The sequence below is a fragment of the Dama dama genome, chromosome 23 (assembly GCF_033118175.1).
Source record: "Dama dama isolate Ldn47 chromosome 23, ASM3311817v1, whole genome shotgun sequence".
Lineage (NCBI taxonomy): Eukaryota > Metazoa > Chordata > Mammalia > Artiodactyla > Cervidae > Dama > Dama dama.
Genome location: NC_083703.1, coordinates 81,484,317 through 81,772,674, shown reverse-complemented (window position 1 = coordinate 81,772,674; position 288,358 = coordinate 81,484,317). Strand labels below are relative to the sequence as shown.

The window sequence follows — 288,358 nt, the reverse complement described above, 5'->3', positions numbered from 1 at the left end:
GGACCTTGGACTGCGGAGGCGCCGGCGGGGATGTTCTGTTTTGGTGGGTGTTTGATATGGAGCAAGTGAAAACGGGTCATTCATTCCAGGCAGGAGGACTGCTCCCCGTCTTTAATACCAGTGTTCCCTTTGTGGCTCGCCAGCCTGGTTACTTGTTGGAGCACAAAATGATCATCTAAATGTTAACACGTTGTCATTAATGAATGATGACCACTTTCAAAGTACAAGAAATCCCCGACATCCTATAAAGAGGTGATGGAAGAGGTAATATTTTATTCATCCCAAGGCTTCATTAACAATTCTTCTTTAAGGCAGCTGGGATTCTAGCATCTTATCCAAAGAGCTTTGACTGGTGTAGTAATTAGTTAAGCCTAAAAATCGTGAGGGTGTATTGGCAAGGGGTAGACTTAGTGTACTTGGAGAAGGAAATGGCAACCCCCTCCAGTACCAGTCCTCTTGCCTGGAAAATCCATGGACAGAGGAGCCTGATAGGCTGCAATCCACGAGGTCTCAAAGAGTCGGACACGACTGAGCGACTTCACTTTCACTTTTCACTTTCATGCATTGGAGGAGGAAATGGCAACCCACTCCAGTGTTCTTGCCTGGAGAAGCTCAGGGACGGGGGCACCTGGTGGGCTGCCGTCTATGGGGTCGCACAGAGTCAGACACGACTGAAGCGACTTAGCAGCAGCAGCAGCAGACTTAGTGAGAAGCAAAGAAGCACTTTAAATGGAAGCATGCACAATGTCTTTTGCCGACTGAAATCCGATTCCTGGAAGCATGCCGACAGGAGAAAGTGTTGACTGCTGGTGGGGGAAAAACGGGGTGCAGGAAAGCAATCTAGTTCCCTGAACGTGCTGCCAGCATGTCCAGTAATTGCATAGCAACACTTATCATGGTAACAGAATAACAGCAAGAACTGCCATCATCGCCACCATCCTCACCATGCCACGGCAGTTTAAAAGTGATAAAGTGAAAGTCGCTCAGTCGTGTCCGGCTCTTTGCAACCCCATGGACTATACAGTCCATGGGATTCTCCAGGCCACAATACTGGTGTGGGTAGCCATTCCCTTCTCCAGGGGATCTTCCCAAACCAGGGATCGAACCCAGGTCTCCTGCATTGCAGGTGGATTCTTTACCAGCTGAGCCACTTTATAAGTGATAAAAACCCAACTCAAATTGGCTCAAGACTAAGAAAGAATAATTCATTGGCTCACACAACTTTTAAATGTGTAAGTGGACTGAGGCACTTCAATGAGTGAGGTGGTGCTTTGCCCTCTCGTCCTACCATTTTTATTTCTGTCTTGCTTCCTGGAACCGTGTCTGTCTTAAACAGACACTCTCCACCTGAAGGCCTATATAGGAGCTCCATATGTTTGCAAATAGCATCCCCAGAGGAATTCCAATACCTACGGGAAAATTTCCCTTGGAAAGAATCAGAGGGAACAGAAAACAGGACTCAGGCCGGGTCAGAAATGGCGCCCATCCTCATTAGAAAAACCCTCTTATTCGTGGGGACTTTGGTAGAGTACTCAGAAGGCTCTTGAATCAGGAGCTGTAAATAATCAGCCCCAGGCAAAATCTACTCTGGACCAACCTTAGAAATGTTAAAAACAAAGACTTGAAAAGATCAAAGTATTTATGAGTCATTTAACTTAATTCAGAACAAAGCTCAAGACTCTGAGGAATACAGAATTATGCAGCACTCAAAAAGATTAAATTCATTTGACATCGTCTTTCTTCTTTTTTGAAAGTGAATGTGAAAGTGTTAGTTGCTCAGTCGTGTCCGACCCTATGCAGCCCCGTGAACTGTAGCCCACCAGGCTCCTCTGTCCATGGGATTCTCCAGGCAGGAGTACTGCCTTTCTCCAGGCGATTTTCCTGACCCAGGGATCGAATCCTGTCTTGCACTGAAGACAGATTCTTTCCCACTGAGCCACCAGGGAAGCCCTTTTACTTTATTAGTGGCACGTAAAAGGAATTGGTATATTTTTATCAGTGGCATCTTAGAGTTGATGAAATATGGTTTACTTATAAGCAAGTCTTCCCTGACTTTTCCCATTTTCCAAATCATGCTGCTCCACTGAGTGTCTCACAACATCCAAAATACCAGTGTTGTTTCAGGCCAGAGTTCTCCCTCCTTGCCTCATCAGCTCTGGAGCTGACAACTGGCCCATTCATCGGGACATGAGAGAAAGCTCAAACTCCTTTTTTTTATCAACAACTTCAAAGCCTCAGCTCGGGTTTCCCTGGTGGCTCAGTGGTAAAGAACCTCCTGCTAATGCAGGAGACAGGTGTTTGATCCCTGGGTTGGGAAGATCCCCTGGAGAAGGAAATGGCAACCCACTCCAGTATTCTTGCCTGGGGAATCCCATGGATGGAGGAGCTTGGTGGGCTACAGTCCACGGGGTCGCAAAAGTGTCAGACACGATTGAGCAGCGGAGCACACACACAACCTCAGCTCAGATACCTAGCTACAACGCGCCTCACAAACAAAAGGAATACTGCATCGAGAGAAAAGTTAACTGGAAAACTGCCTGTAGAAAAATTAATTTAGGAAAAAAGTGAGTGGCAGAGATGTCATTGCTGTGACCAGAGCCCCAATCCTGCAGATTCAGCACGTGGTCTGGATCTCCTCTATTGAAAATAGTCAATCTCTAGGTATGTTCTGCAGACACCTTCCCAAGGGGCCTTTCAGAAAATGGCAATAGTAATACAGTAAGTCTCCTTTCTACCACATTTCACATAAAAGAGTGGGTTGAAGCCTGTCCAATTTGCATATTCGTATAGTGTGTGTATGTGAGAGAAAAACACTTCACATCTTGAGAAATGCTGACAACCATCCATTTCTTTTTTTAAAAATATATGTATAGACTATTCTCTCCATCCCCTCCCTTCAGTATTTCTTTAATTGATTCATTTCAGTGCCATAAAGTGATAAAAAGCTAAGCTGAAAACAATCAGTTAAAACCCAGATATTTTCATGGTGACAATGTACCTAAGTTTCAAGCACTGTCTTTTACACCGAGTATTGGCAAAATATTCCACCCAGAATTAAATTCATGAATATTGCAGGATGATGTGACTAGTTAGCAGCTAATGGAGATGGGGAGGGGCTGGGAGTGGCCAGGATGCCTTGTCCATACAGCTCAAGTTCCGGAAACAACTGAGGATAGAGTAGGTTCCTCGGAGATAAACACTTATCACAGGCTTGATAACACACGAAGCACAAACCTATTGAAAAACACGCCTCCTGTCAAAGAGAAAGAACAACTCAGGACTCGTCAGACGAAGCCATTGCTTTTGACGGAGCAAATTCTGTGCCTCCTAGAAACTCTGTAATAGATAATGCTTACCTGGCATCTCACCAAGTCCACTCCATGACAGGAAAATTTGATCCCCTTTTCCTCCAAATTATGGAGTGGACTGGCAGGAATTTAAGTTTGCTCCTCCCAGAAAATGGCAAGACTAGAATCTAGTTGTCCATATAGTAGGGTTCTTTCTAGGCTGCACTGACATTTAGAACTAATTAAGATCACAAGTATATTTTTCTTAAAATAAAGTTAAAATAAACACTCATTTAGCCACTTTATAACGGTTCGATCCTGTGGGATTGATGCTGTTATTATCCCCATTTTACTGATGAGAAAACTGAGACTATTTTATAGCCAGGCTAAGAAAGTTCTGTCCTTCTTCTCTGGGGCTTCTGGACATCCGGCTGTGACTCCTGGCTAAAATAAGGCTGTGGGCTTTGTGATGTGCTAAATAAAGTCATAAAATCCAGCAGCCACTCCTTGATCCAGTTCCTCCACTGATGCTATGACTGACCTCAACAATTAGGTCAGTTTGGCTAAAAACTGAGAACTTCTGCCTTGAGCTTTCCCGAGGCCGAGATTTGTGTAAGAATCACAGATTTTACTGGGAGAGAAAGAGCAGTGGTCCCGAGAGAATGAGGACCCCGAGGAGCACATCCCTGGGAGGCGCCTGGAGCCCCAGTGCTTGGCCCGCTCTCTCTTCCGGCATTGTGTCCTGTGCTTTCAAGCAAAAGCTTCATGGGAGAGACTTCCCCAGTGGTCCAGTGGCTACGACTCCGCGTTCCCAGCGCAGGAGATCCAGGTTTGATCCCTGGGTTGGGAAGATCCCCTGGAGAAGGGAATGGCAACCCACTCCAGGGTGCTTGTAGGGAGAATCCCGTGGACAGAGAAGCCTGGCAAGCTACAGTCCATGGGGTTGTAAAGAGTCAGACATGACTGAGAGGCTAAAACTTTGTTTTTTCACCCAAAAAGAAGAGACCAGAGACCTCTCTCTCTCTGTCTCCACCCTGTGACCACACAGCAAGGGGGCCATTGCCTTCAGACAAGGAAGAGGCTTCTCCCCAGGCACCCAACGAGCCGGAACCTTGACCTTGGACTTCCCAGCCTCCAGAAGTGTGAGAAATAAATGATTGCTATTTAAGCCACCCAGGCAGTGGTGATCTGTTGTAACGTGGGTGTGTGCTCAGTCATATCCGGCTCTTTGCGACCTCATGGACTGCAGCCCCCAGGCACCTCTGCCCACGGGAATCTCCAGGCAGGAGTCCTGGAGTGGGTTGTCATTTCTGTCACAATAGCCCAGACTCAATAGGACAATGACCTCACCCCTGCACCCTCCAGGGCTGTTAAGAAGACCCAGCAAAGACCTAAAGGGCTTGATAGCTCATCATTATGGGATCCAGGAGCCCCCACCTGAGAAGGAAGTCAGCTTGAAAAAACAGGAGGGAATGAGGGGTGGGGACCAGGAGGCTGGAACCAATCATCTAATCAAGGACCAATGCATGGTCTTTGCTCAGTCCTTTTTGAGTTGGGCTTTTGTCATTTACACTGAAAAGGTTCTGACAAAATAGCTGGGCTCCTTCCTGTAGGATTTCTGCTGGATCCTTCAGCCCATCCTCGCTTCCCTAGAGTCATGCCCACCCTCCCCATAGCACCCTTATCCCATTTTGACTTGACAAAAGGGTCGGTTCACTAATAGGACCATGTTTTCAGTCTTTAAATATTTGCTTCCTGACCAACGGGGCTTTTGGCTTTTTTTTTTTAATGCTCAAGAGTTCTTTATATTATAATCTCTCCATTATTCTAGACAAACCTCAACCAGGCTAAAGTTTTCCAAAACCTTTAATTAAACTTCATGAACTACTTCTTCGGAGAGAGCTTTAAGCAGCCACCACGGTCAAATATTTTATGATCTTTTCCAGACGAGCAGGGGAAAGGAAGATGAGAGGCGCCGTAAACGAACAGTCGCCCACGGCACTCGACTTGGGAGGTGAGACTGTCAAGGGAGAAGTGGTACATATAAAAGTAAAAAACGGCCTGGACGCCAGCACAGGGGTGTTTGTGTTGAACTCAGAGTGGAGATTTGGAAAAGCTCAACAAAAGCTTTAAATGAAGGAGAAATGTGATACCATGTCCAAGAGGTTTTCTCTGGAGATGGGCTTGTTTTGCACGAAAGGAGAGTTTCTGCACGCGGGTGAGCCTGAGAAAGCCGCCACGAATCTTAGCTCATTATTTGATTCCCTCCACGGAAGCCAAGTCCAAACCACCCTCTGGAGGCGCCCTGCTGCGAGAAACCTCAAGATACAGCGTAACAATGATAATTGGCATTACCCCATCGTCATAGGGGGCTCCTGCCCACTTAAAATGCAGCAGAAACTGGGCTAAACACTTAGCATTTTAGTCTCACAAAAATTTGCAGGGGTGGGTAATACTGGTGTTTCCATTTTACATATTTTAAGGCAGGTTCCAGTATTGATGGTTAAGTCAGTATGTGCTTGAGTCACCACTTAACCTGTCTCTGATTTCAAAATCCCTTTCGAGGGCCGATGAACCATTCATACACTGAACGTATAGTGTAAGACTGTTTCCTAACTCAAACCATCACCTTTTGCGTACACCACACACATGTCTCACACATGCCCACACGTGCATACACTGCCCTGCAGTAATAGCTCCAGTAGTTTTTATTCACATTCCTACCACTCAGAGTTATAAGGCGACCCAGACACAGCCCCAAGGGTAAGTCAGGATCCGAGTCAATTAAGGCAATTTCATCCTCTTTCTTTGATTAGCTTGGAAAGCGGTCTATGAGCCAATTCTCTCCGATGAGATACAGTGAAAATCCATTGCCAGGGCTTCATGAAGCGTTTCTTAGCTCTTAGAAAAAGGAGATTCAAGAACAGACAGGATTCGCTCTTTTCTTTTTTCTGCTCTTGAACAATGGTGTGTTTAGGAGCCCCTGCAGCTATTTTGTCATCATGAGGGAAGTGAGATGGCGTGCCAAGGAAGACAAGGCAGAAAGTCAGAAAGGAACTGAATTCTTAACAGCATCATTGAACTTCTCAGCTGGCCAAGCAGAAGCTGCCTCAACTTGAGATTTAGTATTTGAAAACTAAGTCTGTTTATTGAATCACTGTGACTTGAGTCTGATACAACTTGCAGTCAGAGACTTTTGAAGACACCCTAATACTTTAGAGTATATTTGCAAGGCTTCTAGTAAACAAAACATCTGTTGATTTATATTCTCTGCCCTCTTCTCACTTTTGACTTCCTGTCCTCAGGCCGGGCTTCCCGCACACACGTCTTCAGGCCACAATGGCCTGTTATTCACTAGAATCAATTTTTCCCTCACAAAAATAAAGGAGCACAACCCAAGCTGAGACATGATTTGTGATATTACATATATACTTGTGTAATGGTGATATTATATTACATGTAATAATATAAATGGGTGCAGCCCCCATCTTGCTGGACCCCTCATTCCTGCAATGCTTTGAGGAAGGAAGCAACAAGGCTGAGGAACCTCAAACAGCAAGGACTTTTCAGTGACCTTTAGGAGCTCTGGGTGACCGCTAGCAGTCTGTCCAAGAAACTGAAGCCCTTGATGCCACAGAGGCAAGTAAAGGAGTCCTGCCAACAGTGTGAGTTTAGAAGTAGATTCTTCTGTAGCTGAGCTTTCAAATGAGTCCTCAGCCCTATCTGACATCTTAAATACGGCTCTACAGAGGACCCAGCTGGGACTCCACCCTCACAGAAACTTCGGGAAAATGAATATGTGTTGTTATATACCATTACTCTTGTTTTTTCTGAAACAACAGAAATGAGAGATTTGAGCACTTGAAAAACCGTAAGAGTGAGCACCTGCTTAAAGTCTGCAGTCTAGGCTCCTTGCCTGCCTCACCCTAGTTCAGACTGTGAGGTAACATAATGTCTTCAGCTATGGAGTTTGCGAGAAGGATTTCATAGAACTGAATCATAGCTTGCCTGTTCTGTTCAACTAAGCTGACATTGTTCCCCCCCCCCACTGCCCCTATAAAGAGTTACGGCTTCCCCAATGACTCAAAGGTTAACAATTCACTTGCAATGCAGAAGTTTGCTGGAGATGCAGATTTGATCCCTGGGTTGGGAAGATCCTCTGGAGGAGGGCATGGCAAGTCTTGCCTGGAGAATCCCATGGAGAGAGGAGCCTGGTGGGCTACAGTCCACAGGGTTGCAAAGAGTCGGACACTGAAGTGACTTAGCACTCATGCGTGAAGTGTTAAACACAAAGCAATTAAGAGTATTCAGTGCTCTGTAGTGTTAACTAATTATACTTTATAAAAAGCATAATTTTCTTTAAACTACCAGTAATTCCTTAGTTTTTCCTACTCATTTTCCCAGCCCACTGTATACACAGCCTGAGAAAGTGCCCATACTGTATATCTTACCTCTCTAGCAGCTCGTGGCAAAACCCGGAGCTCAAGGAAAGAATTCAGCAGCAGTGGTCAGGACTTCTAAGGTGGTTCTTTTTTTTTAATGTTTCCAGGTGGCTAGTGAGTAAACAATCTGCCTGCAATACAGGAGATGCAGGAGACGTGGATTCGATCCCTGGGTGAGAAAGAGCCCCCAGAGAAGGAAATGGCAACCCACTCCACTATTCTTGCCTGAGAAATCCCACGGACAGAGGAGACAATCCATGGGGTCCAAAGAGTCAGAAACAACTCAGCAACTAAACCACCACCATCACATGTCCCTTACCTGAAAAATGGGGAAATCAATAAGACCCTCCACATAGTGAGCCTTTAAAATTAATACCAGTAAAGTTCTTAATGCAGAACTTGGGATAGAACATGCAGTTAATAAATACTGATAGAAAACATTTAATAAACATTGTTTATGTGTTGGATGCAGAACCAAAACCTTATTTACTTTAGTCCGTTGAACTTTCATACAAACATATGGTTGTATTTCACCCATCTTACAGAGGGAAACACTGATCCCTAGAGAGAGCAAGCATCTTGCCCAAGGTTCCACAGATGATAAATGATTCAAAAGGAAGCAGTCCAATACCACAATCGACCTCACCATGACCCCCACTTTTCCCCATGCCTGCTGTTAACTGCTCCTCTCTAGCCAAAAATTTGATTTCCTTCCTTCCCTCCCTCCCTCGCTTCATCCTTTACAATGGGCCTGTCTGCCAACATCCGGTGACCTGTATTATGAGGTCATGATACACATAAGACCCCTGGAGAAGGAGATGGCAGCCCACTCCAGTATTCTTGCCTGGAGAATCTCACGGACCGAGGAGCCTGGCGGGCTATAGTCCACGGGTCACAAACAGTCGGACAGGACTGAAGCGACTTAGCACGCATGCACACACGCACACACACACACACACACGTGCGCGCGTGCACACACACACACACACACACACACACACACACACACACACACTGATATGTCTCAGATCCTCTCTTGAGATAACGCGTTACTATAAGTGATACCTAGGTGCCTGCTTGTTCTCCATCACTCCATCGTGTGTGACCCTGTGCGGCCCCGTGGACGGCAGCCCACCAGGCTCCTCTGTCCACTGATTTTTCCAGACAAGGATTCTGGAGGGGGTTGCCATTTTCTTCTCCAGGGGAACTTCCCGACCCAGGGGTTGAACCTGAGTCTCTTGCATCTCCCACATTGGCAGGCGGATTCTTTACCACTGAGCCACCTGGGAAGCCCTTAATTTCCTTTAGTTTTTCCAGAATTCCTCTTCTTTTTAAAGGGAGAGATTTGGGCTTCTCAGTTCTAGTGACTGTTCATCTCATCTGATATGCTTTTCAAAATGGAAGTTACAAATATCAAGATGGAAACTCCTGGACTCGTGGGGCCCTGCTGAGGAGAGGCCGCCGCCTCTCCGGCTCCCTTGGCCCTCTTCCTCCTTGGCGCCCCCTTCCCTGCACACACAACCACCTGCTCTCCGGCCCTGACGGAGCGGAAGGAGGAGCGCCATGCCTCTCGTCCCAGCCTCTGCCAGCGTTTGAATAAACAGACTGCTCCTAAGTGAACTCAACTCTGAAGAAAAACTGCAAGTCACTGAAGTCGGAGAGACAAAAATACAGTGACTATGAGTGAGAACAGAGTCTGGTCCAGATGAATCTATATTAGGAGTTTCATATATATATATATATATATATATATATATATATATATATATCTCAGAAATATTTCTTCCTACTGCTCTGGCCCACCGAGGTGGAAAATTGATTCACCTGCTCTGGAAAAGCACATTGTGTCTGTCCTCCGTAATCCATTGGCAATCTTAATTGATTGTAGCACTGCCTGTCTCTGGCTGGACATATAATCACCACCTCAGTTCTATAAAGCATTTTCTGCTGCAGGAGGATGAGAAAAACAATCTACAGGTGTTGCACTGAAGAGCTTCATTAAATTTTCTATCCAACTCACCCTCAAACCAATTCAGTGGCTTATTAATTTTGTAAACCGAGATGTTGCTCATTAAAGGGAGGACGGTCAGGTATTAACTTCCAAGGATCCTACAGAATGGAACGGTTTATGAGGGTACTGGATTCTTTTCCCACAAAAATTAAATTCATAATTGGCAAGGAACATTTGCAGCTTGCTTCTTCATCATCCATTTCCCCTTTTCCCAGGTATCCAGGGATGCTGAAAGGCATCTTTCCACCTTCCCTCCTCAGCATACATGATCAGAGAACAGTTCTGTTCTCAGAGGACAGTGAAACAGGAGAGTGAAAAACCTGGGTTAAAACTCAGCATTCAAAAAAAACTAAGATCACGGCATCTGGTTCCATCACTTCATGGCACATACATGGGGGGAAAATGGAAACAGTGACAGATTTTATTTTTGGGGGCTCTAAAATCACTGTGGATAGTGAATGCAGCCATGAAATTAAAATATGCTTACTCCTTGGAAGAAAAGCTATGACAAACCTAGACAGCGTATTAAAAAGCAGAGACATTACTTTGCCAACAAAGGTCCATCTAGTCAAAGCTATGGTTTTTCCAGTGGTCATGTATGGATGTAACAGTTGGACTATAAAGAAAGCTGAGCACAGAAGAATTGATGCTTTTGAACTGTGGTGTTGGAGAAGACTCTCGAGAGTCCTTTGCACTGCAAGGAGAGCCAACCAGTCCATCCTAAAGGAGGTCAGTCCTGGGTGTTCATTGGAAGGACTGATGCTGAAGCTGAAACTCCAATACTTATGACCACCTGATATGAAGAGCCAACTCACTGGAAAAGACTCTGATGCTGGGGAAGATTGAGGGCAGCAGGAGAAGGGGGCAACAGAGAATTGAGTCCATCATCAACTCAATGGACATGAGTTTGCTCGAACTCTGGGAGTTAGCGAAGGACAGGGAAGCCTGGCATGCTGCAATCCATGGGGTCACAAAGAGTCGAACATGACTTAGTGAGTGAACAGAACGACAGCCCTAGGACTGAACCAATCAGCCAAAAACCCACCCTGGGCATGTTCAGGGACGGGCATTTATATAAGCTGGACTGATCAACGTGAACAGATGGGCTTTCAGTAAAAACACTGGGTGAAAAAGGAGATTCACTCTTTCTCACTGGATTTGACCTTGGAAGCACTTAGCCTCAGATTGTCCTGGCAGCCATGTTGCAAATATAAAAGGCAAAGTTGTCTAGGGACGGAATTGAAAGAAGATAGAAGATAGAAGACGGAATCTTCTCAGAGAAGATACAGAACTGAGTGATGGAGAAACAGAAGCAAGTAACTTTTGACAGTTCCAGTCTCTGCTTCGAGCCTCATCTGCCACGTTCTATTCAACCGTGTGAGCCAGGAATGTCTTTCTGCTCAAGACGAAAAGGAATAGATGTTTAGACATGGCCCTGAAGGAGAGTTGAAAGATATGTTCCTAATAGTTGTTAAATAAATATGGATAATTACCATGTTCATTTTGATTAAAACAATCAAAACGAGGCCCCATTACACATCTGGTAGGCATGACTGGAAGCATTTCATGTGGTTCAGTTCAGTTCAGTCACTCCGTCATGTCCGACACTTTGCGACCCCATGAACCACAGCACGCCAGGCCTCCCTGTCCATTGCCATCTCCCAGAGTTTACTCAAACTCATGTCCGTTGAGTCGGTGATGCCATCCAGCCATCTCATCCTCTGTCGTCCCCTTCTCCTCCTGCCCCCAATCCCTTCCAGCATCAGGGTCTTTTCCAATGAGTCAGCTCTCCACATCAGGTGGCCAAAGTACTGGAGTTTCAGCTTCAGCATCAGTTCTTCCAATGAACACCCAAGACTGATCTCCTTTAGGATGGACTGGTTGGATCTCTTTGCTGTCCAAGGGACTCTCCAGAGTCTTCTCCAGCACCACAGTTCAGAAGCATCGATTCTTCAGTGCTCAGCTTTCCTTACCGTGCAGCTCTCATATCTGTACATTTCATGCGGTAGTCTCCCTGCACACTCTGTCTCATCCATCTGATACATGCTGCTGCTGCTGCTAAGTCGCATCAGTCGTGTCCGACTCTGTGCAACCCCGTAGACGGCAGCCCACCAGGCTCCGCCGTCCCTGGGATTCTCCAGGCAAGAACACTGGAGTGGGTTGCCATTTCCTTCTCCAACGCATGAAAGTGAAAAGTGAAAGTGAAGTCGCTCAGTCATGTCCGACTCTTCGCAACCCCATGGACTGCAGCCTTCTAGGCTCCTCCGTCCATGGGACTTTCCAGGCAAGAGTACTGGAGTGGGTTGCCATTGCCTCTTCTGATCTGATACATAGGACCACACATATCATGAGCTAACTGCTTGGTCTATGCAGCCAGACTTGCTGGATTTAAACCCTGCTTCACTTACCCACCAGCTCAGACTGTAAAGCCTCTGCCTATAATGCGGGAGACCTGGGTTCAATCCCTGGGTTGGGAAGATCTCCTGGAGAAGAAAATGGCAACCCAATCCAGTATTCTTGCCTGGAAAACCCCATGGATGGAGGAGCCTGGTAGGCTATAGTCTGTCCGTGGGGTCGCAAAGAGTCAGACACGACTGAGCAACTTCACTTTCACTTACCCATCAGCTGCATGAAACTGGGAAGCCCCCTCATCTACCAGTGTTGCAGTCTCCCCGTCTATAATAATAACATATTCCTCCTGGGGGCATTATAAGGCTATAATAGAGTAATTTATGATAAGCCGTAGAACCGTGTCTGGCATGCTCTTAATATAAATGAATAAAATGTCAGTCTTAAAATCTCTTTCACCTGAGAGTTGTCATAGTTATAATAAATGTTCTAGATAAGTTGACATGAATACTTATCAACCACGGGTATCAATTTCTAAGTGTTTTAAAATGCACCTCCCTCTTTAGCGTCACGTCTTCTCCGCTTGGGACCCACTGCCACTTTGCTACCCGCGGCCCCCTTCCTGAGTGCCCATCCAAAAGGAGCACGCTGGAACGACCTCCCTGCTTCTCCCCATCCCGTCCCAGACAAGTCAACACTAAAAGGCGCTTGTAAACCGACTCACAGGCATGTGGGAACGGTTGGGTACTTTATACGTGTGTGTCTCCATCTGTTTAGACACAAAGAGAACGCCCTCGTGCAGAAGAGCATGGACAGTCGAGTCTGAGGGGCTTGACACGGGTTCAGGGAGCAGCTGTTATGTGACGGACAGGAGTTACCAGGACCAACGAGTAACTCTCCTTACCTGGCCACCCTGTGGAGGGCCTACTGGGATTATGATCTCAAAAGAAATGCTTCTAATTAAGGGTCTCAGTCGTGTCCAACTCTTTGCCACCTCTTGGACCATAGCCACCAGGCTCCTCTGTCCAGGGGATTCTCCAGGCAAGAATACAGGAGTGGGTTGCCATGCCCTTCTCCAGGGGATCTTCTCTACTTAAGGATCGAACCTGGGTCTTTTTCATTGCAGGCGGATTCTTTACCAGCTGAGCCACCAGGGAAGCCTATGAAGGTCTCAGTAGGTGTGCACGCACGTGAAGTTGCTCAGTTGTGTCTGACTCTTTGCAACCCCGTAGACTGTACTCACCAGACTCATCTGGCCATGAGATTTTCCAGGTAAGAATACTGCAGTGGGTGGCCATATCCTCCTCTAGGGGATCTTTTGCCCCAAGGATTGAATCCATGCCTCTTGCATCTCCTGCATTGGCAGATGAATTCTTTATCTCTGTGCCACCTGGGAAGCCCCTCGATAGGCATATCCTTTCATTAATCATTTAATACCACAAATGTCTGCTAACATCTCTTTGTGTGGCAGACACTCTGATAGAGGGTGGAGAAACAAAAGCTGATGAAATGTAAGTCTCTATCATGAAGTTGTTCCCAGTTTAGTGGGAGTGACAACACCAAAATAATGCAAAAGCAATGCAATGATTTATTTCAGTAGATATACTCTGATTCTCACCCAAGAGCTATGTTAAATGCTGGTGATACAAAGACGAATTTTCACATAAATCTTGTCCTTGAAGAACCCATAGCTTTACGCTTGTGACACATGTAATACTGCAAAACCAAATGTAGTATATTGTTGCAGCACAAAAGGGAAGGAATCAATTAATAATGCCTCTGAAGAGCAGCTTATTTTAAGGAATACCAAATTCTGTAACAGGTTTCAATAAGTGCTCTCTGGGGCCAGGTGGTTGAGGAAGATTTTAGGTTTTCTTGGACTTCCCAGGTGGCGCTAGTGCTAATGAACCTACCTGCCGATGCAGGAGACGTGGGACACAGATTTGATCCCTGGGTTGGGAAGAGCCTCTGGAGGAGGGCATGCAACTCACTCCAGTATTCTTGCCTAGAGAATCCTATGGACAGAGGAGCCTGGCAGGCTACAGGCCACAGGGTCACAAAGAGTCAGACATGACTGAAGTGACAGTGTGCACCCGTGGACTAATAAAAAATAGAATCAAGATCGGCTCCCCAGTGTTGAGCATGGGACTTAATAAATAATTCTGAGCTTCATGGGACGAGCACAGCTGTATTTCTTCTCTTCCTGTGAGTGCAAATGTTGTTGCCTGAGACACCATCATTAAACCACTTGGTGAGGAAGCATACTCACAGAAATGTCAGCTTTTCTCCAAAGAAGGTTGCCCCAGTGTGTAGAGAGAGAAAACCACAAGACTTCTTCTAGGGGCTAGTATGGACACAGGCTGAAAGCTACATGCAATCTAAGAATTCGATACAGTGTAAACTCCAAGGCTTACCACAAGATAGGGTTATGTGTTCGCAGGGTAGCACTTGCCCTCCTTATAAATCAGGGAGCAAAAAGGAACCTCCCTATACTTTCAGTGGGTAAGGATCCAAGGCAGGGGACACAGGTTCAATCCCTGAATTGGGAAGATCCCACATGCCATGGGGCAACTAAAGCCCACAGGGGCAGGTACGGAGGCCAGGTGCTGTGACTGCTGAGGCCTGCGGGCCTGGAGCCGGGCTCTGCAACGAGAGACGTCACCCCAGGGAGAGGCCGAGCAGCACAGCGGAAAGTAGTCCCCACGGCCTGCAGCCAGAGAAAGCCCCCGCCCAGCAGTGAGGACCCAGAGCAGTCAAAACCAAGTAAACTGATTAATGAGAAAGAACAGCTCCCCCAGGACATAAGGTCCATGGGAACAGGTGTGGAGTCTGTATACTTGACTCTTATCAACCAGACGGCTGGCCAAAGTAGGTGTTTAATAAATAGTCACCAAATAGACTCCTGATTTTTAGTCTAAATCATTGATGATTTACAAACCATAGATTCCAGAGTGAATGGAGGGAAATGATCTTTCCTATGTCATGATGAAAATACAGTTTGATACGAGCTTCACAGAGGACAGGCTGGCAATACGCCCTGAGAGCTTAGAGTGAGAGCTTCATCATCCCATCACCATCACCTTAAATTCCATCTTCTAGCTGACACGCCAGGACTGCGCCCAGCCCATGACAGGCATGCTTCCGTTTAACCCTCACCGCAGCCTTACTGCTAGATCATCACGCTAACTCCAGGCTCACGCACAGGGAAGCGGTGGAGGCATGTGCCAAATTACCCAACAAGCAAGTGGCAGAACCCAAATTCTAACAGCCATTTCTGATTCCAGAGCCTAGCCATGGTAAATGGTATCTTAACAGACAATGTTATAATCTGTGTGTGTGTCTATGCATGCATGTGGATTCTTTTTTTTTTTTATTGTGTAGACTGTTTCTGCTAATTATACTGGAAGAAATAATTGTGTGCTTCAAAATTTAGTCAACGTGTTAAGTTTTATTTGTTTAACATTTTTGCCTTTTCCCTTCTTGTTTTGCTAAAACTATGAAACTTGCGCCTGTGGTTCATGTTTCTCTGCAAAAGTGTCATTTACCTACTCAGCACTTGGGAGAACATTTAGATTTCTTTTTAACTGGAGAATAATGGCCTTACAGCATTGTGTGGGTCTCTGCCACACACCAGCACGAATCAGCCCTGCGTGCACAAGTGTCCCCTCCCTCTTGAGCCCCCCCCACCCCCCGCCTCACCCCCCAGGGCGTCCTGAGCAGAGAGCTCCCTGAACCCCGCGGCAAGTCCCCCTGGCCGGCTGTCTCACCTGTGGACGCGTGCTTTGGAGCAACAGACAGCTTGACATTAGAGGCCAGGTGACGGATCTATTGAAGTCGTTGATGTTCCACATTCCAGACCCCAGCTGGCCATCTCAGTCCTTGGATCACCAAGGCACCACGTTCTAGAATGAGCGTCTTCCGTACCAGTGACTCCTCCCATTTCTTCTCATATCCATCACTGGAGACCTCCCTCCCTTCTTTCAGTAAATAGGCCACTAGGTGAATTGACTTCCCGTGAACCAGCCCATACTTTCGACTCTGGGGCCACCAGAAAAAAACATGTTCTTCCTTCATTTTATAGAACAATTGACTTCCTTTAACTCAATCACATTTTAGATTAGACTCTGCGATTGGTTAAGTAATTTACGGTATGGTAATACAATGTAATACTACAGAGCAAATCAAAATTATATTGCACATAAAGTTATGAATCTGGCAAGACATTTTAAATATATTGAATGAATAAATATGTTTAGGTTACAAAAAATATAAAATATATTACACCATTTCAAAGAGAACATTTAAATTGCATTTATGTTTGTAACGATATACATCACAATTTTAATAGCACTATTTTCTGCATTGTGTTATTATAGTTTTTTTTTAAACCTACAAAAATATATAAATACATACAATTGCACACATAGACTAAACGCTGGAAGAAAATTCAGAATACTTTTCTATATTATCTAATTATTCTAAAATAAATATAGGCTATAATTCCACAGAGCAGGGATTTTTGGCCATTTTAATCACTGTTTGTATCCTTGTCTCTCCAGGGGTCCCTGAAATGTAGTAGGCTCTTAATATATATTTTTGAGTGAATAAAAGGTCCTTCTTTGTAAAAATAATTCAAAACAAGATAGACTTTTTTAAAAAGTTAAATGATGCTGAGAGAATCATCTGTAAAGTAAAAGAAAAAAAAATTTGAATATATCTACATCATGCTTACATGTGTGTTAAGTCGTTTCAGTCATGTCCGACTCTTCTCACCCTTACGGACTCTAGCCGGCCAGGCTCCTCAGTCCACGGGATTCTCCAGGCAGGAATCCTGGAGAGGGTTGCTGCCCTCCTCCAGGGGATCGTCCTGACCAGGGGCTGAACCCCAGCCTCCTGTGTGTCTTGCATTGGCAAGCGAGTACCACTCACGCCCCTGTGAAGCCCGTCGACGTCATATCATACACCAAGATTAAGCTGCAACTAGACACAGGGTTGGATATAAACTGTATCTCCTGTCCTACCTCCATTCCATTTCTGATGCAACTAGAGAGATCCTTCCATGGCTCACTTTTGATCGTATCCCTCCTCTATTTAAAAGCTCTTAGGACTGTCTTTAGTGTGCTGATATTAAAGGTTGAAATGTTGAAAGCATGGAGCACAGCCTGGAGATCCTGCTTGGTACTGAACCTGCCCACCGCTCCACTTCATCTGTCCTTTCTCTCTCCCACCTGCATTTGGAACTGGGACTTTCCATCTCAAAGAAAAAATTCTTAGCTTCAGAGACTCCACGTGTGGCCTCCTACCTCTGGAAATGCCTCCCAACGGAATTCTCCTAGCTAACCCCTCACTTCCCATCTTTCAAATTGTACTCCATCAATATTTACACCATCTTGAAGTATCTCCCCACGAAACACACCCTTGTTTTAATTTTTTAATTGATTCTTGGCCTTGCCATGTGGTTTGTGGAATCTCATTTTCGAACCTGGCCCCCAGGAGTGAATTCAAGCACCAAGCCCTAACCACTGAACCGCCGGAGAAGTCCCCACGTCTATTTAAAACCCAAAGATGGCACCTCTGCCGACAGAAGGCGGCCAGCAACCCCTTAACCAGGCAGGTGAATCATGCTCGGCTGTTGTGATTTAGTCACCAAGTCGTGTCCTACTCTCTCGTGACCCCAGGGACCGTAGCCCGCCAGGCTCCTCTGTCCACCATATTTCCTGGGCAAGAACGCTGGAGCGGGTTGCCATCTCCTTCTCCAGGGGGTCTTCCCCACCCAGGGCTCGAGCCCGCGTCTCCGGCACTGTCAGGCGGACTCGGCACCCCGAGCCACCCGGGACGGCCAGTCATCCCGAGAGCAGGCGCCACACGGACACCGCCCGCGCGCTCCTGCCGCCAGCGCGGGGCATCGCCGCGCTCGCCCTTGCAGCCCTTCTGCGGGGAGCTGTGGCGTCTCACCGTGGTTTTAACTTGCCCTCCCCTGTAAGAAGCCGAGGTTGAACGTATCTTCATATGTGTATTTGCCATCTTATATCTTCTTCATTGAAATGTCTCTTCATGTCTTTTGCCCATGTTTTAATTACCTAGCTGTTGTTTTTTTTACTGTTGTGTTTTGAGTGCTTTTATGTATTTTTAATACTAGTCCTTTGTTGGGTATATGGTGCATGTATTTCTCCCACTTGTCTTTTCATCTTCCTAACGGCTACAGCAAATATTAGACAGCTCAACTCACAGGAAGGAAAACATAAGATGTCATGCTAAGGACCTATATGTCACCACCTATTACCAAATACCAAATATTTGACTGTCCAGAAGAAAATTAGAAATCAGGCCAAAAGGCAAGAAAAAGCACTGTCTTGAGTATACAAAACAAGCATTTGCATCAGACTTAAATGTGGTACAGATGTTGGAATTATCAGATAGAGAATTTAAAGTAACTATAATAATATGCTAAGTGCTCTAATGAAAAACGTATTCAATGAGCAAGAACAGATGGGTGATGTAAACAAGATACATGGAAAATCTAAGAAAGAATACAAAAGAAATGCTAGAAATACAGAAAACTCTGTAACAGAAATGATGAATGCTTTTTAATAATCATAAGTAGACTGGGTACAGATGATGAAAGAATCAGTAAACTTAAAAATAGGCTGATGAAAAAACCTCCCAACTAAAATGTAAATAGGAAAAAAAAAACCAGAACAGAATGTCCAAGAACTCTGGGATAAATTCAAAATGTGTGTTCTGTGTATAACTGGATTATCACAAGAAAAAGAAGGTGAGAATGGAGAAGAAACATCTAGAGTAATAATGGCAGAGAACATTAGAGTTAACAACACCCAATCACAGACTGAAGAAGTTCAAGGAACACCAACAGGATAAACACCAAAAAAGAAAAATCTACATCTAGGCATATCACATTCAAATTGTAGAAAACCAGACACAAATCCTTGAAACAAGCCGGAGGAAAAAATAAGCAACTACATTATAGAAGAATTAGAGATGAATTACAGCAGACTTATCAGAAGCCACACAAGTAAGAAGACAATACAGTGAAATGTTTAAGGTGTAGAAAGAAAAACTCCACCAATCTAGAATTCTAGATCCAAAGAAATTATTCTCCAAAAGTGAAGAAGTAATAATGATGTTCTTAGATAAGCAAAAACTGGAGGGATTTTATCAGTAGCAGAACTGCCCTGAAACAAATAATAAAAGAAGTTCTTCAGGAAAAAAAAAATAAAATTACATGGATCAGAAACTCAGATCTACACAAAGAAATGGAGAACATCAGAAAAGGAATAAATGAAGGGAAAACAGAATATTGTATTTTCTTATTCAGAATTTTAAAACAACATAGGGAATATTTTATAATAAGGCACAAGCCCCTTCCATATTTGATTTGCATATATTTTCTTCCAGTCCGTGGGTTGTTCTATTTTACTTTCTTGGTTTTTACCTTTTGATGGGCAAACATTTTTGAGTTTTAATAAAATTTACAGGTATTTTAATAGAAAAATATATAATTGATAAAATAGCTATTTGGAAAAGATGAACTTGAATAAAAATATATATTTGTCACATACTGGGCTTAGGGTCACAGGAGTAAATATAATATGTGGTTACAAGAGAAGCAGCCATATCAAAGTATCCATTCTATGCCTCATTACAAAACGTGTGGCTTTACTGTTTATACCACAAATCCCTAAGTCTGATTTAATGTCATTGTCCTACCAGTTAACAGGAGGTTTGACCCAGTTAAAATGTTAATCTTCTTAAGTTGATCACAAGGAATAGCATTAATAATGACTACTAAGCTGATGCCATGAAGACAGATGAAGTCCACTGAGACTTTCTTCTTATTTTCTTCTTAAAACCTTAACTTTATCACATCAGGAATCATTTAAGTATTCATTAGGATAACTTGTGAGAAAGCTTTGTACAAAGTGAAAAAAAACCCCAACATTTATCCCATCTAGATTTTTAAATTAATTCATCCAAGGTTTTTAGTTGTTGATGCCCTAAGTTATTTGAAAATTTATCTAAAACAGAAAAACACCTATTACAAGTAAATACCTAGCCACTAAAAAATGTTTCATTTCAAGCCCAATTTATAAAAGCTTCTAGAGAGACAATGTTATTTAATTTTTTAAGGAGCAACAAACCAATGTTTCAAATACTTCATTTATTTTCAAAAGTGAATAAATATTTAAGAATTTGAACATTGAAAATAAAGGGAAGCGGGTATTCAAAAAAACACATTTTGAAAGTCAGCCTTTAAAATTGTCTTTCCTCAGAAGAATCATTTTGAATTGTCAACGAAGGAGCAATATTGCAGCACATCTTTTCATGGTTCTTGGGGAATATAGCTGGAGGAGGAAATGGCTACCCACTCCAGTATTCTTGCCTGGAAAACCCCATGGACAGAGGAGTCTGGTGGGCTGCAGTCCCTGGGGCGCAAAGAGTCAGAAATGACCGAGCCACTGAACACACACGCACAGAGAACACGGAACGAAGCCGTGTGTGTGTGCCCAAGGACTGAGCCAGTGTGTGTTAGAGCTACGTAAAACTGCACGCAAAGCCAGAGGAGAAACTGACCACCTAGAGATGGCTTTATCTAGAAGAAGCCCTACCTTATGCCCCCAAATGAAAATCATACTAGAATTTTAACTAAGGAACTATTCAAATGACTTCATCAATAATTTATACACTAAGATGTTGCATGAAATATTTTAACAATGAACATTTGGTATTGCATGGTTAATAAGGAAAAAGCATATTTGAATATGTTGCAAAATGAAATCCTACATTGCCTTGTTTTTACCTCTTCAAATAGTTATTCATAAATCATTATACTCAGTTAAACTGATCACCAGGTTACAAAATCATAATTATTAATTATTCTGGGATAATCTTTGGATATTTGCTGACCTGGATATTAAATATTTGTTCAGAAGACTCTTGAGAGTCCCTTGGACTGCAAGGAGATCGACCCAGTCCATTCTAAAGGAAATCAACCCTCAATATTCATTGGAAGGCTGATGCTGAAGCTGAAGCACTAAAACTCTGGCTACCTGATGTGAAGAGGTGACTCATTGGAAAAGACCCTGATGCTGGGAAAGATTGAAGGCAAAAAGAGAAGGGGGCGGCAGAGGATGAGATGTTGGATGGCATCACTGACTCAATGGACATGAATCTGAGCAAAGTCTGGGAGACAGTGAAGGACAGAGGAGCCTGGCATGCTGCAGTCCATGGGGTTGCAAAGAGTCAGACACGACTTAGCGACTGAACAACGGCGACAACAGAGAGGCAGAGTGGAATGTCCTAGGGTATGTCTTTTAAACATCTGTACTTTGAGAGGAAGCCTTTTATCTGCCCAACATTACTGAGTATTTCATGAGCAAAGTCCATGCTGAGCAGGAGTCTGGAACCCCTTCCTCATTACTGTATTCAGCAAGCCCCGAGAACACTCGTGTGTGGTGGGGCTCACCTTGCTGGTTCTTGGTGAGGACTTCCTAAAGTGTCATGCTGAGCACTCTGTGTATATTCACACAATAAGCCTGCATGCATCAGAATTAGGTATTGTTCTTCACTGTATTTCACAGAGGATTTTGAAGCACAGAAAGAATCAGTAACTTTCTAAAGAAGTTGCATCTAGTAAATGGTTATGTCTGTCTGCTTTTCACGTTAGGAACCCAACTCTTAACAACCATGCCTTCATATCTTTTTATTTAAGAAATGAAGTGTTTTCCAAGTGAATACAAGTCTGCAATCCTTTACATGAAACCCAAGAGGCAGAAGTTGATTCCACATTGAGAATTTTTCTTTTCTATAAAGATAACACAGCTGACCCAGTAATCAGTCATCTTACTATTTCTGAGTATATGAATGAGGGTCATCGCTTACCCCAGCTCTGCTTAGGTTACAGTTTACTATCATGTTAATTGGGACCACAATTCTACCAAAACCCAAAGACTGAAATTCAGAACACTTTGTACTTGAGAATTACAAGGAAGGGATGTTTGGATCTGTTTTTCAAGTCAGAGCTAGTGCTAACTTGGTCGCGTTGAGTTCATCTTGAAGCCTTGGACACATTATCTGATACCTGCCGACTACTGGGGTTGACTCTTCCTGCAAACCAGGAGCTCTCTCTAGAGAGGTTACTGGTACACAGTCTCCAATCTGAGATCTGAAGTCTGCAGTAACATGAATTCAACACAAAAAAAATCTCATTGTCAATTGATCTTTTTAAAGTAAAATCTTCAAACTTATTTAAAAACTGCTTAGAAGGAAAGATAGTTACTTACATTTCTATATATAAAGAATTACTCTCATCTAAATCTAAAACTATATTCACAACTTTAAAAAAAGGTAGTAAAGTACACTAAATTGTTAGCAAGGTGTTATTAACAGTGATTTCTCATTTTCCCCTTTAATATTTTTTCTCAGTTTTCTATACACTTTATCACCATTTATTCCATAAACATTGGATAAACACCAATTCTATGTTATCTGTTGCTCAGTGAACTTTTGATTGAATGAACACTATGTGCTTGGGATGCAATTCAAAGTTTCTGATCTCCTAAAGTCCACAGCCTAAAAGAAAGCCAAGAATAAATGTCCTTTAGAAAACATACAGAAAAAAAGGAAATAGCATTTTTAAATGGATATACTATAATCTCACTGAACTAGTTACATTAGGAGGAAAGTACAGACAAAATAAGAATTAATTTAAATTTATATGTTCCTTAGAACTTAGATTTTTATAATTTTACAATGTTCAACTATCTCTCCTAGTACTACTAAGGAAATGAGGTTAAAAAAAAAAAGCTAAACATTTTAGGTGAGACTTGTAAAAACTTTAGTATATTCTAGGAATAAAAACCCATTGCACTATAAAGTTGCTTAACATTTACTTTTTGTTATTTGTTTATCTCATTTCATTACTAATTCCCTTTGTAAATCTCCTTTTTTAATTGTGCAGATATAGATTTACCACAGAATACCTGAGGCAATGCAGTTTTCAAAGGAACAAATTCCAGGTTAATGTGGAACTCAGGCCTGCGATCTGCCTGCACGCCTGTGCTCAGTCATCCGGTCGTGTCCGCCTCTCTGCGACCCCACGGACTGAAGCCCACCGGGCCCCTCTGTCCATGGGATTCTCCAGGCAGGAACCCTGGAGTGGGTTGCATTTCCTCCTCCAGGGGATCTTCCCGACCCAGGGATCGAAGCCACGTCTCCTGCGGCTCCCGTGTTAGCAGAAGGATTCTTTACCACCGAGCCACCTGGGGAGCCCCGGTGATGGATGTCCACTGGAGAAACCACAGAGTGACTCTAGTGACACCCAGCGTGCAACGTAGACAGGGAGGGTGCGGCGTGCAGCACGCGTCACACACAGCCACAGAAACCGCCGTGTAGCTAAAAAGGCCTCTCCAAGTCTCCTTAGTAACAGTCCCTTTGGCCGAACCTAAAATGCAGCCTTTCTGTTTACAGTTTCACAATACTGCATTGAAAAAATCAGTCAAAAATCCATCTTTGATTTCAAACAAACAAAAAAGGCACTTACAGTGATTGATCATTTTTCTCACGGAACTGACCATTTGTTTACCCCTGGGGTAAACTGCACAATAGAAACAACTGTCGCAAATGATAAATGGCTGGAAAACATGGACACCATTTCTTTTTTCCTGAGCAATTATTATATGCCAGAAATGATTCTAATATTACAGATGATTATTGAGCCTACGGTTAATTTAGTGGTATCTAATTTAATTTTATTAATGGATTTAACCTTATTATAGAGCACACATCATCATAAACTCTTTTTTATAGTCACGGAAACTGAGATACAGAAAGCTTAAATAGATTTCCCAAATTATATAGCTAATAAATTGTGGATCTTGGATTATATTCTAAAAAGAATCATCTAAGTTAATTATTTACTTAATTTGTAAATTAGTTAAGAAGAATAAAAGACAGAAAATTAAAATGAGTTTAGTGAAATCACTTAAGAGGACTGTCTACCTATCACTATTGGAACTTTCCCTAAATCTTCTTTTCTTGTTTCCCAAGATGATCAGAACTTCAGACAGACTTAACACTGTTAAAAATTTCCAAAAGACCAAGATAGATAGCAGAATGCCAATTTACTAATTCAAAGAAAAATCCAATTATCAAATGAATGGTGAATACTTGGGGTGGGAAGACAAGAAAACATTCCCTTTGTTGCCATGTAAAAATCAAACTCAGGCAAAATTCAGTCATAATTAGAAGATATTTGGTAAATATGCCATGGAAAACTGCTCTGGAAAGTTTTGCTGTATTTAGTGGGTTGTATACACTGGAAAGTCCACTTGTTGAGTCTTTCAGCAGATTACATAGAAGTCATAATACTGTTCATGCAACAAATAAGTAAAGCAAGCTGACCCTCAAATGTATTAGCTTCAGCTAAAAGGTTTATTTATTAATTCAACAATCATTGCTTGAACTCTAACAATATGTCAGAACCTGGGGCCACAGTGGTGAATTGGACATACTGATCTGATAAAGATAGAACCTGGTGTCTGACAAAAACACAACAATGAATCCCTTCTACAATACAGATTTTTGTACTTAATTAATAACCACTTATATAAAAGACAGTGTGCTAAATGCTTTGCAAATATTAAATGGTTTATCACAACTATCCCACCAGGTAGTGTTAACGAAAAAAAATTGTTCACAATACTTGTTAAAGCAGTGAGACAGGCTTTATCCAGTGAGCTTACTACAGTGGGATTTTGAAGTAAAAAATCAGGCTTGGTTTTGAATATGACGAAAGAAAATGGGGATCTACAGCCAAGGATGAGAACTGGTTGGGGGAGTGTGCTGTGTGTCCGACTCTTTGCTAGCGAATGCAAAATTAAGAGGTTAGGGCAATGCTCTCTGAGTCACTTAAAATGTGGGCTTCCCAGGTGGTGCTACTGGTAAGGAATCCGCCTACCATTGCAAGAGATGCGAGAGACATGGGCTCGACCTCTGGGTTGAGAAGATCCCCTAAAGTAGGAAACGGAAGCTCACTCCAGTATTCTTGCTGTAAAATCCCATGGACAGAGGAGCCTGGCAGGCTACGGTCCATGGGTCACAGAAGAGTTGGACACGACTGAGCACGCACGCACGCGCGCACACACACACACACACACACATGCGCGCGCACACACACACACACACACACCCTGGCGGGTAAGGGCAGGCCAGGGTGATTAGATATTAAGATATTACTGAGGGATGAGGAATTCTGTCAGATATTGAGGTCATATACCACGGGTAGGAGATTCCGGCTAAACTGACTTCGCAGGAATCTTGCCAAAACTGGACTCCACAAGGATGAAAACTGAAGCTCCAGTCTGGACCAAGTTGAGCACAGCGCTCAGAGGAGCTCGACTACACTTTGGTCCAGAAGATCATCCGTTTCAGCGAGGAAACCAAGGCAAAGTGTGGTTAAGTGACTGTCTGTTTAAAACATCATACAGCCAGCAGACAGTCAGGCCAGACAATCGCTATTTATGAACTGCAGGCTTGGTGGTAAAAAGTCTGCCTGCAACGCAGGAGAGGCTGGTTGGATCCCTGATCCAGGAAGACCCAGAGAGACCCCACGCGCCTTGGAGCGACGAAGCCCAGGCCCTAGAGCCCAGGGGCCGCGCATCCTGCTCCTGAGGGTATGCACCCATGTGGTGCAGCGGCTGAAGCTCACGGCTCCGAGAGGAGCCGCCACAGTGAGAAGCCCGCACACCGCAGGGAAGAGGCATCCGGCTCACAGCAGCTAGAGAAAGCCCCCACAGCAGCAAAGGCCCAGCACAGCCATCATGAATAAAAGCTTTCAAAAGACTAAAACTGGATGCCATCTTGGTTCTCTTTCACCCAACACACACACACGGACACTATCATTTTTATATAAAGGACAGCTCAGCTGGTAAAGAATCCGCCTGCAATGGGGGAGTCCCCTGTTCGATTCCTGGGTAGGGAAGATCCCCTGGAGAAGGGAAAGGCTGCCCACTCCAGGATTCTGGCCTGGAGAAGTCCATGGACTGGATGTCCACGGGGGCACAAAGAGTCGGACACAGCTGAGCGACTTTCACTTTCACAAAGCCCTTTAACTCAGATTTCCTCTCTGGGCAGTAGTTGGCACGGAACTGCCAGTATTTCTCACTAACATGCTTTTCCTATGCTTCCTCTGCTTGCTGACATGTTCTTTTATTAAATAAAAGAAGTCAGTGACCTAACCTGGAACAAGACGGCGCTTTTTCTGCCCTAACCAACAATATGCTAGTTTTATATGTTAAGCAAGCACTGTCAGTTGTGGACAAGTATCTTTTCACTGAATTTGTTCAATAGCAATATACTCGGGCTTCCCCGATGGCTCAAGTGATAAAGAATCTGCCTACAACGTAAGAGATGTGCAGATTTGATCCCTGGGTTGGGAAAGTCCCCTGGAGGAGGAAATGGCAACCCACTTCAGTATTCTTGCCGGGAAAATCTCAAAGACAGAGGAGCCTGGTAGGGCTGCAGTCCAAGGGGTCACAAAGAGTCAGACACAACCAAGCACAGAAGTACGAGCAATACACTCAAATAAAAGGTTACCCTCCCCAGACTTCCCGACAGCGATGGGCGGACCCGTGGCTGAGATCGCATCTATTAGATCCAGGTGGGAAACGACTGCGAGCAAAGTTGTTGTTTACCTGAAAAGGTGATAAATCCAGCTGCTGTTTGACTTGTGCCCTTTGCCCTTCTCCTTCCTCCTGCTTAGAATGTGCATGTGATGGCAAGAGCTTCTGCAGCCATGCTGGGACCATGAGTGGAAGTCATATGACTGTGGAAAGAAAGGCAGAGCTATAGATGCAACGGAGACCCACAATGGAATCACAGAGCTACGTTTTATGGATTTCTTTTTCATCCCACTTGCTATATGAGAAAAATAAATGCTCATTTAGTTAATCCCTCTAGTAGAGTTTGTATCTCATGTACTTGAAAACAATCGTAAGTGATAAACAGACTTTCAAAGGGAAGTTATTAATGTTATTTTCTCATACTCAGTGAACATCTGACTGTAACTACTAAACATTTATAGTAAATAGTATCACTGACAAAACTTTACTGAATAAAGTAGGAGGTACATATTTTAAGCAATAACATCCAAAAGAAGATTACTCAGAAATTGCTTTTCCAGTTGTTTCTACTAGTCTTCCTTCCACTTGTTATTTTCCTACTCATTATATATATATTTTTTTAATTAATTAATTTATTTATTTTTTATTAGTTGGAGGCTAATTACTTCACAACATTTCAGTGGGTTTTGTCATACATTGATATGAATCAGCAGACCGGCCCAGCCCCGCCGGAGGCAGGAGGCAGGGGGGAGGGGAAGGTCGCGGTGAGACACAGGGCATACTCATTATATTTTATCAGATGGTTGTTAGAGAAATAAAAGTTTCATTTTGAATTTTCTCGCTTATACTATCAGTCTTTTATTTGAAACAAAGGTGACCCTAGAAATAAAAGTGGAGGTGATAGAAATTAGTATTCTGAAAGAGCTATGGAATAAATGCAGATGGTGCAGCTTAAATTTCAGACAAAATATGATCTGAATTCAGAGAACTTGAAATGGTACTTAAATTCAAGATGTTCTCAGTTTGCTGAAAACACACTCATTGCTTTCCAAGCGTCTTTGGCTTAAAACCAGCCACTTCCAGAAATGCAGTCTTTATGTGTAAGTGGTTTTGCAGGAATGATCAAGGAAAAAAGATTTAAAAAATCTGATAGTCTAGGTTGTCTGGGGGGTGAGGCAGCAGGAAAAACAGTCACTGGCATATAATTTCACTTTTGAGAAACAGAAAACGTAGAGGGAAAAAATATAGATGCTAAAGACTCTGAAGCACCTCAGGAGAAAAACAGTTTCGATCTCCGCTGCCATAACAAGCGGCAGAGTTCATGGTTTTGTTTGCAGACTGAGGTCTGCAGAAAATAAATATCTGCAGCTGAGGGCAGCTAGAGATAATCAACACCCAGAAGAGCGACTATACCCTAAGGCGCTCTGGGAATCATCTTACTGACGGGAAGAGATAAAGTAGCAGAGAAGAAATTTTAGCAGCAGTGAAACAAAGAGCATTAAAGAGAGAGCCACTGACTGTGCGGAATGGAACTCCATCCCTGATCCGCAGCCACATCCATTCGGGGCTGGTTAGAGAACGGGACTCACTGAGCTTCTGCTGTGGTGTCTTTTTTAAAATGAGGTTTTTCATGTGGACCATTTTTTTTTAAGTCTTTATTGAATCTGTTAGAACATCGCTTCTGTTTTATGCTTCGGTTGGTTTAACCATGAGGTACGCGGGATCTTAGCTCTCTGAGCAGGGATCAAACCCCCACCTCCTGCCTTACAAGGCAGAGTCTTGACCGCAGGACCAGCAGAGAAGTTCCTGCTACAGAGTCTTTAACTTTAATCTGCAATACTGATCAACCAGGAAAGCGGTTACGGTTCCCCAAAGCTGAGCCGTCTCCTCTTGCATTCTCTTCCACCAGCTCCATCCCCTTGCAGAGAATACAGTGAGACCACACTACCCAGGAAGGTTTGATACTTATTCATTTTAAGGAAATACTTTGAGAGTGATAGAGAAAAGTTGATACCAGAAAATTCAAGACTGAGTAAATCTACCTTCTTTTTAATAAATTAACTATGTATCAGTCTACCAATGATAACAAAAAAAATGATTTGTTGGAGTTTCTGACTATTCCTAATTCATGTCCTAAATTATTTCCAGAGCCTTGGGGATTAACTTGGAACATCTGGTTTATTTGCTGTTCTGGAAAGCAAAATTTAAATGATCCTAAGGTGAGACTTTGTGACGGACAGGGAGGCCTGGTGTGCTGCAATTCATGGGGTGGCAAAGAGTTGGACACGACTGAGCAACTGAACTGAACTGAAGGTGAGACTGGGTCATTGCAAAACGGTGAGGTTTCCGATGAATCAAGCAGCTACTCAGCTGCCTTTATTCAGTCACACGAGGATTTATTGATTCCACAAGTGTTTTTCTGGTCCCTCCAACACCCAAAAGCACTACTGCAGGTGCTGCTCTATGTAGACAAGTGTACCAGACACCGCTCCTGCCCTCAGGGTGTGCGAGATGTATCAGATGCGGAAAATAAACGTGTTTACTCGGAATTGTAAAGTCAGTAATGACTTCACCAGTAGAAAATCATCTGGGGAAAACAGTAAGGAATATTTCAACTATGAGATAAAGGAAGACTTTATGAACACAGTGCGTGAATTTGACTTTTATGGCTCTTCAGAATCTAGCTACGATGACATGGGGACAAGAGAGAAGAAATAGAGAGCTCAGACATTGTAACTGGAAAGTGTATTGCTCCTGTAGAGAAGGGTCGGCACGCATCTGGCAAGCAGCGTTTACCAGAAGTCAGAGAGGGAAATCGTGGGTTGTGATTGTCTTTCTCATTATCCAGCCCTGTCCAGATTGCTGTTATGAAGTTTACATATCAACTTACTTCCACTGACTTAAACATTTTTGCTAAAATTGATTCATTTTTTCTTAACAACTCTTTACATTTTTACTTTAAAAAATTAAAAACAAGCAAAGAAAGCATCATTTGACTCAATAGAAAGTAGACATAAAATTTAACTGAAAATAAAGCAAGGTAGTTAAATTCTCCTCAGGCCTTTTTGACTGCTTGAAGCCTCCTATCAATGTTTAAAAATGAAGATTAATGAATGGGAAGGGGGGATTGATACTTATTAGAACCAAACTGAAAGTTTCCCTCTGACACAGTGTAGGAGAAAGAACTGAAAGGAAACAAAATGAGTCATTGAAGGCCATCTGATGTCTTGTCTGAGCTCCACAAAAATGCAGCTCACATTTACCAAGGATGTGATAGATACACTGAGAAAATCAACCTACAGAGGAGTAGGCTTAGATTTAAATTACAGCTCTACAATAAAATAAGTAACAATTCGGTGTGTGAAACTCTCCTGAAAAGATGTCTCTGAGAGACAGAGCGAGATGTAAGGGGTGTGTGCGCTCAGTCCTGCCCAACTCTTTGGAGACCCCATGGACTGTCTCCCTCCAGGATCCTCCGTCCATGGAATTTTCCAGGCAAGAATACAGGAGTGGGCTGCCATTTCTTTCTCCAGGGAGTCTTCCCGACCCAGAGATGGACCTGCACCTATTGTGTGTCCTGCGCTGCCAGGCAGGTCCTTCACCAGCTGAGCGACCGTCTGGTGTATATATACACATGGGTTTTTTTCTAGTAGTAAACACTACAGTACCATACAGTCCCAGGGATATTCCTGGATGTGGAACTTTCGAATTCAGAGGAGCCACATGTGTGGAAGGACCATGTAAACCATCTATTTATCTTAAGAGAGAGATGGAGCACAGAAAAAAAAACAAAGAGAGATTTTCATATACTGAGCAATCGATATTTCAATCATAAAAAAGAAGTTAGGGATAAGTTTGGAAACAAATTATTGAATTTTAGGCCAGATATGGCTAAAATCACATATTTCTGAGAAGATAAAAATACATCAGAACATGAATGTAGTGTCAGAAATGTAAGAAAAACAACAAAAATGATCTTGGTTAATGCTAAAAGAAGACAAAATGTCAACTGAATTCCAGCCTTTAAAAGATTGAAATTTAAGTGCTAAGCAATATGCATGGTTCTCACACATATCTATATATCTATATATATATACATATCTATACATCTATCTATCTATATATTTATACACATGCATGCAAGTCTGGCACGTCATAAATACTCAGATAATAATCAACAAATGAAAGTTGCTAAAATGCACGCATGCTAAGTCACTTCAGTTGTGTCAGATTCTGTGTAACCCCATAGATTGTAGCCTACCAAGCTCCTCTGTCCATGGGGATTCTCCAGGCAAGAATACTGGAGTGGGTGGCCATGCCCTCCTCCAGGGGATCTTCCCAACCCAGGAATCAAAACCGTGGGTCTTATATCTTCTGTATTTGCAGGTAGGTTCTTTACCACTAGTACCACCTGAGAAGCCAATATATATAAATTGTATGACCTATTTCAAAATCTTCAGGAGATTTTGAAATAGGTCATGAAATTTTTATCAAAAATTTGAAGCAATGTCCCATGATTTTTCAGGTGAAAAGAGAACAATCCAAATAGCCAGCTGCCACCTAGACACCTCATCAAGCATTAAGGTGGTCTCTGGGTGTTCCCCAATCTATTTTACTGATTTCTTTTGTTGTTGTTGTTTGGTAAAAGGTCTAAGTACTTGAGTATTCCAGCAACAGAACATAAATGTCTGCTGCTTACAGTCAAGACTCAATCATACGTATGCAAATAATTTTTGCTGTGTTTGTTATCCCAGTCTGCCATTATCCTTCTGCCAAGCAGAGTTTTCTAGGCCAATTTTCCCCACTGCTGATTGGGATATACTTAGGAAATTCACAGTTGTTTCAGCATGAGCCTCAACAAACCATAATTAGGTGAGTTTGCTGAAACAAAACACAGTCAAACTGAATAATGCATTCCAAGACCAAATATCAATTAGAGTAGATGACAGAAGCCTCTGGGCTGCTGTCCATTGGCATGGGTAAATGAAAACTACATTTTATCTTCATTTTATACTCGAGTCTGCATGAAAATAGATGAATAAAGCACTTGATTCTCACATCAACCCTTCCCACCCTAAGTACTCATGTAGAAAAGATAGTTAAGAAAGCATTTGTACATCCAGAGGGAAGTGTCTCTGTCTGTGATGTTAATAAACCTGATTTGCCATTCTTATCTTTCTTTGTCATCTAATTAAGGAAATCATACCATTCTTGACTTCTGTTCTCCATCACCTCTTTCCCAGTGGAAATGAAAGCAAAAGAGGGTGCACCCTACTGTTGTAACAAGTTAATCAGTAATCGGCTTCTCCATCTCATGATTCTAGTTGAAGACAAATTGATGACACTCTTAATTAGAAGAGTGCAAGGTACTCTAATCTTAGCAACTTTCAGTTGTTGATTATTGTCTGAATATTTACCATGAGCCAGTCACTTTGCTAAGTATTGGTAAAATGAACTGTTACGTAACACTTAAAACAACACAGTAGGGTAGGAATTGTAGATATCGTCACTTTACAAATGAGGAAACAGACTTGAAAGCATCGTCTTTTGCCCAGACATAGTGCTAAGTGTCAGAAGCATGACTTGATCTCTGGAATGCCTGATTCCAACATGCAAGTGATGTCTTAGCTACTTTCCTCTCCCACCTCTTTCCCCATCACCAGATCCACGGACACCACAGCACCAGACTGTCACAAGCCAGAAACACTAAGCTCAACAACAGTTAAAACTAGAAGCTCTCATCCTCAAATGTGATCAAAGCTTGGAGTCTTCACAAAGCAGGGAAACAGAAGCTGCAAATTATCTGGTGGCTGGAGGACAATGAGGTAAAGGCCAGGAGACTAAAGGTCAAATAAGCCTTCATGCGGTGACTGTGTCAAGGATGCTGCCGAATTTTGTTGTCTTTTCTAATTTATTTAGTCCAAAAAGGTCATTTCAACCTCAGTGTCTTCTTGATGGTGACATACTGATTTTTATCAGAATTTCCAACTGGATTGACTGACAAAAGCCTGAGAAGGTCAATGGCAATGAGTCAAAGGCTCTGACCATACTGGAATTGAGATTGCGTTCGGCTCACTGCTCTTTGCTCTTTCTGTAATAACGCTGATTTGTTTAATATTGTAGTTCATTAGACAAAATTCCTTAAGTTAGGCTGAAGACTAAAACACTCAACACCACTTCCCATCCACTGTCTGCTCTAATCAAGTTTCAACGAAATAAAATGCATTGGGAAAGCAGGAAATTGTGTTTTATGTAGAAAGAATCTCATGTGTTAAATTCCTTTTAAAAGAGTGCTAACGAATGTGCCAGGTGCTGCATAACAATGAACCAGGGAGAGACTTTCTGCTCACATGATGACCACATTCCAAAGAGCATCCCTTTTGTGTGTCCTCCGTCCTCTTACTCCTGCTGGTTACTGAAAACTAACTATCCTTAGAGGAAACACCGTTCTGCCTCTCTCAGTCCATGTGGTTTGGGCAGAACTCTTCCAACTAGAGCTGCCAAGGAGATACTGAAGGTTAAAGAACATGACCCAGCCCGGCCAACCAGTATCGTCCATTCCACCAGTCATGCTAATGGGTGCCGAGACAGGCATATGACTCAAGTGAAGCAAATGAAGGCCCAGTTTTTAGGATTGTCCATGGAATTGAAACTCAACATTAAAAAGCTATGATCATGGCATCTGGTCCCATCACTTCATGGCAAATTAAATGGGGAAACAGTGGAAGCAGGGTCAGATTTTATTTTCTTGGGCTCCAAAATCATTGCAAACAGTGACTGCAGCCATAAAATTTAAAGACACTTGCTCTCTGAAAGGAAAGCTATGACAAACCTAGACAGCATATTGAAAAGCAGAGACATCACTTTGCCAACAAAAGTCTTTATAGTCAAAGTTCTGGTTTTTCCAGTAGTCATGTATAGATGTGAGAGCTGGACCACAAAGAAGGCTGAGCACAAAGGAATTGATGCTTTTGAACTGTGGTGCTGCAGAAGACTCTTGAGAGTCCCTTGGACTGCAAGGAGATCAAACCAATCCATCCTAAAGGAAATCAACCCTGTATATTCATTGGAAGGACCAGCGCTGTAGCTCCAATACTTTGGCCACCTGATGCGAAGAGCCGATTCACTGGAAAAGACCCTGATGCTGAGAAAGACTGAAGGCAAAAGGAGAAGGGGGCGGCAGAGGACGAGATGGTTAGATAGCATCACCGACTCAATGGACATGGATTTGATGCAACTGCAAGAAATAGCAAAAGACAGAAAAGCCTGGAGTGCTGCAGTCCCTGGGTCACAGACAGTCAGACATGACTTAATGACTGAACAATAAAAATGGCAATGGGATTTTGGAAGAGTAGCTGCTTGACAGGATGGTAGAAAGTATTTCTGGAGCAACTGGCAGCCATCTTGCCCCTGTGTGGAAAAAGACTCCCGGAAGAAGAAAGAAGGAGCCGACCCGCTCACACACAGTAGAGTGGGAAGATTTCTGTGACGCTGTTCGAGTCCACAGAGGCAGCTGGAGGTCTGTCTACCCTAGGTCTTTTACATTATAAGAGATATCGAGTTTTCCTTTTGTTTTTCTTTTCTTCTTCTTGGTCTGAGTTAAGGAAGGATCTCGTTCAGGTGCAAGCAGAAGAGTTCTGAATAATTCTTCCCCAAGAATAATTTTATCTTTTTCTCTTTAAAAAATATTTCAAAATTGGAGAGTTCTGCTTTCCCACCTTAATAAATACAGGCACCATAAGCTTTCCCTGCCATGTTGTAGTCTTATGCAAACTGTCAACTCTCAGTATTATAGATGGAGGAGATAGACTCTAATTATTATTGGCTCTGAAGTTATCCTAAAGGTGATGGCTTTTGAACTAAATAGCTGGCATACATTTATTTCTAGTCAAAGAGCTGACTCATTAGAAAAGACCCTGATGCTGGGAAAGATTAAAGGCAGGAGGAGAAGGGGATGACAGAGAATGAGATGGTTGGATGGCATCACCGACTCAATGGACATGAGTTTGAGCAAGCCCCAGGAGATAGTAAAGGACAGGGAAGCCGGGCATGCTGCAGTCCATGGGGTCGCAAAGAGTTGGACGTGACTAAACGACTGAAGAACAAAAAATACTAAAAAACAATTTTAGATGTTTCCATATTTTTGACCCATAGATTCCAATAACTCATTAGCATTTGTTTTTAATGGTAATAAGATATTGGTATATATGGATAAACCATGGATATTTATGTACACTGTACTTTCTTTTAACCTTTCTGCTAACTTATTAATGCTCAACTGTAAGATAAGATATAACAGTATTATTTTGTGAAATAAAATGTAAGCAAAATATAACTGAAAGTATCAGAATTTTCTAGAAGTATCAAAATGTACTCTATATAGTATGGTGAATGTTATTTCATGTACTAGTGCTTTATATACATATAGACATAAAATATACATATTTTATATGCATATATATAATCCCTTATTAGTTTCTAACTCTGCCTTAGTAATTTCTTCCCTGCTGCTGCTGCTTAGTCACTCAGTCATGTCTGACTCTGTGCGACCCCGTGGACTGCAGCCCACCAGACTCCTCTGTCCATGGGATTCTCCAGCAAGAGTACTTGAGTGGGTTGCCATGCCCTCCTCCAGGGGATTTTCCCAACCCAGGGATCAAACCCAGGTCTCCTGCATTGCAGGCAAATCCATTACCACTGAGCCACCAGGGAAGCCAGCCAACTTTGTCCCTAGCTCACCACAATACTTAAAAAAGTCATTGTTGGTATTTTATTTTGTATTTTATGTCCCTTGTTACCTAAATGGTAGAATGAATTTGGGTTTCACAGCTCATCAAATTCCCTGAAGAAAACACATGGATCTTAATTGTCTGAAAGTACATTGCAATATCAAAGCAAGATCAATAATTCAAAGCTCACATTCCCAAATCCATCCAAAGGCATATATACACATATATCTCCTATATATCCATTCCCCACTCCACCACTAAATTTATATCTTTTCCCTCAAGCCCTCAGGGAGAGGCTGCCCATAGAGAAACTAGTTCATAACTTAACCAAAAAACATGAACATGTAGGTCAGGAAACAAGTACTTCGTTAGTGAGGTTTGGGGAGACTAAAATGGAATTATAAATAAAAGAAGAACAAATCCTTGTGCTTGAAAATCCATTAGAAATCTAGTTCCTATTTCCAACTAGTCTTATGTTTCTATGGTCTTCAAAAGCCAGATTCTCCTCTAGAACTTGTCAGAGCTTAGTAAATAAATTTAAACTGGACTTTTGTTGTTGTTGTTGTTGTTTAGTCGTTAAACCATGTCTGACTCTTTGCAACGTCATGGACTGTAGCCCCACAGGCTCTTCTGTTCATGGGATTTCCCAGGCAAGAACACTGAGTGAGCTGCCATTTCCTTCTTCAGGGGATATTCCCGACCCAGGGATCGAACACGCATCTCCTGCATGGGCAAGCAGAGTCTTTATACCTGAGCCACCAGGGAAGCCCTACTGGACCTTTAGTAGAGACCAATACATGATGGAAATGGAAAAAAGAATTAGCAGTAAAGAAGGCTTTTTCTAAGACCAAACGATCTGAATTTAAATTCTAATCTGACACTGACTGTAAGTGAGATCTTAGGCAAAGTACTTAAGCTCAGGAGGTCTCAGAGGGCTCATCTGTAAAGGGGGCACTAGCAGAGCCTTGTTGGAGAAGGCAATGGCACCCCACTCCAGTACTCTTGCCTGGAAATCCCACGGACGGAGGAGCCTGGTGGGCTGCAGTCCATGGGGTCACGAAGAGTCGGACACGACTGATAGACTTCACTTTCACTTTTCACTTTCATGTATTGGAGAAGGAAATGGCAACCCACTCCAGCGTTCTTGCCTGGAGAGTCCCACGGATGGGGGAGCCTGGTGGGCTGCCGTCTATGAGGTCGCACAGTCGGACACAACTGAAGCCACGCAGCAGCAGTAGTAGCAGCAGCAGCAGGGCCTTGTCATAAGGACAAAATGAGGGCTCCAGGTAAAGTGCATAAGCTTAGCAGCTGCTATATAGAAAGACTCAATGTGTATTTGCTACTGTTCTTATTACCATAATATTTGCTATTATCATTATTAACCTTTTCCTCCAATTCTGATTAATGTGAAGTATTACACCATCAATTGAATATCATCTAATGATATCACAAAATGTTAGCTTTATTAAAGTAGCAAAAGGAAGAAATGCTTGGTCAGACTTTTGGACCCCTTTAAACGAGGCTAACATCATTTCCACGTGTGCAGAGCAAGATCATTCTCTCTTGGAAATCACACCCAGTGAAAACACTAAGAAAGTGATCTAAGGGCTTCCCTGGTGGCCCAGGGTAAAGAATCTGCTTGCCAGTGCCGGAAACACGGGTTCAGTCCCTGGTCCAGGGAGATCCCACGTGTCTCGGAGCAACTAAGCCCGCGCTCCACACCTTCTGAGCCTTTGCTCTGGAGCCCAGGAGCTGAAACCGCCAGAGGCAGGCGCCCAGAGCGGGTGCTCCACACCAGAAGACGCCACCAAAACGAGAAGCCTGCGCGCCAAGCTAGAGATGACCCCAGCTCACCGCATCCAGAGAAAAGCCCGCGCAGAAGCCAAGACGGAGCACAGCCAATAAATAAATAAACATAATTATTTTTTTTAAGTGTTATAAACTTCTCATCAATAACCTGCAGAATAGGTCTCAAAATCTATAACAAAATAAACATTTCAAATAGTACAGCCTTTCCCGATTAAAACATAGATCTCGTAATTTGTCATTGTAATTTGTCTTAAAATTTGAGCGTCTACTGTTTCACTTTCAGAGGACTGGAAGATTTAAGCTCCAGTTCTGTTCAGTTCTACATCATACATATTTTGAGCATTTACTATGTGTAAGGTAATATGTGAACTATTAGGGATACAAAAATGAAGAAGACACAGTGCTTATTTTCTTAAAGATTATCCTTAATGCTGTATTCTCTGCTAACTTCTGATATGATGGCTGATGGCACAGGCTCTGTCTACAGTTTCCTCTCTTTCAGAAAGCGTGACTTTTAGTAAACACCAGTATAGTTTCAGCCATATAACAACAGTATGATAACACTTATTAACTCAAAAAGTGAACAGTTGCTTAGCTATATTTTCAGCAAAGCTTTAACAAGCACAAAACTAAACGTGTTCTGTTATCAAAGCTTATCTTCTCTAAATCACTAAAGCCAAACAAACAAAAACATTTTTAATGAGTTCATTTGTTCTTATTAGACTCAAAGAAAAATAAAACGACATTTGAATTAAATTCTACTAAAAAGGGGGACATCTGTAGGTAATTTTGCCCATTTTTTTATTTCACAGAAATAATGCAAAATTTATTTCTGCTATGAGTTAAAAGTTTAAGTACTTATTTAAAAGCAAAACCTACATAGTGAGTCATTTGAACTGACTGAGGGTTTCACTATCATGGGGCCAACCCACAACGTTACAGGAATAAAAATAACTGATGGTGAAATGCATATGATTAAATACATCACTTGATTCTAGCAAGGATCAGAAATCAGTTCTGCTTCAGTAATTCTCTTAGCAAATTGGAGAAGTCAAAACAGGGATAAACACGGTATGGTCTGCTTAGATTCAGAACATAGATGCTCTTATTTCAGACACTTCACTTTGCTCCCAAGACTTTGCCCTGAACCCGGGCTGAGTGTCCCTGAGAGGAGGGACGTCTGTCCTGTGCAGACTCGACAGGGGTCATCTCACCTTGTCAAGGACCCTGCTCGACAGATCAGAATGGTGGCCACCTCTTTAGATGTTAATATGCCCAACAAATTTAGCCTTCATTTTTATTTAAAACCATCCATTGCTTTTGCTGTTACTGTAGATGGACTTTCTATACTCCTTAGCAAGGCGTGACCTTCCTTAGCAGCAGCCAGGAGCAATGAGGAGAATTAATTAAGGTAGAAGTGGCCACGATGCCAGGGGCTCAAACCAGCTTAAAAACTCACCAAGACACAGATACGCACCACACGGCGCTCCAGGGTTCCCCCACCCAGCTGTAACAGAGGAAGCAACACCTTCGAACAAACCCTTGTATTTACAATCTTCCCTTCTGATCTCTTCCTATGCTCTCCACCCAAGCTCCTTTTGAACTTCTCCCAGCCCTCTTCCAAAGCAGTGTTAGCCAGGATACCCACTGCTCTGTTGCTGGCCGCTCCGTCATGTCCGACTCTTTGCGACCCCATGGATTGTACTCCGCCGGGCTCCTCTGTCCATGGGATTTTCCAGGCAAGAATACTGGAGGGGGTTGCCATTTCCTTCTCCAGGGGATCTTCCCCACACACACAGGGACTGAACCCACGTCTCTTACGCCTCCTGTATTGGCAGGCGGGTTCTTTACCACTGAGCCACCAGTCAAACACCATTGCTCTACCTAACTACAGTTCACTTAACTTGCATGTGACACTTCTCGCGAGAGTTTAATGCATGTGACGATTCTCGCGAGAGTTTAATGCATGTGACGATTCTCGCGAGGGGATAACGCATGTGGCGATTCTCGCGAGGGGATAATGCATGTGACGATTCTCGCGAGGGGAAAAGGGGAGAAGAGCCTGTAACCGAGGCCAGTCTGGAACAAGCTGCGCAGTCTGCGCTTAACTGGACCTTTTGTTCCGCTTGGTTGAGCCTCTCTTTTGTCATCACAAGACTGCAGTTACTCTGCAGCCTCCCCTTTTTCATCTTTCTAGTTTTTCTCTCAGTGGTTGTCACATATCTTCTCCCCTAATGCCCTGATTTTTAATTCAATCAGTACGTAAAAAAATCCTTAAGTATATTTAATCTCATAATTATAATATCTCTTGCCTGATAACTCAGGTGAGAACCCCATGTGACGTGAACTGTCTTAAGAGCACCCTGTACTCAAACGATCCCTTCTCACAGAAGCCCCGTGGGCAGTTAGTTAGTAATGGTGTTCCTGTTTCTGGAACAGGAAGGAAAGGTCAGGGCCTTGCAACTAGGAAGCTTTGGGGTTGAGATGGAAACACAAGCCGTTTCAATGCAAAATCCACACCTTTAGTTATCATACTTACATTCCACGTGTTAAATTCCCCAATTCTCATACAAAGGAAAATTATAAACAGCCTTATTCATCAAACAACAGGGAATCATGTGGAAGGTGAACACTGGTGGTATGTTACTGCTGTTCAGCCACTTAGTCACGTCTGACCCTTTGCGACCCCACGGACTGCAGCACGCCAGGCTTCCCTGTCTATCATCATCTCCCAGAGTTTGCTCAGATTCATGTCCATTGAGCTGGTGATGCCATCTAAGCATCTCATCTTCTGCTGTCCCCTTCCCCTTTTGCCTTCAATTTTTTTGTGTGAAAATGTAAAAGTTACTCAGTCATGTCCAACTCTTTGTGACCCCATGGACTATATCCCAGCAGTCTCCTCTGTCTATGGAATTCTCCAGGCAAGAATAGTGGAGTGGGTTGCCATTTCCTTCTCCAGGGGACCTTCCCAACTCAGGGATCAAACCTGGGTCTCCTGCATTGCAGGCAGATTCTTTGCTGTCTGAGTCACCGGGGGAGCCCATAGGACTTCCCTGCTGGTCCAGGGGCATATGCTCCCAATGCAGGAGGCACTGGTTCCATCCCTGATCAGGGAACTGGATCCCCTGCTGCACTAAAGATTCCACATCATGTGCAACAGCAAAGACCTAGCACGGTCAAATAAAAATAGATATTAAAAAATAAGTTCAGATAAGACGACGCCCAGACGGGTGGACTGGAGGCTGCCAGGTCTCCTGCTCGGGTCATAGCCCCTCTTCCTCCACGGGGAGGCTCTTTCCCGCCTTCTCACAGGATCGTTCCCAACAGGACCCGATAGTGGGCAGAAGTCCATCTAGTCTCACTGCCCCAGGATCACCCAGGGTCTCAGGCCCATCAGAGTCCCTACCCTAGAGATTTTGCAGTTGGGTTTGAGACACTCCTGGGCTCTCAATTTGAAAAGGGATATACTGTTGCAGAAACCAGGCACCACATTCGGAGAGTTGGAGAGCGCAGGGTTATTATGCCGGCGGGCCCAGAGGAGTTAACACTCCAAGTTCTGAGCCCCGAACAAAGGGATTACAGGGTTTTTGTAGACAGGCTGTAGTGGGCAGCACTAGCTGCTAATCGGTTGGCTTAAACTAAGGGGTTTTACACATGCGTGTGGGAGCAGTGGTCAGGATGAGGCGGGGGATGTCTGACCTGGACATGCATGATTAAGCAGGTTTGCAGGGGCTGAGCGATTGCAAAGGGCAGGACAAGGGTGAGTGAGATAAACTTCAGTTCCTAGTATTGTAAGTCCCCACTTTCTGAGACTATGTGACCTACATGATCCAGACTTTGCAAGGAGCAAGCTGAGTTACAGAGGCAGAAGGAGAAGAAGGTTAGGTAAAATTTTAACTTTTCCTCTTCAATACTGGTAGGGTTGGGGGCCTAGCTACAGAGACAGAAGAAAACAATTACATCTAAAGAGACTGGCAGAAATGAAATCCCACTTGACACTTAAGAGAGAAAAAGAATAACTTTAGTTCTTTTTACCTTCAGAGTTCCCAGCCCCTCAGACCTGCGCATCCTCCCTACCCCTGTGTCTCCTCCCGTTCCCTGAGCCCCACACACTCTGTTGAATTTAATCAAGTTGCACCAGGTTTCTATCACTTACAACCAAAAATTACTGAAAACGAGAATCAAAATTTTTATTACAAATATATCAACAAAACTGGGCTTCCCAGGTGGTTCTGTGGTAAAGAATCCACCTGCCAGTGCAGGAGACATGGGTTCAATCCCTGGGTCGGGAAGATCCCCTGGACTAGAAAGTGGCAACACACTCCAGTATTCTTGTCTAGAAAATCCCGTGGGCAGAGGAGACTTGTGGCTACAGTTCACGGAATTGCAAAGAGTCAGACACGACTGAGCGACTGAGCACACACACATATCAAAAAAACTAGTATCTCAGCTGAGTCTACGCATCACACATAAAATGCTATCATTCCTGTACTATCAATTCAGTCAAAAATAACAACATAAAAAATCAGATACCTCGTAATTTACTTTGGTACCTAAAGTGTCACACACCCTATTGATTCCTCTTTCATAAAACAGACAAAAATATTATAGGAGATTAAAAATGAGGGAGCTCCAACAGTCTATCTCTGCTTTCTTTATATACTTTTCAAGTATAACCATATGTTATCAAAATAAAAATCTAATATAGACATACTTAAAGTAAAAGGTTAAGTATTTTATACACAATGCAAATTTTGAAGAGCACACCATATTCACACTGATGATTAGAAATGGTAGCTTAGTCTGCTGTGATCCTCGTCATTCAGTTGATTTCTGTTTTTTCCTTTGTGTGCTATAGAATATCAGGTAAGTCCTTGGTGGTACACATAAGTAGATCCAAAGGCTAAGTGGTTTTCAACTTACCCTGCAAACACTAATTTTTAGTCAGCTCGTTCAAAAAGCTCCAATACATTGGCCACCTAATGTGAAGAGCTGACTCATTAGAAAAGACCTTGAGGCTGGGAAAGATTGAAGCCAAGAGGAGAAGGGAGCGCAGAGGATGAGACTGTTACACACAACCACCAACCCAGGGACGTGAATGTGAGCAAACTCCGGGGGCGTGCTCTGAATGATACAGTCCATGCGGCTGCAGAGCTGGACACGGCTTAGCAACCAAACAACAGCAACGTCCACAAAGTGAGAGTGAGGTCGTGATGCCACTGGCCTCTGAACAACGGGGGTGTGAAGGGAGCTGACCTCCCTGCACAGCCAGAAGTCAGCACATGACTTCAAAGCCAGCCCTCCTTCTCCGGGGTTTCATGTCTGAGGATTCCACTGGCCACAGATCAGCGTGGTACTGTTTGTTTCAGTACTGTGGTAGTACTGCTGCATGCACTTAGTGAAAAAAACCCACCTGTAAATGAACTGGTACACTTCAAACACTGTTGTTCAAAGCTCAATGGGATATTTGTTTCAAAGTTGAAAATCAAGATTATCTAAGGAATTCTTTATATTGTCACCCTGCTTATTTAACTTGTATACAGAGTACATCATACAAAATGCCAGCCTGGATGAAGCACAAGCTGGAATCAAGATTGCCGGGAGAAATATCAATAGCCTCAGATATACAGATGACACCACCCTTATGGCAGAAAGCAAAGAACTAAAGAGCCTCTTGATGAGAGTGAAAGAGGAGAGTGAAAAAGTTGGCTTAAAGTTCAACATTCAAAAAGCTAAGATCATGGAATTCAGTCCCATCACTTCATGGCAAATAGATGGGGAAACAGTGGAAACAGTGACAGACTATTTTCTTGAGCTCCAAAATCACCCAGATGGTGACTGAAGCCATGAAATTAAAAGATGCCTGCTCCTTGGAAGAAAAGCTATGACCAATTTAGACAGCATATTAAAGAGCAGAGACATTACTTTGTCGACAAAGGTCCATCTAGTCAAAGTTATCACGTATGGATGTAAGAGTTGGGCCATAAGAAAGCTGAACACCAAAGAACTGATGCTTTTGAACAGTGGTGCTGGAGAAGACTCTTGAGAGTCCCTTGGACTGCAAGGAGATCAAACCAGTCCATCTGAAAGGAAATCAACCCTGAATATTCACTGGAAGGACTGATGCTGAAGCTGAAGCTTCAATACTTTGGCCATCTGATGCGAAGAGCCGATTCATTGGAAAAGCCCCTGATGCTGGGAAAGAGTGAAGGCGGGAGAAGGGGGTGACACAGGATGAGATGGTTGGATGGCCTCATCAACTCACTGGACTTGAGTCTGAGCAAACCCCGGGAGATGGTGAAGGACAGGGGAGCCTGGCGGGCTGTGGTCCATGGGGCCGCCGAGTCGGACACGACTTAGTGACTGAACGACTCTGGCTGCTAAGTCTGTGTTCTGAACTAAAAAGTTAATTTGGCAGCAGAAGCTGCTCTCCGATGGGGACAATTTTGTCTAAAACACACTAGAGTGTATGCTTGCTTTCATCAGTGTTTTCAAACTATTATATCTTATATAAGTTTTAAAAATGAAATATAGCAAGTTTTCACAGTGCTCTTTAAGCAACTCCAAAGAACTCCAGGGAGCCCCAGAAAAATATCACCACTCACAGCAGGAATCTATGATATCTGGGAGGTGTAAATTCAGAGACCCTCATGAATCCCATTTTCAAAAATAACCGTTAGCATACAACACTCCCCCACAAGTCAGAAACAACTGGATCATTGGAGTGAGCATTCGATGTGAACACTGGTTGGCCGTTCCTGAGAGAAAAAGCTGCTTTATGTGGGGTGATAAATGGAGAGGCTAGCAAACCCCCATTTACACACAGTTGCTCACCAGGCAGCTGAGTTTGCTCGCTCCCTCTCACCCCAGGCCCACAGGCCTCAAACTTCAAATCCCAGCTTTCTGAAAGCAGCCAGCAGCTGCCCACCAAGGCCTCTGGGACAGCTCACCGCGGCCACTAGCCTCTTTTGAGTCTCAGGAGAAAGCGGCGGACTCAGATGCTGGAGGAGGTCTTGAGGGGACGTGGGCGGACCCCCGAGCTGGACCTGGGCAATCGGAGGCTCCCGGTCCTTCCCGTCCTGGAAATCCGCCTTCTGCAACCCCTGCCCACCGGGGGGAAGACACAGCCCTCAGAGAGCAAGGCGGCGTGGAGGCCATCGGAACCAGATATGCACCGGAGCCCCTTCAAGGCCTCTCAATAAACGTTCAAGATTCTGTCGGCGGGTGTGGAGAACGACTCTTCTTGCAGAGCCCAAGACAAGCCTCGTATGTCTGCCCCTTGCTTGTTAGAACTGCCCCAGCACCGTCTGGGATGACTGACTCTTTCTTGGTCTCTCCTCACCCTCCGTGCGAAGAGCCCAGCTTCACATTTCACCTGCAACATTCCCGAGCTTACACACCAGAGGAGACGCCCTGGGGAAGGAAGGAAGGAGCCACTCTCTCGGCAGGGATACAAGTTCAGGAACAGGGCCTCCCAGGCGGCTCAGCAGTGAAGAACCCGCCTGCCAGTGCAGGAGATCCCGGCTCGATCCCGTGTTAGGAAGATCCTCTGGAGGAGGACATGGCACCCACTCCAGTATCCTTGCCTGGAGGACCCCATGGACGGAGGAGCCTGGTGAGCTCCGGTCCCTGGGGTAGCAGAGCTGGAGACGACAGGGTTTGTGAGCACCGGGATGGTCCTAACGCAGGGGCCCTGGGATGCTCCGGCGGCCACAGAGCTCTCTCTCGTCTTCCTCAGCCTTTCTGGGGAACTGGATCATCTTCCGACCCAGTCGGCTGCCCACATTCTCTACTCTCCTCCCAGGCTCATTTCCTCTGCCATCTTGCTGCGGGCCACAACTTTTACTCCCCTATAATGTATTCCATGTCCCTGCCACGCCAAACCTTTTGAGAGAAACACTCTGGTCATCAGCTCCCCAACACTCAGCCGCCTTGTTGTGCAGAGGTCTGTACCCAGGCCCTCCCTAAGGTTCCTGGCCTCTCCCCAGACTTGACCATCTCCAGATTCATGTGAATTTAGGAAGTCAATTAGCTTCTGAGTGCCTCAGTTTCCCGATATGCAAAAGAAGGGTAATCAGAGCATGTTTTATTGAACAGAATGGTACGTGGGGAGGTGTTTAGAAGACTGACCAGGGGGTGGACGCTACCCAAGCTCATCTAGTTCATTCCATTGCCCCAGCTGAGTATTCAAACAGCCCTTTCCCTCTTTATACTACCCGAGTTTTTTTAAAAAATATTTATTTTATTTATTTCGCTGCACTGAGTCTCAGCTGCGGCATTCAGGATCAAACCTGGACCCCCTGCATTGGGAACACGGGGTCTCAGCCACTAGACCACCAAGGAAGTCCCCTATGCTACCCGAGTTTTGACCATAAATTATTTGGGCTGCCTACCTATGCCTACCTTATAGCTGTTCACTTCTGGATCAGATAACATCTAATCCCAATTGAGATGGCTGGATGTTATGGCTCCACGGCCCAGAGTCTGGCTGACTGTGACCGGAAGCTTTGTCAGCTATTTGTAGATAAGGACCACAAGGGTGTGACCGACCCTCCACACATCACGGGCTCCTCTCTGAGACACCTGTGAGTAGTACAAACCACTGATACCAGTCCTTAAAGAGCAAGCATTTTCCAGAGAGAGGAAACAAAACTGCATTTATCCCATAGGACACATAATTTAGGACCTTAAATTTTATTTTTTAATATCTTAAATTCTTTAGTTAACACCACTGTTGGTTGCCTTGGTTTCTTTTGACTGAGCTGGGAAACTCTAAGTTCCAGCTGGATTCTCCTCTCTTCCTGGTAGATGGACTCCGGCTCCTCCTAAGGCAGAGCTAACGCCCAGTTGACCATTCTCCCAGCACTGGGATTCTTCAGGCGGAGCGTATAAACAGTCAGAAGCAGAGGAGAAAATGTAATTTGACAGTTTCTCCATGAAGAATGCTAAGAGGGACTTCAAGATGCTTTTTAACTGTTAAAGGGCCCAGGATTCCAAATGGCCAGATACATGCAAGGCGGTCTCCGTTGACACTTAGCTTGCCATGGCCCTATGGGTCAAAGGAAGGTTCCAGAGAAAGATCAGCAGAGTCAGCATCTTCATACCAAGATTCAAGACACCAGGGCAAAGGGAACCATCTGGACCTCTTATTGAACTGGGAAAGTGGCAGAAGGCGGAACTGGCGGCTACATCTGTTGTCTAAATTTATTGAGCTAGCATACACACATACAGAGCCTTGGAGTTGGGGTTTTTTCTGATGACTGACACATGCTGTAATGATATCCAACATTTAATGGAACACAATAGCAGTGTAAACATAGACCAAGAATGAATTTCATGAAACAGACAAATTTCTGAGAGGAGGGAGAACAGAGAAGTTGGAGAAGCAAGTATTCAGCAGTTAAAAGAGCTGCTAAAACAATTGAAACAGGATATTTTTATTTGTCTTGAAAGAAGGATTCAAAATACTGTGCATGATTTATTTTTAATGGTATATTTTTTTTATTGTGTCAGCTAAAAACGTTTTCTTCGTACTGCTGATAAAACAGCAAGAACCACAACTGAAATGATCCTTCATTGAATCAAAGATGTCAGGCACAGATAATTCAAATTCTCTCCCAAAGATTACAATTTGTGCAATATTTGCATGATCTAAGTTCAAATGAATAAAAACCAAATACAAAGAGTGGGAAAGACTGACTTTCAACCATTTGCTTTCATGACTTTGAGATTCAGCTCTTTTCTGTATTAATTGTACAAGCCCTGAAGAATTCAAGCTACTATTGTCTTTGGGGGGAGGGGATTAAAAAGAATGACAAAAATCTTCATATAAAAGGCAAGATGCTTAGAGAGGAGATGATGTCTGCACTGTCTGGGATACTTATTTAAGTTCCTGGAAAATAGCAGTGGCTTAAGTACTTGGCTATTTTTTTCTCTCTTTGTCTAAATGTCCTCTTCTTATAAGGACACCAGGCACATTGGGTTAGGGTTTACTCTAATAATCTTATTTTAACTTAATCTCTATCTCAAATATGGTCCTGTTTTGAGGCTACTGAGGGTTAAGGCTTTAGCATATGAATTTTGGAATTTGGCCCATATGTGAGAATTGCAATATGAGCACTACCAGTGTATTGCTGACCTTTTAGGTTCTTCAATAAAAGAACTGATTTTTGCTTGAAGCCAGCTTTCTCCCACTCTGGGTCTACTTGGATTGTGGAGAGGTCCAATACTGGATTCAGCAAACCACATTCTCCAGGCCTAGTAATAGGTTCAGAAACTAAGGCAATCAGAACGAATCTCAGGAATTCTACAAGAGTAGGGAGAACGGAGTGTCCTGGTTCTGGCTAGACTTCCATCCAAAGCTTGTGCTGCAGCCTATTTACCATCCTTGGCAGAGACCCTGGAGGGGAGCGCTGGGAGGCATGGTATGCCACATGGACGCTAACATAGCATCAGTTCCACTGAAGGAAGCAACAAGAGTTTGATTGACATCATGGAAATCTTGAATCTAGCTGCAAGCCTGAAAGTAGCACAACCCTCAGGCTCTTCAGCTATGTTCTGAAGTTTGGGTTGGTTTCTTTCTCCTGAAGTTGGCAATGTCCTAATCAGTCTAAAAGGTGCCCTACTTTATGGAGACATTGAGACTTCCTTAGCTGTTGCTGGACATATCTTTTCTTAGAAACGAGGCGGGGAAATTGATAACATGTCACAGAACAAGCTTAGGCATTAGAAGTGCCATTAAAAGCTCATTGTTAAAGTCCTCTTGACTTCTCTGAGGCCATGTGAGATCAAAACCCCCATCTTCCTAGTAGCAGCAAGCATCCCACTCACCCTGTATTAAGAGAGCCATGCTTCACGATATTAAGACATGCTGAGAATCATCTTGGTCCCCCAGCAAACGGTCTGTGTTTCTTCATCTTCCTTGAAGAGTTCTACAGCTTGCCGTGTTATTCTCTTGTCTAAGATAACATTCTGAGCAAGGGGCTTCAATTGATGCCACCGTTCCAGAAACCTAAGAATCCCTTAAAAGTGAATGAGCGGTATTGCGCACACATTTCTATCCTGCTGCTTTGGAAACTTAGTGGAGGTAAATGTCATTGGCTTCTCGGTGTTGCACTCATCCGGGGGAACAAGCCACTCCTGCACAAGCCGAGTCCTAAGTATCCATCATGAGATGACGTGTGTTTACGATGCACTTCAGGGCCGTCAGAATGCTTCCCTGGCAATGCCAGAGTCTGTAGGAGGAGACCCCCAGAGTAGTTAGCGTCTATAGACTTAAAAAATGAAATGAAAATGAAACCCTAGGGTCTCTGCATAATGTCTGTGTGTTAGAGAGAAAAAACACACTAGTTGCACTGCAGACTTCCAGAGCATGATGTCATAAGTCAGATCCTATAACAGGAAGCAGAAGATGAATGTCTGCTGCCGACAGCTGGAAGGAGTCAAAAAGAAAATACACTGTAAATCTTGCCACCATTCGCCTAAATTGTAAAAGATGACTTTTGGCATCAAGCAGACTTCTTCCAGCAAATAACTGCTTCCCAAGGAAGGAATCCTAAACACTCAGTAAATATAATATACGGGTAGTCAGATTAGCAGAGGGAGATTTGTGTGTGGTACAATTTATTCCCCCAAACTAAAACCTAACCAGGTCTTAGGGGAGTGGCCAGGTGGGTGTTGGAACCCCCACTAAGGAAAGTGGATATATAGGTAGATAATTTAGCAAAACAACTTGCTTCCTGTGAGCCTCCCATCTGAACACTTCCTCCCCTTGAGGTGTGGGTATGCACCTCCTTGGACCTAGAGTGTTGGTCCCATTATCTGTAAATGATATTGATGGCATTTTATCTGGCAAAGCCTTAAACAGGTCAACATCAAGACTGGGGAGAGGCCTGCCCTCCACCCCGTTCCCCAGCACACGCCTTGCACCGCAGTATACTGCAAGGGCGAGAGGCCCGCTGGGAGGAGAGGGCTTCTCAGAGCCTGATACGTGGGAGGGGATAATCCTCTTCGAAACAAGGCCAAGAGCTAAAAACCAATGCTACTACGTAATTTCAAGCCATTGCTAACTATCCCTTGTATATCTTAAGCACAGACGTCTGCATACAGCTGGGCAGACAGGCACAGACGTGTGTGCCTCTGTGAGCATGCCACGGTGATACACACCTCAGCAGCTTAGATGAATGCAAGCCAACGGAACCCACAGAGGCTGGGGGAGGAGAAGGGGACAGAAGGGAACGAGGTGGGAAGGAAATCCACGGAGAGTGGGAGCGTGGGGGAAAGGACCCGGGTGGAAAATGGCAAGGCTGTTGGGAAGTTTATTAAGCTTTGTTCACGTCTCCAAATTAGAAACCCACATCTATGAGCTGAAATCAGAGAGTGGCTGCCATACTGAATTGCAGAGATGTTGACTACTGGACAGAGGGTAGCTTGAATTTGGAGTGGGAAATTCATGTTCCAGTTCATCCTAAAATAAGAGGTAGCCTCATCCCCTAGCTATATTGATTGCCCTTCACATCTTTTGGGAGGAGGAATTCTACAATTCAGATTTTCATAAAACATTGACTATAACTTTCTAGTTACTAGCCTTCAGATTTTAGAATGGCTGTTAGAAAAGGAGACTCAGAAGGATGAATTTTTGCAAAAATCCCAAAGTTTATCCTAGAAATTTCAGAAGTTTCTTAAAAAAATAATAATAATAAAATTTAAATGTTGATATACCATAAGGATTTACTATATATTTGATTTGTTAAAGTGTGAAATGTGAGGAGATGTTGAAAAACAAAGAACCATGATAAAATATTCAGAGCCCAAAATTTAGAGATCATTTACAGACCCAGGTGGGGAGGAATCCTGAAAAGCGTCTTTTCCGGGCATGACAAACACTCTTCACATTCCATGTCAGATCTATGTGGTTCCAGGTCATTACCTATGTTGAGAAAACTTCTGAAGATAAAAGGAAAACTGGCTGTTTTCTGTTCACGTTACTTCTGCTTTTCCCCACATTGGCCAATTCTTCAACACCAGATGGGTGTCCTACAATTCAATTAAATTCTAACATTATCTACCTGGAGTTAGCATCAGACCTCACAATTTGGGGGTTTAACTCCAAAAGACTGCCCCCACTAAAGATGTTAACTGCATTCTACAGACCATCTGATGTGAAGAGCTGACTCTTTGGAAAAGACCCTGATGCTGGGGAAGACTGAAGGCAGGAGGAGAAGGGGAGACAGAGGATGAGATGGTTGGATGGCATCACCGACTCAGTGGACATGAGTCTGAGTAGGCTCCAGGAGTTAACGAAGGACAGGGAGGCCTGGCGTGCTGCGGTCCACAGGGTCACAAGAGTCAGACACGCCTGAGCGGCTGAAGAGCAACAACAGACCAGCCATCAGTGAGGAGTCCCCACACCCCCTCCTCTGGTTCCCCAGTTGGCTGTAACAGCTTACAACACATAGGGAAACCCTTACTTACGTCTACCAGTTTATTTTCTATCAAAGAAGAGTTATAAGGGACACAGAGGGACAGCCGCGTGAGCAGGGTGTGGGGTGAGCTCCGGCGAGGTCCCTAGCACAGGATCCCCCCGGGGAGCTGGGCTGCGCCACACTCCTGGCATGCAGGTGTGTTCGCCGACCTGGAAGCTCCATGTAGCCTGCACTTTAGGAATTTCTCTGGGGGCTTCATCCCCCCCAGAGGATGGCAGTGGGGCTGAAAGTCCAAAACTTCTAATCATATTCCATCTTTCTGGTGAACAGCCTCATCCGAAGACTATCCAGGAGGCACCTCATTAATACAAAGGATGTTCCTGTCACCCAGAAAATTCCAAGAGTTTTAGCTTTGCATAAGACCCTCCGATCACCCCCCATCACTCAGGAAATTACCAGGGGGGTTAGGAGCCCAGAGCCAGGAGCTGGGGGCACAGAGGCTTAGGAGGAAAGAATATGGGGAAGGTGACACCTCCACCCCGTTCCTGATTAAACATGTGTTTCTGTTAAACAGAAGCCCTTATCTTCAGAGAGGTTAAACAAGTTGCATGATGCCAGGAAGTGAGTTACAAGATTCTAAGTTTCTCGGTTTTCTCACCAGCATCTGCACATCATTTGTCGCCAAGTCATGTTGCCTCCGGCACTGATGGTCTGGTACATTTAATGTACAGCTGGGCTGAAGGTGAAATTAAGCAAACGCTTAAGAAAGCAGACAGCTATAATGAGCAACCAGTAAGTTATAGAAGCCTGACCCAACCAAACTGTCCAAAATGTGATCTCACCGGACAGAATAGTTACCAAGAATGTTTCCAAGTTATCATCTTGGTGAGAAAAATCCCCAAATCTCAGACAAACCCACTGATCTTTTTATTTTGTGTTTTCCTAAATTGCAACCCAAGGAACTGGGAAGAAAAAAGAGGCACACTATACACCTTTCTGTAGAAATGGGAAACCATTGGCTAAGTGAGTTTATGATTCACCAAATCCCCTTTTTAAAAAATAAAATACACAGACACACATACACACCACAAAAAGGGAACAAAAACAGTTATGCTAAGCACTTTGCAACTGATACCTGTTAATGAGAGGGTGTGTGTGTGTGTGTGTGTGTGTGGTCACTAGGTCGTGTGTGACTCTTTGCGCCCCCATGGACTGCAGGCCCCCAGGCTCCTCTTCCTTGGAGTTTCCCAGGTAAGGTTACTGGAGTGGGTTGCCATTCCCTTCTCAGGGGATCTTCCCGACCCAGGGATCGAACCCGCGTCTCCTGCATTGGCAGGTGAATTGTTTGCCAGGGAAGCCCAGTAAGGAGTTTATTTCAACCTAATTGAAATTTTACTTTTATGCTTGTCACATGTTGTTTTTTCTTTGGCTTGAATCAGTCATTTCAGGAACTGAGGTGTTTTCCAGTGTGATCTCACTGGAAGATTTTGCTCACTTTGGGTCATTTGAAAATGTGAGCAGCATGGCTTTAGTAATCAAATTGACATTCAAGCAAAAGGCAATTTGGAATGCTGAGCTGGTGTTTAGGTGTTTAAATGTTAGGAATACAAGATCATAGTGTTCATCTTATACACCCAACTCGGTATGAACTAATCAATTAAAACGCATTGGCCTTGGTGAAGATAATCACAACCCTTTCTAACTGTGCTGTCATTTTGCCCATTCCTTCCTTTTACCCAGGAGTGTATGTGGAGTGCTGTCAGATATTCTCCTGCACGCTCAGTTCATTCTCTGCCCATGCCATTCACCTATTTTAATAATCTGATCTACCAATTTAAGCTTGATATTTGTTTTTGTTAGCTCACACTAAGGAGTAATCACTTCTCAGTGCCCCTGCTTGTTTAATAACGTGTTCCAGTATATGCCAGTGATTGAGCTCAACCATTCTGCTGTGTGGTTCCCAGAAGTGACCATTCACCACCTTTCAGAAAATTAGTACCTGTGCCTGCCTCCAAGTTTGATCTTTCCCTCAGCCAATACCCTCTGTGTGAGTGGATGACCATGGGTCCTCGTCACCTCTCCAAGTCGGGCAGGACGTTAGTGGACGTTCTTAAATAGCAGAGAAACAGTTCACTTTTAAAGTGACTAAAGGAGCTCTCTGGACCTCCCTCGTGGTCCGTGGTTAAGAATCCACCTTTCGAGGCAGGAAGGCAGGTTGGATCCCATGTGCTGCGGGGCACCTGAGCCCACACGCTGCAACTAAGACCCTGTGCAGCCAAAAGTAAACAAATAAATGTTTTTAAAAATAAATAAAGTGCCTAAGTGAGTTCTTATTTCAGTGTCAGCAAATATGGCCCAGAGGCCAACTCTGGCTGGACAAATATTTTTATAAGACTCAAAACCCAATTAAAAAAAAAAAATATATATATATATATATATTTACCAACGCTTTTTAAAAACCAAAGGTAAAATAACGTGCCCAACAACATGAAAATTACATGAAATTCAAATTTCAAGTGTCCGCAGATTAAGCTCGGCTGGAGCAGAGCCACACGGGCACGTTCCTGTTTCTGCATGGCCGCTCTGGGGCTGCGGCAGAGCTGAGGACCTGCTGCAGAGACCGGAAGGTTGCCAAGGTCAGATGCTTATTTATTTATTTCTAGGCCATTACAGCAAAGTCGGCCAAACCTAGACTTATTTTAATGTTGTAGTCTGTCTTTAATTCCTCCCTTAAGGATGCTGGCTTGACACATTCAGATTGAAGGTCAGATTTCTTGATCTGAAAATTGAGAGAAAATGGGATTGAATGGCGGTGCCATCATTTAGCTGCTTACCGGGCCCCAAGCAGGAGTGCGGTTTCTTTCTGGTTTATCTTCTCATCTCACACATCACTATAAAGCGGGTTTCCCTTTAGGTAATATTTCCCCAGGCTTTAATGCATCATGACCTTTAGCCTTCCTAAACATATGTCGATGGATCTGTGACAGTTTTTTCTTTCTATTTGGCCTGGTTATCCTCTCCTACTTCCATCCCCCACTCACGTGTATGAATTTATCAGAAATCTACCTCCCCAGACACACTGACTTCTTCAGATTTTTTTCCCCGACATGAGCAGATAATCATATATTATTATGTTTAAAGAAATGATCAGCTTCTTTTAGTGACAAAATGTTTTAGAATCTCTCCAAGTGATTTTATTATTTGTACTCATTTCAAATCTGATTTTGTAAAGGCAGGTGTGGAAACTGAACTTAGATGACACCAGCCCTGCACTCTGTAATTTGTCATCCATCACAGCCATTGCTAGCAGATGACTGTGCTGTTCACCCCGCCCTCAGCCCCATGGTGATCTCAGATCGCTGGGGAGTAGGAGACTCAGAGAACATCAGAGTCTGAAACCACCCCTGGGCTGCAGCTGAAGTCTGCGAAGCAGAAATCCCTCATTCAAAACTGAAATCCAAAACTGGAACTGAGATCCTTTCCTTCTATGATGGGACTGATATTATTTACTGAAAGTTGCAAAGTTTCTGGATCACACATCTGGTTCCCTCAAGTTCTATATCCTTAAGAGGTAAAAGGTAGAGAAAATGCCTGCTCAGGATTTGCTGTGTCATTGGTGGAACTTTAAAAATCAAAATGTAATTGGTTAGAAATTTAACCTTTATCTTTTAGGGTAAGAACAAGAGGAAATGCATTCTGATAAGAGACTTCTTTCAATTTGCATACATACTTTCTAGTGAAGAAGGAAGAAGACATTAGGGGAGAAATTAATCCAGATTCTCAAGTCCTTCCTGAGAAAAGGAGCCATCCAGCTCCATCTGAAGAGGGTTCCATCTGATTTGTGCAACACCTGGAAAGATTGAACGATAATGTTTCCTTTTTTGATTCATAAAATGGATGGAATTCCAGTCGAACTATTTTAAATCCTAAAAGATGATGCTGTGAAAGTGCTGCACTCAATATGCCAGCAAATTTGGAAAACTCAGCACTGAAAAAGGTCTGGGACTGGAAAAGGTCAGTTTTCATTCCAATCCCAAAGAAAGGCAATGCCAAAGAATGCTCAAACTACTGCACAATTGCACGCATTTCACAGGCTAGCAAAGTGATGCTCAAAATTCTCCAAGCCAGGCTTCAACAGTATGTTAACTGTGAACTTCCAGATGTTCAAGCTGGATTTAGAAAAGACAGAGGAACCAGAGATCAAATTGCCAACATCTGTTGGATCTTCAAAAAAGCAAGAGTTCCAGAAAAACATCTATTTCTGCTTTAGTGACTATGCCAAAGCCTTTGACTGTGTGGATCACAACAAACTCTGGAAAATTCTGAAAGAGATGGGAATACCAGACCACCTGACCTTCCTCCTGAGAAATCTGTATGCAGAACAAGAAGCAACAGTTAGAACTGGACATGGAACAACAGACTAGTTCCAAATAGGAAAAGGAGTACATCAAGGCTGTATACTGTCACCCTGCTTATTTAATTTATATGCAGAGTACATTATGAGAAACGCTGGGCTGGAAGAAGCAGAACCTGGAATCAAGATTGCTGGGAGAAATATCAATAACCTCAGATATGCAGATGACACCACCCTTATGGCAGAAAGTGAAGAAGAACTAAAGAGCCTCTTGATGAAAGTGAAAGAGGAGAGTGAAAAAGTTGGCTTAAAACTCAACATTCAGAAAACTAAGATCATGGCATCTGGTCCCATCACTTCATGGCAAATAAATGGGGAAACAGTGGAAACAGTGGCTGACTTTATTTTTCCGGGCTCTAAAATCACTGCAGATGGTGACTGCAGCCATGAAATTAAAAGACGCGTACTCCTTGGAAGGAAAGTTATGACCAACGTAGACAGCGCATTAAAAAGTAGAGACATTACTTTACCAACAAAGGTCCATCTAGTCAAGGCTATGGTTGGTCCAAGAGTCATGTACAGATGTGAGAGTTGGACTATAAAGAAAGCTGAGCACTGAAGAATTGATGCTTGTGAACTGTGGTGTTGGAGAAGACTCTTGAGAGTCCCTTGGACTGCAAGGAGATCCAACCAGTCCATCCTAAAGGAGATCAGTCCTGGGTGTTCATTGGAAGGACTGATGCTGAAGCTGAAACTCCAGTACTTTGGCCACCTCATGCGAAGAGCTGACTCATTGGAAAAGACCCTAATTCTGGGAAAGATTGAAGGCGGGAGGAGAAGGGGACGACGGAGGATGAGATGGTTGGATGGCATCACTGACTCAATGGGCATGAGTTTGAGTACAGTCCGTGAGTTGGTGACGGACGGGGAGGCCTGGCGTGCTGCAGTCCATGGGGTCACAAAGAGTCAGACAGGACTGAGGGACTGAACTGACCTGAACTGAACTGAAAATGTCTGCTACAAGTAAATACATAATACAGTCATTAAAAGGTACATATAGCAAAATGTTTTCTGTTCGTTGAACATACGAAATTGCCAACACTTGACCATTTGTGACCGTCACAAACTGTGATTGCATATGCTTAAGCCTAATGTTTAGAATGACTCAAGTTTGGAACAAAATCAAGCCTAAAATCCTTATGAATGGAGCTCAGGTTGAGAAATACTTATGACAGCAATGTTGAATAGTTTTTTTAACCAAAGAATAATTTTAGAAGCCCTGCTTGCTACCAAGGATTTTTCAAAAATCCCATCTTCATTCATTAGTATTAAGCAGAATTCTTGATGGGCTTCTCGGGTGTCCCTAGTGGTACACAAATGTCCTGCCAATGCAGGAGATGCAGGTTTGATCCCTGGGTCAGGAAGATCCCCTAGAGGAGGACATGGCAACCCACTCCAGTGTTCTTACCTGGGAATTCCCATGGACAGAGGAGCCTGGTGGGCTACAGCCCACAGGGTCACAGAGTCGGACACGACTGAGCGACTTAACACGCATGCACAGACCTCGTGACTGCCATTTCAGCGTTGTTTTTCTTTTAAGACTCATCTTTGCCCGCCCCGGGTCTTAGCCGTGGCGCATCTGCAGGGATCTCTGCGGCGGCAGCAAGCTGTTCTCGGGCTGAGGCACCCAGGCTCAGTAGTCGTGGCCCGTGGGCTCAGTTGCCCTGCAGCAAGCAGGGTCTTAGTTCTCAGCCCAAGGATTGAACCCCACGACCCTGGCACTGCAAGGCAGAGTCTTAACCACAGGACCACCAGGGGAGTCCTACAGCCGTTTTTAAAAATGGCAAAGATGCAGATTTATTTGGGGGCCTGTTTGGGTTCCTGGACACCATCCACAGGCTGAACTTCACAACTTAAATATATTTGCTGGATGGAAGATGGGGAGAAAGAGTGGGGAGGGTGGGGAGGAAGGGCCTCCGCAGGTGATTCAGTGGTGAAGAATCCACCTATCAGTGCAGGAGATCCCCTGGAGAAGGGCATGGCAACACACTCCAGTGTTCTTACCTGGGAAATCCCACTGACAGAGGCTGGCAGGCTACAGTCCAGGGGGTCGCTAAGCTCGGACACGACCCAGTGACTGGGTGTGCGTGCGCAAACACGGGGAGAAAGAAAGAGAAGAAGGGTTAAGTGAATCACGGCATCAAAGGGAGTTGAAGTGAAAGAGGTGGGGAAACATAATGTAAGGCATCTCCATGAAAAGCTGCAGAAGATTTCTGAGAGAAATCAAAGGTCTGAATAAGTGAGTAGAGATACTACTACTAGGGGCTGGATAACTTAACATGTTACAACAATCAAAATCCCATTAAGTTTGTGTGTGTGTGTAAATTGAGAAGCTGCTTCTACAATTTGTATGGAAATTCAAAAACCTTAGACTATCCAAAGAAATCTTGAAAAAATAACAAAGGAACTTAGATTACCTGACTCCAAGACTTACTATAAAGCTGGAGTATTCAAGACAGTGCAGTCTTGGTAAAAGGACAGACAATGAATCAGTTGGTCAAAGTGTCATCTATTGGTTCATCCATCTACCCACCCATCCATCCATCATATAATTTATGCTCTGAATGGGGTATTGGACATACGAAGGGGAGTTAGAGGTGATCTAATTGTCGAAGAGTTCTGGTGCTTTCAACACGAACAGTATTAAATTATGTCTAGGAAACTGAAGAGCTGTGTAGGCCCTGAATGATGAAGAGAAGGTGTCTCTGGAAAAGTTCACACAGGCGAGGTGACAGATCCCTGAGATGGCCCGTGTCCGTGGAGCGGTGAGGAGTGTGGACAGCCATAAACGGAGACAAGGTTAGTAAGTCGGATGGAGTTAAGACGCGAAAGGTTGCACAGATTCTCAAAGAAGCTTTATGCGACAGAGAACACATGTTTTGTTTAGGCTTGCTTGTTTTGGGTTTGTAAGCAGGTGATATAATAGGTATTTTTGTACAAAGATAACTTGGTTTGGAATGGGGATGTAAGTAAGTAAGTGTTAGTCACCTAGTCGTGCCCGACTCTTTGTGACCCCGTGGACTGCAGCCCACCAGGCTCCTCTGTCCGTGAGATTTTCCCGGCAAGAATACTGGAGTGGGTTGCCATTTCCTTCTCCAGGGGATCTTCCCAACCCAGGAATCAAACCCGGGTCTCCTGCAGTGCAGGTAGTTTCTTTACTGACTAAGCTACAACGGAAGCTGGAATGGGGATGACACACCAGCAAATTTTCAAGGAATGGTTCCAAGCAGGAAACCAATGATTATATTTAACGTGTAAAAATATTCCCCAGATACCTGATAACCACTTAGAACTTGGGAAGAATTTTGATTTCCCTAATATGTGCTAATGCACCTTGCCATCAGCAAATGGAGTATTGAATGCTTGGTTATGTTTTAAATTACTCTGTCATTGTGCAGCCATCAGAAGACGTTTCTGAAGCCTGTTCCCATCTGGGGGGCTCGTAACAAATCATTCATGTCTCAGCTTGCGGTGGTGGCCACTCCTTCCCCCAGCTGCAGTAAAAGTCGTGTGAACACCACGTGCTTTCTCTGCTTCTGACGGCTAGAGACCACCTGGGGGGTGGAGGGGGGCGGAAATACAACACGGAGGCGTAAAACAATGTAGAAACTAAGTTCAAAACATGCAATTAACATTTCTCAGTACCTTCTGCACCCAGGCCACTTTTGTTGACATGAAAACTTACATCAGTGAGGAATGAAAGTATAAAATATAACTTGGTTCTGTTGGTCCTCATATAGACACTAGGGCAAGGAATCATAACTCAAGGGTCACCCCAGTCCTACTGGACTCCACTATCCTGAGCTGTGGTGTGGAAAACAGAACACACCTATCTAATGCAGCCCATCTTCCATTACCTGCTCTAGCAGAAAGGATAATCACCTTTCACGTTATGTTGCAATCTGTGCCTATGTTCTATCCCAACTAGACTGTGGGCAGCCCACACAAGAAGAGGCGAGCCTTGTGATGAAAAGAGCGTGGATTTTGAAGACAGTGTTTAAAGCCTTTCTTTACCACTGTAAAGGGAGTCTGATGTGTCTGCTAGTATCATCCTCCTTCTACCGGCTACATCATCCCAATATTTATGTTATTCTCAACCTCCTCTTTACTCTCTGCCCCTATAGAAGGATCAGGTTCATTCTTCCCTGCAGTTTCCCAACTCCAATTCCATGGATGGTCATGCAACTCAGATATGATCAATGTTTCTGTTACCATGGTTTGGTTGCACAACAAATCCCCCAAAGTATAGTGACTTAAGAAGAGAGCACCATGCCTGTTTGTCTACAAAGACGCAGTATGGGGAGAGCTCAACGTGACAGGTCTTCTCTGGCCCACTCAGTACCTGCGGAGACAGCTTCCAGGCTTGAAGGCAGGGGCTGGAATCACCAGAACTCTTAATCATGCATCCGGGAGTTGCTGCCTGCTGTCAGCTGAGATCGTAACTATTGCCCAGAACACCTACGTGTAGCCTCTCCACGTGGCCTGGGCTTCCAAGCAGTACGGTGGGGGTTTCAAAGGTGGGTGCCCTGAGACAGAGACCCAGGCAAAAACACTCTCACTCTTTATGACTTAGCCTTGGAAGTCCTGGAGCATCCCTTCCATGACATTTTCTTCATTAATTCTTAGAAAATCCCGTCTTCCACATCAGCATATTGCATCTCTCTGAAGTTGGTTCAGGCACTGGAATTGCAGTCCAACTAGATGGAATCCTAAGACTTTTCATGGGACCATGGTAATAAAGTAGTCTTTATTATAGACATGAAGAGAGGTTGGAAAGATATTAGAACTTCTGATGAAATGTGTGTGCCAAATCAAGCTAATCCAGAAGAACTAAGAAATATAAAGATAGATATATAGTATACATATATGGTCTCTGCATCTATTTCTGAGTTTTTCAGTTTCACAAACAAATTCCTTTTATTGTCTCAATACAGATTGAAGATATTCCCCCCCCCCCTTTGCTTCTAAAGCTTCTTGATTAATAAAACCAGTTACGAGGTGAGTGACTTCAAACGAGATATTTGCATTTTTACTACTTTCCAGCAAATGGGGTGTGCAAGTCTATACCACACAGAGTTCTTTTGATGATATGAGGAGAAAACAAACATCATTTATGTGAATTAGTCATAGACAATGATCCTCACTTTCAGATGCATATACAAGAACCATTTTACCTCTGTTCAATTCAAGGAACCTGGTCTGAAATGTACAGAAATCCTAAATAATTGTGATTAAGATGGGAACCCTTCCACCCCACCATAAAACCTCAATTAATAAAGATTTTACAAAAGGGAATCTTGACGTAAGGTGCATTGTGTTTGGGAAGCGAGACATGTGTCCTCCACTGCGGGACCATCAGCTCCCCAAGGACATCAGCCCTGTCCATTCCCACCACACCCGACGAGGTCCTAGCTGCGCTGCAGACTCTCCCATATCAGCAGCAAGGGCTAGGGGTGGGCTAAACTCTCAGTGAACTCCTCCCTGAAAAATTTATCTTGAAGAATAAAATACCAACAGAAATCAAGGTGAGTTGGTTATTGACTGAACATTAAACTTCCAGTGGACTTGGAACTTTGTGTGTGTTCATCACTGTGTTTCTGTCTTGTCTGTCTGTAGTCCTGTTAGACTTTCTATCATTCACTTATTGAATATCTGTCATGAGTCAGGCTCTGAAAAGGGCTCCGCGAGGGTAATCTGTTAAAATTAACCACATTGACTGAAGTTTCACAAACTCGTGTTTCCGCTGAATGCACCAACTCCATTATCTGGGTGTGTTATGACCTCTGTTGCAACCCAGGTCATCCACTGGAGCTTGGAGCAAGCACAAAAGTGTTCCAGAGGTCACAGTCACACTCTGGCCTCCTGGGGGCCGTTTCCATCTCAGAAGCAGTCTGTTTTCCCTTTCTATTTTTACAGGAATCTGAACAAACTTGACTATGGATGCTATTTGGGAAATAATGTTTTTAAAAAAGTCCCCTTTAAAAGGCAAAAAAAAAGAAAGAAAGAAAAAGTGGCAGCTCTGGCGAATCAGGACAGCTCCTGGCCCTGGCACCTCTACACCTGCTTTGGCCCCTCTGACTTCATTAAAGAGGCAAAGTGACCAAAAACGTGGGTGAAACATCCAATCGGAAAGACATGAGGAAAATCCGAGGCGATTACAGTCGCTCAGGAGCCCTGAGCGACATCTGGGGCTGACTCTCACTTTCTATGTCCACTCTCAGGAAGCCCCTGCACCACTTTTGCATCACTGCTGTGACAGATGACCCCAGGCTTAAAAGCACACATGTCATCCCGCACTTTCTTAGGTCAGAAGTCTCAGCAGCTTCATCTGGGTTCTGTGTTCAGAGTCTCGCCAGGCTGAAGCGAAGGTTCCATCATCTGGGATCCCATATGGAGGCTCTGGGGGAGAACCCACCTCCAGACTCATTCCGATTGCCAGCAAAACTTGGCTCCATGTGACTGTATGACTGAGGTCCCCACTTCCTTGCTGGCATTTGAGCCAGACTCATTCTCAACTTCTACAGGATCCCACATTCCTAGGCTTGCAGCTCCTCTGTCTCCAAGATCAGAAGGAGCACATCCAATCTTTTTCGTACTTCAACCTCTCTGAATTCATCTTCTGCCCACAGGCAGGAGAAAGCTCTGCTGTAGACTCAGGTGATTACATCAGGATGATCCAGGATAAGTTCAGTTCAGTTCAGTCACTGAGTCGTGTCTCACTCTTTGCGACCCCATGAACCACAGCACGCCTGGCCTCCCTGTCCATCATCAACTCCTGGAGTCCACCCAAACCCACGTCCATTGAGTTGGTGATGTCATCCAACCATCTCATCCTCTGTTGTCCCCTTCTCCTCCTGCCTTCAATCTTTCCCAGCATCAGGGTCTTTTCAAATGAGTCAACTCTTTGCATCAGGTAGCCAAAGTATTGGAGTTTCAGTTTCAACATCAGTCCTTCCAATGAACACCCAGGACTGATCTCCTTTAGGATGGACTGGTTGGATCTCCTTGCAGTCCAAGGGACTCTCAAGAGTCTTCTCCAACGCCATAGTTCAAAAGCATCAATTCTTCAGCGCTCAGCTTTCTTTATAGTCCAACTCTCACATCCATACATGACTACAGGAAAAAATCAAAGATAAGATGCCTACTTTAAGGTCACTTGATTAGCAACCTTAATTACATCCACAAAGTCCCTTTAACCATGTAAGGAAATGCATTCACAGGCATGACACTAGGGGCTGGATCACAGGGACCAGAATTCTGTGGCTCACACCCACCGCAAGAGACGTGAGTACAGGTCATCGTGAGCCCTGCTCATTCCCAGCTCGTGGAGTTGATGATAAACTTTGAAAGGCACGTAAAACTGGAGGGAAATGCATCACTTCTACTTCACCTTTAGAATCATTATTTTCTACACATACGGGATCTGATTCCTGGCAGGAAAGAAACACCAGGAGATTGTTCTAGGCTGAGCAAGCCTCCCGGGACATGTGAGCAGTGAGCCTCACCCTGTGAGGAAGGCAGGTGGGGCTGCAGAGACTGAAGTCATGTATCCGAACCAAGGGAAAAGGTTCAGAGAACATAAATAATGAGGTAAAACTGATTTTATGTAAGGTAGCGGCCATAACAGGTAGCTTTAAAGAAACCAGAAGAAGGATATAGATGTATGTGCACATATAGACACATATAGACACACATTTCAGTTCAGTTCAGTTCAGTCGCTCAGTCGTGTCCGACTCTTTGCAACCCCATGAACTGCAGCACGCCAGGCCTCCCTGTCCATCACCAGCTCCCGGAATTTACTCAAACTCATGTGCATGGAGTCGGTGATGCCATCCAGCCATCTCATCCTCTGTCGTCCCCTTCTCCTCCTGCCCCCAATTCATCCCACACATATATTGAACACTATATATTTTACATTTTATTGTATTAATATTTTGTTTTGGGTACCATGCAGCTTACAGGATCTTAGTTCCTCAACCAGGGATTGAATTCAGCTCTTGGCAGCTGAAAGTACCAAGTCCTAACCACTGGACCACCAGGGAACTTCCTACATTTTACATTTTACACTGGGTTTGAAAAGAAAAGGAAAAAGCAATGTTCACTGCAAACTGATTTCTGTCCCAGGTGGCATCTCTGCTAAATGTGGCCTTGCCTTGTTGATGACGCTGGTAAGAGTCAGCATTTTCTGAGGGTCCTGGGCACGGCAGAAGCATCTCATTCAGGCAGCAGCCTTACTCAGTGCTCTTCAGAGGTAAGAAAAGGAAGCATAGGCGCAGTTAGGATGCTTGCCCAGAGCGCACGCCGATGGAGCCTGAAGCTGGACGACAGCCCCAGCAGTCTGATTCCAGGACTCAGGCTCTTCAGGGTCTCTGCTCTTTCCAGGAAAACATTCTCCAGATTCAGCATGAGGCATCTGGAAGATGTAAACATTGTAGTAACAAGAGGCTGCAGAAATAACGAGTCAGTCATGGCCTCTTGAGCCTGAAACAGCAGAAGATGGGAGCGAAGATCGCAAAAGAGGTGGTGGAGTTACTTCTGCATTTTAAGACATGCGAAAAGTGGGCCAGCGATGGTGCCTCAAGCAAAGTCTGCATCTACCCAAATCGAAGGTTCCAATGATCCCAGGCAGCTGCAGTAAATGTCCTCAGATACATTACTAATTTAAATCAACTTTTAAAAAGTAAATTTAGGGGCTTCCCAGGTGGCTCAGTGGTGAAGAATCTGCCTGCCAATGCAGGAGATGCAGGTTCAATCCCTGGTTAGGAAGATCCCCTAGAGGAGGAAATGGCACCCACTCCCAGTATTCTTGCTGGGAGAATCCCATGGACGGAGGAGCGTGGTGGGCTACAGCCCATGGGGGTGCAAAGCAGCCGGACACGACTGGGCGACTGAGCGTGCATGCACAGGCGGCCCAGGGGTTAGGACTCTGCTCTTCCTCTGCAGGGGGCGCAGGCTCTATCCCTGGTCTGGAAAAGTTTGCATGCCACGAGGTGCAGCCAAAAAATAAATAAAGCTTTTTTTAAAAAAATAAAAAAGTTTGGTTGAAAAGTTTTGAAACTGGAAACCAAAATTTGCAGATTAGGCAATATGACTGAGACCGATTCATTTTAGAATCATCCTGCACAAGTCCTAGAAATTTTCACAAAATTTTGGACCACAGACTCTTACTTCCAGAGATTTCCAGAGACATGCGCAGAAATGGGGCTGTTCCTCTCTCCTGACTCTAACTGCTGTGGCCCTGGTGTGACAGGTTGAATTATGGCCTCTGCGTGCTCACACCCCAATTCCCAGAACCTACGAATCTGTTAACTTATGCGGCAAAAGTGACTCCCTGTGGCTGAGAATCCTTCTGAGATGCAATGATCTTGAGACACTGGATCATCCAGGTAGGTCCAACAGAGACTCAGAGGCAGATGTGCCGCAGAGCCCAGGTTAGAGATAGAAAGGTGTGAAGACCATGGTTGCTGGTTTCACTTCCCGACCCAGGGAGTAAACCCGGGTCTCCTGCAGAGCAGCAGATTCTTTACCATCCGAGCTCCCGGAGACGCCCTTAAAGGTGGAAGAAGGGGGTTCATGTGAGGCAAGGAGGGCGGTGGGCTCTGCCCTCTAGAAAAAGCAACCACCAATTCTCCAGAGCCTCCAGAAAACATGGTCCTGCTCATACATTGATTTTAGGACATCTCATTTCCAAAACTGAAGGTGATAAATCTGCCGTGTTTTAAATCACTAAATTTGTGGGCATTTGTTTTCACAGCTGCAGGAAACTAATATATCTGGTCATACGGTTTAGCTGTGCTGAGCCTCTCCGATCCTCAATCTTCTTTTTCCCCTCTGTTAACATGGGGAGTCATTCTTCTCGCACAGGAAATCGTGAAGATGAAATATTACAAGGTAGGCATGAGATGAAAGTTAACTCCCTTACCTGGCTGGCACAGTCAGCACTCAGAAAAAAAAGGACTCCTGCCTCTCTAGGCAACACTTCTTTCTTCTCTATAACTGGGTTTCTAATGCAAGTCCAAGGGGTGAGAGGGGTGCAGACGCCTGAATTTTGTCTTATGTACTGGAGCTTCTTTGATGGATTCCTTGCTGTTGTTCAGTCACTTCACGTCCAACTCGTTGCAACCCCATGGACTGCAGCACCCCAGGCTTCCCTGACCTTCACTGTCTCCTGGAGTTAGCCCAAATTCAGGTCCACTGAGTCGGAGATGCCATCCAACCATCTCATCCTCTGCTGCCCTCTTCTCTCGCCTTCAATCCTTCTCAGGGTATCACTAGGAATAAGTTGGAGGCAGGTTGTTGCGAATGTTATTACACATAAAGGCAACCTAGCTGCACTTAAAGACTGCCACCTGAGAATTAACTTTCTGGGCAAATCACACCACATAACTTAGCAGATGGCTACCAGGGAAGCTTCCTTGGAAACACAATTGCCAAGTTCAAAGCTGAAGCTAGAAAAAGAAACCATTTTGCCAGCAGTTCTGTTGTAGCTGGCTGAAACATCTCCCCAGAGCCTGGAGTCCAAAAAAGTCTTTCCTGAATCTTGAGGATTCGTTTAGATTTCATTGCTTTTTGTCCCTGCCTTCAATTTATGATCCCCTCATAGCTGAAGTTTAAGTGACAAGCTCAGCTTCAGTTCCTGCAGCTTGCCATCAGGCGACACCAGCCAAAGCTTTCTTACCACAAAGTTTATTCTCTCCTCATGGAGCAGTTGTGCCTGAATGCACACCAGGCTGAAATTACAAATAGAAATGTAGCCCAGGTTCTGCAACATGACATTGTATTCTTTGCCTCTTCTCTCTGATAACTGTTTTTGTTATCCTATTAGCCAGATGCAAACAGATTCTGCAGTCATCTACACAACACTTATGGTCTTGCCTCTTCTTTTATGAAAATAGTCTTTACTTTCTTTGTGTGATACATATGAACGATTTCAGACACCTCAGCAACATAAATGCAGAAGTCACATTTAAACTTTAATCAAAGATGGTTACCTGAAAGTAGTAAATAAAAATGAACATATGACATCATGGATAAAGAAAGAGGTTGCAAACAGTCTTCAGAAAGTTGCATTCTCTGTAACTCGGGCCAGACCTAAGCTACGACTCGGTCCTCCTCCTCTGCTGGTATTTTTGAATTTCGCTTTGGTTTTGGCTGTCTGGTTCATAGTTGTAGTGATAACAAAAGCCTTGCAATTTAAAAGCAATGAAATTCTCAGTTGATAGGGCTTGGAAAGCTATAACCAGCAAAGCTGATTGTGTTACAAAGAAGTTTGCTGTCAAAAAAAAAGGCAGCAGGAAACCCAGATGCTGCAGCTGCCCACCAACCAACTGAATCCCCACCGAACGCCACATCTGCAAAGATAATTAAACTGTAATTAAATGCTCCGTCCCACTTTAAGCAATGGATCACACAGCTTAAGCACTTTTCCACTGGGATTGGACAGTCACGTGTCCTGGGGAGAAAACAACTTCGGATTGATTTTGCTTCACTGTGTAAACAAGTAAATGAAATAATCCATTTTCGAAGCAAATGGCAGGAGCTGTAGGCTTGCTCCACCCCGAACCCAGTCTAAATGAAGTTTGCACCGCACACTGCAAGATCTCTTCTGAAAACAAAGGCGAGAACACAGAGGAGGCTGCCGCCAGCCAAGGAGGCCTGAGGGGCTGGCCCCGAGGACGGGGCCTCACTCTCTCAAGGAGCACGCTGATGGTAAAGGAAAGAGTGTCTTAAAAGGGGAGACTTAGGAGGGGCAGATAGGGTTTTGGACTTGAGAGACTTCCTTTGCTGTGGAATTGAAGGGTATGTGAAAGGATTTGGGTCATAATTACGAAAGAGGACAAAGACATAGGAGATGTCATTCCAAGCATATGCGTCAGACTCCACTCTTGAGATTCTGCGTGCTCGATGAACGCCGTAACGACTTTACCCAGCAGGCTCTGCCTTTACTTTCCGCCTCTTCAAGGGGCCTCCTCTGACCGCCCTCTCCGAAGGGCTCCCGTCACCCTCCGCCCCCGAGCACTCGCTGGCGCGTGTCACAGGAGGGGTGCCGTTTTCTGCTCGGCCAGTGACACCTGAGTCTCCTGAAGTCACGGACGTAGGTTACTCCCCGAGTGCTTGCCAGCGCCTCTAACGGGTTATCATCCTCTGGCTCTGTGCTGCGTGACAGAGAGGGCAGAGCTTATGGCGACATTCCGAAGTTTATGGCGACACAGACGGCAGAACTCAGAGCGGCCAAGGGTCCAAGTCTGAGTTCATCCGAATCAAGGTGAGTCTCCAGCCGATGTCTTATGTTACAAACCAGGCAAAGGCCTTCTCTCCTTAAACATGGCCTGAAACTTCCCTGCGTAGGTCTGCTTTTCATAAATACAGTTGTAAATCCATCAAGAAATAAGATTTCAAAAGACCAGAGATCTAGTTCTACCTTCAACTTGTGATCTTCTCAGCATCTCTCTCTTCAGATAGGTAGACACAGAGAGAGAGAAAGAGGACATACGTGTATTCCTTTTTTTTTGCCATCTTTACCTCCTGCCCATAGAAAACCCAAATCAGTGAATTATATATTGCCAGAAGACTAGTACAGGCTACCCCCACTACATTAAGCTTGCTTCTTCTCAAATTCAGTCTAGGGCATTCATTCCAAATGATTAATAAGCAAGAGGGTTCCACAAACTCGCTGAATAATCCCTTCTTGGACTCAGAGGGATTATCATGATAGAGGGTAAAATGGGTTAGAAAAAAATGGAAGTAGAGAAGCAATGCTCAGTGTGTGTTTAGAAAGTCAAGCTCCTCTGATGGAAAGGACTTCTCAACATCACTGAATACAGAAGTGTTTTAAAACCTGCCTTCAAAATACCACATTAGTCTTCCTTAGTGGGTGTATGTGTGAGAGTGTGTGTGTGTGAGTGTGTGTGAGAATGTGTGTGTGTGAGTGTGTGTGTGTGAGTGAGTGTGTGTGTCAGCGTGAGTATGTGTGAGTGTGTGTCAGTGTATGTGTGAGTGTGTGTGAGTGCGTGTGTATAAGTGTGTGTGTCTGTGAATGTGAGTGTGTGTGCATGTGAATGTGTGTGTGTGTGTATAAGTGTGTGTGTGTGTGTGTGTGTGCGTGCACATGCATGCTCAGTCACTCAGTCTGTGTCCAGCTCTTTGCGGCCCCATGGACTGCAGCCCTCCAGGCTCCTCTGTCCATGGGGATCCTCCAGGCAAGAACACTGCAGTGGGTTTTGCCAAGTCCTCTTCCAGGGGATCTTCCCTACCCGGGGACTGAACCCTCGTCTCTCACATCTTCTGCAGTGGCAGGTGGGCTCTGGGAAGTCCAGACTGGGTGGGCTCACCCACCTTTTCACCGAATTCTCTCATCATTCCGCCCCAGGATGCTTGCATGGCATCTTCTGATGCTCAGCTTCCAAGAAGGCCGCCACTCAGTTTTGCGTTTTTGAGTTGGTTTATTGTCAACCATGAGCACACAGTCTAGCTGCCGGAGTTATAAACATACAGCCTGGATCTGCAGACAGAACCCCCTTCTAATCAAACGTTGCATTTTCTGGCAGACACATGGAATTCCTTGATCCTGAGTGGCATTCATCTGAAGTTACTTGTTTTATGCCACTATTTGTGATAAACCTGTTTTTATTTGTATAATTTTTACAAGTAGTATTTTTAAGTTAAAAAAAAAAGAACATGAATCACAAGAAACGCCACCTTTGGGAGTTTTTAACGAGACCTCTTCCTTCCCCGCAAAGCTTTCCAGGACTGTCACAGTCGTCCCATTGTTTTTTAAATTTTTGTTTATTCATTTCTTTTGGGCTGTGCAGACTTTCTGTAGTGGTGGAGCTTGGACTTCTCATCGCGGGGCTTCTCCTGCTATGGGGCACAGCCCTTCATCCTGAAACTGGTGAGGTCTGGCTTCCTCTTCTGGAGAGCGCTACCTTTGTCTGTGATGGTCTCCGAGCTCCATTCTGGTTCTAGATTTCTGTACCGAGCCACATCGCAGCCCTGTGCTTGAATTATAGCCCTGCCTTTCAGGGACAAGCCAGGGAGAGACCAATTTAAGTGTGTGGCCTTTGGATTCAGGCCCCCCGGTTCACATCCAAGGCGATCGTCTACAGCCTTCATGACGTGGGAGAAATACAGTCCTCCCTGGGTGTCTGCAGGAGAACTGGTTCAGGAAGGCTCATGGGTACCAAGATCTGCAGATGCTCCGGTCCTTCGTGTTTAAATGCTGTGGTTCAGTGGATTCCCCCTCCCTGCCACACCCCTGGGCTCCATATCCATGGATTCCACCAACTGTGGTCTGATTCTGGTTTGGCTGATCCACAAATGCAGAATCTGCGGGTATGGAGGGGGGACTCTATCAGGTACAGTCGGGGCTTTAGCTTCCGCATATATAGAGGAGAGTCACTGATTCAGTTAGAATCTATGTGAAGGGCAGGAAAAGAGACGGAAACATAAAGAACAGGCTTCTGGACACAGTGGGAGAAGGAGAGGGTGGGATGATTTGAGAGAACGGCCTTGAAACATACGCATTGTCATGTGTGGAATAGCCAGCCAGCGGGAGTGTGACGTCACGGGAACACAGAGCGGTGCTCTGACAGCAGGGGAGGGGTGGGGAGGGAGGGGGGAGGGGTGGGGTGGGGAGGGAGGGGAAGGGAGGGGGAGGGGGAGGGGGAGGGGAGGGAGGAAGGGGGAGGGGGAGGAGGGGGAGGGGAAGGGAGGGGGAGGGGGAGGGGGGAGGGGGAGGAGGGGGAGGGGGAGGGGGGAGAGGAAGGGGGGCCATGGGTCTGCCTCTGGCCGATTCACGCTGATGTACGGCAGAGGCCATCACAGTATTGCAAACTAATTATCCTCCAATTAAAGTAATTTTTAAAAAATCAGGTATTCTTAAATACTCTGCCAGTGTAGGAGGCGCAGTGAAGAATAAGCAAACGAGCTCGTGTGTGTGAAGCTTCGTGGGGCTTACGATCCCGTGAATGCAGCAGTACTCACCTCCTAGCGTTACTGTGGAAATTGAATGAGGACTAATAATAGAGTGCGCAGAGCAGCTCAAGGCATGTAATAATTAATATCACATAATGATTATAGCCACACAATTGCTGTAATAACAGTAAGAATGCTGTAACAATGCTCAGTGTGGCTATTGTTATGGTGATTATTTAATAATAATTTACAGAACCACCACATGGGGTTAGTGTGACGATCAAATGGCTAATTTATGTAAAATTTATGTAAAAACATCTAGAAATCGTTCAGTACATTTCTTCTATTGCAATGATTGCTAGGTTAAGTGGTTTTGCCAAAGGCACAGAGTAAGTTATGGGCAAAGCTGAACTGAGAATTTCCACAACATGGCTAAGCCATTTTGCACACCTACCAGGCTGTAATGCAATTAGATGATTTCGTGTCTGTCTCCCCGGTTCAGCCTTGAACTATCCATTCTGTCTGACTCAGATCCTTCCTGCTGGGCCCCACGTGGGATCTCACCAGAACCTCAGCATCATGAGGTTAGACATCCGGTATCTGTAGGGACCTTATATCATTATTCATTTATCCAACATTGGATTCATCCAAATAAATATTTGGCAAGGCCCTGACAGGCACATCCCCCTCCCAGGAGGCCCATCCCCAGAACGTGGCAGGTAGCAGGTGTCCCACACTATAAATATTCATGAACTGGACACACATGTCAGGCTCCAGCCCCCAGTGAGATGAAATTCTAGTGGAGGACAAGCTGCTACCACAGGTCACGATACGGAAGCGGCTCCAAAGCGGTCTGCCAGGTGACAGGACCAGGTGCCACCGTGCATGCCTGCTCAGCGGCTCAGCCGTGTCTGATTCTTGCCACCGCCAGGCTCCAACGTCCATGGGATTTCCCAGGCAAGAATACTGGAGTGGGCTGCCATTTCCTTCTCCAGGGCATCTTCCTGACGCAGGGACTGAACCCACATCTCTGCAGTGGCAGGCAGATTTTTCCCACTCGCTCCCCTGAGAAGCCCATTGTATTGCATTGTACCTTATTGTTCAGATCAGTTCATTCGCTCAGCTGTGTCTGACTCTTCGTGACCCCGTGTCCCGCGGCCCCGTGGACTTCAGCACTTTACTGTACTGTATTGTAACACAATTGTCTTAGTGCCCAGAACAGGCAAACCCAGAGAGACAGAAACGGCATCAGCAGTTCCTTGGGGGTTCCTGGGCTTAGAGGTGGGAATTAGGTTGAACTAAAGATGGCACAAGGGATTTTGGGGGCGTGAAAGAAATGTTCTAAAAATGAACTAGGGTTATGGCTGCACAATTCTATGAATGTACTAAAATGAGTGGGTTTATAATATAAAAAGTGTACCTCCACAAAGCTATTTTAAAGCCAAATATTCCAGTGGAGGGACAGGCCTTCAACAACTGGTTCCTCAGTTAGTCATTTGGGTCTGGCTCTGGTAAGTTCTAATGAGGGGAAGGCAAGGTTTCTGATTCACTACCCCAGCCTGCAATCTGGGTGGTGGGGGTCCCAGAAAGGTCTTTGAGGATGGGTCCCGATGGGGTGGGGTCTGGGGGCTATGAAAGGTAGAATTCAGCCTGTGAGGGGCTCAGGGATGCACAAGACCGCGACCGTGTGGGTACGTGGCGGACGAGAGAGGGGTGGCATCTGTGTGTCTGGATCCCCGACTCCGCAGAGCGGAGGGGCTCATGGGCAGGGACGCGCACACGGGGCCTTCTCAGAACTCCATCCTGGGCCCCAGGGAGGGCAGCGGGGCAACGGCACCAGAACCCACGGCTGGGCAAGGGTGCCGTAAAACTAACAGAGTGGCTGTCAGCAAAGCTGGCTTCCAGACGGCCTTGGGCTCGCCCCCTGGTGAGCCAAAGCGACGGCTTCATGTAAGGGCCGCCACAGAGCCCACGTGACCCGTGTCCTGCGCAGGGCTGGTTCAGACTGCACCAGGGAGAAAACTCCTGCAGGGTGAGTCTGGTTTATGAAACATCTGAATCGAGGTGAAAGCGATCGGAGAACCCTTGGGTTCATCCCCTAAGAGATTTCAAAGAATGATTCCTAAGACTCTCCCCCACACACACCTGAAAAGCTTTCAGACGAATCAGGTCAACATCACCAGGAAGTCATGGTCCATTCTTAGTAAATGTGCATTAAGAGGCTAGTGTTGGGAGCACGCCTGGGTTTGCAGACAAGCCTTAGAACTTCCAGCCAGAGAGGCCCGGCAGGCTCTTGGTTTAGACAAAACATGCTCCGAGGACTCACCCAAGAGACAGAGCCAGGTCACCTCAGTGTGCGGGAGAAGCTGAGCATCTGTTTTCAAGAAGAGCTATTTTTTAAGAAATCTCCATTTTAAAAACGTTACACACCCATGCACACACACCTTCTATCTGAAAAGGCCTGCGTTCTCATTGTAAATCGCTTCTTTTATTCCCCTGCATGCTTCTAAAAATGCAGACAGGACTTCACTATCAGCAGAAGGTCTTCTCGAGTCAGTCCACATCCGTGGGGAAGCCGGGTTCCGTGTGACGATGACGCCCTGCTCTGCCAGCGCTTCTCTCCAGAGCCAGGCATGCATCACTGGCGTCTCACAACCCAGTCCCCCGGCTGGAGCTCTGTGCTAGCCACCCTCTGCCCACCACCCCACACACCCCAGCTTCGAGCTGCTACTTGAGAAAGGGGAGGGCTCGGGTCTCCACGCACAGCTGAGATGGCCCAGCGGGCAGAGACTGTGTCACGCCCCCAGAGGGGCTCGGACTCTGCTCCCACCTGAGCTTCCTGCTCTTACTGATGAGGTGAGTCGAGGAACAGGGACCTCGAGTGCAGCAGAGAGTTAGTGGAAAAGGGGTTCACAGACATAGACTCTAACTATTTTCAAACTGTGTGTATAGCGTATGCATCTAACTTTATGCGTGCATATGTGTATATACATGTGACTACACTCAGGAGTATATTTACACACACGTGCACACACACACCATGTTTCCCTTTAGGAAAATTGAACCAGCCTTTTAAAATGGGGAAGTCACAATATTGGGTTGGCCAAAAAGTCTGTTCAGTTTTCAGTAAAAATAAAAGACCTGTTTTTCATATTCAGCAAGAACTTTATTAAATACTGTACTCACTAACCAAATGAACTTTTTGGCCAACCTAATAGATAATGCCTCGCTCAAAACCCTCCAAAACCTCACATTTCACCCAAGATGAAGTTCAAAAGCTAGGACCTGCAAAGCTCCATATAATCTGTGTGATTTCAGCCCCAGCCCCCAAATCTCACCTGCCTTATTTCCTCCCATTTTCTTTTTACGTCATCAGAGCCACTCATATTCGACACCGTTCTTCCAACACCTCCCTCCCACCCCACCTCAGGGCCTTTGCACCTGCCGTTCCCGCTGCCAGAGGCAGGTTCCTTCCCGGATCACTGCACGACTCAGTCCCTCAGCTCTCCGCTCACGTCATTTCCAACACACAGGTTTCCCCGACCACCTCTCTCACTCCTTTGGTTTCCCTTCTAGCAGCTTCCTCACCTAACACACGGTTCACATAGCACTTATTGACCAAACCCACCCCATTCTCATGAATCCTCTGTGACCAGGAGCTTGTTGTATTCATCTCAGGGCCTCCGGGCCCACAAGGCTCTGAGCCAGAAGACACGGGGAGGCAGCAACTCACCCAGCTCCCCTGCCGAGAGGGCAGGACCACGTCCAGCACACCTGCCTGGGAAACGCCGGGTCAGGAGCGGGCGGCTCAGAAGAGAGCCAGCTGCTGGCAGAGGGCCCCGTCAGTGCGCGGGGGAGGTCCTAGGTGCCAGGCCCTCAGCGGGTGGGCCGGCGGGCCTCAGAGCCACAGCTCAGGCAGCAGGCCCGTGAGGAAGCACGGAGGCTGGGTGGCCGCACGCTCTTCGTCGTGGGCAAGTCGCCTCCGATTTTGCATCCGGGGTCTCTATGGGCATAGCGGCTGAAACTTCAGAAGCTAGTGGCGTGGTGGTAAGTCACCTCAGTCGTGTCTGAATCTTTGTGACTCCAGGGACTGTAGCCCACCAGGCTCCTCTGTCCATGGGATTCTCCAGGCAGAACGCTGGAGTGGGTTGCCAAGCCCTCCTCCAGGGGGTCTTCCTGACCCAGGGGCTGAACCCATGTCTCCTACGTCTTCAGCCCTGGCAGGTGGGTTCTTTACCACTAGTGCCAACTGGAAGCTAGACCTCTGGTGAAAAACCGCCTGCAGAGCAGACGAGGCCCTCCAGACCAAGTCTATTGCAAAGGGACGCAGCCCGGTGGGCACAGCTGACGCTCCCGGGGCAGAACGCGGCCCAGAGGGGGTCGTCCCAGCCCCCGGGGCCCCGACAGAACCGCCCCTCCCTCCCGCCCCGTCTCAGAAAGAGCAGCAGGCCACACGCTGCTTTAGTCGGGCCTGAGGCCAGGAGCAGGTCTCCTGGTCTGATCTCTTGCTCCTCGCCCACTTCTCTACCCTACCCCACCCCAGCCAGGGTCTGCTGGGCGATTTTGTGCAGCAGAGGAGCGGGCTCTGCCCCACTTTTCACGGGGGGATCCAGCAGGTTTGCGGACAAGCGCACAGAACCGCCTCTTCACAAACGCAAGGAGGAGAGGAGACAGAAGCCAGGAGGGGCCAAGGGGAAGAGACCAGCCGCCCAGGAAGGAGGGTCATTCCCCTCAGAGGAGCAGAGGCTTCTGAAGACCCCAGCCAGGGAGGAGGGCTGGGAAAGGGGGAGGAAAGGGAACTGGGGGAGGTGGAAATCTCAGCAACCCCAGGGCCTGGCGCAGAAGAGGAGCCGTGTGAGCCCGAGGAGCGTGAACAGATGGATCTAATTCACACACCGTCCAGACTGCCAGGGAGGAATGATGATACTTGCCCAGCACCTCGTGGGTTCTGGCCCCAGACAAGCACTTCCAGGCACTTCCTGCTTCTTTGGCTGGTGAACCGGCTCCTGTGAGGCCAACTCCCCTCCTGCAGGGAAGGCTGAGCGCGCTTTCCTCCCAGGGAGCTGTCCTGATTCAACACCATCGTGGGAGGCGGGGGAGGGCAGAGGAAATCCACATGGGGCACCTCCCATGGGTCAAAGAGAGACAGAACAGACGCCACCGGCCGGGGTTCCCCTCCGCTCCCTCCCAGCTCCTCGGGTCCGTCCTTCCCAGCCCTGGCCCTCCGCCCCTGGCTGACCAGAAGTGGCCCTTCGCCTCGGCGGGGTGCTCTGGCCTGAGCTTCTCCAGAGACACGGGCTGGAAAAAAGACCATTTGGTATTGCATATTCTGTTTCTTAAAACAAGCCTTTGAGCAGCAGGTCTTCTGTCTAAACCCGTGCGCCTTGGAGAGCAGGGGTGGGAGACGCACCTCACTTTCTCGCCTCGCCCTCCAGGAAGTCCTCCAGGCCTCTGCATGCAGGTTTCTGCTCTCCGCTCTCTCTTGTGGCTGTGCTTGCTGAGAAGATTCTGGGAATCAATCAGACGTTTCCCCTGCATACAGTCTGCATAGCAGTCGCTGCAGAAATAAATGTGATGGGCTTGGGGTGGCGGGGTCTATGGAGAGTGCCATAAGATAAATAAAACAGGAAAACTGTGTAAGCTGTTTCTACTTTATTAGCTATAAACCCGGGCTCAGGCAGTGATCAGAGAATCCGGCGGACATCATTCAACAGAAAGTGGCTCCTTCCTTGGCTGGACTTTCCATTTTTTTCCAAATGAGAATGTCGCCACCCAGTGGCAGATCTCCCGCCACCAGCAATTTCCGAACCAACTCGGAGATAAAATTCAACTCAAACCAGAGCGCAGAGGTCAGCGACTGGCAGAGAGGAGGAGCTGTGGATAACAGAAGGAGCACAGATTTTAAATTACTTGCTGGCCTTGTAAAGTCCCGTGTATACAGTTTGTTCCCAGGAGATCAAATCTCTTACAAATCCTTCTCTGTTCTTCTGTAGCGCTCATCTTCCCGGACTGTGGTTTTCCAGGTCTTCTGTCTCTTCTTGCTACTAGATACTCTGATTGCATCCTTTATTTAGTGCCTCATATGTCACCCCCTGGAGGCGGGCATGGCCACCCACTCCAGTATCCTTGTCTGGAGAATCCCATGGACAGAGAAGCCTGGTGGGCTGCAGTCCACGGGGTCACAACGAGCCAGAGACGACTGAACAACTAGCTGCCCAGCACTGCGCGTTACCCATCTTCTCCGAGGGTCCACGGAGACTTCTCCAGCCGCCTTGAATTTCCCTCTCCTCCTCCAGCCTCCCGATGCAAACACCTTTGTGCCACAAAATATACAACGTGATACAAGAATCTGCTCAATGCTCCTGGGCTGTCAGAACCTTCTCGTCTGAGGTCTGCGCCTCTGAACCTCTTAAATATCTATGCCACGGTCTCCAACTGGAAGTCACAGGGACAACCCAGCCTGGAGGTAGCTGAGTTTTAACGTTCACACAGGAAAAACAAAACCAAAGCCGTTGCTTCAATACTGGGAGATTCCACACAAAAATTCGAACGTCTATAATTTCTTACAAAAAAAGAAACGCTATCTGCTAGGCACTATAAGCATGAAATAGGCATGTTTCTGTTTTCCCTCAGTCCCCACCACACTGTTGTACCATTAAAACCAGGTCTGAATTTCAGTTGCCACTTATCATTATGCTTTTGCTCTGGGCTTTTCTTATAGTTGAGAAATATTTTTATCTCCATGTCTCCACTAAAAGTAGGAAAAATAAGCAGTAACCCAAGGCAGAAGGCATCTCTCTGTGGAATCTTGTCCATGTAAGGCACAAACGTGCGATCCACTTCGTTTCTGTTATTTGTCTGACCGTTTGTGAGATTCGGATGTGTTGCCTCGGTTTGCGGTAAGAAGCCCCTGTCCTAGCTCCGAAAAGCTCTCCCTGCCCAGCCCCGCCCACGCTCTGTCTCCCACTGCCTGTAGATCAGAGAGGGGTAAATCCGTTTCTTTAAAGGGTGTGAAACAAGATGCGGCTCTGAGCCACATGGTCTCTGTCACAGCTGCTCAGCTCTGCTTACAGCTCAAAAACACCCTCAGATGATATGGAAACAAATAGACATAGAGGTGTGCCAATAAAACTTTATTTGTGTAAGGAGACAACAGGCTACCGTTCCCTGCAATAGGACATCTATCCATCATTCCATCCTCCTTTCTACATCACTTCTTGCGTCCTTGGTCAGGCTCACCTGTGGTACATTCTCAGTGAAATAACTCTGTTTCAAACCTTTCCTTCCCCACCAGGCTGAAAGCTCCAAACTCACAGAGCAGGGACTCATGCAACACGCAAAGATGGAGCTAAAGGAGGGGCCGTGAAGGGCCTCAGGCGAGCGCCAGACGAAGGGCAGAGAGCTCTGGCTGCAGCGAGACAGAGGCTGACCGCTTCTCTCCAGGGACAGATCCGCACTGGAGCGCTTCACGGCTGACATGGGAACCCACTGCATCGGGGACCCAGGCGCCTTCTGGCTCATCCCCTCCCTTAAGAAAGCTCCCAAGCCCAGGGTCCAGGTGGCGTGCCAACCCCTACCACTGTGTTAGCACGAAGGAGCTTAAATTCTAGAGCACGTTTCTCAGTGTAGGTGAAGATCAATGAAGGTAACTAGAAGTCATGGGGGACTCTGCTGCAACCACTTTTATTTTATTTGCTCATTTGTATATTAAGTAAATTGGTTCTCCATAAGGATTAGTTATTGTCAAAACTCCAAGCATGCTGCTGCTCCAGGCTTCTGCCTGGAATATTCAAGTTTCCACACAACACACAAGCAAAACACCCCACATTTATTTATCTGCTGTCTTTCCAGATTCTAGCAGAGTGTTGATTTAATTAAAATGAACAAAACCCCACAGTTAGAAATTAACTCCTTTGACTTAGACTATGCCCCTTATTTGATGAGTACCGCCTCCACAAGATCTATCTCAAACAGGGACTTCCAGCCAAACGTTTCTACGCCCTCAGCACTGCACGGAGTCAGTATGACTGCTGGACCTCAGAGGACAATGCTGGGTGAAACAGGGGGCATTTCAGAGATAACCAGCCAGACTTCTTAGCACTTCAGCAGAAGAACCCAGGGCCTTTGTACAGTCTAGGTGAAGAAGGAACCCAGAGAGTAGCTGAGACAGATTTGCCAATCAGTCCACTGGGACGGGGGCCAAAGAGGAATTTAATTTAATTGAAAAGAAATTTAGAGATGTAACACATAGCCTTCTTGAGTTAAGAACAGAGATTCACGTATAGTACACAGTGTGGCCAGGGAAGGAGGTACATGGAAACACCCTGTGTACCAGACTTAGCACCAGACTCATCCTGAGTCATAACACAGACCAGGGACACTCACCTCCGCCTTGGGGAAACACAACTTTCCACCTGAGAGCAACAGCGGTGATGATGCTGGCCCGATCGGAAGCCAGACACATCCGAGCAACTGTCACCTGGGAGACCAGAGTTCCCTCCTCAGACCCCACATCACTTTCCTTCTTCCCAAGAGCTCCTCGTCACCAAACAGGGATCCTTTGAAAATAGGGCCGTCTCATCCCCTTCTTAAGCCCTCCACTGGCTCCCATCAAGCCTGAGGGAAAGTCACACCCTCATGGGGACCTTCAAGGCCTGTGGCCCTGACCCCCGGCCATCTCCCATCGACAGCCACCCTGGCCTTCCTGTCTCAGAGCTTCACTGTTCCTTCTGCCTCTAAGTCTTGTCCCCTCTACACTGCTCATGGCTCCTTCCCTTTATTCAGGTCTCAGAAAGGTCTTTCCTGCCCAGTCTGTTTAGAATAGGCTTTCCTCCCCACCCCCGCCACATGCTGTCCACCTACTGTACCTCTTCCATTGCAATAATCATACCAGAAGGGTTGATCGCTATTTGAATATCGTCTGCCTTCTCCGTTGGAACTTAGCTTTAGAGAACAGGGGCTTGATTTTGTCTACCGTTGTTGCCCGAGAAAATGGCCTGACACAGTGGTCCCCCAATAAAAGCTAATCAATGAAGGGCCCTCCCTGGTGTCCAATGGTTAAGAATCTGCTTCCAAGGCAGGGGACGTGAGTTCAATCCCTGGTCAGGGAACTAAGATCCCACAGGTCTTAGGACAACTAAGCCTGCACACCACAACTGCTGAGTCCACGCAGCAAAGACCCAGTGCAGCCAGAAGCAAAAGCAAAATAAAAACAATAGCACAAAAATTATTCAGAGTGAAGTTACCCCCCATCCATCCACCCTCCAATGCTTTAAGCTCCCTCAATGAGACATTCAAGTAGGTAGTGAGTTTACCATCAGCAGAGACATCCGAATGGTGCCCAGGCCCCCCTTGGCAGAGCTGTGCTGGAGACCAGGTTATGTGAGGCCGGAGAGTGCCGAGGGGAGGTCTGTCCTGCGGTCCATGCACATCTGCGTGAGCAACCTGGGGGCCTGAGAGCTCGCAGGGGACCTGAGACTTGCATGTGCATGGCCGGGTTGCTCCCAAGAGGCAGTTCTAGCAATGTTTGCTGACTGTTCCTCAGATGCTACTGGGAACGCAAAGGACTCGCGTCCCTGCCCTTATGAAGGTTCAGTTCTAATAGAACCAACTGGTGGCAGAGAGCCCAGGAAGGTGCCTGAGGCCCCTGAGGACCATCACGGGGCCTGGCAAGGGTCCTGGAACCAGTGACTGAGGCCCCTGAGGACCGTCACGGGTCCTGGAACCAGTGACTGAGGCCCCTAAGGACCCTCACAGGGCCCGGTAAGGGTCCGGGAACCACTGGGCGGGGTCAAGAATGTGACTAGTGCCTTGAATCAAGGAAGTAACAAAGAACGATTTAGACTAGGTCGAGTGACGTTGGAGGTCAAAAGGGTTAGGAACCAGTGTTCTAGAAGATTCCTTCCAAGAAGGGCAGAAGATCATGCTAGATGTAGGGAATGCCCAGAACTGCCCAGTTCAGCAGATGACACCCAAACTCCTCCGAGCAGACTCTCCTCACTCTGAGAGTGAGCAATGATTCCCCAGGAAGCCAGAGCCTGACAACGGTCACGACGCCAGATAGGGCTTCAGGGCGGCGGTGCCCGCAGAAACGCACCATTAGTGCTCCGCGCACAGATCGCTGTGTCCTGTAGAAGCTAACAAGGATATGAAATGTCAGAGGCAGAGCTGAGTGCCAGAGCAGCGGTGATACTGTGCAACATTCAGAGCTTCGACCGTTCTTCGCTGGTCCATGGGTGTGCGCGGTGTATTCATATGGCGTCTCCAGAGCCCCAGACTTGGGGAGCTTATCATTCGCTTAGTGAACTCCCCCACCCACAGGAAAGGCTCTGCATGAGAGGATCCCCCCTTCCACCAGCTACAAGTGGAGAGGACCCTGTTGGGAAGAGCAGCTGCACATGGACCCTCAGGAGCCCCGGACACTCACTGTCTTCTGTGAAGTGTCCTGTCTGCAGAGCCGGCTGAAATAGTACCTACCAGCCGGGCGAGTGTGGCTTAGTCGCTCAGTCGTGTCTGACGCTTTGTGACCTCACGGACTGTAGCCCGCCAGGCTCCTCTGTCCATGGGATTCTGCAGGCAAGAATACTGGAGTGGATTGCCATGCCTCCTCCAGGGGATCTTCCCAACCCAGGGGTCGAACCCAGGTCTCCCAAATTGCAGCAGATTCCTTACAACTGAGCCACCTGGGAAGCCCATGTTTAACATTATCAGGCACATCTTATTCTGTAATCGGAACCAACTACATAACTGGTGGCGTCCGGTGCAAAACGAAGTTGTGGGTCTCATTACTGAGAACTTTACTGAGAACTTCAGGGTGGCCCCAGCAGGCATTCAACAAACCAGAGTCCTTCCAAGTGTGGCCCTGAGTGACTGCATGGGCCCCACGTGCTCAGAGCCAGCCCTGACTGAAACAACGGGTGAGTGGCATTATTGTTCATTTTTATTAAATGACCACAGTTCCCGCTACTACTGTTTATAAACACCTTGACTTGGGGCCAGACTCGAGGGGATGTCTGCCTCCCTGCTTTACAAATAAGGAAACCAGGTTTCAAGGGATTAAGAGCAGTTGCGAGAGTTGATGGAGGGAACATAGATCTGGGATCTGGGTCTTTATGACTCTGAGGCTGTAGCTAGCAGGGGTCATCAGTCTTGAGTTGTTAAATAGTTAGATGCGTAAGATCCCCACTGACCACACTGACCAAAGCCAGCAGAGAGAGCAAGCCGGGAGGGCCCACGAGGCGTTCCTCTTCAGTTGGAGGGATGTGCCCGTGACATCTTCCTCACTCACTGGGGAGCTCAAGGCGGGGCTTCTCATCATACACGTCCACCCGGGGCTTCTCCCAGGCCCAACAGTATTCTGCCAGCGTTCACGTCTGCCCTGACCCACACGTCCTGCTAACACAGCTGGTGGGCCATGCTTACCCGGTTTCCAGGGGAACTGATAGAGGGTGTTAGCCCAAGGCTAAATGTGTCCCTTTCAGAAGGAAGGGTTTGGGGGCCTGTTGCCCACAAATCCACAGAGGATGAGATGGTTGGATGGCATCACCGACTTGATGGACATGAGTTTGGGTGAACTCCGGGAGTTGGCGATGGACAGGGAGGCCTGGTGTGCTGCAGTCCAAGGGATCGCAAAGAGTTGGACACAACTGAGCGACTGAACTGAACTGAACTGCCCACAAATGCTCTCTACCTGAACAGAAGTTCTTCAGACATGGGACTCCCCAGGGCTGCAGGAGAGCACCGTCCGTGAGAGACCTCGCGGGCGTCTTCAGCTCCACCCTAGCACCTCCAAGCCGGGGAGCCACCACCAATCTCTTCAAAGGTCTGTCTCATTTTGCTTGATAGTTATATTTATTCACAGCAGGAGACAGTCAAATCGGCATAGCAAAGACAATTAGTGCGGGTGTATTCAACTACTTTTGAAAGTGACCAACAGACACTCTTGACTCATTGGTCCCACTTCGGGGATTCACACCTGAAGACGAATATTCATGAATGCTCATCACGACATCATTAATAATAAGCTTTCTGAGAGAGTAGCCTTGAAGCATATGCCCTCCCGTGTATAGAATAGACGGCTAGTGGGAAGCTGCTGTCCAGATCAGGGAGCTCAGCTGGCTGCTCCCTGATGACCCGGGGGGTAAGGGGCAGGGAGGCTCAACGGGAGGGGTATGTGTATACTAGAGCTGATTCACATTGTTGTCACCATCACAACATTGCAAAGTAATTATCCTCCAATTAAAACAAAAACTTTCTAGAAACAACTTAAATGTTTGGGTGAAGAGCAGTAATTAATTTATGGAAAATTAATATATTAGAATACAATGAAACCAGCAAAAAGCATGTTTCAAGTTTCTTTCATGATCCAGAAATTCTTAGATTGTCATTTTGAGTGAAAAAATTAACGGTTTACGGTATAGCTGTGATTTTTGAAACAAACATGGATTCTGCATCTAGGCAGAGAAAACACTAAAATGAGAAAATGGCCATCCACGAGAGGTAAGTTTACAGCTGATTGTATTGACAGTTTCTTTTCCACTCTTATACAATTTCTGTATTTTCAACAATGCACTTGTCTGGCTCTTTAGATCAGAAAACAAAGAACAAAACAAAACTAGACTGTATAATTCCAGGAAGCTGAGCTGTGGGATTTTCAGCTGAAAGGGAGTTAAGAGCAAACTAATAATGATCTAGTCTGGTGTTCACAGAGGTTTTCATATTGGAAGAGGCTGTTGAATTCAGTAACGTTGCTGCCTAAATGAGCAGCATGGACTGGCACTTCCCTGAGCCAGGGGGTCTGCTTAGCCTGCAGACCCAGCCAGTCAGACTCCATCGTGGACACATGAAGCCAAACTCAGCTGCCTCACAAAAGCCGCCTGCACTTGAAGTTTCAACCAAGCATCCTGCTTGGTAAAAATCAAAGTCAGAGGGAACACCCCAGCAAAAACAAAGAACCTGTATTTTATAGACTTTATGGATTTTTTCTAGATCTTAAAAGTGTTTCTTTATCCACTGTATAAATTAGATGATAAGAACTGACATTCACCAAAAAGACACTTAAATTTACTCCACATCCCTCAACCCAGATATTAACACTCAATACTTAGGCTGTCTGGTTCACTTCCACCCTCTGTGAGTTGGGTGTGTGTGTCCAACATACTCACGTCACACACACGCATGCCTTCACTACTCACACATGTATGTTCATCCGTGTAAACATGCATACGGACACAGATCCATGTTCCTCCTACATGTGCTGTCTCTGTGCATTGCTCTCTGTCCTTCCCACTCAGGGACTCATCCGTCATGTAGCAAGTATTCGCCAAGCACCCTCCACGCAACAATCCTCTCCTGGGCATTTGATGGATACAGGATAGAGCCGTGAATGTGATGAGCAAAGAGGAGGAAGGCAGTAAAGGAAACTATGAGAAAGGAATTAATTTTTATGGTTTTTTTTTTGTTTGTTTGTTTTTAAAAAGCTAGGTACCACAGGGGAAAAGACAGTGTAGAGTGCTGGGGGTCAGAGGACTGGCCAGGGAATGGGCGGTAGTCATTTGTAATTAGCCTGCTCAGGTTAAGACCCTGAGAAGGGTTCTTTTGAACAAAGACCTTGCCAAAAGTCAGGAAAATCAAGGATGGAAGCTGACTATGGAAGAGCAGTGAACGGGGGCCAGTGCAGAGGTCCTGCCACAGCACGGCAGGCCGGCTCAGGAGAGACAGACGCCCGAGAGGAAAGAGAGGGTGAGGAAGGGAAGGTGGGGGCCAGGGGCGCTGCCCTCCTCACCCAGTGGTCCAGAGTCTGCCGGGCCATGCAGGGGCCGCTGGTTCCATCCCTGGTCGGGCACTGAGATCCCACTTGCTCAGCAGCATCTAAGCCCACAATTAGGGCCAGAGAGAGAGATCTACACGACGCAGTGGGGATCCTGGTGTCTCAGCTGAGACCCACTGCAGCCAAATGAGAAAATACAGATATTTAAAATATTAAAAATCAGCATAGGAAAAGCAGAGACATCACTTTGCCAACAAAGGTCCATCTAGTCAAGGCTATGGTTTTTCCAATGGTCATGTATGGATGTGAGAGCTGGACTATGAAGAAAGCTGAGCACCGAAGAATTGATGCTTTTGAACTGTGGTGTTGGAGAAGACCGTTGAGAGTCCCTTGGACTGCAAGGAGCTCCAACCAGTCCATCCTAAAGGAGGTCAGTCCTGGGTGTTCCTTGGAAGGACTGATACTGAAGCTGAAACTCCAATGCTTTGGCCACCTCATGTGAAGACCTGACTCATTGGAAAAGACCCTGATACTGGGAGGGATTGGGGGCAGGAGGAGAAGGGGATGACAGAGGATGAGATGGCTGGATGGCATCACCGACTCGATGGACATGGGTTTGGGTGGACTCCAGGAGTTGATGATGGACAGGGAGGCCTGGCGTGCTGCGGTTCATGGGGCCGCAAAGAGTCGGACATGACTGAGTGACTGAACAACAATTAAAAAAATAACTCGGGGCCAGGCATGTTGGTGTGGCAGGCCGTGTAGGACGTTTTGAAGGCCATCCTGAGGACTTCGGCCTTTCCTCCAAGCTTGGCAGGAAAGACCATGTGAGCGGTGGTCACAGCTGCCGTGGACAGAGATGTGAAGACAAGCCTATGCCCTGAGACAATGACTGCGTCCTCGGGGGCAGCGTCGGACGCCCCGTCAGACCGGGCGGGACGCGGGTGAGGGATGCAAGCCGCCCGTCGTGTCTCAGGTCTGTGCTGGGAACACTGGGTATCCAGTGACTCCTGATTCAAACTCACCAGTAAAACGCGGCTGAGCTGCTCACAGGCCGTGACAGAGAGATGCAGGCACGCACGCCCGCCCGGAGACAGGGTGAGAAGGCTCCTCCGGCTCCAACACGTGCGCTGGAGGTGTACCAAGTACACACCCTTCAGCTCTCGGGGGCTGGAAGTCGACGTCTTCCACCAGTACCCCCTGCTCTGCGATTCTGGACAAAGGAGACGCCGTCTGGACCGCGCCCCCCCGCCCACCGAGTCTTTTCCACGTCGTTCCTCCCCCGGTGGTCCTCGGCACCCTGACCCCCCCATGTCTCCCCAGCAAACTCCCCGCCTCCAGTGAGGCGGCGCCCCCACTTCCCGTCCGAAGCTCCCCACGCCTGCGTTTCTTCCGTGTTCCCCGATGCTCCCCGGCGGGCCCCTCCGTCCCACTCGGGAGCGCCTCCTCTGTGACCGTCCTGGACCACCCTGCTCACAGTCGCAGCACCCTCCTTGCTCCCCTCCTCCCGTCCCACTTGGCTTTCTCGGCAGCAACCTGGAGCTGGCATGCACTCAAACGTCCCCCCCGCTCTGCCTCCCCCAGCCAGACTGTGCGCCCTGCGAGGGCGGGAACTGTGCCCGTCTGGTTCCTCGCCAGGTCCAGCGTCCCCAGCACGTCTGACACTGGTCATCATTAGCCCGTGTTGACGGCTGAGTGAGCAAGCCCGCGAGAGGCTCTGAGGAGCCCCCATCAGAGCGTCCCCTCTGGCAGGGGTCACAGGAGGGGCCTTTCCCCAGCTCCTGGTGAGGAGGGCGGCGGGGCTTCTCGGCGAGGACAGGAGCCTGGCCGGCTCCCCGCGTGCCGCGCCCAGGGGCGACCGCCGGGAGCGCTGGCCGTGGCCCTCCGTCCTGACGCGTCCCCCACATGGGGTTAGGCTGCTGAGAAAACCACCTCCGTGCACTAGTTCTGCGCAGTTCCAGGCATCTAATACAATGCTGGACACGAACCGAGGTTGTCCGTCGCATTTGAGAAACGAATAAATACATGAATGAGTGTGCGTACGTGTGTTACTCTGGGCTTTTTTGACTCAGAGAATAGGATCACTCAAATTATTATTTCCTGCTCCCCTGGAGAAGCTCAGCTTTAAGCAAAAAAGCACGTTGAGAAGAGAGAAATTGGAAAACAAACTGGGAGTGCATCTGGGGGGATTTGGGCATTCTTGGCACCCCTGAGTTATTTGTAAACAGAGTTTAATGGCAAGCTGGGTGTGTCTGAAGCTTCCACCACCATCTCTCTTAAAGTGAATGCCCTGTGCGCTGCTGGGCACATTTCAGGCACCACCTGATCACAGCCCAGATAAGAAAAGGAATATGCCATCACAAGGATGGCCCCGTGAACGTGCATCCCAGGCCACTGCCCACTCCCACACACGGCAGGAGGGCGGAGACCTGGCCGGGGTGGTGTTAACCCGCCCCGCACCAACAGGGCATCTGTGCCGCCGTCCCTGCCCAGGGCGGGGGTGTACGCGGGCACCCGGGGCGTCCGTGTGGCCGTCCCTGCCCAGGGCGGGGGGGTACGCGGGCACCCGGGGCGTCCGTGCGGCCGTCCCTGCCCAGGGCGGGCAGGTACACGGGCACTCAGGCTCTCCCTGGTGGGTCTTCAGAACTCCTCAGCCAGGCAGGGAGCAAACAGGTGGGCGTGGGCGCAAAAAGGAGTGCATCTTGAGGCTCTGTCTCCTAGAGAAAAGAAGCACTGCTGTTTCTTATACGGAATGAATAAGTCCACACAAGAGACATTTCCTCCTCTTCTCTCTAGGCAGCTTTGCATTAAGATGTATTCTTATCTCAGCAGGATCTATCCTGTGTTTGTCAAAAATTCACTTGCTGTATTTTTCTGCCTGCAATAAAAGAAAAAGTCCTCCTTTGCATCAGATATTTGCATACAAATTATATCTGGCACTTTCATAACCGACTACAGAGTCTTCACTGTGCTCTGGCGTGGCACGGTATATTATAAGGGGGAAATACACATTCTTCTAATAATACATCGCTTTTTTTCACAGATGGATCTGTAAGAGAGTTATAAGAGGGAAAAAAAAAAAAAAAAAAAAGATTTCTACAACAACAACAAAATATAAGGCAAGTCTGAAATTCTGACAGCTTCTTCCAGTGAAAGATGGTTCAGTAGGTCTTTGAATTATCGTACCCTTCACGCTCTCTGATGGTCGTGCTTAGAGAACAAGTCATACAGACACTTACACAGAACAAAATCATTAGCACAGAGATGCTGGGACATCGCAGTGATGATTATGGGCAGAAGCACTGGGCCTTAATTAGATTCCAGTGAAAAGAACTGCGTTTTTGCAAAAGGTCGATGGGTCAGGCTTCCCTGGTAGTCCAGCGGTTAAGAGTGCGCCTGCCAATGCAGGAGACACAGATCCAAGCCCTGGTCCAGGAGGATCCCAAACACCACGGGGCCACGGAGCCCATCGGCCACAGCTCCTGCAGCCCGCCCTCCCGAGAGCTGGCGCGCTGAGGAGAGAAGCCGCCCCCATGAGAAGGCCATGTGCCACAACTGGAGAAAGCTGTGCCCAGCGGTGAAGATCTGGCACAGCTGAAAACTAATGGATTTATTTTAAAAAGGCAGGAGGACCCCACCTTGAGAAGAATCCCAAGTTTCACACAGCAAGAGAGACGGCAACAGTGGACCACGCCGAGGCTTGGAGCTCACCACCAAGGGCAAGGAAGTTAAAACCCGAACTGAGTGCCAGACACGGGGCTCCCCGTGCATCAGCTCCTCTAATTCTCCAAAGATAAACGCCCTGCAGACTGCCTGCTACACTGTGGGCCTTCAAATCACTGTTGAATAAACACATGGATCCATCCATTTTTATAAAATGGATGCCAAGAGAAATTTTAACATTTGCCTAAAGTACTCTAGGGTTCAAACCTGGTTCTGTTGGACTCAGAAGCCGTCCCTTCTTTTGTCTGTTGAATAGGGGCATGTTCCTGTATCCACAGAGTGAAGATCTGAGAACGGAAAATGAGTGGGAAGCAATGAGACCATTCTTCCTTGGACTAAGGTGGTTTTCCAGACATGATGACTTTCATGGGCCAATGAACACTTCTGCCTTCGTGGACTCCTTCCTCCAAAAAATGCTACTGAAAACTGTATTACATGACTGGGTTTGTATAAACCCATATAATCCAGGTTGGATTTTTCTCTTTAATTTATAAGAAAGGGAAGGATTTTTACGGGCCTCTGAAAGAATCACGGAGCCCAGGCACTGCGCCTCCTGGGTCTAGTGGAGGCCTTGGCCCTAACCTTCTCATGCAAAAACTCCACCAACTAGAAACATTGTATCCACAGAAATTTCACAGTGAGTCTACATCCCTGCAAGGTTTTGACGCTGATAGCATGTGCCAAACACCACTGAAATAAATACCTAACAGCTCAGTTAGGCCTAGAACCAACGGAAAGCGTATCGTTAACAAAAACTGTCGTTTGTTTGAGTGACAATGCTGTACCAGCCGCCTCTCAACAATTTACACGTAAGATTTTGTCTTCTCGAGAACTCCAAGAGGAAGGGACTATTGCTATTCCCAAGTTACAGGGAGGGAAAATAGAGGTGCAAACTTTTAAAATCATGAAATGAAGCTAGTGGTGAAGAACCTGCCTGCCAGTGCAGGAGACATGAGATGCGGGTTCAATCTCCGGGTCAGGAAGGTCCCCTGGAGAAGGAAATGGCAAGACACTGTGGTATTCTTGCCTGGAAAATCCCATGGGGAGAGGAGCCTGGCGGGCCACAGTCTGTAGTGTCACCAAGAGTCGGACACGACTGTGCGCGCACACACAAACACTCCAACAAATGTGCTGTTACATGTTACTTACGCAAGATATGCAGTGAGGAGCAGCAGAGCTGAGACCGCCCCTGCTGTTCCGGTGGCCGGGACTCTGCTCCCACTGCAGGGCGCTTGGGTTTGGTCTCTGGTTTGAACTAGACCCCACTGCTGCAGCTGAGCTGAGAGACCCCCGCGTCGCAGCGGAGAATGAAGACCCCACGGCTGCAGCTGAGCTGAGAGACCCCCGCGCCGCAACGGAGAATGAAGACCCCACTGCTGTAGCTCAGAGCCGGCGCAGCCAGATAAACGCATATTTCCAAAGAGAAGCAGCGGCGAAGGCTCACTAGCCCCGGGCAGCCCGACTCTGAGACCCGAGCCCCTGCCTCCCCTGAGGCCCTCAGAAGCCGCGGCCACGCGAGCGGAGGCCCGTTGCTCCATTGCATCCCTGCCGTGTACGAGCTCTTCCATCTCACAGCGGCGGGAGAGGAGCAGATCAGCGGGCAGAGACGCTTCACCCGTGCTTTCCTCCACCGGTGTCAACTGGAAGCAGTTTTGCCCCCCGGGGACATTTGGCAGTGGCTCTGAAAGTGCCTCACAGATGAATCATTTTTACAATTTTCAAAGTTTTCATAGCTATGACTTACACTTGGTCTTAACCGAACGGATAGAAGAGTTGTTGCTGTGTTTTTGTAGAAGAGGATGTGGAGTCAACTCTGCCTTCCAGCTGTTCTGGAAACTAATGATGCAGAAAGAGCAACAACCAGCCAAGCTGGTTTAGACATGTTGCAACTAAAAAAAAAAGTGTCTCATGTTATGAAGATTAGTACACACCCACAAGAAACAAAAATACAACAACAACAAACCCTGCATCCTATTAGCCCAGCCTTGGCTGTTACATTTGATAAACGCAAGGTTCCACGATGTCTGCAAAGTAAAGAAACTGGTTTGATGTTTGTCTGCAGCCCCATGGACTACAGGGCACCAGGCTCCTCTGAACACCACTCTCTCCTGGAGTTTCCCCAAGTTCATGTCCATCAAGTCGGTGATGCCATCCAACCATGTCATCCTCTGCCACCCCCTTCTCCTGCCGTCAACCTTTCCCAGCATCAGTCTTTTCCAATGAATCAGCTCTTCACATTAGGTAGCCAAAGTATTGTGGCTTCAACATCAGTTCTTCCACTGAATATCCAGGGTTGATTTCCCTCAGGATTGATGTAACATTTACCAAAGCTTCAGTTACGGATAAAACTCTTTTTTCACCCTCAAGAACTTGGATTGTCATCACAAAGACAGCACTCAGGAGATCCTGGTCTAGCCCTGTCTGACCCCTTCCTGTTAACCCACCTTTCCTCCAGGCAGTGAGAGGACCAGAATAAGACACTGGGCCTCTGTGCCTTCAGAGCCATCATTCTGCCTCCAGAGTTCTTCCTAACATTCTCCCTCTTTTCTTCCATCTCCAAGTAAATCACAGGATCATCAGAAACCCCACTGAAGCCTCTCAAGGATGCCACTGTGATCTTTATCTTCAAAGCCAACCCGCCAGGCCTCTGGCTTGAAATCTGCATGACAGCTAAAGGAGAGTAAATTTGGGGGCTGGCTTCCTTTGATAACCAAATGTTTCTCTTTCTTTGTTCTGAAGGTACAACTTTAAAAGAAATTCAATGATGAGGAAAATAATTCTACAGCGTCTAGCTCTGTGCAGCCACTGTGACTGGCCTGGGGCATTTGCTTAAAATAGGAGCTGCAGGGCTTGTCTGCAACAGAGGCTGATTGTTAAATGACTGGACTGGAAGGTTTAAACGGTGGGCAGAGGTCCTGGGTGGAAACCACAAGTGGAAGCAGGAAAGAGGCAGGAAGAGTCGACGGGACCCTCACGCACAGGCCCGCTCAGCTTGCCTTCCCTTACGCAGCGTCTCCTGCGTGGGACCAGCACAGACCTGGGGACCCAGTGCGGTTAGAACGGGGCCTCGGTGTTCTGAGAAATGGGGTGCTTCCTGCCATAGCAGTAAACAAAGGAGGTCACAGTCAGCAGCGGCTGCCGCCACTGTGACCGGTGAGCCCTGAGGGTGTGGAAGCCCAGGGCACCGGCTCCGGCAGCCGAGGGGCATGCGGGACGGAGGGCTTCAGCGAGGCCAGGCTCCCCGTCTTCCACATGCTGCTGCTGTTTTCTAGTTGCCGGGGTTGTGAATGACTCTTTAGGGACCCCAGGGATTGTAGCCCGCCAGGCTCCTCCATCCATGGGACTCAGGCAAGACCACTGGAGTGATCTTCTCCTTTTCCTTCTCCTCGTCTCCTCCGGGGAGCTTCCTGACCCAGGGGTTGAGTCTGTGTCTCCTGCATTGACAGGCAGATTCTTTACCACTGAGCCAGCTGCACGTGTGGACTTCCCTTGTGGCTCAGACCGTAAAGCGTCTGTGTGCAATGTGGGAGATCTGGGTTCAGTCCCTGGGTTGGGAAGATCTCCTGGAGAAGGAAATGGCAACCCACTCCAGTGTTCTTGCCTGGAAAATCCCATGGACGGAGGAACTGGTGGGCTACAGTCCATCGGATTGCAAAGAGTCGGACATGACTGAGTGACTTCACTTTTCACCAGGGAAGCCCCTTTTGTACCTAGAAAAGCCCTAAAATCCTTGAGGTATTTGGTTTTCTGGAATTAACAATCTTTTGACATTTGGACAACCTGCCCTTTGTTGCAAAACTTCCGTGTCACCCGGCTCCCACCAGGCCACCTCGGAGCAGCGCTCACAGGCTTTCTTGAGATGCTGCCTACCCAGCTTCAGCTCAGTTCAGTTCAGATGTTCAGTCGTGTCTGACTCTGCGACCCCACGGACTGCAGCACCCCAGGCCTCCTGGTCCATCACCAACTCCCGGAGCTTGCTCAGACTCAAGTCCATCGAGTCAGTGATGCCATCCAACCAACTCAGCCTCTGTCGTCCCCTTCTCCTCCCGCCTTCAGTCTTTCCCAGCATCAGGGTCTTTTCCAAGGAGTCTCTATACTTCATACATGCTTTTTGCTCTTGTCAGAACAGGAAAAGATTGCACGAAGCTGACGCACTTGCTTTTATTCCACCTCCTGATACACGGACACTCTCCAGCACAGTCAGCTTGGCCTCCCGATGAGTGAGGAGACACTGAAAGAGCCACGGTTGCCCGCGTTTCCTTTTCCTTCTCGGCCCCACGGGAAGGACCGTGCGTGGGAAAGGACCTGATGGGCCCCTCAGCTGGCCGCGTTTCCTGGACCCCCGCTGCCTCACTTCTGCAGGGGAGGCCAGTTCTGGGGCAGAGAGGGAAAGCCTCCCGGGCAGCCAAAGGCCCTGCTTACCCCGCGGTGGGTGCGCCACCCTGATGTTTTGCCTGCTTTAGGGACCCCAGAACCCTCATGCGCCCTGGGGCCCTGGGAGTTGTGTTCACGGGCACAACTGTTAATGCCAGTTGCGTGCCTGACGCATGGTGAGACCAGAGACACGGAGTTTGTGGCAGAGAAAGGCTGACTGCAGGGCCATGCAAGGAGATGGTGGCTCTGCCCTACACAGCCCAAGCGTTTTTAAAAGCAAGGGAGGGAGGGGCGGGGGGGTCACAGGACGTGGGATCAGCTTGTGCGCGGTTCTCCGACTGGCTGATGTGAGGGGACAGACGCTGTCACAGGGGTTTACACTATCAGTCCTTCGGCTCCAGGAGGCCTGTGGCTGTGTGCTCATGCCCATCAAGTAGTCAACATCTTCCTTTTGGTGTTGGTGGTGGTGGGGTGGGGGAGGCAGTTTCCACATTTGCAAAACATCTCAGGAAACTTGCATCAAATGCGGTTATCTAGATACCTCAGCATCATGTGTCAGGATCTGAAAGGGCTCAGTTGGAATTCCGTCACCTCCACTGGCTTTGTGATGCTCCCTGAGGCCCACTTGACTTTGCATTCCAGGATGTCTGGCTCGAGGTGAGTGAGCGCGCCACCGTGGGGTCTGGATCGTTCGTAGCCCTTCTGTGCACTCTTGCCGCCTCTTCTCAGCATGCTCTGCTTCTCTACAGCAAGATCATGGCATCCGGTCCCATCACTTCATAGTGAATAGATGGGGAAACAATGGAAACGGTGGCTGACTTTATTTTTCGGGCTCCAAAATCACTGCAGATGGTGAATGCAGTCATGAAAGTAAAAGACGCTTGCCCCTTGGAAGAAAAGCTGTGACCAACCTAGACAGCATATTAGAAAGCAGAGACATTACTTTGCCAACAAAGGTCCATCTAGTCAAAACCATGGTTTTTCCAGTAGTCATGTATGGATGCGAGAGTCCCTTGGACTGCAAGGAGATCAGTCAATCCTAAAGGAAATCAACCTAGAATATTCACTGAAGGACTGATGTTGAAGCTGAAGCTCCAATACTTTGGCCACCTGATGTGAAGAGCTGACTCACTGAAAAAGACCCTGATGATGGGAAAGATTGAAGGTGGGAGGAGAAGGGGATGACAGAAGACAAAATGGTTGGATGGCATCACCGACTCGAGGGTTGTGAATTTGAGCAAGCTCCAGGAGTTGGTGATGGACAGGAGGCCTGGCGTGCTGCAGTCCATGGGGTCGCAGAGTTGGATACGACTGAACAAGAACAACAAGGTCCATCAGACAGGAGCCAGAGCACAAGATACAGGGAAGGCCTATTCTGAAAGGCCCCCTCGGGTCCTGCTGGATTATGAATACTTCATGCAAACCCCGCGTGGAGGAACAGCCAGTGAACACACTGCAGGTGCCTCCTCCGCTCACACACACACTCCACTGTCCCATCGGACTTCACTTACAAACACAAGTCCAAAGATAAACGTATGAAGGATTCCACTGAACCAAACCAATGCACCATTAAGCCATGCAGCAGCAGAGTTTTAAATTAAACACACGGCCTTGTGAGCGTGGAGTCCTGTGTGACCACACAGGTTGTACGCACGAAACCGGCCCTGCAGCCTGAGACTCGGGGCCGGGAGCCTGCACGGGGGCTGCTGCGAGGCAGGGCGGGGCAGAGAAGAGCGCCTCACCTTTCTCTGTTCCAGCACCCCGAGTCGCTCAGCGAGTTTTCTGTAACACATTTAGGTCAAAAGAAAGGCTTAGCAGTTCCATTTGTTAAGCTGTTTGTTCCAAGCCATGTAAGCTGTCCTAACAAATTAGGAACCATTTTTAAAAATACCTCTAAATCAAAAACAAAGAAAACATTTTTAATTTTATTCTTAACCACAATACTTGCTAAGGGGACGTTGAGTATCTACTGGGCAGTGCATCTCCTCAAACCTGGGAATGAGATGGGACACCTACAGTCACCCTCATCTCCTGGCTCACACTGATTATTCACATCGTACATGGGTGCTAAGTCACATCACTGGTGTCTGACTCTTTGTGACCCTGTGGACCACAGCCCACCAGGCTCCTCTATCTGGTGATTGTCCAGGCAAGAACACTGGAGGGGGTTGCTGTGCCCTCCTCTAGGGGAGCTTCCTGACCCAGGGATCAAACCCAGGTCTCTTGCATCTCCTGCATTGGCAGGCGGGCTCTGCAGCACCAGCTCCGCCTGGGAAGCCATTCACACAGTACGTTTGCTTTTTATTGCCAAAAACCCAGTTTCACAAACATGATGTCATGGAAATGAACTCAATGCGATTGAATGTTGAAACGGAACAGCCTCTGGCTAGTAGTTCCCAAGGGTCCGAGAGAGGTTAAATGTCACTGCTTCCTGCAAAATCTTAACATGTTCCAGAGCACCACGATGACGTCCCTGGGGCGCCCAGGCACACAGCTTGGGAACCAGAAGGGTGGAGGTAACGCACCTGACTCGAGTCATCACCCAGGCAGAGATGACGTCAGGGCTGCACTTGGCCCACACGGGGGACCCGGAAAGTCGGGGCTCCTGGTGCTCTCTGTACTGCTCCTCCGAGGGAGAACCTGTGTTGCCCAATTCTGTGATTTAATGATGTATTTGTTGCCATCTCACTTTCCATTTATTTTATTGAGCACCCGCTAAGTTGGAGATTTTATTTGGTGTTGGCAGGGGCAAAGCTTAGCCAATTAAATAGAGTTCCTGCCCTCAGGGAGCTTGAGACACACCGAGAAGGCAGACAATCCAGTCAGCACACGACACTGTCATTACACGCAGTAATTAGGGCTGTGCAGGGACCCTTCCGACTACTTTAAAAGCTTATAGCTGGCGGCTTCGTCTGGTCTGGGGGTCTCGGGAAGGAACTCAGAGCCTGGTGTTTTAATTAACGTCTGAAGGAAGCGTTGGTTTTGCAAGAGTGGAGGAAGATAAGGTTTTCTGAGGCCAAAGGAACGACAGAAACAATGCCCCCTGCAGTGAGAGGGTGCAGGCCCAGCTCAGGGGCGGGCTCCGTGTTCCCTCCACGGAGAATGCTGGCTTCACAGGTGATGCCAGTGACGAGGGATGCCTGCAGGACCAGGGGCCGCTGGTTCCTGAAAGCAGGGCTCCTATGGAGCAGGACTCTGCAGACCTTCCCTGGGGAGGTCTCAGGCCCCTCACACCACCCTCAACTCTGCGGGTGTTGCACTAAAGCAGAGGTAGGTACCAAACGGTTAAACTTGACTGACACTTTGGCCAGAGTTTAGGACCCTTGCTACACAAGCGTCCCATGTGGGCCTCATTGGGTGGGTCAAGGGAGGGTAGCTACCTACTGAAAAACAATTCAGGCTCGTCCTTGGCCTCCTGGGGTTTCCCGTGTAAAGAAAGGGAATAAACACAGCTTGTCAACACAACAGACCACGAAGAAGGGCAGTCACGGTCCAGGTCAAAACTCGGCAAAAACAGCAATCCTTACCCACCTCTGACATCCTTAAATCCACCCCAGCAACCTCTGCTTCTCAGCAGAGGAGGCGAACTCATCATTACCAAAGGCCAAAGATAATACCACGGCACAACTATTACAATCAGAGGAAATAACCGGGGCGGGGGGGGCGGTGGCGGCGGCCCGCCGGGCGGCTCGGAGCTGGGCCCTTAACAACCTCGGGGCTCGGCCTCCTCCCGCAGCCGCCGTTTCGCAGCCTGTCTCTTTCGCTGAAGCGCCCGGCTGGTTTTTTCCTATTAAGCAACAGTGTGAGCAGTCCATGCCCTTCAGGCCTCTCCCAGAGATAAAGAAGGTCAAACTGAGGGGCCTCGTTAGTTGCTATGGCAACAAAGAAAGTCTAACAGAAACCCTGGAAGCGCCACTCAGGACCGCCCGACCGTCTCCCTGCAGCTCCGCCTGCGCGTGGCCTGCAGGGGGAATCCCTGCGGTACCTGCCCGGCTCCCAGCCCCTCCTGCCGGCTCCCGGGGGTGTCCCGTGTAAGCACACTTGCTGAGAACTCCAGGCGCCCGGTCTCCCCTGATGGGAACTCGCCCCAAGTCTATCTCCTTAAGGTTTCTTAAAATGGGAGGTAAACCACCCGCACTGGAATCTCCCAGAGATACCGACTGAAAAGAGATCCATCGGCTCCGCTTCAGACCGACAAGATGAGCATCTCTAGCCAACAGCTGACAATTACAAGCTCGAACAGCAGAATGTGGGTGGAGCTATCTTCTTCAGCACAAGTGGAGGCAAATGACCATCACCTGGTCTTGCCTTGGCTGATTCAAATCCCGTGGGTGAGCCAAAACTGTGCTTTGAAATCAGCCACTATTGACTTTCATCAGATGGGCAGCCTTACCTCCAACATTTCACCAAAAGAACTTAAAATGTCAATAGGAATGAAAGTACTGAGTTTATGTGGGAATTGCAAAATGGACTTACTTTGTTTGGGGCTAAAAGGAAAAATTTTTATTAAAAGTTGGTACAGTACCAACTGTATCTTTCAGCACCTCTGAAAGGTCAAGATTGTCTGCCGTCTCCCCTAAAAAACTATAAAATGCCCCTTTATATAAAGGGATGTTCTCCTTAGATTTTCCTGTTTCCTGAGCAATTGGCTTAAATAATTTGGCTTCTGGATCAGGCACTGTGAAGGCAGACACACTGCTTGTTTTATTCACACTGTATTTTCAGCAACTACCACTAAGCCTGGGATATCCAGAGATGAGAGAATAAATACTTGATAAATGAATAAATGAAGCACAGAAACCAAAGCTGTCTTACCTGGAAAGCATTTTAATAACTACTGCATCATTCTGCCTTTTAAGTTAGGTAAAAGGTCTTTTTGTGCGTGCTGCGTGCTTAGTCTGACTCTTTGCGACCCCATGAACTGTAACCTGCCAGGCCCCTCTGTCCATGGGATTCTTCAGGCAAAAATACTAGAGTGCGAAGCCCTTTCCTCCTCCAGGGGATCTTTCTGACCCAGAGACAGAAGAATCTCCTGCATTGCAGGTAGATTCTTTATCATCTGAGCCACCAGGGAAGCCCCAAAGGTCTTTTTTCAGCCCTAAAATAAGCATCCAAAAGGGAAGACAAAATTTACCCCCCACCCCCTTCACAACACCTCTGCCAAAAAAGAAAACCTCACTTTTCTCATCATACAATTAAAATAGAAACAACTCTAAGTAAAACTATATAGTTTAATCTTTAGATTTGTTTATTTGCAATGTTGGTGGAAATGCTTAAGAATTCAGTTTGGATTATGTACAAATCCAGCACAGCTTTGAAATGTTACCCCTTCTCACACTCCGGTGTTCACCAAGGAGGTTAAGGATTAGAAAAAGAAATTTCAAAATAACTTCGAATCACTATTTCTCTTATTTAAGGCCAGAGAGTAAAGTGTTTAAATCTCTCATGTTTTCTACCAAAACCCTGAAACTGATAAAAGATAGTATTGAGGATCTAGCATAGGGATTGGCAAGTGCAGTGGGGGTGACTCCAGCCTGTCACTTGTTTCTGTAAATAAAGTTTTATTGGCACATGGCCATGCGTCTCCTTTGAGGATCACTGTCTATGCCTTTTTCTGCAATTCTGAAAGTCTAGAATATCTATATTCTGGCCCTTTAAAGAAAATGTTTCAGTTCAGTTCAGTTGCTCAGTCATGTCCAACTCTTTGCGACCCGATGAACCGCAGCACGCCAGGCCTCCCTGTCCATCACCAACTCCCGGAGTTTACCCAAACTCATATCGATCAAGTCAGTGATGCCATCCAACCATCTCATCCTCTGTCCCCTTCTCCTCCTGCCCCCAATCCCTCCCAGCATCAGGGTCTTTTCCAGTGAGTCAACTCTTCGCATCAGGTGGCCGAAGTATTAGAGTTTCAGCTTCAGCATCAGTCCTTCCAATGAACACCCAGGACTGATCTCCTTTAGAATGGACTGGTTGGCTCTCCTTGCAGTCCAAGGGACTCTCAAGAGTCTTCTCCAACACCACAGATCAAAAGCATCAATTCTTCGGCAATCAGCTTTCTTCACAGTCCAACTCTCACATCCATACATGACCACTGGAAAAACCATAGCCTTGACTAGACAAACCTTTGTTGGCAAAGTAATGTCTCTGCTTTTTAATATGCTATCTAGGTTGGTCATAACTTTCCTTCCAAGGAGTAAGTGTCTTTTAATTTCATGGCTGCAATCACCATCTGCAGTGATTTTGAAGCCCCCCAAAATAAAGTCTGACATTATTTCCACTGTTTTCCCATCTATTTCCCATGAAGTGATGGGACCAGATGTCATGATCTTAGTTTTCTGAATGTTGAACTTTAAAGCCAACTTTTCACTCTCCTATTTCACTTTCATCAAGAGGCTTTTTAGTTCCTCTTCACTTTCTGCCATAAGGGTGGTGTTGTCTGCATATCAGAGGTTATCTCCTTATTGCCAAATTCAGACTTAAATTGAAGAAAGTAGGGAAAACCACTAGACCATTCAGGTATGACCTAAATCAAATCCCTTATGGTTATACAGTGGAAGTGAGAAATAGATTTAAGGGACTAGATCTGATAGAGTGCCTGATGAACTGTGGAAGGAGGTTCACGACATTGTACAGGAGACAGGGATCAAGACCATACCCATGGAAAGGAAATGCAAAAAAAGCAAAATGGCTGTCTGAGGGGGCCTTACAAATAGCTGTGAAAAGAAAAGCAAAGGAGAAAAGGAAAGATATGCCCACTTGAATGCAGAGTTCCAAAGAACAGCAAGGAGAGATGAGAAAGCCTTCCTCAGTGATCAATGCAAAGAAATAGAGGAAAACAACAGAATGGGAAAGACTAGAGAGCTCTTTAAGAAAATTAGAGATACCAGGGGAACATTTCATGCAAAGTTGGGCTCGATAAAGGACAGAAATGGTAGGGACCTAACAGAAGCAGAAGATATTAAGAAGAGGTGGCAAGAATACACAGAAGACTGTACAAAAAGGATCTTCACAACCCAGTTAATCATGATGGTGTGATCACTCACCTAGAGCCAGACATCCTGGAATGTGAAGTCAAGTGGGCCTTAGAAAGCATCACTACGAACGAAGCTAGTGGAGGTGATGGAATTCCAGCTGAGCTATTTCAAATTCTAAAAGATGATGCTGTGAAAGTGCTGCACTCAATATGCCAGCAAATTTGGAAAACTCAGCAGTGGCCACAGGACTGGAAAAGGTCAGTTTTCATTTCAGTCCCAAAGAAAGGCAATGCCAAAGAATGCTCAAACTACTGCACAATTGCACTCATCTCACACACTAGTAAAGTAATGCTCAAAATTCTCCAAGACAGGCTTCAGTAATACGTGAACTGTGAACTTCCAGATGTTCAAGCTGGTTTTAGAAAAGGCAGAGGAACCAGAGATCAAATTGCCAACATCCACTGGATCATTGAAAAAGCAAGAGAGTTCCAGAAAAACATCTATTTCTGCTTTATTGACTATGCCAAAGTCTTTGACTGTGTGGATCACAATAATCTCTGGAAAATTCTTAAAGAGATGGGAATATCAGACCATCTGACCTGTTTCTTGAAAAACCTGTATGCAGGTCAGGAAGCAACAGTTAGAACTGGATATGGAACAACAGACTGGTTCCAAACAGGAAAAGGAGTACGTCAAGGCTGTATATTGTCACCCTGCTTATTTAACTTCTATGCAGAGTAAGAAAATGTTTGCTGCCCTCTAAAGCAGCATGGGTAAGGGATACACAATTGACACAGCTGTCTCGTGAATCAGATTGCCCGGGTTCAAATGTGTCTCTCATTTAGTAGCTATTGACATAATCAAACAGGAAGGCCATTAGACTGGGGTGGTCCTTGGTGGCCTACTCAAGCAAAGCAAAAACGTAAGCCAGAGTCAATGCACTAGAATTCAAGAAAATGAAACTTAGGAACAAGCCATCACAAACAGCCAACTAGTCTTTCCCAGATAAGGCAACCACTTCAGCCACAGTCAAATGATTTCCTTGCTTTGCCTTCAAGTATTCTCTATAAAAACTGTACCCCCCACCCCACCAGCTTCTGTCCATTGAGCTTTTCTAACTATCTTTGGTTGGTGCTGTCTGATCCCTAGAGAAGGCAATGGCAACCCACTCCAGTGTTCTTGCCTGGAGAATCCCACGGATGCAGGAGCCTGATAGGCTACAGTCCATGGGGTCTCGAAGAGTTGGACATGACTGAGTGACTTCACTTTCACACATTGGAGAAGGAAATGGCAACCCACTCCAGTATTCTTGCCTGGAGAATCCCAGGGATGGGGGAGCCTCCTGGGCTGCCATCTATGGGGTCGCACAGAGTCGGACACGACTGAAGTGACTTAGCAGCAGCAGCAGTCTGATCCCAAGAGATGGATACTCAAGTAAATTTTTTTTTTAAAGCCATGCCATGAGGCTTCTGGGCTCCTAGTTCCCGGACCAGGGTTTGAACCCACCCCCATGCAGTGGGAGCCAGAAGTCTTAACTGCTGGACCACTGGGATGTCCCCCAGATAAACTGTTTTAATCTGCCTCGGTTTAACTTTTAACAGAGTAAGAGATTTTAGGCATATTTTTAGATTATTTAAACTCCTTAAGGACCAGTCTCTTATCTGTTAAACAGGAACAATAATTATACTTACCTCATGGAGCTGTTGAGGATTGAATTAAGTTAGATAACATAAGTAAAGCTCTAAGAACAGCAGAGACAATAAATAGAAGCTGTTAGGAGAATCTAATAGAACTCTAACTCCTTTTTGTCAATATGTTTCTTTTTTGAAAAGTCCTGAAAGAGTCTCTAGCTTATAGTTAACTACATTCAGCAACATTTCTTCACACTCTCATTAGCTGTAGACTTGCTTCAACAATCCTGACTTTATTAAAATTATAATTATTTCCTTAATTCCATTTCCTTTATCTACTTCTTTAACTTAATCCCCCATGCTGGCTGCCAAGGCCCTGGGAATCAGGGAGAACCTCTTATGAGATAGTTTTCAACAAGAAAAAAAAAAAAAACTTAAGAGCCAGATAGAGTCAGGAAAAATGAACAGTGAGCGAATTATCAAACGTGTGTGGCAAACCAAATTTTTAAAAGATGACCAGAAATACGTCTGGGAGAAGCAGGGTGAACGAGAAGGATGCGAAAAGAACACAGAACCAAGTGCGCCCCCGCAGAACCACCAGCGCGAAGTCACTCCTGTGTCCCTCACCCACTCATTAACTCTCAGCTGAACTCAATCCTCCTCCCCCAGGGTTTCTCCACCCCCGAGAAAAACACATCCAGCCAGCAGTGTCCCTGGAAACCCCAGCCACCTCAGATGGAGGCAGGATTTCAGCAAGACCTTCGGGGTTTCATTGGTCAATCTCTGTTTTAGGAAATTATGCACTTTTTGGAAGGAGCATTCCTGGGACTTAGCAAAAACACTTTTTTCCCCCCAGTGACAATAATCATTTTGGAAGGACCGAGCCCCGTGCCTGGCACTGAGAACATATGCAATCAATGTTAATTTGCTTCCCCTTGTAGAAAGAATTCCATGCCAAGGATCAGGGTTTATTCCTCTATCCATGGATTCAACATATATTTCTTAAGCATGAGCTATGTTCTAGGGTCTGGAAAATGGGATTGCCAGATTTAGTAACGAAAAATATAGACCGTCCAGTCAATTTTAATCTAAGCTAGACAATGGACATTTTTAAGTATAATCACATCCCATGCAATACATGTACGCTAAAAAAATTATTCATTGTGTATCTGAAATTCAAATTTAATTGGATCCTATATTTTATCTGGCAACGATACTGAGAATAGAGTTGAGACCAAGACAGACCATCCCTCATACAGCTTTATAGCAATTCTAGCCTCAGAAGCTCACAAGACTCAATTCCCATCTGGCCTTTTCCCAGTGGGCAAGTCTAGGGAACAGAGCGACCATCTCTTTAGGAGCACATCACTTCTGGGGGCCCATTTAGCAGATACCACACTGTATTGGAATTATGTCCTTATTTCCTCATCACGCTCCTCTGCATGTAAGGTCCTTGGTGACAGAGGCTGTGCCTTCTATCTCTTCGTCTCCTGACTTTGCCTCAAGGGCCCTGGGAAGAGCAGACACTCAGCACAGATAGCTGAATGAATGCGTGAACACACACACACGGCTGGTCTATCAGATGCGATGCTCAGGGCTCACAAGGAAGATATTCACACACCTCAGAAACACTGGAGATACCGAGAAATCCACACAACCAGAAGCCCAAGACCACATGGGTGAAGAACGATCTTTTATTTTAAAACGTTTTCGGAAGGTACACGGAACAAAATAAAAGCTTTCTTAAAAGGGAGGGAGAGGGGAGATAGTGTAAGAAATTGTAACCCTGGTAAATAATATAAAGGGTTCTTGGAAAGGTGACTTCTTAATGTAATAGGTCATACTGAGTCAAAGCACTGATTTAACTAAGTGGGGATATAATAAAATATGATGGCCCATAGTAAAGCAGAACCATAATATTAATAACTGAGGAATACGGTATAAACAAATAACAAATAATTAAGAGCCATTTTATTGTCAGTACTGTCACACAATTGAAACACTCAGAAGGAAAAGAAATCACAAGAATCCGCAAAAGGATAAACTCAGGGCGGTGCAGGGGACACGGGATCTACAATAGAAAAACCACTCAGCGGCATCAGTTCCTTTCTGTCCGGCCATAAAAGAGGGAACAAAAGGTCGATATCTATAGAGCAGGTTTCAAGTATGCTAATTTTTTTTTTTTTTTTTTTAAGGAAGAAAAGGGGAAAAAACAAAGACAGGAAGAAAAGAAAAAGACAGAGTGTTGCAGAGTGCCCCAAGGACCACACAGGTAGGCAGAACGTGGAGCTGCTCTCCGGCACGGCGTCCTGGGCGCCCTCCGCCCGGCCGGGGGGTCTGTGGCTGACACGGCTCACCCGTGTCACCAGGCGGTTCCTGCCAGTCCCGTCAGTGCTCAGATGGGTAGGTGGGAAAAGTCTCTGTTCGATGAAGCTTCAGAGGGCTGGTGACACCTTTTCCAAAAGAGATTTTAAAATCAGCAGTTACATTTCAAGAAAGCCCACAACCAGGTTAGCTCACCACAAGTTTCTGTATAACAGAAATAAGTAACATAGGACACAGAATGTTTCTCCCCCCAGAGGCTACTCACAAGGATATGCAAAGGAGAGTCCTGAAAGACAGTGTGATTAATGCATCCCTTGCCTGTGGCCTTTGCACTAGCTATGTGCAAACCAGGCTTCCCAGGTGGCTCAGCGGTAAAGAACCCTCCTGTCAATGCAGGGGGCACGGGTCCCATCCCTGGGTCGGGAACGTCCCCTGGAGAAGGAAATGGCAGCCCAGTCCAGGATTCTTGCCTGGGAAATCCCAGGGACAGGGGAGCCTGGCAGTTACATTCTGTGGGGTCGCAAAGAGTTGGAAACAAGTGAGCTACTAACCAACAACAACGTGATCAAACCAGGAGCAATTAGGGCCAACCTCCTCCTTAACATTTTATCTTTATCAACTAACTCCTACACCCGAGAGACTTAGGGAAGACGAGACGCAATCAAGAGTGGGGAATCTTTTGGGGAGAACACCTTTTGGAAACCAGGCCAGAAATAAGACAATATTGTATTTATCGTTAGGAAATCCTGCAGTATAGGAGGACCTCTTAAAAGACACACCGCCTTTATTATTTCAGGTTTAAGTTCCAAACCAAGGACAATGAAGACGTCAGGAAGGCCAGGTCAGGAAGAAGTCACACAAGGCCACCGTGAGTCTCCGCTGTGACACAGGATGGGCTGGCGCACTTTATAAAAGGCCAGACAAGAAGTATTTTAGATTCTGCAGAGTGTGGTCTCACAGCAGCTGCCTAACTCCGCTGCCTGCAGCACAACAGCAACCACTTAATCCGTAAGGAATGGGCGTGAGGGTTCCCATGCTGCTGCTGCTGCTGCTAGGTCGCTCAGTCATGTCTGACTCTTCGCGACCGCATGGACTGCAGCCCACCAGGCTCCTCCGTCCACGGGATTTCCCAGGCAAGAGTGCTGGAGTGGGCTGCCATTGCCTTCTCTGGAGTTTCCCATGAAAGGCTGTGAACAGAAACACACAGCAGCTGGATGCGCAGGGGGCCAGCTGGCCGATCCTTGTGGACGGAGCGCTGGACCTGAGCAACACGAGGGGCGTTCCGCTGCCATCTGCTGGCTGAGGGTGGCTGTGGTCCAGTTGCTGAGTGACTCCGCAACTCCGTCAACTGTGCCTGCCAGGCTCCGCGGTCCTTCACCATCTCCCGGAATTTGCTCAGATCCATGTCCACTGAGTCGGTGATGCCATCCAACCATCTCATCCTCTGTCGCCCCCTTCTCCTCCTGCCTTCAATCTTTCCCAGCATCAGGGTCTTTTCAAACGAGTGGGCTCACATTAAGTGACTAAGGGCTACCACACCAAAAAGGAATTTACAACGCAGATCAGGTGATGAGGTGAACAGCCCTCAGAAGCCAACAAAGCAAAACCTACACCACAGTTCAGACTTCCTGGAACCAAACTCGGAGATCAAGCCGGTCTAACAGCACAGGGAAATGGCACCCCGGCGAAGCAGAGCATGCCCGCCCCACCAACACGCGCTCGGAACGCGGGACCGAGCAGGGAGGTTCGCAGTGGCGCTGGCCCTACGCCCTAAGCTGCATCTCCTCATCCCAGCAGCCCTGGGCTCCGTCATGGCCCCGTCTAGTCCCTTTCTGACGTAAGAAGTCGTGGCTTCAGATATTTGCAAGCCTCAAATCTGAACCATAAGAAAACTATGTATGTAGTCATACAGTCACTGGTACATATAGCGGTGACTATTATTAGAGAAGTTACAATATTAAATATCCCAATCACTATAGATCATTCCTTCCAGCTTCCCAGTCATTTTACACATGAATTCAACTTTCTTTCCAACACACACACCCACATGCGTGCAAAGGTCACACACAGAGGTCACACACAGAGGTCACACGCTGGCACTGGCCTGCGCACACGATGTGTGCCAAGCCCTGTCCCCTGGCCTCTCGGGGCTGAGCACGCGGGATCGCTGTTAACGTCTGAGTAACTGCAGAAGGGCTGAGGGCCCGTTCCCTCGGCCTGCACTCTCCCTTTAGCAGGGAGCCCACCACGCCCACACTGGCGTGTCCTCCTGGCCCCTACAGACACGCGAGCATGAGACCCCGGCTTATTTGTCATCTTTCTAATTTGCTGGGATCTTAAGCTACTTCTCCCTTACTAGATGCACACAGTGTACGTAGCTGTGTTAGAATTCATACTGAAAAACCAACGTTATAGAGAACAGACTGGGGTTGTCAGGGGGAGGCTGGGGACGGGTGGGTGGGAGTTTGGGGTGAGCAGAGGCAAACGCTTCTATCCAGGAGGGACAGGCACGGTCCACCGTACTGCACAGGAAGCTACAGCCGATGCCTGTGACAGACCATAATGGAGCAGAGTGTTAAAGAAGACACAGGCGCCGGGGTCAAAGAACCTGCCTGCACGTGCAGGAGACTTAAGAGATCTGGCTTCCATCCCTGGTCGGGAAGATCCCCTGGAGGAGGGCATGGCAGCCCACTCCAGGATTCTTCCTGGAGAATCCCATGGACAGAGGAGCCTGGCGGGCTTCAGTCCAGGGGGTCGCAGAGTCAGACTCAACTGAGCGACTTAGCACACACACACACAGACTCACACGTGTGTGTCTGTGTGTGTGTGTGTGTCTGTACAAAACTGAATGTATACACATATATGTATAACTGGATCACTCTGCGGTACAGCAGAAATAAATACGGCATTGTAAGCCAACTATACTTCAATAAAAGATAAATTTAAAAAAAGAAAGAAAATCCAAGGTTAAGCCCTCCAAAGTAACCACTGTTCAAAAAATCTATCCTCCTTAAGATAAAAATGTAAATTGCACGACCTGGAACAAACCCTCTGGAGGAGCTATTTCCATCACATGGTATTCACTTTGGAAACACCCCCGTGGCATAATTTGCACCCAAAGGCAAGCATATACAATAAAAGAAAGGCGCCTAAACCCGCATTCAGAACGCTGGAACTTTACGTCAGCCCGTCCACCCACTGGCCATGTGATCTCGGGCAAGTATTGACTTCCAAGGGTCTCAGTTTCTGCCTTCATTGAAATGGAGTCTCTGGCCAGCTCTAACTGCTGCCAGATGAGCCAGGAAAGGCGACAAGGAGGGCACCCATAGAGTGAGACAGACATCTGATGCCGCTCCTTGATTTCCTAAGATTATCCAAAATCACATTGGATCAATGATACACGTGCCTATGTTTTTCTCATTTTTGCTTTGAAACAAGGGACACTCTTCAGAGGCAATTTCTACAGAAGGGTTCTAAACATGTTGAGAAATGCAGCGCCTTAGGATTAAGCCAGAATCCCTAAGATGTTAACTTAAAGAAGGTGAGGGAGTTTTAGAAGAACATGGCCAAGAGGCTGGACACACCCAGCTCTCTCCTAAAAGCCTTTATGCACCAGCCATACCACCTCCTTTCAGTTCTTTGAACACCCAGGCTCCTTCCCGCCCCAGGGCCTTTGCATATGTTGATTTCTCTGTGGATAATGCTTTTTCCTGGCTATTGACAGGACTCCTCTTTTCAGACACCAGGTCTTGGGGTAAATGGGGCAGCCCCTCTAAAGAAGTCCCTTTGTCACCTTCCTCTCCAAACTGACAACTCTGCTTTACCATTCTTTACTACAAACACTTCCTTTTCAATATGACATGGACCAAATTTGAAATTAAATATGCATGTGTAATTATTGACTGTGGCTCTCCTTCTGACTATAACCAGTAGGACGCAGGAACAAGCCTGTGTAGTAGCCCCAGGGTGGCTCCATCAACTAGCACAATGCTCGGCATAAAACAGATGCTCAACTAACATTTATCAAATAATGAATGAATGGAGAGACGAAAGCCTCAATTCCACGACACAGCTGATCCAGGACACATTACTAACTTCAAATTAGTAATTTGAAATTCTGTGTAATTAGTAATTTGAATTCCTTTAAGTTCTGTGTCTTAGCTGCACAAGGGAATAAAATACTCCCAGGTAGCTGCTTTGCAGACTAAATGAGATCATGTATATTACGTTCTGGCTTTCCTAGTGGCTCAGTCGGTAATGAATCTGCCTGCAGCACAGGAGACCACCTGCAATACAAAAGACTGCCTGCAGCACAGGAGACCCGGGTTCAATCCCTGGGTTGGGAAGATCCCTGGAAGAGGGAATGGCTACCCACTCCAGTATTCTTGCCTGGGAAATCCCAGGGACAGCGGAGCCTGGCAGAATATAGTTCATGTGGTCGCAGAAGAATCAGACACGACTTAGCAACTACACCACCACCACCACATCAAGGTCCTAGTGCAAAGACAGAAACACAGTAGGTCCTCAAGAAACAACAACTTTTATAAAGATATTCAGTGAGTATGTCCTGTCTCCCTTGAAAGGAACAAACCTGGCACTTTACTACTGGTATATTAACATTAGTTTATATAAAAAAAAGGAGAGAGAAGATTGCATGTTCAAATTTGCAGAGCTCTGGCTTAACCAAGATTAAACAGATTTGTTTTTTTACTGAAGGACATCTCAGAGTCTTGAAAATACGGATTTGCTTTCTGAATCTCCTAAAGAATTTAACATGTAGCACAAACCAGTCCATCCTAAAGGAAATCAGTTCTGAATATTCATTGGAAGGACTGATGCTGAAGCTGAAGCTCCAATACTTGGCCACCTGATGCAAAGAACTGACTCATTGGAAAAGACCCTGATGCTGGGAAAGACTGAAGGTGGGAGAAAAAGGGGACGACAGAGGATGAGATGGTTGGATGGTATCACCAACTCAATGGACATGGATTTGGGTGGACTCCGGGAGTTGGTGATGGACAGGGAGGCCTGGCATGCTGCAGTTGATGGGATTGCAAAAAGTCGGACACGACTGAGAGACTAAGAGACTGATTTTGCCCCCAATTATTGGATCCTAGTACTTTTTTGGAGAGGGGTAATATCAACCAGGGTTGGGACAACATAGAAGACAACTGGAAAAAGGTGACTCATTTTATACAATGAATTCTTAGAAGAATTCTGTGAATACAGAGCTCAACATACGGTTGAGTGCTTCTATGTCGTGTATTTTTTCCCAGTTCTCACAATGAACCTCACATGTTAATTCTGTAAATGCCTAAGCAGAGAAGAGAATTTAGTTTTGAAAACTGGAAAATGGGGTGGAGGAAGCAGCGAAGGTAGATGAACACATCTTAGTGTACGCGGGCGTACCAGACCCAGCACGCTCCTCTCCTCACAGCAGTAATAAAGCAGTAAATCCAAACATCAACCAGTAGGTGGCTCTCTAGCACTAAATTTGGAGAGGAAAAAATTTCTCAACTCTCTTGGATAAATTCCCTCATAAAGGTCTGTATGATTTCCAAGGTTAGCCACTGGATCTGTCAGAAAAAAATCAATCTGAAATACATTAGGGTAGGTGAATTGGCCAGAGGAGTCACAACTCATGGATACCAACAAAACAAGAAGACACGATGAGCTGTGTGATCTCATCATGTGACGCACACAGGGCCATGAGGTCACTCCTTTGCTCAATTTCATTTTTTTTCTGGGGGTGGGCAGAAGGGAGGAAGAAAGGCAGGTGGAACAGGTGGAATGCGTGTGTGGGTGCTCAGTTGCTCAGTCCTGTCTCTTTAAAACCGCAAGGACTATAGCCCGCCGGGCTCCTTTGTCCATGGGACTTCTCACAAGAATACTCGAGTGGGTAGACATTTCCTCCTCCAGGGGATCTTCCCAACCCCGGGGTGGAACCCGTGTCTCCCGAGTCTCCTGCACTGCAGGCGGCCTCTACCGCTGAGCCACTAGGAGGCCTCATAGGTGGGACAGGTGAACGTTTCCCATTTATTCGTCGTGTGGATGACCACCCCTGAGACGCGAGATAATTCTATAGTCTGAACATTAAAAAAAAAATCTATCAAATTTAGTGGTAAATTAAGTTTCCAAGCTATTCAATATATACACAGCACATATTAGCACCGTATCTCAATGAATACTGGTGACTAAAAAGCAATCCCAAGATAAAACAAATATAGACAAATCTACACAGAACATGCTGATGAGGTACTATCTCGGAAACATTGGTTATAAATTAAGTATCAAAATAAAATACATTTACATTAATTCCTACACAGGTAACAAAAGTGTGTGAAAAGAAATAATTGATACAAAACATAAAGCAAAAAACAAACACTGAAGCAAGCAATTACAATGCCATTCTCGTGCACAGAAATATTCTAAGATAATAGGATATTTCATTGAATATTAGTGTGCAGTCAAAACAGGAAAAATGTAAGAGTTCTATTGGAAGCTTGGGTTCAATGAAGGTTATACTATGTATACTATTGTAACAAACAATCATAGTTTTAATTATCATCTTCAATGCTAGAACAGAATCACCTTGAAAACCCTATAAAATTACCAGTCACAAAGTTTGATAATCCATCATCTCTGCAGGAATTCCGTGGCTTTTTTAATTATCAGTTGAACTTATTTCATCAGAAACTAAGCAATCACTATCTTTAAATTACTGTCTTGTAAGTACTACTACTGTGTTCATTTGTAAAATCTATACCAATAAACTTGAACTTAATTTTACAGTAATGCAGGCAGACCACGTTTTCTGCTTCACTGCATTATGCTTTACAGATATTGCATTTTGTTAACTTTTAAATATTTATCTTGATTGTGTACTTTTGGGCCTCATCATGCAGCATTCAGGATCCCAGTTCCCCAACCAGGGATGGAACCCATGCCCCCTATACTGGAAGCAGCGTAGATTCTTAACTACTGGATGGCCAGGGAAGTCCCTAAATATTTTTTAAATTGCGGATTTGTGGCTATCCTACGCTAAGTGAATCTGTTGGAACCATTTCCCCAACAGCACTTGCTCACTTCATGTCTCTGTGTCACATTTTGGTAATTCTTGAAATATCTCCAGCTTGTTCATTATTATTATACTTGCTTTGATGACCTGTGATTGGTTATGTTTGATGTTACTACTACGACCCACTGAAGGCTTATATGACTTAGATGATGGTTAGCATTTTTTAGCAATAAAGTGTTTTTTAATTAAGGTATGTGCATCTTTTTAGACATACAAGCTGTTGCACACTTAACAGACCACAGGCTAATGTAAACGTAACTTTTATGTGCTTTGGGAAACCAAAAACTTCATGTGACTCGCTTTATCACAATATTCTCTTTACTGTGATGGTCTGGAACCAAAAGTGAAAGTGAAGTTGCTCAGTTTGCGACCCCGTGGACTGTAGCCCACCAGGCTCCTCCATCCATGGGATTCTCCAGGTAAGAAAACTGGAGTGGGTTGCCATTTCTTTCTCCAGGGGATCTTCCCGGCCCAGGGACTGAACCCGGTCTCCTGCATTGCAGGCAGATGCTTTACCCTCTGAGCCACCAGGGAAGCTAATATATATCCAAAGTCTGCCTGAATCCCATTACTTTTGAGTGTTGGGTTATAAAGATAATAAATAACAAACCTAAATATTAAGGCTGATTGAGCAAACCCAAGTCCGATTCTGATGAGCTGTTTGGTCTGTGACTTGCTGTATTTGACAAAAACAACACAAACTTCTCAAAGGTGACTTTTTCCTTTGTGGATGTTTTGTGATGTTCTGCTCCATGTCTAGAGGTAACATTATCACCACTGTTTTTCTGGAATTAGTGGGTCACTAGTCCTTGGTGATGATCCCAGACTCTTTCAGCTATGTATGGTTTTCCAACCATATGGGCTTTTTGCATGCAGGTAAATTTGCATTTTTTGTTGTTATGGTTGAAGAAGTTGTGTATATGCTGGAAAACAGAGTTGTTTTCTTTTTGCAGACAGATGCAGACACTGTCAGAGGTAGCTTTATAAACCCAAGGCGCGCACAAGCCATATGCTAACAGCATATAAAACATCTGCACTGAGCTGAAGATTTTAAAAATTATTACTACACCGTCAGGGCCCTGGAAAGGCCTTTAGTCTTCAGTCACTTCTGATGAGCGCTGACTTGTTTTGATGAAAGGGAGTTAGGTTAGTAAAAATAAGAATTGTAAAATGAGTGTCTCCTTCATGTGACATCTCCTCTGTCCAGATTGCCCTGAGGATGTTTCGTTTTTTGGCCTCCCCGCATGAAAGGCGGGGTCTCAGGGCCCTAACTAGGGATGCAGCCCGTGGCCCCTGCCTCAGAAGCACGGGGCTCTGGGGGGAAGGGGACCAACCTATGGGAACGCAGCATCGTTGAGGGCTGAGCCCACCCCCTCCCGGCGCCCCCGCCCCCTGCCCCAGAGCCCCGCCCTCCGCCCCAGAGCCCCGCCCCCTCCCAGAGCCCCGCCCTCCGCCCCAGAGCCCCGCCCTCCACCCCAGAGCCCCGCCCCCCACCCCAGAGCCCCGCCCTCCACCCCAGAGCCCCGCCCCGCTCACCTTGCAGGCGGTACAGCTGCCCCGTGCTGTGCTGCCGGGTGATGTGCTGCCAGTAGGCGCTGCGAGGCAGGGGCACCATGGTGCTCAGCGAGGCGGCCCGCTCGCTCATCTTCACCTGGAGCTGCGACGGAGGAACAGAGCGCAAGTCAGCAACCCGGGGCTGCGAGGGCCGACCCGGGGAGCCGCCCCCGATCCACCAGGGGAGATCCACCTGGGGAGATCCACACGGGGGACCTTCCACCCGGGGAGCCCTCCACCCACAGAGCCCCACCCGGGGAGCTCGAGGGCCGCGGAGCCGGCCATGCGGAGCCGGTGGGCTGGCCCGTCGGGGAGCACGACTGTCGCTTTGCTGACTTGGCAGCGCCGCTTCTTCGCACGTTGGCAGCAGCGCATTGATTTTCCGGGCGAGAACTTCCCGCGACTCAGCTCAACCCACCTGGTCACGGTGGGCAGACCCCACTACGGATTCTGGGGTGGCCCAGAGACCCGAGTCAGGCCAGTAAGACACAATCCCTGGGGACATTTATTAGAACTTTAGTGGAAGAGACAAGCAAGAGAGGTAAGTTAAGGGTGTTTGCCTGCTTCAGTCATTGCTGAATCCCAGGGTCTAGATTATTTCCTGACATGGTAGGTACAGAGGAGATACTTCTGGAGTTGAATGTAGGAGCTTCCTCGTGGGGTTGATAGGGGGACAGGAGATGGGCCTGGGGTCTGTCCTGGCACAGTAAGAAAGAACAAGGCAGTCAGTGGACACTACTCTGAGGAAGAAAGCCAGGGAGAGTCCTGACACGTTCCACGGAGGCCTTGGCTCCTACCTGAACCCAGAGGCTAGCCGGAGACCTCACTTAAACCAGCCGGTTACTTCTCAGTCTAAGCTGATAGGAGCTGGGTTTTAGTACTAGCATGGGACTTCCTAGGTGGCGCTAGTGGTAAAGAATCTGCCGGCCAAGCCCGGAGATGCAGGAGACTCCGGTTCCCTCTCTCAGTCAGGAAGACCCCTGGAGGAGGAAATGGCAACCCGCTACAGTATCAGTGCCTGAAGCCAGAGGAGCCCCGTGGGCCACAGTCCATGGGGCGGCAGGGTCAGACACAACTGAGCACTCACGCTATCACCAGCAGAAGAAAAACTGTCTGCTTACCCAAGTGGCTGATCCCCTTCCAGACACTGACGGGGACAGAGGAAGCTGTGGCTTTTGGCCCCAAGTATCTAAGAGGATCCATCCTAAAAGATGCAGTGTGAGGCTCCAGGTCCTCGGGGCGGGGAGTCAGTTGTCTGTCCGACTACACTGGGGGACGATTCTGAGAGAAGACAGCTTAGCGGGACGAGCGGGGCGTGACGAGAAGCATACAGGGACAAGGCAAGAAGAAGAGAGGGTGGGGTGTGATCTGAGGCAGCTGTCCAGCCTCCCCTCCCCAAGCCCTGATCTGGACACAAACATGACATCCTTTTATTGTGTCATAATACAGAAGTGACTCTTTGATGTCCTGGAGTTGCTTGAATATCAAATGACCCACCCCAGTCTCATAAAAATGTGTCCAGAAATAGATGGATTTAGACAAGAATGGGCATTAGGAGACAGCCTGCACTCACGGAAAACTAGGGGCAACAGAAGCCTCCATGTCTCACGGCCTGGCTAACTGCAGAGACACACTGCAGTACTTGGCAACTGCAAATCAGAGGACGGCAGACTTACGTCAACTGAAAAGGAAACACTGACATATTGTACCATCAAGGAAAAGTGAACCGCAGACCATTCTATCTAGTGGAATGCCACCTTAACTGCTCATCTGAGAAAAGCTGGTATTAAATATTTATCCATTTGGGTTCAGTGAGATGATGCCTGCTTAGCACTTGCCTAGACAAACCAGACACAGGGAAAATGAAGTATATTATTACGATGAGCATAAACTGCAATGCCCACCAAAAGATTTTCTAAAACTCCCCACTCTATACGTCTCATTAACATAGTAGTCTCAGGAATAATATCTGCACATTCACTCAACAAAGCCAAAATAATACAAGACTTCACACCCTGGAAACCAAAACTCGTTGGAGTTGATGTGGTGGTTTAGTTGCTAAGTTGTGTCTGGTTCTTACGACCCCATAGACATTAGCCTGCCAGGCTCCTTGCCTGGGATTCTCCAGGCAAGAATACCGCAGTGGGTTTGTCATTTCCTTCTCCACGGGGTCTTCCCAACCCAGGAATTGAACCCAGGGCTCCTGCATTGCAGGCAGATTCTTTACCAACTAAGCTATATAAGGGAAGCCCAATGAGACCAACTCCAAAGACAATTTTAATTTACATATCTTGTATTAACATGTGATGGATTGAATTCTCTCTTTACCACAGCAGCACAATTATCTAAATGTGTCCAAGTAATTATATAGCACTAGATTTTGTGGGGACATTTTTTTCCTAAACATGTCCTGTTAAATCTAAAGGGTAAACAGTTTAAAACAATGGCTAGAAGAAAAGTTCTGTGGCTGTTTTTCTACTTCTGCAGAAATGAAAGTCTCGAAGTTTAAAAGTAAAAACCAGACCAAACCAACCAAACAAACCAACCAAACAAAAAAACCAAACAAACAAAAAAACCAACCGAACAAAAAAACAAAAAAAAAGTTACCAGTGACTTGTGGTGACATTCAGCCTCATGAACATGGAGTACAAGAAAATAAAGAGAGGAAAAGAACCAAATATTCAAGGTACTGATTATTTGCTTTTCTTAATATAAAGGAATTATAGTTAAGACAATAATATTTTTAATACAAAGAAAATATTTGGGAAGTAGCCATCACTTCAAATTACTCACTACTTTACTGTGAGCATATTTCTGCAGCCCAGCATGGTTTGATTATATTTTTAGAATGCTTATTTAGGAACAAAAATAAAATGGCACTGATGTCATGTGTCATAGAGAACATTAACAAAGGCTGGTCTCTTTCTTCCTCAAACCTTTGAAAGAACATCTAATTTTATGAAAGGAGCGTTTTAATTGTCTTTGGAGAAAAGTGCTAAGAAAAGTCTTCTTAGTTAACATTGCAAAAATGTCTGAATTCTCAAAGTGTGAGAAGACTTGGGAAGTCACGTGATGAAGCACCAGTCAGAAGGTGCCCCCTCACCCTGCCTCATTGCCGCAGGGACCCAGCCTCTGATTCCGGTAGGTTCCCCCTCACCCTGCCTCATTGCCGCAGGGACCCAGCCTCTGATTCCAGAGGGTTCCCCCTCACCCCGCCTCACTGCCGCAGGGACCCCACCTCTGATTCCAGAGGGTTCCCCCTCACCCCGCCTCACTGCCGCAGGGACCCCACCTCTGATTCCAGAGGGTTCCCCCTCACCCCGCCTCACTGCCGCAGGGACCCCACCTCTGATTCCAGAGGGTTCCCCCTCACCCCGCCTCACTGCCGCAGGGACCCCACCTCTGATTCCAGAGGGTTCCCCCTCACCCCGCCTCACTGCCGCAGGGACCCCACCTCTGATTCCAGAGGGTTCCCCCTCACCCCGCCTCACTGCCGCAGGGACCCCACCTCTGATTCCAGAGGGTTCCCCCTCACCCCGCCTCACTGCCGCAGGGACCCCACCTCTGATTCCAGAGGGTTCCCCCTCACCCCGCCTCACTGCCGCAGGGACCCCACCTCTGATTCCAGAGGGTTCCCCCTCACCCCGCCTCACTGCCGCAGGGACCCCACCTCTGATTCCAGAGGGTTCCCCCTCACCCCGCCTCACTGCCGCAGGGAACCCACCTCTGATTCCAGAAGGTTCCCCGTCACCCCGCCTCACTGCCGCAGGGACCTCACCTCTGACTTCAGCTCGCCACCCCTCCATCACCTCTCTGCACAATGGCCGGGCCCAAGCCGCACGCTGAGTCCTGCCATTTCCACCCACCCGTGAGCTCACACCTAGAGCTCACTATAGCAAATGCTGACTCCTAGGCCTGAGGACTCCCCCGACTCCTCGCCTGGCTGACAGCTGTCTGCCCTTCAGAAGGCGGCTCGGAACCACGTCCTGACCACGCTTCCCCCAGCAACGACACCAGGCGCTCCCACCAGACGGCTGCTCAGCTGGTAAAGAAGCCGCCTGCCGACGCAGTAGACGCAAGAGATCCCTGGGTCAGGAAGATCCGTGGAGGAAAATGGCAACCCCCCTCCAGTATTCCTGTCTGAGAAATCCATGAACAGGGGAGGCTGGCAGGCTGTGGTCCATGGGTCACAGACTCAGACCCGACTGAGCACACACAGACCTGTTCTCACTCTGATCCTCTCACTGTTGTGACTGCAGCCTGCCTCCTCCTGTAGCCCATGCGTTCCGAGAACACGAGATTATATCTTTCATCTCTGTGTCCCCAGCACCTACCTGGGACCCCCAAAGGCTGAACAAATACAGGATGGAGGAATCAATGAGCCAGAGAACCCAGCCCTGCCCAGGGAGCAGGGAATAAATCTTAAATCAACCCAGCAAATCAGCCTGGAGCTGAGTTCCTGCTGAAGCTTTAGGTCCAGGTTAAGTGAATGTGGTTCTCGGGGCTGTGGAGAACACGGTGACAAGACGGAGTCACTCTGTACTTTGCCATTCACGTGATGAGCAGAAGCAGGGGGTCCCACTCAGCACGCTTATTCGTTCTGCGAGAGTGTCGGCTCACGATCCCGCCAGGGAAGAAAGACAGGGCTTCTGAGTGACAAACACATACCTTCTCGGACTTCACCACCCAGACTTTCCCCTAAAGGACAGGACGTGTGGGGGTCTCTTCCCTGCCCAGTCCAAGTGAGCTCTGATGCTGCCCTGTGGCCTGAGATAATCAACAGATGGAGCTGGTGGGGTTTCAAGGACACAGGTAGCGCTGTGCTGCTGGGGGTGGCCGGGAGTCGATCCCGGGGTAGGAGACCCGGGTTCCCTCCCGGCTGTGCTCCAGATGACTGGTGAGACACGGGACACGTCCCCCCTTGTGTCTGAACCTCCCAGACTCCTTTCCTGTGGAAAATCCCTTCCTAGAGAGACGACAGTAAAACCAAACAAATGAAAAAGAAACAGGCTGCCATAAAAAGGAATGAAGCACTAGGGACTTCCCTGGTGGTCCAGTGGCTAAGACTCGGAGCTCCTAGTGCATGGAGCCAGGTTACATCCTTTGTCGGGGAACTAGATCCCACATGCCATAACTAAAGACCCTGCATGCTGCTACCACGACCTACTAAATAAATAATAATTTTTTTTAAGTAATGAAGTCCTGAAGCATGCCACAACGTGCATGCTTGCTTAGTTGCGCTCAGTCCTGTCCGACTCTTTGCGATCCCATGGACTGTAGCCTTCCAGGCTCCTCTGTCCATAGGATTCTCCAGGCAAGAATACTGGAGGGGGTTGCCATCTCCTCCTCCAGGGGATCTTCCCAACCCAGGGGTCGAACCTCTGTCTCCTGCACTCCGGCATTGGCAGGTAGCTTCTTTACCACTGGGCCACCAGCTTCCCCTCCGCAACATGGAGAAGTTGAAAACATGATGCTGAGTGAAAGAGCCACTTGCAAAAGACCACATAGCATATGATTCTATTTATATGCCATGTCCAGGACAGGAAAATGCAGAGAAAGTATACTGGTGGTTGCCCAAAGCTGGGCGGGTGATGGATAAGGAGACGGGTTTCTTTCTGGGGTGATGAAAATGTTCTGGAGTTGACTGTGTTGATGGTTTCACAATTCCATGACTATATTAACACCACTGGATTGTATGGTTTAAACGGGTGTATCGTATGGTATGTGAATTATGTCTCAATATAGCTGTCCTCAAAAAAATAAAATCAGATAGTAGTATATGGACTATTTCTTTTTTAAAAAGCATGATGTAATGAGGTAGCTGGTGGCTACTTCTGGTCAAAGGCTCCCCAGGTGGTTCAGTGGTAAAGAATCCACCTGCCAATATAGGAGTTGGGGGTTCGATCTCTGGGTCAGGAGAAGGAAATGGCAACACACTCCAATATCCTTGCATGGGAAAGTCCATGGACAGAGGAGTCTGATGGGCTACAGTCCACGAGGTTACAAAGAGTCAGATACGATTTAGAGGCTAAACCACCACCACCAGCAGCCAAACAGTCACAGCGGAAGTCAAACTTAAATTTGAGTAAAAACTGGCTGAAACATGGTCCCCCATTGCTGTCACAGTCAACACCACAGACAGATTCTTTTAAAAACCTCCCAAAACCCAGTGAGGGATGTGCTCATTGTCAAGGCCCCGTTTCTCCTAATAATTGGCAAACCGTAGCCACCCTCTTGGGAGAGAAAGCCCTCTGAGGACCACTGTGTGCCAGCCGCCCTTTGGTTCCCGCCCCTCCCTTGGCCTGGCTCACGCTTCCCTGTTGCCTGGGGGCCCCTTTGACGAGTCTGCGACCAGGTGCGTGGGCCGGGGGCCAAGACCCAGCCACAGCCCGACACACACCACCAGGCCGCCCTTCCCTGGGCTCCATCTGGTTTCACAACAAAGCACTGTGTTCTGCAGAAGCAACCAGTGCGACAGGAGGTAACTGCTGCCGTAAGCCATCACGAGGACGCTCATACGCTGTGTTTGTGGCACGTCCTGGAGCCGTTCAGAAGCCAGCACAAGTCATCACAAAACAGAGGACGACTTCAAGACCCAACCCCTCCTCGTCAGACTCTTAAGCTCCCATCGGGCTGCGCCTTCCAGTTAACTCCTGTGGGGCCTCTGCCAGTGGCCACCCTGCGTACGCAAACCACCCGTGATTTCCACTCTCTCCACCGCGTCCTGAAGTCGCTGCCCAGGGACACAATGTCAACAATGAGGCTGTGCTGTGAATCACAGCTACATCGACGCCGAGTGTCTGCTCGGCTTGAGAGGCTTCCAAAGCTCCTCTGATTCTGGTAGTAGCCTCAGTTTAGGGACGCATATATAAAGCAACTTATTTTCTCTGGGTATTTTAAGCACAAATGTGGGCAAAGTTGAATCAGAAGGAACGATTCAGTCCAAGAGAGGAAAAGTAAAACGAGGTTCTAAAAGAAACCCACATTTCGGTCTTTCTCTCGTTCCACCCAAACCCAGCTGCACCAGTGACGCTGCCCTCAGCTCACGCGTGGTCCCCGCCAGGCCTCCTGCACGATGCCTTCACCTCCTGCCTACTGACCTCCTGTGGAAATGTGAGAAGAGACGCTACCTATGCTTTCTGGCCCCTGGGTCAGCCATCCTGTGAGCTCTCCAGCTTTAGCAAGAATCAGTTGGGAGGGCTCATTAGAACGCAGATTTCGGTCCCCACCCCACTGTAGACGGGGAATTTGCATTTTCCCCAAGTTTCCAGATAATTCAGATCATACTGGTCTCCAGGGACCACACTTTGAGAACCACTGTCCTATGTTAGTGCTTCCCTGGAGGCTCAGTGATAAAGCATCCAACTGCAATGCAGGAGACTTGGGTTCGATCCCTGGGTCTGGAAGATCCCATGGAGGAGGAAATGACAACCAACTCCAGTATTCTTGCCAGGAAAACCCCAAGGACAGAAGAGCGTGGGGTCTACAGTCCATGGGGTCTAATTAAGCGTTGGACAGGATCGAGCATGCGCACAAGCATTCATGTCCTATGTCATTCATCCACTTTGGATCAATCAATCTGGGGAAAAGTTTTCCACTATGTTAAGAGCCCAACTCTAGAGTCAGGAAACGGGTTGAAGTCTGGATCTGCCGCTAATAATGGTCTGGCTCCAGGCTGGTTATCTAACCTCCTTTAGTCATTAATGGGGCTTCCCTGGTGGTTCAGACAGTGAAAAATCTGACTGCAATATGAGACCTGGGTTTGATCTCTGGGGTCAGGAGGATCCCCTGGAGAAGGGAATGGCAACCCACTCCAGTGTTCTTGCCTGGGAAATTATGGACAGAGGAGCCTGGCGGGCCACAGTCCATGAGGTCGAAAAAAGTTAGGCAGGAATGAAAGACTGAGCACAGGATAATGTGTACAGTGTCACACTGTCCGCTTTTTCTCATTTCATATATTGTAAATGTATCCTAATGTTCCTAATGCTGCCATCTTCTATGCTGTCATCTTAATGTCTGCATCATAGCCCATACTTTGGTTGCACTACACTTGTTCATTTTCCTAACCATTTTAAATTTATCAGATAAGATGGAGGGACTAAATTGTGACCAAATCTCCTTTTATAACATTTTTTCTCTACTAACTATAATTTTTACTTTAAGACCCACTCTACTACAATTATCCCAATGACCAGTATTTTTTAATTTTTAAAATGTTAATTTTATTTTACATGACAAATTGAATTTTAGACTGACTCAAAAATTACTTTAAAATGTGACTAACCTCAGAAAAGTAGATGGGTTGGTAATTTTTTTATTATTTTTAAATGAAGCAGTCTTATCTTCACATTACTGTATACCTATGCAACAGACTAACAGGTTAGTCATTAAAAAGCAAAACGTAGATCTTTTCTGAAGTGATGTGAAACAATTCTAACCTCAAAGGGCTGCAATTACTCATGTATGCGTGTTCATGGGGAGAACTCGTCACTGGGGCAGATTTAAACACCATCGATCCACTCTGACGCTTCTCAAACGTGTATCTGTGACTCTGATCTCTTCCTGAAGCCTCAGAGTCCTGTTATTTCACAGCCTGCTCCCCACCTCCACCAAATGTCCAGCAGGCTCTGACTCAGCGATTGAACCTGGTCTGCATGGCAGGTAGATGCCTCACCATCTGAGCCACAAGGGACCCAGCAGAGCTAGGCTCTCACTGAACACACACAAACCCAAGGCATCATTTCTCAGGCTCCACTCTCTGCAGTTCTTCCCCTTCCGGGTAAATGCTTCTTCCATTTGACCCACTGCTCTGCTTAAAGAAGAGAAACCCTCGGGAGCACCTTGTTTACACCCTATCCTACATGAGAGTCCAGCCATCAGCAAACCCTGTTCTTCAGAACGTACCCAGCTTCCACTTTCCACCCGCTACCCCCCCCCCCCCCCCCCACCATCCAATCCACATCCTTAGCGCTCTCCTGGATGCCTTGATGATAGAAACAGTCCTGAGCTTGGCTTTGTCCTTTACTCTCGCCTCAACCATCCCCAGTCTTTTGCAAACAGCTGCCAGAGTGCCCCCTTCAATAGTAAAGACAGCACTGGGCCATTACTCAGAACCCTCCGGTGATTTCCCAACTCACCGCACGCAAAATCCAAAGTCTGGACCACGACTACAAGGTCCTCTAGGACTTGGCACCTACTTATTTCTGGACAACACCTTCTAGCCCTCTTCTCATTCATGTTTCAAAGTCATGGCTTTGGACTTGAACAAGCAAAGAACAGAGCTGCCTCAGCACCTCTGCGAGTATGGTTCCCTCTGCCTAGAACAACTGGCCCTTGGAAATTTCCACTTCTCTTTCCCTCCTCTCTCTGCCAGCGTCTTGCTTCATCAGAGCAACATATCCCCTTCCTCCTCTCCCCCTCTACACTGCCATCCCCAGAGCATTCACCAACTCTTGACACAGTTTTGTTTATTATCTATTGATGATCATCTCATCACCCACAATAATGAGCAAACTCTTTCTGAAGACAAGGACTCTTTCTTGTTCTTTGCTGTACTGCTTCCTAAGAGAGTGGTACTCAAAATGAATGAACCTATTAATAAATAGATACATTTGTATCTATTAAGTGATACATTGTTCTGGAAGGATGCAAATGAAGCTGGTAAGTGTTCACTTCCAAGAACATAAATTGGGGACCAAAGAGGCATTAAGCACGGGAAAGAGGTTGATTACACACGGTGCATCCTTTTGTACCATTTGCATTTTCTATCACGTGCGGATCAAATCTTTTAATCCAAATGCCTTCTTTTGAAGTCTCAAGAGAAATCATAGCTCCCACCCTCTGTTGCATACCATTCCATGCATTAAAGAACTTTGAAACTTTGAATAAAGCACTAAGTAATGTGTAAGTACCCCCCACTCCTGCAAGAACAAGCTTGTAGAGAAGAAATCTCTTCCCACTTCACACACTGTCACTTTATAGATCCCTTCCTCCCCAACCCCAAACCCCCTTGATCCTCTCCAGATGACACAAGAAAATGAAACCAAGGAGAAACTGAAAGGAGACTAGAAAAGAGCTCCCAACAAAGCTTAAACATAATTTCAAAATTCTAACCAGAGAAGTACTCCAAATACCTCATGAACAGTAAACATGCTTTGAACAGAAGCTTTAAATCATTAAGTTTATTCCTACAAAATCCATATCAAATGTCTCTTTTAAAAGAGAACAACAGTCTTAGACAATATTTTTTTAAGACATAAAAATCAAGTGTGTATTTGTGTAGCATGCGATCTATTTACCCAGTTTGAGAAATCCATATTTCTAAGGTATATCAAACACCCTTGTAAAGTGCTAGCAGATATATCTTGTTTGGTTTCGTGCTGGGAGTAATTCATTGAGATAACTACCTTTGTTGCATTCTTTGGGATTCTCTGTACTTGATGAAGCGCATTCATTTAATCAATACAAACCGCTTAAAATGCTAATTGCTATGCTAAGTGCTGGGAACCAAACCCTCTGGAACGGAGGTACAGATGCCGTTGAACAAGTTTTGTAACCACAGTGGGACAAGTCCTGTAATCACTGCAGGTTGATGAGAAGGGGTAAATCGTCCTAGAGGTGTACACAGGTCCGCAGAGAGGTTCTCACACCCATCTTTCCTCCACCTGCTGGACAGGTGCACTCCCCTGCTGGCGGAGGAATGAGGTCTTAAAAGGAGGCAGCTTTCTCCAGCAAGAGCGTAACCACATGTTCTTGCTTTCATAAACAATGAAACCCCATGAACACATCGTGCTGAGATGCACGTGAAGACCGGCAGGCAATTACGCCTGTATTGACACCTGTGTTCTCAGCACCATGGATGGTCACTGAACGATCGCTGATGTAAGTCTGCCTGCGGGTTTCTGTGGGTATAAAGGGTATCAGAGCACGCGGTCGCACACTGGGCTCTAGCTCCCCTGTCATCTCTTCCAAGGACCAACGAGCCAAATTCTCAGTCACTTTAGAGTCGTTGTTCTCACAGTGTGGTCCCTGGGCCAGCGTCAGCATCACCTGAGAACTTGTTAGACATTCAGATCCCAGCGCATCACCCAGACCTTCAGGAACCCTGCAGGTGGAGCCCACCCGCCTGGGGCTGGGTGAGCGTTCTCGGGGACTCTGCTTCCCACGGAAGGCGGGGAACCACTACCCCTAGGGGCCCCCTCTCCTGATCCCACACCTCTCACCTCCACTCACACCACAACCACACTCACACTTGGGCCCTAGACAGCCTCTCTCTCCTACCGGAGCCTCCAAACGTCCTTCAGCCTTTCAGTTCCCACTGACACACATCCTGGGCTTACTGGTCCTGTCCTGGCTCTTCACTTGCTGACTGTGAGCCATGGAGCCTCTGATCCCCCTCTGTGAAACAGACTTGATCGTATTGCTAATAAAATGTATTCCATTAAAAAGAATGAATGAGACCAAGGTTGGCCAACTTTTCTGTCAAGGCCAGATATTAATGGCCTTTGGCTTTGCAGGCTGTCCAGTCTCTGCGGTGGCTAAGAACCCCCTCCTTTGTTTCCATGCAAAAGCAGCCGTGACAATATAAAAATGGATGAGGACAGCTGTGTTCTAATAAAACCGTATTCATGAAAACAGGCACAGACTAGATTTTGCTCATCAGCCATGGTTTGCCAACCCGAGTCAGACCTATACTTTGAATTATTTCCATTAAGTACTTATTGCTGAGTGAGAAAACTAGGGTGCCATTTTTTAAATGTGTAAAATGATCATGATTTTATAAAACCAACAAGGATCCCCAGAGACTCATATCTTGTGTAGGTATCTAAGTGTGTACGTAATCTTCTGGGTGTAGGTATAGATTTCTACATAGCATGACGTGAGTACAGAGGAAAGCGTGGAAAAGTAAGAACATACTTTTAAGCTTCAGGAGTTGCTAAACAGAGGAAAGGGGCATGGAAACCAACAATAAAAAAGAAAATCAGAAACAGCACACATCACCACCAATGTGATCATATTTTTGCAGTTAGTTAAATTTTCCATACATGTACTTATGTAAAGATAAATAGAATTCAAAAACCAACCCCCATCTCCAAGGAGAGTTGTGAAAATTAAACAAAATAAAGCGGCACCAGGCCAGATGGAGCTGCTCATTCCAACTTAAATTGTCCCTCCATGAGTTGAAGCCTCCAAACTCGGTTTTCCACTCACGCGCCCCCTGCCTGCACCCTGCCTCCCCTCACCGCTTTCAGCGAATTCTGCACTTGGTGCTTTGATTCATGCACTCCCTCATGGCATGCATTTCTATACCCTGGGCATCATTTATACGCCAATCACTCTGCTGGGAGCTGGAAATTAAAAATAGATAAAACACAGATCTTCTGTTCCCCAGGTGTGTGTGCATGTGTTTATTCGCTGAGTGGTACCTGACTCTGCGAGCCCAGGGACTGCAGCCTGGCAGGCTGCTCTGTCCATGGACCCTTCCCGGCAAGAAGGCCAGAGAGGGTGGCCTTTTCCGCCTTGTATAGTAAATGGCCAGGGCGCCAGGTCAGAGCCCAGCTGGGATCCCATCACTGCATGCACGCACAACGGAGCCACCTCCTCAACAGAGGAGAGCAGAGCCACTTGCGATCAGAGCTCTCCTTCCCTGGAGGAGAAGCCAACTCATCTACGCTCACACACCCCGCACAGGGCGTGATCTGCACGACAGCACACACCAGGCACTTGGTAAAAGCTGCTGAATGACTGAGTCACGGGCGGGCACGCTGGCGGGCTCGATGGAATGTGCGAACCAGGCCGTGGATGAGGAGCCGCTCTGGTCCCCCATCAGCTGCAGCCTCATCCTCTCTGACTCAACCAGTGCTGTGCGTTCTTTGTTTTCCGACCTGCTTAACAGTGTTCGGTTCCCGCTCATGGTTCCCATGAAAGCGATGTGCCAACAGTCCAGAGAGGACGGCTCTCGGGGGACGCCCGCCTGCTCTGCCCTGCCCACCTCCAACCCAGCAGACCGCTAAGAGGTTCTGCTTTATCCCAAGAGTCTCTTTTTAAAAAAAAACTTTAGGTGGGACGAAATGGGGGAGTAGAGTTGACATACAAACAGTCCCACGTGTAAGACAGACAGCTAGTGGGCTGCTGCTGAGCCCGCAGTGCTCGGCCCAGCGCTCTGTGGCGCCCCGGGGTGGGTGGGGGCGGGAGCGAGGCTCAGGAGGGAGGGCGTGTGTGCCCAGTCCCCCGCCACGCCGACTCTCCGCGAGCCCACAGGCTGTGGCCCACCAGGCCCTGCTGTCCATGGGACTCTCCAGGCAAGAATACTGGAGTGCGTGCCATTTCCTTCCCCAGGGGATCTTCCTGACCCAGGGATCACACCCTACATATAGCTGATTCACTTCGTTGTAGAGCACAAGCTAACAACATCGTAAAGTGATTATATCCCAAAAAACATTTTAAAAAAATGTGTTGGAGTCGAGTTCATTTACGCTCCCCGTCAGCATTAACAACTCGGGTTGTCTTGTATTTGGTAGCTGCAGCCACGATGCCGGCAAATCTCACGCTTTAACCCCCCCAGCGAGGTGTGTACTAACACAACCTCCTTTTTCACAGGAGGGGGGACACACAGAAAAGGTGGTGACATGACCTGCCCAAGGACACAGGGTTGGGAAGAGTGCCGGCCAGGACGTGAGACCTAGCCTTCTCCTCCAGAGCCGAGGCCCAGAGTGGAGCCCGGTGCATTTCCTGAGGAAGCGCTGAGGATGTCATGAAGACCTTAAGGATGGGCTCACATCCTGTTCACTGAAGTCTAGAAATACATTTTCTTGTGGAAGTGAAAGTCCAGACCTTAGAGAAATGACAGCTGTTTGGAGGAGGCGCACGGAGCTGGGAAGGCCCCTAGGGGCTTGAAGGACAGAAGCTCACAGGGACTCTGCTGGCCCCTGGAGCCCCATCGTCCCAGGGCACTTCTCTTGAGTGGAAATCGACTGTCTGCAAGACAGGTGGCCAGCCTGGGCTTTCTAAGGAAACCTGCTCCCCTGGACCGCCAAACCCTGACCAGCTCTGCCGGATGTTTGGCAGGCACCACTCAAAGAGCTGTCTTAGCTTTCTCCAGCTCTTGCCCTTGTTCTAATTCTTGGAGCAAAATCGAGGGTGTTCCCACCATCGAAATGTTACTGAGACATAACAGAATATGACTGAACTGTGAAGGAAAGAGAGTGGACAGAGGCTTACTCCTTGAGTGTTACAAAAGAGGAGAGAGAAGACATGAGCAAGAGAGAAAGACAGCGGAGGGAAAAAATGCAGCCGTGACACCACTTGGCGAGCAGAACTCCAGCTGAGACGACGCCCGCACTGTCGCCCACAGCTTTGATAAAGAGACCGTTGGTGGAATCCAGCATTTGGGGCCAAATTTCCAAATACAGCATTTTGGTGAGCTCCAGATGCGCTCAAACGGTTATTTTCATGGAAGGAAAGTGATTTGCATCCATTCACTCAGAGCCGTCTGGATTCTCGGCCGTGTGCATAAAGTAGAATGAGCCCTCCCTTCACTTCTGTAACTTTTTATGCCTCCTTGCCTAGCTGTACACAGAAACTGATAACCTCTGGGACTGTTTCCAGCGGCCTCTCAGAGCAGACTCACTTGGAGCCTGGGCCGTGTTTGGCATTGGAGGGGAGATGGGATCTGGGATTCTGGCTTCGTTTCTCTTCTTCCCTGTGCTCATAAAATCTATTCGACCCTCTTTTGTTCATTCAGCAAAACGTCAGTGAACCCTGTGCCAAGCCCTGAGATGATGGTGACACAGAGGGCCTTGTCCCCTCCAGAGGCCCAGAGATAGCAAGAAACGACAGGAACTGCAGAAAGCTAAAGCAGGCTTCCCTGGTGGCTCAGTGGTAAAGAATCTGCCTGCCAATGAAGGAGACACAGGTTCGATCCCTGCTCCAGGAAGATCCCACATGCCGTGGGACAACTAAGCCCAGGCGTCACAGGCCCTAGCCTGGGCTCTGGAGCCCGTGCCCTAACCACTGAGCCGGGTGCTGTGATTCCTGAAGCCCGCATGCCTACCTGTGCGCCACATCAAGAGAAGCCCAGGAATGAGAAGCCCAAGCAGGCACAGGGCAGCCCCCGCTCGCCACAGCAAGAGAAAGCCCCCGCAGCAATGAAGGCCCAGCACAGCCAGAAATAAAATAAGTCAATAAAATTTAAAAAAAAAAAAGGAAGAGCAGTCAGCATCTCAGAATGAGAGCTGCTATTCAATTTTGACTCAGGCAGGAACAGGATCACCAGATATTCTCGTTTTCTCAAAAGACAGAACCACGTGTTTTATGTGAAATCTTCCACTTTAAACACAGGGAACTAATTCAGTCTTTAAAAATACCATCTGTGCCAATACCTTATATAGTGTTGTTGTTTAGTCACTAAATCGTGTTTGACTCTCTGTGACCCCACGGACTGTAGCTCACCAGGCTCCACTGTCCATGGGATTTCCCAGAGAAGAACACTGGAGTGTGTGGCCATTTCCTTCTCCAGGGGCTCTTCCTGGCCCAAGGATCGAACTCGAATCTCCTACATGGGCAGGCAGATTCTTTACCCCTGAGCCACCAGTACCTGGCACCTTACATGGATTATATAGTTCAAAACATGCTTTTGCATTTGCTGCCATCCAATTGAAATATTATTATTATCTTTTAACTTGAAAATCAAGCAGTATCACTCTTAACTTAGAAACTCTTAGGTACTTGTGCCATTAGTAACTTAATAAATCTTAAAAGCTACATTTGCTCCTTTGAATATATTTATTAATATAAATGAAATATAACAATTCAATTCCACAACTTTATTCTGTGTTGATACTATGTTCCATGATTTCAAATAGCTGCATTCTATCTTGACATAAATGAATTCAGAGGGAAAAAAAATTAATTTTTGCTGAGAAGAGCCCAGTAGCTAACCTGTAGATACTGGAGCTACGAACACCTGGGTTTAAATCTTGGCACCATCACTTCAATCTGCATGTCCAGGCTTCAAACTCACTGGCTATAAAAATGGGCTGACAGTACCCACGTGAGTGGAGCCGAGCTAAAGAGTCAAGATAAGGTCTTAACACATGTCTCGTGCTCAGCAGAGCTCCTGGCACGAAGTAAATTCACCATTATCTCCAGCAGCAGTCGCTCACAGCTACCTCTGGTTCATCCGGAAACTCAGCTCAGGCACAAACTTCTCCACAAAGATCATCTTATCCCTTGATGGAGACCACATTTCTAGCACCTGGAAACGTCCCTGCCAAGCTTTCAAAACCTGTTCTTTCTTACCAAGCACTGCTACGCAGTTCAGGGGGCGAGCCCTTCCTCTTTCTCAGCGGTGTATCAGCTCATTCTGCCCAGGCCAGACGTTCAGCTACTGTTTCTATAAATAATTATGGGTGCTACCCTGGTGGCTCAGCGGTAGAGCGTCCTGCAGGAGATATGGGTTCGATCTCTGGTCCAGGAAGATCCCCCGAGCAGAGCAGCAGCTAAGCCCGGCTGCCACAGCTGTTGAACTTGTGCCTAGAGCCTGGGAGATGTAACTACTGGAGCCCGCGTGTCCTAGAGACTGCGCTCTGCAAGAGAAGCCCCCACACCACACTCAGAGCCACCCCCACTCGCCGCAAGTAGAGACAAAGCCCTCCAGGCAACAGGGCCAGCAGAGCCAGAAGTGAATAAACTTCTAAAAATTATGTAGACAGTCTAAAAAAATTATTGTTAGAGAAAAACATGCAGTGAAACACTGATGTAAAAGCCCCCTCCCAGTCCCTCGAGTCACAGTCCCGCTCGCCAAAGGTAACCAACACAACCCGGGACATTAGTCTCCCGCCACACATCCACTCTCAGGGCTCACAAAGCACGTGTGAGGGTCAGGGTGGGAATGAGTGTGTCCACTCTGCCTGCTGTCCTGCCTTTCCTCATCTGTGTGACTCCCTCCAGGCGTGTCCACATTATCTTTGCTTCTGCTGGTGTATGTTTAGGGTAAATCCCTGGAAGTACTGTTGCTGAGTAAAGAGCTGCCTGAAGTTTTCATTGTTTTGGCTGCACCTCGGCACGTGGAACGTCCATGACCAATGATTGAACCTGTGACCCCTTCAGTGGAAGCATGGAGTCTTAACCACTGGACCACCGGGGGAGTCCCTGAATTCAATTCTGATCAGTTTAATCCTGATCAGAGGGACAGATTGCCCTCTGAAGGGACTACAGCAAATTGAATCACAGGATTATACTGTTGCATGTTTTGAAGGGTTTAAATTCATAACTTATCTAAATTCAAGCTTCTTTAAAGATGCAAAAGTTTTCACAATTTATTTTATGCCCTCTATAAGATCTACTTTGAAAGCAATAGATAGGTATTTGACAAAATATTTTTGAGCTATAATTAATATTACCAGGTTATAAAAAGGATTTATTTCAGGAGTGGAAAAAAGTTGATAACCGCTTTAAGAAAAACGCTATAAGAAAAAAAAAAGAATCTGTAAGCTAACCCAATTAACCAGAGTCTATAAACACAAAAAGAGGCAAAAACTGACTTTCTGTGGATAGAGGGATGGGGACAAATTCGTGAAAAGCTTGTTCATACATGAAAGTCCCCGCATAAAAATCCCAGCGTAACAGTCCCCAAATAACAATCCCTGCACAAAGAGCTCAGACTTTTCAGTCTGAGAAGTAGTGAAATTGATTCTATGCTTTCTTTGATGTCTTCCGTATTTTTTAAAAAAATGTGCTGACTATAATTTTTTAAATGAGGCTGAATATAAATTACTTTGGTTTGCAGAACTGTAAAAGAGTTTCACTTGAATTCTACAAATTCATTATCAAATTTTATTTGCAAAACCAAACATGGAAATAAATCTATCAGTTAAACAAGCAAATGAAAACAGAGGGAACGCAGAAACAGCTTGGATTAAACTCTCAAACCTGGGGGCACAGTCGGGCCTGCAGAGGAAGGGGGAAACGTCACTCCGGAGCCTCAATGTCACCCCTGGGGAGCCCAAACCTACAGCCACCCAGGGAGCCGCCAGACTGCAGTCACTCTCCACCACGTCCCTCTCGCCTTGAAGGAAATTCTAAAAATGACAGGCCGGGTCAAGGAATGAGGGACCTCCCACACACTGCCACTCCTCACTCCAAAATTAGACTCTCATAGCACTGATCTCCAAGGTGGCAAAAATAGCCGGGCGCTCAGGGAAGTCCCGAAGTGTCCCCACAGAGTCTCCCTGTCGCCGCTTCAGGGAGGCAGCTGCCAGCTCTCGAGTAAACAGCTCCAGCCACCCCATCTCATCACCGGTCAGTCCTCCCCGAACACCCCAGGCCCACCCACCCTCCTCCACGCCATCCTTAGAGTGAATCAGAGCACACTGGATTCACAAACAGAGCGGGGAGAGTTATGTGAAAGAGGACAGCTATCTGGTGCCGAAAACACCAAAAGAAACGGGGTTTGTTGTGAGAGTAATTTTGTAAGATATACTCCAAGTTGATATGCATGTCTGAAAGGTACTCTGATATTCAGGGTAATTTGAAAATGCTAGGACAGTGTGGACATAAGAGAAACAGAAGGGCTTTAAAACCCTCTGAAGAGTAAGGCATTGTGGCCACAGGCAGACATTTAAGAACCACATAAACTCCCCTCTCATGGGTCTGGGAGAATGGATACATGTGTGTAAGGCTGAGTTGCTCTGCTGCGCACCTGAACCTATCGCAACATTGTTAATCGGCTATACTCCAATATAAAATAAAAAGTTTAAAAAAGAACCACGCAGAAGATCCTGCATCCCTGGCCCTAGCAGTAATGAGCTCTACAGCTGCAGGCAAGTGACCTCACCACTGTGAGCATCTGTTTTCTCATCTGTAGCATCTGGAGAGATTCCTTCCAGGTCAAGGGTCACGAAATGAATAATCCTCCCTTGAATGCTAAGTCCCGTGGGATCATGGGCTTTACCTGTCGATTACCACTATACCCGAGAGCACAAAACAGCAGACTGTTGCTGTAGTTGCTAAGTCACGTCCGACTCTTTTTGCGACCCCATGGACGGCAGCCCACTAGGCTCCTCTCTCCACGGGATTTTCCAGGCAATAACACCAGAGTGGGTGGCTATATCCTTGTCCAGGGGATCTTCCCAACCCAGAGATCGAACCTACGTCTCCTACATTGGCAGGCGGATTCTTTACCACGGAGCCACTGCGGAAGCCCCAAAGCAGATGACATCCTCAGTAAACATTCGTGAGTGAACAAATGAATGAGAATGAGGGGATGAATCTACTTCACAGAGATACTGTCATGATTATAGAGAAAAGGTCGGGCTTGACAAGCGGTATGGCTGCTGTTACTGAAGAGCCTGTCACTTAGCAGAGGCTTTATAAACAAATAGGATTATTAGCAAAACACCATGAAGTCTAAACACCATGAGCACTAAGCGTCATTCCAGAAGTTTGCACGCTGTGGAGACAGACAGTGAGGTGGCCCCCAGTCTCCTCCTCCATGCGTGCACTCTCTTCTGGGGTTCCCTCCCTCGACCGCAGGAAGCACTTGTGACTCGCTTCCAGCCAACAGCCCCTGTGGGGTGACGGGATGTCGCGACCACAAGGGGGCCACATAGGGTCGTGGCCCTCAGGGTGAAGGGGAGTCTTTTTTGCTGGCTTTGATCAAACAAGCAGGAAGATGGCAAGAAACGGAGGACAGCCTCTGGGAGCGAGGACGGCCTTCATCCACCAGCCAGCAGGAAACTGGGGCGCTTAAATCCCGCAGCCCCAAGGAATTAACGCCCACCGACAACCGGCGAGGTTGTGAGCCGGTGCCTCCCCAATCTAACCTTGAGGTAAGACGGTAGACGCAGCCTCCAGCCCTTCTGGCGCCAGGGCCCGGTTTCGTGGAAGACAACCTTTCCGTGGACTGGGGGGAGGGGTGATTTAAGTCACTCTATTTATTGTGAACTTTGCTTCTGTCATCATCGCACCCGTTCCACCTCAGACCATCCGGCATGAGATCCCGCAGGCTGGGGCCCCCGGGCCTAGAGCAGCTCAGCCTTGTGAGAATCCGAGGCTGAGGGCCCAGGTGAGTCACGTCAGCACTCCTGACGCGCGGCGACCACTTATGACGTCATAAATGTGTGCTGTTCTGGGGCGCACTTAGTGGCTTTCTCACCTGGCAGCGGGAAGCGGTCACGTGTAGTGATACAGGCGGGACTTCACCGGCCACAGCGCCGGGAGCCACCTGCCGGGGGCCAGGGGGAGGCGGGGGCCTCGGAGAACCGAAGACCCCGGCCCCCCAAAGGGGGGCGGCTCCGGCGGTGGCCACGTCGGGGTGAGAGCTGCGGGACCTTTTCCCTTTTCAAGATGATACAGAAATTGAGTTTTATGTGAAATATCTTAACTTTTAAGTGTCAGCCATTAACGGCAGTGAGCAGATCTCATGAAGGGCAAAGAAAACATGCCTGATTTTGAGAAAAAGCGTGAAGTGGGGATTGCCCAGCACACCTGATCCAAATCTGAGCCCTGCTACTTCCAAGCTGGTAGCACTAGGCCTCTGATCCAAGGGTCATTGTGATGGCCAGAAAGTACACACAAAGCCCGTGCATTATTGTCTGTTACAGAGTAGAGACGCAACACATTTTCATTATTATAATATTATAATTGTAATTATTGTAATTGTAATTCTTGGGCTCCAAAATCACTGCAGACAGTGAATGCAGCCATGAAATTAAAAGACACTTACTCCTCGAAAGTAAAGCTATGACAAACCTAGACAGCATATTAAAAAGCAGAGACATCATTTTGCCAACAAAGGCCTGTATAGTCAAAGATATGGTTTTTCCAGTGGTCATGTATGGATGTGAGAGTTGAACCATAAAGAAGGCTGAATGCCAAGAATGATACTTTTGAACTGTGGTGTTGGAGAAGACCTTTGACAGTCCCTTGAACAGCAAGAAGATCAAACCAATCAATCCTAAAGGAAATCAACCCTGAATTGAATATTCATTGGAAGGACTAATGCTGAAGCTGAAGCTCCAATACTTTGGCCACCTGATGTGAAGAACTGACTCATTAGAAAAGACCTTGATGCTGGGAAAGATGGAGGGCAAGAGAAGAAAGGAGTGAAAGAGGATGAGATGGTTGGATGGCATCACTGACTCAATGGACATGAGTTTGAGCAAACTCCGGGAGACAGGGAAGGACACGGAAGCCTGGCGTGCTGCAGTCCACGGGGTTGCAAAGAGCTGGACACGCTGAATAACAACAGTGACTACAATTGTAACTAATAAAATTGTAATTGTATAAAATTGCATACATTATTATACTTTTAATAATTGTATTACAATGGTAACTAATACAATCGTAACTGTATTAGTTACCTCTGGCTATTGTCACAACTTGGGATTAAAACAACACAGACATATCCCCAGTGGCTCTAGAGGCTGGAAGTCTGAAATAAGGTTCACTGGACTAAACTCACGGCGCCTGCTGTCCTGGTCACTGTTGGAGGTTCCGGGAGAGTGTCCATGTCCTTCCTCATTCTAATTTCTAGAGGTCATCGGTAACCTTTGGGTCCTAGCTCCTCTGTCTCCATAACCATCAGGGTAGACGCTTCAAATCTCTCTCTGTACCTTTGCTTTCATGGCCACGTCACTTCTGTCCGACTCTGACTCCTCTGTTTCCTTCTTACAGGGACCTGGTGATGACACTGTGCCACTGGAATAATCCTGCACAATCTCCCCATCTCAGGAGCTTTAACTGAATCACAATGGCAAAGTCCCTTTTGCCATAGAAGATAATGCTCAAAAGCTCCAGGGATCAAGATGTGGAAGATCCTCAGGGAGCCATCATTCAGCCTATCACAGTAATAACAGTGATGATAATAAAAATAAAAATAATAATTACTATCTGACTCACATGTCTCCTCTTTATGACTTCTGGGATTCAGGGTCATAAGTCTGATTCAAACCATTTCACACAAGGCTGCAGTTTCAAACTGTCATGGGTAAAGCGTTCTGTCTTGGGAGTTTTACAACAGCGGCAGCAAACTGTCATTGAGATTTAGGTTTAGGGCTGCCTAATGAGATTAGCTTCACCATCTTTCTCCATTTATGACCTTGACTATCTCAGAGATGCCAGCCAGTAGTGGCATAATGGCAATGCCTAGTAGAAATATACCCAATCTACAGACCCTCTCCCAGTGAGCAGAAAACGCAAGACTATAACTGAAATATTATAGCATCATCTCAATTCATTTCATTTTAGCACAGTATCTCTTTTCTCCCCTAATCAGAGATCGATTCAAGGATGTTGATTTTTAAGCATTCTGCAAGCCCCAGTTTTAACTCCCTTGAGATTCAGATCCCATTTTGAAGTTTACTCATTTCCATTTAAAACAGGATGTTTTTACTTTTAAAATCACATTCATTTCATAGAGCTTGTTAAGCATACAGCAAATTAAGAGCAAACAACATTATATTACAGTTAAATTTGCAAAGGGATGATCTGAACGAATTACTCATATTTCTGATTAATTTTTAGTGGAAGTAATGAGGTTATAAATGGAAACACATGTGCGTGCAGAACCTCCCTTTCAAGTACAGACGGATTTATGCTAATTGATGGCTTTACAAAAAGGTAATCTTAAAAAAAACCTTCAGACATTTAAAGGCATCTTGAGAAGCTCACAGTTTTAATGCAGTGACACGTTGCCCTGTAAGTTCAAAATGACTTGAATTCTTTCTTCTTTTCTTTCTTTCTTCCTTCTTCCTTTTTCTTTCTATTCATCCATCCATGCATTTATCCACCTCTACTGCAATATCCAGAATTGGGAAGAATATGGGAAAATGGATGCCAAGACTCTATTAGTTCAGAAGGAACATTTCTACATGGTTGAGGGGGAAATCAGAAGAATATTTCATGATATGTGAAAAATCAAGTGAAATTTGAATTTCACTGTCTGTTAAAGTTTCCTTTGGAACACAGCCATGTCCATTTGAATCCACATGACCTATGCTATCACTTGCTCTGCAATGGCAGAGCTAAAGAGCTGCAGCAGAGACTGTCTTCGTCCAGAAAGCCTGAAATATTACTATCTCACCCTGTATTAAAAATTTGCTGATCCTTGCTCTAAAATCCCACATCACAGCACGCATAAGTCATTAGGGAATAATCCCTGGCTGCTTTGGGATGGATCATATTACTGGCATGCTTTCCCCCTCTTTAAATCCAACCACCCCACATGGTTAAATCACAGACTTTTCAAATTGCCTTAACCTTCCCATGCCAACCCAGTTCCTTTTGGTTCTGCAGATTTCTTTCCCAGATGTGACTCTCTATGCATGTGTTTGCAGTCACAATTCATGAGTTGCATTATTTAACTGTTGCACATTCACTTCAGATTTTGTAAATTTACTGTTCGTAAAGAAGAAACTCATGAATCACAATTCTCCATACAAAGCACAGTCCCTGGATGTCTTTACACACTGCTGACTATGAAGGTTTACCCCCTAGACACAGCAAACACACGGTGGGCAGAATGGAGTCTTACAAATAGGTTTTCTTTGTCCTACAAAGTATTACTGATTTTTGTTGGTTTTAAGTGGAATTAACTTCCAACACTTACAAACTGGAAGATACTATACAGACTCAAAGTCTTGATATATATAGAAAAAAAATCAAGAACTCTCCTACACAGAAACCATGATCTCATGTCAACAGTTGTCTGGTCGTGAGTTTCCTCTCAGCTCTCTTCTCTCACTTACCTTTTCTCTCTGACCACTGCTGACATTTGAAATTACAACTTCTGTTACACTTATAAGTATATATGGGCTTCTATGATAGCTCAGTTGGTAAAGAATCTACCCGCAATGCAGGAGACCTGGGTTTGATCCCTGGGTTGGGAAGATCCCGTGGAGAAGGGAAAGGTTACCCACTCCAGTATTCTGGCCTGGAGAATTCCACAGACTGCATACTCTTGGGGTTGCAAAGAGTCGGACACGACTGAGCGACTCTCACTTTCAGAGGTAGATAACTCATGGAGTTGTGTCTATAGCTGTCCATATATAAGCCAAATGGATTTTAATGTATATATATGCAGACTGCAATGGACTGAATATTGTGTTCCCAGCCCCAAATTGATATGTTCAAACCTTAACCCCCAAGTGATGTTATTAGACAGTCAGGTATACGGCAGGGGCTGGGTCCTGAGGGCAGAGCCCCCATGAATGGTATTAGCGCTCTTACAAGAGGGAACCCAGAGAGACCCCTCACCCTTCTGCCATTTGAGACACAGTAAAAAGACAGCCAGTTACAAACCAGGAAGTGTCCCCCCAGAATCCGCCAGCACCCTGCTCTCAGACTTCTCAGTCTCCCAGTGAGAATGAAATACACTTGCTTTTTATAACTCACTCAGTGGACAGCATTCTGCTGCAGGAATGCACTGATTAAACACACTCATTGCAAGGGAGGCATCCAGTGCGTGAGCAGATGACAGGCGGGCGGATGCTTCCCGTGCTCCCAAGTGACGCTCTGAAGCTTTCCAAGGGTGCGTGTCATCCGAGTAACACTTTGCTGAGCGTAGAAGGAAAGCATCTGCCCCCAGAACACTGATCACATTTTCAGCACAGAAACTCCAGACCGCCCCGCCGCCGCGCGCTGGGCCCCAGACGCACCATGGAGTTCTTCACGCTCTGCAGCAGGCGCTGGTGCTGCTCTGCTATGGCCAGCGCGGCCGAGTGGACCTTCTGGTAGATGGCCTCCCCATCTCGCGTTTGAAAGATAAACAGCCCTTCACCAGTCTCACACATCCTGTGAAAACAAAGGCAGAGAGCTTCTGAAAACCAGCTTCTCCAAGCTCAATGCTCCCAGAGCCTGGAACAGCCCAAGATCAGCTTCACTGATTTTGTATGAGATCAGGATTCCCGTTCACATGTGCTGAATGGAGTTAACTGGAATCAAAGTGTGCGACGACTTGTTACTAATACAGACACACGGGCAGGGGACCATCACCTCAAGCCAACGTGTTGGTGCCCCGTGTTTTTTGTCCTGAAGGTTTTATTGAAGGCTAATGAACAAATTGCTTCTGGACTTTTAGTACAATCCCTCTACTTCCCAAGACTGTCAAAGAGGACGCCAGGCAAGGCCTTCCCACCACAGCTCACAACTCGTAAACTCACCAGAAATGGTGCCTTCCAGCTCAGAGGTGAGAAAGGATTCTATGACTCTCAGATTCTGACCTGATCCTCCTTACGGACAATGGCTTGCAGAATGATTTTATTTCTGAAATCACCTCTGCTTTCCAAAATCATCAATCCAATTTTACTCCAGATTTTCACTCCATGTGATAAACCAAATGTAGCCAAGAGTATTTTAAATAGACATAACTTGAATTAATGCATGGAATGTAAGAGAAGGAGGGAACTCAAGGAAAGACATGTGGGTTTCATCATTAATGTTAGGGATTAAGAGTGGGATCATCTCTACCTCAGGCTGTTAAAAAACAGAAATGAACTGTATTGATAAGGAAGAATGGTACATATAATTAGACCAGAAGCCAGTGTGTTTTAGCTACTGTATGTGTGTGTGTGTGTGTGTGTGTGCATGTGTGTGTGGGTGTGGGTGTGTGCGCACGCGTGTGCGCATGTGTGTGCGTGCGCGTGTGTGCGTGCGTGGGGGGGGTGTGTGTGCGCGCGTGTGTGTGGGGGGGGGGTGTGTGTGCGCGTGTGTGCGCATGTGTGTGCGTGTGTGGGGGTGCATGTGCAGGTGTGTGTATCTGTGTGTGTGTCTGTGTTTTGTACGTGTGCTTAGTCACTCAGTTGTGTCCGACTCTTTGCAACTCTATGGACTGTACAGCCCACCAGACTCCTCTGTCCATGGGACTTCCCAGGCAAGAATTCTGGGGTGGGTTGCCATCTTCCTCCATCAGGGGATCTTTCTGATCCAGGAACTGAATCCATGTGTCCACATGGATTGCAAGAGTACGTATATATATATATATATATATTTGTATACACACACATAAAATACATATATATACAGTGGTGTGGGTATACATAATTAATGAATGTATTTAATTATTCTTAATAATTTTGAAGAGTTGGATAATTTTCAAAAGGATATTTTTTTACAGTTCTGATTTTAATTACATACATATATCAACAGTAAACTAAGAGGTTGCTTTTGTTTTAAAGAACACTATTCAATTATTACATTATTTACAATTATTAATAATTACTTGGTTATTCTAAGACACAACCCCTCTCCTTCCACCGCTGAGACTCTTACTAAAAACTGAACACTGGCCTGACTGCCCGAGTTTTGCTCACATCGAGAGGCTCACATCAAAAGGCTCACATCAAAAGAACTTTTTAACACAGCATGGAAACCAAACCAATTTTCAACCCAAACTACTGTTAATGATTTTATCTATTCCAGTCTATGCAATTAGTGCAGTAAAAAAAAGGAAGATTTATCCTCATCTAATTATCTACAGTTGGCTCAATATCCCGGCCATATGGCAGTCTTCAGCATGTATAGCACAGAGTATGTTAATTGGTCAAAACCTGCTGGCTTGAATTTCGCTAGTATGGACCATCTAAGAAGAAAGAGAAAAATTAGAAGGTTCTTTCAACAAGCTAACATAAAAACTAGCTTATGAGGTGGATCATGTGATTTTAATTGTCATTTTAATTCAAAGAATTAAAAACTAAAATTCAAAGCATTTTTATTCAAGTCCCGTTTTGCTCCTGAAGACTTCCTAAAATACTTCCCTCCTCACTGCTATCCACTCTTTACTTGACCCAAGTAAATTTGACTCTGCTACTTGGCACTTAGTTCTGCAAGGTTTTAATTTTTTTTTTCACATTTTTTCCCACCAAATATGGAAATACACCTTGTTAGAAGAAGGGTAACTGCAATCAATTATTTAAGAGAAAGAAGTGGCCTTCTGTATCTTTTAGGGCAGAGGTCATCATTTATTTACTTACTTAGATGTCAACCCTGATTTCAGAAAGTATGAAGTTTCCTGTTAACTGGGAAATACTTACAGGATGATTGATTCATATAAAAGCAAACCTGCAGCTGTGTTTCTAAAACTTGATGACCCAGTGGCTTTAAGGTTTTTGTAATTGCAACCCACAGTAACAGAGTTTAGGTTATGACCAAATACACCTGTTGATCTATTTAATCTATCATCTAGGTGTCATCTAGCTATCTATTCATCTGTCAACTTATAAAATGCTGATGTTTTCTCTTCTGCTTTTAAGACTAGTGGTGAAGTGCTTAGTTTATATTATGATTCACTAATTGGCAAAAACTCTTTGAAAAAAATCATTATTTTATCCAGTGTCTGCTTTTGGTTAACTTCATGAATCCACCACAACCATCCTTTAGTGACATTTGATTCAATGATTATTGTGATCAGAAGTAAATGAAATCAAAACAGAGCATCATGTACTTCTGAAAGTACACAGACTTTCCTTGCCTTCATCTAAGGATCTGAAAGACACGCACAGTCACACACATACAAACACTTACACACACACACACACACACATGCACACACACACTTATACACACACACACTTACACACACACACTTATACATACACACTCACCACTTACAGAAAGTAACAGGAGTCACAACCTCAAATTCCATCGGGGTTTAGACGAAGAACGTGAATGAATGGAGACAAGAGACCTCCCACGACACAGAGCTTCATAGACGGTCGGGCATTTACACGGGAAAGGTGAGACCAGAGCAGTCACACTTCTGATTATTTAAGAGAAACCAGAAGTCTTGAATTTTTATAGGAAATAATCTGAATTTTTAATGTTGCTATTTTTTCCATTTTCTTTAAGCTGTTTTTTAACCTCCAAGGTCAAAATGCCACTTAAGGACCATATCTGGCCAGGAGGCCACCAGTGTGCATGAAGGGGACGAAAATGCACTCAAGGCCTCTAAATAGACCAGAAATTAGGCCTTTGGTTTGCACTGCATTCATCTGTACATTCAAAGGCATATGCCCTTCAGGGGTCAGTGTGGCCCAGAAAGTGTGGATAATGAACAAAAATTGACCTCAGAGGCTCTTCCATAGGTCTCTGAGAACCTCCACCCACAAGCTCTTTTATTTCATTCACACTCTGCCCCCAACCCAAAAGATTTGTTTGGCGCTGTTTCACAAGCAGCTTTACGATGCATTAAAACCGTTGCTGGGGGCCTTCAGTAAAATAATGGGCCAACTCCCCAAGGCAAGTCAGAAGAAAATGGGAGAGGGGGGAGGAAAGGAAAGGAAGTCAAGAGAAAAGCACATCAAAGGAGTGATGGTCTTACATAACCTCGTACGGCCGCGTCCCCTCGCAGCTCCAGAGAAGACACAAGATGGGGCAAAGATGTTCCCGTTCACCCGCCGCAGACCTGCCAATGCACAAGTGGGGACTACTAACAGTCCCGACTCCTCTCTACCTGCTGACTGTGACCTTGGGCACTTTAGCTAATGTCCCAGACGCCCCAGCACTCTTTCTGATGGCCATACACTAACAGAAACCAGCTGAAGGACACCCAGAGAAAGAAAAATAAGGAGTTTAAGTTGGACCTTCTGCCCTTTGAGAGGATAAGGATTTGGGTACAAGAACACTGTGTCCATACAGAAGCACTTAGAGCTTTGATGTCCTCAGCAACTACTTTGCCTAAATGCCATGTCTGCTACTCCAAACCATGGATTATGCACCTGGTTAAGAATCCATCGAAAAACCAAGAGCTCAGAAAGTATTGGGAAATTCATTCCTTCATATACGCGATAAGTACATATCAAGGCAGTGTGGAAGAAGAGGCTTGGCAGAGGTAAAGACCCGGGCTCCAGACTACCTGGCTGGGATTGCCCCTCACCAGCTTTGAGGCCTGGGGCGTGTCCGTAAACCTCCCTAGGCCTGCACTGTCCATTTGAAAAGTAACTATAATGATAGTGACTGTCACTTGAATTTATTAAAAGTATTAGATGTCACACAAGGAATGCACAAAGCATGTGAATGGAAGCTCCCCGTGGATGAAGACTGTTTTCTGACTCACTCACAGCTTTTCCGCCAGGACGCACCACAGGCCTTGGCCTATATCTGTTGCCCAATAAATAACTGTAGGGGGCCTCCCTGGAGGCTCAGATGGTAAAGGATCTGCCTGCCAAGTGGGAGACTCAGGTTCGATACCTGGGTCGGGAAGATCCCCTAGAGAAGGGAATGGCAACCCACTCCAGTATTTTTGCCTGGAAAATCCCACAGACAGTGGAGCCTGGCGGGTACAGTCCACGGGGTCACAAAAGAATCAGACATGACTTAGCAACTGAGCAAGAGAACAAAGTAACTGCAGCATAGATGAGGAGACAGCAGGCAGGACGAGGAAAGGAGTTACTGAGAACTGGACCCAGGCCTCCTTGACACATGGAATCCATGCGGCAGACACAAGACACGCCACTCGGGCTTCTGAGCAGGGGACAGCTCTGTGAACATCAATACACAACTTTCTCTTGCTTGTCAAACCTTTGTATCTCCTACTCAATATTTTAAATCGACTCATTTTTTTTCTATTAAACAAATATGTTGTAAATGGAATGATCAAATCCATATCATGAACCAGTAGGCTCTGCCATAAATTGAAAGTAGACAAGAACATAAATACAGTGAAAATAAAGCTAGTAAGTCATTACCGTCTGTTTAGGGCCTCCTGTCAAAGATTCAAGCTGAGAGTTTGCTTACTTTTCAGTTACTGGTCAGAGTGTCTCAGCCTCTTTGACCCCATGGGCTGCAGCACGCCAGGCCTCCCTGTCCTCCTCTCTCTCCTGGAGTTTGTTCAAACTCATGCCCACTGAGGCGGAGATGCTGTCGAACCATCTCATTCTCTGCCACCCCCTTCTCCTTTTGCCTTCAATCTTTCCCAGCATCAGTGCCTTGTCCGATGAGTTGGCTTTTCACTTCAGGTGGCCAAAGTAGTGGAGATTCAGCTTCAGCATCAGTCCTTCCAATGAATAGTCAGGGTGGATTTACTTTAGGATTGACTGGTTCATATTACCTCTCAGTAACACAGGTAAATTAGAAACTGTTAGAAGAGGCACTGTTTAAGACATGTGGCATGAAATGTGTTACTTCTCCCTTTCTTAATAAAGGGAAGAATTTGTTATTAAGAGGAAAAAAAAGACATGCAGGCAACCCACTGAAATGTTTCTCTATAATTTAATCAAAAAGCTAACTGGAAAGAAAATGACCGCATCCCTGGAAGAGTCACATTCAGTTGACATGGTGTCTCTATCACCTAAAAGCACCTCGCGTTTTGGGGAGATCACATCCAGTTTGCAGAGTCCTGCTCTGGTGCCGCAGGAGACAGGACCTCCCTGTCCCAGCTCCCTCGGATGCTGTGACCTTGGGCAAGTCCTCTGGCCTCTTGAAGCCAGCCTCATATTTCTAATGTGAGCAATAAACTCACCCAAACTTCAGAGGGCGGTGGGAAATCTTGTTTTATATTTAGCAAAGGACCTGACATCAAGTAAACACTTAATTAGGATTGGGTGCTGTTACTTGAGCTCTTTAAAACGTCAAAGCCAATGAAGATGAGGTCCTCGGGGAAAACGTCACAAGACAGACACAACCACAGCCCAGAAGGAAACGCGGGTGACTGCACCCCAGGACAACAGCGAAGATGTGAGGGTCAGATGCCTGGGAGAGGAAGGCGTGTGGCCGGGGGCGTTCACGCCTGAGGCTGGCAGGCGCCTGAGAGCACAGCAGTGGAAACCTCTTCCTTGAGAACAGAATCATGAACTCAGGGAGATGAAGTTTCCCTTTAGTGAAAGAATCCACTTTCATTGAATTAAAAACTACTATGATGAGAGGGTTTCCCTGGTGACTCAGTGGGAAAGAATCTGCCTGCCAAGGCAAGAGATGTGGGATCAAAAGTTTGATCCCTGATCCAAGAAGATCCCACACGCCTCGGAGCAAACAGGCCCACGCGCCACACCTGCTGAGCCTGTGCCCCAGGGCCCGGAGCCACGGCTGCTAAAGCCTCCTGCTGCTCCTCCTGAGGCCCCGCGCTCCAGAGCCCGCTCCGAAACAAGACAGCCACCGCGATGAGCAGCCTGGCACCACAACCAGAGAGGAGCCCCGGCCCGTCCAGCGAGACAGAGTGTGAGCAGCAGGGAAGAGCCGGCACGGCTAAAAATGAAGAAACACAATTTAAAAAAGATGATCTGTAAAAGAAACCCCAGAGACGATGGTGGGAAACATCCTGTGTTTCATTTCTCCAGCTCCAGGAAGTGCTGGTGTCTGTCCTGAAGTGTTAGCAACACCTTAACGACCAAGCGATCAGGGTGAAGACAAAGGCCCAGTCCCAAGCGTGCATTGCTATTTGTTATCCTCTCTCCCGGGTTCCGTCTTCAGCGTCACCAGAGTTCCTGTGACCAGTCCCCTTACACGCACACAGACACGATCAGGATCGCTTTGCAGATATATGTTCTAACCCTCCTGTGTGTGGGCCTGGAGGTTTGTGGGGGCAAAAATGAACTATCCAAAGCCATGCCACACGGCTAGAATAAGAGAGGGTGGTAGTTTATTACTCGCATCTGTTCTTAAACACTTAACATGGAAACAAAGTCAAAGAAAGATGATGACTTTTTTCTTCCTTTTCTGCTTTCTTGTGCTAAGCCAAGACCTCGATCCAAGTCTTTCTGTCAAGGATGCACTTTTCCTCATCCCTCCGGATATGGCTGTTTATAAGGAGCCGGCTGGAAATGAAATGCTAGTCTCAGTTTTTAAACTCAAAGATACTGTGTTGTTGCTCAGTCGGTCAGTCGTGTTTGACTCTTTTTGACCCCATGGACTGCAGCCCACCAGGCTTCCCCGTCCTTCACTATCTCCCAGAGCTTGCTCAAACTCATGTCCATCCAATTGGTGATGCCATCCAACCATCTCATCCTGTGTCGCCCCCTTCTCCTCCTGCCCTCAATCTTTCCCAGCATCAGGGTCTTTTTCCAATGAGTTGGCTCTTCGCATCAGGTGGCCAAAGTACTGGAGTTTCAGCTTCAGCATCAGTCCTTCTGATGAATATCCAGGATTGATTTCCTTTAGGACTCACTGGTTTAATCTCCTTGCTGTCCAAGGGACTCACAAGCACTCTCAAGACTCTTCTCCAGCACTACTAATTAGCTTTACTAATACCAATGAGATGAAAAGCGAGTATAGGGAAACTGCTGAACAAGCCTTGACGATAATGTGTCCAAAACTGATGTACTGTCAGCCTACCTCCACAGAGCCCCCACTTTGGGAAGCTTTGCAGTTTCAGCTGCTTCTGAGGGGTTATGAACTCCTCTATTTTTCTCCTAACCCACAACCAACCAGTGAGTAACTTTCTTGGGCTTCAGCTTCAATACACTTAAGCCCACTTTCACTCACTGCTACCAGAGTCATCACAGCCACACCGCCCCTTTCCCTGAGCATCACCAGGATGCTCCTCTAACTGGTTTTAGCCAGACAGAGTCTAGTTTTAAAAAAGGAAACCAGACCGTGTCACCACGTTGCTTAACACTCCCTGTGTGGCCGAGAACTTGTCATTAATTAGTCGCTCAATCAGGTCTGACTCTTTGGGACCCCATGGGCTGCAGCATGCCAGGCCTCCCTGTCCTTCCCTATCTCTCAGAGTTTGCTCAAACTCATGTCCAACGCCTCAGTGATGCCATCCAACCATCTCATCCTCTGATGCCCCCTTCTCCTCCTGCCCTGTCTTTCCTAAGTCAAGAATTTAATCTTGTCCAGAAAGAGTTCTGGTCTTTACCATGGGCTCCTGGGAGGTCAGGGGTTTGTCTTGCCTGGGGTTCCTGACCAGGCAAAGAGTAACAATGTGGTTTGGAACGAGCTTTGGGCCACATGGCATCTGTGCATCTGGAGATGGAGATCCCCCACCCGGGCGATCAATGACTCAGTCCATCACGCGAGTGACGGAGGCCCAGCCAAAGCTCTGACTGCCGCAGGTCGGGGCACGTCCCTGGCTGGCCGAGCTCCGTGTGACCGTCACACGCTGAGACGGGGAAGGTGGCACAGGCCTGGCTCCACATCACCCGCCTCCCTGCTCCCCACCACCTGCCCGTCCTCTCCCGGCTGACGTGAGTCTGCATCCGTCTCTGAAATGAACCATGAACTTCACACTCTCAGTGAATGCTGAGTCATCCCAGCAAACAGTTCCACCTTCAGTGGTGCGGGAACCCCTGGACTTGCAGCCGGCTTGGCATCGAGACCGGCCTCGGGGACCGTTTCTTCAGACTGTGCGGCTGCCCAGCTCCGAGTGGCCCCCTATGGCTCCCACGTGATCAGGACCAAAAGCCAGACTCTTGTCCGTGGCCACCGGGCCCCGCAGGGCCTGGCCCTGCCGCGTCTCCGCCTCCGTCATGTGGTGCTTCCCTTCCACCTGTCCCGCTCGGCCCTGCCGGCCGCCTGGCTCAGATCTGCACGCTCCCGCCAGCGCGTCCCCCTCAGCACCGCCTACGTGTGTCAGACTCCTCCCCCGTCAGATTCCACGTGGCTCACTCCCTCGCCCTTTCAGGCCTTCATTCATACGCCACTGACCGAGCAGAGCCAGTGGTCTCGCCCTTCTTAAAACCGTACCCTCCTCGGGCACTTTCCATCACCTTATTTTCCTATGGGGCTTACATATCCTAACATCTATTTTACTTTTTCTTAAAGTTTGCTATTGCCTGTATCTCCTCTCCTCTAGAGGGTACATTTCATAACTGAACAGCAGTTTCATTTATTGCTACATCCACGCTGTCTGGAGGCACACTAGCTCCTAGGGTGCACTCAGGGAGTGTGTGATGGAAGAAGGGATGGTTCATCCTCACTAGCCCTTTACTGGAACCCTGAGGCACTGTCATATACAGAGCGCTCACATACGCTAGTGGGCCAGCACCTGTGACAAAACGGTCTCACCACACAAATGGCCAACAGGTGAAAAATGCCCAACATCACTGCCCATCAGGGAAATCAAACCCACAATGAAATACAGTCTCATACCTGTTAGAATGGCGACTGCAAAAAAGGCCAGAGATGACAAGTGATGGCAAGGATGCAGAGAAAAGGAAATCCTTGTGCACTGTGGGTGGGAATGTAGATTGGTACAGCCACTGTGAAAAATGGTATGGTGCTTCTTCAAAAAATAGAGTTGCCAAAAGACCAGCAATTCCACTTCTGCTATATGTCCAGAGGAAGTAAAATCACTATCTCAAAGAGACGTCAGCACTCCGACGTTCACTGCAGCGTTATTTACAGTAGCTGAGGCATGGAAATAACCTTAGGGTCACTGACGCATGAATGGATAAAGAAAACAACACACCGGACTATTACTGAGTCACAAAAAAGAGAAGAAAATCCTGCCATTCGTGACGTGGATGGACCTTGAGGGCATTATGCTAAGTGAAATAGGTCAGAGAAAGAGTGACAAATACTGTGTGATCTCACTGATATGTGGAATCTTAAAACAGCCAAACACATAGACACTGTGAACAGAAAGGTGGTTGCCAGGGGTTGGGGCAAAGGAAAACAGGAGATGCTGGCCTAAGGGAACAGACTTCCAGCTGGAAGGTAACTCCTGGGGATCTAACGTACAGCGTGGGGACCATTGTGGGAAATATTGTATTGCATACCTGGAAGACAGCAGATCATAAGTGTTCCCACCACAAAAAGGGGTAATCATGTGAGGCTGAAACGGAGCAGGACCATATGGTCCCTGCCCCCCAACCTCCAGCCATGGCCTCTGCCTGCCTTTTGTCTGTGGGAAACTTTAGTCAAAGAATACGTTTAATCAGAAAAGTGAGAAATGCTGAAACAAAGGAAAACAGTCAAAGGAGACTAAACAATAATAATGCAGTCATTAAGCATTGTCAAGGACCTTTAATTCTTCCTCAGGGGCTGTAGATGACATTCTGGGCCATATCCTGTGAGCTGTATTATAGGTTCCAAAACCCCAGGTGGAGAAGTTAACTACAGGATGACCAGACGGTACCCAGGACGTGAGGGGCCACAGTTCAGAGAGTGGGCCACAAATAAACAGGAACAAACGGACCCTGGAACTGAAGATGGACTGTGAGACAGTCAAGATGCTGCTGGTCAGGCCACCGATGGCCAACGAGAAGGTGACCGCGCTGCTCGGCACGCCCACCCCCCAGCGCCGTCTGTAAAAGCTCTCAGCCCTGCGTGTCAGCGGGGGCTGGACAGACGTCCACCACCCTCACTGCCCCCCACAGCTGCCGGCATCTGAAATACAGCAGACTTCCCTTTCCACCAGCCTGGCCTGTTGGCTTTTGAGCTGCAAGCAGCCGGCCCCCACAGGCACACTCTTGGTAACCCGGTGATGAAGGTGTTAAGGAACCTTACCATAGTGATCCTTCTGCAAGACATACATGTATCAAATCACCTTGTACATCTTAGCCTTAAGTGATGTTCTATGTCATTGATGCCTGAATAAAGCTAGATGAATAAATAAATTTTAAAAAATACACCTTAAATTTTTTTAAAGATGGCCACAAGACTGGAGGCATTGATGAGTGCCTAATTTTTTTCCCAAAGATCATAAGAAAGTGACCCTTTCCTTTAGGGATTTCATATGCTAAAACCATAGAAGTTCAGAGGTAAAGGGGACTTGATTAAGCATCTGACGATGGCCTTGTCTGTGTGCTTAGCACAGTGTCTGGCAGAGAACAGACGTGCAATGATGAATGATCTACTAAAGATGATGACTGAAGAGGTTACTTCCTGCGTACAAAGGGGACTGTCCCTTCTGGTTTCACACATGCCTCCACTCGTGGAATACTTAAAACGCATGTCACTTTTATAATTACTTCTTAGATCAATGCTAATGAAGAATGAATGGCCGTATAAGTACAACTATAGCTCCTGTTTGCTTTCAAAAGAAGAATCTCGCTTCTTCTGAGCAAGACTGTGTGGATCAAGCATATTTACGTACTTTGCAACGGCCTACGTGGGCTCCCCTGACAGCTCAGTGGTGAAGAATCCACCAGCCAACGCACCAGATGCGGGTCTGATCCCTGGATCAGGAAGATCCCCTGGGGAAGAAAACGGCGACCCACTCTAGTATTCTTGCCTGGGAGATCCCATGGACAGAGGAGCCTGGAGGGCTACAGTCCCTGGGGTCGCAAAGAGCTGGACATGACTGAGCAACTAAACAGAACAATGACTGTGGGGGAAAAGGATAAGAAACTGTGGCTCTCTGTACAAATATAACAGGGTCCCTTTGCTATGCACCGGAGACTAGCCTAACACTGTAAATCAACTATATCCCAATTAAAAAAATTTAACAGCTCTCTATTCAACATGGTAGGAAACACGGAGTGCATTTTATTTGCTATTTGCTTTCAATCCTTTAGGAAGAAAGAATATATGCTCTATAAAATACTTAGAAGCGAGAGATGACTGAGCAGCTTAGAATCAAGAAGACAAATAGAGAACACCCAAAGACTTATGTTAGAATAATGGTCCTTTTTAACCTGAAACTCATCAATTAGAGGAAGATAAAATTTTCTTCTTCAATGAAATGTTAAATAGTCTCTTAAAACAGACCGTTTTACCAATTATTATTGTTTTTAGAGTGATATACACCAGACACAGATGACTTCTTTTCCAAGACTGTTCAGATGGCTTTACATCCAAAAAAGCCTTTTTCATAAATGTATGCACTCCATTTAAGGAAAAGAATGTGTCTAGGCAATGTCAATTTTCACATATTCTTGGCAAACTTCCAAGTTTCTCTTAAAATGATGTCAAAAGCACAAGACAGACATTCCTCAGCTGGTAGAGAGAGGCGCCCGGGGTGGTAATCATCCACCGTGTCCCGCCACACATGACCTGATCTCCCCCATCCTCGCAGGCGCTGAACCCAGGACGTCCATTTAAATCAGTCAGGAGGTGGGGTGGGGCCTGACGCTGGGCGTGGGAACTGGGCAGCCAGCCGTGAAATTCACAGCGAAACACTGGGCACCTGGCACCATGCTTCACAGTAACGTTCAAAGAACAGTTCCGTGGGGCACGCTACTGCAGTTACAACTTCACGTCAACTGGATCTTCCCGTAAAAAATCAGAGACCCTGCCAGTCTGATCTGCTTCACTGATGTTTCAGGGCTTCCAAGTGGAAAGAAACAAACAGAAGACTAGAAAACACTCAAAAATAAAATAAGCAATGTGTCCCTTCCCCTGCCTCCCACCCTCCCCATAGGCTAATTGTTCTTTATCTCTGGGGGCAATGAGTAGTAATTAACTGTGCAATTGCACTTTATTATCTATTATATATTAACTCTGGATTTCTTAAAAAAAAAAAAAAAAACACAGGTATGGTTAGATTTGCCCACATTGGAAAAGAGAGGGATAAACGGAATCTAGAAGACTCTTAACCACCTTTGGTCATGATACGGAGAGATGAATGATCCTGACTGAAAGTGCCTCACTCAGAATCAGAAGGACAAACAGGAGGTTCCGGAATTAAACTAAGATAATTTACGCACACACGAGTGCTGGCTATGCAGTATGCCTTCCCCTCCTTAGCTCTGCAAGTTCATTAAGAACCAGGCTGTGAAGGTGTTAGCTGCTCAGTCACGTCTGATTCTGTGCAGCCCCGTGGACCGCAGCCCGCCAGGCTCCCCTGTCCATGGGATTTTCCAGGCAAGAACACTGTTGTGCCCCTTCCCTTCTCCAGGGGATCTTCCCGACCCACAGACTGAACCCCAGTCTTCTGCACCGCAGGCAGATTCTTTGCTGTCAAGCCGCCTGGGAAGTCCAAGAACCAGGCTAGAGGGGATGTATGTAACTCATGACTGGTCCACGCCGTTGTATAGCAGAACCCAGCTCAACATCGTAAAGCAGTTATCCTCTGATTAAAAGTGAATTTTACATAATTATTTAAGAGAAAGAACCAGCCCAACCTAGTAGAGCTGTGACACTTAGCCTTCTTAGGGATCTTAGGGTTGGGGAGTAAGAAGACCTGAGTGTGTTTCTGAATCCACGTTTTACTCACTGCTCTGGTGCCTTTGGATCAGTTGCGCAGATGCCCAAGCTTCCTCTTAGGATGAGAATAATAACATCCCCTGGTTTATATGACCAGCAAATGACTTAAATGGTATCGTGCGTATAACACGTTTAATGCAACAACTTTCTTACCGTAGTTAAGTGAAAGTGTTAGTCGCTCAGTCGTAGCCAGCTCTTTGTGACCCCATGGACGGTAGCCGCCAGGCTCCTCTGTCCATGGACTTCTCCAGGCAAGAATACTGGAGTGGGTAGCCTTTCCCTTCTCCAGGGGATCTTCCCAACCCAGGGATCGAACCCAGGTCTCGCACACTGCGGGCAGATTGTTTACCCTTTAAGCCACCAGGGAAGCCCCTTCCTTACAGTAAGGGCTCCGTAAGTATCAGTAACCGTTTCAATGGTTGACATGCCTGCTAGAGCCTGGACCTGACAATTCTTTGTTGTGGGGGGTTGTTCTCTACAGGTTATGCTGTGACAACTAAAAATGTCTCCAGACATTGCCCAGTGTCCTTTGGGGGCAAAATCACCCCCTGGTTGAGAACCACTGTTCTGTGTCTCAGCACCATTATGAGTGATATTGCTAATTATAGTCAAATAGCTGACTTACTTTAATTGCTTTGAGCAATAATTAAATACTCTGTTGGACACATTTTGTTAGGTTTTTTTTTTTAAACTTCACATGTCTTCCAATAGTGTCAGTACCTCCTTCCGGCTTTGCAAGAACCACACCATTCTATCTGTACCCTGCATGCCTTCCACAAAGTCCTCAAAGCAGTTCCTGACACGGAGTCAACCTCTGATAAGAATCTACTTCTCTTCTATTGGCTGATGGTGTGAGAAGATGCCCAGGCTCCTGGAGGACCCACGTGGAGTCAGGGTGAAGCCATCTAGAGGGAGCGGGACTATGAGATACAACCTAGGATCCTCATCTGGCCTCTGGGTCACCCCGAGCCTGAAGCCAGCCGAACTCCCTGCACTGGGCTCTGAGGGTCGGTGAATTTCTCTTCTCTTCACGTCCCTTTGGGTTGATACAATTGCCTCATGCCTGCCAGGAGTTACGCCAGGTGCCCGTCTGTGCACCTCTGCTTAATCTTCAGTCATCTTGTGAGAGACAGAATATCATACTCATTTCACATCACACTTCTCTGATGGAAGTCAGAGAGTCAGCTCATTGACTCAGGGTCCCACAACCAGTATGAGATTAACTCCAATTTCATTTCCTGCAACTCCCAGCCTAGCTTATTACACGCACCCCACTGTCAGCCTTGGTGCCTCAAAATGGGCCATTCAACAGGAACAACACTTAGTTTCAACTTGAACACAGGTTCTGTCCAGACGGAGCAGAATTCTGCCCAAGCTCTTCGGGAAGATTCCCTGTGTCCCAGAGGGGAACACTGTGATGTCTTTCCAGATGCATGCTGGATATGTGAAAACTACCTGCCTAGAGAGACTTAACTCCTGTTCATCTGTCAGTGTAAGACAAGGAGAAAATTATCTTAGTTAATATGAAATTGCCTTGTTTTGAACACATCCAAAAATAGCCAAGGGAAAAAATTACAGCAAGGCAGATAAGAAATCTTCACACTTGGGGGAACATGAATGATCTTATTATTGTGAGCATCTTGATGGTAACTATAAAAATTCATCTAACTTGAGTTTTAGGCAAAATATAAAATGGTAATATCACCTTGCACTTAATACTGTCTCAATCCTGCTAATCCAGTCCTGCTCCAAAAGTTATTATAATAAAATCTCAAAGAGACTATTTAATAGAAGCCCAGCACCTTCTGGGTCATCTATATGCATCGCTGCTTTTACCTACAATCACCCCAAAAGGAAGTTAATTACTTAGATAAACATAAAAGGGAAGTTAAACACTTCGTCCACAGTCAACAGCTAATAAAAAACAGATCAGACTCCATTGCTGGCTTTCAAGACGGAGGATGGGGACTATGAACCAAAGAGTGTGGGCAGCCTCTAGAAGGTGCAGACAGCTGACAAAAAAAAAACAAAAACAGGAAACTCAGTCCTACAACCACATGGAACTGAACTCAGCCCACAACCTGAATGAGGCTCAAAGCAGGTTTATCCCCAGAACCTTGAGAAAATCTTGCTTTTGAGAATCGTAGAGCAAAGAACCAGCTAACCCATGCTGTGCCTAGACTTCTGACCTAATAAACAGCTGTGACGTTTAAGTCAAAAATATATATATACAAATAAATAGCTCCCACTTAGTGTTTACAGAAAAAAGAATAGCGATCAGACCCTAGGGTTTCTCTGACTTCCCAAACCAGGGCCCCTTATGCACACAGCACGCTGTCTGAGGAAGGAGTCGGGTCCTGAGAGCACAGTCCCAGCACTTCTTCTGATCATTCATTCGGTCTCCGGTTTGCCCCACAAGCACGACCACTGAGCAAGAACGCTGTTCAAAACCGACACATATTCCAGGTCCCACAACACCTGAGGCACAACGCCGTGGGGCTAAGCTGTGGGTGTCACAGTATCTGACCACTGGAGGTTTTGGACGAAATGTCCAAAAGGACAGAACACAGAGCGATGAAAGTCACGAACTAAAAAGCGCTTTCATTTTCCAAGTCAGTGTTTACGCCTTGTGGTCAAAGACAATTGGAATATTTTTGAAACTCATGTCTTCAGTATATTTTCACTTTTCCTCCACCACTTCTTGGACCCGAGCTAAGTATTCTCTCCCCGCATCCACAAGGGCCACCTCTGTCCTATTACTTACAAAACATGAACATGCTTACACAAGACACACACGATCACACACACAATAACACAATACCATACACACAACACACACAATAACACAACACACAATAACAAAACACACACACTCACATAATAACACAATACCATACACACAGCACACACACACAACACAACACACACAATCACACAACACACACAATAACACAACACACAATCACACATACACAATAACACAATACCATACACACAACACACACACAATAACACAACACACAATAACAAAACACACACAATCACACAATAACACAATACCATACACACAGCACACACACAACACAACACACACAATCACACAACACACACAATAACACAACAATACATAAAATAACACAACACACAATCACACACACACAATAACACAACACACAATAACAAAACACACACAATCACATAATAACAACAATACCATACACACAGCACACACACACAACACACACAATCACACAACAATACATACAATAACACAACACACAATCACACATACACAATAACACAATACCATACACACAACACACACACAATAACACAACACACAATAACAAAACACACACAATCACACAATAACACAATACCATACACACAGCACACACACAACACAACACACACAATCACACAACACACACAATAACACAACAATACATAAAATAACACAACACACAATCACACACACACAATAACACAACACACAATAACAAAACACACACAATCACATAATAACAACAATACCATACACACAGCACACACACACAACACACACAATCACACAACAATACATACAATAACACAACACACAATCACACATACACAATAACACAATACCATACACACAACACACACACAATAACACAACACACAATAACAAAACACACACAATCACACAATAACACAATACCATACACACAGCACACACACACAACACAACACACACAATCACACAACACACACAATAACACAACACAGAATCACACATACACAATAACACAATACTATACACACAACACACACAACACAACATACACAATACCAAAACACACACAATCACACACACAATAACACAATACCATACACACAGCACACACACACAACACAATAACACACACAATAACACAACAAACAATCACACACACACAATAACACAATACCATACACACAACACACACAACACAACATACACAATAACAAAACACACACAATCACACACATAATAACACAATACCATACACACAGCACACACACACAACACAATAACACACACAATAACACAACACACAATCACACACACACAATAACACAATACCATACACACAACACACACAACACAACATACACAATAACAAAACACACACAATCACACACAATAACACAATACCATACACACAGCACACACACACAACACAATAACACACACAATAACACAACACACACAATAACACAACACACAATCACACACACACAATAACACACACATAATAACACAATACCATACACACAACACAACAACACACACAATAGCACAACACACACACCACAATAACACACATAACACAACACACACATAATAACACACGATAACACAATACCATACACAGAACACACACACACATCACAATAACAGATACAATAACACAACAACACACACAATAACACAACACACACCCCTGCATGCTTACACAATAACACACACACCCTTGCATGTGTGTAAGCAGGTGTGTAATAGCACACATACACACACACCTCCCTGCATGCTTACATGATCACACACACACACACACACACACACACACACACACACCCCTGCTTAAAAATCGCTATGGTTTTCAACCTACCATACTTGGGAGAAATATGTCTTTAAAATAATCTCCTAGTTTCCTAGCAGTTCTGCTATATGTCGACATGAAGCTAAACTTTTGCAAGCTATGAGAATATTAAAAAACCTGGAAGACTCAGATAATTTGAAAAAAGCTTCAAATAGTCATGAGATACTACAAAGGTTTACTGTTTTCAGCCTTTAGAAAATGACAACAAAAGTCATAAACACCCTTTTCCTATTACTATTTCCTATAAATAGAGTGAATCAAAAATGGAAAAATATGAATTTTGGAATAAATGCTGCCAAAAATGGGCCCTTAACATGTTGATCAATGCAGAACTCTCCTGCAAGTCAACAGAAAGGTCTACTTTCCATGACAAAACACCTTTTATATCCATATTTCACTGGTTACAGTTCATGGAGGGAATCCTGGTGGTCCAGTGGTTTAGACCCTTTACTTTAACCACAGGGGGCATGGGTTCAATCCCCGGTTGGGGATCTAAGATCCCACGAGTGGCGAGGCATGACCAAAAATATTAAAATTGATAATAAATGATTTCTGACACCAAAACAGGGAGAAATACCCACCTTCCGAAACAAATTCTTGATTTTCCATCAAGATTTCCCCATAAGGGTAATAAACAAGTGATTCTGACTTAAGGCCACTGCTCTAAAGATTGGAGTTTTATTTGCTGATGAAGAACTTTTGTGTCTCTGAGAGACTCACTGATGTGTTTATATCATTTCCACTTCCAGGTTCTTAAAATGTAAACAGACCAGAGAAGAGCTGCATGGGACAGAAGGCTTTAAGCACTTTCTAGCGTAATTGTAAGAGTACTGATTCGATCATATTTCTGAAAAGCGAATTTTAAGTAATTGGGCTTTGTTTATAGTGAGGTGAGCAGATTAGTGTGAGCGGAGCATTACTGTGACATATTGACATGGAGTGGGGTTTTAGGTGTTTAGAAGTCATGTCATTACTCTTATTATGTCAAGTACCATACTCCTGTGAGGGGAGAACTGTCTAGTTTATAATCCAAAACACAAAACCCTTTTAAAGTCACAAGTTGATTTTTTTCAACTTTAAAATCAGGCCATATACAGAAGAACTTGTATTTCTTAAACTTCAGTCATTTAAAATTCTAAAATATAAAACTTAATCTGCAGAGTTTCCAAAAGAAAAGGCTACATTCTGAGGAAAGAAGAATGACAATAAGATGCTGATTAGACTAACATGTTTGTAGCTAATGATCAACCCACATATTACTGTGCCCCCTTCTCTCTCCAAAATGAACTTCAAAAAGGAAACAGGAAAAGCCTCCAAAGTGCTGATTAGGTATTGCAATAAGCAGGTTGTGAAATCAATCTCTTCATCATATTAGTGTCATTCATTACCTTGTGAGAAAAGTAGATTGAACTTAATAAACTGCAACTTGAAAAATGTCAACGGCCCCTAATGTGATAATCTACCACAGTTAGTGCAGTGAGGAAACATACATGTCCAAAGAGAAGCTTTCCAAAAACCAGGAACTTGGCCTCTGTCCAGCATGACCTCGTAAGAGTACAATTTTAGCACTGCTACCTACTTCAACGTCAGTTTGTGGTATGGGCTCAAACCGTGTAATGAAAATTTCACATCACATTCACGAAACATTAGCCCCCTCCCTGGAAAACAAAGCCATGCTGAATATACAAACAGTGGTTCAGTTGGTAAAGAATCCGCCTGCAATGCAGAAGACACAAGTTCGATCCTTGGGTCCAGAAGGTCCCCTGGAGAAGGAAATGGCAACCCACTCCAGGGTTCTTGCCTGGAGAATCCCATGGACAGAGGAGCCTGGTGGGCTTCAGTCCGTGGGGTCAGAGTCGAACATGACTTAGCGACTACACCACCACCACACCGTTCACAGCATCGTATAGTCACAGGTCCAGGCATCCCCCCAGTGTGCTTCATGCTGGAGCTCGCAGGAAAACCCAGGCCTCACGTGACGTGAGATTCGAGGAAAAACGTAGACAAACAGCCACGAGACTCACCTCCCTGCCTCAAAGGTGAACCAAGCAGCATCTCGCCCATACCGCCGCAGCGCGCTGAGCGGCCAAGAGATGAGCTTGACTCTGGGATTCTGGACGTCCCAAAGGCAGATGTGCTCATATGTAATCTGCAAGGCACATTCGCCATGTACATCTAAGTTAGGAGATGGCATCAAATACACATTGAATCTCTCTGGGAGAAAAACAAAAGGTTAGTCTAAAATCCCCAGGAATAAAACATCACAGATGCTGTAGGAACAAAGAGGCATTTCAAAACAATTCAAGCTCTTATTCTAGGTTTTGGCTGAATATTCAGGACGATAAACCTTTCTCATAAATCAACACTTCCAGAAAATGCTTTTTTAAATGAAGACTACATTAAATAACATATGAAAGATACAGTCTGGTGGTCAGTGTACATGCAACACTATTTACATGAGCAAAGATCATTTTTAGAATATTTTAGCTTGCATAATAAAAATTTTGCATGCCAGTAAGAGCCTCTAACAATGAAACCATTAAAAACAACTTTTTTCCTGCCAAGTACTTGGTAATTACATCCACACTTTTGTGTTCACAAAAGGTGCAGGTGCAAAATCATTGTTGCATGGTTTATTGATATTAAAGTTATATTGATCAATTGATAATTTTCATAACACTATTCTATCTCAAATTATTTAAATAAAACTAGTACTATGCACTTAACTGACCAACAATTTGGAAAAATTTCAATGGATTTGGACTCATTTTAACAAAGAGCTCTCATTAGCCAAATACTGGAAAGAAATATTCATTTGCTTATTTGTGTGACTTAAAATTTCACCATGATTACTCTGAATAAACTATTTGGCTTATTACTGCAACTGAATTTTCATCCCTCCAGATACAGTCATGGTATTTCTGTTACATTTCTACAAAATTCATTAATTTGGGAAGTTACAGAGTCTAAATTTTGAATGAATTATGAACAAAAATATTATTACTATAGCAAACACATTTTTATCTATTTGCCATTACAATAGATTGCCTGCATCTGAGAAGATAGTGGATAATATCACTGGTATTCTAAATGAATAACAAATCAACAGAATTTTCATAGATTTTAGTTAAGTTTAAGAAATAGGAGTGTCAAGATTATGTTTACAAATGTATTAAAGCATCTATTCTGCAAATTTTCTAAGTTATTTCAAACTCCCAATAAGCAAACGTTTGCTGCTTTCTAGTAACTATTATTTTAAAAGTAAACTCTAATGGAGTAAATTTCTACCTGGAGAGTTCTGAAATAAGAAAGACTGTCATCAATAAGCAAAAAGTAAGAGAGTCCATGGGATCGCAGACTCGGACATGACTTAGCATCTGAACAGCAGCAATAACCGAGATCTTTCCCAATTCACTCCCTTGGAAGTTCTGTAATTACCTTGTCCAAGAATAACAGTAACATTGATAAGAGTGACTACTTTAATTACAGTAACTTTAAGTCATACTATTAATCTTGCAAAGTACCTCAGAAGACAGAGCTGAGTTTTGTTATAAACCTTAGTAGTTATATACCAGAGGTATTCTTATTCCTATTTGACAGAACAGGAAACTGAGGCTCAGAAAACTGGTACCAGAAGGGCAATTTCTGACATGCTTAGTCACTCAGACATGTCCGACTCTGCGACCCCATGGACTGTATCCCACCAGGCTCCTCTGTCCTTGGGATTCTCCAGGCAAGAATACTGGAGTGGGTTGCCATTCCCTTCTCCAGAGGATCTTCCTGACCCAGGGATCAAACACGGGTCTCCTGAACTGCAGATGGATTCTTTACCATCTGAGTCAGCAGGGAAGCCCAACTCCTAGGAACAGGCAATTCATGAATTCAGTTTGGGGCACTCTCTGAAATGTGAAAGGCAAGTGCTGATCTGGGCACTCTAAAAAAAATAATCAGAAGCTGTCACGTTTTCCTCTCTGGTTTCAAGAGCATTCTGAGTTAGTGGATTTTGGAGGGAAAAGCCTGGGGCGTGTTTGTGTGACCTTGGTAAATGACTTCACCTCTCTGCAGCTCAATTTCCCAGTCTGTAAAGAGGCTCCTCTGAATCAGCCAGCACGTCTCAGACTTTATCAAAGAGCACGTCCCTGGAGACGGATTATGGCAGACATGGTGCATCTGAAAGAGTCGCCAACTGTAAACGTGTCATGAAGACATAGTTCCGGTTGGGAGGGAGGGCATTTTTCTCATTAACAATTGGACTGTGAACCCATAGAAGGGGTTAGCACAATCCCAGCTCTGTCGTGTTCATAGTCAAGCCAGGTGACGTCCAGCCTCTTCGGCTGTGATATATCCTCGTAGATCAAGTCAACAGGCTAGTGCAGAGCTCTAGGAGTCAGTCTATCCTATTACAAGGCATTTGGAGACAAAGAAATGATTCCTTGCCTCCAAACTCATACTGAAAATCAATATTGAGTTTCACTGAAGTGTTCATGAACATTTTGGTCATCATTATTTATCGTGATATAGTCCCAGGTTGAGTGTTGAGCTCAAAGAGTTGGCTCAAGTGTTTTAGTTGAAAAAAAAAAAAAAATCACAGATTTTAGGTGGGTTTACTCTTGATGAAACATTCAGGAAGTCTGGATTCTATGAAAAACACTGGAAAGTGTTCAATAAAAATTTTAAGTAGAAGAAAAGTAAGACAAAAACCCACTGCACTGTAAAACGTGTAGGCTACAAGTACAGGCCCAGGACTATGGGTCTAGAATCAAACCCTAGTTATTGGACCTGAAGCCAGATCTTTAGCTCTTTCAAGCTTCCTTTTCCTCATCTGTAAATGGAAGGTAACAGTACTTATATCACAGGTTGCTGGGAAAATTCAATGATCTGCTGCACCTTCCAAAGAAAACTGACACAGAAATACAGCAGGTTTCTCATAACTTCCAGCTGATATTATCAATGTAGATACAGTCCTATTCGTCACCAAAAACATATTAAGAAACACACGGAAATGCTAACCTAGGTTTAGGTGAAATAAAAGGTTATTTTTACTTCTTCCTTTATACACTTTTATAACTTCAAAAGTTTTACATCAAGATGTCTTATGTTTCACTATAAAGGGAGAAAAAACAGTTTAAGAAAAGAGAGGAGAGGATTTTCTTTACATACCACTCTGCTCTCTCTCAACTCCAGTGGCCAGTAAGTCAGGCTCTCCGAGGCTAATGTCATTGACCCGCGTCCCCACACACTCCATCTGGAGGACTTTGCACCATTCGTCAGCCTCAAGATCTGCAGAGACGCCAAAGATGAGCGCGGCTGCCCGGCGCCCGCTGGGGAGCAAAGAGCCAAGGCCCCCCCTCCGCCGACAAACCTGATTCGCAAGCAAAGGTCTTGGAGGTGTCATCACTGAAATAAATCCCGACGGCGTGCTTCTTGGTGCTTTTTGGCAGTCGAGCTACGCTCTTCACATTGTTGAGTTCTGTAACCTGAAAGAGGAACCACGGTGAGCTAGAGGACAGAAAGCAAGCTCCCCACGGACACCACCAACCGAGCAGAAGGGAGAAGGCACGTCCCAGGGGAACACAGAGGGGGCCGGCCAGAAAGAAGAGTGTGTCCGGCGATGAGTCATTTCAGGGTCACCTCAGTGCCCTAGCAAGGAAGTTCACAAGTTGCCTCCCCTTGCTAGATTTCTCTGAAGGCTAACAGGTGGCACAGCCTCAGAGCTTCACAATGTAGGTGCTTGTTTTCTATATACACAGTGTGGACTGAGTGTGACCGTTACAGTGTGAATAAGCTGTACGCATACACTTAACCCCCCCCCCCGGGAGTCTCCCCCCGCCACCTGATTGCACCCCCAGGCCATCCCAGAGCACCAAGCTGGGCTCCGGTGCCACACGGCCGGTGCCCACGAGCGCGCTGTTTCCACACGGTGTTGCCCCTCCGTCGGGGCTGCTCTCTGTCCGCCCCAGCCCCCGGTCCTGTTCGGTGTCCACACGTCCACGCTGGAGGCCTGCGTCTCTATTCCTGCCCTGCAGGTAGGTTCATCTGCACCATTTTTCTAGACTCCACACACATGCGTTAATATATTCTTCTCTTTCTGACTCACTTCAGTCTGTATGACAGACTCGAGGTCCATCCACATCTCTCCAGATGACCGGATTTCATCCCTTTTCATGGCTGAGTAACGGACCTTTTCATTTTCTATCCACCCCCGCCAAAGACTCTGCCTTCTCCACAGGGCTCATGACATCGATGGGGACAGATTTTCAAATACCCGATCCCTTCAGAGTACTCCCAGCTCAAACATCTTAAACACACTGACACTGAGGAAGAGCAGGCAGAGGTGGTCCAGTTCATAACTAGATGACCTCGTCCTTTGATAACGAGAGACAAGAGTTGAGATTCTTAAAGGCTGATTTCCTCCTAGCCCCTCCGTGGCTATGGGGCCACTGCTCCAGGGTCAGGGCGCTCTGCACGGCGCCATCTTCTCCTTTCCCCAGCAGTCATTCTCTTCACCTCTCTTTCTTCCACCATCTCACGGTCCCTTCACCTCTCTTAAAAACCATTCCCCTGCCACAAGGGCTGTGGCTTACTGTGTTTCCAGAACGCCCACCCCCACTGAGTTACATCCAGACCCCTGCTGCCTCCAGGGCTGGGATCCCTGGGTCCTGCGGGGGGGAAAGTTGAGGTGGTTCAGGGCAGAGTAAGTCACATCTGACTCTTTAGCCACCCCACGGACTGTAGCCCACCAGGCTCCTCGGTCCATGATTTCCCAGGCAAGAATACTGGAGTGGGTGGCCATTCCCTTCTCCAGGGGATCTTCCCAACCTAGGGATGGAACCTGCCACGGGCCCTGCGTCTCCTGCATTAGCAGGCAGATTCTCTACTACTGACTGAGCCATGAGGCGGAATATTACAAGACAAACAACCTTTCCACACGGACAAGTTTAGCCTGCTCTTAGTCTGTTACACAAAAGACGGTGCCCCTCACCGATCTTCGCCATCAGTAAGGTCGCACCATCTCTCCTGTTACTCTAAACTCGGTGCATGTCTAGCTCAGAAAGCAGGTGAGAAAAGAAATGCCCTCTATTGCCTGCGGCCCAAGCAGTAAAGAACCCACCTGCAGTGTAGGACGCTTGGGTTCGATCCCTGTGTCGGGAAGATCCCTTGGAGAAGGAAATGGCAACCCACTCCAGGGTTCTTGCCTGGTGAACTTCATGAACAGAGCTGAACAGAGCAGCCTGGTGGGCTACAGTCCATGGGGTCACAAAGAGTTGGACACGACTGAGTGACTGAATTTCATCTCGTTTTATGCACATCCTAACCCTATTATTTAATTTCCCTGCCTCTTAACCTCCATTGGCTTTCTGAAGAGGATAATGCAAATTTCTTAGCATGAAACCGAAATATCACAACAGTTGCTATGGACCAAGTGTTTGTGGCCCTACCAAACTCTCACATTGAAATAGCACCTCTAAGGGGATGGCGTTGAGAGCTGGAGCCTTAGGGAGCTGATGAAGTCATGAGAGTGGGGCCCTGTAAGTGGGATTAGTGCTCGTATAAAAGAGGCCCCAGAGATCTCCTCTGTCCTTTCGCCCACGTAAGGACATAGCTAGAAGATGCCTTCTATGAGCCAGAAAGTGAGTTCTCACCAGACACCCAATCTGCCTGTAACTTGACCTTGGACTTCCCAGCCTCTAGAACCGAGAGAAACACATATCTGTTGTTTATAAGCTACCCGGTTTATAGTATTTTTGGCGTATTAATAGCAACCCAAAAGACAACACAGTTTCCCAAAACCTGTGAACTCTTTACTGGCTTAACTCTGCTTATCTCATTCCCCAGCTGCACCAGGTCTCTCAGCATTCACCAGACGCAATCACTTATTTCTTGTTTGAAAGCAGAAGTGTTAGTCACTCAGTCGTGTCCAGCTCTTCGCAACCCCATGGACTGTAGCCCGCCAGGCACCTCCGTCCATGGAATTCTCCGGGCAAGAATACTGGAGTGGGTAGCCATTCCCTTCTCCAGGGGATCTTCCCAAGCCAGGGACTGAACCCAGGTCTTCCGCTTTGTAGGCAGATTCTTGACTGTCTCGTCCACCAGGGACGCCTGTTTATTTCTGTGCCATTACTACCATCTTGCCCCAACTACTGACTAGTCTCTTCACGTCCGTCCTGACTATTCATTCACAGCATCTAGATGATCTTTTTCTTATTATTTAATGTTATCATTTTTAAAACCCTAGTCAGCTTTGGGAAGAAAGCAGCTTTGTGGGAAACCAATATATTTTAGTGAAAAAGTAAAAAGGAGCCTTACCATGAACAGAGGCACTTGGACAGCTGTGGGGAGGGGCGACAGACGATCTTTTTTAAAAACCAAGTCTGATTCCAGGTTCAAGACGGCAGAGTAGAAAAACGTGCACTCACCTCCTCCTGCAAGTGCACCCAAACCACAACTAGCTGTGGCCCAACCACAGACAGGAGGACACTGGAACCCACCGAAAACATTACTCACATCCAAAGACACCGAAAAGCCGCAACGAGATGGTGGGAGGGGTGCAATCACGGTAAAATCAAACCCCATACCTGCCGAGGGGGAGACCCACAACCAGAGCCCAGCAACACCAGAGAAGTTCTCCCTCTGCTGTGAAGGTTCTGAGCCTGGCGATCCGGCATAGCAACTAGGAGTCCTTGAAGGCCAGTGGGATTTGACTGCAGGGTCTCCACAGGGCTGGGGGAAACACGGACGGCGGTTTGGAGGGCACAAACTCAACGTCAACGTCCAGAGGCAAGGAGCAGTGACCCCACGGGAGGAGGAGCCAAAACTGCCCGCCAGCGTCAGGGGTCTCCTGCAGAGGTGTGGGCCCGACTGCCTGGGTTCTATTCTGACCTCTGCTGAGATAAAAGAGCAGTCCACCCTAGCCTCAGACTCAGCAATGACCTTGAAACGTGTCATTTCATTAAACATCCATTAAAGGCAAAGAGGAAGGAGAAAGCAACTTAAAGGGTCAGGAATGCAGAGAGAATGCCAGTCGGCCCACAAACATCCATTTGGGAAACTGGTTCAGATAATAGGAAACCCGATGGCCCACTCCGGGTTGGTGAGTCAATGTTCGAGGAGCTGGGACGGTTATGTTTTATGTGTACAAGGATCATCAGAGTCGTTTTTTTAAGTTTTTTTTTTCTTTTTTTTTAATGTGGATCATTTTTTTTTAAGTCTCTGTTGAATTTATTATAACACTGTTTTTCTTTTATATTTTGGCTTTTTGGCTACAAGGCATTTGGGATCTTAGCTACCCAAACAGGGAATTACACTCATTCCCTGGACTGGAAAGTGAAGTCTTAACCACTGAATCCCCAGGGAAGTCCCACAGACCATCAGGCTCTGAAGCAACAGCTTCAGGCCCTCAACGCCATGAACATGCACACAGATATACACACCTGAGCAAATCCACACCTTATTGTCAAAAGAATTGCAACTTTCTTTAATTCATATAGAATCTTCTTCAAAATACATGTTAAAGTGATAACTAGGAGAATTAACATTTGTAGATATACTTATAAATCACATAAAAACTTTAATGAGACATACATATTCCTAACATCACTCCTCTCTACAAATAAGAAAAATAAAGAAGGACATATTTTTTTGTTAATATTTCTTTTCCAAAGATATAATTGGCCCCTAAATAATTATTTTGGGAGCAAACAGAGATTTTCATAGGTCCTCAGATTCCCATTAAATATGAGCAGTATTTTAAATCCGGGAGACGTCAGTGTAATTGACTATCAAAAATGGTCATATGAGATCCTCAGAATTGTCTCAAAGGGGTGACTTTTCAGTACCAAGTGCATCAAATAGCTTCAGTTCACCTTCAGAATAAATTTATTGTCTTATCCTTAAATGGGAATACTAGACCACCTGACCTGCCTCCTGAGAAATCTGTATGCAGGTCAAGAAGCAACAGTTAGAAGTGGACATGGAACAACAGGCTGGTTCCAAATCAGAAAAGGAGTATGTCAAGGCTGTATATTGTCACCCTGCTTATTTAACTTCTATGCAGAGTACATCATGAGCAACGCTGGGCTGGAAGAAGCACAAGCTGGAATCAAGATTGCCGGGAGAAATATCAATAACCTCAGACATGCAGATGACACCACTCTTAGGCAGAAAGTGAAGAAGAACTAAAGAGCCTCTTAATGAAAGTGAAAGAGGACAGTGAAAAAGTTGGCTTAAAACTCAACATTCAGAAAACTAAGATCATGGCATCTGGTCCCATCACTTCATGGCAAATAGATGGGGAAGCAGTGGAAACAGTGAGAGACTTTATTTTGGGGGGCTTCAAAATCACTGCAGATGGTGACTGCAGCCATGAAATTAAAAGACGCTTGCTCCTTAGAAGAAAAGTTTTGACCAACCTAGACAGCATATTAAAATGCAAAGACATTACTTTGCCAACAAAGGTCCATCTAGTCAAAGCTATGGTTTTTCCAGGAGTCATGTATGGATGTGAGAATTGGACTATAAAGAAATCTGAGTGCCAAAAGAATGATGCTTTTGAACTGTGGTGTTGGAGGAGACTCTTGAGAGTCCCTTGGACTGAAATGAGATTCACCCAGTCCATCCTAAAGGAAATCAGTCCTGAATATTCATTGGAAGGACTGATGCTGAAGCTGAAGCTCCAATAGTTTGGCCACATGATGCAAAGAACTGATTCACTTGAAAAGACCCTGATGCTGGGAAAGATTGAAGGCGGAAGGAGAAGGGGATGACAGAGGATGAGATGGTTGGATGGCATCACTGACTCAATGGACATGAGTTTGAGCAAGCTCTGGCAGGGAGGCCTGGCAGGAGTTGGTGATGGACAGGGAGGCCTGGCGTGCTGCAGTCCATGGGGTTGCAAAGAGTCGGACACGACTGAGCAACTGAACTGAACTGAAACTTTACATGAATTATGCTGTCTTTGTGTAGAGATTCACAGATAAAATGTAAAAAGTTCTTCAAAGTGTAACAACATCAAGAACTGTATGCTCAGTCATGCCTGACTCTTTGCAATCCCATAGACTGTAGCCCACCAGGCTCCTCTGTCCATGGGATTCTCCTGGCACGAATACTGGAGTGAGTTGCAATTTTCTCCTCCAGGGGATCTTCCTAATCCAGATATTAAACCAGCGTCTCCTGCATTGGTGGGCAGATTCTTTACCACTGAACCACCTGAGAAGACCTAACATCAAGGAGAACCACTTATACACAATTGTAGGAGAATCACACTCCCTTCTCAAGAATCTTCCTTGCATCCCTTCATTCATCAAAATATCTGTCTATTTACTATTCACTTACTCATTCACTCATTCATTCATTTACTTTTAAAATTTACTCTGTCGAGCACTGTTCTATTAACTAGGGATGAGATGTGGAAACTGTGTATAATGATGCAGCTGCTATTAAAAAAAGGAAGGCTCCTCAAAAAATTAAAAACGAAGTACCATGTGGTCCAACAATCCCACTTTGGGGATGTATATTCAAAGGAGATGAAAATGGTACCTCGACGTGGGTATTTACACTCCTGTCTTTATTGCAGTATTACTTACAATAGTTGAGATATAGAAACAACATAAATGTCCTCTGGTGGATGAATAAAGAAACTGTGGTATATGCCTACAATGGGATACTCTTCAGCCTTAAACATATCATTTTCTATCCCCTTGTACTTCTTTTTAAACGCTATCTACTGTTCATGGCAAGCAATTCTAGTTTCTATTGATGGTAGTAAGAAAATGTTCTCTTACAGTGAATTTATTTAAACGAAGAAGTGATCTGATTTCAAGCAAAATATTAAGTAAATGGGAGTAAAGGTGACACTGTTACCAAGCACAGGGTTGCGCTTTTAGTCTCATGACAGGCCAGTGTTTGGAGATTCGGTGCTGAGGCAAGGGGAGAGCTGGCTGACGGAGAGGATGGCAGAACTAATGTCTCAGAACAGTCATCTTATCAGGGTCTGGATGCCGGGTTCTTTGATAGATCTGAGATGGGGGAGGTAGGGAGCAGAGTTAAAAGGCCATTAATCTTGCAAACAGCTCCTAGAATGGCAAGCCTCAGGCAGAGGAGGTGCTAATTTCTTTCTTCCTGCCATCCATAAGAGGACGGGGTTCTGAACAAAGGCATTTTAGTTTAATGGTCAGACAGAGGGGCAGAATTCTGTGAGACAGTCCATTATATGTGATTATAGTAACAAAAGCAACGAAAAGCAAGTCAAAGAAACAGTTCCAACATGGAGTCAGAACTGGCTTTTCCCCGCAACAATACTATGACGACAGTTCAGTTCAGCGCAGTCGCTCAGTCGCGTCCGACTCTTTGTGGCCCCACGGACTGCAGCAGGCCAGGCCTCCCTGTCCATCACCAACTCCTGGAGCTTACTCACTCATGTCCATCCAGTCGGTGATGCCATCCAAGCATCACAACAAACAGTTATGAATAAATGAAAAAGGACTAAAAATTAGGAAGAACACCATAAATTACTCCTAGTCTAACACTACTGTTATGAACTGACTTGCATTTAAGTTTCTACGAATTTGACAGTCCAGGTGATAACCAATGTCCTAAAGGTCGACAGTCAGCCGGAAGAACTCTCCTTTGTTCGGCAGGGGCATGACAATAGATACCATCTGGTGCCCACTTGACATCCCGGAGGTCACGCATCTGAATAGGACCATTTGTTTCCGATGCCTTTTTTGTCCATTTCACAACTGCACATCCTCAGTGAAGAAGACAACAAAGCATATCGAGCCTCATGACCAGATCTGAGATATCACTGAGAATTATGATTTAAAAGTCAAAAGAAAGAACAGTTTCCAAAAGACAGCTAATATCAGATCCAGGTACAAATGTTCATTACTAACAGAGGGTCTTGATATCGAGCAGAAAAGTAAAAGAAGTCAAATTTTGTGATTAAAGTGGTATATAGAGTTTAAATATTTTTACCTACCCGTTTATAGAATCTTCATGCTAAGGCAACAAGTGACGAGGATAGACAATCAAAATTACTTCTGTTTATATCTGGACTGCTACCTGCCTGATTACTCTTTCCAATTAATCTGTGACCTCTCAATCTCTAAACTTCCTTTCCCTTTTCTCGGATGTATTTAAGCTTTCTGACTCCAGAGATTTCTCTCTTGAAATGGAGCTAAAATCTAATCCATTTTGGCCAAAATGGAGCCAAAGAAGACCAGAAACATGTGTACGGTTTACTGAAAATGTCAATATGAGGACCTTTGAAATGCTCGATTTTCTTTAGAAATTGGCTGTTTACTTTCAAAGCCCAGGTTAGCTTCAGGCTTAACTTGATATACCCTGGGCAATATTCAATTCCTGGACTCATTCAGAATTCATGGAAGATCATGGTTCCCTGAAAATTCCTCTGGTAAGAGATAATGAACCCTAAATAGGAGCTTTCCTGACACATGAAGTATGTTCACGAGCGCAGAGGATGGAAAGATTGAGTGCAGTAAGACTTGGCAAAAAATGATTCTCTTTAGAATCTGGAGGGATTTCAAATCAGACCAAAGGCAAATGCTGTACCTCACAGCAACTTTCGTTTTCTTTTTCCCCTTTGTTCATCTTTATCTCCGGCTGCCGCAGGCCACCGGCTCTCGTCACCGGCACGGTCTCCGGGGCGCGTGGGCTCGGGAGGTGGGCGCAGGGGCTCAGCTGCCCTGCAGCGGATATAATCTTCCTGGACCAGGGATCGAACCCACGTCCCCTGCATTGGCGGGTGGATTCTCTACCACTGGACCACCTGGGGAATTCCTAACCTTCATTTTCCGGATTGACTTATTTGTTCAAAATTCATCCATTCCCTCCTTGCCCACACGACTTTTCCCTGAATGGTTTGGATTTGGTCATGCAACTCGCTTTAGCTCATAGAATGTGAGCTGATATGTGCAAGAAAATGCTTTAAAAGTATGTGTAAGTCAGTTCTCTCCTTGAGTTCACTTCCCTCCTTACTCCTGGATGTACAGACAGATGGACTGCAACTGAGTCAAATTAATCCAGCTATGCTCAACACACCCACAGCCAACCCAGACCCCTCAAACAATAAGGGCAGAAGATAAGGATGTGTTGCTATAAGCCGCTAAGATTTTGGAATTGTTGCCAAAGCACAAGTTGGCTAATACACCCTGCGTTTGATTTCCTTCTGGCCAAGAATTTTCATAGAGTTTTTCTCTTAAACCCCACTGTATAACTATATTACTTCTAGTACAAAGGGGACTAGATTTCCTAGTCAAATACATAATAAGCCACTAGAACACTGGTTAGCAGTTTTAATTTAGTGGTTGAATCACTTGGTTTTTAAAAATTTTTTTCAAAGGAAATCTTACAGGGTCACCATCATATAAAAGTAGAACTAGTCTAATTAAATGAGGAAATGAATCTCACCCTACGCACCAGTTATAAATCCGCTTCTCAAGGAGGTCTGCTTCTTTCAGTCAACTGCAGAATGCTGAATGGCTGCACATAATACTAAATTCTCAGGATGGTATAACGTCCTTGGCACTATTATTAAACTCATTATGAGGATGAATAGTGGGAATGAGAGAAGAGACTTAATTAGGATTTCTCAGGTAGAAGGAAGGATAGGGCCACAATCAAATCTAGAACTTCTGGCTTCTACAGATGTATGCTTTTTTCTAGCAGTACACTCCACCTCGTGTGCTCCTTAAAAAATATTAAAAGTAAATGAATAAATAAGTTACTGGCTGGATAAATGAGCAAATGAATAAAACTACAGATGCAAACAGTTTTGGAAACTTTTAAAGATATTTCTGCAAGTTATAATCTGTATCTTGAAAGAAAGAAAAAAGAAAAGAAATGTAAATCTTAAATTCCTATGTAAAAATAAAGTACCTGTCAACTCAAAAGAAGGCAGTCTGAACTAAACTCATCTTTCCTATTCAGACTTTAAAGTGCTGAAGAAAACTTGGCTTTTCAAAAACCACTTGCTTTCGCGTGTGTGCATATGGCACCATGGTCTGCATCCCAAACTACAGCTCTAGTGAAAGTCGGCTTGGAACAAGCAGAGGAATCTAAATATGAGGTCCCACCGATCAAGCACAAACAGTAAAAGACAGAAATCTCAAGACCACAGCCCCGTGAACCCTGACGCGTGTGCACACCTGGGTAGCCGCCACTCAGATTGACGTACAGACATTTCAGTTAATGCCATCACTTCCTGGATCAGTACTGACCATAGATAAAACCACCACTCTTACCTCCATCACCACTGCTTAGTTCTTCCTTCTAGAAAACTTTATATAAACATATAAACCGAAATACATCACACGTGTTTTTCTATGTTTGAATTCTTACATCCAGTATCATGTCTATGAGATGCATCCACGCTGGGCAATACTTTGGCATTATGTGAATATCCTGTTTCCCAATCACCTTTGAGAGAATTGTCTTAGCATCCACTGAAGACTCTCATATGCATCAAAATGCTGTTCTTTTAGGCCAACTGGTTTGTCAACCTAAGCCCATGTATTTGTGATTGTCAAAGTCAAGATAAATATTGACACAGGATACCTGAACTGTTCCCACATGGAAACCCAGGTCATGAATATTACTAGAATCCCTGTGATTAGTCCTTTATTTTAAAAACGTGGACTATGGCATTTAATAAGGTGAGCGAGTTCAACTATCGGGAATTTACTGCATGTTTAGTTGACAGAAGCACCCACCATACACCCTTTGAATATTTGGACATCCTCCTCCATTTCTGGCTTCCCAAGCCGCGCGGGTGGTGAAGAACCCACCTGCCAATACAGGAGATGCAAGAGACTTGGGTTCGATCCCTGTTTGAGAAGATTCCCTGGAGGAGGAAACGGCAACTTGCTCCAGTATTCTTGCCTAAGGAAGCCCACAGACAGAGGAGCCTGGCGGGCTACAGTCCATGGGCCCGCAAAGAGCAGGACACGCCTGACACACACACACATCCTCAGTGTTTAATTTGGATCTGTCAGTACCTGAGCTGGTGTGCATGCCTGGCTAGCTTACTCAAGAAGGGAACCAAGCCACTTGTGACTTGACACCATCCTCAGTCTCTCTGCAGGCATCTCAGCAGGACAGGCGGCTGGCCGTGACCACAGTGCCAGGTTCTAACTGTGGTCGCTGAGGATCTGAAGAAAGCCATGCACTGGTGAATATGGCGGCCCGTTTAGGTCACACTTCTAGAGCCTGTTGAGAAGGGATCCTTTGTGTCTTAGCCTTTCGGGGGCACATGCAGGCCATCTGATGAGGGTCCTTCAATCCCCCATGCCTCGCAGTGAAGCATCCTTCCTCCAGCAGAGACTCCAGGCAGAAGCTGAAGGCAGTCCAGCTTGCCTTTCCTGCACCAACGCAGACGACCGAGGCTGCCTCGGGGGCGGTGTGCTTTCCGGCTCTAGCGTGTGATTACTTGGGACAGCGCTGCCTGAAAATCAGTCTGAACAAACTTTGATTCACTTTCCTCAAGATACAATCCAACCACACGTACCCCTCCCACACACTCTGTGCTGCTCTAAGAGAAGTGGACTTCTTCCCAGTAGCTGGAAGAAATGAAAAGCTGCACAGTGAAGTCTCCACCCAGCTCCTGCTTATCTAGTGGACAGTTCTCAGAACATTCAGAATATTCCTCCAAAAACCGCTGCTAAGTCACTTGAGTCGTGTCCGACTCTGTGACCCCACAGACCCCCCAGGCTCCTCTGTCCATGGGATTCTCCAGGCAAGAATACTGGAGTGAGTTGCCATGCCGTCCTCCAGGGGATCTTCCCGACCCAGGGATCGAACCCGCGTCCTTCACATCTCCTGCACTGGCAGGCGGGTTCTTCACCACGAGCACCTGGGAAGCCCGCTGTGATGCTAGAGGGCCTTCCATGGAGGAGACGCCACGGTGCTGAGACACAGGCAGTGCACAGTCCAACTGACGTCCCTCTCGTTTCTGTGGTCTTTTCAGTCCCACCAAACAAGAGCACCTGGGTTTACTCTCCCTCTGCTTGGAAACACTCTTCCTCTCGAGGAGGAAGTCTCAACCTGCCCCATCGTCAGTGACTCAAACATCATCTCATCCAGGCGACGCTATTTAGAACTGCAACGGGGGACTTCCCTGATGATCCCGTGGTTAAGACTGGGCGCCTCCAACGCAGGGGGCGCGGCCTGGATCTCCGGTCAGGAAACTAAGGTCCCACATGCGGACAGGCCAGCAAAATAAAACAAAAACAAAACTGCGGCCCTCAGCCCACATGCCCACCTCTTTGCCCGGCTCTCGTTCTTGCTCAGCACTGCTCGGTCACGCCAGCACCCTGTACATTTTACTCACAGGATTTCTTTATGTCCGAGCAGAAGCGGGTGGCACCCGCTCTGTCCTCTGCTCCGTCGCCAGCACCAGGCTCAGGGCCTCCCACGTGTGAGCCCTCAACAAGCGCCGGTAAACGGAAGCCCCGCGTCCCCCCATCTTCATCATAAAGGGAAGGAGACGGACATGCAGCCGGTTAACACATCCGGGGTTGGACCGTTCCTGACCCAGAGCAGAGGCAAGAGTTGATTCCAGGCAGGCAGACTCTTTAAAAAAAAAATTATTCATTTATTTCTGTTAATAAAAAATAAATAAAGGAGAACGGAGCAGAAGAGGGTGAGACAGTAAGATAGCGTCACCAACTCAACGGACATGAATCTGAGCAAACTCCAGGAGACAGCGGAGGACAGAGGAGCCTGGCGTCCATGAGGGCGCAGTCACACACAACTTAGTGGCTGAACAAGAACAAAATTCACTTCTTTGGCTGCACTGGGTCTTTAGCTGGGGCATGTGGCTGAGACTGCGCTCCCAAGACGGGGGTCTGGCCACTGGGCCGCCAGGGAAGGGAAGGGAAGCCCCCCACGCAGGCAGACCCTTATTTATATGCCAGATTCTGGGTTCTAAGCACTTCATATTGACTATGTTGTTTAATTTTCACATTTCTGACTAGCTGTGAAATTCCTGTTGTACACAGAACAGGACTATCAGAGGTGAATGTGTTCACTCAGCTTGCAAACAGCAGAGCTGGGACTCAAACGTGGATGATCTGATGCGACACTCCAGCAAACCACCGAACGCCACCACATGGCTCTCCAGAAAAGAATCGGCAAGGCCGTCACCCCTGAGGGAGGCACTGTCATCCCTAAAGTGGGCTGAGAAGGGTGAGCGAGGGTTTCAGAAAGGAGAGATGAATTTCCAGACCAAAACTTCCCCACGCAACCTCGAAACTGCAGTTTGGCAGGATAGAAATACGGGGGAAAGTGGTGGGAAGGAGTGAAGCAGTGACAGGAAGACCAAGTGCGAAGCGAGAGCAGCTGGCCGGGGCTAAAGGGCCCGCTGAGCAGCCGGCAGGAGTCGCTGTGACTCACGAGGTCCGCAGAGCACCGATGAGGCGGCTTAAAGCAGGCGCCTGGAGGGCCGCATCTACACACCACAGGCCACTGGTTCTCCACCCGGGGACAGCCTGAGACCTCGCACTCGCCTCCTCCTTTCCAAGGAAAAGACTCCACAAGGTCCAGGGCTATTTTTGGTTGCCAAAACTGGGAGGTGCTCTTGGCATCGAGGGGGTAGAAGTCAGAGATGCTGTTAAAATCCTGCAATGAACAGGCCAGCTCCACAGCAAAAATGTCAACAGCGCAGAGCGCGGAAAAACCCTGTCAGAGCGAAAGTGGAAAGTGGACACGGCTGATGCATCACGCAACTAAAAAAGTGTGCTGTTCACACAGAACTGATGAGGATGGCGTCCTCTGGAGCTGAGCAGCGTGCCGCTGGCTTGGCCATACATGTGGCCTCAACTGCGGGGACGGATGGGAACATGACCGGGGGGTGGAAACAAGGTCTGGGGAGGTCAGAAGACAACCAGGCAGTAAGCAGTTATGACTTAGCTTAGCTCAGGGTAGGAGGGATGGAAAAACAGGGAGAGCTAAAGAGCTACTTAATTCCTCTGCAGTTCTTGTTTTCTAAGTCTCTGAGCATCAAAAACCCAGCACTATGACTCCCTCAAAGGAAAGAGCAATATTCAGCACACTCCTAAATCTCTGATAAATCTTTAAGTATGCCATCCAATTAGGAATTCCAAAAAAAAAAAAAACTGGCAAATTAATTTGGCTGTTTAAAGCCATATTCCAGATGTCTTATTCGTCATAAATGATAGTATTCATTGAAATAAATGTTTAACAGCCAGCAATTAACAAAGTGGCCATACTTTAAAAGTTTAACTTGCTACTGATATAGGTTTGCATTAACAACTGGAAAACAATTACAAATTACACAATTCAATTTTCCAAATGGATTATTTTGTAACTAGACAGAGAAACTGCTGAAATTTCTTCTGGTGTTTCAAGGGAAGATTAATACAACTGGATTTTTTTAAAGTACACTGCCTTGAGGAGCTGGTATATTCTGTCAGAAACGCAATTAGTCAACGTTGTGTGGGAATATTAAATATGTTGCCGGTGTGCTGCAAAGTCAAAAGCCATTTAGGAAAACAAGGATTTGATTTCCAATTTTTCCCCTTCTTTTGCTGATGGTAATTTACAGATGATGATTTATTTATGTTTACAGAGTGAAATGGAGACTGCTACCTAAAAGGCAATTTTTCTGCCTTGCTTTTGTAAGCTGTATCCTAATTATTTTTTCCCTTGTGGCACTGAATGAATTCAGTGAGCAATTCACTTTGTATATGCAAATTGCAAAGCTCTGCAGAAGCTTCAAATTATTTCATTCTAAAAAAATAAATAAATAAAGCCATTATCCTCCGGAAAATAAAGAGGCATAAATCCCTTTAACTTCTGTAGGTTGCCTCTGAAAATAAGTCATGTAAAAGCAATACATTTCTGGATCTATAATGTCTTGCCAAGTACAGGATTAATAAAACAATCCATTACATGATTATTGTTGTTATTACATTATTATCAGTTGAACTTTTCAGAGCACTCTAAAAAGTCTAATATTGCCATTAAAATTTTCCTAAGGACTTCTTATAATGTGTTCCGAACATTTTAAGTGTTTCGTATTGTCTTTCCTAAAAAAAAAAAGTACCAATGGTTTTAATGCAGTGCCAGTATGCTAGGACAGATAAATAAGGAGACACATTCCCTGTTCTAATCAAAAGCTGTCAGCATAAAACATTTCTATCCACAAATCTCCCCTCAGGACCTGGAACACAGCAGTTTAAGCAAACATTTTACAAAAGATTCCCTAAGAAAGAACCAGCCTAGACAGTTAAATCCCAGCCCCAAGAGAGGGTTTCATTCTTTCCAAATATATACACATGCCCTTGGTCACTTAAAATAAATTGGACTACAGCCTGTCCGAGGTATAAATTTGGACTGTCTGCCCTGAAGAGTGGAGCCTTATTTGTACACGTGAAATAACTGAAATAATCTGTTCATTCCGTCTTTTTTAAAAATAAAAAGCCACATTCACACCAAAGGGTACTTACACTGAAAAGTCTGCATCTGAAATTTACAGAGAGAATGGAGTCTGGGGTGAAGGACACTTTCCTAAGCTGGTCCTGGGTGTGGGATTTTGGATAATCTATCTGGAGACAATTTGGCAGTAGTTACAAAAATGTTTAAGGTACAGGATATCAGCTGACCATCCCTCGTCTAAGAGTTTTCCTCTCAAGAAGATTTGCATGCGCATACAAAGATACTTGCACAAGTTTTTCACCGTAGTAGAATTTAATTTATAAAATATTAGAATTTTTTTGCCCATTAATTTGGGTATTTTCTACAGGTTGTGGTGTATCAATATTAAAGGGTACTCTGGATCTGTTAAATTAATGAGGTGTAGCCACTAATTATTGACTTAGAATGATAGTCAAAGCATGAGAGAAAGGGCAAAACTAAGGAGACCATTTATTCTACCTCATAAATCCAAATAATTCTGAATGTGAAAGAAGTCACTACTAAAAGTTATGTAAGAACTACAGGCTCATTAAAATGTCCTGGGGGAAATCTGTTAATTATGGTCTCCTTAAACACAATATGCATAATATGCAATGAATTACTGCATTTTTGCTTTAAAAATGTGATCTATATATGTGTGAGAATTTGTTTCTATTTGTATACAGAGAAAAAAAGGGTCTGAAAAGTACACATTAACCCATTAGTATTTTTTCTGAAGGACAGGGAATAGGGTCCAGAATAGTATTTTTTTTTTTTTTTTACTCCATGCACTTCAGAATTGTTTATACACTTGTTACAAGAAACATGTACGATACTTATAATTTTTAAAAATAATGTGATATGAAAAAGAAAAAAAAATCTGCAAAAAGTTGTAAAATGAGGTAAACGGATCATCACCCTTTGGTCAACAATATCCTGTACTTACTCCCACACCCAAAACCATTTGACTCATTTTTTATTGACTTAAGAAAACCCATTCTTCTCTGTCCGACATCACCAACAGAGAGCTTCTGTGTGTACCTGGATTATAGTCGAGTGTTTCCACATAAGCACAAATGTGAAATCACATAGATAAGTCCTCCGGATGCAAGTTTTTAAGAAATTCATGTAAGAAATGCATATGAATGGGGGGGGCAGGGAAGGCATCTACATTCAATGAACTTTGTAGCTAAGTCTGTTTCTGTCTTGTTCCTTTTCCCTGCCTGCACATGTACATTGCTTAAGAACATGACTAAGTCAAGCAAACAGATCAGTGCCAGACTACACAGATGACATTCTGATAGGGCCTCAAAACTTGAGGCTTTTTCCCAAAATGCAAGGACCACTAATCAATTCAAATGATTACTCAAATAATTGTGGGGTAAGAAAAAAAAATTAAACCAGATGACTATTTCACTGATTACAGCCCAAAGATGACAAGTTTACACAAGAGTTTAATGCAAAAGGGCTTTGAATTTAATCCAAATTAAATGAAATAATCACATATAAACTTAAGTAAACATGTATAGGATACAGAGGTTGAATACTACCAAATGACGATGAAAGAAGTTTTTAAAATCCAAATAAATGGAGTGACCATGTTTATGAAATGAAAGATCTGATATAGAAAGATGTCAAGTTCTCCCATAATTTGATTTATAGGCTTAATATAATTATTCAGAATTCTAACATGGGTTTTCTATAAGCACAGACAAATCTAAAATTTTATGGAAAAGCACTAGCATAACTAAAACGACCTTTAAAAAAAGAATAACTGCAAGCATTCATTTCTACCCAATATTAAGTATTAGTGTATATTTACAGTAATCAAGAGAACATGATACAGAAAACCCAGAAATAGACCTATGCTAATATGCCCAAATAGCTCTTGGTAAATGTACAAAGGCAATTTGGTGGGAAAAGAATAGTTTTTTTTTTTTTAAACAATAGAGTATTGGAATAATTGGACAACCATAGGTAAAAAGGAATGAAACTCAACCTACGTCTCACATCCTGTACAAAAATTAAACTCAAAATGAATCATTAACTTAAATTTATAACCTAAAATTATAAAATTTTAGAAAAGAAATATTCAGGATCCAAGGCTAGGCCAATAATTCTTAGACTTGACACAAAAAGCACAATTCATATAAGTAAAAATTCAAACAGTGGACCTGATGAGAATTAAAACTTTTGTTCTGCAAAAGATCCTGTTAACAGGATGAAAAGTTAAGCTATGGAAAACAGAAAATAATTGCAACCACATATCTAACAAAGGACTGGAATCTATACTATAGAAAAAAAATACTCAAAACTCACTTGTAAAAAAAAGTTACTAAAAATTGGTAAAAATACATAAAGAGATATTTCATAGAAAAAGATACACAGACAGCAATTCAAGTGCAAGAAAATACATTCAATATCATTAGACATGAGGGAATGCAAATTAAAACTACCACGAGACGTGACTATCAAACGACTAAAGTAAACACAGTGACACCACCAAAGGCTGATGAAGATGCAGGAACACTGGATCGGTCGCTCTTTGCTGGTGGGAATGTAAAATCACAGCTGCTCTGTAAGGGAGGTTCGCAACTTCTTGTAAGACTAAACATACAGCCACCATATGATCCAGCAGTTGCACTTTTGGGAGTTTATCCCAGAAAGATAAACTTTATCCATAATAATAAAACACTAGAAACAACCAAGATGCTCTTCAGTGGGGACTGTAATCAGCTGCAGTCATCCACACTGTGGAACACTGCTTAGGAGAAACAGGAAGGGACGATGACGATCACACCACAGCAGCTTGGAGGAATCTCACGGGGATTTCGTTGTTCACAGGAGCATTAGCTACAACAGCCAAGACATGGGAGCAGCCCAAGCACCCTTCTTGACTGGCTGAAGAAGATGTGGAATATTGCTCAGCCATAAGAAAGAGTGAAAGATCGTCATATGCAGAAATGTGGATGAACCCGAGAGCTCAGGTGGTAAGGAATCCACCTGCAATGCAGGAGACCCCGGTTCGATTCCTGGGTCAGGAAGATCCCCCAGAAAAGGGATAGGCCACCCATTCCAGTATTCTTGAGCTTCCCTTGCGGCTCAGCTGGTAAGGAATCCACCTGCAATGTGGGAGACCTGGGTTCGATCCCTGGGATGGGAAGATCCCCTGGAGAAGGGAAAGGCCACCCACTCCAGTATCCTGGCCTGGATATTCCACGGACTGTACAGTCCATGGGGTTGCAAAGAGTCAGACACGACTGAGCGACTTTCACTCACTAGAGAATATCACACTTAATGAATTGTCAGAGAAAGACAAATACTGTATGATATCACTTATATGTGGAATCTAAAAAATAATACAAATGAATGTTTATGCAAAATAGAAACAGACTCACAGATATAGAAAACAAACTTGTGGTTACCGAAGGGAAGAAGCCAGTAGGGAGGGACAAATCAGGGGTTTGGGATTAACAGATACAAACTATCAACACTACGTATAAAACAGATAAGCAAGAAGAGTGTAGCGATAACCTGTAATAGAGGAGAATCTGCAGAAATGCTGAGTCACTTTTTGAATTCCACATATAAGCAATATCACCTGATATTTGTCTGTCTCTGTCTGACTTCCTTCACTTAGTAAAACAATCTCCAGGTCCGTCCATGTCTCTGCGAGTGGCGTTATTTCATTCCCTTTCATGGCTGAGTGATATTTCACTGTGTATATACACCACCTCTTCATTATCCACGCATCTGTCAATGGACATTTAGGTTGCTTCCATGTCCTGCTATTGTATTAATAAATGGTGCTGCAATGATCACTGGGGTGCATGTATCTTTTCAAAGCACAGTTTTCTCTGAATATAAGCCCAGGAGGGAGATTGCTGGATCATATGATAGCTCTCTTTTTAGTTTTTTAACAAACAGCCATGCTGTTCTCCGTAGTGGCTGTACCAATTTACATTCCCACCAATGGTATAGGAAGGCTCCCACTTCTCCAGACCTCCCCAGCATTTATTGTTTGTAGATTTTTTGATGACGGCCATTCTGACTTGTGTGAGGTGCTAACTCATTGTTGATTTTATTTGCATTTCTCTGATAATCAGTGACATTGAGCATCTTTTCACACGCTTTTTGGCCCCCTGTATGTCTTCTTTGGAGGAATGTCTATTTAGATCTTCTGCCCGTTTTTTGATCGGGTTGTCTTTATTTTTTGATAGTGAGCTGCATGAGCTGTTTGTGTATTTAAAAATTGGAGATTAATCCCTCGTCGGTCGCTTTGTTTGCAAATATTTTTTCCCATTCTGTGGGCTGTCTTTTGATTTTGTTTATGGTTGTCTTTGCTGTGCAAAAGCTTTTGTGTTTAATTAGGTCCCATTTGTTGACTTTTGTTTTTATTTTCATTATTCTAGGAGGTGGATCAAAAAAGATCTTGCTGGGATTTATGTCAGAGAGTGTTCCGCCTTTGTTTTCCTCTAAGAGTTTTATAAAAACAGAAACAGAGTGACAGACCTAGAAAACAAACTTTCCATTACCAAGGGGGAGGGGGGTAAATCGAGAGGCTGGAAGTGACTGCACGCATGCTACACACACACGTAAAACAGAGGCCAGCAGGAGCCCGCCGCCCAGCTCCGGGAGCCCTGCTCAACACTCCACAGTGATCTACAGGGGAGCAAAGCTAAAACAGCGTGGAGACGTGCGTACATGTGAGAGAGTCACTCTGCTGACGGACAGAGGAGCCTGGCGGGCTATGCAGTCCACGGGATCACAAGAGTCGGACATGACCTGGTGACTGAACCATGGCCATCACATCTGAGACTAACGCACACCGTAAGTCAGCACACTCCAATACTGTTGTGTCGTCGTTCACTTGCTAGGTCGCGGGTCCCACTCTTTGCAACCCCCAAGCTCCAGTCCATAATTAATAAGTTAGTAATTAGTCTGTAACTAATTAATAAAAATAATTGAAAAAACACTGAAACCAGCATAATATTGCATATTCCCTACACTTCAATAAATAAATAAAGTGAGGTTAATTAACAAAAGAAAAAAGAGAGAAAAGAGAAAGCAAGCTTCCCAAACCCAGGGCCAGCATACTTCCCACCATGCTATTTGCCTTGGTCTCAAAAACAACAGTTGACCATCATTCTACTTAGATTTCCTCCCAATTGTTATTCACACCAAAAAAGTAAAAGTATGCACAGAAACTCTCAACCCCTTCTGCTTCGTGTGGGCCGTTTGGATTTGCTGAGTGAGAGCAATAAACCAGAGTTTAATGGGAAGGTCAGGAACAAAATTTAAAGTCACTGGAGTCCTACATTTAAACTTAGTGATGCATGTCAATCATTTCTCAATAAAACTAGAAAGAAAGAAAGAAAAAATAAAGTCACTGGAGTCTTAATATTGTTACAATTACAGTTAATCAAATTCACAGCCGTTTCTGACAGCTCTGGGGCTTGAGGGGCACTTCACGAAAGAGGTAAAGACATGAAGATAATGGCTGTCTGGGCATTAGTCATATATTTATTTTCCAGTTTTTGTATGAGAGCACCTTTACTTACCTCGTCAGTGAGCAAAGCACCATGTTTTAAAATTCTACGGTCAATTTCCTTTTTAAAAAAACTAAAAAGAATCACATATGTAAAACTGGTATGTCCCCCCCACCCCATAATACTATCTTTAAAAGTGAAACAAAGAAGCACTTCATTTCCACACACGCCTCAGATTTCCTACAGGAGAGACGGGTGTCTATGCCACACCATCTCTGAGCTGATCAAACAGCATAATATACAGTGCTTCCTTTCTTGTGGAAATTGCTTTTTATTTGTATTCAAATAAACTCTGAAATCTAGTCACGGTAAGCTACTTATCACCCTAGTATTTTTATTATCAAGATTCATAAATTACACAGCATTTAGATAAAAAATGCATATCTCAGAGTTACTCCAGCTTTTTATATGCCCCCGAGAGATTAATATTAAATGTATCAGATCTGAAAGAGTTAGGAGGGTGAATCGGCTACAGGAACTCATCAAGGGCTTGGAGGCTTAATGGAGATAATTCTTCCATTCTGATGCTTTGAACTTTGGTTAATGATTATTACAGATGAAAGAGACTGTGGCTTACCACATTCCCCAAAGATGTACATATTAAATTCCACAGCCAGCAGGCAGGAGTCTGGGAAATAGGGCAAGTTTGTCCTCAAACTCCCTTGGTGTGTTTCCCGTGCAAGGGGCATCTTCCCAGTCCACTCTGGTTCTACATTTGAGTCTGTTCTCATAAACCTTCCCAGTCCTGGCTTTCTCTGCTCCCAGCACCATGCACTGCATCTCCTCCAATCAGAATTCCTTTTCCTAGTTTCAGATGCCTCAAGACTTTCTGATGAGCTAATAAAAGAGTGACGCACAGACATCCGCATCCATTCCCTGTCCTCTGCTGATAACACTCCTATCTTCTCAACCGAGAGTTTTAAGAGCAGCTTCCCTGGCGGTCGAGTGGCTAAGACTCTGCACTCCCAACGCAGGGGCCAGGGTTCAATCCCCGCTCAGGACTAGACTAGAGCCCACAGGCCACAACTGAAGATCCCGCGTGCTACAACCAAGACCTGATAAAATAAAAACAAAACAAATAAGAATAAAGATCTCTGATATTTAAAAAAAAAGTTTAAAAAATGCCTGCTACGTTAGGCCCTGGTAAGGAGTAGAAGCAGGTGTACTTCCGACTCCAAAATCTCTGCCCTCGGGAACCTTGCTCTTGGTGGCATTGTAGTGAAGACAATAAGAAATAACTAAGCAGTGTGTATGCAGGATGATAAGCGCTAAAAACAAAGTGAGAGGGAGCGGGAGGGTGCCCAAGGCCTTCATTTCAAATGACGAGGGCAGGCAAGGGCCTTGAACACTGACATGAACAAAGTAAGGATGTGATTATGTGGATATTTGCAAGGAGAGCCTTCCAAGCAGAGGTAAGAGGAAATTCAAAAGAAGGGATGTGCTTGGCTATCTTCTGAGAGTGCAGAGCCCAGGGTCCCTGTCACAGGGCCAAGTGGGACTGGGGAAACTGAAGTTAAACAGGTGGCAAGAAGTCACACGTGTGATGGGTGGACCATTATATCAACCCGACTGAGGGTTCTGAGTCAGAGAATCATGATGCGATATGAGCGTCTCAAAGAGACTCCGGAGGGCTGGGGCTTAGGCAGCGTGGTGGCTCGGACCACCGTGGTCTGTTGGCTAATCACTCAGTCATGTCTGACCTTTGGGGACCCCATGGACTGTGTAGCCTGCCAGGCTCCTCTGTCCATGGGGATTTCCAGGCAAGAGTACTGGAACCGGATGCCATTTCCTCCTCCAGGGGATCTTCTCAACCGAGGGATCAAACCTGCATCTCCTGCATTGCAGGCGGATTCTCCACTGAGCCACCAGGGAAGCCCTGGACCACAGTGGCAGACAGTGGTTTACGAAGCAGAAACAGATGCAGACGCAGAGGACAAGCGTGTGGATGCCCAGCGGGGAGGGAGCGGGGAGGGAGCTGGGCGCTGGGATGGACACACACACACTACTGATGATGTGAACACAATAGACACGAAGCAGAGCCGAGTGGGCCGCACGAGACGCCGCTCAGCGCTCTTCGGACCTAAACAGGAAGGAAATCCAGGAACAGGGGACGTGTGCACACAGAGCTGACTCAGCTTGGACCACAGAAACCATCACACCACAAAGGGAAGCGGAGTCGTCAGTCGTGTCCGACTCTCTTCTGCCCCGTGGACTGCAGCCCACAGGCTTCTCCATCCATGGGGTTCTCCAGGCAAGAATACCGGAGTGGGTGGCCTTTCCCTTCTCCAGGAGATCTTCCCAACCCAGGGATCGAACCTGGGTCTCCAGCACTGCGGGCAGAAGCTTTACCCTCTGAGCCACCAGGAAAGATTCAATACTCCAGTAAAAAATTTTTTAAAGATACTCCAATAAAATTTTTTAAAAAACTGGAGTCATAATAGGTGAAAACTGGAAAAAAAAAAACCTAAGTGTCTGTCAAAAATAAAATGGGAGGCTTCCCTGGTGGTGCAGTGCTTAAGGATCCACCGTGCAATGCAACTGGTGTGACCCCCGGTAGGGGAAGCTCCCGCGTGGACGGAGGCCACACCGACCCGAGACAGCGCTCCAGAGCCTGCAAGCTGCAACCACCAAGCCCCAGAGGCCACGCTCCACGGGAGGAGGAGCCGCAGAATAACAGGCTCACACACAGCGGCAGAGAAGAGCCCCGCTCACCGCTAGGGAAAGCCTGCGGGCAGCCACGGACCCGCCACAGCCAAAACACAAAACTAAGGAATAAATCTTAAAAAACAATAGAATGAATAAGCTACAAAGGACAAAGGAAACAAATAACAACAGCCAAAAAAGCAAACAATGAGCTAGTAGATGTCCTTTAGAGATGTTATGTCCTTGGAAAAAGTAATTTTTGTAACGTGGTTAAAAAAGCAAGACAAGTTTTCAGACTCAAAGAACGTGAGTTCTCTAGCTATGAACAGACTTCTGGAAAGCTACAATAACTGAGTCTTACCTTATGGTAACACCTAAAATAGGCGGCACGTTCATCAGAAAATTTCTCCAGTCTTTTTGGACCTTTGCTGGACGCTTTCTTGAATACTAACCAACATCGTTGATAAATCTGGAAGGGAATAAAAAGACTGCACTCAGCATCACAGCTGACTCAGATACTACTGGCATTTACATTTAAATGTTTTCTTTTTGATGTTTCCACCTGTAAAATATTCATAAACCATAAACGTGATGTTGCTTTGGGAAAACAAAGTTTTAAAACCCCAAACTGATTCCACAATGGGTGTATGATGCCATTCAGAAAATCACTGGAATCAAAAGAAAATAAGTATTTAGAGGCACATATCTTCATTCTTTGACAGCATTTCAGAAAAAGTCCCAGAGATAAAAACCCGAAATCAGCACAAACAAGACAAGCTTTCACGGCACACACCCTAGTTTCAAACACCCTTATTTACGGAGATCACAGCCTGATAGACACCAAAGACGAGAAGACCTCGGAAGGGACAGTCCCTGTGAGTCGTGTGACGTTCCTCATACCCGATGGTCAGGAGCTGGGCCAGACAGCGGACTGACTAGCTCATAAACGACGGTGAACACCAACCACATTCTCCTTCAGAAAATTCAACCCAGAGACTCAAAGATGATTGCCAGGATGGGGTACAGTCCAAGTTAACACTGTAAAACGTTAAGGGTCATAAAAACATGGAGACAAAAGCGGAAAAGTAATTCAGTGGACACAGGGTGGCCTTTTAAACAAACGGTGCTCAAAAAACTGAATGTGTGTGCTGAGTTGCTCAGTCGTGTCTGACTCTTTGTGACCCCAGGAACTGCAGTCGGCCAGGCTCCTCTGTCCATGGGGATTCTCCAGGGAAGAACACCGGAGTGGGTTGCCATGCCCTCCTCCAGGGGATCTTCCCAACCCAGGGATGGAACCCAGGTCTCCTGCATTGCAGGCGGATTCTTTACCATCTGAGCCACCAGGAAAGCCAAAAAAACTGAATATCCATAGGGAATTTAAAAAAAAAAAAAAAAACCTTGACCCAAAACACTCATACAAAATTAACTCAAAATGGACTGAAATCTTTATAAAATCTTTTATAAATCTTTATATTTAGGGAGGAAAAAGGAAATGTTTGGGAACACGGTCTGAACAAAGAGTTCTTAGATCTCACATTGCTGTTCTTTACTCCCTAAGTTGCGTCTGACTCTTTTGTTACCCCATGGACTGTAGCCCGCCAGGCTCCTCTATCCATGAAATTCCCCAGGCAAGAATACTGGAGTGGATTGCCATTTCCTCCTCTAAGGAATCTTCCTGACCCAGGAATGGAACCCGGGTCTCCTGCATTGCAAGTGGGTTCTTTACTACTGAGCCACCAGGGAAGCCCTAGACCTCATTCCAAAATCTTAATCCATAAAAGAAAATGTTGCCACATGTACCTCATCAGAATTTAAAACTTTGGCTATGTGAAAAATTCCGCTGAGAGAATGAAAAGACAAGCTGGAGGAGGGGGGGAGGAAATGTGCAAACCATGTATCTGACATAGGATCAGTATCTAGAATACATAGAGTCCTCAAACTTCAACATTAAAGAGCCACACAATCCATTCACAAAATGGACAACAGACATTTCACCGAAGAGAACACACAGGTGATCGAGAGGCACATGAGAAAATGCTCACCATCATTAAGCCTTCAGGGAGATGTAAATTAAACCACAGAGAAACACTGTGGACCACAACCACAAACATTAAATCCACAGTGAAACGCACACCTATCAGGTTGTACCCCCACATGTTGACAAGGATGCCAATAAACGGGGCCGCTTCTGCACTGCTGCTGGGAATGTGAAATGTACAATCCCTTAAAGAACTAAGCGAGCAGCATAGGACTTAAGAGTTCTACTCCTTGGAACCTAGGCCAGAGAAATGCAAACTCCCCACACACAAAAAACATGAACAAGAATGCTCACAGCAGCTGGATTCGTACCAGTGCAAAACTGCATCCAGCCACCTCTTCTCCACCAGGTAAGCGGGCAGACGATCTGGGGAACAGTGACCCTGTACCATGCCACTCGGCTACAAACACAGTCTGAAGGAGTCTTCAGAGAATAATGCTGCGTGGGGGGGTAGCGGAGTGGCGCCAAACCCAAAGGTTACGTACGGTACGGCCGCACTGAGAGCATTCTTGAAATGACAGAAGTATAGAAATGGAATCAGATCAGTGGCTGTCAGGGCTGAGGGCTGTGGGACAGGGAACAGAAGGGAGGAGGGGGTGTCTATGCGGGTGACTGGGCGGGTCCCGGCAGCGCTGAAACTGCCCTGTGTCCTGACTCTATCAACACCATTGTCTTGGTTACGATGCATTGTTGGGGACGTCCCTGAGGGCCCAGGGGTTAAGACTCCGCCTCGCAATGCAGGGGACTCGGATTCGATCCGCGGTCGGGGAGCTAAGATCACACAGGTCTGGGGCGAGTACACTCCCCTGTACTGCACCTACTGAGCCCGAACGCCAAACCAGAGGGTCCATTCACGTGCTGCAGCTAAGATCCGACTCGGCCAAGTAAATAAATTAAATACATAAACCTAAAAAATACTGCGCTGTTGTTTCAAAGATAGTACCACCAGGGAACCTGGTTAAAGAGTACAGGATCTTTGTGTAACACTTCTTACAACCAAAAGTGAATCTACAATTATCTTAAAACAAAACACTTATAAATTTTTAACAGAAAAGTGCAGAGATATTTAACCAAGATCTCAAAAATTACAGCTTAATCTAAAAACAGTTACCTATTTCTTTTGCTATCAAGCTGAAGTCTAACTAACCACCAGACTAAGTAACTTTAGAAAATCAAATGGCAAGAGTCATTGTTAAGAGTTCAAACACAGAATCCTTTTCAGGATGGAGAATCAGCCATGGAAATTAACTTGTTGAGGGATACGGCTGGCAAAGAGAAGACTTACCAATATCACACTGGTGTCTGATAACAGATGAGATCACTGGCTTCCTTAAAACCTAACCACCAGAAAGAGGGCTATAATTACAGTGGGAATGGCTGTCACTCTGATTGTTAAAATAAAAGATGTGGAAAATAGGTTTCTCAGCCCCTTTCTTCTGGACACGGCCATGAAAATGTGTTAGAGACGGCATGCTAAGGTATGCAAGAAATATGCATACTACGGGGAAAAAAAATTTTCATCAAAGAGGATATTTTATATTTCTAAATTATGCTGTTACTTTTTGACCCAATCTTGAATGACAGCATTTCTACTTTAAAACAAAGTTACTCAGTTTCTTCAGGATCAAACCACATTTGTCTGGCTTCTGTCTGAAGTCTGTCACACACAACCTAAAGATTCCTCAATTTAAGCAGGCCTGATGACTTCCATCTTCAATTCATCCACATTACTCTCATAGGATTTTTGTTTTTCTTTTGTTCCATTAAGCAGTAAGAGCAAAAGTGCAGTGTTATAATCAAATAACTGCCAAAGTACTATTGTATAAATTCAAATTATACAAAGTAAATAATTTGTAAAAATAAATTTATACAAATTATTGTATTGTATGCTGCTGCTGCTGCTCTATACTCAGTCGTGTCCGACTCTTTGCGGCCCCGCGGACTGCAGCCTGCCAGGCTCCTCTGTCCATGGGATCCCCAGGCAAGAACACTGGAGTGGGCTGCCATTGCCTGCTCCAGGGAGCCTCCTGACCCAGGCATGGAACCCAAGTCTTCTGCACTGCAGGCAGACTCTTTACCACTGAGTCGCCTGGGTCTCCAGGCTGTATTATATAAATATTGTTTATAACTGCTGGCTGGAAAATCACCCTGGAACAGATTAAAACATGCTGGCTCATCAGGAGGTAAGGAAAACTCCAACACTTGGCTTATGAAAAGAGGGAGTTGAGTGATTCTCAAGCAGTGGTCCAGCCTCACTCAAGATAATTGTCAATTATGCAGATTCCTAGAGATTAGCCAAGGTCAATTGCATCAGAGTGGGGCCAGACAAATTGGCTGTTTACCACATTCCCCAGGAATTTTGCTTGCTAATTTGCAAACTAAGGCATGAATATTCATAAAGACTTCCAGACAACCTAGTGCTCCCCAGAGGGACTGCCAACAAAGACTGCTCCGCCCACAGTGAGGGCCTCTGAGTGCGTGATGTCCAGTGAGGACAGGGGCCTTGGGCACGGAGCGGCGGGAGATGCCTTCCTGAGATTCAGTGACGGTGAAAGTGAGGTCGGCTGAACCACAGCAAACCCGTTTCACCTGCCCTACACTCTTGGTCTCAAGAACAGAGGAATTACAAACTTATGCTCCGTATTTCAGAACTGGTCAGAGGAGGCGAAACAGGAGGACTCCCTGAAGGTGGGAATACGCAGAGAGGAGCTGGAGTGACTGACACGCGTCAAAGGACGACAGCTTGAGAATAATCTCGTTTGCGTACTAGCAGAGGGCAGCGTTTCCTTCTTAAGTTAATTCATCCAATGAGCTTCTTCATATTTTATATAACACATCTACGGACCGTCTATAGTATTTTTTAGTTAACATTTTTCTTTCACTGATTTCTTTAACTGAAGCTTTTGTTCTCCCAACTGTGACAGCAAAGTGTAGTTTCATGGGACAGGAAGCGGAGGTAATCCTAATGCTAACGATGCATGCCTGCATGCTAAGTCACGTCAGTTGGGTCCCTATGTACCCCCTGGACTGTAGCCCGCCAGGCTCCTCTGTCCCCAGGATTCTCCAGGCAAGAATACTGGATGGGTGGCCATGCTCTCCCCCAGGGGATCTTCCCAACCCGGGGATCAAACCCGAGTCTCTTATGTCTCCTTCACTGGCAGGTGGGTTCTTTACCACTAGCACCACTCTTAAGATAATCTGATGACAGAATAACTTTATGTTGAAATATCTCACCTGCTATATATTAGGCTTCTGCATTCTCAGCACAACCGGCATTTTAGACAACATTATTTTTTAGGGGGGGGGAGCACTGTGCTGTGCATCGTGGGGTGTTTTGGAGTCTGGGCTTCAACTGAATGCCGGAATCACGCTTCTCCTACCTCGCCGGACACTGCCGAGTGTCCCCTGTGGGGAGGGGAAGGGGTGTAACGTCAGAAACACCATTATAGGTGAATTCACACTGATCTGAGATTGCAGAGTTGAAGAATATCTTCAAAGTCCTGGACTTGGACAAGCCAATCCACACAAGCCACTGTCAAAGCAACAACAGACAAGCACATCACACAGTCCTGAGCACCCACCCAGGGCGTGGCCAGCCGCTCCAGCATTCTCGCCAGGGGAAAATTCCCGTGGACAGAGAGCCTGGCGGTCCACAGTCCATGCGGTCGCACAGAGTCGGACACGACTTAATGACTCAACGACAGCCACAATTCACAGAGGGAAGGTGTATTTGGTGGGGAGGCTGTGGGGGGGGATGGTAAGCTAGGACTGTTTTCTGTTCCCCCAGAATCTAATTTCTGTAATCGCAACAATTTTCCCTCTTCTCCAGGCAACTCCAGGAGTTGGTGATGGGCAGGGAGGCCTGGCGTGCTGCAGTCCATAGGGTCGCAAAGAGTCGGACACGACTAAGCGACTGAAATGAGCTGAACTGAACCAGGCATTCTTTCCAACTCAGCCATATCATATATCCTCAGTCATATACTGCTAAATTAGCCTCATTTCTCACATTCTAGTCCTATTTTTATTTATTCTCCAAAACAAGTCAAATATTCTTCTTATCTGGGGAGTTAATATCAACACCAAGTATTAGCCAAAACCTTTGTGCATGCAGAATGCTAGTTCCTTTTTGTGCATTATCTCAACTAACCTACCAACAGCCCTATAAAACACAGGCTATTATTATTACCATTTTACAAGGAGGAAATAAGACCTCAGTGAGGTTCCTCACTGTGTATTAATTACTCAAGGGCATGAAACTAGAGAAATAAGCCAGTATCCCAACCTTGGTTTGCCTGATTCTGGAGAAAAACCTCTTAACCATTCCTCCAGGATTTTCCCAGAAAAGTTGGTCTCCTAGAGATGCTCAAACTTCTGCTGAGGGTCGAGCTGTCTGTAAGAAGTTGATTTTCATGCTTATCATAATCTATAAAGAGACATTTAGTTGTAACCATATGCTCTTTCATCTGGACGACAACTTTACCGTCTAGCTATTTCAGTGTGACATTTGCATTTGTGATTTTAAGTCCCCTTGGCACCCAGCATTGGCCGAGAGTGAACATTGTTAATAGAGTATTTCTGCAACTGAAGTCTGAAGACCGTAGTCCGGGACCGCAAGCCTAGCAGTCTGTAAGACGCGTTTTCTCTTAAAAGAATTCCACCCTCTCCTTAAGTGACAAAGTACTCAGGATCCCTGACCGCAGCTCAGAAACTCAACTGTGCCAAATATTTCTGACTACATGGTAAGTGTCTCAGGTAAGTTCTGGGTTTTCCGTGGCCTGCCTTCCCTGTCTAACCTGGAGTTGCTCGCTCTCCACTGGTTACAGCTGCAGGAACCACCGTCCCGGCTCCCCGGCTCCCTGGGGATGCGTGCAGTCAGCACCCAGCCTGCACATGGCCCCCGGCGCCCGGCCACAGAGACCCACTGCCCAGGTCTCCTGCATTGCAGGCCGATGCCTGGACCCAGGTCTCCTGCACTGAAGGCAGATTCTTTACCGCCAGAACCACAAGGTGATGGAAGAAGAATAGAATTCTGTGATTTCACTGAATTGTAACTGGTAGGTGCTACCAACTCCACTCACCAAAATAACGAGCTGGTTCAGAATTACATATTTTATGAGGAGAAAAAGTCATTTTAATGAGCAAACAACACGACTGTATGCCTGTCATTTATATACACCTTTCATTTGTCAGGAAAGAACGTTAATTTGGAGAAGGCTGCACAGTGGGTACCGAGGTACATATTAAAATTCAGTACAAAGAAAAATTCCAGCAAAATGAGATAATTAATCATAAAATAAAATTAGTATAAAGAGGATTAAAAATATTTCAAAAGCATCCACAGGCAATAAATTAGCTGTGCAAGCCCTCTGTTGATGTCAAAGTAAATTAACACAACCTTTCCAGGGGAGAAGTTATGCCTACCCTTTGACCTGAAAATACTATTTCTAGGAACTTTCCCCCTAAGGAAATAATTAAGGAAATATACAAACATATGGGAATAGGGCTCTTTGGCATAAAAACTGAGAGCACTGTAAGTCTTCCAGGGGACTGGCTTCATTAATTATGGCATGTCTGTAAACTGGAAATTGCCATCATTAAAAATGATGTTGTAAAATAATATTTATACCTTAGAATGTGCTATTAAGTAAGTTATTAAGTAAGAAAATAGGTTGTCCTTGCTTTTTAATCTGTTTCTACTCTAATATATATACTCCATCTTTCCCTCATACACACACATACACACACACACACACACACACCAGGGGGGAAAATATCCGTTTCAACGGAAAACTATGCATTCTGTAGACACACACATCCGGTATCATCTGCTTCTGATTCTGAGGGAAACAGTCTACAACCCTAAACTGTAGATCACTGGTAAAAATGTAAAATAATTCTAGTCCATAAAGATGCAAATTCTATCCCCTTTAGTAGAGGCTTCACTGATTTCCCGCCCGCCCCCGTCGTGGAGCTGGCTCAGCCTCCTCTGGAGCACACATTTCACTACGCTGCTTATACAAATGTGTGAGCTCTCTGGCTTCCCCTTAGAACTAGTTACAATATTCTGTGCTGTTCTTTCACTTAATTAATGAGTCAATTAGAATCTTCAGCACGTGCTCTTTCTACATCTGTATGAGAGTCACGATACGAACAGTTAACTGCTTTGAAAACTAGTTTTTACCACAATCCATCGGTCACTGAGTCCCGTGTATTTCACCTTCTGGCTGAACCTGGAGCATCCTCCCCTCCTCCCGAGCCCCCCGCCCCGGCCGCAGGGACCACCACCCTCATCTCAGCACTGCCTCCTGAGCTTCAGCGGCCCCTGCTTTCACTCTTGCCACGTCTCATGTTCTGCAGCGCGTCTGGAGTGACCCTAAAAACCCTCATGTGACCACAGCAACCCACAGCTTAACACGTTTCTGAGGCCGCCTGTTGCCTTTGGGGTACAAACCCAAGTCTTAACAAGAGATTCTAGAACCTGCAAAAGCTGCCCCCACCCTACCTCTTTTGCCTTATTTTGTTGATTTCTTCATTTATATGGTCTCTACTTAGAACTAAACACATATATTTTTAGTGGTGATCAAACAAGCAATACGAGATTATTTGGAATCAACATTCTGGCCACACATGGGACCCTTCCCTTGTCAGACAAAGCTGACCAATGCAGAGTGGAGAGCCAAAGGGAAAAGTGATGGCTCTGTTCCTCCTATCCCCAATTCCTTCTGTCCCCGGACAGATCCACAAAGTAGGAGGCAGAGAAGGGACAGACGGGAGCCCTGCCTGAAGCAGCCACACACAGGTGCATGTCCTCACTCAGCTTCTATTTTTAAGCAGCCTTAAAGAAAAAAGCCAAACAACTCTAAAGAAATGCTAGAGAGTCTTGACTACTGGGTGGGCATTCTGTTCAAACAAAAAATTGGAGAGCTGATATCACTCATGAATTCAGCAGTCCCCAACGTTTTTTGGCACCAGGAACCCATTTTGTGGAAAAGAATTTTTCCACGGGCCGGGGTGGAGGGGGGGTGGTTTGGGATGATTCAAGAACACTACATTTATTGGGCACTTTATTTCTAATCTAATGCTACGGCTGATCTGAAGGTACTGGTCCACAGCCGGGAGGTTGGGAACTCCTGAATTAATTCATCAACAAACCCTTACTGAGCACCTACTATGTGCCAGACACTGTCCGGGTACTGAGGACGGGGCTGAGAACAGAGGGGAGGAAGCCGCTGCCTTCACTGGGCCTCCAGACGCGGCGTGATGACCCGAGACGCACAGGTGCATCTGTGAGCGTGTGTCTTGTAGTACAGGTTACGTGGGCTTCCCTGGTGGCTCAGTGGGAAAGGATCTGCCTGCCGATGCAGGAGACGCGCCTGCAGACAGAAACACGCCCTGGCATGATGAGCCGTCGGAATCCCAGAGAAGCCAGAGCTGGGAGAAGGGGTGAGGCCGTACGGGCCTGACTGCAGAAGCTCTGACTTGTCCTCTGCGTGCGACGGGAAGTGAGATGAAGGCTTCTGGATGAAAGTCGTACAGTCCAATTTATGTTTAGTACGCGGCAGGGACTTGAAGGCAGAATCAAGGAAACTAGCTAGGAGGTTGCTGCTGCAATAAATCTCATGGTGCCCTGAGCCGGGATCGAAGTGGAGAAGCAGATGAGAAGGGGTCCAAGTCAGGATACATTCTGAGAACAGAACCAACAAGATTCACGGATGAGGCTAGAGGTAAGGATGCGAGTAAGGAGAGCCAGGGATGATTTCAAGATTTTTAGCTCAAGCAAGTAGAAGAATGGAGTTTCCATCGGCGAAGCAAGCAAGCCTGGGAGGGGACCAGGATCTGCAGGGAGAATGCAGAATCTAATGGCGGACATAAGGAGTCTGTCATGCCTGTCAAACACCTAAGTTTTACATATAAACATTCTATTATTAAACATGAGGACTAGTCAGTTATGTATATATTGTATACTAAGCCTAAGATACAAGATCTTATTGCACTTTTAAATACAATGATAGCACCATCTTCCCTACAGGCTTATTGGCAGAATGGAATGAGTTAGTACATTTAAAGGGCTTCTGTTGCCTGGGAGACACTTCATAGAGGTCAGGAGCTCATACCATCCAACCAAGAAGTGATACCATCCAGCCAAGAAGTGATACCGTCCAGCCAAGAAGTGATCTGCCTGCAAACAAGGGCAACACACACTCTGGTTCCTTCACGTACTCACTGTGAAGTGTGTGAAAGTTGCTCAGTTGTGTCCGACTCTTTGCAACCCCATGGACTGTAGCCCACCAGGCTCCTCTGTCCATGGGATTCTCCAGGCAAGAATACTGGAGTGGGTAGCCATGCCCTCCTCCAGGGGATCTTCCGAAACCAGGGGTTGAACCTGGGTCTCCTGCACTGCAGGCAGATTCTTGACTGTCTGAGCCTCCAGGGGAGCCCACTTATTCATTAACTTCACAAATATTTCCTGAGCAGCTACTATGCTCCAGGCCCTGGTCCAAGGACTGAAGAGATGACACAGTCACTTTCTTGCGTGTAGAATGAGGATAAATAACAATAATAACACCCACCACATATAACTAATATGAGGATTGAATCAGCTAACGTTTATAAAAATCTCTGTGAACATCATGTAAGTTTTGGTTTTTGCTTCCTCCCGTGCTGAGACAGATAACTCAGTCTCCCTGGCCCGAGCACAAGGCCCAGCATGTGGTCATCACAGCCACAGACTGCATCGGCGAGACACCGTGGTTTGGTAGGACGTTCCTAACAAGTATTTGGCCAAGTTAAAAAAAGAAATGATGTCGTTGCGGCTTCCAAAAGTCTGTGAGTGAGCACCAAACCAAAATCCCTGACTCCGAGTTCCCGTTTCTCAGCTTGGCTCTCCACAGGCTGACCTGCCCGCTGCTCAGACCGTCCTGCCCACCACTGAAGTCCCAGCCTCCAAGCTCCACGCTTCCCTAATGAGGGAGGAGAGAACGTGCTGGAACTCTCTTCCCCTTGCTGCTCGGGGGGCTGCCTCCTTCTCTTCCTCCAGGTCTCATATGAGATTCCCCCGTCACTTCACGACTGTTGTATAACCGATCACCCCGGAGCTGAGAGGCTCAAGAGGACAGGCGTGTTTCACTCCTGGTGAAGCTGAGGGTGGATGAGGCTGCTCTGCGGGTCGGACCTGGCTCCTTTAGGCAGGGCTCCCGCTCAGGCGCGCGGTCACGGCAGGGCGGTCTGGAGCTCGCCTGGGGTGACTGAGCTCTGGATCTGCATGGTCTCGGAGTCCCCGGGTTAGCGGGGGCATGTTTCCACGGAGCAGGCAGGAGGATCGCTGACGCTGAGGGGCCTTCATTACCTGGGGTTCAGCAGTTGAGAATCCTCCTTGCAATGCAGGGGACGTGGGCTCAATGTGTGGTCGAGGAACTAAGATCCCACTTGCCGCAGAGCAGCTAAGCCCGGGCACAGCAGCGAGGGGCCTCCCGGCTGCAGCTAGAGGGTCCGTGTGCCTCAAGGATCGATGCTCCACGATGTATGGAGATCTGGTGTCCCGCAACTAAGACCCAATGCAGTCAGATAACAACAAAATTAATAAACATTTCTTAAAAGGAAAGAAATGGCCAAGCTCTTTTGTAACAGAGTATTTGGGTTTCTCTTTTCCTTCTTTCTTTCTTTTTTTTGATACTTTGAGAGAGGGAGACATGAGAGAGGAAAAATAAAAGGGACGAAAGGAGAGAAAGAAGTGATGAATCTGGGCACTGCCTGGGAAATAACCGGCTGAACACAAATCTGAGTTGGGACAAATAGAGGACTTTCAGGAAGAGGAGTGACTAAAATAAAATCCCAAGCCTGTTTCTTTGGATTTTCACTTGTTTCTCTGTTTAGTCCCCAGAAATATGAAGATATAAATAAAACTTGTATCTCTGTGTCAGTTTAATTCACAATGCCCAGGTACTTCACCTAAGAAGGCAGAGGGAAATATTTTACTCACAGAAGCACATAAGGATGGAAGTCTAGACTCCTTCCTCAGCCTTTGCTGGCACGGAGGTGGGTGGGGGCCCAGTCTATTCTGTGGTGCTTGGCTGATATCAGAAGAGATATTTTCTAAAAGTTTTCTGTGTTACTCAGCTGGGCTATTTCCTGGTCCTTGGATCAGAAAAAAAAATTTATTTTGTTGGGGGAAGGGAGGTTCTTCTGTACCCATTAGCATTTCTGATGTGCTGCCTTCTCTAGCTACAGCTTTGAAACATATGAGACAAAACGAAAACCTACGGAAATGACCACTATGTTGGTCCTTGAAAGCCAGGACCTCTCGTGATCTCCCCGGTGGCCCAGTGGTTAAGAGTCCGTGCTTCCACTGCTGGGGGCGTGGGTCAGTCCCTGGCTGGGGCACGAAGATCCCACATGCGCTGGACACAGCCACACGGTTTTCAAACGCTGAGGTCTCCAGCCCGTCTGCCCTCTCTCCACCTTTCAGAGCCTTCTTAGTTTGATTTATACATAGATTCCAGAGTTTATAGTTGTACTTAGCAAAGGAAATAGAGGAAAGTGCGTCTATTCACTTATCCCAGAAGGAGCAAGTAAATATTTTTACAGCCTCCACGTAAAACGCTTTTACAAGCCCTGCTTGGGGCAAGTTTGCTGATAGTTCATCTCACAAACCCAGAGTCAGGGCAGATGGAGACAGTCAGATTTCAAGGTAAAGGTCCCAGAAGTAACGGAGGCCGTGAATATACTCATGATCCACCATGATGCCACCTGCTCAGAAACACATCCCACCTATGAAATCTAAAGCACTCTCCTCCCCCATCCTTGCAACTTCAGTGTTTGAAATCATCTTGCTCACTGATTCGTCTGCATATTTATGTTTTACCTTCCTTTCTAAAAATTTAAAAAAAAAAATCATATTTTGTCTTACTTTGAATTCTCAGGACCTAAGAGAGTATAGGCTCTCATTCCTTTTAAATAATTGAGCGCATAAATGAATGAGCAAATTAAAAAAATAGGAAAATCCATACTCAGCACTCATGAGCCTTCCAGAATTTCATAAATGATGCCCTTAGATATCAAAGTACCTCAGAATGGACCTCACATTTCAAATAAAAGCCTTAATATCTTTATACAAGACAGTATTAAAAAAAAAAACCTCAAAATATGTAGAGCAAACATTCAAATTATACTGACAGACATTCTTTGAAAAGAAACAATTTAAAACCACATTTGTCCTTAAAAAGTGCATCCTGCAAAATGCCATTATCTAATACCATGAAGAAAGGTTCTGGTGGCCATTTGGCACATCACTGTTTTTAAACATCAGTGGGTTTTTGTTCTAAAACCACAGACCCTCAAGATGACTATAATTCCCTAGAGACTAAAGCAAATATTTTCCTATAATTAGAAACAGGCTCTAACCAAGCTGGAGAGACATTTGCCATGACAAAAAAAAAAAAAAAAAATTTTTTTTAAATTCCCAATTAGGGAGTTTTCATTGGAAATGCTACTTCTGAAGTTAAGCTACCGTCATGATTTCAGATAGAAACATCTCAGCACGGCTGGCTCTCCACACTTCCCCATGTCAGGGACAGTACTGAGTAAAAGTCATTCCGGGAGAGGCCTCTGTACAGAAAATCTGAACGTCACTCTCTAAGAAAGGAAGAGAGATGAATCCCAAGGTTGAGAAAGCAGTCTGAAAACACACATACACCTGGAACAGATGTTGCCAGAAAGGGGCGGAAGGGTGAAGGATAGGAGTCACGTAAGACAGTCTCAGCCAGGAATCCAAGGGGAGGAAACCCGGGCAGCCACAGAGTGTCAGGGGTAATTTACAATAAAGAGGCAGACTTTCAGAAAGCATTCTTGTTGTGAAGAGATGTGACACTGACGGCACCAGAAAGATGGGTTTTGCTTTGAAAGGTTTTGTTAATTAATTGACTAATTTACTTTTCGCTGTGCGGGGTCTTCAGCGCTGCTTGGGTTTCTCTCCAGCTGCGTGAGCGAGGCTGCTCTCTAGGACGTGCAGGCCTCAGTCACTGTGGCTCTGGGCCCTGGGACGTGCAGGCCTCAGTCTCTGTGGCTCCCGGGCTCCAGAGCACAGGCTCAGTAGTTGTGGCGCAAGAGCTTAGCTGCTTCAAGGCACGTGGGATCTTCCCAGATCTGGGTCTGACCCCGGGTCTCCTCCACTGGCCGGTGGATTCTTTACCACTGAAACACCAGGGGAGCCCTATTCGTATTGATTTAATTACAGGCTGTTAGGGAAAAGTGTCTAAATATCAGATTATTAAAATGTCGTGAAATGGCCTTTTACTCTATACCATCCAGGTTAAAAAGCCAACCTACATCTGAACGACAGAGGCCTGTAGGTGACAATTAGATCGGTGTGATTAGATCAGCGGTGCTCAACTGCAGCAAGTGCGTCCCCAGGGGGACACGTGACGCCGTCTGGAAACAAGTCTAGTTGGCACAGCTGGGGAGATGCTGAGTAGTGCCTGGGGTTAGAGACCAGAGATGCCAAATCTTACAGCACCAGGGCCGGCCCCCACTGAAAGGAGTTATCTGGCCTTAAAATGTCCATAGTGTTGAAGGTGAGAAAAAGAAGACATCAGGTAAACAGTCTTCTCAAAATTAAAGCCTTTATCCCAGATCTAGAAGGACTCATTGACCAAAGTTAAGTCTGTTTGATGAATCATAAAGTGCTCTGAAACCAAGTGTTGTCACGCTGAAAACCAAACATCGAGATGCCCAAACATTTCTCTTAACGTGATGGGATATTGTTAGGGTCAGGTAAACACAGATCCTAACAAGCTGAGACATGCCCGCAGTCCCAGGACGACGTATTTCAGACTTCAAAGGATTTCTGAAGTCAGGCGGCAGTAACTAGCTCTGGGGCAGGAGGGCTGGATGGAGCCAGAGGAGCTGGCACTCAGACTGCAGGGCTCCAAGCCTCCTGGCACCCTGCTCAAATGTGAGCCTTGCTAGAAGAGTCACTGCCGATCAAGGTAGGGAACACATGAGAAAAAGTGGCACAGTGAAGATTAATCAGGAGGAAAAGAAACGGCAAAGGCTGTGAACAGTGGCAGTCCCCAAACATGAAGCCTCGAGTCTGCCGGAGACTCCTAAGTTGGGACCCAGGCTGGACACATGTCCTACCGTCTTCTACACCACCAGGCTCCCTTCTTTGCCAGAACCATCCCCCCTTCTTTCCGGCACCTCAGGGGAATGCCTCTGTGTCAACCCTCCCATTTCACACCCTCCAACATGCGTCCTTAGCTTCCACGTGTCATGTCAAATCCTCTAGAAAATGGTCACTTCCTGTCAACCTCAGCATCAAACCAATATACACAGAGGCCACACGAAGAAGCACAGACAGCAGAAGTCAGAGGCACAGCCTCCGGAGCCAACCTGGAGACTTCCCTGGCCATCCAGTGGGACGGACCCGCCTTGCAATGCCAGGGGCGTGGGTTCGCTTCCTGGTCTGGGAACGAGGATCCTACGAGCCCGCGCAGCAGGAGGAAGAGGCAGGCGACCCAAGGAGCAGCCCGCGCCGCAGGGGGGACCAGGGCAGCCGGATCCCAGCACTGCACACAGGCGACTGGAGAAGAATGATGAACACCTCGGAGATAAAAGCCAGCCCACCCAGGCTCACAGGCTGGTCGCAAAATGGACACGCTGTGTGGCCGCGGGCAAGCTGTTAAACCCGGTTTCTTCAGGGGATAACCAACTGTCACAGGACTCATCCCGGAGGATCCGCTGCGTTCCTGCATTTGAAGCACCTTGGAACGGTGGCTGGCCCACAATAAACCTTTCATCAACGACAGACACCCTTAGCAGAGACTTTGTCTATATTCTTCATTGCTTCCTTCTCAGCCTTTGCACAGTGCTGGCCGTTCTGCAGGAACTCAATAAACAACTGCCAAATGAATGAATTGCCAGAGGCCCCTCTTACGCAGCACACCCAGAGCACTCTGACTTTCCACCATCATGAACAAACTATACTTCATGGTAATTACTGAATTTTCTCTTTTTCTCTAGACTGTAAGTTCTGAGAGGGGCAGGGCTTGCTTTATGCACTGCTTCAATTATTGGATCATGGTGAACACACATCAAAATAGTTCCCAAATGGAATGAAGAAATGAATCTGTATCTAACTTCAAGAATAAATACAATTGAATTATACCCATTATCTTGTAATAACCTATCATGGAACATAGGCCTTCCCAGTTGGCGCTAATGGTAAAGAACCTGCCTGCCAATGCAGGAGACTTAAGAGATGCGGATTCAACCCCCGGGTCGGGAAGATCCCCTGGAGGAGAGTATGGCAACCCACTCCAGTATTCTTGCCTGGAGAATCCCACGGACACAGGAGACTGGGGGCTACGGTCCATAGGGTCAGAAAGAGTCAGGCAGAACTGAAGTCGGACACGACTCAGCAGCGGCAGAATGGAATATAATCTGTCAAAAACTCAAATTGCTATGCTGAACATCTGAAACTAACACAACATTATAAATCAATTATACTTCAATAAAGTAAAATAAAGGATAAGTATGACAGTAGAGCCAACAGAATTCATATTTTGCTTTCTTATAAACTTGTCTCTACTAAGTCTTACTGGAAACGCTTTTGCTTTTACAAAGGATATGAAGAAAGGGGAGCTTTTCCACTAGAAGTTAACTGGAAACCAGCTCCCCCAAGACTTCATCCCCAGTAGTAACACGTGGCAGCAAGAGGTCCAACTCTCATCCCGCTTGTACCGAAGGCCAACAGGAAGCTGCATAGAAAGCTGGAACAGCATTCTCACTCCGATTAGTCATGAAATGAGGCAAAGCTGGAGACGTCTCTCCCCTATAATATCAACTTTTCCTTAGGTGTCCTCACTATAATAGAGTCTACTCAGACTCATCCGAAATTTAACAGCTTCCTTGCCTTACAAGCCAGGTTCTATTACAGTTTCAGCCTCTCGGAGCTCTGAGATCCTACAACTGGAATCAATGCTGGTTCAAGCCTCATCCGAATGAGAATTTTAAGATTCAATGTAACACTCTTCCAATCCTACAAGATGAGCAAAAATAAAGACACTAACATAAAACCCATAATATAATTTCATATACTAATGAAGCTGGACCACAAAGTTGGCTCTAAGCAAGTAATAAATTAGACACCTGATGAATTATGAGTCACGTTCTCTGTAAGACAAAAACAGAACAATTGCTGAGTAAAGTCAGAACAATTCTTTGCACTCGGTCCAGAGAGAAATGCCCCCAGGGTCTTTATTACAGATGGGAGTACAATTTGGACACTCTCCAAGGAGGGCAATTTCGCAGGATCTTTCCCCAAACTGTACACATCCTTTGACCCAGCAATTCCACTTGCAAAGGTTTACTTTACCCTTATACACTTACATGTGTGAAATAATGACTGTGTAATAAGCGTACTCATTGTGGCACTGTTTGTAAAAGCAAGCCAAAGATCTGAAACACCTAGAATACCATTAGGGAGTTGGTAGAGTAAAACATGAATGTCAGTTGTTAACAAGACTGAGACAACTGTACATCCACTAAAATGACTGTCTTCTCCAAAAGTGACTGCTAAGTGAGAAAGGCAAGTGAATACCTAGAAGAAATGAACACACATGTCCACGCAGACACTTGCACATAAATGTTCACAGCAACATTACTCACGATAGTCAAAAGGCAGAAACCATCAAATGTCTATCAACTGAAGAAGAGGGGGGAATGTGGTATATCTATACAGTGGAATATTATTCGGCCAAGAAAAAGAAAGAAGTTCTGATATCCTTTACAACATGGATGAACCTTGAAAACATTTTACTAAGTGAAAGAAGCCAGACACAAAAGATCACATATTACATTAATTCCATTTGCATGAAATGTCCAAAAGAGGCAAATCCATAGAAACAGAAAGGAGATTACTGGTTTCCAGGGACTGAGTGGAAGGGACAATTGGGAGTGACTGCCAATGGGTAGGAGATTTATTTATGGAGTGATGAGAATGTTCTAAACTTAGATCACGGTGACGATTATACAGCTTTGTGCATGTGCCAAAAATCACAGAAGTGTACACTTTCACAAGCTTGAATTTTATGGTATATGAACTGTATCTCCATAAAGTTGTTATTTTAAAAAATAAGTACTATCTTTAGAGACTTGTGGAACTTGGGGGTAAGATTCAAAATAACTACAGTATGCCTGACGCAGCGTGCCAGCAACAAAAATGTCATCACCTTGACCTTGGGCACTTACTAGTGGCCAGTCACTGATCGGGCTTATCTTCTTAAATTCTTATGATAGTCCCATGGTATAAAGAGAAACTCTTATTATTACCATTTTAGAGGTGAGAAATTGAGGTTTAAGATATTTAAAGAAGACGTAAAGAGCAATTCTGATTCAAGAACCCACACTCTTGTCCATTAGATGATCTTCCCTCACTGAAGCATTTAATCTCTGTTAGTGTTTTTATTACAACTGAAACTTGAACAACTCTGGGGTGAGAGGAACCGACCCTCTTGCCAGTCAAAAGCCTGAGTGTAACTCTACAACCAGCCCTGCACACCGCAGTTCTGCAGCTATGGATCCAAGCAGCTGTGGATTGCATGGTACTACAGTATTAATGAATTTACTGCAAAAAGCATCTGCATGTAAGTGGGCCAGCACAGTTCAAACCTGCGTTGTTCAAAGGTCACCTGTGTAGTTATGGTTCCAGCCTTGAACATCCAAATGCTGGAGTCGTTTTTAGGAAGCTGAGTGACAGCTATGAATTAGTACTTTTCATTAGAATTTTACCTTTGCGAGTGGCTTGGTACAGATAAAAAACGATGGAATATAAACTGAGTTGAAGTCTAAACGTGCTTTCATCTGACACTGTTAGGAGTCCAGCGCTGGGTCATGACAAGACGATCTGCTCAACATGCCCAGGTGCTCTGATGCTGAAAGACAGGTCCTACGAGCCAGAGAACTCTCATTTCTCTCACGCTGCTAATCGTGGACTCCTGGGTCACCATGTATTTCCTTATATTTTTATTTCCTTCTATTTACAATATTTGTTGTTGTTTAGTTGCTAAGTCATGTCTAACTCTTTGCAGCCTCATGGACTGTAGCCTTCCAGGCTCTTCTGTCCATGGGATTTCTCAGGCAAGAATACTAGAGTGGGTTGCCTTTTCCTTCTCCATGGGGTCGTCCCGATCCAGGGATTGAATTGGCATCTCTTGCACTGCAGGCAGAATCTTTACACTGAGCCCCCGGGGGAGCCTACTTAAAAATATGCATTCCTTAATTTTTTTTACTGTTTAAATAAAAAATGTGTATTTAAGGCAATTGATGATATGGAAGCACAGGAGGCTGCCATTTGGCCATTCTAGCAAGTGACCACCCAATCACCATTCTCTTTTGATTAAACAGCAACAAAAGCCCAGGCAATGTTCCACCTGAAGGACTATATTTTTTAGGCTTCTAAGTAAAGCCAGGTGGCTACACACTGACCAAGGATATAGAAAAAGTTTTGTGTACTGTCAAAATTGCTTTGTATTTCTGGCCTTTCCTACTTTTGTGTAAGAGGTATGATGCATGGAGCTCCAGCAGCCATTTTGGGCCATGAGGTAACCTTTTGGTTGGAAGCCCCTAGTAGGATGGCAGAGCAGACATATAGATGAAACCTGCTTTCCTGATGATCTTGGAACTATTATATGAACTTTGAATTCTTTTTTAAGGAAGAAACTAAATTTCTACTTAGTAAGTCACTATGATTATGAGTTTTCAGGTATAGGCAAACAAACCTAATTCAAAAAGTAGTATCGGCCTACCCTCCTATTTATTTATATATGTATATGTTTTAATAAGGGACTTTCCCCGTGGCTCAGTGGTAAAGAATCTGCCTGCAAGGCAGAAGACACAGGAGACATGGGTTTGATCCCTGGATCAGGGAGATTCCCTGGAGAAGGGCATGGCAACCTATTCAGTATTCTTACCTGGAGAATCCTGGTAAGAGGATTCTCCATCCTCCAGGATGGAGGAGCCTGGCAGGCTACAGTCCATAGCGTTGCAAAGAGCTGGACACCACTGAAGCTACTGAGCATGCATGCATGCATGCTTTAATAAAGAGGATCATACCAAGCATTACATTCCATAACTTACTCCTTTAGTTTTCACTTCAAAACAAATCATTCTTTTGAATGAATGCGTAGCTTTCCATTGTTAAAGTTTCAAGTTGTTCCTCTACATCCGTTAACCACTTTGTTAAATTCTTTTTTCAAATGCTGTTTCTAGTGGGGTGGGGGGGGGGGGGGCGGGCGGGATCTATTTCTACTCAGTGGTGCCTTCCCAAGGCATTCAGTTTTATTTTGCTCTTAGACAAGCAACTCTGCTTCCCAGCTTAAATTATGGGAAACTGACAAAAGGCCTTTGGGGGTTAGCATCCCCCACAGCAAGTTACTGGAGCGTGTACCATCTAATAACAGCAACGTGAGAGGTCTGCCCTTGGATCTGATTCCAGCCGTGGATGCCATGACAACACAGGGTCCTATAAGAGGAAGGGGGCTCAGGGTGTCCATCTCAGGAGCAGCCAGGGAACTGCAAGTTTAAAGAAGCTTCATAAAACCTGAGCACAGGAACACGCACTTATAATGGGTCTTCATCACTCAACCCCAAATAGCTATCACCTGGCGGAGAACGTGCAGTCTCTAAGTCACATCTGACTCTTGGTGACCCCATGGACTACAGCCTGCCAGGCTCCTCTGTCCATGGGCTGTCCCAGGCGAGAGCACTGGAGTGGGCTGCCATTTCCTTCTGCAGGGGATCGTCCCAACCCAAGGATCAAATCCACGTCTCCTATATTGCCAGTAGATTAACAAAATAAAATTAAAAACTTTTAAAGCCAGTTCTCAGAGAGAAGGCAGATTCTGAGCCACAGAGCCTGAATTCTCCCATTGGATGTGTTCAGGTAAAACACATCTCAGGTATCATTCAGAGACCAAATCCATGTTTCAGGCAAGTTGCTCAAGCTTTCCATTTTTGAGAGAAAGATTAACCAGGGAAATTTTCAAGATTGCTTTCTGCTGAAAGTGCAATTATTTCAGCATCCTTATCAGAAGTACACAGAAACCACAACTATTTTGAACCACTTCTCCATAAGAGACAAGACCAGGCAAAATGCACCTTAACAAACACTGTCTCTGATAAATAAAATCTCATTATTTCAGAGACAGTACCTGTTTGCAGTTCAGTAATTGATTTTTAAAACATTTCTGCCTCTGAGTAAGAAATTGCACTCACCTTTCACACTGGTGTTCTGAAAGCAAGAGTGGGGAAAAGGCTGCTTTCTGATTACAGGCAGCCCCACAGTTTTCTCTGGGAGTTCAGACGCAGCCATGTGCATGAAAAGATATCTATTATTGGAAGATGGACTTGCTCCAGGCATTTCTGAAAAGCACAGTCGTGATTTAATGACGTGGCTCGGGAAGCATCCAGCAATTGGACATCTTTTTTGTGCTTCCAGTTGTGAGTGTGTGTCTCACCAAGCGTACTGTGTGCTAGATTCTCACTTGATTTACAATCAGACCACAAGTTTGCAGCAAGAAAGTCCCAGTCTTCAAGAGAAAATCATTATTTCTAACATTCCTAATATCCGCGTAGTCGGTCACTACGTTTTCTTTCCCTTTCCAGCCTTCCCCCCTGGCAACCAGCTCTGGATCAAAGGGAACAAATTCATCTCTTTCCTGAATATTCACCACTCAGGACTCCAGGAATCCTGGCGCCAGACAGCCGGTGTCCCAGCTTCGGGCCTCGCCCTTCACAATGCACAGAAAGGAAAGTGCTTGGACGAAAAGTGCTCTTTAAACAGTCTGTCTTTATCCCAACGAATCAATGCAAGAAGGGGAAAACTGTCAGGCTGGCAATTCTGAAAGCTGACCTCATCAAAGCTAAAGAGAGAGGAATGTGGGAAACGGTTAAAAAAAGAATGTGGGGTTTGTTTTGACACAGGCTCCTCAGCCAGAGATCAGAGAAGTGTGAACTTGGACTGGGAGAAGCAGCCAAATTCAAAAAGCAAAACTTAGGAAGGGAAAGTGGTGAGAGCCGAAAGGACACAATATCGCACACCCGTGTGCGCACCCCGAAAACTAAAAAGCTGTTTGGTTCTTAGTATTTGGCCCGATGTCCGCAGCCAAGTCTTCAACAACAGATCGCATCACCAAACGGGACGCGTCAGAAGACCGGAATACAACTTCAACCCGACCCCGCTATGATTTCAGTAAAGATGAAAGGCCTGCCTAAATCATCACCTTTTTCATTGCTGCGGTTTAGTCTCCGAGTCGAGTCTGACTCTGCGGCCCCGTGGACCGCAGCCCACCAGGCTCCCCCGGCCATGAGATTTCCGAGGGGAGAACACTGGAGCGGGTTGCCATGTCCTTCTCCAGGGGATCTTCCCGACCCGGGGGGGATCCCACGCCTCTCGAGTCTCCCGCACCAGCAGGCGGGTCCCTTACCACGGTGCCCCTTCAGAAGCCCCCAGTCCCTCTGGCCCCTGCACCACCGTGAACAGAATGACTGACAGGACGGCTTCTAACCGACCAGGAGAGCAGGATTCCACCTTCCACTGAGCCCAGGAGCCGTGAGCCGGCCTCACACCCTCGGGGAAAACGCTTCCTTTCAGGGCAGCGACAGTCACGATCCGACCCGCTATGAATAACCTGGGTGTTCAGAACGACACCACCTGGAGTACTGAACGTGTGAGCAGAGCAAGAACTTTGCTCGTCCCCCAGACAGTGACCATCACCCGCCAAGGACCATCCTCGATTCACGTGCTTCTCCAGAGGCCTGTCCCCTGGCTGAAGGCTAACTGCAACCAGGCAGCCGCAAATTAAAAGCTACAGAGCAACGAAAACCCAATCTTGTTCATTCTCTTTTGAAGGCCTGGTTTTTAATCTGATATAGATAAATCTCAGCTGCCAGCTCAAGAGTATGCTAACTATCTTAATGAAAATCAGTTATTACAGAAGATAAGAGAGAGGAAGACTCCAAATGCCAAGACACGACATGTGTTGTGTAAATTCACTTTAGGACTCACCGCAGGAAACCGAGCCCTCTTCTACTGTGTGAGCTCGGGCAAATAAATTCCCTACCTCCCCTACGCCTCCGTTTCCCCGGTGCTGAGTAATGGAGAAAATACAACCAACACCTCACTGCCCCCACAGCACAGCTGCAGAGGGAAGGCAGGTCTGGATGGCGAACAGTGACCCTAGTCACCATGACTGCTGCTTAGTCGCCAAGTCGTGTCCGACTCTTTGTGACCCTGTGGACCACAGCCCACCAGGCTCCGCTGTCCATGGGATTCTCCAGGCCAGAACACTGGAGCGGATTGCCATTTCCTCCTCCAGGGGATCTTCCTGACCTCGAGATGGAACCCACATGGCCTGCATTGGCAGGCGGGTTCTTTACCCCTGAGTCACCTGAGTTACCATAACAGATATTACTGAAATCAGATCACCAGTGAGATGAGGTGATCAGAAGGGCGGAGACTGGGGTTTCTGGGAGCTGCTGGGGTTCCCCAGGGCAAGTCCTGTTAATCCTTCATTGCACCTCGGAGGACCCAGCACATCATCGCCCATGTCAGCAAGGGAACTGGACTGAACCGCAAGGACAAAGGGGTGAAGTCACAGAACTCCAAGTCGCATCTTGACTGCAGCCAAGCAGCATCGTTAGCCTCACGCCTGCCGGCTGGAGCATCAATGCGGCTCCCTCTTCAACCCGAGACTGCCCTTCCATGGGCCTTCCTCGCCTCTCCCGGCTCTTTCCTCCCTCAGCCCTCCACCACATCCAGGTGGAAGGGACACAAGCGGGGTTAGACTCAGAAGGTGCGGGGGGGTGGGTGAGAGGAGGTAAGAGGGCTGGACCGTGGCTAAGCCTGCTTCACAGCCCTGAGTCCAGCACCAGCACCAGTTCGCGGGTCTGAACCTCAGAGCTTCAGTTCTGCAGCCGGAACGAGTCTGGTCCCTGACGCTGGCCTTAGAGACACGTGTTTAATTGGTCCTGTAACATCTGCACTGGCGTGTGAAGTGAAATGCCCTCACAGAGGCTGTGGCCCGTGTCTCCTTTCAGAGTGTCTAAACGAGCTTCCGAGTTCTGCCCCACACCAGCTAGCCAGCACATTGCCGGCACTCTCTCCCTCTAGCCAATGCGAAATACAAGCTTCTTGTCTTTAGGGAATCATTCATGCTTCAGAAAATATTTACTGAGCACCTATCATGTGCCAGGCCCACTGCTTTTACTCTTCTACAAAGAGTTGCATGAGCCTAGATACTCTGGCTTTCAACAAATGGAAAATCCATTAAAACCTTGCTTTGTAATAGGGGGTTATTTTCAGGAGACAGGAGAAGCTCAAGAACTTTCCAATGGAAAGAAAGAAAACACAGTACCGGGAAGGACTCAGATTCAAACCAGAAAGCTCTTTAGAAAATCACTTTCTTCTCTCTCCCTGTTTCTTGGGTTCTGAGTCTCATGGAAGATGTTTAAACTCATCTTTGCCTCCATCACTCTGTTAATTAAATATTAGGTTTAAATCAATTAAGCAACTCATTCAATAAATATTGATCGTCGGTGGTGCACCAGGCACTGTCCCGGGTGCTGCGTGAGAGTGGTAACAAAACCGACAAGAGTCACCTGCTGCCGCCGCTGCTGTTCAACAACCACTCGTGTCCGGCTCTGCAACCCCACAGTCGCTGATGCCATCCAACCATCTCATCCTCTGCCGTCCCCTTCTCCTCCCGCCTTCAATCTTTCCCAGCATCAGGCTCTTTTCCAACGAGTCAGTTCTTTGCTGCAGGTGGCCAAAGTATTGGAGTTTCAACTTCAGCATCAGTCCTTCCAATGAACACTCAGGACTGATCTCCTTCAGGATGGACTGGTTGGATCTCCTTGCAGTCCAAGGGACTCTCAAGAGTCTTCTCCAACACCACGGTTCAGAAGCACATGGCCCAGTGGCGTTTAATGCTAGCTGGTGCAGGCAGGCAGTCAACATCTAAGAAAAGTGTGAAGCAGGCTGGCAGATGTGGTTTAATAAGAAATGTGCATTTTGCTTTTGTCTCCCATTCCTGGCACAGCTCCTAAAACATCTGGAATTTCCTGAGTGATGGGAAAGACAGGAATTGAGAAGCATCTTTTATTGCTCACAACTAACTCCTTTCATCCTAAATGTATTCTAACGAGGTGGATGAGCCAAAGGAAGCAGGCTTGCGATGGGAGGTTGGGGCAGTCACACCCAGCCCTCACCTCTGGGGAGGGCACGGGGCTGGAGACAGAGTCCAACCACCAATGGCCAATGAATTAGTCAATCATGCCTACATAACGAATCCTCCATAGAAACTCCCAAAGGGCAGGGTTCAAGGACTGAAGGATCGAGAGATCATCAAGGTGCTGGCAGGGTGGCAGGTCTAGAGAGGGGACAAGAGTCCCACACAGCCCCCTCCCATACCCTGCCCCTGGCATCTCTCCCATCGGGCTGTTCTGGAGTTGAATCCATTATAACCATCAGGGAAATGCAAGAAAAGTGTTTTCCTGAGTTCTGAGAGTTGTTCAGGCAAATTACTGAACCTGAAAAGAAAGTTGGGAGAACAGCAGGTTATAGTAGGCCCCGCAGAAGGGTGGGGAGACCGGGCATCCCCCCTGCGGTTGGCAGCTCCAGCAGGGACGTCTCCTGGGAGCAAGGCTTTCACCTCTGGAGTCTGTGCTAACTCCAGGAGGCAGCCGCAGAACTGAACCAAGTTTCTGGACACGTGGGTGGTGCTGGACACACTTGGTGTCAGAGTCTGCATCATAAAAATGAGCACCACCGCTGCTCACAAGCGACGTGAAACCAGAAAATGAAGAACGAGGTCAACGGGAGAAGACACCGGGTCCGTCAGAAGCTGCTCATAGGAGGGCCCTCTGACAGGAGTCATGCAACCCAAGGAAGGGCCCGGAGACGCGAGGGAGCGCGGTGGCCGTACGCAAGGAAACACCCAAGCCGACGATGAGCGCAAACGCCCCACAGCACTGTTCTTGTCCAGTCGCTCAGTCGTGTCCAACTCTTCGCAACTGACCCCATGTGCTACAGCACACCAGGCTTCCCTGTTCGTCACCATCTCCCAGACTTTACTCAGGCTCATGTTCCTTGGGCCAATGCTGCCATCCATCTCATCCTCTATCGCCCCCTTCTCCTCCTGACCTCGGGGTCTTTTCCTATGAGTTAGTTCTTCACATTAGGTGGCCAAAGTACTGGAGCTTCAGCTTCAGCATCAGTCCTTCCAATGAATATTCAGGATTGATTTCCTTTAGGATTGAAGGGACTCTTAAGAGTCTTCTCCAGCACCACAGTTCGAAAGCATCAATTCTTCAGCTCTCAGGCTTCTTTGTAGTCCAACTCACACATGGACGTGACTACTGGAAAAACCAAAGCTTTAACTCTATGGACCTTTGTCAGCAAAGTGATGTGTCTGCTTTTGAATATGCTGTCTAGGGTGGTCACAGGTTTTCTTCCAAGGAGCAAGCGTCTTTTAATTTCATGGCTGAGGTCACCATCCACAGTGATTCCGGAGCCCAAGAATATAAAATCTGTCACTGTTTCCACTTTTTCCCATCTATTTGCCATTAAGCGATGCGACAGGATGCCACAATTTAAGTTTTTTGAATGTTGAGTTTTACTAAGAACTAAATCCTAGATGTATTTTGAACCTAGAACCAATAGAATTTGCTAAGGAGCTGCCAAACAAATGGGAGAGGAAGAGAAGGGTCGAGGACAACCGAAGGTGGATCGCATGAGCAGCTGGGAGGATGGAGTTGAATTAGGAGTTCCACTGAGACGTCTTTGGTCCCATCAACTGGAGGAGAAGGACCCCAAAACACAAGCAACAAGAGTCTGAGAGCGGACAAAGGCTGCAGGCCGATGAGCTTCCATAGGCACTTACCTGCTCTACAGAACTGAGAACACACTTGATTTTCAAAACCCAAAATGCGAAGACGCCAGGATTCTCTCTTGAGAGTTTGAAACAGAGTGTTACTAAAAGCCTACCAGGAAGATTTGCCACAGATAATCTTCAATGTCTAATGCATCACATTTCCTTGAAGCCAAAACAACTATTAATTCAAAGATAAAAGTCAGACAAATTGGTTATCTCACAGTATAGAGACAAATTCACAAATACCGTTCCTGAACGCATCATTCACTTTGAAATGAAGTAGCAAAGCATCATGTTTAAGCAACCCATTTCTCTTTACTAAATCACAAGAGGATGGTGTTACAGATCTAATGGTACTTGCTTAAAATATAAGCTAGTTATTTGAAAAAATGAGTGCATCATATTCAAACTTGAAACCTCTGACCTAAATCAAGACTTTCTGACTTTCTGTGGCCATTACAGAGGTCTTGTCATTCTCTCATCTTCAATTATATGGATGTCTATAGAGACAGAGAATAAATAATTTAATCATTTCAGGATGGTATGAAATGCTAAAGGTAATAAAGATTGGAAGGAATAAAGATTATATTAAATAGTTTATAAGTAAAAGAAATAGACCTAATATTATTTATATGCCTAATATTTGTGTAGCATTTTATATGGGATGGATGCTAAACACTAAACATAAATTACATCTCTTTTAATCTTCATAACATCTGACCTCTTGATACCAAAAAAATAAAAAATAAAAAAAATGCAGTTCAGTCAAACCGCTACAGCAGAGTGAAAACAGTGAATAAGACACAGCACACATTGGGAGTCAGTCACATCCACACTGGAGTACCAGGTGAGCCCATTTCTTGCTAGACGACCCTGGACACGTTCGTTAACTCCGCTAAACTTGAACCTTCTCACTTCTCTGGTGGCCCAGTGGCCAAGACTCAGTGCTCTAAATGCAGGGAGCCCAGGTTCGATCCCTGCTCAGGGAACTAGATCCCACACGCTGCCAAAAGGTCCTGCGTGCCACAGCTAAGACCCAGTGCAGTCAAGTGAATAGATAGACACAAACATAAAATGAAAAAATGAAGCTACAATAGCACCTGTCACAGAGGATCAGCAAGAACACCATGAGCTCACGTGTGCGCCGTGTTCAGCACGGTGCTGGGCAAAACGTAAGGGTTTAATCCTGTGAGGCCTTTTCATCATCACCAACATCATCACCATCGGCACATCAGGTAAGAGAGGCAGGTTCGATCCCTGGGTCGGGAAGACCCCCTGGAGGAGGCGTGGAAACCCACTCCAGTGTTCTTGCCTGGAGAATCCCATGGACAGAGGAGCCTGGCGGGCTTCAGTCCGTGGGGTTGCAAAAAGTCGGACACAACTGAAGCGACTTAGCAGCACACACAGTGTCAGAAATAAACTGAATCATAGAACACTGAGCCGGTGTCCGGAGAGAGGGAAATTGGTTGATGTTGGAAAGCCTCATGAATATTTGGTGTCAGAAGGGTTCTATGAGTAGAAAATGATCAGAGCTAGTAGTACCTGAAGCTCCAATACTTTGGCCACCTGATTCACTGGAAAGGACCCTGATGCTGGGAGATTGAAGGTGGGAGGAGAAGGGGACAACAGAGGGTAAGATGGCTGGATGGCATCACCGACTCGATGGACATGACTTTGAGCAAGCTCTGGGGATCGGTGAAGGACAGGGAAGCCTGGTGTGCCGCAGTCCATGGGGTTGCAAAGACTCAGACAGGCTGAGCAACTGAACAAGAACAACGAACTAACTAGTAACTGAATGAATGAATGAATATCTGTGTTAATTTTTTCATTGTTTACTGTGAGGCTAGACCCTGGGTGAGTGTAGAGCACACATCTGGAGACAAACCATCTGAGCTGGAGGCCCTTCTCTGTCACTGGGAGGGACCTGGGTTTGCAACAATAAAGCTCTTAGCCCAGGATGTTAGAAGACGGAGACACAGCTCAGACACAACAGCACACTCTACCATACCCAAAGAAGACAGTAGAAGGTCCCCAAGCTAGAGTATTTCCAAAGGGTTAAATTTAAATGATTTTCCCCTCTCGCTTGTCTTTCCATCCGCTGCAAAAAGCCTCTTTCTTTAAATAAAGCAGGGCTATAGATACAAATACACATACTGTCTCCTAAGAGGCAATCATTTAAACAACACTGCTCAGTTCTTTTTAGGCTGACGTAGAACCCTGATTTGAATAAAATCAACCCCCATATCATATTTAAATTTCCGTTTTTTTCTCTCCCTTACAGTAATTAAATATGTATCTGTAGCTGACAATGGATTCTCCACACGCATACTTAAATATAGCTTCTCTTCCCACTGTAACAGGGTTGTATGGTGAGACACACCTCTGCCCACCAAGGAATCACACAGGGGAAATGAGGCTGTGGGAGCTGGACGCTGAGATACTGTCTTCAGCCTAAGGGTGCAGGACCCACTGCAAGCTAACACTTTACTATTATACACACCTTTCCTTCTGGCATCCCCTGTCTACTTTAAGGGTCAAAAATAACTCAAGCCAGAAAGAGATGGATTGTGTCAGGGATGATTCTCTGTCAGCTAACACATCACGCGATCACCACAACACCACAGAGCGCATAGAAGCGTACCCCACATTCCCCGGTCACCGCAACATCACGGCACTGCACAGAATCACACTCTGCGTTACCCGATTACACCACACCACGGTCTGCACTGGAGAAGCAAACGGCAACCCACCCCAGTGTTCCTGCCTGGAGAAGCCCATGGACAGAGGAGCCTGGCGGGCTACAGTCCACAGGATCGCAGGAGTCGGACACGACTGAGCAACTAAACCACCACCACCACCATGGACAGCACAGAAGCGTCCTCTGCATTACCTGGTCACACACCACCTCGGGGCTGCATAGACGCGTACTCCAGACACACGCCATCGCCTGACAAAACTGGCTGACGGCCAGCGGTCTGCCTTCTCTGCAAGACCAGCATGAGTTTCTGGGACCAGCAGAGCAGGGGGGACTGGGTCCATCTTGGCATGCTTTCTTTGGTTGAACCATGGGCAACATGAAGAAATGATTTGTCTGCTCGGGAAATGAATTTACTTCTGAAATGGAACAAACAACAGAGAACATATGCTCAAAACTCTCTCAATTTGCATTTGAAGCAACAGAGGATGCCTTCCATCATAAGATCTCAAAGCACGAACAGTCAATAGCAAGAAGATATTCTATGACAGACACACAAAAAACGTCCCCCTAAAGATGTCCACTATGTAATGCCCAGGACCTGTGCAGATACGATCTTAACAATTTCCAGATTTGATTAAGCTAAGGGTTTTGATATCTGAAAATCACCCTGGAGTATCCAGGTGGGTACAGTGTAATCAAGTGCATCCTTATAAGAGACAAGCAAGAGACAAAGTTAGAAAAAGCAGATGTGACAACAGGAACAGGCTGGAGTGAAGGGCTCTGAGGATGAAGGAACGGGCCATGAGTCAAAAACTAAGAGCAGCCTACAGAAGCGAGAGAAGGCAAGGAGACAATTTTCCTAAGGCCTCCAGAGGAGGCTCTGCTGACACCCTGATTTTGGCCCCTTAAGGCTCAATTCAGACTTCTGACCTCCAGAACTGTAAGAAAATTAATATCTGTTCTTTTAAACTACTAAGTTGTGATCATTTGTTACTACAGCAATAGGAAAGTAATGTTATGTATCATTAAAACTTTTTAAAGGTACGATTTTCGAGAAATGTTTCTCCAATTAATTTCTGCTTCTGAACGTTGAATCTATATATAACTCACTATATATGACAGTTGTAATAACTTGATTCTTTTCATATCTTCAAAACGTATTTATGCATTAGTTCCTCTCTTATTTGTTCAGAATCACACATTCACTCAGTCATTCATCTACTATGTTTTTCACTCGTTCAACAGCCTTTATTGAAAGCCCACTTGGAGCCAAGGTAGCTTAGGAAGACAAAAATGAACATTTCCAGTCCTATCCTCCAGGTGCTCCCAGTCTAAGACAGGAGGGTCTCAACAATTTTAATCAGCTAAGTTCAGTCGCTCAGTCGTGTCCGACTCTTTGCAACCCCATGGACTGTAGCCCACCAGGCTTCCCTGTCCATCACCAACTCTCGGAGTTTACTCAAACTCATGTCCATTGAATCGGTGATGCCATCCAACCATCTCACCCTCTGTCATCCCCTTCTTCTCCCGCCTTCAATCTTTCCCAGCATCAGGGTCTTTTCAAATGAGTTAGTTCTTCACAACAGGTGGCCAAAGGACTGGAGTTTCAGCTTCAGCATCAGTCCTTTCAATGAATACCCAGGACTGATCTCCTTCAGGATGGACTGGTTGGATCTCCTTGTAGTCCAAGGGACTCTCAAGAGTCTTCTCTAACACCACAGTTCAAAAGCATCAATTTTTTGGCACTCAGCTTTCTTCCCAGTCCAACTCTCACATCCATACATGACCACTGGAAAAACCATAGCTTTGACTAGATGGACCTTTGTTGGTAAAATAATATCTCTGCCTTTCAATATGCTGTCTAGGTTGGTCATAGCTTTTCTTCCAAGGAGCAAGCATCTTTTAATTTCATGGCTGCAGTTACCATCTGCAGTGATTTTGGAGCCCCCCAAATAAAGTCTGCCACCGTTTCCACTGCTTCCCCATCTATTTGCCATGAAGTGATGGGACCAGATGCCATGATCTTGGTTTTCTGAATGTTGAGCTTTAAGCCAACTTTTTCACTCTCTTCTTTCACTTTCATCAAGAGGCTCTTTAGCTCTTCTTCACTTTCTGCCATAAGAGTGGTGTCATCTGCATATCTGAGATTACTGATATTTCTCCTGGTAATCTTGATTCTAGCCTGTGCTTCCTCCAGCCCAGCGTATCTCATGATGTACTCTGCATATAAGTTAAATAAGCAGGGTGACAATATACAGCTTTGACGTACTCCTTTTCCTATTTGGAACCAGTCTGTTGTTCCATGTCCAGTTCTAACTGTTGCCTCTTGACCTGCATACAGAGTTCTCAAGAGGCAGGTCAGGTGGTCTGGTATTCCCATCTCTTGAAGAATTTTCCACCATTTGTTGTGATCCACACAGTCAAAGGCTTTGGCATAGTCAATAAAGCAGAAATAGATGTTTTACTAGAACTCTCTTGCTTTCTCAATGATCCAGTGGATGTTGGCAATTTGATCTCTGGTTCCTCTGCCTTTTCTAAAACCAGCTTGAACATCTGCAAGTTCATGGTTCACATGAAGCCTGGTTTGGAGAATTTTGAGCATTACTTTACTAGTGTGTGAGATGAGTGCAATTGTGCAGTAGTTTAGCATTCTTTGGCATTGCTTTTCTTTCGGACTGGAATGAACACTAACCTTTTCCAATCCTGTGGCCACTGCTGAGTTTTCCAAATTTGCTGGCATATTGAGTGCAGCACTTTGACAGTATCATGTTTTAGGATTTGAAATAGCTCAACTGGAATTCCATCACCTCCCCTAGCTTTGTTTGTAGTGATGCTTCCTAAGGCCCACTAGACTTCACATTCTAGGATGTCTGGCTCTAGGTGAGTGATCACACCATTGTGATTATCTGGGTCATGAAGATCTTTTTTGTATAGTTCTTCTGTGTATTCTTGCCACCTCTTCTTAATATCTTCTGCTTCTGGTAGGTGCATTCCATTTCTGTCCTTTATTGAGTCCATCTTTGCATGAAATGTTCCCTTGGTATCTCTAATTTTCTTGAAGAGATCTCTAGTCTTTCCCATTCTATTGTTTTCCTCTATTTCTTTGCACTGATCACTGAGAAAGGCTTTCTTATCTCTTCTTGCTATTCTTTGGAACTCTGCATTCAGATGGATATATCTTTCCTTTTCTCCTATTCTTTTCGCATCTCTTCTTTTCACAGCTATTTGTAAGCCTCATCAGACAGCCATTTTGCTTTTTTGCATTTCTTTTTCTTGGGGATGGTCTTGATCCCTGTCTCCTGTACAATGTCATCAGCCTCCGTCCATAGTTCGTCAGGCACTCTATCAGATCTAATCCCTTGAACCTATTTGTCACTTCCACTATATAATCGTAAGGGATTTGATTTAGGTCATACCTGAATGGTCTAGTGGTTTTCCCTACTTTCTTCAATTTCAGTCTGAATTTGGCGATAAGGAGTCCACGATCTGAGCCACAGTCAGCTCCCAGTCTTGCGTCATGAACAGATGGAAACATGGACATGAGGCAGATAAGCTCTTTCTATGTCAGTACGTGTGTGTGCATTTCATGCCATATGTCCTCCATTCCTTTAGAAGCTGTATAGAACCCCATAGTAAGCATAATTAACAGCTATTTGGCCAGTCCTCTATTAATGGACTTCTCTGCTGTTTCTTTTTAAATCTTTTGGCTGCACTGCACAGCTTGTAGGATCTTCCTTCCCCAAGCAGGGATTGCACCTACACCCCCCGGATCAGCATCTCAAAGTCTCAACCACAGGACCATGAGGGAAGTCCCAACTTACATGCTGTTTTTAATTTATACCACGATAAGCCGCAACGCAGTAATCATCACGCTATACCTCTGCTTATGCACATGTGTTTCTCTGGGTAATTAAGTGAAATTCCTTGCAGTACAGTCCATACAGGATATCATTTAAATAAAAGAACTCACATACCAAAGAACTAACATTTCTATGGATGTACATATTTATGCAAATGCCTAGAAACCATATGCAGTAATTGATAACAACAGTTGCCCCTGGTAAAGAGTTAAAAGCAGGATGATATTGCCAAAGGACACTTATTTTTAACACTTTAACTTCCTACAATGATAATGTCCTATGTGTTATTCACATAATTAAAGTTAATAATAAAATATTATAGTAGCATACTTTCCCCAATCAGAATGAGGGGGCAATAGCTGAACAGAAAGTGAGAACCTGAGTCAGACATGGAAATGAGAAGGAAGGGTGATGCCAGCACAGGGCTTCAAAGGAACACAGAAAACCTGTGCATCCCTTCCAAGGCCGTGTTCCCAGTAAGAATGCGGAAGAATATTTAGTAGAAAGGAACACAAAGAAGATCATCATGGTCCCTCTGCAAGGTTAGACGGCAGCTGGCTTTCCCTAACCCCTACTGCACCTTCCCCATACCTAAAACCATCGTGAACCAGCCCGGCCCTCTGTTAAACTATTAATGCATTTTACCTTCCCCGAAAAACACTTGTTTCAAAGTCTAACACCCTTGTGCTTTTAGAAGACTGAGGCTTAATAAACTGGGGAGGAACGTTCTAGGGGCAGGGACCTTGCTATCTTGTTCATCCTAATATCCTGAGTACATGTGCCTTGCTCAGAGGTAGTAACTAATAATACTTGTTAAATGAATCGAGCTAGGTTTCCTATATCACAGCACTAATGCATTTCCCACATCGCAGTACTAATCCAAACAGTACTGATGGTTCTATTAACTTAAACTGCATTTTCCCTCAGTTTTCTTCTTTCCATGTCAAACAGCTGTTAAAAAAAAAAAAGGAAGAAGAAGGAAGGAAAGAAAGAAGAAGACAAACAATATTTGGGTCTCAAACTATGCACCAAGTACTATTATAAGTTCACAAAACTCCCAGAATCCCTGTAGAACTCTGCAAAGCTCAACATTCAGCTCTTCAATAAATCAGTTCCAAACCTGGACTGACTCAGTAAAAACATCTTGATCATCTTGATTGGTGGTTGTTTCCCACTAGGCTAAAAGAAGCAAAATTCAAACGAGAAATAAAGTCAGTTACGAGGTCAACTGAAACTTGGTGGCTCAGATGGTAAAGTATCTGCTGCAATTCAGGAGACCCAGGTTCAAACCCTGGGTTGGGAAGATCCCCTGGAGAAGGGAATGGCAACCCACTCCAGTATTCTTGCCTGGAGAATTCCATGGACAGAGGAGCCTGGTGGGGTTACAGTCCATGGGGTCATAAAGAGTAAGACACGACTGAGCAACTTTTACTTCACTTCATGAGGTCAATTATAATTAACTCTTCATATCTCAAAGCCTAAAGCTGAGTCCACAGAACATAAGATTACCCACACGGCTTTCTGTGGACTGAACTGTGTCCTCCCCAAACTCATATGTTAAGCCCCAACCCTCAATGTGACTATATTTGGAGACTGAGTCTTCAAGGAAGCGATTACGGTTAAATGGGATCATAAGGGTGGGGCCCTGATCCAACTGGATTGGTGTCTTTATAAGAAGAGGGAGAAACACCAAAAATCTCTCTCTCCCTGCCAACACAGAAAAAAGCCCATGTCAGGACACAGCAGGAGGCAGTCCCCTATCAGCAAGAAGGAGAGTCCTTAACGCCAGACAGCGACCCTGCCGGCACCTTGAACTGAGCCTCCAAAACCAGGAGAAAACCAATTTCCGTGGTTTAAGCTGCCCAGTCTGCAGCACTCTTCACGGCAGCCTAAGCAGACTAACACAGTTAAGATAAGAAGAAGGAGAGCGAAGAGAAGGGAGAGACAGAGAGAAAGGTGAAATACAGTATTTTCACAATTCAACTATAACACACGTTACTCAAACTATTCAGCATAAGCAAAGATAAATGAGATTATTTTCCTGAACTTATTTATTGCCTCAAACACAAAGCTAACGTTACATGTTCCTGCTAATGTCAGTTTTATGTGAGCCCAAACTCCCAAAAGACGTCTTATTTTTCATTCATTTCTCGATGAACCTCATTTCCCAAGACTATTCCCTGACAGACCTTCTGTAGCAGAGAGAAGAAAAAAAAAAAAAAAACCTCTCTTACACAGCCAGTGAAGCTATAGTTACTAGGCAACCTTCCATATATTTTAAAATAACTTGCAGCTTTTCAGCAAAAGGAAAGAGAATATTTAAGACTGTTAAGCTTCGAATTTTTAAAGCACACCTGAACCAAAGTTAGTTAGAGAAGAGATTTACCGCCATTTCTGGAACCCTTGGAATTCCTCTTCTGCCTGAAAACTGAAGTATGGCCAGGGACTCCGAGAAACTCTTGACATCTTCTGACAAGTGGAAAAGGCAAATTCTCATGCCCAGAGCAGTACTGAAGTGAGGAGGGCTCTGCAGAATTATTCAGAATAACGAAAGAGGAGGAAGGTGTCAACTTGGCATCCGTCAAGCTGGAAGATATGACTTCCCCAGGGGAAACTTCGTGTCTGTATCTCTGAAAGGAGCCCTCTATTCAATGCACGTGTCCAGTAACAAGAGCAGTTACAGCACAGGAGAGGCAGAAGACTCTCAAGTAATCAGAATCCAAAATCCTTATGGACTCGTCTTGAATTGCACCTTGCAGTGAGCTGAGTGCAAAAGGTCGGGTGCCGCTAATTAAATCCCTTCAGGATAAGCAACTGCAGTCTCAGCTTTCCAGATGCTGGGGTCATTCCAACATCATTCAAATCATACACACACATCCCCCCAACAACATTGCCTATTTTTTTAAGTCTTCACAAAATAAAGGTCCACAGCCTGTTCCCCTATTCTGTTGAAAACTTAATCAGTCCCAGCATGCAGAATTTTTCCATTTTATTTCATCATAGTGATTCTCCTTAAAACAAATCCACTGTCTTTTTGTTCTATTCTCTGAAAGACAGAAGATAATTAGCCAACATCGACTGCTTAAAAGCCTTCATGTATTTGAAAACTATTAATTAGCCAACCCACAGCCCACTCTTCTCCAACATTAATAATCTCGTCTTTTATCTTCCTTTGAAAGTCTTATTCTGCAGTCATTTTTGTGACTCACTTCTGAATTACGTTACCTCTCCATAGCTTGTTGAATGGATCAGTGAAATAAATGAATGATCCGTGATGGCAAGATGGCAGCCTGCAAAGGAATATGGAGATTTTTTTTTTTTTTTGCTCACAGAGCATTTAAAAATATATAAATGAACCACTATTTGAAAATCAAGTTTCACAGAGAATTGGACTTCTGATTTTGCTTTAAAAATTGCAATAATTGAGAGAGTAGGATTGATACATACACACTGTGCATGTGTGCTAAGTCTCTTCAGTTCAGTTCAGTTCAGTCGCTCCGTCGTGTCTGACTCTTTGCGACCCCATGGACGCAGCACGCCAGGCTTCCCTGTCCATCACCAACTTCCAGAGCTTGCTCCAACTCATGTCCATCGTGTCCAACTCTTTACAATCCCCTGGGCTGTAGCCCGCCAGGCTCCTCTGTCCATGGGATCTCCAGGCAAGAATACTGGAAAGGGTTGCCATTTCCTCTTCCAGGGGACTTTCCCGACCCAGGGATCAAACGCTCATCTCTTATGTCTCTTGCATTGGCAGGCTGGTTCTTTACCACTAGCACCACCTGGGAGGCCTATATATACATTATCATGTGTAAAACAGCTAGCTAGTGGAGAGATGCTAATATAACACAGAGAGCTTAACCTGTGCTCTATGACAACCTAGAGCGGCGAGACTGGGGAGAAGGTGGGAAGGAGGGGATTTACGTATACTTACGGTCGATTCACACTGCTGTACAGCAGAAATCAACACAACATTGTAAAGCAATTATCCTCCAGTTAAAAATAAATTTTAAGAAATAAAAATTGCAATTGACAAAGTTGGATCCCTGGGCTGGATGTGAGAAGTGATTTCTTCCTTGAAGCAGGGCAGGTGTTATTTTCCCAGAATCCCCACCCAGCCTTCTTCACTTATTCATGGAACGAGCTGCTTCAAGGGCTTCTGAGTTTTTTACTTTTTGAAATAATATCTTCAACAATCTCCAAAAGAACTGCTCATTTTTGAGTAGTTACTAGATGTCAGTAATCTAAAATTAATATTCACTGATCATCTACTATCTGACAATTACCCATTAATTCTCATAATTCTCACAACAGCTCTACTGCCTAGGTCTCATGATTATTTTCACTTTATAGAACTGAGGCTCTAAGGTTAGGTAACTCAATAACAAACTGAAATGGCAGACATGGCATTTCAACATAGCTTTCTGAAACCAAAGCCTGTATTTACTCTACACTGGCCCATCGCTCTCACCAGGAAAAAGTTCTTGTCGCTGATGTGGAGGTAAAATGGATAGACTCACAAGGTCATCAGTGGTAGAAAGGTCATGATGAACAATGAAAAGGAGCAGTTAAGTTAATTCCACTGCTAGTGTATCAGCCTACAACTAGTTAAGTGGTAGTAAGAACTGGGATTAGATTTCCAAAGTGAGTGACTTCAGGCAGATTCTGACCAGTGTTAAGATTTGGAATAAAAGGATTTAACTAGCTTTTCTGCACTTTATATTGTCAAATGGAATATATGATTGCCATGTTTCTCCTGAAATTGAGTACAGTTATGAACATGTCCTAGGAAGCAGAGTTTCTGCTTATCTGTTTTTAAGCTTATTACTTCATTCAGTTTTCCCTACCAGTATAACAGAAGCTCATTATAAAGAGTCAGCCTATCTTCTTATAAGATGAAACTGGAGCCCATTATACAGAGTGAAGTAAGCCAGAAAGATAAAGAACATTACAGCATACTAACACATATATATGGAATTTAGAAAGATGGTAACGACAACCCTATATGCAAAACAGAAAAAGAGACACAGAAATACAGAACAGACTTTGGAACTCTGTGGGAGAAGGTGAGGGTGGGATGTTTCGAAAGAACAGCATGTATATAATCTATGGTGAAACAGATCACCAGCCCAGGTGGGATGCATGAGACAAGTGCTCGGGCCTGGTACACTGGGAAGACCCAGAGGAATCGGGTGGAGAGGGAGGTGGGAGAGGGGATCGGGATGGGGAATACGTGTAAATCTATGGCTGATTCATATCAATGTATGACAAAACCCACTGAAATGTTGTGAAGTAATTAGCCTCCAACTAATTAAAAAAAAAAAAAAAAAAAAGGAAAAAAAAAAAAGAGTAGAAGCTTTGCTGTGGAACAGACCTGTGTTCACACTTAACCACTCAAGGACAAGTTACCTATAATCTCTAGGCTTCAATTTCCTCACTCGTAAAATAGGGAGATCATTGTAGCCATAATTAACTCAATGGTTGTAGTAAGGATCATAAGGTAAGGTGAATGAAATCATAAACAGAAACCATTTGCCACTCTACCTGACAGACAGTATACACTCAGTTAAAGCTCAATAAACTCCTATTACTGTTATTCTTGGGCTTCCTAGGTGGCTTAGTAGTAAAGGATTCACTTGTCAATGCAGGAGACACAAGAGACATGGGTTTGATCCCTGGGTCATGAAGAGTCCCTGGAGAAGGAAATGGCAACCCACCCCAAAATTCTTGCCTGGGAAATCCCATGGACAGAGGAGCCTGGCGGGCTACAGTCCATGGGGTCACAAACAGTCAGGATGACTGAGCACACACGCAGTATTATCTACTTACTGGGAATTGTATTCCAGCTGAATATAACAGGAAACCAAATTCTGGGGCTTGTCCACTTATAGTCCTAAAGTGGCTGCTCAACCTCCTGTTAGAACCCCATGTTACACTCTGAGAAAAGGTTAAGAGACAAGTTGCCGGTTGATTTTGCCCCCTTTTAAAGGGCTTTACCATTAACTCCATCTGGTTCCTGAGCCCCAGCCAAGAAGCTGAGAAACGTGGTTAGTTTAGCTGGGTATATTATGACCCCAAACAACCTGGGATCTGCTGGTGAGTAAGAGGGAGAAGAGAGTGTCAATTTGACGTCCAGTAGAGTCCAGGAAACAAACTTGTATCACGGGCTGGTTAGGAGGAACAAACAGTTGATGCAAAATTTCTGAAACATGCTCAGCACCACACAAAAGCTCACTTTTGTTCCTCTCGGCTTCCTTAATTACTTTACATCCTATTCTTCCATTTCTAGCTGCAGAGCCTCTTATGATCGCCTTCTCCAGAACCACAGTACAATAATTATGCAAAGACTAGGGCCAAAGTCAAGTCAGTATCACTGAAACAGAGTTTACCCTTCATAGCATATTTCTTTTTTTTTAAAGTGTGCATTTTTTGAAATAGTAAATCAAAGTGCAGATTTCAATAAAAAAGAATACTATTCAAGGGGAAAAGGAGGAGGGAGGAATAAGTTAGGAGTATGGGTCTAACAGATATAAACTACTATATATAAAACAGATAAGCAATAAAGATTTACTGTATAACAGGGAACTATATTCAATATCTGGTAATGACTTATCATGGAAAAGAATCTGAAAAATATATATGTATATAACTGAATTACTTTCCCATACACCTGAAATGAATATAATATTGTAAATCAACTATACTTCAACTTTAAATAAAGAAAATGTCCACCAAATGGGAGCTGTAACTTGCTGTGGTTTCTGGAGTCCAACAGCTCTGACCATCCTCGGACACAGACGCTATTATTCCACACTGTCCCGTGAACACCATGGCCAAAGAGCGTCTCAAGCTAGTCTTGGTGAGCCCACTGACACTTCCATTGCAATGGGCTGCTCTTTCAACTCCAAAAGCCCAGAAGTGAAATCAAGTGAATGCATCTGTTGATAGGGCTGTGCTCCCAATGGCCGAGCAGGGAGAGTAAGTTCTGGTCCAGGGACTGCACGAAGCCAGGTAACCTTTCAATCCAGCACAAGCCAGGGTGATGTAAGCGAACCAAAGTAAAGCAAAGCAGGGATTCCTGCAAATCAGGAAGGAGAAATGTCCTCTCTGATACCAGGCCATGGGATCCTATATTGCATCCACTTTGAAAGCAAAAATGCTGTTTCTCTCCATGTTCTAATAGTATTGTCTGCTTTTCCAATTAGCCATTAATATAAAGTGATTTTCTGAGTATACCTCTCTCGTTGTGGTTTAAAGAGATTAGCAATAAAACACCTCTCCTCACCATGACCAGAAAGCTTATCATGAAAGGGCTTTATTCTATTCAATTCTAATCAGAAGGTAAAAAAACTATACAAGTATGAAATTTAAAACAGGCTTTTTAAAAATGCTATTTCACTTACACATATTTCAGGATTAGGCATAAAGTGTGACTGTTAATTACTGAGCATTTGCAGACCGAGAAACAGCCCCTTGCACACCAGCCTTCCTCATCAAGGAATTCAGAAGAGAGAATCTTCCAGTAAAGAAAAAGGAATAATTCTGCTTCTTAGAGTAAAATCATTTCCAGGAAATTGTGTGTAAGCAAAGTAAGTAAGTAAAAGGAACGGTAAATCAGTATTTAAAAAAAAAAAAAAAACCTGTCCATACTCTTGTCTGAAAGCCTCTGGTGGACATTTTTACCCCTTAGTATAACTGGGCAGTTTTCACTGGATTGGACCCCAGGCAGTGTAGGGGTATTCTGGAGCCGTGGCGGTAGGGATCCAGTACCATCTGTCCTGGAATGAAATTTCTCTCTGTGATCAAAGCTCTTGTCTTCAAGCATGAGTTCAACTTACAGAATTAATTAGAGAAAGTGGAGAGGAGAGAAAGAAGAATACTCTCATTAATAACCAATGTTCTTGTCACCACCTCGCATTGCGCAGTGAAGACAGATGAATGTAAAGTGCTTACCAAAATGCCAGATACCCTCTCGAGCTTAAAACCCACACACAACCTCTCATCACACAGGTATTTGGGTATCTAACAAAATCGTCCCCACAGCTGATAACTCTTCATGAAAGCCTCACACAGCTCTCCAGAAACGATCCTACCTGCTTCCTCAGCATCATGGCCCCCAGCTCCCTACCTACACTCTTCCCTCCAGATTCGCTGAGCTCCTGCTACTCTGCACGTGGGTCAGGCTTTACTACATCTTCAGGCCTTTGCCCACGCAATCCCCTTGCTTGGCAGAGTCATTTCCACAGTAGGGCTCAGTGAAGTGAAGGAAAACATTCTAAAACTTGTGTTTACTTATGTATATCTTGAATAAATAAAAAAATTTTTTCTAAAATATAATGCTGCTATATATGAATTGATAATAGAGCACGTATATAAAGAATACGTATTAAAACATTAAGAGTTACTTTTTTATTTGGCCACACCACGCATAACGTGGGATCTGAGTTCCCCGACCAGGGATCAAACTCACATCCCCTGCAATGGAAGCGCACAGTCACAACCACTGGACTGACAGGGAAATCCCAGGAGTGGCTTTTTTAATTGAATGAATTACATAATCAAAAAAATTTGAAGACTATGGGTCTAAACACCCTCTGTGTCTCACAATCCCATTTCAACTCAACTCCACCTGAAGCAGGAAGTAACAGAATATTGTAAATCAACCACATTCTAATACAATTTTCTTTAAAAGATCTAGAGGTGAAAGCAGCAAACCCATGAATTAGATCCTACCAATGAACAAACCCCATGACCAAGTGTCCTTTGTGACATATTTCACTTGACGGTACCAGCATTCTAAAAAGAAAGCCATTCATACTGGAGATTGAAAACGCCAGTATAACAAGAGAATTACACTTCATTTTTTACCTTTATAGTTAAAATTGAAATTTTATTATTTTTAAAAGTGATATGTTCATATGGTTCAAATTTCTAAATGATTTCAATTGTATTTACTCATGTATTTATTCAGTTGTGTTTATTTACTGGTTGATTGACTATTTATTAATTAGCTCCTTCCTCTTAGTTTTATTTCCCCTGAACCAGTCACCTATTTGCAAGGACAGTCAGCTTCTTATGCAAATACTAGCATGTACATACAAATGCAAATATACAGCCTCATTCCCCTCCTTTCCCACACAAATACAGCATTCGACACACTGGGGATCAATACAGGCTATGATTTGGAAAATATTTTTCAATAGCCAGAAAAAAAAATCACTCTGTGTTAAAAGCACAATTTCACTTACTAAGGAAAAACCTCTAGGACTTCCTCGGTGGCCAGCGGTTAAGACTGCGCTTCCAGTGCAGTGGGCGTCAGTTCGATCCCTGGTCCGGGAGCGAAGATCCCACAGGCCGCCTGACACAGCCAGAAAGAAAAAAGACCTCAAGGGATAAAAACTATGTACAAAGATGTTCTTTGCAATACTATTTATAATAATAGTAATAAAGGAGATAATAACTTTAAGGATTCCAAATTAACAAAATGTTTAACACAGTGGAAAACCATGAAGCCAGAAAAAGAAAGAAATTAAATTGATCTTTAAGTAATGATGAGGAGAGATTTCCAAATTTATAAAGTAACACAGGGTGAGTGCAGAATAAAGTATATAGTATATACACCAAATACGTGGGGGAAAGGAGTGCAAAAAATAACATATATATGTTTATCTATATATGTATATGTTGATGTATGCCTGAAATACAGCTAAAAAAATAACAGCCTTAAGAAGCTATACCACTGATTGCCTATTTGGATAATACTGGGGAACAGGATGAAAGAATTTTTGCTGTGTACTATTTTTTAATTTTTAATGCTGGAATTTTATGCCATGTGAATACCTATAAAATCTTTCATTTAAATAGCATGAAATCATTATAATAATATTAAAACCACAGGTTAAATGAGCACATTTATCATTAATATATTTTCCTTTGACTCACCATTTATCTGTTAGCACCAAGAACTAAGCCTTGCACATAGTCGGCACTCAACAAAAGGGACTAAATAAATGAATGCAAGGACCTACAAATGAATGTACACTCATTAAATATTTTAAACTAGAGGAATAATTAGGTCACTGGTGTGTGTGTGCTAATCGCTGAGTCGTGTCCGACACACTGCCACCTCATGGACCTTAGACCTCCAGGCTCCCGCTGTCCATGGAATTTTACAGGCAAGAATACTGGCCATTCCTTTCTCCAGGGGATCATCTCGATCCAGGAATCGAACCCAGGTCTCTCACCACCTGAGCCACCAGGAAGCCCAGGTCACGGGTGCAGTGATTACTGAACAGGTCTCAGCCGCTGATGCGGTTTCTGATAGAGCCACACACACCACAAGTAGCCAGAGGTACAGGGTCACTCATGAGGACAGAACTCACTAGAAAGAACACACTCTCTCTTGATTAGCTTTTCCAGCTTCACAGATGTAAATTGCTTTATCGATGGAATATAATTAATAAAGAGCAAAACCAAATCCAATGCCCTCCGCTGTCAGCAAGTATAACAAGCAAATTGCATTTCAGAGTATTAGCTGAGGAACTCAAATTTGCTCAAAATTCAGAAACAGATCCTCTTTCCAGTTTTGGAACAAATGAAACCAGAACGGTCATTGAGCTCATTTGGCAGTAGCTCCCAGTGGGCTGGAGACAGCAGAGCTCACCACCGCGAGTTCAGTCGCTCAGTCGTGTCTGACTCTTTGCGACCCCGTGGACTGCAGCACGCCAGGCCTCCCTGTCCATCACCAACTCCTGGCGCTCACCCAAACTCATGTCCACCGCAAAGAGCATACCTAATTTTTCTCTATGATGAAATTCCTAGCTGAGCTAAAGAATCTTCAGAGTGTCTAAACGAAGGATATCACAAAACAATGTATATATCTTCATGCTAAGGGCAGAAATTTACACGGAGGACTGCGGTTATGACTTTATTACTGAGTTCAGGATTCAGAGCCATGTTCTATAATCAGTGAATGGAAGACCATGAAACAAATAGGACGTCAGCCTCATCTGTGGCAGGCTGCTAGATTTCTCGTCTTAAAAACTGGCCTTTATCCCTTCACACATTGCTGACAGCAGGATAAACTGCTAAGGATCTTAGGCAAGTGAATTCACAATGTAGATCAATGGTCATAAAAATATTTAAATGCTCGAGCCTCATAAGCACACTGGTTATTAAGGTGTAATCTAAAACATGGTCAAAAATGTAAGCCTGAGCATTATTTGAATTAGAAACAGTTAAACTGTTTTAACTATCAAGTAGATTATGTACCTACTCAACAGAGTACTATAGACATTAAAATTATAGTTTGAAAGATTATGTAATCATTTGGGAAAATGTATAGAACACATTCTAAAACATACACAGGATATGACATTATAAATATATAATAGCTGCAACCATAAAAAATTTTAGAAGCACGGGGGGAAATGGAAAGAGATATACTAAAATAGCACCCTTGTATTGGGGTACTGCTGCTGCTGCTAAGTCACTTCAGTCGTGTCCGACTCTGTGCAACCCCACAAACCGCAGGCTCTTCCGAATCTGGGATTCTCCAGGCGAGAACCCTGGAGCAGGCTGCCATTGGGGTACTAGGCTTATGTAATTTATTACCAGGGAAAATAATGGAAAACCTAGCAAAACTGTAACAGTGCAAAGAGGAAAGACATTTATTGCCATCAACGTGGTCTCTCCTGTCCCTTTTGTGTCCCGTGTTCAAATTTATATTGAATGAGATGATCTTGTTTATTAAAATTCTTCTGAGGATCCTATATATGGAGCCCAGCTTTGGACTATTAGCCTATTTTTCTAAAGGAATGAATAAACTCACAAAGACTGCCCAGACACCCAGCCACACTCTCCTGTCATTGGTTTTCAAGTCAGTTAATTGTATGACATTCACTTTGATTTCATTCGAATCCATTTCTTACTCTTTTCCTCATTAGCAACTTCAAGATTTCTTACTTTCAGAGCATCAGGTAAAAAGTAGTGCAAAAATAATATCTAAAAGAGGCAGTTTTACAGGAGTAACTCAAAACATCTAGTTAGTCCTGTTACTAACATCAAAATTTTAAAGACTGGGTCTATGGACCTGCGTTGCAGGTTAAGCAGAGAAAGGCATGGTCTGAACCTCCTGCATCTCCTGTTACCAGCAGGGCAATCTTGCCTGGATCACACATTCTCTATAAGCCTAAATCCTTTACCTGTAAAAGGAGGACAAAGATAGTATATCATAAAGGTTTGAGAATGAATTCAAACCCAGATCTCACCATTGTGCTGTACACTCAGTCGAGTAGTGGGATGAACCACAGGAACAGAGGTGGGCGTCTTGTCTGTGTGACCTTGGTAAATTACTTCAGCTCTCGGTGCCTTAATCTTAGCAACACTAAAGGCCCTTTTAAGGTGGCCAGATGTGATGGAAGTGGCGACTCCTCCCACTTAGCATTCATTCCACTAATACCGGCTCAACAGCAGCAAAGTAACTGCAGCAGAAGCAGAACACCCCAGAAGCAGTCTCTGGGAGCGACGTGCGATTCAACACACCTTCTGGTCCGTACACCACCCGGACCCCCTGCCTCCGTGTGGGTGTAAATAACAGAACTAGCATGGACAGTAGGACCACAGAGAGAGAAGCTCAAAGCTGCTCAGTCGTTGACCATTTCTGTCTTTTTGGACAACTTCTAGCTTCTTTGATCCTGACTTTCCTGAAACTTTAAATGAAGCTAATAAAACCTGCCTTAAGGTGTTAGATTCAAAAAGACGAATGCAGAAAATACAACATGGCATTGAAGAATCTTCACTCCCCTTCCAAAGGGTGTAACACCAACATGTTCAGCTGCTCAGTCGTGTAAATGCTGTTCCAAGAGGCCATGAAATGTGCCCAGGCTCAATTCCAAGTTCATCCTGCTTTCATCTCGCTGGGCCGTATGACCTAGAACAAGCTATGTCACTGCTCTGACCTTTACTTTGTTCATTTATAAAATGCGGTCATGAGTCACAACTAATTCCCCTGTATGTGTATATACAGCTTTGCCTAATGGCACCAACTATTATTAAGTGCCCTACTATTATCAAATCATATTGGAACCAGATATTATTGTTAGGTCCAAATTCACTATATTGATTCATAGAGTTCCTAATAATTTCTATCAATATTTCTACATTTCTACAAATTACCACCAACCACACTGACATGGCAATTAGCTGGCTTTACTCTTCCACAGAAAAATCGTTATTTGGCTGGAGGGTCAAAACCTACAAAAATACTATTCAATAGCTTTTGGAAACAAATCTTTACAAAACTAGCTTGAAGGGACATGATTCTTCCTTGAGTTCTATTATTATCCTAAACAAAGGATTTGGGCTCCACAATTTACACAGTTCACCAAGAACATGGCTCTGAAATACTGGATGTAATTTTGTTATCTAAAAGCAAACATCAACACCTGCAAAACGATACAGCACATCGGAAGTGAACAGATCATCAAGATACACTGAAATTCCAAATCAGCTTGATTTGTTCTGAAAATCTGACCCAACTCCCTTCTCACCTTTCTCCAAAGGGTGAAAGGCACTTCTCTCACTGCTGAAGCTGCCTGCCGAGCTTAAATATTTGAATATAGAGTTCAAATCCCATCTTTCTCTCTTGACAAACTAGAGTCATTGCTCTTCCCTTGATAAACTTAATATGATATGTAAAAAGACCATGTAATTCTATCAATTTATGATTGTGAGATGTTGCTGAAACCCTGAGCTCTCAACAGTCCTAATTAAAACATTAATAGTGATCACTAAATGAAAATACATTTCATTCTAATTGTGAGGATGTCTTACAATGTTTTTGGCAAAGCCATAATGATTACGCTAGGGTGCAGAAAGTCACATGGCCAAGCTTTCTCTTCTGCAAAAGAAAATACACAGTAGAAGTCCCATGTGATGGCTTCACACAGGAATGAACAGGATCTGTGACTCTCCCGTGTTCCAAAGATAGGCATGAGAGGAAAAGTCAGTGGAGTTACTGGATGTTGTCTTTCAGGATAAGACAATATATGAGGATATGCCCTTGCCACGTAGAGAATGAATTCTTAACTTACTAAGTAGAATATGTTCACTAAAAATAAAGTCATCTTCCAACCACTGTCCTCCACGTCTGGCCACTTAGGGTCATGATACTATCTTTTTATTGTACTACAAAAGGTACAAATGTGCATCACTAAAAACAAACAAATGGGTAAACAAACTTAAAGGCACAAAATTTAAAAAGCAAATGACCACCCATCTTACTTTACCCACAGCATCCCACTTCTTAGAGGGAAGCACAGCTGCTACACAAGATGTATGACCAGAAGCTATCCCCTTCTTCATTTTTCTATGCTCACACACAAAAACTTATGTGCACACCTCTGTGCCAAAATTTCTCTTTTTTCTGCCACTTGTTTTTTGGCACACTTAACAACATATCAGGATAATTTCACATTGTGGATTTCACAGCTTAAATATATGATTTCTGAGGGATAAGAAGTCATGAAATCACTCTTGGCTTCAGTTATCCCATCAGTTAGATACAGGTATCAAACGAGTTAACATCAGATCTCTTTACACCACAAAGGCCTAATTATCCTAGACCTTTTCTCCTTTCTCTGGTTTCAAAGCCTGAACTGATATTGTTCTTTTTTTATATGTGGTCCCTTAAATTTAACATGATCTTCACTTGCCTGCTCCTCTCGTTCAGAGAACAGTAAGATACATTCTTCTAATGACACTGACAGTCTCCCTGTTAGTCATTCCCCAACTAACACGCCAACGACTTTCTCCATTTGAACCTTTACAAGACTAAAATCTGCTAATTTCTAACTCAATATGCCTAATGCCCAACTAAAGTCATGATTACAAATTCTCCAGAATGCATGACCTTAACTGGCAGGGAGCTGACCCATTCTTTGAGCTAATATTAGAGAAATTAGTCTAACAAAATGATCTTTTTCATTTTTGAAAGATCCAGCTTCATCTATCTCTGAAAAAGAAACTTCAAAGTTAAACACCAGCAAAATGTTGAAACTGCTTCACACACTTTATCTTGTATCCATCTCTCTCAAATGGATTTCACTTCAGAAATTTATTTCTGTATGATAAAGAAGTTTTTCAGTCCCCCGTGTAAAACTGTCAATCTCATTAAAAGGTAGTCCAGTAGCCTGGGGAAACGCACTTCTTTCTAAATCTTTAATCGATCTCGAAACATCTGCCAGTCAGCATATCTTCTGGAACTCCATTGATGCTACAAATGTTCTCCAGAAATTCACAGTTGCCCAGTGAAAGTGACAGTTTTGAAGAAAAATCAAATTTTCCCCTCTCCGTGAGTGGGCTACCTGATGGCCAAATGCCCCGTCCAGGATTAAAATGGAATCAAGTCCACAGACAACAGCATCTTCCCTCCCTCTGGCGACAACAAGTTATAATCGGAATTCTCCTTTTATAATGGTGTAAACAGGTGGAAATAGGAACCCGCTTCACTATTCTTGCCTGGAAAATCCTATGGACAGAGGAGCCTGGCAGGCTACAGTCCATGGGATCTCAAGAGTCAGACATGACTTAGCAACTAAACTACCACCAAAGAGGTACTCAGGAAAAAGACTGTAATCAGGCCTTTCCTGCAGGAAGAGATAAAGCAATATGCATACAATCCTTGCCTGCTCTTCATCTGGAGCTTCTTCCTCTCAGAGAAGACCACGGTTGGCATTAATAATTTACCGAGTCCAAATGTGGGGTAATGAACCAGTGGCAGTAATTTCCTAATTCATTCATTAGATGAGTTTGTTGAAGAGACCGGCGAATCTTAACAACATAAGAAACGAAATAAGCCACCAAACTTTCATTTTATGTAAAGTGAACTAAAGAACCATTTGGGCGTTGAAAACACTGGGTAAAATACAGGGAGAAACCATGGGCCAGCAAATCAAGCAAAACACATTCTTGCCAAAGGTCTTGGCTCCCTCTTGGGAAGACTGAGCTGCAGGTTTGCAATTGCAAATTGAGTTTATTAGCAGGAAGCAGATTCAAGGAGATCTGCATCCAGGAAGTCTCCTGGGAGGGCTCTGGAAGCCACAGAGGTGCAGGTCAGCTGTGATGTTCTGTCCACGGTGCCCCGTGAAGACCCCCAACCCACCCCACCCCGGGAGCTGGCCGCCTGCAGAGCTGTCCCAAGCTGGGGCAGTCACTGGGGACAGGACATGCCCCGGAAAGGGGCCTGGCTTCGGGCATGCCACTCTTTTCAGCATCAGGACAGGGCTGGTCTGCGAGCTGTCTACAACACGCTCAGCCAGGGGGTCGAGAGGCCCCATCCTGAAGAGGCGGTGCAGATGGAAGGCTCAACACAGCGCCAACACGCTGGTCCAGCCCAACCCCAGGCAAGCTTCCCACGGCTGGCCAGTGGATGCCGAAATGTCAAACCCAACGAGAAGAAATAATCCCAGACGATGGTGGGGAAAGAATTAGGACCCTGCTAGGGTATCTCACGGGAATGTTGAAGGAGACATGGGTAAAATCATGAAGTATCCAGCCCCTTCCCAGAAAGACTCTCATCAATATGGCAGAATGATACAGTTAAGAGCTTCGAGGAATTCTTCAATTCACTCAGTCATTCATTTGACAAATACTAATTGAACTCTAAGAAAAAAAGCAGGAAGCAAGACGAGAATAAGCTGTACCCTTGTGTGGCTCACAAACTAATGAGGGTAAAACCATCAAAACAATACATTCACTCACATATTTTTTTTTAAGGTAACACATTCTTAACAGTAATGTTTTTCCATTTTTAAAAACTGTGTATTTGCTCACTTATTTTTGGATGCACGGGGTCTTGGGTGCGATGCACGGGCTTTCTCTAGTTGCCGCGAGCGGGGGCCACGCTCCAGCTGTGATGGTCGGGCTTCACTGCGGGGGCGCCTCCTGCTGCGGGACGCGGGCTCTGGGACTCAGGTTCGGGAGCTGTGGCGCGTGGGCTCGGCTGCCCGGGACATGTGGGCTCTTAGCTCCTGGAAGGAGGATGGGACCTGCATCCCCTGCACTGGCACGCGGATTCCTAACCATTGGACACCAGGGAAGTTCTCAATCACATATTTTACAACAGCCACGAGTGCTGTGGAGAAACTGGAGCAGCACCATCCAACAGAATTCTCAGAAATGATGGAACCGTCCTATTCGCACGGGAGCCACTAGCAAAGCTGTCACTCCTGGGCATCTGAGAGCGGCTAACACCACTAAGGAACTGAACATGCTGAATTTTATTTGATTTTAATGAATTTAAATGTCTACTTCTGCTTTATTGACTATGCCAAAGCCTTTAACTGTGTGGATCACAACTAACTGTGGGAAATTCCTCAAGAAATGGGAATACCAGACCACCTGACCTGCTTCCTGAGAAATCTGTATGAAGGTCAAAAAGCAACAGTTAGAACTGGACATGGAACAGCAGACTGGTTCTAAGTTGGGAAAGGAGTGCGTCAAGGCTGTATATTGTCACCCTGCTTATTTAACTTACATGTAGAGTACATCATGCAAAATGCCGTGATGGATGAAGCACAAGCTGGAATCAAGATTGCCAGGAGAAATATCAATAACGTCAGATATGCAGATGACACCACCCTTATGGCACCACCCTTAAAGTGAAGAACTAAAGAGCCTCTTGATGAAAGTGAAAGAGGAGAGTGAAAAAGTTGGTTTAAAACTCAACATTCAGAAAACTAAGATCATGGCATCCGGTCCCATCACTTAATGGCAAATAGACGGGGAAACAATGGAAACAGTAAGAGACTATTTTGAGGGGCTCCAAAATCACTGCAGATGGTGACTGCAGCCACGAAATTAAAAGACGCCTATGGCTGACTCATGCTGAGGTTTGACAGAAAACAGCAAAATTCTGTAAAGCAATTATTCTTCAATAAAAATTAAATGAATTTAAAAAACACACCCACAAAAAAATAAATAAATAAAAGACGCTTGCTCCTTGGGAAAAAAGCTATGACCAACCTAGAAAGCATATTAAAAAGCAGAGACATCACTTTGCCAACAATGGTACCTATAGTCAAAGGAATGGTTTTTCCAGTAGTCACGTATGGATGTGAGAGCTGGACTATAAAGAAGGCTGAGAGCAAAAGAATTGATGGTTTTGAACTGTGGTGTTGGAGAAGACTCTTGAGAGACCCTTTGGCAGCAAGGAGATCAAACCAGTCCATCCTAAAGGAAATCAACCTTGAATATTCATTGGAAGGACTGATGCTGAATCTGAAGCTTCAATACTTTGGCCACCTGATGCAAAGAGCTGATTCACTGGAAAAGACCCTGGTGCTGGGAAAGACTGAGGGCAGGAGGAGAAGGGGACGACAGAGGATGAGATGGTTGGATGGCATCACCGACTCAATGGACATGGGTTTGGGTAAACTCCGGGAGTTGGTGATGGACAGGGAGGCCTGGCGTGCTGCAGTCCATGGGGCCGCAAAGAGTTGGACACGACTGAGCGACTGAACTGAACTAAAAAATACATGTGCCAAGTGGCTTTTTCCACCATTTAGATGTGGGATGGTGTTGGGAAAAGCATCTCCAGATCAGCAACATCCCAGCTGAGACTTTCAGGATGAGAAAGTAGAGAAAATAAAAGCAAGTGGAAGAATTTTCTAGTCAATGAAAAAGCATGCATAAAGGCAATAACAGAGACGGAGAGCTTGGCCAATGGAGGAACTCAAGTGGGCAGGTTTGGTTGAGCACTGAGGGGGATGGTAAACTGATTTGAGCACTGGTTTGGGTGGGATGAGCTATGGCCGGGTGCAGATTTCTCAGAGTGTCTTGAGGACACTGCAGAATATTTATGGGTAAGGAAAAGGCATTAGAGAGTTTTAAAGTACAGGTAGGATAGGATTGGATGGGATTACTAGGTAATAAATTTGCTGCAAGCAGAATAAATTTGGCGAGCAGGGGACCAAGCAAAAGAACATCCTTCCAGGAGAACATCCTTTTGAAGCTGAACACACACACAGGGTTAAACACAGCTCAAGGGACGACTGGCAGAAAAAAAAAACTGAGCGCTCTCAGTGGAAGGATGCCTGCTACACCCTCTCTGAAGGAAAATTAGATGAATTTATCAAAATTCTGCTGCTGCTAAGTCACTTCAGTCGTGTCCGACGCGTAGCGACCCCACAGATATCAGCCCACCAGGCTACCCTGTCCCTGGGATTCTCCAGGCAAGAACACTGGAGTAGATTGCCATTTCCTTCTCCAATGCGTGAAAGTGAAAAGTGAAAGTGAAGTCGCTCAGTCGTGTCCGACTCTTTGTGACCCCATGGGCTATACAGTCCATGGAATTCTCCAGGCCAGAATACTGGAGTGGGTAGCCTTTCCCTTCTCCATGGGGTCTTCCCAACCCAGGGATCAAACCCAGGTCTCCTGCATTGCAGGTGGATTCTTCACCAGCTGAGCCACCAGGGAAGCCCAAATGAATATTGAATATCCATAAAAATTTCAGAAAAGTGTTCCAACATAAGTTAAAAGAACAAAGATAGAGTAACAGTACTAAATAACATGAAGCCAAACGTGCAAAGCAAATTGGTTCAGTTCAGTTGCTCAGTCATGCCCGACTCTTTGTGACCCCATGGACTGCAGCACGCCAGGCCTCCCTGTCCATCACCATCTCACGAAGTTTACTCAAACTTCATGTCCATCGAGTTGGTGATGCCATCCAGCCATCTCCTCCTCTGCTGTCCCCTTCTCCTCCAGCCCTCAATCTTTCCCAGCATCAAGGTCTTTCCCAATGAGTCACCTCTTCGCATCAGGTGGCCAAAGTACTGGAGTTTCAGCTTCAGCATCAGTCCTTCCAATGAACACCCAGGACTGATCTCCTTTAGGATGGACTGGTTGACTCTCCTTGCAGTCCAAGGGACTCTCAAGAGTCTTCTCCAACACCAAAGTTCAAAAGCATCAGTTCTTTGGTGCTCAGCTTTCTTCACAGTCCAACTCTCACATCCATACATGACCATTGGAAAAAACATAGCCTTGACTAGACAAACCTTTGCTGGCAAAATAATGTCTCTCCTTTTTAATATACTATCTAGGTTGGTCATACGTTCCTTCCAAGGAGTAAGCGTCTTTTAATTTCATGGCTGCAATCATCATCTGCAGTGATTTTGGAGCCCCCCAAATAAAGTCTGACACTGTTTCCACTGTCTCCCCATCTATTTGCCATGAAGTGATGGGACCAGATGCCATGATCTTGGTTTTCTGAATGTTGAGCTTTAAGCCAACTTTTTCACTCCCTTCTTTCACTTTCATCAAGAGGCTTTTTAGTTCCTCTTCACTTTCTGCCATAAGGGTGGTGTCATCTGCATATCTGAGGTTATTGATATTTCTCCCGGCAATCTTGATTCCAGCTTGTGCCTCTTCCAGCCCAGCATTTCTCATGATGTACTCTGCATATAAGTTAAATAAGCAGGGTGACAATATACAGCCTTGACGTACTCCTTTTCCTATTTGGAACCAGTCTGTTGTTCCATGCCCAGTTCTAACTGTTGCTTCCTGACCTGCATACAGGTTTCTCAAGAGGCAGGTCAGGTGGTCTGGGATTCCCATCTCTTTCAGCATTTTCCACAGTTTATTGTGATCCACAGATTCAAAAGCTTTGGCACAGTCAATAAAGTAGAAATAGATGTTTTTCTGGAACTCTCTTGCTTTCTTGATGATCCAGCGCATGTTGGCAATTTGATCTCTGGTTCCTCTGCCTTTTCTAAAACCAGCTTGAACATCTGGAAGTTCATGGTTCGCGTACTGTTGAAGCCTGGCTTGGAGAATTTTGAACATTACTTTACTAGCGTGTGAGATGAGTGCAATTGTGCAGTAGTTTGAGCATTCTCATGCATTGCCTTTCTTTGGGATTGGAATGAAAACTGACCTTTTCCAGTCCTGTGGCCACTGCTGAGTTTTCCAAATTTGCTGGCATATTCAGTGCAGCACTTTCACAGCATCATCTTTCAGGATTTGAAATGGCTCAACTGGAATTCCATCACCTCCACTAGCTTTGTTCGTAGTGATGCTTCCTAAGGCCCACTTGACTTCACATTCCAGGATGTCTGGCTCTAGGTGAGTGATCACACCATTGTGATTATCTGGATCATGAAGATCTTTTTTGTATAGTTCTTCTGTGTATTCTTGCCACTTCTTCTTAATATCTTCTGCTTCTGTTAGGTCCCTACCATTTCTGTCCTTTATCGAACTCATCTTTGCATGAAATGTTCCCTTGGTATCTCTAATTTTCTTGAAGAGATCTCTAGTCTTTCCCACTCTGTTGTTTCCCTCTATTTCTTAGCATTGATCGCTGAGGAAGGCTTTCTTATCTCTCCTTGCTGTTCTTTGGAACTCTCCATTCAAATGGGAATATCTTTCCCTTTCTCCTTTGCTTTTCAATTTTACACACACAAAAACACGTGCATTTTTATATATGCCTAACATATGAATATCTCCATAGAAATACACAAGAATCCTCCTAGAATTGCCTGGAAATGGAGACAAGTCTGGAGTAGGACAGAACTTTCCTCTTCATTTGATCCTTTTTTGCTTTTTTTTTTAACCATGTACATATAGTGTGAAATACCAGTAAATTAAAAAGAATTGATACAGGCAAAAGCCATTTTTTTGTTGTAGGTAAAGAACATCTATTTCTTTCTTTTTTTTTTTTTTTTTTTTGGTCAGAAAGTCAACATTGTAAATCCAAAGTAAATCATAAATCTAGAAAGTTTTGGAGTCACCTGCTCCGGTTCTGTGGTCTGACACAGCTCACAGCAGCAGAGCCATCCCACGTTTCTCTGCTCTTTTCCGCTCAGGAGGCCGACAGCGGGGCACCCTGGAGACCAGGCTTGAGCTAGACGGGAGGTGGAGTGTGCTCGGCAGGCTCTCCACAGCCACTGCTGGCTCTGAGGCGGACGGGGGAGCGAGGAGGGCAGACCTTGGCACCTCCATCTCTGCTGCAGCGGGAGCTGGGGTGGGAGAAGGTCAGCGACACGCGCCAGTCACAGCGGCTGGCCAGCAGCAGGACGGGGGAATCAGACCGTTCTCATTCCAGCCAGGCTGCCCGTCTCCACCTTTGTCCCGCGCTGAGGACTGCAGCGTGGACGCTGCAAAAGGGCTGCCAGCAAACACCACTCAATAGAATTTTACAAAACTCTTGGGATTTCTGAGTATGTGTCCTCATGAGAGGCTAGGCTTTCTGTCCGTTTCATAACTGAATATGCAAGATGCTATTTCAGGGTTTTACTCATTGACTTAAACGTTCATTGAGCACTGACTGTGGGCCAAGACACTATTCTATCATCCCTCCTCCCAGCCAGACCCACTTATAAGAATGAGCCAGTTGATAAAAGTGTTGATTGGGAATATTAGTTACTATGTATCTATTTGATTCAGTAAACATACCTTTTCCCCACTATATGTTGATCGAATTTTCAGCTTAATCATTTCAACTTTAGAATAAAAACAATTTCAAAAAAGAAAAATAAAGTGGGAGGAAACAGTCTACCCCACTTCAAGACACAGTATAGCTACACATGTAGACACATGCAGACACATCAAGGCACAACGGAGACACACAGAACAGTGGCATTAAACAGAGGACTAGGAACAGAGAGCACAAACAAGCTCAGTGGGGAAAAGGCAGCCTTTTCAACAAATGGTCCTGCAGCAACCGGACACCCAGAGGCAGAAAACGAACCTTCACACAAAATGCACACCGTAAATAAAAACTGACTCTAAACGGATCACAGTCTTAAATGTAAAAGGTAAAACTATAAAATATTTAGGGGAAAAAGTAGGAAAAAATAGTTAGGATGTTGGGCTGGGCAAAGCATTACTATGAAAAGGAAAAAAAAAAAAACCTGATAAATTGGAATTCATCAAACTTAAAGACGTCTGCCCTGCTAGACCTTTTTAAAAGGATAAGAATGATAAGCTACATAGTAAGAGAAAATATTTGCAAATCACATGTCTGAAAAGGATTAATATCAAGAATATACAAAGATCTCTCAAAACTCAACAGTTAAAAAACAACCCAATTAGAAAATGGGCAAAAGATATGAACAGGCCTTTTCCCAGAATGTAAGTATAGACGACAAACTGGAACATGAGAAATGCTCAGCGTGACAAGGAGGGATCAGCGTCACTCGTGAGAACATCTATGCCGAGACACGCACCAAAAACCGGGGCAACCCCAGATGCTGCAAGGATGCAGAGACTGGGTCACTCCCGTGCTGCTGCTGTGAATGCAAAATGTGAAAACCAGTTTGGCGGTTTCCCGTAAAACTAAACATGCAACTACCAATACACACAGCAATGGTACCCCTAGAGCGTTTTCCTAGAGGTATGAAAATTTACATTCACACAAAAACCCTAGCCCAGATATTTACATCAACCTATTCATAAGAGCCTAAAATGGAAAACACCCCCCAGATATCCCTCAATATATGAACAGCTAAACAACCTATGGCACATCCATACCCTCGACTACAGCTTAGCATTAAAAGGAAAAAGGAATAGCATCCGATCCCATCATTTCATGGCAAATAGATGGGGAAACAACAGAACCAGTGACAGAGTTTATTTTCTTGCAGATGGTGACTGCAGCCATGAAATTAAAAGACTCTTGCTCCTTGGAAGAAAAACTATGACTAATCTAGACAATGTACTAAAAAGCAGAGACATTACTTTGTCAACAAAGGTCCCTACAGCTGAAGCTATGGTTTTTCCAGTAGTCATGTATGGATGTGAGAGCTGGACCACAAAGAAGGCTGAGCACCAAATAACTGATGCTTTTGAATTGTGGTGTTGGAAAAGACTCTTGAGAGTCTCGTGGACAGCAAGGAGATCAAATCAGTCAATACTAAAGGAAATCAACCCTGAATATTCATTGGAAGGACTGGTACTGAATCTGAAACTCCAATACTTCGGCCACCTGATTCGAAGGACTGACTCATTAGGAAAAACCCTAATGCTGGGAAAGATTGAAGGCAGGAGGAGAAGGGGACGACAGAGGACGAGATGGCTGGATGGCATCACCGACTCAATGGACATGAGTTTGAGCAAGCTCCAGGAGATGATAACGGACAGGGAGCCCTGGCCTGCTGTGATCCGTGGGGTCGCAAAGAGTTGGACACAACTGAGCAACTATCAACAACCACCATCCACACCCACAGAACCCACGACAACCACCACAATTCTAGAGAATTATACTGAGCTAAAAAAATTCCAAACATTCCATACTGCATGGTTCCATTTCTATAATATTTTGAAATGATGAATGATAAAACCACAGAAATGGAAAACAGATTCGCGGTTGTCAGGGCTTTAGGGCTGCGGGGCGGGGGTGGGGGGGGGATGAAGGGGCAGCTATAAAAGACAACAGGGAGGACCCCGCTGTGAGCAACGCTCTGCGCCTCGGTGGTATACCAGGATCCTGCTGCAACATTGGGGACCTGAAAAACATCACCCCTGGGAGAAGCTGGGCAAAGGGCATGGGCTGTCTCTGTATTATTTCTTACACCTCACGTGAACCTACGATTATGTAAAAGCTGAAAGTCTGGCCTTTTTTTAAGCTGCAGCTTGTTTCAGTTGCGGCACACAGGATCTTGGTCTTCACTGTAGCAGGCAGGATCTCTAGCTGCGGGCCGGGAACACGACGCTGGGGCATGTGGGATCTAGTCCCCTGACCAGGGATGCCACCCGGGCCCCCTGCCACGGGAGCTTGGAGTCTGAGCCTCTGGACCACCGATAAAGTCCCTAAAATTCTAATTTATAAAAACGAGACAGTGGTTCTTCACTGTTTTGGAAATCTGGAGGGTGGGAGGTGAGAGGTTTGGGGACACAGAAGTACAGATTTCTCTAAGAATCCCATAAAAGCTGTGAAGCATCACCTGAGGACAATCATTTACACCCTCTGCATAACACGGGGCACACAGCTAACACTTCTATTCTCTGAGACCCAGGGCTCCGACAGACTAGAACACTCATAAAATAAACACAGCCTGCCAACTGCTCCGAAAAACCTCATCCAAAATGCAGGCATCTGCATTCTAGAAGGAAGCTATTTTAACTTCCACATTCACATATGTCTGTGGCATTTCTAAACTATTAGTTTCATTTTGAATTTCACAGAAACAGGGCGTTTGCAGGATGGAGGCAGACTAATCTCTTCCTGGCTTAGATTCCCTGAAGATTTGATTTCCACCCGATCAGAATCAAATTCCTAGAGTAAGAGGAAAATCAAATTTCCCCTCCCTCGTTTCATAAAAATGAAACAAGGAAAGACCTGAAGATACCTTTTCACTTCAATATTTGACCTGTTGCTCAGACGAATTCTTCCTTAACTAGAGTGAATATATTAATCTCATGTTAATAACACCAGTCCCAAAATAGACTGTCAATTCCCCATGGATGTTGACCACATCTGTCTTATTTAGGGTAGTGTTCCCTAAGCTTCTTAACATGAGTATTCACTCCATAAACATCTGATGCATGTTAAAATAAATGAAAGCAAATAAACCCCAAATAAAAACTGAATTCTTAAAATACCAAAGATAATGATCCACAAAACTGCTTAAAAAATAAATATTTCTAGTCATCTCATGAATATTATAAAAAAATACATTGGCAGATGTGGGGGAAATGATCACGTCCATAATTTGGTTTATGTCTACACACAAAATCACTAAATTGGCCATTCTTTGCTTAAACCAGTTTTGGGGCTGATGATTAAAGGCTGACTTTATCCACAACGACGATCAAATAAAGATGACTAAAATACCAGCTGGAAAGAACTTCTGACATGAAAACCAGTGAGGCTGATTCAAATGGGAACACTAAGTCTTCCTGTGTGTGTGTGCACGCGCATGCATGCATAGTTGTGTCTGACTCTCTGCAACCCATGGACTGTAGCCCACCAGGCTCTTCTGTCCATGGGATTTCCCAGCAAGAATACTGGAGTGGGCTACCATTTCCTTCTCCAGGGGATCTTTGCAACCCAGGGATGGAACCTGGGTCTCCTGCATCGCAGGCAGATTCTTCACCACTAGTGCCACCTGGGAAGCCAAATAGTCTTAGGTGAGTGTCTGACCATAAATTTCACTACAGGAAGTCAGCCTCCAAGTCTCTTTTCCTTAGGAAGGAAAAGGGTGCTTCATGGAGCTTATTGAATGATTACATGTGCTTGTGTGCACACGTGTGTATACACACTCATGTACTGATGGCAGGACTTTCCTGGTAGCTCAGTGGTAAAGACTTTGCCTGCCAGAGCAGGAAACACAGCTCCTATTTCTGGGTCAGGAAGATCCCCGGGAGGAGGAAATGGCAGCCCACCCCAGTATGCTTGCCTGGAGAATCCTATGGACAGAGGAACCTGGCGGGCCACAGTCCAGGGGGTCGCAAAAGAGTCGACATGACTTAGCGACCAAACTGGTGGCATATGATTAATTTATTCCATTCCTGTGATTTCAATGTTAGTAAGGAATATAACTTTGCCACGATATAAAAAATGCACAGATTCCTGATCATCTCTGCATCCTAAAACCCTAAATAAAAAATGAAACGTCTCTGGCATACTGGGTCAGGTGAAACTGAGAAACGAAAGGGGTGAGAAAATATTTCCGCCTAAAATTTAACCAACTTTTCAAATCTTATCTGCCAGTTCCCCCACCCCGGAAAAAGATCCTCAAATTAACAGTTTTGCTCTTGTCCGATGAGCTTGCTCAAACCAAATTTGTATACAGATAAGTTTCTCTGTTCCTGACATTTTTCCACCAGGAAAAATTATACAACGGCCAATACCCCTGGCCATGACCTAGCATCAGTGGTTGTACAGTAACTGCTTCACAGGCGCTACATGTTTTCCTAACTAAAGAGTGAGTTCTCCGAGGATGAGCGCTATCGCAGTAGAAGAGGCATACTACCACCATGTAAGCATCATTATCCTCTAACAGCACTGGTGGTAAGAAGGAGAGCAGAAATGAGCACTGGTTGGGTTTCCACTGTGTCGGGCACTGTGTTAAGCCTTTCATGAGGATCTTCTATCAGGCGGATATTAGGAGCCTCCCTATTTTTACAGAAGACTGAGGCTTCTTAATATTAAATAACTCACCAAAAGTCACATAACTAGTCGCTGAATTGGGATTTTAACAGTCTCACGTCAAAGCCCATGCTGTTAAGCCAGGAGACAGTGATGGATTCATTCATTCGTTCAATAAATCTTCATCAAGCGCGTCTTCCATGCTGGAAACTGCTCCAGGCACTGGGGGGTTCAGCTATAATTGATGGTTCATTCATTCATTCAATAAATTTTCATCAAGCGCTTCTCCATGCTGGAAACTGTTCCAGGCACTGGGGTTCAGCTCTAATTGATGGATTCATTCCTTCATTCAATAAATTTTCATCAACCGCTTCTCCATGCTGGAAACTCGTCCAGGCACTGGGGTTCAACTATAACTGATGGTTTCATTCATTCATCCAATACATTTTCAAGTTTTTCTTCATGCTGGCACTGGGGTCCAGCTATAATGATGGATTCATTCATTCATTCATTCATTCACACACTAAACCTTCATCAGGTGCGTCTCCATGCTGGAAACTGTTCCAGGCACTGGGGTTCAGCTATAATTGATGGATTCATTCCTTCATTCAATAAATTTTCATCAACCGCTTCTCCATGCTGGAAACTCTTCCAGGCACTGGGGTTCAACTATAACTGATGGTTTCATTCATTCATCCAATACATTTTCAAGTTTTTCTTCATGCTGGCACTGGGGTCCAGCTATAATGATGGATTCATTCATTCATTCATTCATTCACACACTAAACCTTCATCAGGTGCGTCTCCATGCTGGAAACTGTTCCAGGCACTGGGGTTTGGCTACAATCAAAAGAGAAGTCCCAGCCCTCATGGAGTTCCACACGCTATTTGGGAGATATATGCAATCAACAGATAAAACCTACAGACAGATCAGTAGGTAAGTGGATGCTAAGTCTAGAGAGAAAAAATGGAAGGGACACGGGGACAGAAGGAGGGAAGAGACAAAACCAGAGGGCTGGAAGGTTTCGATGAGAAGGCGGCACTTGCAGAAAGGTTGGAGGAGGTGAAGAGAGAGATAAGCTGGTGGAACAGTATTCCAGACAGAGGGAGGAGCAAAAGAAGATACTCTGAGTCAGCACAGGACCTCGGAGCTGGTGGTAAGGCAGTTACACTGGGTCGCAGGGAAAGGCTTTGGTGGTCTGAGCAGCGAGGGAGATAAACCAGGAGGGTATGACAATATTTGGGGGCTTGGGCCAGGGCGGTAGTGGCAGATGGTGTGAGAGGTCATTGGACTCGAGCTACACTTCCAAAACAAAGCTTACAGCATCTCGTGATGGACTGGCTGTGGTGGTAAGAGATAAGGGAAGGAGCGAGAAAGGAGACTAAGTTTTGATCCTTTGCTGCTTGTTTGATTGTTTGACTGATTTTCACCAGGGCAACTGAAATACCGGGACCTGTAGTGGCTGAGATACAGACTCCAGGAGAAGCCGGCTGGGATGAAACAATGGGTGGTTGGATATATTAAGTCTGAGACTAGGAGCCGACCAGATGAAGATGTAGGCTGATGGGAGAAGAGGCCCTTCCTTGGTAGGTGAGCAGAGATGCTGCTGAGAGGCAAATGGGGACTTCCCCGACACACCCACCCTCCCAGGGGCTTCCCTTGGGGTCCAGTGACTAAGACTCCACACGCCCGATGCAGGGCGCCTGAGGTCGATTCCTGGTCAGGGAGCTAGATCCCACAGGCTGCAACTAAGACTCAGCACAGCCAAATCAATATATAAATGTTGAAAAGTAAATAAAATCAAGTAATCAAGGGGAACTGCATGGAGATAAAGTAAACAGGTGTGAGTTTAAACCCTGAGACTTGCTGGGTGGACACGTCCCGACAGTTCTTGCCTGGGCAATCCTCTCCGCTGCACGGGAAGAACCCGAGTGAGCACAGTCTGTGACACGCCTGAGCCACACGCGAGGCCATGGTTGCTGTTCAGACACTAGTCACGCCCGACTCTTTGCGACCCCATGGACTGCAGCACACCAGGCTTCCCCGTCTTTCATTATCTCCCAGAGTTTGCTCAGACTCAGGTCAATTGCTAATGATGTGCAAATCACCCGATTCACCATTCCTCTAAAAACACACATTTAATGCCTTCAGGGGGTTTGCCAAACAACTGTGGACAGACCCCCTCCCCACCCCCCAAAGCAGTGCCATCGACATTCCTGAACAAATGCAGCCCCCAGGGCCCAAGTGGACAGCTCCAACGGAGATGAGGTTGGAGAGTAAAGACATATGATATCACTCACTGAGACCCATCTGAACAGGGATGGTCTTAGAATGTCTCACGCCTTGTTGAGAAATCACTTAAATGTATTATATTTGTGTGTCTGTGTGTGTGTGTGTGTGGCATGCATGCTGTCTGTGTGTGTGTGGGAGCAGGGCTTCCCTGGTGGCGCGAGTGGTAAAGAACCCGCCCGCCAACGCAGGAGACGTAAGAGACGCGGGTTCAGTCCCTGGCTTGGGAAGATCCCCTGGAGAAGGGAATGGCAACCCACTCCAGTATTCTTGCCTGGAGAATCTCATGGACAGAGGAGCCTGGTGGGCCACAGTCCATAGCATCGTAGAGTCAGACACAACTGAAGCGACTTAGCGCACACACAAGTGAGGGCAAGGAACTTGGTAATAATCAAGTCTGTGAATGTGATATAGGCCCCTTGGAGACGGCACCACATGACTGCAGCATATATTTTTTTGGTCCCTCGTGAGAAATAAATCAGTATTAAATAACAACAACAACAAAAAATCACAGATCACTTAAATGTATTATATTTGTAAAAAGTGCATCCAATGAAAACTGCATAAACATGTATGCCTTTGGACACTTCTAGATAGAAAGATAAGGAAATCAATAATTCCCATATCCTTCCACCAACCCTAACTCGTCTCTAATTATACCAAAGAAATGATGCAATCAGAGCCAAAGCTGTGTGCTTTCAGTGCATTTTCATAGATGTTATCTTATCCGAAGTTCACTGCATCGTTAAACACTGTTCACTGTACACATAAGAAAACTGAGGCCAAGAGAGGTCAAGGGTCACAAAGCTAACAAGTAACAGAAGGAGTGTTTGTCTCTTTTCTTCTTTCTCCAAATCTGCAGGGGCGTTCCTAGGTACAACAGCTGCTCACCAGGAAATGTTGTTTTCTTGTTTAATTATAAACTCTCCTAAACATGGTTCTAATCCTCAGACACTTGTCTGGATTCCATTAATAAAGCCACCATGTCATATTAGTTCCTCAAGAGGCTTATGAATTGCAAAGTCAGGCATCCACTTTTAGTTCAACCCATGTTCAGCGTGCATGAACTGAGCACCTACAGTGTACTAACATAAGCCCTACCACTCTTTGAGACTTACACATGCTGCGGGCTGTTCTAAGCTATCTTCTGCCTCGATCAGCTCCACTAACATTTCTTCCTTTACACTGAAGGTCCCTATGCCGTTTTCCCAATGCATTCTTCTTGATGCCTCCATTAAAACTTTAGCTTGCAGTGTTTCCAACAGCCTCCTCAGTTTCTAATGATAAATTTTACTACTTAGAACACTTTTTAAAATTAAACTGGTGATAAAACCAAACTGAACAAATAAAACTAGATTTTGATTATTGTTGACCTTTTCTCTCCATGAACAATAACCATCATTCAATAAATATTCCAAAATCTATTTGAGTATTAGCACAGATACAATGAATAAATCCTAAGAAAGTACACTTCTGTTGGCATTCAAAATACTATAAAGTATGAAGTAAATGCAAAGTAAACTACTTTTCCTTTCCTTTGCATATCTGTCCAAAAACATTGGCACACACATGGGACAACATTATGTCAGTAGTAATATTACAGAAAAAAGTCTCAATTACTATAAACTAGAAGTTATGGTAACTAGCTTTTCAAATAAATCATCACGTGTCACAATTTGGCATAAACTGATCCTTATGAATAATTCACATTTTGTACATTAATAATTCACGTCCTCTTTCTATTGGAATGCTCTCTAGCACAGAATGGATGTCTCATCAATTTCCTCAACTGACATGATGGAGTAAATCTAAAATTAGAATGGTGTTTTCAAATGCTCTTTTAACACTGTAACACTTGGCTGGCCCACAAGGTTATGAGAAATAAAAAGTTCCTATTATTTCTGACCCTTGTTAAGTGCCCTAACAAAAGCTGTGCCTGTTGATTAGAATGTCTGCATGGCAGAGAAGAAAACCAAGGAAACCCACAGTTGATAGGGACCGGTGGGTTCTCTTACATTGCTCCCTAATTATATATTTGCATATTCACAATTACACAGGACATAGTTGCTAAATGGTAACCAGCAGGAAAAGTGCTAAAACATGGTAACCAGCAAGGAACGAAAGAAAGAAAATAAAGGAAAGAAAGAGAGGAAGAAAAGGGAGGAGGAAGGAAGAAAGGAAGCAAAGGACGGAAACAAACCAGGTAAGAGCTTTTAATAGTTTCGGGTATTTCCCATCAGCATGTTTTCCTGTATAGCTGTTTAACATGGTGAAATTTCAATTTCCAGTAAAATTATCTGGTGCATTAGCAAGCCCAAAGATCAGATAAGAGAACAGTGCCAGTGACATGTATTTGTGGAGAAAGATGTTCAAGTTATCCCTGTGGCCATTCCTGACATTACCATTTTTTCAGACATTAGCAAAGTAAACTTTTCTACCCCCAACCCCCTCGCCCCAAAGTACACAATGGAAAAAAAAAAAAAAAAGCAGCAACAGCACCCGACACAAAGCAAAGAGAAATGAAGCAGCTTGAAATTAAAAAAAAAAAAAAAAAAAATCACTCCGGTATCCTCTTCCTCCCTCAAGAATTCCTTAGCCATCACTCAAGCCCAAAGAGAAGCAGAGTCAGTTCTCTCTGAAGTGCATCAATGAAGGGAGGAGAAGGGCCACAGAGAGGGAGTTTTAAAGGAGGACCCATCCCCGCGCCGACATCTGCCCACACGGGGCCCTCCGGTTCATTCATCCTTCCTTCCAGTACATGTTTAAGGACAGAGCGCCAGCTCTGGGCCGGGTGTTCGGTTCCGCCCTAAATAGACAGCGCTCCAGTGGGCCTCCGGGGTGTACGACAGCAGCTCGCCCCCTGCCCAGGCTCAGGACGAGGACATCTACCCACGGCGCCCTCGCCAGCTCCTGGGCCGGGGCTGGGTCACTGTCCACCGCCCGGAGTTCCGAAGAAAGCCCTTCTCTTGGCAGATGTGTCTCTCCCGGGTCGGGGGTCACTGAGCCGGTTCGCACCCGGAGCGTCCGCCCTTCCCCGCCCGGCCGATCCGTCCCCCACCCCCGCTGGAGTGAAGTTGGCGGCGGGCGGGGGCGGCGGGGCACCCGGCAGGCTCGGCGCCCCCGCGCGGGCTCCTCGGCGCCGACTCCCATGGCTACCGAGAAATATTTATTTCCATTCGATGGGCTCCAGAGGCTACCGAGGCGGACACGCGGCCACCGACGGAAAGCCAAGTCACCCGGGAGACAAAGATAGACCCGCGACACCCCGAGAGCCGCTCCAGCGGCTGCCCCGGGGTGCGCTCCAGCCGGGAAGGCGCGGCGAGGCGCGCCGGGCACCCCCAGGGCCGCTGGCCGGGGGTCGGGAGGCGGGAGGGAGGGTCCACACTCACCCCCAGGCGGCGGCTCCGGATCCTCACGTAGCCTTGCTTCACGATGTCATTGAAACTGGAGGCCATCCCGGGCGGCCGGCGAGCTCCCCACGCCCAGCGCGCGCCCTAACTGGCCTCGGGTCAAGACGGCGCTCTGGGCTGGGCTGGGGGCAAAAGCGCAGACCGAGCGGCGGCGGCCCCGCGCGGCGTCAGGAGGCGCGCATCACTTTCCCGTCCCCGAGCCTGGAAGTGGGCGGCCGGCTCGCAGCCACTTCGGGGAGCGCGGGGAGCCGGAGCGGCTGGGGCGCCCGCGTCAGCTGACTCATCGGCCGGCCTGCCCGGAGGAGGGGCGGCGCTGCTCAGGGATCCAGCCCTTCCTCTGCGGGTCGGGGGGGGGGGAGGATGAGGGGAGGAGGTGGGGAGGAGGAGGGGAGGGAGGAGGGAGGAGGGGTGGGGAGGGAGGAGGGAGGAGGGGTGGGGAGGGGAGGGGAGGGAGGGGCGGCGCTCAGGGATCCAGCCCTGCCTCTCGGGGTGGGTGGGGGGAGGAGAGGGAGCAGGCGGGGCCGCCGGCCGCCCGCAGGAGGACCACCTTGAGGGCGCACTCTTCCCCCCACCCCTCTCGCGCCTACCTGGCCCGATCCGGTCCTCTGACCCGTCCCCTCCCCGGGACCCCGAGCCGCCCTGCGCGCCCGCGCCTCGCCCACTCCCGCGGAGATCCCCAGCTCCCTTCAGGTGGAGAGGGAACCTCACTTTTCTCAGCCCGTCTACCCCTCCGCTCCCTGCGCCCCCAGCTCTCTCCCGAGAAGGATTCGCTTTTGCCTCTGTTGTGCGCGCGCCTGGGAGGGAGGGGTGGGGGGTGTTGCCGTGGTTAGCCTTGACCTTGGCATAGGAGGGGAGGGATAGTGTCTTGGCTTAAGCTGCCTGCTTCCTCGGATTTCCTTGGCATCCTGGACCTAGCCTGCGGTGATATCATTTTGCACATTTTGCTTGTTTGAGCCTGTCTTTCCCGGCCGGTTGTGAGTTTCCCAGAGATTGACCCTTGGCCTCATTAATACTTGTACCCGCTAAGCCTGGCCCAGAGCAGATGCTGAAAAAATCCTTAGTGTCAGGTACCCTCTAAGCCCTTAGCCAGACTCATGTAAACTCTCATATACCCTACAGGACCCCTCCCTTATAAGTTAGCCCGCTTATGTGAATAGCAGGACCCTATTTATTCCTCCTGAGCCTGGCGGTAGCCATGTTCATACCCATTGCACATCCACCTGGCCCTGGCTGCACAGCCTTCCTGAAACCTGTTTGACTTGATAACAGTGATCACTGCTTGGAACGAGGCATTAGGCAATACGCTAATGCTGCTAAAGGAAAATGAACTACGGGCCACATTTTATAGAAACTGAAGCTCAGAGGAATTAAAGAGATTTGAATCCGGTTCCACCAGAAGGGAGATGGATACGCCACCAGTGCTGATGGTAAACACTGCCCTATATCCCTTATCCTTGGAAGGAAAGCTATGACCAACCTAGACAGCATATTAAAAAGCAGAGACATCATTTTGCCAACAAAGGTCCCTATAGTCAAAGCTACGGTTTTTCCAGTAGTCATGATGGATGTGAGAGTTGGGCCATAAAGAAGACTGAGCACCGGAGAACTGATGCTTTTGAATTGTGGTGCTGGAGAAGACTCTTGAGAGTCCCTTGGACTGCAAGGAGAGCAAACCAGTCAATCCTAGAGGAAATCAGCCCTGAATACTCATTGGAAGGACCAGTGCTGAAGTTCCAGTACTTTGGCCACTTGATGTGAAGACCTGACTCATTGCAAAAGACCCTGATGGTGGCAAAGATTAAAAGCAAAAGGAGAAGTAGGCAGCAGAGGATGAGATGGCTGGATAGCATCACTGACTCACCAGACAGGAATTGGAGCAAACTCCAGGAGACTGCAGAGGAGCCCGGCATGCTGCAGTCTGTGGGGTTATAAAGAGTCGGATATGACTTAGTGACTGAACAATAACAACATACCCCTTCTGAAGAGCAGGTGTCATGGGGCAGGGAGGTTACTGGTTGATTTCCAAAAATCTTTACAATCGCTTGCACTGTCCACAGAGGCAAAGATGGAGTCAGAAATCTGACAGGTCTTGTCCCCTGGAGGTGACTGAATGAAGGCTGGGTGACCTTTGCTCAGAGCTATTGAGGAAAGGATTCATTTATTTAGTGGATTCTTTGACCTGATGACATTCAAAGGTTTTTCAACTCTAAGATTATAGGAATCTTTCTCTCTGGGAACACTTTGAGTCATCTTGGTTTGATGGGTGTCAATTAAAGAAGAGAATCACCCTAGAATGTGTCATAGGGGAACGGAGACTAAATTGGGACCATCAAAAATCAAATCTTCTGACAGGGAGCACTCTTTTTGTTATACGGTAAACTACCAGCTATAGTAGTTGATATGATGACCAACTGTCATCATGTTGTCATTCAATAAAAATGATGTTTTAAGTTTAAATCTCTCACCAAAAGAGGATGAAATGATTTAAAAAATCATTTGGAGACCTACTGCTGAAGAGAAAGTAGTAATTCTTAGAGATGCACAATGTAAATAGTGCTTGTAAGAGTTGCACAGTACACAACTTGTATAACTGTGCATGTCAGACACACAGCCACACACAATTTAGTTTCACTAGAGATGTCTGATACAGAAAAATCATTATTTCAATCCCTGCTTTTAACTCAATTTTAACACTTAGAACTTCGTATGTACCCATTTTTGTTTGCTTCCATAGCATGCAAATAACCTTCTTCCAGTACTGGGCACTGTTGTTTCCTGGGGTGTAATCACCAGCACAGGGGAGCAGCCTTGTACACTGCCTTCTTTCAAACATACTGATTGGTTTAGACATGGACACATGACCTAAGTTGGTGCATTAAGAGATATGTTACTTTTGATGACTACTGGGCCAAAGGTTCATACTGTGTTTGACTGAAATAGAGTTTAGAGGGACAGAGCCCAGAAGCGTTGGGAGTGGAGGCCACACAGAAGAAGCAGACCAAGAGATTTAGAGAAGCAAACCAAATCCTGATGGTACCATTTGGAACCCCCTGATCTAGCACCCCAGGAACCTGTTGTTATTGTTCAGTCACTAAGTGGTATCAGACTCTCTGCGATCCCATGGATCCCATGCCAGGCTTCCCTGTCCTTCACTAATCTCCCAGAGTTTGTGCCAATTCATGTCCATTATGCCCACTGAGTTGGTGATGCCATCCAAGCATCTCATTCTCTCCCCTCCCCTTCTCCTCCTGCCTTAAATCTTCCCCAGCATCAGAGTCTTTTACAGTGAGTCAGCTCTTCACATCACGTGGCCAAAGTATAGGAGCTTCAGCGTCAGCATCAGCATCAGTCCTTACCATCAGCATCAGTCCTTACCATGAATATTCAGGGTTGATTTCCTTTAGGATTGACTGGTTTGATCTCCTTGCAGTCCAGGTAACCCACCCTACCCCCAGGAGACTACTATGTTATAAATACTTGTGAAGCTGCTGTTACAATTAGAGCCCAAAATGCAATGATTCAGATTGGGTAAAAGTTGATTTATCTCTCATTGAACAAAACAGATGGGCAGATAGGTAGCTCAGTCCCAAAAGGTCATTCAGGGACTCAGGCAGGTGGGTCAGCTGCGGACATGGTTTCCATCCTTGGGTCTAGTTAACTGCCACTTCCCAGGAAGGGAGGAGAGAGCATGGATGGAAAACATCCTCCAAATAAAAATTTCATCCAAATATTTCAAACCTCTTTCTCTTACGTTCCACTGACTGATACGTTGTCACAAGACCACACCTATCTCCAAGGAGAATGGGGAATATAGTCTCCGTTCAGACATGGCTTTAATTCTGAAAGAACAAAATTGAATTGGTGTTTCCTGGGTCAGTTGGCATTTTCTACCTCACCAGAGCCACTCTTGGGCTGTTTAATTGCACTAAGTAAATAAATCTCCTTTTTGCTCAAACCAGCTCAGACTGAGGTATTCTGTCATTTGCAATCAAAGGAGTCCTGCTTATGGCCCCACGGTACAACTTGAAGCCTCAAGAATCTCAACTGAATTGTGTACAGACACACCTAGAGGGCGTAGATTACTTGAGAAAATTCCAAACATTTTTGTGGCATTTTCTAGAAAGCTATGGACAAAGGGGAAGGTGACCTCAGGTCCAAACTGGTCTAATCGCTGTCACTTGGGAATCACTTCTGTCTCAACCATGAGTGATTCTGCAGGAGCCACAGTCTCACCCATCCTGGGCTGGACACTTGATCGAGTCTGGCCAATCAGCACACACCACGTGTGACGCGGGGATTGGCACCGAGATGCGCACGTGACCCAGAAGAGCCAATCAAAACCTCCCCTGAGATGCACAGCTACGTGGCCATATTGTTTCCAAATTGGGAGCCCAGTCAAGAATAAAGCCAAGAAAGGAGAAAGCAGGAGGAGACAGAGCTAGAGATAGAATCATTCCTCACGCCAGAACTGCACCTCTTCTGCGTCTTGCTGACGAGATCTACTGTTTTTTATTCTGTCTTATTTATTTGAGCCCGTTTGGTTTGGGGTACAAACAGCATGCTCCCCAGGGCCTGGACTAGGGTGACGTGAATGGGACACTGTGCAAAATTTAAGGAAGCACTTGCTCTCCAGGCTACCGAGTGCTGAATCTCCATTTGCAAGACCCTGAGGGTGAATGCTTCCTTAAACCACCCCTTCTAGGAGCTTCTTGCCTCCTCCAGTCCCAAAGCTGACACTACCACATTTCTAAGCTCAGGCTGCTATAACAAAATACGTAGACGGGGTGGCTTAAACAGCAGAGGCTTATTTCTCACAGTTTTGGAGGCTGGGAAGTCCAAGATCAAGTGCTTGCAAACTCCTCTTCCTGGCTTGCACACAGCAGCCTTCTTGCTAGGTGCTCAAATGCCAGAGAGGAAGAGAGGGCTCTGGTCTCTCTCTGTCTTCTAAAAGCATCTTCTAATCTTATTCACGAGGGCCCCACTGTCATGAGCTCATCTAAGTCTAATCGTCTCCCAAAGGACCTATGTCCAGAGACCATCACACTGCGGGGAGGAGAGAAACTCAACTTTTAAATTTTGGAGGGACACATCCAGTCCACCACACTGTCCTTATTAAAAGCATAACTAAAATGAAAGGAGTGTCAGTGTGAAATGGAACACAGGTAACAGTACTCTGCTACTTGGACATCTTGCTATAAAACAAAACTATCACACACTGGAATAGAACTTTATAACCACAGCCTCACAGAGGCAGGAATTAACCCAAAGGCCTCTTTATGACTCCATGGACTGTAGCCCACCAGGCTTCTCTGTCCATGGGATTCTCTAGGCAAGAACACTGGAGTGGGTAGCCAGTCCATTCTCCAGGGGATCATCCCCATGCAGGGATCAAACCCAGGTCTCCTGCATTGTAGGCAGATTCTTTGCCATCTGAACCACCAGGGAAGCCTGAAGGCTGCCTACTTCAATACACTCAGAGCAGAGATCCACTCTAACTTGAACACGAACACCTCATGCCTTGCTCTCTGCATCCCACTCAGCCAATTACTGTTACTGCTGTTACCATCATTATTAAGTTCCTCCAAGCAGAAGATCCAGAGGCTTCTGCACTCTGCCAGAGCAGGTGCCCACGTTCATTAAAGCAGGTCGTTCTCTCACCGGGTGCCACCCAGCACCAGGGCAGAGGCTGAAATGGCACGTGTCCAAAATCTTTACCAAAAGTAACTTGAGCTTTGGCCCCGTGGCCTGCTGCTCTCGGTGGGAGTGTCACAGAAACATGTGCAGCCTTGGCCCCGCGAGGTGAGGCCGCGCCAACGAGGAGAAGGGGGCTGTGGCGGGAGGGGGGGGCTCGGCCTCGGGCCCCCTCCCCAGGGCTCAGGCCGCTAAAGGGGGGTGACGTGGAAGGTGACGCTGAAACCAGGTGGGGGGGGGGGGCCTGGGAGCTGCTCTGCTTCAGTTATCGCTTGCTTCCCTGCCCCTTCCTGCTATGAGCAAAGTGTCCATCTTAAGCCTTGCCACACTCACGTGCATGCCCACACACCCCATACAGATGCACAAAGTCCAGTCCTCAGGGAGCTTCTAACCCAGGGAGGAAGAACAAACGAGGGAGGAAACAACGTCAACAGCTGCAGGTGGCGATCGGAAGCGAGTGGAGTGCTATGAGGGCGCTAAGCAGCGGTCCTCCTTGAAGAATCAGGGTAGTCTTCTCGGAGGATGTGGCACTGAAGCCAAGACAGGGAAGAAGAGAAGAAGCGCTGTGAAATGTCCGGGATGGGCACTCCAGCCAGCGGGAAGGGCACTCCAAAGAGCCATGATTCAGGAAGGAGCAGGGCAAGGTCAGGCGGCTGAGCTAGGGAGCGAGGAGGAGGGACTGATGAGGAAAATAGTCCAGGGGAGGACAGGACAGTCGAACCTCCAGGGGAAGGATGGACAGCCACCCCTCCAGGGGGACGGACAGCCACCCCTTCAGGGGAAGGACGGGACAGTCGAACCTCCCAGGGGACTGACGGCCACCCCTCCAGGGGAGGGACAGACAGCCACACCTCTGGGGAAGACGGACAGCCACCCTGTCCAGCCTGGCAGCCACAGAACACCAACAGCTCTCAGTGTTTTTCCGACAGTCCGTTCAGACCTGAGAGGTCACCGGGGTTGGGAGCAGAGTCTTCACTTTCTGCCTCTGCTTCCAGGTAATAACTGCAGGCGTCGGAGACCTCCAGGGTTGGAGAGGCTGCAACACTGAGAAGTCCTGCCTGCCCCAAGGTTTGCCTGGGGCAGGATGCCTTCGGGGCTGCAGGCATATAAAGGCTGCTCGTTCTTTCTCTGAGCTTTCGTGAGTTCACTAGAGATGCACCTGCGGAGAGCTCACCTTCAATCCCCTTCTCAGTCGGGCTGCTCTTTACCCCCCCCACACACACACCCACAGACCCCAGGGCTGCAGGCTTTGGCGGGCCCCCCGTGTGCTCCTGACGCCTCTGTTCCCCGCCTGTGCGCGGCGGCCCACGGGAAAGCTCACTCGGTTCTGAGTGCTCCTCTTCCCCCGGGGCTGCCCTGAGCTCAAGGCCACGGGTCAGCCGCGGACCTCCGCCTTCAGACTCTTGAGGAGGGGGTCCGGGGCAGCCCGCATGTCCGCCCCACTCACAGGGACCCGCATCTCAGCCTGCTGAGCGAATCTCTTGAAAACCGCTCCCTTGCCATGAAGTAAGAACAAGCTTCCCCTCTTCCCTGCCCCGTGGGGAGAGGACAGTTGTCTGCAGGGACGCCTCCTCCTTGAATTTCTTTGTCCACAAAGTCCTCTTTAGGCTGGAGGAGCGTGATCGACCAGGGCAAGCAAAGTGGTTCCAAACTACTACCTCCTGGCTCAGCTCCCTCATTTCTGCAGCCCCCATCTTCCACGGGGGTCGGGGGCTCGCTCCTGGTCCTAGCATCACATGACTTTCTCTGGTGCATAATTTCACACCTATCGGTGCGTTTCATTAACATCCGGGCCCTCACTGGACCATCATTTTTTGGTCACTGGTTTTGTCACTTCTGCGCAGATGCCCCGCACCCTGGCTTCGGAAGGTTTTCTAAACGGGCCCCCACCCCACCCTTCCCCTGCACGTTAGAGGCTTCCTCCGAAACTGAGTCCACAGGAAAGGCGACATTTCAGCATTGTTACAAATCCGCATCACAAGCGTTGGAATGGATGCAGGAGATGCCCTTCTGATTTGTTCATTCCACAAATATGCGAGCCAGGCTTCCTTGGCCCTGAGGAGTTGGTGGAGCAGAGAGACAGCGACCAGGCTCTGCCCTCACGGGGTGACGGGCCAGTGGGAGCAGAAGACGTGACTGAAGTTCTCCACGAGGCACGGGGAGAGTCCCTGGCGCTGGGAAGGATTGACGGTGGGAGGAGAAGGGGACGACAGAGGATGAGATGGCTGGGTGGCATCACCGACTCCAGGGACGTGAGTCTGAGTAAACTCCAGGAGATGGTGATGGACTAGGAGGCCTGGCGTGCTGTGGTCCGTGGGGTCTCAGAGAGTCGGACACGACTGAGCGACTGAACAACAAAGGGCAGAGAGAGAGGACCTGGCCCCCTGGGAAGGTGAGGGGTGGAGAGATTGATCAGAGGGCTGAATTGGGAGACGACGCGCGGGGGAGGAGAGGGCTGCTCCTGTGCTGGTGCGGTCCTGCTTTCTGTGTTAAAGGTATGCACACACATATACACACTCACACACCGCGCCGGGTAGAATGTATCTGTACTAAAATATAAGCAGGGGTCATCTGTGGCAGAAGAGAAGTACTGACGCTGTGAATTCTCTCCTGTGCGTGTTTTTTAAAATAAATTCCAGATACAATTAAAGAAGATAAAGAGTGACTCTTTCTCTCTGCAGAGGAGGACCTCATGTGTTAAGTCTTTAAGCAAGGACACCAAAGCTAACAGAAACCTCCAGTCAACTTGTCTGTGATGCACATTTTGGAGTCTGGTGATCCCTCACCTTCTCCCAGATACTCATGTTTCTTTTCTGATGAGAAGAGGCCTCCTCTTTGTAGGTCAGCACAAAGTCAACTCAGGAAAATCTAGGCCAGCACGTGACAGAGACCCGAGAGAAGGAACTAGGTGACAAATGCGTTGGGCATTTATAGAGCCTTTTTTCAAAACAAAGCGTGTTTCAGTGGTTGTTGCAAGATTAGAAGCCAACATTCCAGAGGTCTCCTCTGGGCCCTCACCCCCCAGTTCACTGAGCGACTTTGAGCAAGGTTTTAATGTCTGCTGCCTTATAACCTGATCTGGAAAACAGAGATAAATGGGACCAGCCTTACTGGTACAGTTTGTCAAAGTCCCTGGATAAAACGTGCACAGAGGACAACGTCCTGTTCAAAGTGCTCTGCCAGCGTTAATTAATCCTCACAGCACCCCCAAGGCCTGCAGTATTAGCCATGTTTCACAGCTGAAGGATCTGAAGCAGAAAGAATAACTGGCTTGTCCAGGGACACCGACGGAGCCTGCTTGAGAACCGGGATTAGCCATTGGACAGCGCTGACATCCAGAGGAGCGCCGTTTTAACGTCACTCAAAAGATGCAGCTAAACTGAGTCTAGTCTGTTTTTCTTTCGAAAACAGGGCTTCTGTGTCGATGAATTATAAGGCAGCAAAAACCAGATGCATTTACAATAAGATATGACAGACAGATCCATTTGCAGTCTTAGGAACTCCTTTCTTAGACGGATGATTAGAATTGGCTGCGCGCATCAATTCCACTTTTATTTCATTGGCCAGAGCTTAGCCACATGACCTCGGCTTCACAAAGAGAAGGGACCATAGGGGAAGGCCTATTTTATCCAAGGCAGGCAGGAGCCAGGCTAAGGTGGCAGTCTATGGCAAAGGCAGAAAGACTGCCTGGTGGGGCCTGGACCACAGAAAGCCTGAGAGGATGGAGACCAGTTAGAAAGTTACTGGGACAATGGTCCTCCTCCCATCCCAATCTTGGTGTGGTTTTTTTTTATGAGGACTTTTAAAAACTTATTTTTATTTATTTATTTGGCTGCACCTGGCCTTGGTTGCAGTGCATTGGATCTTCAGTCTTCATTCCCGTGTGAGTCAAACTTAGTTGCAGCATGTGGGATCCAGTTCCCCAAGCAGGGATAGAACCCGGGGCCCCTGCTTTGGAAGCTTGGAGTCTTCACCCCTGGACTACCAGGGAAGTTCCTGCCATCCCAGTCTTAACATGGCTAAAACCAAATCCACAGTCTTCCAACATTATCCCCTTCCAGTATTTCCAAAACGTATCACTTAGCATGTTTTTAGCTGAAAATAGCATAAAGTTCAGCCACCAGAATCTCAGGTCAAAGGCATTATTGCTGCTGATGAAATTTAAGATGCCATTAATTTTAAGGGATGCTACCACTTTATGCCCTAGTAAGGAAGGAAAATTTCTACCAACTTAACTTTTCATGCCAATGGCCAACCATAATAAATTTTCATAGTTTCACTGAGGTATAGTTGACATTCAGCTATAAAGCACAAATATAATAAAGCATAAAATTTCTTCAGTTCTGACAAATGTGTACACCCTGTGAAATTATCACAACTCTGAATATTCATTGAAAAGACCGATGCTGAAGCTGAAGCTCCAATACTTTGGCCACCTGACATGAAGAGCTGACTCATTGGAAAAGACCCTGATGCTGGGAAAGACTGAAGGTGGGAGGAGAAGGGGACGACAGAGGATGAGATGGTTGGATGGCATCGTTGACTCAATGGACATGAGTTGGAGCAAACTTCAGGAGATGGGGAAGGACAGGGAAGCCTGGTGTGCTGCAGTCCATGGGTCTCAAAGAGTTGGGTGTGACCTAGCAACTGAACACCAACAGTGAACAACCAGGATAATGGACGTGCCCACCGTCCCTCCAAGCTTCTCGTGCCCCCTCAGACCGCCGTGCCACAGAGGTCATCGCTTTGCAATATATAAATGTACCAAATTAGCATCTGTGTACCTTAGGCTTATACTACATTAGGTGTCAATTGTATCTCAATAAATCTAGGGGGAAATGTATTTTTATATACATATTTGACTACAGCCTACTTTTTCCTTCTCCTTCTATGGAGACTTGTACAGTTTGATACACTTAGATCTAGTCATTAAACTACTGAATTGTATTCTATCATATAACAATAATACATTTTATTTCTCTTTTTTCATTGCTGGGCACTTAAATTATTTCTATTTTATCCCTTCACAAGTAATAGACATTAGATTGTTGGTCCTCAAATAAGATCATCACAGTAATATCTTCCTAAAAAAAAATCTAAAAATCACTGACAGCCAGTGACGCTCAACATCAGAATTCCTAAAGAATATAGATGCTTGTGGGCTCTTTTTAATGAAATCAAATGCTCGGTAGACTTTCTAAGGAGCCAGAGTAATAAAAAAAAAAAGTTGGTTTTGCAGAAGTTCTGCAGTGAGAATAAAAGCTAAACTAATATATTTTAAATATTTCTTTGATTTCCCTTGGCTTCAAACGTTAAGTCTCACATGGGTCCATTTAAATAATCGCAAACATGTAACTATGAATGATAGAAGCAAGAAGATGTAGGACCCTGCACTGGTATTTTAGCTTGGAGAAAGATAACATTTGGTCTTCCTTTTGAAGTGGCTTCAACAAAGTCATGTTCCATTTGCATATAGAATAAAATCCGTTGGCTTACAAGGTCATGCAAGGCCTCAGGTCCTCACGTGCTTCTTACCTTGGCTCAACCCCCACTGTCCACCAAGAACTTCTTCCTGTTCCCCAAATACGCCAGACTCACTCACTGCTTAGCATCTTAGTGCCTGCTTGTTCCTCTCTGCCACACACTCTTCAGATTTTCACACGGCTGACTCTTATCACTGATTTCTCAGCCTGTGTCAACTCCTCTGAGAAGCCTTCCTTGATATGAGTCCAAATTAGCTCCCTTCTTCCAACCAAGACACTTTCCCTTGGAAACTTTTTTTTTCCAAAACTCATGGCAGAAATTGAAGTTATCTTGTCTCATGATGTACTATTGGGTCTCCTGTCTGTTCTCCGACCCCCAGTAGACTGAGCACAAGTCAGGATCTTTCTAATTTGTCCACGGAGGGCCTCAGTGCCTGGTGCAACGCCCAGCATTGCTGAATGAATGAATGAGATGCAGGTTGTTATTTGATATTACATGTGTCTTGAGATGTTCAACAAACAATGGGAAATCAAAATAACATCTGCATTGCGGTCTCCCGTGTATCTTCCTCCAGGGCAAACCATTCGTAGTAGCTGCGTTGCTTTACATGAATGTTAAACATGAATGGACAGTGCTCACGAGAGAGCTGTACAGAAAGGCACTGTTCATTACAGTAAGAACTCTGTAAAAACAATCAACAACTATCTCCTTTGGAGTTGAGCAGATTTGGTCTGAATTTCCACCCTCACCCCGACTCTGTTGCTGAACCAGTGGTTCTCCATGGGGTTGACTTTGCCACCCAGGAGATATTTGTCTAGACACGTCGTGGTTTTCACAGCGCTTGAGGGTGGGGAGCTGCTTGCTTTTAGTACGTGGAGACCAAGGATGCTACAGAACACCCTACTGTGTACAGGACAGCCTCACAACAAAGAATTATCCAGCCCCACAGGCCAAGAGCACGGAACATGGGAAACTCGGCTCTAACAAATCATCTAGTCTCCCCTGTAGCTGTTTTCTCAGATGTAAATTGGCAACAAACAGCATCAACCACCAAGCCAAGCAGGATCCTGCCTCAGGGCCTTTGCACTTCCTCTGGCTACAGCGCTGTACAGTGTAGAGATTGGGGGAAAAGGGTCGAAGTGACCAAATACTGGGTCTTCATACGTTTACAAACACACATTGTTTTTATTGTGAACATCACATATGAACAGCTCATTACTTGTTTCTGTTTATTTTTATAATTATTTATTAAGACACCTGACACCTTCTATGGCAGAGTTTCTTCTTCCTTATCTTTGAACCCTTAGTTCCTAATAGAGAGTCTGAATTTTTTAAATATTGAATTATCTAAAACATCTACTTCGCTCTCCCTTTGACCTTTTCTCTCAAGATTAGTTTGCCACTCCTATCAGTGGTGTCTGCTATATGTTTATGTTCCTCTTTATTGTTCTTATACATTACCTTGCTAGTCTCTTAAGTCAAGGACTGCGTTACATGACACAGAAACTGATGGTCTGCACCCTTGCCCGTCTCTGTCCTTATCTTCTGCCTCCCTCTGTCTGGCTCCCTGGCCTTCCTGCTCTTTCCTGACCAGCCGAGCAGGAGCCTGCCTCGGGGCCTTTGCACGTCCTCCAGCTCCAGCACTCCTCACTTCCTGGACATCAGCATGAGATCTTAATCCTCATTTTTCTGACTATGATGGGGTTGAGCGTTGTCCCCATATGCTTACTTTCTATCCACGTTTTATATTCTGTGCAATGTTTGTTTATGTCTTTTGCCCATATTTTCACATAGGAATTTTTTTGTTAATGTATTCCAGACAACAAATTTTTGTCAGTGTGTTATCAAAGGGGTCTGGGGTTGTCTTTTCTTTTTCTTTATGGGGTCTTTTATTAAACAGAAGTTTAAATTTTCATTGGAGTCAAATTATGGGTCATTTTTTTCATTTTTGTGTCTTAAGAAATCCTTCAGGACCCTAACGTCAAACACACTCTATTTTCTTCCACAAGTTTTAAAGTTTTACTTTTCACAGTGAAGTCTTGAGCTCATCACGAATGATAATGTTATTGGGAGAGAGGGGTGCCGTGGAAGATCAAAATCCAGTTCCTTCTCTTCCGTGTGGACGCTGCTGTAGTAGCCGTGTTCTCCATCAGCCGCATCTCGTCTGTCAGAGATCTAACTTCCCCACCTGGGTCAGAGGCTGAACGCTAGACAGCAACTCCTGCACCCTCAGCTCACGGCTTCAAGAGCCGGCGTCTCTTCGAGCCCTAAACCCAGACCCACACGCTCATTCATCCTGAGTTATTCCTCCTGCTACATTCTCTTGCCTCAACAGTTTTTGATTCATGTACTTTGATGCTGTTTGATTTTATGCATAAAGATACATGACCACATGGAGGAGGAAATGGCAACCCACTCCAGTATTCTTGCCTGGAAAATACTATGGACAGAGGAACCTGGCAGGCTACAGTCCACGAGGTTGCAAGAGTTGGACATGACTTAGCGACTAAACCACCACAACCACCATATGACCGTATTTTTTTGGAGTTGGGCGAGGGTTTCCCAAGTGACGCAGTGGGTAAAGAATCTGTGGTCAGTGCAGGAGACACGGGTGGAAAAGAACCCGCCTGCCAATGCAGGAAATGCAGGCTCCATTCCTGGGTCGGGAAGATCCCCTGGAGGAGGGCATGGCAGTCCACTCCAGTATCCTTGCCTGGAGAATCCCATGGACAGAGGAGCCTGGCGGGCTGCAGTCCAGGGGGTCACAAGACTCGGACACGACAGAGACGAGCACGAGGCTTCGATTGGCACACAACTAAACGCATCTTTTCCTCAGATAGCTTAATCCACTTTCATTTTTAACATTTATTGTTGTGTTTGATCTTCTTAATTTCTGTCGTCTGATTTTATGCTCATTTTGTTATTCATCTTTCTGCCTTTTGTCTATAAAAGCTATAGACAAAGCTTTTTAATTTTTAATAAGGCTGATTTTTAAAAACGTGTTGTTGATACCTGATACCATCTACACCAACACAACTTCCTGTCTACTTTAACATGACTCTCTTAAGCCAGGAAATTCCTGCCCGGGAAAATGAAGTTGCAAACCTTTACTATTTCTTTCAGGAGCTTGCTGAAAATCCATGTATCTGAACACTAGACTATTCACCTTGTTCTCTTCAGTACAAGGAATAGAAGTCATTTTTTTCCTATTAAATAACAGATTATCCAAGTGGATTCACCAAATTATTGTGTATTTACTATAGATTCACTTCAAAATCTTCACTTCTCTGCATCCATCAATCTTCAACTATTATACCGCACACTTTGCAAAATCCCATTCAGGTCCCTGCACTGAAAGATCTACCTTAAATCAGATCAAAATGCCCTCAAGGTCTCTCCCACTCTGGGCTTTTCCATCTAGAGATGCTCCGAGACTGCCCTCTGTTCAGCACAGCCGTGAACAATGAACTCGCCTTTGTCGGATCTGCAGGTGATGTTGATGGTCTCTTTGGGGAGTCAGCTGTCAACACTATCTTATTTTTATTCCCTCAGCAGTTAGTTTTATAATTTTATGCATGCATTTTTCATTTCTATGTCAAAATTTCTTGAAGTCTAACTTTCTGTAGAAGATAAAGATGCCAGCAATTTTTATTTTCCTGAGACCTGACCCCCTTTCCTGTTTTTTTTCAATAATAAGATATAATATGGGAATATAATGACAAATGTGATGATTTTACATTATACATGCTCTCTCAATAATTATTTTTGATATTTGTATTAGATTGTTTAAATACATAAGCATCCATGATGGAAATTTGAGTACTTTTGTTTTATATCAGCTCCTTTCTACCTCTTCTATTATCTATTACATAGCATCTATATAATGTGAGATTTTCGATCCATAGATCTATTCTTCATTTTTTGCACCTTCTCTTTTAAAAATTATTTTTGAAATTTAATGTTACTATTACATTTAAACCCTATTATTAAATTGCACCTCTCTTGATCACTGACAGTTTAAAAAAAAACTGTCATTTTCCTTCTCTGAAATTCTTCGATTCATTCTTTTGGGTAGCAGGAGGGCGTCTTTGATTTTATTTTTAGCAAGAGGACCTACATTTTCTGCCATCAGAATGACCTCATGAGTTTAAATGCAAATCAGACAAAGGCCACGTGAGGGATACAGAATTCTACTGGGTATCATTCTTAACACCTCCTCAATTATATGAATTTGAGAATATTTATTTTAAATAAAACTAGTAAATAAATAAAATATTTATTTTAAAAATGAACTCACTGAATGGGCAAGTCTTTATTCTGGGGTTGTTGCTGGTGGTGGTGTTAAGTATTTCTGTCATGTCCGACTCTTTGCAACTCCATGGACTGCGGCACGCCTGCAGGCTTCCCTGTCCATCACTATCTCCCAAAGCTTGCTCAAACTCATGTCCACTGAGTTGGTGATGCCATCCAACCACCTGTCATCCACCTCTCCTGCCGTCAATCTTTCCTAGCATCAGGGCCTTTTCCAAAGAGTGAGCTCTTTGCAAAGAGGCCAAAGTATTGGAGCTTCAGCTTCAGCATCCGTCCTTCCAATGAATATTCAGGACTGATTTCCTTTAGGATGGACTGGTTTGATCTCCTTGCTGTCCAAGCGACTCTCAAGAGTCTTCTCCAGCACGACAGTTTAAAAGCATCAGTTCTTCAGTGCTCAGCCTTCTTTATGGTCCAACTCTCACATCTATACATGACTACTGAAAAAAAATCGTAGCTTTGACTATGCAGACCTTTGTTGGCAAAGTGATATCTCTGCTTTTTAATACACTGTCTAGGTTTGTCATAGCTTTCCTTTGAAGGAGCAAGTATCTTTTAATTTCATGACTGCAATGATTTTGGAGCCCAAGAAAATAAAGTCTCTCACTATTTCCATTTTTTCCCCATCTATTTGCCATGGTATGATGGGACTGGGTGCTATGATCTTAGTTTTTTGAATGTTGAATTTTAAGCCAGCTTTTTCACTCTCCTCTTTCACCTTCATCAAAAGGCTCTTTATTTCCTTTTCACTTTCTGCCATTAGGGTGGTGTCACCTGTATATCTGAGGCTATTGATATTTCTCCCTGCAATCTTGATTCCACCTTGAGCTTCATCTAACCCAGCACTTCACATGCTATATTTTGGAGTAGAAATTATATTTATATGTCTTTATAATTCTACTGTGTTCATAAGTCTGAGTTAGCAAGGACTGATATGTGCTTCAAGATGGGGAAAAAAGAAGCAAAAATCAAATCAAATCAGTGATTTGGGTAAAAGTTACAGAATTTGTAAACAGACACGTGTGCAAGTGCTCAGGTGCCTCCTTTTTGCAGCCCCAGGAATTTTAAGGCAAATTAAAATTTGCCTGTCAGTCTCCTGGAATTTTCCAGGCAAAAATACTGGAGTGGGTTGCCATGCCCTTCTCCAGGGGATCTTCCGAGCCGAGGGAACAAACACATTTCTTGTCCCTCCTGCATTGGGAGGCAGATGGGTTCCTAACCACTATCGCCACCTGGGAAGCCCAGTAAACAGATACTTGCTGTCAGTCGCTCGTTAGTGTCAGACTCTGCAATCCCGTGAACTGCAACATGCCAGGCTTCCCTGTATGAATTAGCAAATATGTATAACTTGAATTTGGGAAATCAGGCAATTTGATCACATCCTGGAATTATGCAGACATGACCAGTAGACTATAAAATAGATCTCAATGAGTTTCAGCAGAACAATCACTAAAAACCCAGGTAGCTTTCTGAATGTAATCTCTGGTCATGAATAAATCCAGTAAATTGAAAGCTTAATTATATTACTTAAATATGAACACAATAAACTTTAAAATTAAGTATAAAAATTTTGAGAGTAACAAACTCATAGCATTAACATTTTTTTCCCTGTAAATACTGAATCTGTACGCACTTTATAAATATGCATTTGAAACTATTTAAGAAAAAAGACTTTAAATTTTTCTAAGTTTAAACATTAGTAAATGAAAAAGGCTTGAGAATTACTCTAGAAGGTTGTTTTCATTAATTCAGTCTCTTCGGGGTATTTAGAGCAAATAGATTAACTTTCTAAAAGCTGTTTAAAATATTTGAGATGTTCTAGTTTGGAAAGCCCCAATATTTGTCAAAGATCCATTAGAAGTCGTCACTAATAATATCCGCAGGATTTAAAACTAGAATAACAGATTAGTGTGATATGCTTCAAGACTAAGCTAGAGTTCGTTTTCCTTTCACAACTTTAATAAGCTGAATACCTATTTTTAAAAAATAAAATGCTTCTGGACTTCCCTGGTGGTCCAGCGGTTAAGAATCCACCTGTCAATGCAGGGGATGCGGGTTCTATCCCTGGTCTGGGAAGACCCCACATGCTGCAGGGCAGTCAGGCCTGTGCACCACAACTAAAGCCCACCCCAGAGCCGAGCTCCACTGCAAGACACGTCACCGCAACAAGGAGCCCAAGCAGCCAAAAGTAAATAAATAAATACAGGTTTCTACAAGAAATGAACCATTCTAAGTAAATAAACAAAACTACTTCTGGGTAGTATTTTCTATATGTCCATGCATCCCTTGAGGGCACCGAAGAATCCTTAGATAAATATATACTTCCTTTCATGTTGCTCATCAAGCATTTAATCATTAAACATAGATTTATTAAATGCTTCTTATCATCTATGTAATGGGCAAAACACTGGGGATACAGTGAGAAATGAGGAAGGGTTACTAGTAATACGTTCACACAGACACACATAATTTTGTGTTCTTGTAAGTTTTGTAAGAGCAAAATGTCTACACATAATTAAATTAGACAGCTGCTCTTTGGGCTTCTTTGGTGGTGCAGTGATAAGGAATCTACCTGTCAATAGAACAGATGTGGATTCGATCCCTGGGTTGGGAAGATCCCCTGAAAAAAGAAATGGCAACAACTCCATATTCTTGTCTGGGAAATCTCATGGACAGAGGAGTCTGGCGGGCTACTGTCCACGGGGTCTCAAGTGTTGGACGTAACTTAGCAACTAAAACCAACTAGCACAACAATTAATACACCCTGCATTCTCATTCCTCTTTCGATGGGAACTAGGCTTCCCTTGTGGCTCAGCTGGTAAAGAATCCGCCTGCAATGCAGGAGACCTGGGCTGGGAAGATCCGCTGGAGAAGGGAACCGGCTACCCACTCCAGTACTCTGGCCTGGAGAATTTCATGGACAAAGGAGTCTGGTGGGCTACAGTCCATGGGGTCGCAGAGTCAGACACGACTGAGTGACATTCACTCACTCGTGAGAACTTCAGAATTCTTAAATCCACAGTGGACAAGCTGAGTAGCAGCGTATTAAATCACATCTCAGCCCCTCTGACATGTCCTGTCCTGACGGCGTCTGTCTCTGCCAGAAAAAAGAACAGGTGAAACTGCTCACAAAACAGAAACAGCCAACCACAGTAGAAGAAAAACCCAAGTTTCCTCCAGTTCTCTCGCTAGAAAATAATATGGCAAAATCCCTGTCACAGGAACAGAAGAATGATATCAGTGATATCAAAAGATATGCCCACAAAAAAAAAAAAAAAAAAAAATGTAGGGAAAGAGAACTACAGAGGGGTGAATCAGTTAATTTTTTTTTAAAAAAGTATTATTTTTCTGGACTTCGTGACATGTGTGGGTTTTTTAAAGTCAGCTTTAAAATCAATTGTGACTCATGATTTTTAATGGTTTATTACTTATATCATGTTTTCTTTGCTCATTCTAAGTATTTGCCCTATATCTAAAGCTTTTCTCATAATTTTATATACATCTTTTTAAGAGGGCTAAAGTCATTATAAAAGCTCCAGACCTCAAAAACCAGGATCTGGGAAACCTCCCCGGTGGTCCAGCGGCAGACTCCACCCTCCCAGCGCCGGGGGCCCAGGTTTGATCCCTGGTCAGGGAATAGATCCCACAGGCTGCAACTAAAGATCCTGCAAGCCACAGCTGAGACCTGGCACAGCCAAATAAATAAATATTAAAAAAAAAAAAAACCCACCAGGATCTATCACTACCAGTGACCCAAAAAGCTGAAGTTCCTGGGTTAACGGAACTTGGACTGCAGCAGGAACGTGTTTGTTCCTGGCCCTTTAACAGTAATAGTGATTGGCCTAGATTTTTGCTTTTTTAAATCTTTTTTTTTAAACGCCTAAATCTGTAGAGAGGGGGAATCATTTCATTTAATTCTGGGTTTATATTGTAGATGACTGGCATAATGGGAAATAGAAGATCACTCGGCAAAGAGAGGTAGTTCACTATTGTGACACTGGACCAGAGAAAGTGCTCCAGGGAACACAACTCGGGCTCCACAGCACACTCTCTGTTGGCAGACTCTAACTCTGATCCTTGACCCTGAGCTGTTACAAGTCACAGTTGTGATAACTGATAGACGTGCCGAGCATGTCTTATTGGGAAGAGGTTCAGACTCTCTTCACTCCCCTACCCACTGCACCCCCCGGGTTTTGTCTTTGCTTGCAGTTCATCTCAGCATTCCTTTACTCAGTGCTATTCTGATTTTCTCTTTGAACCAGTTATAATATCAGCCTGGGCCCCTCCTGTGAGTACAATAAAATCTTTAATGTACATGTTCATTTTGAATCTGTATGTAAGTCATGAGTGTACCTCTTCCTGGAAATTATCTTTCAAAAATGGTCAGGGCTGTCAAATTCTCTCTCTCCCAGAAGAGAAAGTTGCAGCCAGCCTGAATTTTGTCTCTTTATAGATTATGTGGTTTTTCCCCTCTAGATGCTTAAGTTATTCTTCTTTATCCTTGAAGATATGTGTCATTATAGATGAATGGTCTTTGTTTTGAGATGGTGAATTAAAAAAGAGTTGAAAAAAAAAAAAAACAGAGTTGATAGCCTCCAACTTAAGCCAAACTTTTAAAAAATCGTTCTGATTATCTTAACTATTTGTGAATTCTCTGGCTCAGTGGAATTTGTGGATGTTATTGAATATCACTGAAATGCAACAGACTTCTGATTTTTCACATTAAAAGCATTGAGCTATTTTAGAGTTAGACAAGATGCAGGGGACACTGTCCAAGCCCACATTTCTGTGCAGTTATTTTATTTCCTGCCCACTCAGCCTATTTTGATCCCTTCTAATGGTATTATTGTCTTAAATTTCAAGGGTAAATTTAAAAAATCATGTGTACTATGATGTTATTTTGATCCAAGAGTTGTTCTCCAGACAGATTATTTGAGATTGTTGCAATGCTGTCAATAAAGCTTATGTGTCTTATAATGATGCAGTTTATAGAAGTCTTAGGCTTAAAGCACACATAGTTAGCATACTCAGACTATACGTTTAAATAAACAGGAATGTTTATTTTCAGAAAATAAGTGCACTGCTTCAAACCTGCTATTTTTCTACACCCATATTTTCTTTTTCAAGATTGTGTTTCATGTATCACTTCCCCTTTATATTTTTTAATAAATGTATACAATTCCATAAAAGATGAACCATTGGCTTTATTTCTGTGAATCACATGACAAGTTGAAATACATCAAGACTGAATCAATTCTATAGCTAGGAATAGTGGAGTTCAAGTTTTGGACTGATATCACCTTGATATTATCCTCGAGTGTAGAAATCTCTGCTTGCTACCAGGGTTAAACTTTGTAAAATATAGATATATCATAAGACTATCTAGAAAAAATTCTTTCAGGACAAAGTCCACAATATAAAGTTAAGTGACAAAAGAAAATGAGAGAGACAAAAATCCTATCTACTTTCACATTATAATAAACCAAAATCAAAATAAATACATTATGTTAATTTACATATTTTTTAAATATTGATTTTTATTTATTTATTTGACTGGATGAGGTCTGAGTTGCAGCAGACATGATTTTTGTTGCAGTATGTGGGATCTAGTTCCCTGGCCAGGGATGGAAACTGGGCCCCCGGCATTGAAGCACAGCAGCTTAGCCACTGGACCGCCAGGGGAGTCCCTACTTAATTATTTTTAAAAGACAAAGTGAAAGTGAAAGGTGAAAATCTCTCAGTCGTGTCCGACTCTTTGCAACCCCATGGACTTCTCTAGACCAAGAAATACACATAAAACACAAAAAGCTTTACTTTGAATGTCAAGATTAAAAGTGACTTTAATTTTCATATTTACACTTTTTTATACTTAAAGTTTGATATAACGGACTGAGATTAATTTCAGAAAAACAGTATTGAGGAAATGAAAAAAGCCAACTCTCTCTCATGGCAGAGTTCAAATTCTTTGGATCAACATATAAGAGAATATTTGCAGAATGGCTCAGCCTACCCCTCGGACCTCACCTCCTACTGTCTCACCATCCGCACACCTCACGCTCTACACTCCAGCCACACATTGAAAATAGCATGGCATCTATACTCCTCAGCCTTACACAGTCACATTCCCTGCTGTTGTCGTTCCTGCCTCAAGAACACGTTCCCTGGCTCCTTTCAATGGCATCAGCTGTATCCGCAGCATTTCGGAAATACGTCTTCAACAGAACGTACCATACTTTGGCTGTTTCTTTACGTTCTTCTCTGCTCACCTGTGGGTTTTCTGAGCGGAAGGACCACATCTTATACATCTTTGCTCCTTCGTTGTCTCTGCCTTAATCAGGTGGGCTCTCTCTTTGTCAAATAAACGAGTGAATGAGCAACACACCACAAAAAAGATTATGGAAGCTTTTGTTTTCCCATTTCATATGAACTTCACTTCTTGAGAAGCCCAAGAGGACTTCCTGCATCCTCTATGAAATTACTGTCTGAATTGACATTCTTTTCTATGCGTTCAGTGAAAAAGCCAAATACGGATGGTCTGTGTTAATGAAAACTGCCTCTCCTTCCAGAACAAACAAACGAAACACTTCTTTGTATGTCTGGGGAGAAACTGGTTTTCTCTTAACAAATATCCAGTTTATAAATAAAGAAAGCAATTTCTAAAACTTGCTGCATAATCACATCTAGGTCAGGAATTATCATCCTTTTGTGTATATCTCACTTATTTTGAAGTTATTTATTATTCTGGTTAAAAATACACTGTGGGGAGCCCAGCTCCTGTAAAAAGAGAACTTGGTTGGGTGTAAAAAAATTCCAGATTTCATAAAGACTGTCCCATGAATATGTCCTCATCTCTTGGGTAAGTCTCGCAGTGATTTGTTTAATAATTATGGAGTAGTTTTTCCTCAAAGGACTTGAATTTCATTAGCCTCCCTTTAGCATTCCTATGGAGAAGATAATTTAACATCCTAAAACAAATGAGAACATGGAAACCTGGTGTTATGGGTTGAATTTTGTTTTCCCCCAAAAGATATGCTGAAGTTCTAGTGCCTCGTACCTTAGAATGTGATCTTATTTAGAAATCAGTCATTATAGATGTAATTAGTGAAGATGAGTCCAAATAAAGTAGGGTGAGCTCATTACCCAACAGGACTGGTGGTTTTGTAAGAAAAGGAGAAGGGGCTCAGAGACAGAGACACACGGGGTAAAGCTAAGGGCAATCGAGGCAGAGAGGCTACATAACAATGGCCTGAGCGTGGCCTGCCCACCAGAGCAAGACCCAGCTTTCCCCACAGCCGGTCCCTCCCATCGGAAGCTTGCACAGACCTCTTATCCTCATCCATCAGAGGACAGATAGAAGAAGCAAGAACTACGATCCCACAGCCCCCAGAATGAAAACCACTATCACAGGAAACTCACCAAACTGATCACGTGGATCACAGCCCTGTGTAACTCAATGAAGCTACAAGCCATGCCGTGTGGGGCCACCCAAGACGGACGGGTCATGGTGGAGAGTTCTGACCAAACGTGGTCCACTGGAGAAGGGAATGGCAAACCACCTCAGTATTCTTGCCTCAAGAACCCCATGAACAGTATGAAAATGCAGAAAGATAGGACACTGAAAGATGAGCCCCCGAAGGTCCAAAATAGGCATCCAAAATGCTACTGGGGAAGAAGGAAGAAATACATGATGATAGAGGCAGAGTTACAATGACGCATCTACAAGCCAAACAACAGTGAAGATTGCAGGCAAACACCAGAAGCTAGAAGAGGCAAGGCAAGATTCACTCTGACTCTCAAGTAACTTGATTTCAGACATCTGATCTCCAAAACTATCTCAGTACATTTCTGTTACTTTAAGTCACCCAATTTGTGGTACTTTGTCACAGTAGCCCTAAAAAGACAAATATACATGAATAGACTCAACCCTTTCCCCCAGATTTTACATCTAATTTATTGAATAAAATAGGACTAAGTCCATGTCTTTTATCCCCTGAGTCAGTCTATGGTCAAATAGCAAACAACTGCAACTCTCCAGTTACAAGTCTAGTTCTACTGCAAATGTTGGCCATGACAATCAAGTCCTGCAAGCTGTAGAAGGTGAAACATGAATTTGCCAAGAGATAAACTTGTCTTTTCCTTAATTTTCCATTTAACCTTTGGCAAGGTTGGTCTAAGAATCAAGAACAAACCCAGTGGGCTTAAACTAGGCTATAATTTTGCATTACCGTTCAAGTAGTCATTTATCTGCCCTGATGTACTGTGCAGTTGAGATTCCTGGTTATTAACCTTTCATTCAAAGCAAGCCTGACTTTTGGGTTAGAAGCTAAAATATTAGGAACAATTACCTTAAATGGCACAGCATTTCAAAGGAATTTGGCCTTATGAATGCTCTTTTTTAAGTAGTCTTTTTGTTACCTACAAGAGGTAACATAGGAGAGAATAAAGGATGAACTAAAATGGATAAAACAACATAGATTCAAACGAGGAATCAATCCACATGACTGTAAGTGATCAGCTTGCTAATCTCAGCAAAAGCAAATACATAACGTGAGTGGCAGAAGAAAATCTTTGTTAAAAGCACAGAGCAGGATCCCAACTTTCAGTTTTAAAATCTTGGCTCTACCATTTACCAGCATTAAGATCCTGGGCGTCCCTAGTGGCTCAGTCAATAAAGAATCTTCCTGCAATGCAGGAGAACTGGGTTCAATCCCTGGGTCAGAAAGATCACCTGAAGAGGAAAATGGCAACCCACTCCAGTATTTTTGACTAGAGAATCCCATGGACAGAGGAGCCTGGTGGGTTACAATCCAGGGGTCACAAAGAATCAGACATAATTTAGCAACTAAGCCACCACCACCTCCAAGAACCTGGAAGAGGCACAAAATCTGCCTCCATTTCCACAAACATCACATTAGGGAAATAAAAGTATCTCCTTATGGTATTGTTGTAAGTGTAAAAAGTTCTTAGCATGCAAAATCAAGGGAGAAAAATGTTGCTGGTACTTTGACCCTAAAAGAAATCAATGCTGAATATTCACTGGAAGGACTGATGCTGAAGCTGAAGCTCCAATTCTTTGGCCACCTGATGCGAAGAGCCAACTTCCTGGAAAAAACCCTGACGCTGGGAAAGATTGAAGGTGGGAGGAGAAGGGCATGGCTGAGAATGAGATGGTTAGAGAGCATCACCAACTCAATGGACATGAATTTGGGCAAACTCCTGTTTGCTGGGAGATAGTGGAGGACAGAGAGCCTGGCTTGCTGCAGACTACAGAATCTCAAAGAGTTGGACACGACTGAGTGACTAAGACTTTCTTCCATCAACACCATAAGAACTAAATCATTGAACACATACACAGACCCCTTAAGCAGCGCCTGGTGTGTAGAAAGCAGTCAGTAAACGTGCATTCTAGTTATTAAAAGCTGTGGGGGCCTGACCTATTGGAGAGACCAGTAGGAAGCACAGGCAGTAAACCTAGCATCTGAAAATCAGGACAAGCGTGGGTCAAAACCTGGCTGCCATTTAACTCTTTAAATACTAGCAATTTACCTACGCTCTAGAAGAGAGGTTGGCAAACTATAGACAGCTAAGTCCAGCCCGCTGCTTCTATAAAGCAAGTTGGATTGGAAGGCTGCCACACGCATGTGTTGATATAATGGCTGTGACTGCTTGTGAGCTGAGTGGCCGCAGCAGAGACCGTGTAGCCCCTGAGCCTAAAATATTTACCATCAGGCCTTTTACAGAAAAGGTCTGCCCTGCTCTATAAACATCAAGTACCGAATTTCCAGTAGCCCATCAGTAACTTCAGGGGATTGGTTCCAGACCCCGTGGACCCCAAACTCCAGGGATGCTCAAGTCCCTTTTATATAATGGCGCATATAACCTACATGTATCTTTTGGTATACTTTATCTTTTCATTTTGCTTTTTTTTTGCTTCACAAATAACTTTTATTTTATTTTATATGGATAATCTTTTTTTTTTTTTTTAAGAATTAAGCATTATTTTATTTTCCAAAGGGACCTGCTGATAATACATGAGGAAAAAATTTTGCAAAGCATTCTGTGCTATTGCAGGTCTCTATGAAATACAAAGTGACCAGACATGATCTTTTCCTTGCACGTAACTTGCTAAGCACCCACTCCAGTGTTCTTGCCCGGAGAACACCGTGGACAGAGGAGCCTGGAGAGCTACAGTCCGTGGGGTCACAGAGAGGAGACATGACTGAGCAACTGAATAACAGCAACTTGCCAAGCAGAGGAGGGTCAATCCTTTGCCCTGATTCTCTTCTAGCAGGCTGTTTTTCAGTCGTCTGTCCAAAAATTTAGCACTGTCTCAGCTTATAGACAACCTTTAAATGATATTTTAGTCTATTTGTCCAGCATTAGTATTTTAATAATATTCCACTCTAAAAATTGTACTTTCCTGATATAAGATACATAGGGATAAAATAAATAAAATACTCCAGTACACTTTAAATCATCTCTAGATTCCCAATAATACCTAATATAATGTAAATATTGTGCAAATAATTTGGGGGGTTTGGCAAATTCAAGCTTTGCTTTTTGGAGTTTACTGGCTTTTTTCTCTTCTTCTGAATATTTTCAGTCCAGTCGGTTGAATCTGCAGATGAAGAACCCCCAGATACCGAAGGCTGACTGTATAAAGGATGTCAATCATAGCGTCTCCCTTACAGGGTAGAGTGATGGTAAATGAAAGAACACACACAGAGCGTGAAGGAAGGCTCTTAGCAGAGGCAGCAGCACGTCAAGGGTTAGAAATCAGTCAGCTGAACCCACGGCTAAGGCTACAGCTTTTATTTGTCTTAACTTTTTAAACTGAATTTGAGTTATCTGAGGTCAGGCATAACACTCAAGTTAAGCCACACCTCTCACCCTTTCTCTTTCCTTTAAAATTAGGTTGACTTCACACTGCTTACCTGCCTGGCTCCTGGACCTATTTAAACTGGAACACACCATTCTAAAGGTTAGCCATTCTATGCCTTCCAAGAGATCACCCAAAATCTCATGAGTCCTCCTTGAGTTTAATTATACACCTAAATATTTTCTTTAAAAGAGAGCAATTTGCACATCATAGAAGCATCCTTCATGTGATTTAAATTAATTAAGCACTAGCATCTATTATGTGTTTGGCCCTGTTCCAGGCACTGGAGAAGGGGAATTACTTTAAGTCGAGTTGATATGAAAAGCCTCAGTGTGATGGAAATATGTAAATTGAACCAGTCAAGGAAAAGACTTCCATGGTGGCTCAGAGGTAAAGAATCCACCTGCCAACGCAGGAGATGCGGGTTCAATCCCTGGATAAGTAAGATCCCCCGGAGAAGGAAATGGCAACCCACTCCAGTATTCTTGCCTGGAGAATCCCATGGACAGTGGAGCCTGGTGGGCTATAGTCCACGGGGTCACAGAGAGTCAGACACAACTTAGCAACTCAACAACAACAAGCCAGGCAAAGGTAGAGAAGAGCAAGCAGGCAGAGTGAAGGCCTTGCAGCTGCGTCAGTTTGGCTCCTTCGATGAGAGGCAATAAGGCAGAAGGACTGGAGCAGAGAGGCAGGGACAGTGATGCAAAATGAGAGCCAGGCAAGGTCGGGATCAGGCTGGGTCTCACGGGATACAGTGAGAGGAGAAGCTTTCTTATCAGACGCACGCGGAAACGCTGCAGCTTTTAGACATTTCAGAATGTGTGTGATCTGAATGACTCCGAGACACGGCCCTGTGTGCTCCCTGCAGAAGGGGTAGCGCTTAAATGAATCAATGAAAGGGGGAGCCAGGTTTCTGCGTTCATTGTTTCAAAGTTGACAGAGGAGGGCTCAGCAACTCTGCTGAAAGCAGGGGGCTCAGAAAGCCGGTCGGAACCTTCCCTGCCGGGCCTGCTGGCTGTCCTCGGATGTTGCCCAGCACTGCTGTGCGCCAGACCTGGGAGAGGAAACCGCCAGCGGGGCGAGGAGGAGCTGATCTGGGATGGCAGCAGCAGGCGGTGTGACTGTCCTCCGCAACGTTCTTGAAACAGTCTGTTGTGCAAATATTTAAACTTTTGTGGTTCAAACCAGAAAGATCCAGTTATTGTTGTTCATCACTAAGGTGTCTGACTTTTTGCAACCCCATGGATTGTAGCCTGCCAGGCTCCTCTGTCCATGGGATTCACTAGGCAAGAGTACTGGAGTGGGTTGCCATTTCCTTCTCCAGGGGATCTTCCTGACTCAGGGATCGAACCTACATCTCCCAAGTCTCCTGCACTGCAGGCATATGCTTTATCACTGAGCTACCAGGGGAAATATGCAAACACGCGGAAGTTTTTCAGGCTCTACTGCAAAAGAATCTAGGCCAGAGGTCCTATGCTATTAGGTGTTCTGTGCATTCTGGCAGGGCAGGATATACTTTGAAAATCATTTGCCCAGAACACCTTGGCATTGCCTCTAAAATGAAACAACTAGTACAGCCCGGGGCTCTTTGTCTGGGTCCGGATGCCTAACTGGTCTGTACATATTTTAAAATATTTATAGTGTGTGAAGTAGTGTGCTAGACACATAACATCTTATCCTCACAAGCCTCTATAATTATTAATATTCATAATTAATTAATTAATGATTCAATACACAACCCACTCCAGTGTTCCTGCCTGGAAAATCCCATGGACAGGGGAGCCTGCAGTCCACGGGGTTGCAAAGGACTTGGACGTGACTTAGCAGCTAAACAGCAACAGTACTTGAGAGGCACTTAGAACAGTGCCCCTCACTCAATAACTATTAACTAGTTTCAGCAGCATCATCATCATCATTACTGGTACTGCCATTAATAGTACTCTTATTTGCTGTTATTAACTCAACCAACAGATGAAGGAACTGAGGCTCAGAGAACTGAAGTCACTTTCCCAAGATCAAATGACAGGGTGGGAATTGAAAGCCCGAGGTCTGACTTCAAAACTGCCAGGCTCCCCAGATCTACAATGATAATTATCTGGTTGAAACTATATTATTATTTGGGCCAATATTTGAACCAGTTGTCTATAGGATTCCTCCTTGATGTCATTTTGAGATTTCCTATACACACACACACACACAGAGCTGTACATATAAAAACATAGTCACAGTTACAGTACACTTAAGACCTCTAATAAATTACAATAACAAACTCTTTGCATGATAAATAAATGTGCTATTTTTTCTAGGAAAAGAACCCAAGAAGTTATTTTTTAAACTTTAAAAAATATATCTGGAGACCTAATAGTGTAAAATAATTCTCAGTGAAAAACATCCCGTGATTATGATTCCAATTCGTAGCAATAAATCTCCTGATGTTGCCACTGCCATTTCAGTGGGGGCAGTACTTGATGTGTAAAAGCCTGGAGAAATTTCCAAAGACGTTTTCTGATTAATGCACAGCTTTAACATTTTTATTTATTTATTATTTTTGCTTGGCTCAGGTGTTTCCTGAACAAGGTCTCAGAGAAGCAAAAAAGGAGGATTATTTCTGTGGGAACATATGCAGAACTTAAAAACCTGCAAATTACTGTCAATATGGTGAATACTATTAAAAACGGAGGAGAATAACGCTGACTAAACCTGCAGGCAAGCAGACTGCCGAGCCTCAGGCCGTGGTGCCCACTGAGAGACGCAGCATTCATTCTGCTTGTTTGGGATTTCTGTGACAGGTTCCAGGCTCACAAACAGCTTCCCCTCTGCTCCCTCCTGCTTCCGGCCGGCTGACGGCATATGCTGAGAAGACCTTGTCCTCGCTCTATTCAGTGACTCAGGAACCTGCAAGGTTTGAGTCAGATTACAAAATAATTCCCATTTGTCCCCTTTTGTGCTCTTTATTTAAAGTTCACCGAAGGGCAGTCTTTGCCAAATTAATTGGCAGGCTCCGTAGCTATCGCCAAGCCAGGCTGGTGTGAAAGACAGAATGCTTCCTCCCTGCTGCCCTGGGGAACCACCCACAGAACCACGGCTTGCTTCAATGATTATGGGATTTCCACTCCATCCTTCTTGCCTGCAGCCCTTGTCTAAATGCCAGAAACGAACTGGGGTACAAGTGTGACAATCAAACATGCAAAACTCCTTTTCTCCTCAGTCACAGAACCTCAGTTTTATTCACATGTCTGGCAGAGGTCCCTCAGGAAGGAAAGGGTGGTCATGTGACCAATGTGTGACCAATGAGATCTAAGCAGAAATCTCCTGGGGATTCCTGAAGCAGTGAATTTTCACCCCTGACAAGGGGATGGTGTTGGAAAAGAAGTACTCTGCCTGCCTCCTCCTTGCTTTGGAAGTGATTGAGTAAGAACATCACGCTCAGATGAGTCAGGTCTGTCTTATACCAAGTGGAAACTTTAAAGAATCGCAGGAATGTGGACCTGGGGCCCCAGTATTTCTTCAGCCACTGAATCATCACCGGCAAATCACCTTTTACCAGAGCTTCATTTTCTATGAGGAAATGAAACCCTCCTATAAGATCCTAAAAGGTGAATATTCCCTTATGTGCGTGTGTATGCTCAGTCGCTCGGTTGTGTCTGACTCTTTTCTATCCATGAACTGTAGCCCACCAGGCTTCTCCATCTCTTCTTTCCCAGGCGAGAATACTGGAGTGGGTTGCCATTTCCTTTTCCAGGGCATGTTACTGACCCAGGGATCAAACCCACAATCTCTTGCATTGGCAGGCAGATTCTTTACCACTGTGCCAATATTCCCTTCAGTTCAGTTCAATTGCTCAGTCGTGCCTGACTCTTTGTGACCCCATGAATTGCAGCACACCACGCCTCCCTGTCCATCACCAACTCCCGGAGTTTACTCAAACCCATGTCCATCAAGTCAGTGATGCCATCCAGCCATCTCATCCTCTGTCGTCCCCTTCTCCTCCTGCCCCCAATCCCTCCCAGCATCAGGGTCTTTTCCAATGAGTCAGCTCGTCGCATGAGGTGGCCAAAGTACTGGAGTCTCAGCTTCAACATCATTCCTTCCAATGAGCACCCAGGACTGGTCTCCTTTAGGATGGACTGGCTGGATCTCCTTGCAGTCCAAGGGACTCTCAAGAGTCTTCTCCAACACCACAGTTCAAAAGCATCAATTCTTTGGTGCTCAGCTTTCTTCACAGTCCAACTCTCACATCCATACGTGACCACTGGAAAAACCATAGCCTTGACCAGACGGACCTTTGTTGGTAAAGTAATGTCTCTGCTTCGTTTACTTGCAGCCAAAAGCATTCAAATCTCTTACCCCAAGACTCTGGTTTCTGATGCATTTCCCAGATCTTTCTAAAACAGTGTGAGGGTTGAATTTGGGACAAATTCCTGCATCAGTCCCGAGGAAGTGGCTCTGTTCCCACTGGGGTGAGCTGTAGACCCTGCGGGGAGGAGGGGTGGGGGGTGGGCAGCCGCCATGGGCCCTGAAGCACTCCTCCATACTACTCCCGTGGCTGTGCCATGAATGCAAGGCCCCGACTTCTCTTCACCCAGGTCACGCTTCAGGGTTCTGTTCACAGCGAGCAACTTTAAAGGATGAGGTGACTTCCCCTCCAGACAGCGAGCAGGCTGGCTTACAGTTTGTGTAACCGGCGGACTCCCCAGCTCAGGGCTCCTCAGGTGTAACGCAAACCCACCTGAGCCCCTCAGGCCTGGGAACGCCTCCTCTCCTCACCCCTGCGGGGCTTGGAGGGCAGCGGGAGCCCAACCAAACAAGACGCGCAGGCCACTTGCTGTCCACACTCAAGTACTTTGTCTCTGTCCCAAGAACCTCGTGTCTCCCCCTAGGAAACATGAAACTGTTCACTCGCAAGTAGGATAAAATCTCAGGCCCTTCACAGTTGTCGACAGACCTGTGGACAAAATATTCCCCTCAGGGAGAGGCAGGTTCTGCCCCATCCTCAGACTGTGGTCTCACTCCCATCACGCCTGCATGAAAGTCTACCTCAACCGATTCCTTGAAGTCCTGGTGTCTCAGCACTCAGATCATAGTTTCTGGGACTTTCCTGGTGGTGCAGTGGATAAGCGTCTGCCAATGCAGGGGATACAGGTTGGATCCCTGGTCCAGGAGGATCCCACATGCTGCAAAGCAACTGCACCCGTGAGCCGCAGCCGCTGAGCCCCTGAGCCGCATCTGCTGAACCCATGAGCCGCAACTGAGCGCGTGAGCCGCAGCCGCTGAGCCCGTGAGCGGCATCTACTGAGCCTCTGAACCACAGCTGCTGAAGCCCATGCTCCTGGAGCCCGCGCTGCACAACAGGAGAAGCCACTGCCGTGGGAAGCCCACGCCCCGCAGCTACAGAGTAGCCCCCACTCTCTGCAACTAGAGAAAGATCGTGAACAGCAACAAAGACCCAGCACAGCCAAAAATAAGCAAATAAAATTATTATTTAAAAAGGAGCAGGTCTTTGAAGTTTGACCAAGTCAGTGTCGTCTGCTGTCTACCAACTCTGTGACTGTGTGCAACGTTTTACCCTCTCTAAGCTCCAGTTTTCTCACCTGAGAAACGTAAAGTGATTACCTTTTCAGAGTGCTGCTGGTTTTCATGTTCTCGAAGCATGAACGCAATGTCTAACACACCGTAAGCTGACAATCTTCATGGCTTCCCCCCACACCAAACCGTCACACTCTCTTTACCATGTAACAGCAACAGCGCCTGAACCAGTCCCCATGGTACTCTTGGCCTGTTTCAATTCATGTTCTACACAGGAGCCAGATTTGCATTTTTGAAATCAGAAACCATTTAAGAAATTCCTGCCCGTACCCTCTCCATCACCTTTTCAGTCCAAGTCATCAACTCTCCCATTTTCACTGTGCTCCTTGAGTAATTCAAGTTCATTCCAGTGTTTGGGCATTTTTACCTGTTATTAATACTACAAGCCATGCTTCCTCGATGGACCGTCACATGGCCCACTAGTTCTCATCATTCAGATCCTAAAATGCACTCCTTTGGAGAGACTCTCTCTTATCACTCTATCAAGATTTACCTCTACCAATTACTCTATTCCCTTATTTTTTGTTTTCATACAACTTCCTGCAATCATCATTTTTTTTTGCTCACTTAAGAACTTGATGGCACTTCCCTGGTGGCCCAGAGGTTAAGAATCCACCTTCCAAGGAGGCAGACATGGATTCGATCTCTCTCTGGGGAGATCCCACATGTCGCAGAGCAGCTAATCCAGTTGGCCAGGAATTCTGAGCCTGTGCTCCCGAGCCCTCGAGCCGCAACTACGAGCCGCGTGCTGCAACTGCTGAAGCCTGCGCTCCTGGAGCCGCGAGAGAAGCCAACGCAGTGGGAAGCGCGCGCGCCGCAAGGGAGGGCATCCCCGCCGCCGCCACTAGAGAAGGCCGCGCCGCAAGGCAAACCCCGCACCCCATCAATAAGGAAATAACTCTTTAAAACAGAATTTAATGCTTTTTCCCTTCCTTCATTAGGATGTGAGATCTATCTTGTTAATTGCTGAAAGTTTTGCAGCAGGAGTGCCTGAAGCTGGCCTTTTGTTGAATGAGTGAATGTTATGCTTTTCCACCAGGATATTAAAGAAACAAAACGCTGTCGTCATTTACTATCTCAAGGCAGGACTGTGCAACTAAAGTACGCCTAAAGCCCTTCTCAAACCGGTGCTTATTTGTGGACATTCAGCGGTCTGTAAACAATATTATACCTTAACTTTTTTTGCTAATACTGTATGGTGGGCATTCTTTCAGCTTTAAAGGTAGCCCTTGTGAATTTTGCAGAGAATTTCCAGGAAATGGGTTGTTTTTAATCTCAACCATGCCCTTGACAACTATGCCTACCAGGACTCAGGCTCCTTGTGGAAGATAACACATCACAGGGATTGAAGGGCATCTTGGGAGGCTGAGAAAAGCCCACAAAACATGCAGAAAAATACATTTTTCATTGTTGATATTTGGATAAATGACTTGTTTTGAGATTACAAGTTTTATTAGACATTTATGGTTCAAAGTCAATATTTGGTGAATGAATTAATGAAGAAACGAGTATCAACTTATCAATGAAGAAACAATTATCAATTTATCTTTTGGTCTTTCATCCATGTTTATTTTAGACACTTTCTGCCTCTCTATATTATAACATAATTATCTTTATATACCTGTCATTGAGAACAAACTACAAAGTCCATAAAGGCAGGCTTTCATCCTATTTTTTGGTCTCACATACACTTAGGAAGGACCTTACCTATGATAGAGACTGAGGAAAGTGTTTGTTGAATTGCACCCTCGTCTCTTTAAGACACCTTTCTCTCTCTTTTTTTAATCTGCGCCATTTTTAAATCTTTATTGACTTTGTTACAGCACTGTTTCTGTTTTATGTTCTGGATTTTGGTCGAGAGGCACATGGGGTCTTAACTCCTCAACCAGAAACCAAACCCCAACCCCTGCTCAGCGCGGGTCTTTGTGAGGACAAAACCACTGGACCGCCAGGGAAGTCCCGACACACCTTTCGGACCTGCCTGATGATTCCCATCTTTCAGAGAAGAAACGGAAGGCTGGGGAGATTCAGAGACTCCCCAGTGAGTACACGGCTGATTCTGTGACTTTAACTCACACATTTCCCCCAAGTCTAACACTTTTTTTTCTTTTAATCTTGCTTTTCCTACTAATGTCTTATCCTCATCTTGAATTGGTACCTACAGAAGCTTCCAGCATTATGCACAAGATGTGAAAAATTATGCCTGAGACCTTGGGATCCTTAATTTGACAAATGTTTGGAAGAAAAATATACTGCTCTAATTATAGAATGCAGATGGCACTTTGAAAACTTATAAACTATGTCATTTAACAAAATAGAACAAAAGAGAATTGTGCTTTATAAAGTGACCTTATTTTCTTAAAACGATTTGGGGGAATCTTTGAAAGGCATGAACAGACAGCCTACACATTCCTTATGGTAAGAATACCTAAAGGAAGCCCATTAAGCACCAGTAAGAGTCATTTTAACCATCAATTATAAAAGTGGGCCTTTCTAATTATAGGCAACATTTAGCATCTGGGGACTGGGTTATTGCTAGTTATATAAGTTGCAGATCAAACGAAAGCCAAATATACCCTAGCTGGATTTTGCCCCACACTTCTATATTTCTAATTATATTGTGATAGCATCAGAGTTACCCACTGCAAATATTTAAAACCTCATGATTCAAAAATAATCTATAAGGAAACTTCCAGAAGTGACGGGGAAAAGTGAATGAAACACAGCCAGCTGCGGGCGGCTGTGGGGGGGGGGGGGGGGCGGATATCCAAATATTTTTTCATGAATCTTCTAGAAGAGACCCAAAATTCCCAATTCTTCCATTTTTTCAACTGAATGGACACTAATTTAAACCACAGCAGTTTAAACACATCATGACCAGACCCATGTCAGCCCCAGAGCAGGACTTGAAGAAAAAGACAGAAGAGCTGAATGAATGAAAGAATTCCAAAACATGTATGGATCAGTGAATCAGACCAAAGATCCCACTTTTTAAAAATTTACATTCTAGCTGTAATTAAGAGTGATTATAAAACCTACTCAAGAAGTGTTTAAAAATAAGCTTGTCAGTCACCTGAGATGGTAAGAAGTAGGCTCTTGTCTAAAGCAGAAATTCATTAATGTTTTTCACAATGTGCAATATGAAACACATTCATGTGTTAAGGTTTAAAAAAAACCAATATCTTTATTTTAATATATGTAACACAGAAAGATATAGAAAGATACACTATATATAGAATCTGCATTTATTTATATGTATATCTTTACATATACATTTAAAAGAAAATAGAGAAACTTTTTCATTCAAAGAAAAATACTAAAGAAAACTAGAAGTGTTAGGATACACAGATGATGGCAAAAATTATGAAGGTGACACATGATCAGTTTTGCAAATACTGATCTCTTCAGAAAGTGGTTGTGGCTTTCATAATTCCAAATTGCAGATGTAAAAACGCTTGCTATTGGAAAGAATTGCTTAACTCTGAAATATTTCACTGAACACATGGAGATACATATATATTTGTTGTTGCTCAGTCGCTAAGTTATATCCAGCTCTTTGCCACCCATGGACTGCAGCACACCAGGCTTCCCTGTCTTTCACTATCTCCCTGAGTTTGCTCAAACTCATGTCCATTGAGTCAGTGATGCCATCCAACCATATACATGCATGCATGCTTAATCACTCAGACATGTCTGACTCTTTGCAACACCATGGACTGCAGCCTGCCAGGCTCCTCTGTCCATGGGTTTCTTCAGGCAAGAAATACTGGAGTGGGTTGCCATTCCCTTCCCCAGGGGATCTTCCCAGGGACCTTTTCCGACCCAGGGATCGAACCTAGTCTCCTGCATTGCAGGCAGATTCTTTACCATCTGAGTCAGCAGGCAAGCCCAAGAATACTAGAGTGGGTAGCCTATCCCTTCTCCAAGGGATCTTCCTGACCAAAGAATCAAACAGGGGTCTCTTACATTTCAGGTGGATTTTTTACCATCTGATCCACCAGAGAAGACTCATATATATGTATATACACATACAGCTATAATTAAATAAGTAATTGTGCAATTTAAATTTCAGACACTGCTCTAATCATTTTGCATATTTAATATCATTTAATATGTACAATAAGATTAAGAGATAAATATAATTTCTGTTTTATCTTTTAATTTAAGGAACCATGATACAACCAACAGAAGTAATTAGAGGTACAAAATTTAGGGAGAAATATCAGTAACCTGATGTTCAATATCAGTAACCTCAGATATTCAGATGACACTAGTCCCTTGTAGTCCAAGGGACTCTCAAGAGTCTTCTCCAACACCACAGGTCAAAAGCATCAATTCTTCGGCGCTTAGCTTTTTTCATGGTCTAACTCTTACATCCATACATGACTACTGGAAAAACCATAGCTTTGACTAGATAGACTTTTGTTGGCAAAGTAATGTCTCTGCTTTTTAATATGCTGTCTAGGTTGGTCATAGCTTTTCTTCCAAGGAGCAAGCATCTTTTAATTTCATGGCTGCAGTCACCATCTGCAGTGATTTTGGAGCCCGAGAAAATAAAGTCAGTCACTGTTTCCATTGTTTCCCTGTCTATTTGCCATGAAGTGATGGAACTGGATGCCATGATCTTCGTTTTTTGAATTTGAACTTTAAGCCAACTTTTTCACTCTCCTCTTTCATGTTCATCAAGAGGATCTTTAGTTCCTCTTCACCTTGAATATGTGTGTGAGCAAGCTCCAGGAGTAGGTGATGGACAGGGAAGCCTGGAGTGCTGCAGTTCATGGGTTCGCAAAGAATGAGACACGACTGAGTGACTGAACTGAACTGAGGCTATTAGAGAGCTTCCCTGGTGGCTTAGTTGCTAAAAAATCTGCCTGCAATGCAGAAGACATGTGTTCGATCCCTGGGTCAGGAAGATCCCCTAGAGAAGGAAACGGCAACCCACCCCAGTATTCTTGCCTGGAAATGTCCATGGACAAAGGAGCCTGGCGGGCTACAGTCCATGGGGTCAAAAGAGACAGAGACAACTCAGGGAGTAAGCTAGCAGCCACCACAAGGCTATCAGGAAAAGAAGCAATGCATGTGAACAGATGGTTCACAGGAGAAAATGCAGACAGACAGAAAACTTAAGACAAGGTGCTTAATCTTGACTCAGGATAAAATAGCCAAGATGTGATAATTGGAAGGAGAACAGCAAACCTGGGACTCCCCTGAGCCCCTTCTTGGATTTACCTCAGACTTCTTTTTAAACATTCTAACACCTTTACCAGGGTAGAGCTGATCGATCAAGATTGCTTGTCATAAACAAACCACTGGAATTTGTTAATGTGAGGAGCAAGGAAGTCCAGAAAGTGGAAGCTGAGTTGCACAGCCTCTCTCTTTGTGTAACTAACAAAGTCTAAAAACCAAGAAGCTGTAAACCTGAGACGGGCTCCTCTGGGCCGACCTGAGTCACACGTGGTCACTAGGAGCTCCTCTGGGCCGACCTGAGTCACACGTGGTCACTGTGAGCTCCTCTGGGCCGACCTGAGTCACACACGTGGTCGCTATGAGCTCCTCTGGGCCGACCTGAGTCACACACGTGGTCGCTATGAGCTCCTCTGGGCTGACCTGAGTCACACACGTGGTCGCTACCATCTTACTCTGACACTGACACCAGTTGCACTGGAGCCAAGAGGAACACTTTTTGGAAGCTGCATCTGATAGTTTGAGGTCCCTGCAGAGAAGAATGCTAACTCCTTGCTCCTGCTCACTTTGTTTTATTGTGAATTATTAGTGGAGTCCGGTGTTAGGGAAGATCTATGGTTTGCTGAATCAGCTCTCACAACACGACATTTTGCCATGATATCATCACTTTCATTCCCCTATCAGGGTGACAAAAATAACAGCCGTGGGGAAAGAAGAATGTTTATACATTGCTGGTAGGATAAGAAAGTAACATGTGGAATTTATCAATGCAGAGCACAATTGCAAATGCCTCTACCCTTCCCTCTTTCAGTTCCCCTTCTAGAGATGGATGCTAAAGATACAGCAGCAAAAACTGAAACCAGATAAAACCAAAAAAGCAGTAACAAATGAAACCTCCATACGGACAAGGCTATTCCTTGCAGCCCTATTTGAAATAGTGGGAGATTGGAAATAGCACAAACGACTATCTGCAGAAACGGGATTTAATAAGCAATAGAATGTCCACATAATAGAGCGCAAAGAGACGGCTGAAAAAATAGGGAATACCTTATTAACATGATGCTGTGAAGCGGTTTCCAGAATATGTTTTGTTTCTTTTTTAATTGGAAGAAAATTGTTTCAGAATTTTGTGTTGGTTTTTTGCCATACAACGATGGGAAACAGCCATAATTTTATATATATATCCCTTCCCTCCAGAGCCCCCCCACCCCCAGGTCATCCCAGAGCACCTGGCTGGGCTCCCAGTGCTGCAGACACCCCTCAGCAGCTGGCGTCTCACACCTGACGGCGTGCATGTGATGCTACTCTCTCCGTTCATCCCCCCCACCCCCCACCGTGTCCGCAAGTCCGTCCCCTACACCTGCATCTCCACTCGTTCCCTGCAGTAGGTTCATCAGGACCATTTCTCTAGATCCCATATACACATGCATTAATACATAATAAGGTATTTGTTTCTCTCTTTCTGACTTATTCCACTCTGTATAGCAGGCTCTATATATCTTTAAGTGGGGAAAAGAAAAACAAGATATAGAATAGTAGGTAGAAGAGCTACATTTTATCTAAGAAATGAGCATTACACTAATATAAACATATACATATATATATACATTTGCTTATAATATAAATATACAATGAAAGGATAAACCAGAAATGTTAAAAATAAAAGATAATCCATAAAGCAAAGGAAAAAATAGGTCAAGGAGCAGGGATAAAAGCTAAAATTCTATGGATATTTCTTGATTTATCAATTTAAATTTTACACAGTTATAAAACAAAGTCTTTCTAAAAAAACCTAAAATGAAAGCAAAATACAACAAAGCAACCGAATGAGTATTGATTTGTGGCTTAACCAAACATTCAGAAATTATTCTAAATGACTTTAAAACACAGTAATTTGACAGTATATCCTTAGTGGGATACACTATAAGGGCAAAGATGTTTTAATAAAGTGGTATCATTTTTCTCACAGACATACACACAAATGTGTGATTAATCATATATATGCAAATAGCTATATTATTATTCTGATACACATTTATAAACATGATGAAAATTAAAGCAAAGAAGTAGCTAGTAACCACGATTTTTCATCATAAAAGAAATTCAAATATAAAATCAAAGAAATTAAATAAAAATCTTGTAACCACAAGTTTAAATGGGTAATAGCAGTATAAATTCATGGTTTACTTTTTTCTGAAGGATT

General features: G+C 45.4%; 1 protein-coding gene across 2 annotated transcripts; it reads right to left on the bottom strand.

Annotated features, from left to right (window-relative positions):
* Window positions 1-102,166: 102,166 nt before the first annotated feature.
* DOK5 (docking protein 5) lies at window positions 102,167-249,257 on the bottom strand. Of its 2 annotated transcripts, none has more exons than XM_061127540.1 (8): window positions 249,000-249,257; window positions 183,078-183,185; window positions 159,457-159,571; window positions 159,255-159,374; window positions 156,119-156,308; window positions 136,104-136,239; window positions 111,430-111,550; window positions 102,167-102,943 (listed from the first exon to the last, which is right to left on the bottom strand). In XM_061127540.1, exons 1-8 carry the CDS (start codon window positions 249,063-249,065, stop codon window positions 102,879-102,881), a joined length of 921 nt encoding a protein of 306 aa, XP_060983523.1. In that variant the 5' UTR covers window positions 249,066-249,257; the 3' UTR covers window positions 102,167-102,878. The 2 variants fall into 2 exon arrangements, with proteins under 2 accessions (XP_060983523.1, XP_060983522.1); XM_061127539.1 differs by lacking the exon at window positions 249,000-249,257 and adding an exon at window positions 212,571-212,667.
* Between the last annotated feature and the right edge of the window lie 39,101 nt (window positions 249,258-288,358).

Coding starts and splice junctions, on each gene's coding strand:
- DOK5 (XM_061127540.1), bottom strand. CDS start 249,065: ATGGCCTCCAGTTTCAATGACATCGTGAAGCAAGGCTACGTGAGGATC. Junction 159,572..183,077: donor ATTTTAGGTGTTACCATAAG/GTAAGACTCAGT, acceptor TTCCTCTTTCAG/GTTACAGAACTCAACAATGT. Junction 159,375..159,456: donor GACCTTTGCTTGCGAATCAG/GTTTGTCGGCGG, acceptor GCGTCTCTGCAG/ATCTTGAGGCTGACGAATGG.